Genomic DNA, 233,885 nt, shown 5'->3' with positions numbered 1-233,885 from the left:
CGGTTCAGCGGTTAAAGCGTGATGAGGTAACAGACAGACAGACAGACAGACAGAGTTACTTTCGCATTTAAATTATGAGTAGGGAAGTAGGCACGAGCTTCTTTCCGCGTTTTGTATGCGTAGAATGATGATGATTCATAAATACTATCCTATGCTTACCCGGGCCTCAAACTATCTCCACACCAAATTTTATCTAAATCAGTTCAGCGTAAAGAGGTAATAGACAGAGTTACTTTCTCATATAGAACACTAGTAGGGATTCACGCCAAATATCTAACACATATTACTCACATTTATAGACGGGTCTATCGCGAAATTTATTTAATTAACCGCGCCCACGACCAGTGAAACCTGTGTAGAAACGTCGGTAAATAAAGGTAATTAAATGTCTATAAGTGTGAGTTAATATGTGTTCAAAACGCGAAAGTTTTAAATACAAATATCTAACGTCACTACGTTCACTTCTAAAAGCCCAAGAGGCTTTATATTTTAAGGGCAGCCGGCTGGTAGACAACAAAAATAGAATTTTATATTATAGGTATCATTGAAATGACGATTGCAGCAGCGTTACTACTGGTAGCATTGATGCGGGCAATGTCACTGTCAATTTCCTTAATAACTTTGCTTTGGTATCGTTACCGCATTACTTTCGTATTAGAATTTCGCTTTTCCGTCACATCAAGGAAATTGACATAATATCTGCCTCACATTTATAGCCGGGTCTAACGCCCCGCCCGCCGTCCCGCCTATAAATGTGAGTTAATATGTGTTCAAAACGCGAAAGTTTCAAATATAATATTTGCCTCGTCAAATAGTCATATTTGGGTTATAGTCCCCAATCCGCATTGGGCTAGCGTGGGGACTATAGCCCAAGCCCTCCCGCGCGTGAGAGGAGGCCTGTGCCCAGCAGTGGGACGTATATAGGCTCAAATTATTATCGTGTCGGATTTCAAATAATACCGACCCTCCCACACCAACGCAAGGCCATGCTAGGTACGCACGTTCGAGCAATTTTGAGAGAGCATGATTCATGTGAGTTGCGTGCACTGCAATAAGTCCCGCCTGCCTTGAACAAATTTTCAAAGCGGTCCCGAAACCTCATCTCTCAAAATATGAAAATGATTAATGTCCAACATTCCCGTAACTCTCTAAAGAGCACTAAACTAGGGGTTTATCGTTGCTATGCTTTTAATTTATCACTCCGGAAACGTGTGCAATAATTAATGATCACATGCGTTGCGAATGCAGCAATGTCCAAAACAAGGCCCGCATTCGGTAATAAGTATAAATCCAATCTAATTTGCATAGTAGTTGAGTCTCCCACCTACACAACGAATGTGTGAAACGAGACGCAAAACGGTCATTATCCTGTTTAGGTGGCTGCATTTCCTCAACCCACCGACGGAGTGGCAGCTGACATCCACGAAAGTTCATTACACATCACCCTTAACCACTTTACGAGTCTTCACCGGGGGTGCTATTGGTCAGGGCAGGGAAATCTGTTCCTTGCCCGCAAAAATAATTTTGTATTTGGATATTTAGACATTATGTTTGCACGTTGGTTACCTACTCAATCACGCACAAACGGTTACACAGATCTGCAGTGCTAAGCCCGCTGGATGAGAAATTTACATGACTGATAACTTGGATTAAGAGTCACGAACCTAGCCGCCGCCATACAATCGTAGTTATGCTCTCATTTTAAAACGATATACCTATGTATATTTCTTGAATGTCTATGCCAAGTTTCATGTCATGTCAGCTTTTCGTTTTAAAATGAGAGCGTATTAACTTATATTGTATGGGAGCGGTTTTTGGCATCCTATATTAACATATAGGATGCCGTTCCTGGGAATCATCCCAAAAGAGGGGTTGTCATGGAGGGTGATACTAAATAAATACTTATAGAGGAGGTTCTAAGGTCCGTTTAACGAATTCAATGCAGACAAAATCGCGAGCAGAGGCTAGTGATTAAATAAAGTCTCAATTGCTGCATCATAACATAGGCCTTTTGAATATTCGAACGTCAAATAAACGCTACTGCGATTGGTATTAATCGAAGCATGAATATTTAAATAGATACGCAATTTCGTTTCATCATAAAGAGGCTATGATGAAATGAAACCGCCTATTACGCATATTGATTTAAAATATAATAATAATAATAATAGATCGAGCGCAACGCCGGGCCGTGCTCGTTGACATCACCATCCCCCATGATGAGAATCTCGTGAAAGCCGAGAAGGACAAGTCCAGTAAGTACCTAGACTTGGCTCACGAGATAACCGCCATGTGGGATGTTGATTCGACGATCATTGTCCCGATAGTTGTTTCAGCGAACGGTCTAATAGCGAAGAGTCTCGACCAACACCTAGAGAGACTCTCGCTGGGTGGTTGGATCAAGGGTCAGATGCAGAAGGCGATTATTTTGGACACGGCGCGTATAGTACGTCGGTTCCTCACTCTGCGGCCCTGACCACCGGCAGCTTGGGCCCTGCCCCGCTGCCGGCGGCACCCTAGGTTAGGTTTTTTATAATGTGTTTATATATATTTTTTTTGTAATGTTTTGTAAGTGTTTTTATATTTTACTTTTATACTCACATTGTAAAACCCTAACCTAAGACCCTAATTAAATAAAAGAATAATAATAATAAAAAAAAAATGACGCTGTCAACGTCAGTCGTGTTTTTATAAATTTTCTCAAATTATTTTCTAGATTTTGTATTTACATGTTGCTTTCTACATTATTTTTATGAAAAATATAACCCAAGACTGCTACGTACTATTTACATATATGTAAGGGTTATAATTGGCCATAGAATATGATGTCCTAACATGTACGACAAAACTCCCTAAGGGCCCGGCCACATGTCAGCGGTGCGGCGCCGCCGCCGCCGCGCGGCGCGGCACCGCAGAAATCTGCGGCGACGCCCGCCGCAACGCATAATTTTGCGGTGCCGCGCTGCGGCGCCGCAAAGCGGTGCGCGGCGCCGCGCGCGGTGCCGCAAAGCGGTGAGTTTCGCCGCGCGCGGTGCCGCAAAGCGGTGAGTTTCGCCGCGCGCGGTGCCGCCAAGCGGCGTGCGGCGCCGCGTGCGATGCCACGCTGCATAGTAAAGAATAAAATTCGACTACCAGTTGTTTAATCAGACATGGATCCCTTCACTCGTGTTCTGCTCTTGCTGTTGTTATAGCGATAGCGGTTCGCCAAAAAACGCTGCAAATGGTGTTAAAGGTATCAAAATCGGTACGATTGATCTTTAGGACATTTGAAACAATTTGACCCGAAGCACCAACAAATAAAAAAACGAGAGGAGTTATGACGTCATCTTTTTTTTGTATGAAATTAAAAAAAAAATTGTTTAGAAACCTATCGTGTGTAGTATTAAACGAAAGGGCTTTCTGAGCCGATTCCAAAAATATATCACATCATTACATTTGAGTCATTTTTTTTTATTATAATAAAAATATTTTTCAAAACATACCAAGTTTGGGTTTCTCCAGATACAATACCGTTAAAAAATTTTTTGTTAAATATACCTCAAATTATACCTAATATCCTCATATCTAATTCTAATAAAGCAATTTTGAAAATATTTACATTTAGTATATTTGTTTTAATTTTTTCTACTCCCGTACCTTTATTTGTCATTTAAAAGGTCATCATACACACACCTTTAAACCCCTATGTTATACTTAGTTGTCAAGACAAGTCTTTAGTCTATTCCCCAAAAAAGTATTTGTGCATACACGCAGTATCTTTTTGGTACTTTTACGATACTTCGTGTAATCACCACTTAAAAAATATTGTATTAAATACATTGTTGCCAACCTAATTTTAATTGATTGATGAGTACTAAGTGCATTGCTGCTAATTTACAAAATATTCATTAGGTTCTATAGTAGAAACAATAAAATTCCTTCAGAAGTCAGAAACGCGCATGTGACACCCGTAATATAGCAAGATCCATAGACTAAGAACACCGCTTGGCGTTGCTTGTTAGTCTCCATAGGCTACTGTGGCCAAAAGCGAGAAAAAAAACTATCCCAAATTGTAATTTAACTAAGAGCAAGTATCAGGGCCTCATGAGTTACTAGAAGGTGTCGCTGACCATCCGGCCGTGGGGCGCGGGGCGCGGTGGCCGGGTCGCGTATCTTAGCTGTATACTTTTGGTTTGTTTACCTACATATATGTCCTATATGATTCCACTTGTTTAAAGTATTATTTTTGTTGAATGAAAAATATTTGTTAAATTTACAATTTTTTTTTTTTCAAAGTAAGTGCTTGGTCGTAGAAAAAGTATTGTATGCAACGTTGTTTAACCGAGTCAAAAAATACTCGTGGCGTCTTTATTAACAATTTTCGGCTTCGCCTCAAATTGTTACTCACGCCACTCGCCTTTTCTGACTCCTCTTAAACAACGGTTGCATAAAATACTATTTCAATTTTACAAAGTGTAATAATACCCCTGCCGAATTATACTCATCATAATGTCATTCGGGTAAAATAAGAGTATTGAAACTTGGTTTACATGTTCCTTTGGTAATATCTAAGTTTTAAGTAAGAAAAAGTTCTCATGAGTGGGGGGTGGAGAACTCGGGGAAAGGGAGGGGGGGTTAAAGGTGAGATTTTTCAGTTAATTCTTACATAAATAATTTTTACTACGACTTATAGATTCCGAGATATAAGCGACTTTCTGGAAAACCGTTATACTTATATTAATTTTATGCTTTCTATTTAAATATTTAATTGAGAGATTCATAGATCACACTTTGTAAAATTGAAAAATTAAAAAAAAAGTACTTCATGTAATTATTTTCAAAATTGCTTTCTTAGTGTTAGATACCTAATATCCTCATAGGATATTAGGTATAATTTGAGGTATATTTTACAAAAAAATATTGAACGGTATTGTATCTGGAGAAGCCCAAACTTGGTATGTTTTGAAAATTATTTTTATTATAATTAAAAAAAACCGGCCAAGTGCGAGTCGGACTCGCGTTCCAAGGGTTCCGCACATTACACAATTATTAACAATATGTTTTTTTTTAATGAAAAGTCAGTAAAATGTCTTTAAAAACCCGTAGGGGTCAGATCAAAAACTAAGTACTTAAGTCCGACTCACGTTTGCCTGCATATTTCTAATAGGTTTTCCTGTCATTTATAGGTAAAGAACTATTTAGTGTATTTTTTTCAATATTTTAGACCCAGTACCTAGTTTCAGAGATAAAGGGGGGGGGGGGGGGGGAAAGGGTCATTTTTTGCCTATTTTCTTGAATAACTGCTAAACTATTTATCTTAAAATGATCATTCCAAAGTTTAATTAATAATTAAATTAATAAACTTTATTTTGAAACACTTTTAGGTACAGAAATTTACAAACTTTTCTCAAAATGAGCTCTTTCATTTCATATGTAACACGATATCTTAGTTTAAAAAACTTTATTTTTTAATTTGCTCTTTTACCCCCCAAAAGTGGCCTACATATTTAAAATTCATTTGTTTACGTTACATATATGTCCGTCTTTGGGTCACAAACTTACATAGGTATGTGTGCCAAATTTTAACTTCATTAAAAGTGAGTAAAATGTCTTTAAAAACCCCGTAGGGGTCGGATCAAAATACTTACTACTACTTACTGATACTTAAGTCCGACTCACGCTTGACTGCACATTTCTAATAGGTTTTCCTGTCATCTATAGGTAAAGAACTATTTAGTGTAATTTTTTCAAAATTTTAGTCCAATAGTTTCAGAGATAAAGGGGAGGAATGGTAATTTGTTTGCCTATTTTCTTGAATAACTGCTAAACTATTTATCTTAAAATTATAAAAAATATATATTTGAGATTCTCAAAATGAGCTCTTTCATTTGATACACACTAGATATGAGCGCCGCGCCGGCGCGCCGCCGCCGCCGACAAAATTTTCGCGCTGCCGCCGCCGACGCTGCGCTATCGGCGTGGCATCGGCGTGACCTTGGTAGTTACTACTGCTTTCAGAATCAGATAATATATTTTTAATCCAGTTTAGATCATTAACGGCGCCACTTCGAATAGTTTATAGGCATTCAAAGGGTATTTTAGGCCCATATAATTCAAAAATATCGAAGGCAAATGCAAACTTATCTGTCTAGTAACCGCGCTACTAGTCTTGGGGAAACGAAATTATTTAATATCAATTTTAACATCAATATGCTTGTAACCCCCAATTTAGACTCTCGCGCGAGCCACGAGACGAGCCGCGAGCCGCGCCACGAGACGCGAGTCCACCGCTTACACTCGCGTTCGGCTTGTCATTCGGTTATAAACCTTATGCCGTGCCGTTAGTGTTTAAATTATATTAGCTCGACGAGCTTGCGAGCCACGAGACGAGCCGCGAGCCCACCGCTTACACTCGCGTCTCGTGGCGCGGCTCGCGGCTCGTCTCGTGGCTCGCGCGAGAGTCTAATCCGCCTAGAATAAACATACTGATTTCCTTCCATTTTTATTGTGGAATCTATAAATTGTAATGTGGAAACATTACAATTTATAGATTGTATATATACACTAGACATGTCAATCACAATGAAAAAATTTACTGTGATCAACTCTAGCTAACGTGAGACTCGAACCCACATCTTTGGATTACCGATCCAATGCATAACTAATTTTGCCAGCTAACCATCCGTCATTTACCGCGAATTTAACCATTGCAAGCATGGTTAAACGTTTTTAAAAGGTATAAAATGGGGTTAATTTTGAGATATTAAGCGTTTCCACGTCCAAATGTCCGGCCGTTGGCTTCGCATGGAAGGGCGTCGGAATCGGGTCTCAATTAAACTTGGCCACTGTTGAAATTTCAAGCTTTGCTCTCTCGCAGCTCAATCTTTGGCCTTGCACCGCTCGCATGGAATTAAGCCGCTATCTGAACCTGCAAGTTTTTGGCCCTGTTTGGAGCTCAACTTTCGGCCTGTTTTAAAACGCTTGAGCATTGGTCCTTATCCGATCTTAGCTCCATTTCAGCTCGGCCTTTGGCGTCGCACGAATGCGCCCGCAGGAAAGCTCCAGATCTTTAACACTATGGCTTCAGTCTTTATCGGCTTGCACCCTCGCTCTGCTCTCTTGCAGCTCGGCCTCGCACAGAAGCGCGCCGCAATCGGCGCTCCAGGCGTTCAGCCGTCAGCCAAGCTTACACTTGGCGTTCGATTCTTAGCTGTATGCTTACCTGCAGCTCATCCTCTGGCCTCGCATTGGGAGGCGTCGAAATCAAGTCTTCGGTGTTACATGGAGCTCGGCGTTGGGCCTCACTTTTTGACATAAATCGGTTTTGTTGGGTCGATATTGGTTAATGACGGAGCTCGTTTTTTTTTTTGGACTGTCGACAAGACGTTTCCCTGATACAGTCAATCCGCAATTTTTACCTTAGCACAAAAGATAAGGGCCTCGCTAAGATCTTCCTGCCAAAGCCTCGCCATGATTAAGACCGCCTCTGATGCCGCGCGATACCGCTTATCCACAGTTTATACGATATCAATTTTTTTCGTACCATTATTCAATAAATTATCCTTGAAAATAAAAAATGCATTTATTTCATAACTTCCTTAGAGCAAAACCATGTTTTTTCGGTAAAATTTTGGTTTAAATTCTTTTTTCATTAATCGAAGGTGTTTCAAGGCCACGCCGCCGATTCGCCGCCGCCGCCGACCAATTTTGACCGGCGCGCCGCCGCCGGCTATATGCCTATCGGCGCTCATATCTAATACACACACGATATATTTTGAATAACTTTATTTTTTTATTTGCTCTTTTACCCCCCAAAAGTGGCCTCCATATTTAAAATTCATTTGTGTACGTTACATGTCCGTCTTTGGATCACAAACTTACATATGTGTGCCAAATTTCAACTTATTGAAAAGTGAGTAAAATGTCTTTAAAAAACCCGTAGGGGTCGGATCAAAAACTAGTACTTAAGTCCGACTTACGCTTGACTGCACATTTCTAATAGGTTTTCCTGTCATCTACAGGTTAAGAACTATTTAGTGTATTTTTTTCATTATTTTAGACCTAGTAGTTTCAGAGATAAAGGGGAGGAATGGTCATTTTTTGCCTATTTTCTTGAATAACTGCTAAACTGTTTATCTTAAAATTATAAAAAAAATAGATTTGAGATTCTCAAAATGAGCTCTTTCATTTGGTATGTAACACGATATAGTTTGAAAAACTTTATTTTTAAATTTCTCTTTTACCCCACAAAAGTGGCCTTCATATTTAAAATTCATTTATTTACGTTACATGTTCGTCTTTAGGTCACAAACTTACATATGTGTGCCAAATTTCAACTTTATTGGTCCAGTAGTTTCGGAGAAAATAGGCTGTGACAGACGGACGGACGGACAGACAGACGCACGAGTGATCCTATAAGGGTTCCGTTTTTTCCTTTTGAGGTACGGAACCCTAAAAAAATGACTAAAATGTAATGATATGATATTTTTGGAATCGGCTCATAAAGCCCTTTCGTTTAATACCACACACGATAGGTTTCAAAACAGTTTTTTAAAAATTCCATACAAAAAAAAGGTAACTCATCTCGTTTTTTTTTAATGGTGCTTCGGGTCAAATTGTTTCAAATATCCTAAAGATCAATCGTACCGATTTTCATACCTTTAATATCATTTGCAGCATTTTACTGAATTTCTCGGTGTACTGCCAGCGCTATTAAGAAGGCGCAGAAATAAAAAAACAATTGAAAAGAAAATTTTGGGTGAACCCATATCTTCGTATAATGAATGAAGATGCAAATCATTTCAAAAGAAAATACCGGCGCGGCACCGCAGAAATCTGCGGCGCCGCACGCCGCTCGGCGGCACCGCGCGCGGCGAAACTCACCGCTTTGCGGCACCGCGCGCGGCGTCGCGCACCGCTTTGCGGCGCCGCAGCGCGGCACCGCAAAATTTTGCGTTGCGGCGGGCGTCGCCGCAGAGCGGTTTGCGGCGTCGCAGATTTCTGCGGTGCCGCGCCGCGCGGCGGCGGCGGCGCCGCACCGCTGACATGTGGCCGGGCCCTAAGTGAAAGAAAATGCAAACGAGAAGCAAAACACGAGCTCAACTAGCGTCTCCACGAAACGCACGTTCACCACCCTCGCCCGCCTCGTCCGTCTCCTCGCAACCGTCGTCGGGCGATGAATTCGCCACCGCGCCCGACACCAGCGAGTCGAGCGACGAGTGCGGGCCGCCGCCGCCGCCACGACCACCTGCGCGACGAGGGCGGCCACCGCTGCCGGCACGCTTGGGGCCTGCGGGACATCCTGCCCCGCCCACGGCTCCCGCTGCCGGTGGTGTAGTGCGTCGCATGAGATGGACTCGACAAATGAACGAGAATGTCATGCGCGCCTATTATGGGGCTACAGAGGGGGGAACACAGCTATCCGCCTATCGTTCAAGAATACTGCCTCTGTTTCAGGCTCTTGAACCCACCATCACCGTGTCGGAGCAGCGATTATCGGATCAGGTGCGCGTCATTCAGCGGCTAAAGCGGTTGGATGACTTGACACTTGATCGGCTTCGCCTGGAGGCTCTCTCTGCTTGCGCGGCCTCCACCTCGGCGCGGGACCCGCCCGCGACGTCGCCGAATCCGGTGCCCGCACCCGACCGGGCACCGGGGGCACCGCGGTTGGATCTCAACGCCGACGAGGAGGAGATCGCGCAGAGTGTGAGTAGTACAGCCAATGAGCAACTGAGGAGGACTCTGGATGAGGCGATTACGCAGTATCGCTCCACTCCCAACACTAGGCCACGATTACCACGTTTGCCTATGAATAGACGCAATCTAGCGCTAATGGGAGCCCTAAACGCTTTACTAGAGCCATATTTGCGGACTAGTAAAGATTTAGATGATACGCACGCGATCATGTATTGCGGAGCCATCGCGGCGTGCCGTGTTGCACGAGTCAAGTTTCCGGACTCTGAACGTGCACCTAGGACCGCCGGAGGTGCCCCCGCATGGCAAATACGGATCGAGCGACGTATCAGCTCCTTTAGGACTCTTATCGCAAAGCTGATCTGCTTCAGGGGGGGCAACAATCGCCCCCGAGTAATGCGCTTTGTAAACCAGGCGTTCGCGGGGACGGATATCAGGCCCCGCGACTACATGGCCAACGTTACGGAGCGCATCGACTTTCTAAAGCAGAAAGTCTATGCATGGGCAAACCGTATTCGCCGCTACAGAGAGCGTGTGGATCGATTCCAGCAGAATCGTCTTTTCCAGAGTGACCAAAGGAAGGTGTACCGAAAGTGGGAGGAAACCAACCTTCGTGAGTCCGACACGCAGCCGCCGGATCCTACTGTCATGACTGACTTCTGGCGTAGCATCTGGTCGGTGCCTGTCGGACACACCGAGGGGAGTTGGATGAATGTTGTCGAGCGTGAGTGCGAGTCCATCGAACCTATGGCGGTAGTCACTATCACCCCCGATGACGTAAGTTGTGCCATCCGCACGACCCAGAACTGGAAAAGTCCTGGGCCGGATGGATTGCACAACTTCTGGCTAAAATGGTTCCGATGCTCGCACTCCTGCTTGGCAGCACAATTTCAACAAGCCCTCGAGCTTGGTTCTCTCCCACCTTCCTTAACAACTGGTGTCACCTTCCTGCTCTTCAAGTCCGGTAGTACCACGGAAGCAAAAAACTACAGACCCATCACATGCTTGCCTACACTCTACAAGCTCCTTACATCCATTTTGAGAGCAAAAATCAACGCGCACATTGTCGCAAATAATATTTTGGCTTCCGCTCAAAATGGATGTAGGGTTGGGTCCCGTGGTACTAAAGAGCTCCTCCTCATAGACATGACCATATGCCAACAAATCCGGCGGAACAAGGGGGCCCTCTCAGCCGCTTGGATTGACTACAAGAAGGCCTATGATTCGGTGCCTCATTCATGGCTGGGGAGGGTCTTAGAGCTGTATAAAGTTGATGCAACTTTGAGAGCCTTCCTAAGCGCGTGTATGGGGCGGTGGACCACAGTCCTTCGTCAACCAGGAGGCGGGAATGACCGCTCTGGTCCGCAGGATTTTATAAGGATTGAGCGAGGAATCTTTCAGGGTGACAGTCTGAGTCCCCTGTGGTTCTGCCTAGCTCTGAATCCCCTCAGCACTCTGCTGAAAGATTTGGGACTAGGTTGCCGGCTTCGGAGAGAGGGTGAAGTCATTTCTCACCTTCTGTACATGGATGACCTCAAATTATTTGCACCAAATAACCAAGACTTGTTGGACCTACTGAAAACTACCGAAGTCTTCAGTAGTGCCATCAACATGGAGTTTGGTGTCGATAAATGTGCGGTTATACATGTAGAGCGGGGGAGGGCTGTAAATTCAACAAATTTACAACTCTCTGAGACAATGGCTTTCAGATCTATCTCTGAATCAGAAACCTATAAATACCTTGGTATGTCACAGTCGTTGGGTATTGAGGACGAGGGTATTAGACGGTCGGTGAAGGAGCGCTTTTTCAGTCGGCTCACAAAAGTCCTTAACAGTCTTTTGTCAGGAGGCAACAAAGTGCGCGCCTTCAACGCCTGGGTAATGCCCCTACTCACATACTCCTTTGGCATACTAAGGTGGACTCAGACCGAGCTGGACGCCCTGGATCGGAGGGTCCGATCACTGCTCACCGCACATCGCATGCTACACCCACGCTCGTCAGTTATGAGATTGTACATCCCACGGAAATGTGGAGGCCGAGGCTTCCTAAACGCCAAGGATCTCCACAACCGCGAGGTGTATAATCTCAGGAATTATTTCCTTAACAACGAGTGTGGGATGCATCGTGATGTGGTGGCAGTAGACAGGAACCTCACGCCGCTCTCCTTGGCAAACGAGAACTGGCGCAAACCTGTGGTACTAAGTACTGCGGATCGCAAGGCGGCATGGGAGAGTAAGGTGCTACACGGGCGGTTCTACAAGGCCCTCACGGGACCTGATGTGGACCTGCTCGCGTCGGTGAACTGGTTACGATTCGGGGACCTCTTCGGAGAAACCGAGGGTTTTGCCTGTGCAATTGCGGACGAAGTATTGATGACGAACAACTATCGGAAATATATCCTGAAGGACGGTACGGTCGACATTTGTCGGGCATGCCGCCGTCCCGGAGAGTCACTCAGGCATATCATTTCCGGTTGTTCTCATCTTGCTAACGGCGAGTACTTGCACAGACATAATCTCGTAGCCAGGATTATTCACCAGCAGCTTGCTCTTCTATACGGCCTTGTGGACCGCGAAGTACCGTACTACAAGTATTCACCTGCGCAAGTTCTCGAGAATGGTCGTGCCACGCTCTATTGGGATCGATCTATCATCACTGACAGGACTATTGTAGCCAATAAGCCTGACATTGTGATAATAGATCGATCGCAGCGCCGGGCCGTGCTCGTTGACATCACCATCCCCCATGATGAGAATCTCGTGAAAGCCGAGAAGGACAAGTCTAGTAAGTACCTAGACTTGGCTCACGAGATAACCGCCATGTGGGATGTTGATTCGACGATCATTGTCCCGATAGTTGTTTCAGCGAACGGTCTAATAGCGAAGAGTCTCGACCAACATCTTGAGAGACTCTCGCTAGGTGGTTGGATCAAGGGTCAGATGCAGAAGGCGGTGATCTTGGACACGGCGCGGATAGTCCGCCGGTTCCTCTCTCTGCAGCCCTGACCACCGGCAGCTTGGGCCTTGCCCCGCTGCTGGCGGCACCCTAGGTTAGGTTTTTTATAATATGTTTATAAGTATTTTGTATTGTTTTTGTAAGTGTTTTTGTATTTTATTTTTATATCCATATTATAAATAACCTAATCTAAGAAATTAAATGAATAAAGGAATAATAATAAAATGCTTTATTGCACACTACAAAAGAAATAGTACAAAAGTATGAACAGGTACAAAAATGTAGGTAACAACAGGCGGTCTTATCGCTAAATAGCTAAATATAAATGAGTTTCAGTCGATTAATAAGTTAGGAATTATTCTGATCTTCAGATATGATACCATAACTGATTGAAGGCTAGAGTCAATAAATATCATTAAGCCTAGTACATACCTAAGATAAATACACGTCGCAAAACACCCACGCAACGCCTACGCAAAATGGTAAACTAAAGTAGGTACCTAATTTGAATTAAGACTTCTAGAAATATTACAATAATCAACCTCACACTCAATTCAACTTTTCCACTAAGGTTCTTCTTCTTCAGTCGGTCCCTCAATACTGAGGATCGTGACATCATGTCCTTCTGTTGAAGACCAGGTTCCTCCATAGGGTTCTGTTTCCCGCTAAGCGCATGACCTCGTGCAATTTTAATTGCATAGGTGCCGTAATTTGAGAACACCATCACTAGATGACCTCCTACTAAGGAGGAGGGGCCTGAGGTCTCGAGCCTTCAACTTTGCCCGTCATTATCACTCTTTCCAGGCTATCCGGAGAGCGACGTGACGAACCTACTTTTTCTACTGACGAAGTTGTTTAACCAGTTGGTTAAACAACCGCATTTATAATTATAAATGCTTACTAGTTTTGAGGAGCATGGCACACTGAGCGGTCATCGCCTGCGTCGGGCGGGCCGCTGTGCAGAGCTCCTGGCAAAAGCTGACCAACTCCGCGGCGGTGGGCAGTTCGCTGGTCGGCGGCCCAAGCCGCCACCACGGCTTGTTGCTTAGCAACCGACCTAGCTTCAATGTGGCCTGAAAATAAAAAAGAGGCAGCTTACTAAATACAAACTAATATAAGTACAGGTAACTATTTAATTCTGGATATTTTTCATAAATTCTTAAGTTTTTATAAATAATTTATTAAACACCTGTCGTATGATACATAAGGCTAAAAATGTTCAACAAAAACCTCAGCTATCACCCCCTGGAAGCTTTGCATCGCTTGCAATGGCAAGGATTGAGGATTGAGAAATTCTAAATATAAATTAATTACAGCAGTGAGTCGGACTAAATGAAGCGCAATTAGGGAGAAAGTTTTAGTCGCATGCGAGAGAGTTGGGATATTGTTGGACATTTTCGTGAGACGCATACATAATATCACTCCGCTTAAAGGAGTAGGTAAGTACCGTCTTCCCCTCGAAGATGTTTTAAGCAAAAGTTACATTTAAATAACTTAATATGTGACGTTTTATATGAAAAGGGACCTTATTGTCGATGGCGGTTACGCCATTATGAACGATGCTACAATATAAATACAATGCCGCGCGACGCTGTGCGGCGTAAGCGCCATCGACAATAAGGTCCCTTTTCATAGATAATGCCCCATATGTAGTACTACAATAGGTACAGTCATCAAATAAATACTCGCCGCCAACGTGACCAAATACATAATATTATGTCGCAACGCATCCTTAAATTAGGTATTAATATTGGTGAAAAAATGTGTTCATGTGCTACATATCACACACTACACATCAAATAGATATTTGTTTTACAAGGGAGCAAAGTTGTTGTTTAAATCCTGGTGCTAATATAAATACCCGAGCAAGCGAAAGATTCCAAATTCCAATTGAACCACGAGCGTAGCAAATGGTTTCAGAAGTGGAATCGCGAGCATTGCTAGGGTTCAATAGCCCGAGGGTTAAACAAACTTTCCTCCCGAGTGAAACACAACATTGATTTTCTTTAAAATAATAAACGAATAATAAAAGTTCTAACATATCGAGCTAAAACAGGCAAGCTTGGTCTCGCGTAAACAGGGGGACAAGCCAAAACTGCCGACAGAGGAACAAACATCTTCATTATCTTGAAAAATGCAGGAGTGCCAGCGAACGTTAAATCTGAAAGAAGCATAACATCGATTGAACTCACGTTAACATACCTATATGTCAACATATTTGTTGTTTGATTATTTTAGAATAAGGGTTATGTAATAAAACTTTTCACTTGGGAATCTGTAGATAACTATGAGAATAATCGGATCGTATTCATAAAATTGTATGAACGCAATCGTTCAGTTTTTATCCAACTTACCAGGATAAACCCTGGATGAATATTTTGCTGACGAGGAAAACAACGGGTTAGAGTGAGGAAAATAGTCTCCAGTTTTTTCCCACAGCTGTAAAATTACGCCATCCTTAGGCCCCTCGACGTAAATAATTACGGTGCCGCCCGTGTCAATGGCAAAACCCGACAGAAAACTGTCGCTCTCTTTAGGACTTTCCAAATCCCGGTTAATGTCAGTAACTAGAGTTAATAATTCCATTATCAGCCATTGATCAGAAATAAGACAAATCATTCTGGAATAACTCTTTTCCAATCTTTGCGGCCTGCATCCAGCATAGCCCATGCGTACTTCCAAAGTCATCTGAGCATCTAGGACAACGCATGATGGAACTATTTGTTCAGGGTTAACTGGCAAGTTAATACCGTTTTGATCATTTGTGCAGAATGCTTGACGGCCTAATCTCTTCACTGTGTAGTTTGGAGGCAACAACGCGAATTCTCCTTGGACTACACCACTAACTCCTTTTCCAAGAGACCGTGCGTTGACTTTACTTTCAGCTATTATAAAGTCAGTTTCGTAATGTTTGAATCTGGGCGGAGCGTTGGTAGCAAATAAGCAGTCTTTCTTGTCATACCCGAAAAAACTTGGCTCATCATAATGTGTTGGGGCCTTTCTTATTCCACGAAGCTGTAAAAACACTGCTAATGTCATCTTACTCACATTACATGTACACCCGGCTGCAATACGGCATGGCCATTTTATGGGTGAATTCCTTCATAATATGCGTGAATGCAATATTAATTAGTTATAATCACTAACCTGAATACGGAAGTCATCATCTATGAGACTGCAGATAATTTTGAAAGCCATATCGCAAGGTAATGGCAGCACGTGATGATCTTTGAAGTTATACGTTGTTTTATTGTTTTCTATAAGCTGATGTTCCGAGTCATGGGTCTCTTCTCTGATAGACCATCGTGTATAAATATGCGATATTCTGAAATGAACTTATGAAACTTAACAAAATAAATTTAGTACCTAATCAAGATAGCAGTTATGATATAATATAATAGAAATGGACTCCTATTAAGACACTGAATAGTCTGAATAGCTTAGTAGAGGTAATTATGTACAAAAGTTTAACACACTGTCTAACTAACCCGATGTCGTACAGGAATAGGAATATCAGCCCGATTCGGGAAATGATTTAGAGATTCACTAGATATGAAATAGTAAAGATATGTGACGTTCCACGGCAAAAGGTACCATGGCCCCGGCTGAATATTGTAGCGGCTTTAATAATAGCGTAAGCGCCAGCCGCCATAAGGTACCTTTTATCGTGGAACGTCACATATCTTTACTATTTCATATCTAGTGAATCTCTAATTCATTTCCCGAATTGCGCCGTATGTCTGCAACAATATCCTCCCTGTAATTTGCATAAATTGTGCACTTCCTTCTATGTCAGCTGCATACGTCTTGATTTCCCGTACGGTGTAGATACGCCTGGTTAGGTATAGGTATAGCTAGCCCTAGCTACACCTTTACTTAACTAATACGTTGGTAATGCTTACTGGTATTTCTTTAACGCTTCTGTCGGCACATCGAATAGAGAATCGATGTTTACAAAAAGTATCGGATAGTCGTCGGAGGCGGGCAAATTCTGACTGGAGATGAAGACAAAAAACTCCCCTAGTTCCGGTGGCCGGCCGCCGACCGATTGAAAAGCGACTTGCCGACCAGCTCCTAAAACATTTAGCGAATTACGAATGTTAGATACATTTCATTAAATATAGGTTGAGTAAAGTGGAAGACGGGCTTTCTCTGTGTAAATGAAAAAATGTACCCGTCTCTTACTAATTAATAATACTTAAAACACCGGTAGTCTATAACGGGCGCGAGTTCCTGTCGCGGCGCAGTCATGCTAAAGACGCCAATATGAAAAGTTCAATTGTCTGAATTTGTCCGATCGCATTTTAGTACAAAAACAGTATGATTGGATAGTAGATTGCCCAATCAAACTGTCAATTTATTATCTGGGATACAAAAACAAAACTCGTAGCCTTCCGCTACGCGGCGTTGCACACAGTAGCCCGTAGCGGTGCGACGCATTTTGTATTCGGTCATTTTAGAATGCGACATGCGACACATTAGATTTAGGTCAGTTGCATTCTGAAGGTGTATATTTGATTACAAGGTCTTCAGTAGGTAGCAGTCTAGGTGACTCTAGTGATGTAAATATTTACTAGTGGCTCTCTGTGAGCTGTAGATCTCGCGAAACGCCTTGGCTCTGCCATTTTGAAAAAAATTCCTAAAATTGAATCGACAAAAAAACTATTTATAATTTTAACCTGCTGACAAATTTCCCGAGAATCGATTGAGAAATGCGACCTGTAGACGAGAACATCCGGACATACGAAAGCATTTTTGCTCAAGTTGAAATGGAGACCTTCGCCAGCGCTCGGTTAAATAGGGGTTTATGAATACCTAGATGAAAAATTGTTTCGTTCGCCCTGACCCTTAAGTAAAAACAAAATTGGGTGTATTTATTAGGATAGTTTGTTTCACTGAAAGAAATCCATGTTCCCACTCGTAACCCGTATCAATTCATTGATTTACGTCAGCTTGGTAAATAAATAATGAATGCCTTTAGCTATCTTGGAATTCTCCTTCGTGTATTTTTTATTAACTAAAAAAGTAGGTTTCAAGTCCGGGGAAATGTAGACCGAGGGCTGTGCGGTCAAACCTTATCGGGTTTCAAAATATTTTATCATTCAAATAAGAATTCTACGCATCATGTCACATATTTCGACCGCCGATTATGACCGATATGATATCACTATTCGCTTTCACTACACCTTATAAAACAATGTTCCCCGCTGCGTCTGTCTGATCGTGTGTAGGGTTTGCACGACGGATCCAAAATGTATGGGAAGATCCGCGGATCCGGATCCAGATCCGGATAATTTCATACATTCCGGATCCGGATTGCAAACCCTAATCGTGTGTAATTGTGTATGTACTATGTATGTTCGCGATAAACACAAAAAATACTGAACGGATTTTGATGTGGTTTTCACCTACCCTGTCTAGGGACTATAACAAAGATTTTTAACAGCCAGGATTTCAAACATTCTGTAAACTCTCTGAAAGTTCACGCACGTACAGTCATAAAAGTTGTTTAATAATCAGTAAAAACAAAATGTGTTAAAAATTGTGAATCAGTAGCACGTTTTATAAGCACGTAGGTAGTAAACAGTGATAGGGGTTTTAGATGCCACACCGCGGTATATCAAGTTGAAATAGTAACATGGATACATCTTTAAACCTGCGATAACTTTGAAACTGCTAGAAAAAGTATGCAATTTAAGTGTCATTCTATAGAACTTGCTAACTATGTAAACAAACCGCCATAAATAAACTGTCACAAAATATGAATTTACTAGTGACTTTTGTTTACATACCTAGTTAGCAAGTTGCATAGAATGACACTTTAGACTTTCAGCATTCTTTTTCTAGCATTTACAAAGTTATCGCGGGTTTAAAGGTGTATCCATATATTGTCCATATATATCATATTTGTAAAATATACCTACGACATTAAATAAACTAAAATTAGGTCATTTTCCCCGAGTGGCAACCAAAACTTCGATAACTAGTAATAAATAAGTAATAGGTACTTAATACATCAAACGTATATGTGCAGGAAGTAAAAACACCTTACTTACCCGCTAAAATATTATTCCCAGACAAAGTAATTTCAAATTTAGTGTGCGATACATCTACTTTCTTCTTTTGGTTTGCTAATGTTTTTTTGCTTGTGCTTAATAATTGTGACTCAGATTGTACAGACAAGTTGCGATTGAGCGCGGCTTCCCTTACGTGATGTAATACGGCATCTTGATGTCTTACGTCTACAACATGAATTCAACAATGAAATTAAAAATAAGCAATAAAGTAAACGTCGTAGTTCTCGACATGGCCTAGGTAGTTCAAGAAACCTGTCACCTCTATTGCTAATAATGTAAGTAATATGACATGGAGGTACCATCGCCCACACTGTCAACTGTACCTGTTACCTTATGCCTTTTGTAATAAGGTCCACCGATGTACAGTTAGGAGTGTTGCTATGGCAGCAACATCTCTCTCGCCAGCTGCTAAGCTAAGATGAAACTAATCTCGTGCTGCCTCCCTTAGAGTTGGTCAAAGACGCCTAGCCTTTCAATTACAGCATATACTAGAAAATTTGGGAAGGGATTACCCTTCCCAAATTTTCGCCGTGGCCAGGTGGTCTAGTGGTCAGGACGTTAGCCGCGTAAACTGCATGAAGACGCCGGTTCGATTCCGGGCCCCTTTTTCCTTAGTGGCATCTTTTTCAGTACCTACAGGTAACGCTAAAACTGCTGAATCGATTTAAATTATATTTGGTACTAGGTGTGGAGATAGTTGGAGTCCCGTGGAAGGAAATGGAATAGTTTTTATCAAGAAAATCTTCATTTCTGCGCCTGAAGTAGAAATAATTTCGATTTCTCGATAAGAATTAAGATGTCGGTCGGCGCCGTCTAATAAGTTTAAGACTCCTTGTAGGATAAGCAAGCCTGTAGAGAGTAAAGAGATTTCGGGATTCGATGGCTATAGCGGCACTAGACACTAGCGGCCTTGGTAGAGTCGCAGGTTCTTGGTTAACATTTCCCTAAAATTACTTTCATATTTTACATTATAAATTATAAACTAGAGGGCCATATATTCTCTCGCACTCTAGATGTTCTACTGTATTGTACATATATGTATATATATATACTATATATGTTTTTATGACTAGCCCGTTGACGCTCCGCTCTCGTTTAAAATAAATTTTAGATATAATGAACGTGCTCTTAGGTGAGCAACAGAGTTCTAGGTATTTGTAGTAGTTATTTACCTCCTTTCTTATACTGTATCATTTTATATCTAGCTACTTTAATACCGTGCAAAGGAACGTGACAATAATACCTGCGACAGGATGCGGAACATCAAACAATCCGTCCAAATAAGAGGCGGGTATATAACCCTCCACTATCTCCCATATTAAATTGTAGATGAAAGTCTCGAAGCTTATTAACTCCTCTTCTACCACTGGAGCGAAATATCGTTGTTGCCCAAACGTTAGACGTGGTAGGAATACTTCTGTAACCTTGTCGTTTTTTGCACTAAAACAAACAGTTACTTAATAACTAAAATGGCGTTTTCAGGGAGATGGTACACTATTGCTGCTGATAATGAAGTGAGAACTTAGGTACTAAGATCTAAGATCCCTTGCTATGAACACTTCACTATACATGCAAACAACATACTTATAACCAACACTACTTGTTTGAGTCTGCTTTTTGCAATTTTAAACGAGCTGACGGATCGCCTGATGGTAAGCGATTACCGCCGCCCATGGACACCCGCACCACCAGAGGGGTTGTATTGTAAGTGCGTTTCCAGCCTTTAAGATGGGAGTACGCTCTTTTCTTGAAGGTCGTATTGGACTGGAAATAAATTCAGTGTAACGATGGTTGCAATTTAACTAATAATTTGTTTTACTAAGCGTACTTACCTACTACTTGACAAGGTAGTAAGGAGTAGCACCATAAAAAGAACTCAGGTACAAAACTCACATCAAGGAGCAGACGGCAAAAGCTATAAGAACACTGTTCCAACGCAAAAGGGCAGTAGGAAAGAACTGGGGACTGAAGCCAGGAATGATTCACTGGATCTACAAGGCGATAATAAGTACTACCCAGGGTGCTATATGGAGCTGTGACATGGTGGCATAGAGCACATATTAAAGAAAACCAAACAGACCTAAGCAAAGTTTAGAGACTAGCGTGCCTCATGATGACGGGGGCTATGAGAACGACCCCGACACACGCAATGGAGGTAATGCTAGGTTTGAAGCCACTCTGGATTGAGGTTGAGAAAAGAGCCACCGAACAGTGGTACAGAATGAAAGCATGCAAGGAATGGAGAGGAAGCTGCGTGGACAAGAGACATGCGCTGATACAAAGAGAGGCACTATCAAAACTTGAGATTTTGATGGCCAATAATGACCTTATAAAGAGGCAGGAGATATTTGACAAGAAATATAGAATACACATAGGAGACAGAGATAACTGGAAGATGGAAGTCGGTCACCCGACGACCATTTGCTTCACGGATGGCTCAAGAAGAAGCTCGACTAAACTGGCAGGAGCGGGCATAGTGATTCCCAAACTAGGGGAGAAAGTATCAGTACCACTGGGCAGATATGCTAGCGTGTTCCAAGCAGAGGTATGTGTTATAGCGCGCTGCGCAAGCATAATCAAGAAGACTGTAAAGCAAGAGGGCGCTGTCGTAATATACACAGATAGCCAGGCAGCACTAAAGGCACTAAAGAAAATATCAGTCACCTCCTCTCTCGTGAGAGAATGTCGAGAGGAGCTCAACTTGATAGGCAAGCAAAGAAGTGTCACGGTGGCATGGGTACCAGGATACCAAGGAGTAACGGGAAACGAGAAATAAATAAATAAATAAATTAATAAATTAATAAATAAATAAATAAATAAACAAACAAACAAACAAACAAACAAACAAACAAACAAACAAACAAACAAACAAACAAACAAACAAACAAACAAACAAACAAACAAACAAACAAACAAACAAACAAACAAACAAACAAACAAACAAACAAACAAACAAACAAACAAACAAACAAACAAACAAACAAACAAACAAACAAACAAACAAACAAACAAACAAACAAACAAACAAACAAACAAACAAACAAACAAACAAACAAACAAACAAACAAACAAACAAACAAACAAACAAACAAACAAACAAACAAACAAACAAACAAACAAACAAACAAACAAACAAACAAACAAACAAACAAACAAACAAACAAACAAACAAACAAACAAACAAACAAACAAACAAACAAACAAACAAACAAACAAACAAACAAACAAACAAACAAACAAACAAACAAACAAAAAAACAAACAAACAATACTTAAATACTTAAATACATAGAAAACAACCATGACTCAGGAACAAATATCTGTGTGCTCACACAAATAAATGCCCTTACTGGGATTCAAACCCAGGACCGCGGCCGCGACAGGACAGGCAGGGTCACTACCCACTAGGCCAGACCGGTTGTCAGAAAGCAGACAAGCTGGCGAGGATAGGGGCGGAGACGGAATATATAGGCCCGGAACCGGCTCTGCCTATGTCAGCGGATGTCACGAAGGGAGTCATAGAGAAGGTAAAAGAGATGGAAGCACAGAACGAATGGGAAGAAGAGACTGGATGTAGACAGTCGAAGATGATGATCAAAGGTTTAGACCACAGGAGAACCAGGTATCTTTTGAAACTAGGTAAGAGCAGTCTGAGACTACTGACAGGTATCATTACGGGTCACAATACTCTCAACACTGCTCTCAACAGACACCTTAAGATAATGGAAATTAGTAGAGACGCCTCCTGCCCACACTATGGTAAGGAGGAGACTAGCTTTCATTTACTAGCAGAATGTACTATGTACGCGGCACCGCGATATAATACATTCGGTAGAGACATGGTAGAGACACACTGAAAGAACACGAACTAAAGGACGTCGAACTCAAAGATGTCCTTCTGTTCTGCAGGAAAACAAGAAGATTCGAGGAGAATAGTGTGGGAATGCCGCCGGGACAGTAACCTGCAGCTCCAACTGCAGGGAACAGGGCTGAATGAACGCGACGCGCGATCGACAGCCCGCCGGCTTCCGGCCGGGCGTCCCTACACTACACCTACATCTACCATAAAAAGAATATAATTAAATCTAGGCCGATACTAAAAGAAAGTAGGCTAATAGACACGTATACCCTGTAGGTATAGATTAAGTATGCAGCCAACTGCCTATGTCTGGATACCTAGGCAATTCACTTAGCCATGATTGTAATATAGATGTTGTCTACACTATGCCTCATACTTTAGCAAGCAGACTCAGCGTAGACTGAAGGTTTACCGCGAAATTTCAATTTTTGAGGTCACGCCCTGAAACTCTCCTAGGTCATACCTAAGGTATTACTTACTTGGATCCGAAAGCGCCCACTCCAAAGGTAGGGTAAACCGTCGCTACAAAGGATTTCAGCTCCACAACCTTTACGGGAAATATATGGCAAATATCAAATGCCAGCCATCGACGATCCAAGAACTGCCACGTACGAACCCAACCGGAATTCATACCACTCCATATCTAAAAGAAAACGTAGAACGGTGTGCTATAGAGGTTATTGTTATTAGATCCATCCTTTCGCCTAGGGACGGGTATATCGGCATATCGCACTGAGACAGTACCTATCTCGCGCCGCTCGCGCGCGAGATGTCCATACCCCTCCCTTTCATAATAATATAGTTAGAAAAAGACAGGTAGTCTATTATGTTGCTAAACATTGTACATAATATAATATGATATTAGAGCGAGTAGAAGTTTTGCAAGTTGGGTATATCTTCTACTTGCTCTATTTTTTTACCGTTACCCAGTCCTTCATTACGCGTGCGGCGGATTTTAGGTACTTACTTACACTACTACTGACCTACAATAATTTTACCCGCCACGCCGCGTGCGCCCGCTCCGCACGCGCGACTAACGTTGTGGAGGACCTTACCGCCTCATCCTACCTAACTCATTGCCTATAGTATACTTAGATACTTACTTTGACAGCATGGGGCCATATGAGAATATCTAAGTCAAAATTCTGTCCAGGATACAATTGGTACTGAATCTTCATGCCTTGAGTACAGGGCCCAAGATCTAGCCAACCTTCGTTGCAATCATGCCAAACCTCTATTCCGAGTAATTCGATGGCAAAGGTTAAAGTGAATGCACTTCCATCGACACCTGATGAATTCATATTAGAAGATATTGGTGCAGGCTTGGCTATTAATAAAAACACATAATATCTATAATATAACCACTGAAATCATAGAATACACATTGTTTAATGTTTCAAAAACATGTCATGTAACGTCACAAACAATATAGATGGTCAAGCAAATCTTGTCAGAGGAAAAAGGCGCGAAATTCAAATTTTCTTTGGGACAATATCCCTTCGCGCCTACTTTTTTTAAATTTGCCGCCTTTTTCTACTAACAAGATCTGCTTGACCAGCTTTATCTATCCTACATAAAACCTACATTGTATGAACTCATATTAAACATTAATCAATGTGTAAACAGGCCCTGTAGGTATGAATATTGACGTTAATGTTTTGTGTTCAGATTTACAGATGGCGCTTCGTAATGGATACAAAAAAGTTCCACGAGAGGGCTCTCTTTCTCATATATATATTATACTACTCTTTGGTATCAATTCGAAAATACACATCGCTATACATACTGGAAACCTGGGCCCTGTTTAATAAACATTACAAATTGTAAATTGTAGATTGTACCTGACAGGTTACAACTCTACATGTTTCTGTTTAATAAAAATTATAAATTACAAATTTGTCATAGTGGGAAATTTACAAAATTGTATAATTTTAGCTACAATTTTACATAATTCTGTTTATTAAACATTTTCACCTTACAGGTGATTGTTTACAATTTTGTATGGAAATTTACTCTATTAAACACATAATTGTACTGACAAGTTTACATATTTTGTAAATTGTAATATAATTACGACAGGTGTTTAATGCTGTGTCGAAACTTGATTTGAAGTGTGTAGAAGTTTGTGCGAAAATATAAAAATTTATTCGACAATCCCGAAAATCCCAACCCGCCAATCCATAATCTACGCCATCGTAAAAACCAGTCCAAGCAATCCCCGCCAATCTGGAAATGTTTAACAAAAGCCCCTATTCAATGTCAATTAAAATATATAACCAAATACCTCAGAATATAAAGAAAATAACGAACTACCCAACCTTCGTAAATAAACTAAAATCATACCTAATAATTGAATGTCCATATACTCTACAAGAGTTTATGGACAGTTAGCTCAAGCTCTAGTTTTAATTGTTTTAATTTGTATGCGTACCTATTGTTGGAAATATTATGTTATATAGCTGGTCAACCAAACCTTGTCAGTAAAAAAAGGCGCGAAATTCAAATTTTCTATGAGACGATGTCTCTTCGCGCATACATTTTTCAAATTTGCCGCGTTTTTCTACTGTCAAGATCTGGTTGACCAAGTATATATGTATTAGTTATACTTAGATTAAATAGTTATAAATGTTGCCACGCCCTAGTAGGGTCCATGAATGTACTAACTAACATAAGAACACCTTGTAATACCATGGTTTTTTTTTTTTTTTTTTTTAAATGGCGTTTATTACAGTAGCCAGTGTCATGTCGATATGTATATAAATCGAAAATTTAGAAATTATATATAATGAGATAATTAATAATAGTTGCTGATTTCAAAAATGGTGTATATCAAAGTTTCAATTTATTAAGTTCACAGAAAGAAGCTAGAGCTAAAAATATAAATTTGTCTTTGGATTTAATCAATTGTATAATAGAAGTAGGTAAGGAAACTTTAAGGTGAAAAAGATCCGTATAAAGATAATCATGATTATATAAAGGGCATGCAAGAAAAATGTGATTTAAGTCACCTTCCTCCTGCCCACATTCGCACAGCGAGGAGTCTCGACTATGGATTTTTTTCAGATGGACAGGAGAACAGCAATGGCCCAGTCTCATTCGAATAATTATGGAACAGAACTGTTTTGGGATAAAAATCCTTGAGAACCAAGGTTTTCTTGGTACATCAGGTTGTACAAGGTAATAAGATTTGGTTCGGGATCGATTAGCGGCAGTCCACTTGGCCGACCAGGCTTGGAAAAGCCAACTAGAGGCCAGAGGGACTAAATCATAACAGTAGTTCCTGAAAGGCGTTTTGTCACCGCAAACCACGGCTTCCTTAGCTACCCGATCAGCTCGTTCATTCCCTGAGACCCCTGAGTGGCCCGGAACCCAGATCAAGGCAACCTCAAACCCCCTTTTTTTACAAATTAGAAGATTCTCCTTAATTTGGAGGATAATTGGGTTGTGGAATTTTGACGAAAACGGGTTAGATAGTAGTGCTTGTAGACAACTACGGGAATCTGAAAAGATGATAGCTTTCTTAAGTTTGAAAAGAATAATAAACTTCACACTCTCCAAAATGCCAATACATTCTCCAGTATATACAGACGTTTCAGGAGGGCATTTAATTTTTTGTACTATGTTATATTGAGAGTGGAAAACTCCTACTCCCACACAGCCAGTTGGTGATAATTTAGACGCATCACAGAATATAGTGTTCCAGTCATGCCATTCGCGCGTAAGGATCTGGCGGAGGTACTCATCTGCATGAGGATCATTATGACATATGTCGAAGTTTAGAATAACGCGGGGCTGGTAAATGATAATCTCGTAGTTAAATTCATACAAAGGTAGTCGGCGGGTATGGTAAACTGGATCTTTGAGAGTTTGAAACTTTCTTAGGCTATTCACAAGACAGGGTAGGTCAAGACGATTAGGGGCAGACACTGCTTTAAGGTCATATAAACGGTGAATGATAGGATGATACGAGAATTGTAGCAATCGGAAAAAATAACTATCCGCTAAGAATTGACGGCGCAAAGCGAGGGGAGGCTCAACACACTCTACCTGCATAGCCTTGATTGGGCTAGACCTCATTGCACCCAAAATAATTCTTAGGGCTTTCGATTAGATTAGATCAAGTTTTTTCAATCCAGCTTTATTCCCTGGTACCAAGAGATGGGAGCCATAATCTAATATGCTTCGAACAGTAGCATTATAAATTAGTTTCAGGGAAGTAGGATGGGAACCCCACCAAACTCCCGCTAGGCATCTGAGAGTGTTAAGTCCACGTTCACATTTTTTAACTAAATATTCAAAGTGTAGGTCCCCGGTTAGTTTAGAATCTAAATTAATTCCTAAAAATTTGTAGGAGGGACGGAAGGGAATATTAGAATCGTTGATCGAAACATTCAAATTAGGCAGGGCTCTTTTACGAGTATAAACGACTGCACAGCATTTAGAAGGAGACAGGGACAGACCATTAATAGAGAGCCAGTTATTTAAAGACTGAAGTGACATGTTGATAGACTCACTGGCAGAAACTAGGTTTTTATTTGAGGAGTAAATTAAAAGATCATCTGCATATTGGAGTACGTGGCAGTCAGAAATAGACCGCTCCAGGTCATGAGTGTAAAAATTGTACAGTAGGGGGCTCAGGACAGATCCCTGTGGTAATCCGCGCCAAACCAGTCTAGAAGGGTTGATGTGAGGGTCTTTGCCCCGGAATGTAACTTGCCTTTCGGAAAGTAGGTTGCCCACAAGACAGGACAATCTCGCAGGTATTCTCAAATTACGGAGTTTTTCTCGGAGAATGGAAAGTTGAACATTGTCGTAGGCAGCCTCGACGTCCAAGAATACTGCAAGAACCGAAGCTTGTTTTGAAAAAGCTAGTCTTATATCCGTTGTGAAAATAGCCAAGCTATCAATAAAATTGTACTTTTACCTTTTCTAAAGCCATATTGAGATTTTCCTAACAATTCGTGGTTTTCAAGAAACCATTCCAATCTGTTCTTGATAAGATGCTCTAAAATCTTAGTTAGAACGGACGATAAGGCTATAGGTCGGTATGATTGTGGGTCATTTGGGTCCTTACCTGGTTTGAGAATGGGCATTATCAGTTGAGATTTCCAGGACCGAGGGGGCCGGCCCGAAAGTAAAATAGAGTTAATTAGGCCAAGGAAGTAATTAAGGAATCGGTCACCAGCTTTAGCAATAAACGAATAGGGAATACCATCATGTCCTGGGGCGGAGTCTTTTACCGCTCCCAACACATTCCTGAGCTCCACAAGTGAGAACAACTGATCTAGGGGGTCAGATGAATGGTTATTCAGCAAACCTATAGTGGAGTCAAGAACCCCAGGAACATATGGAGGAGCTATTTTGGTTAGAAAAGATTCAGCCCATTGTAAAGAATTTGGGTAAGGGCATTTACAAGGGTTATATGATCTTCTAAATTTTCTGATATTATTCCAAACAATTGTATCTGGAGTAGAGGGACTTAAAGAGGAACAGAATGATTTCCACCCTTCAGACTTCTTATTCTTAAGCAAGATTTTGGTATCCGTCATGGTTTTTTTCAGTGAATCAAAATTCTCATTTGACATATTTACAGCATTTTTTTTTTTTTATACCACATAGGTGGCAAACAAGCATACGGGCCGCCTGATGGTAAGCAGTCACCGTAGCCTATGGACGCCTGCAACTCCAGAGGTGTTACATGCGCGTTGCCGACCTTTTTTTAAAAACCTGTACACTCCTTTTTTGAAGAACCCCATATCGTAGACCCTCGGGAAAACCTCGGAAGGGAGCTCATTCCACAGCCGGAGCGTTCGCGGGAGGAAATTCCTCTTAAACCGCACAGTACGCGACCATTTAGGTTCTAGGGTGTGTGGATGAACACCCTGCCGATGGCGAGCGGTGCGGTGATAGAAAGCTGCCGTTGGCATCATGTCAAACAATTCTTCAGAGCACAGCCCATTGTACAAGCGGTAGAACACACATAAGGAGGCAAGGTCTCTCCTCAGACTTAAAGGTTCAATACCGCTTGTGAGTTTGGGATCATCGACGATTCGTACAGCGCGCCTTTGGATTGAGTCGAAGGGTCCAAGCTGGCATCCAGGTGCTCCTGCCCAAAGGTGACAGCAGTACTCCATATGGGGTCTGACTTGCGATTTATAAAGCAGCAGTCTTTGCCCCGGAGTAAAGTATCGCCTCGCTTTATTGAGCACACCGAGTTTTTTCGATGCCAGCTTAGCCTTACCTTCCAGGTGGCTACGGAATTGGACGTCACTGGAGATGTCGACACCAAGGATCCCAATACTCCCTGACATGGTAAGGGCTGTGCCTTGGAACTGTGGGACCACAGTAAATGGGGTTTTCTTAGCGGTGAAGGCGCAAATTTGTGTCTTGGTGGGGTTGAATCGGACTAAATTGTCCCGACCCCACACCGAAACTCTGGATAGAGTGTTCTCAATGTCCGACACAAGCTTTTCACGACTCTCAAGCACCACAGAACGAGGGATGTTGGCACGGCCTGTGTAAAAGGCATCCCCAGTACTGTCGTCCGCATAGCAATGAATGTCGTCGATAGACAACATGTCATTGATGTGCAGCAAGAACAGCGTTGGGGATAGCACAGAACCTTGCGGGACGCCAGCGTTAATGCCCATGCTATCGGAGCAGCTTCCGTCTACTACAGCTCGTATGCGTCTGCCGGACAAAAAGCTAGCGATCCACTTGCACAGTCCCTCCGGCAATCCATAACATGGTAACTTCGACAGGAGACCCCGATGCCAGACCCGATCGAATGCCTTCGCTATATCTAGGCTGACTGCCAATGCCTCACCTTGACTCTCAATGGCCGAAGCCCAGCGGTGTGTGAGATACACTAGAAGATCACCAGTCGAGCGACCGTGGCGAAAACCATACTGGTGGTCGCTGATCAGATCGTGTTCTTCTAGGTATCTCAGGAGCTTTGCGTTAATTATACGCTCCATAACCTTGGAGAGAAGGGAGGTAATAGCGATAGGCCTGTAATTCGATGGGTCCGATCTATCGCCCTTTTTAGGCACAGGGTGCACAAGGGCCGTCTTCCACGAAGATGGAACATGCCGTTTGTCGCTAGAGAGTGTGAAAAGACGCGCCAACACGGGACACAACTCAGGAGCACACCGCTTAAGCACAAGAGCTGGTATGCCGTCTGGCCCGCTCGACTTATGGACGTTCAGAGATAGCAACTCCCGCCGAATATCCCTCTGCGTGAATGAGATTTCTGGCATGGAGTATGCGCACCGCGGGGTGGTGGGCGGCACGGCGCTACCGTCGTCGTTAAGGGTCGAGTTCGAGGCAAAAAGAGTACCAAGCAGATCGGCTTTCTCTTTTGCACTGTGGGCCAGATCACCATCAGCTTTCCGCAGTGGTGGTAGAGACGACTGACAAAAATTTCCCTCGGCAGCTTTGGCGAGCGACCAGAACGTGCGACTCCCAGTGGGGTAACCCGCTAGTTTCTCACCAATTCTGCCGACGAAATCGTATTTGGCCCTGGCAATGGCTTTTTTACTGAACCTCGAGGCAGCGTTTAATTTGCGTTTCACATCAGAAACTTTCGGATCGTTATTAGCTACGGCCTTGGTCCAAGCCCTGTAAGCGGCTTGCTTACGAATCGTAGCTTCTTTACAGGGCCGATTAAACCAAGGACGTCGCTTTGCTCCCGCAGCTATTACCGAGTTGGGAATGAAACAATCCATTCCCAGCAGTATTGTCTCGGCAACATTCGCTGCGCAGGGATCAGGATCTTCTGATGTGAAGCAGAGCTGCCTCCACGGGTACGAAGCGTAGAATTCACGCAGTCCGTCCCAATCTGCTGACTTATATTGCCACACGCGTCGCGAGCTAGTTGGCCGTGGTGGATCGGGCCGCGCGCATGATGCCTGAGTCCGGACGAGACAGTGATCGGACGAACCGAGAGGAGCATTCACTGAAACGGAATATCCGTCCGGACGTGTGGTCAGCAGGAGGTCCAGTAAAGAGCTCGTATGATCCTCAATGTCTGGTATTCTCGTGGGAGAATGTACCAGTTGCGAGAGTCCATAGGCCAGAGAAAATTCATGAGCAGACCTCCCCGCGTGGTCGGTGGACCGGGAACCAAGCCACTCAACGTGGTGGGCGTTGAAGTCCCCTAAAATCACCAGCTCTGCGGAAGGGTACTGCTCTAGAAGTTTGTCAGCCGTCAATTGTAGGTCCTCGAAAAGCCGGGTTGTCTCCGTGTTTCCGCTATGAGACCTGTATAGGCACGCGTAGACACGAGTGTGGCCGCTGTAGTCCACACGCACCCACAGAACTGATAGGTCCCTGTCTTCAAAGGCATGGAGGCGGCGACAGCAGACCTCCTGCCGCGCATACATGCATACACCAGCGTGTCTCATGAACTTGTGTTCAAGTGTATAGCCGGGATATAGTAGGTATGCAGTGTCCGCCGGGCAGGATATCTGCGTCTCCGTTAGAAATAGGATGGTATACTCCCGCTCTGCTCTTTTTCTAGCCCTGATAGCCTTAGAGCAGTCACTGTCCCACCACGGGGGAGAGGCCAGTTTGCCAACAACTGTGTTTTTAAGGGGAAAGACCTTATCCGCAGACGTCTTAATGGCTGCAATTAAGGCGTCGGAACAAAGCTCTATAGAGTGTGGAGTGATGGGAGGAAGATGTAACGTCTCATACTCTAGACGTTTTTTGTAACTATCCCAGTCTGCGTTGTTGATATTATATATTAGAAGGGGATAGGTTATTGAGGGTCTTTTAGAGGAACCAAAAGGAAGACACAGTAAAATAGGGAAATGATCGCTTCCATAAGTGCTGTCCAGGACTTCCCAGGAAATTCGAGATGCAAGAGAAGGAGAGCAAAGGGATAAGTCAACTGCACTGGCTGATTGATTAGGCAGAGAGCGTCGGGTGGGTGAACCCGAGTTTAGGAGGCATAAGTTGCATTTGTCCAATATATCTAGTAGAAACTGTTCTCCTAGAGCGTCATCTTTTTTCTCACAACCCCATAAAGCATGGTGGATATTAAAATCCCCAAGAACAATAATAGGTTGGGGGAGGGGTTCTATTAACTTCCTTAGAGACTTTAGGATGTTAGAAGAAGGATCAGGAATATAAAGGGATAAAAATGTAATGCCTTCCACACGAGCACAAGCTGCGTGGAAATTAGGACTATTATTAGGCAGTGAAATAGGTAATTAGGAAATATGGTCTCTAATGAAAAGGGCACTTCCAGCACAGCCATCAGCCCGGCAATCCATCAGAGAACAGTAACTGGGGATTTTGAAATTGGAGTTTTGCTTTAGCCATATTTCTGATATGGCCAAGATAGCTGGATTGTATTTATTGATAAGGTAAAGTAACTCTTGTTTTTTATTGTTGATACTGCGACTGTTCCACTGAAGTATTACTTGATCCATTATGCTTTAACAGAGATGAAATAAAAGGCGCTACGTGGGAAATCAAAGAAGGGTTAGCCAAAGGGCTGGCGGGAGAAAAAATTTTAACGAAGGAAGAAATCAACTTTATAATTTCTGAAACTATGAATTGTTCCTTAGGGGGTGGTTGATTAGGGAAGACCGGTCTGGATTCGACAACCGGGGCCCTTGTCAAAGCATCATGAGCTCTTTTATCATACCCTTTTTCTAGGTGAGGAGGCGTGCGGGGTTGACGGAAAATAGTTTTTCTATAAGACTGCGGTTGGGGAGAAGAAGAGCAAGAGGCCGCAACATTGGCGTAAGATTTGTGAGAGACTTTAGCATGACGATTTGAGGCTTCAATGTAGGAGATATTCTCCTCCCCCATGGTTTTTTTAATGTTTGATTGTCTAACAAATTCGGGGCAAGATTTGCTGTTGGCTGTGTGACCTGCCCCCAACCCCTGAGGGCAGATACAACAGAATGGTTGAGGTTCACCATCGCCGTTACAATTGTCCCCCTGATGAGCACCTCCGCAGCGGAAGCATCTAGGGAGAGACCTACATTTATCTTTCGAATGACCATACCGGCAGCATTTGTAGCATTGGATAGTAGGGAGTTGATATTGTTCGACCACTAGAGAGTTCAGACATAAAAATACCCTCTTAGGGAGAGTTTGGCCGTCAAAAGTGACAATAACAGTTTCGGATGGGAGCCACGAGTAAGTGCCGTCTTGTTTGGTTTTTTTAAAATTGAGGCGTCTAATTTTAATGGGGACGGGGCCTCCCGAGTTTAAGGGGACCTTAAGATTTTCGTGCACCTCCTCAGGGGACCAGTCAGCAGGAATTCCTCGCACCAGTCCCAGTCTTGAGACATTAAAAGATGGCACAAAAGCCTTGTAGTGACTGTGTGTTAAAGTGGAAGATTCTAGGAAGTGGTTGGCATCTTCAGCGGAGTGGAAGCAGATTGATACCCGATTTCGCCCAATTCTTTTAACCGACCCCTCAACAATATTGGGAAATTCCCTTTTTCGCGTTTGCAGGAAACGCCCAAAGGTCACTGGGTGTAGAGTTGTTCCCGAATCTAAAGCCGCTTCTATTTTTTGAACGTATACCAAAAAAGGACTCATTTTAATCAGCCCCACTGCAGCTCAGGGCTATAACCGCGAAAATCGAAGTTCGCAAATAGCGGGCATTTTTCTCTGTCACTCTTATTACGCCTTCATTGGAGTAAAAGAGAAAGATCCCCGCAATTTGCGAATTTCGGTTTTCCCGGTAGCCCCTCAGAGGAGAGTCAAATCCCGCCAGGACAACTATCGATGGCGCAGTCTTCAGTGTTTACTCCGCCGGCTCATTTAATAGACTCGCAAGAAAATAAAACCCCCTCTCAGTCCCCTTCCACCCCTCTTACCCCAATTGGACGCACTAAATACCATGGTTGCAATGGCTGGAGATTATTAGGCTCGCGTCATAGGCGGATTAGACTCTCGCGCGAGCCACGAGACGAGCCGCGAGCCGCGCCACGAGACGCGAGTGTAAGCGGTGGGCTCGCGGCTCGTCTCGTGGCTCGCAAGCTCGTCGAGCTAATATAATTTAAACACTAACGGCACGGCATAAGGTTTATAACCGAATGACAAGCCGAACGCGAGTGTAAGCGGTGGACTCGCGTCTCGTGGCGCGGCTCGCGGCTCGTCTCGTGGCTCGCGCGAAAGTCTAATCCGCGTATCAGGTTATCAACTTGACAGGTTGACACTGACATTGACGTTTTAGTCAAACACTCGCGTCAAATCTTCAAATTCGTATTGTTCGCCGAGTTAAGCTAGAAATAGTATTTAGTAGTCTTTTAGCAAAGATATAAATATTGTGAAACGAAAATATTTAAATAAGTGCCTGCAAAATATTATTTACCAGTGTGAATCTGGAATTAAGTACCGTTTTTCGCGAACTTAAAGGCGATTAAAAATTACCACCAGCACATACGAATTTGTGCTTTGAAAACTATGAAATATCGTTATTGTAAACAAAAATAAGGAATCGTTATCAGTCAAGATGTCTTCGCTTCAATTTCGTGCTAGCAAAAATATTTTTTGCTCATTGTAAGTACTGTTAGAACATTGCTAAGATTTTAGTATTTTGCTGGTTTGGTTATCGCTATAGTTCGTTTTTTTAGCATTAGAAAGAAGGTAAGCGATCTTGACATGTCTTTTAATTGAAAAACGCTGTTTAAAAATCAGTAACTTATACTTATGAAAGCAGAAGAATATAAATGATCGTATTAGATTCATAATTGTTACATATTTGCCGTGACTTATTTTTAAAACATGTTTTTCAATAGACACATCAAGATTGTTTACCTTTTTTCTAATGCTAAAAAAACGAAGTATAGTTCGATTAGTTTACAAATAAATTAATTCTCTACTACTGCCCGTGACTTCGTCTGTGTCGGATTATGATGGTAATTGAAAACCCTACGGGATAATCCTACGTCCTTCCTCGGGCCTCAAAATCCATACGAAATTTCATCTAAATAAGTACAGTGGTTTAAGTGTGAAGAGGTTACAGACAGCATGTGTCATTAGCAAGCAAACATCAAAGGCAAAGAAACTTATGTTAATGAAATAAATGTATTGTAATTTTATTTTCAGAAGATTAAGGACACCAAAAACTCGCACACTGGGATATGCAACATCATTAGCCAGAAAAGAGAGTGAGGAGAAATCAACTGTTAATGCCGGAGATATCAAACTGCATGCCAAGTTAAGGGACCAATGGTGGGACCCCAATGGACCCATGAAACCATTACATGCTTTCAATATGATTAGGCAAGTCATCATCATCTTTCTTGCGTTCTCCCGGCGTTTTGCCACGGCTTATGGGAGCCTGAGGTCAGTTTGGCAACTAATCCCGAGAATTAGCGTAGCACTAGTTTTTACGTAAGTGAAGTACTGCCATCTCTCCTTCCAACCCTTATTGGGATTAGTCTGGTTTCCTCACGTTGTTTTCTTTCACCGAAAAGCGCCTGGTAAATATCAAATGATATTTTGTACATAAGTACCTAAAAACTCATTGGTACAAGCTGGGGTTGGAACCCGCAACCTCCGGATTACAAGTCTCATGCTCTTAACGCTAGTCCACCAGCTCTTCAATATGATGAGGCAAGTATTGATTAGGTACTTATTAAGATACAGGCAGTGCTAAATTGCTGAAAGTAAGTAGGACCTTGAAATTTTCTCAAAGTATTCAAATAACAAATCTTCCATGAGATACAGACATATTAGATTATTAAAACGGTTCACTTACATATTTTAAGTCCACTATTGCTTAACATGTTTATAATGAATTTGTAGGATTCAGTGCAGATGAACCTTTAGCAAATGACATAATGATTGTTGTGTGCAACCCATCGTTGGACAATAATGCTCGCCTGATTGTTGGAACTGCTAGATTTTGTATGGGAAATAATAAAAGCTATGTGTCAAATGCATCCCCTTTGTAATCCCGCGTTCGCTTGAGTAACTAATTGCCAGATTACTGGATGTGCGGATTAATGAGCGCCGGAATACCGAACGCCTACTGTATACTTGTTTTTTTTTTGTTACAGAGTGCCATTTGTAAGAGACGGCTTAGTACACTCTCCACCAGATCAGAGAACCAGTACACCTCTCTTGGGAAAGAAGATCTTAGACATTGGGTGTGGAGGAGGAATTCTTTCAATGGTATGTTCAGGAGTACCCATCCATTTATTACCCACATAAAACATTTTAAGGTTCTTTAATGCCATTATAAACATGATTATTTCGTTTACATAATCTTCACTTCAGCCTAATCATGTTAGGTACTAATTTTATTTTAGAATAAAAGAAAAAAAAAATCTTATTTTTGTATCATTAAGGCTATTTTTAGTTTTTCTAAAAATAAGTTAAGTACAGATATTTCAAAGTAAGCTTGACATACAGTTATAATTTATAATCCATTTGATTTACAATTTTACTGTAATTAAAGTTAATATTTAAATAAAACATGTAAATCATAAGTATTATAGATAGACTTTATCATTATTACTACAAGGTAAAAAAACTATAAGTTATTCAAATTGTTGTATGATAGGTAGTTTCCGGTTCCAAGTTATTTTAAATTTGTCTATTGTTTGCCTAATAGAAAAAAGTGATTGACTAAACATTTTGTTTTTTATTTTCCATTGTACTAATAGGTACCTACAGAATAAATGCTGTAGTTTCAAATAAAACCAAGCAAAATTAATACAAAAAGTCCTAAATTTATTACAGGCAGTTCGTTTGTATAAATTTTAAATTCAGTTTTAACCACATTGCAGCCATTAGCTAAACTAGGCGCCGAGGTGACTGGCGTCGACGCCAGTAAGGAGCTGATAGAAATGGCCCAAGAGCACAGCCAGACGCACCCCCCTGCACCTGGAAAACTGCCCACATATATATGCACGTCGATTGAGGTAAACCAAAGAACGAGAAAACCATAAAAGCCTCTACTAGAGCTCAAAAATTACCGCACGTATTAAGCCGCAAGCGACTCAATTCAAGTAAAACCGCACGTGCTACTACCTACAAAAGGGTCAGTCATTGGCGTATTTGGCGTACAATTGTAATTGGCACCTGAGCGCGTGCTAGTCCAACGCTCAAAAAACCAGTGTACGTGCGTTCTTCGATAACGCGCCTTTGTTACGCATCTCGATGACACATTTTAGACTGGTTCTATTTCTATAACGCTCGACTCGTCGGCATTCAATAACAGTAGAGGGACCACACAAGAAATCGCAAATTATTTTTCTATTCGATCATTTTGAGCCTTATTGCAATCTCCATGGGTAATTCAGTAACCGGTTAAAACAGCCCAACTATTTTTTTATGCAGGTATGTAGCACGTGCGGCTACACTTACCTTACTTCTGTCGTCTGACAAGGAGTTATCCCTTAGGGGCCAGCTTGAAAACTTAACGACAATACCTAGAATTTTATTTAGCTAATCAAAACTTTTAGTGACCAATCACAACTCCGCTCCAATACAGTCGAAGTAATGCGTTTTAAAACGACTTGCTTAAATTATATGAAAAACTTACAAAGAAAATAGCGAGTAGAAGTTTTATTTCTACCGTTTATTTAAACCAGAGTTCGTGTTTCTCATAAACATTTTAACGTTACGTAATGAGACCGTCTGTTCCGTTAGGAAACGAGCCTATTGGAGGAGCGCCAAGAATAGACAGGTTAACCCTCTTTTCTCTGAGCCAAACAATATATTTTGTTTTGCGGTGGAAAGAGAACTAGAACAATGTGGAAGCTTATTTACTGCCTCGTGTGAACAGATAATCGTTACAAATACATAAAATTTAAACAGAAAACAAATAGCAATAGCTGGTTTGCTTTGACATAGGCTGAATAGAAACAATTCATGCTAGTTATAACAATTCATTATAGTTATGTAAGCCTCTGACAGTAAAATAAACCACGGCCGTTGTAAGACTTGTATTGTAATTCTTGTACGAGTACACATCTGGGTTTTGACTATAGTTGAGTGGTTTTCCTTCTGCCGCTGACATAGATGGCGCCGTTTCCGCGCACGGAACGACGCAATTCGGAGCTATAATTATCTTTATTCGCTGTTTGTTTAAATGGCAGCAACATAGAAGGTTCAAATTCCTTTGACTATAATTTAAAGTAAGACGCGCTTCGGTAACCGTACATTGTATTTGTGTGGTTCACTGTCTTTATATAGTTTGAATTATCTCAGATCTCCAAAAACAATGACCACCCTGATTGTTTTCTGAATGAGCTGTCACATGAATTTGAACCTTAATATACTAACTATCACGATAGTTGCAATTTAAACGACATGGTTACTTTGGCACGTGCTGTAGACCGCTTTTAAAAGAAACTTTTGTTTATAGGGCCGGAGGACGAAATAATCATCTGAGATAATTCATACTATAACGTAATGTTTTTTTTTTAATCAGGAACACGCAAAAGATAATGCCAACGTCTACGACGGAGTAGTGGCTTCGGAAATTATAGAACACATCGAAAATGACAAAAAGGAATTGTTCGTCAAATCCTGCATACACACGCTGAAGCCGGGCGGAAGGATTTTCTTCACGACTCCTACAAGAACTAGGTTGACACAGTTCACAGCGATATGCTTAGCGGAGAATGTGCTGAAGGCTATACCGAAGGGAACACACCAGTATGAGAAGTTCACTACGCCGAACGAAATGACGTTGTTATTAGAGAGAAGTGAGTACAGTTCAGTCTAACTAGTAATTTAGTGTCCGACCGATGTTTCGGTTTCGGCTGGTTTAGACAAAAAATCATGTTTTGGCCAAAAAACTGCTGAACCATTCGGCCGGGCCGAAACTTAGAAAGGTACACGTTGGATAACATCCGCCTATAGTTTTGCTATAATGATATAAAGTAGGTATAAAGCGCTGGCTGCTGGTGGGACTTATTATTATTACGACCCTATTGTGTCCTACTGCTGGGCCTTCCCCTATTCCGTTCGTTGCGTGATTTTAAACCGAATAACGTCAAAAATATTAGTCAGCTAGATAGTGTCTCTTTTTGTCGGTTGTTGTAGTTCAGGGGTCGTCAAACTTTTAAAAATATGAGTTATCCGCATCCCGTGTAACTAAAGCTGCCGTAATCCAACGCTTATTATCCCAGCTGCAGCTAGGATATTCTGAAAAAATCCTTTGCTTTGCTTTGCTTTGTCAGGATGATACGCCAGCACCAGCAATAAGAAAGATGTCATCTTTGCTGTTGCCTCTTGACTCTGTATTATTTGCTAACTAGCTTCAACCACAGTCAAAACAAAATAGTACCTATTAGCTCGTGAAATAAATAAATAGACTTATATCGACCAGGATATGAACCGTGATTAGGGGAGCGGGGGGTAATTGGAGCCTACTAAGGAAAATTGTTAATAAAAACGACATATGTTTAAATTATAATATATTTCAAGTATGAACATAAACCTTGTTTATTTGAGTATCAGATAATCACGTTTTCAACCTGCTAAAGATATGCTTTTTGGAAAAATAAATCAAAATATAAAAAAAGTCATTCGCTCTCATTACCCCACACTTCGGGAAATGAGAGCCTAATAAATTTTCATAAGGGTAATGAGAGCCATAATTTAGAATCTTGCTGGATATAATTTTTACTATAACTAAATCAGCAAAACCTTACTTTGCTAATAAAGATAAATCTTTAGATCCTTCAGATCTTTAGATAGATCTTTAGATAAATCCTAGGCTCCCATTACCTGCTTACCTCCATTTTGATAAATAATTACATAAATATTTTAATCAGCTTTCTATCAGAATCGATTGAATGGCACTTGATAGATGATTAATTTACAATTAGTACAAACTTGTTCACCAATATCATATTTCCATGCTTGTCTCGTCGCTGACAATCTGAACTTTTTTATAAGCACGGAACGAAAAACAAACAACCGTCTCCTGCGACTCAATGCTGCACACCAACGAGTCGGCCGCGTTACACGAACATTCCCGAAGGTCGACGAACACGCCCGAGTGGTCACTCGTGCGCCAATAGGGGTAGTTTTCGGTAAAATACCATCGCTCTCATTACCCGATGGCTCTCATTACCCCCCGTTCCCCTACCTTATGTATTGTTTTCGAGCTCCCGATATTTCGACGCAGTTACATGCATCTAGTTCACGGGTATAATCTAGTGAAACTAACCGTGACCACAAGTTTTAGGGCTCTCAATGTGCCACAAATACTTAATATTTTTAGTGTTCTAAGAAGCCCATAGTTCCTCTTACCCCACCTGACCTTAGACAAATCAAAACATTACCTATATAATACATAGGTACCCAACTTTCGCGTGCCGTTGCGAGCAACAGGTGTAGTTACAGCTGCACGTACTACTTGACCAGGGGCGAGTCCCAACGCTGCGCCAGCGCAATTCGGCTTGTCTTAAGAGCCAACAGGAGTGGTCATTTCTCCATACAAACGTACTCGACTGTTTCCTCCGTGGGTTTTGAAGCTAGAGCAATGATTTTTTTACAACACAGATTAATATTGTCAATATCTGTGTCGGACCGTTTTCCTTTTTTTTATATTTTTGTTTTTTAAGGCCCTTCAAAAATGGCCAAAATAGCCTAATTGACTATGCCTCAATGAGAGGCGTGGTATTCAAAACTGATATCAATTAGCCAAAAAAGCAAAACGGTCCGACACAGAAAATTTCATAATCATTTAGATTTCCAAATTTGGTTACGATTGGTTAAGTTTTGGAGGAGGAAACAGTCGAGTACGAAACTTCGATTTTTGAGATTTTTACGCAGGATTTTTCGCCTTGTCCTTATCGCACTAGTTTTAGGAGCCGCTTCCGTTAGCGAGACGGGTATATTCACCTAAAATATTGAAATCTCAGCTCCTGTTTCGTCTTAATTATGCGAGTGTCATTAACACACACACACACACACACACACACATACCTACATACATATACAACATACGTACATAAAAGTAAGATATAATTTATGACAATTAGAAACCAAAGCATAGTTTTTTTTTTAGCTGTGACTTTATTTCCAGACGGTTGCCACGTGGAAGCGGTCCTCGGCAGCTTCTACAACATACTCCAAAACAAGTGGCATTGGATCAGTTCCACCACCTTATTCTTTGCTCTGCAAGCCATTAAACTAGATGAATCCTTACCGAGATAACCAACGCAACATGAATGTTCTCATACTTTCTAGTCGTATAATATATGAAACGAATGAAATGATCCTATGTTTTTATTTTGAACTTGAAGTCCAATAGGGTTAGGTTAGGTTAATAGTACCTACTTATTTTTATTTATTTATTTATTTATATGAGCCTAGAGTGTCCCACTGCTGGGCAAAGGCCTCCCTCCTCCCTTTCCACGTATCCCGGTCTTGACCCGTCTCCCACCAGTTCCTGTCAAAGGCGGTAAGGTCATCTCGCCAACGCCGTCGAGGTTTGCCGCGACATTAGTATTACAATTAATTAAGGTCAGGTGGGGTAGGTGCACACATACCTACTTTATTTTTCTCGACGTAAGAGAAACCGTATGAGAAAAGTCATTCTAAAAGTTAATTTTATTTATGAATTAGCTTTATTTAATTTAGTTTTTAATATATTTAAGTATCTCTGTTTATTTTCCCCTGTATCTACCTTTCCCCCATAGTTCCCCTTACCCCACCTGACCCTAGACAAATCAAAACGTTACCTGCATAACACATAACTTTCGCAACGGAACATAGCAACAGTTGAGTGTAAAATGTCATTCTGATTCTATGGAACTTGCTAACTATGTAAACAAAAGTCACTAGTAAATTGAGTGTTCAGAGTCAATTTTAATATGGCGGTTTGTTTACAAGTAAGGTACACGTTCTGGTGCTCGACGCGGCCCCAGTACATGTCATCTTGAAACTAAGTCATTGTCAATAGAGGTGACCGCAGGGTGTGACCTATTGGGCATTAGCATGTCGAGCACTAGTACGTTTACCTTAGTTAGCAAGTTCCATAGAATGACATTTTAGCTGCACGTACTACTTGACCAGGGGCGAGTCCCAACGCTGCGCTAGCGTACTTAGGATTTAGGATGCAGTTCGGGCGGGTGAGTGACGCGTATCGATTTCTCATGATGGCAAAAAAAAAGTCTGAGCCTCGGCAAACATCGCAGAGCTTATGTGTTTTATGTTTGAGCTGATGGCCAACTTGCCAAATATTCAATTAATCTTATTGTTAAGAGGGAAGTAAGTATGCACGTAACAGTCACCTGTACACAGCGAGGGCCGCAAAATTATCTGACCCGATCTTATTTGTAGAGCCATAAGAGCGTGTCACATATTTTTGCGGCCTTCGAAGAGTTAACATATTATTGCAGGTGACTGTACTCATCCATACAAAAAGAGAAAAAAATGTTTTTCCACTTCCAAATATGTTCTATTCTCTCTATGAGTTTTTAGTATATTATTGAAGCAGTGAAAAACTAGGTTTATAGGTTTTGCGTTTTATAGGTAGGTACCTACATAGGTACTTATTTAGTAATAAGGAAAAAAGTTTTTTTTTTTAAAGCTAACCCTATATGTTAAGATTTCGTTATTGGAAACCGTTTTCTCCCGAAATGGAAATTGTATAAAAAACACCTACTTTTTCTCAGTAGCTATACTTCCCTCATGCTAGCATATAGATTGTGTACCTACATAACAAGGGAGCAAAATGATATATTTACGGCGTGGGAGTAGGTACATTGATCCCTGAATGAAGCGAAGAATTCTATAATTGAATCCTGAGCGTAGTGAGGAATTCAAGACGCCCAAGGTGGAAATTATTTTGCTATTAAGTATGTGATCTGCTTTTCACATCACCTATGAGGAAATTACTTGTATAATGGTTTCAATACATTACTTAAGCATTATACATAGTTATCTGCTAACTAAAAGTAGATACAGCTAATATGTACCGTGGCACATAATATATTTTCTAAGACAGCAGCAAACACCTAAAATGAATATCAAGTGTATTATTTTTGTAGATTTGCTGGGAACACATTAGCTCATACCCTTGGAACCAAAAGCTTCGGAAGTACCTACACTATGAAGACTGGTATTAATATCACTTATTATATTCATTAGTATAATGTAAAGTTTTTGATTTAAGCGAAATATTTACAAATTTATACACAATTACAGAACCGCATGCGCATATATGCTTTTGTGAAACATTTGTAGGTACAAAACTTTTTAAATATAAACTTTTTAAATTGCACAGACAAGATGGCTGCGTTTAAGGAGACCTAAAATGACAAAATGAAAAATAAATAATATTAAAATAATTGTTTTAAAGATTTATGTAAATACTACGCTATTTTATTTATTACGCTATTAATTAATTTAAAATACACTAATTACATTTATTTTTTTATAATTATGACAAAATATTATTTATTAAGTCAGAAAAATAGTACAGGTACCTACGTAATCGATTATAAAGAAATGTAATCGATGATGTATATCCTGATTTCATATTTCATTGTGTTCATATTTTATACTGGCAATAAAATGTCCTTGAACAGAAAATTGCGACGTAGATCCCTCCTAGCAGGGAAGAAAAAGCCCAATTCCGAATAGGTGATGTGAAAATAGTATTTTAGTAAGAAAGCAAAGAAATATACTGAAACGAAAATATTTAAATAAGGTAAAGGGCCCCTGTTTCGGCAGATTAAGGCTCTTGAGAGTTTGTATATATTTTTTAAATATTACTAAGCATATCAATACCTTGACAGCTTTTGAGTAAGTTATATATTATTAGTTCTTTGTTAATAATTTAATGTATAAACTATAGGGTTTTAGTTGAAACTTTTTTTATATGATTTTTTTCATGAACCTCTTATTTGGCTCCCATTTCGTGATACATATTTAGCTCAGCTCCTAAGTTCGTGAATTCGTGTCCCGTTTCGGAATAGTTTTCTTAGAGTAATTGGTGATAATTTGCTGATAATCATTTTAAATATTTAACGGTCTTACCTACTTACGAGTAATTGTAAGGTCAAATTAAAAATAATATTTTAAAAAATGTTAAATTAAGAGCTAGCTTAAAGTTTTTTGTACTCGTCGACTTTAATGGTTGAATTAAGACTTCGTAAACCATATGGGTACTTTAATACTTGATTAAAAGCCAAACTATATAAATAAAAATACTAAAAATAAATATTAACTATAATAACATTAAAATTTAAACATACACAAAAATAAATTAAATAAATTGAATTATAAATAAAATTGTGCTAGTAGTTAATATGAGAATATACGTGGAATATAGTGAATATATCTTAAAATTATAACTCGGGTCACATTCAAACTCCTTTTTCCTTTTCCTTCCTACCTATAAGCTTAACAAGTGAGAGCGCGCACCTTACGCCTAAAAAAAGTGCACGCATACAACACAGCTGTTCGCGGCCGTCTGACAGTTTCGACCGTCGTATCGTATTACTCTCAGTGTAATCACTAAAATATTGGTTATTATTTTATTGAAGAGATTAAATAATACAGATTTTTCATATGTATAATTTGAATAATAGTTATTTGTTTTACAAGGGGGCAAAGTTGTTAACCTCTCGTGCTAATTTAATCGATAGTACCCGAGCAAAATAGAACCACGAGCGTAGCGAGTGGTACGATAAAAACCGGACAAGTGCGAGTCGGACTCGCCCACCGAGGGTTCCGTACTTTTTGTATTTGTTAATTGTTATAGCGGCCACAGAAATACATCATCTGTGGAAATTTCAATTGAACCGTGATAGCTAATAGGTTCATGAGATACAGCCTGGTGACAGACAGACGGACAGTGGAGTCTTAGTAATAGGGTTCCGTATTTACCCTTTGGGTACGGAACCCTAAAAATGGAATCGTGAGCGTTGCGAGGGTTTCAAGGCACGAGGTTCAAACAAATTCTGCCACCGTCTGAAACACAACATTTTTCACCACACCAACACAAGACAAATTTTAAAATATCATCAAACAAAATCAAAGCAAATCTATTTAAAATGAATGTTTTTAAATATTTATCATTTAAAAGTCAATTCTACCAGCAAACATAGGAAAACAACTCAAAATTTGTAAGTATTTGATTAGGTGCTATGCCTCACATCACATGTGAATAAAATGTAACTTTCTTATCCGTTTTTGAACAATCAAGAGAGCCTTTATCTGCTGGTCTAATAATTACCATCAGCACATAGGTACGAATTTGTGCTTTGATAACTATGACTTATCGTTATTGTACCTAAACGAAAATAAAGGAATCATTATCAGCCAAGATGTCTGCGCTTCAATTTGTGCGTGCTAGCAAAAATATGTTTTGCTCATTGTAAGTACTGATAGAACATTACTACGATTTTGGGATGTTGTTGGTTTGGTTATCGGTTACATTACAAATTAATTAATTCTGCACTACTGCCCGCGACTTCATCTGCCATCGGATGATGATGGTTGTAATTGAAACACACTATCCTACGGCCTTCCTCGGCTCGTAAACTAATAAGTAAAGCTCTATACGAAATTTCATCTAAATAGGTACAGTGGATTAAATGTGAAGAGGTTAAAGATAGACAGACAGTTACTTTCACATGCCATTAGTAACAAGCACCATATAGTTACAGTCACCAGTAATAATATGTTACACAACGAAGACCGCAAAAATATCTGACTCAATCTTATTTGTAGAGCCATAAGAGCGTGTCACATATTGTTGCGGCCTTCGAAGAGTAACATATACTTGGTCAACCAGATCTTGACAGTAGAAAAAGGCGGCAAATTTGAAAAATGTAGGCGCGAAGGGATATCGTCCCATAGAAAATTTGAATTTCGCGCCTTTTTTTACTGACAAGATTTGGTTGACCAGCTATATTATTGCAGGTAACTGCACCCTGTAAGCATTTGCATGTCTAGTTGTCTACCTACAAACTTATTATGTTACTGTAGCTTCTGAACTAAATATGCAATGAAGTGAAAAGAAAATATTCACAATATTTTTATAACAAAATCTGAACCCGCTCTTCATCATCATCATTTGCTTTGGGGTCAGCACACTTTTTGTTCCTTAGTGTTGCTCGTCACCTTATCATTCATATCCTGTACCTATCTACAGCCTAAGTATAATTATGCTCTCCTTTCTCTTTTCTTAATCTAAACCTACAAGAATAAACTTAAAACCTGTTTCATGGTTTATTCATTCATAAATTCATAATACACCTTGTAAAATTATGATTCTCAATTTGACTTGTAAATTACTATACAACAAAGGCAAGCTAAAAACTTATGTTAATGAAATAAATGTATTGTCAATTTTTTTCAGAAGATTAAGGACACCACAAACTCGCACACTGGGGTATGCAACATCATTAGCCAAAAAAGAAAGTGAGGAGAAATCAACTGTTAATGCTGACGATGTCAAACAGCATGCCAAGTTAAGGTACCAATGGTGGGACCCCAACGGACCCATGAAAGTATTACATGCTTTCAATATGATTAGGCAAGTATTGATTAGGTACCTACTTATTACGATACTGACAGGCATTGCTGAATTGCTGAAAGCTTCAAATAACAAAACTTCCGTGAGATACAGACATAATAAATACTTATAAATATGTTTGCGATACCCTACCAGGGTCCATGTGCCTATGTATTGGGCCCCATACATTCCACGGCTCTTCTCTTTTCGCACAGACTCTACATACATTGCTGGGGTATAGCTTTTTGTATTTTTTTACACTTAATACCTACGTAGGTATAGATTTTTTTCACCTCAGCAGCTCGAACAAGGGTACTTTGCTACTTAAAAACAGTGAGCAAAATCGCATTTTGCTCACTGAGTGGGACAAAATGAGCAAAATGCGATTTTGCTCACTGTTTTTAAGTAGCAAAGTACCCTTGTTCGAGCTGCTCAGGTGAAAATTAAATTGTTGGTATATCTTAAGAAAACATGAGTGAATAGAGGTAAGTAATGAAGAAGGAATACATTTGTCGGGTTCTCTAATATGTTCTCACTGCTGAGGTGAAAAATGTTGTGTACTACACGAGATCAAAGTTATTTACATCTCGTGCGCTTTTGAGTCCCTTACTACGCTCAAGATTCTAAATTAGATTCACTCGCTACGCTCGTGAATCTATTATAGAATCTTTCGCTTGCACGGGACTCAAAATAAGCACTCGAAGAAATATCAAACTTTGATCTCTTGTTGTACAAATAACTATTTCTTTATTTATTTTGAAAAAATTAAAAAAATTGTGTTGTTGATTGATCAAGAGTATTTCTTTAATTTTTACAAGCTTTCATTTAACTAGCCCTATAAAAAATGTTTTTTTATTTGCCATTTTAATTTTCTAAATTATTCGAAAAATGTATGAATAGCCCTTTAACCCCTCATTTCCCAGGACCTCTCAAATCCATACAATTCCGACTCCTATTGGAGCCACTGGGATCTGAGAGGTTAAGCTAGGCTCGGAAGGTCTACAGCACACGCAGCAACTTTATAATTAAGCGTTCGCCTGAGTGGGATTGGTGAGCGCCGGAATACCGAGCACTTACTGTATACTTAGGTTTTTTTTGTTACAGAGTGCCATTTGTAAGAGACGGCTTAGTACACTCTCCACCAGATCAGAGAACCAGTACACCTCTCTTAGGCAAGAAAATCTTAGATATTGGGTGTGGGGGAGGAATTCTTTCAATGGTATGTTCAGGTGTATGTACCCATTCATTTATTACAAAAACTAAACATAATAGGTAAGTAACTTAAATCATATTGTATTAAGTTTTTTGTAAATTATTCAGTGTTGTATGTTGTATGATAGGTATTTTCCGTCCTCAGTTAGGTATATATTAGTTGTCTATTATCTGCCTAATAGAAAAAAGTGATTGACTAAACATTTTGTTTTTTATTTTCCATTGTACAGTCACCACACGGGATTGTTCTGCCATTTAGGGTTCTTGCTCAATTGGAAATTCTATAGAGTAAGTATTGAACAACCAATTTACCGGACCGTAAATGGCGCAACAATTGCGGAGCGTGATGGTACTAATATACACAATAAAAAAAGCGACCAAGTGCGAGTCGGACTCGCCCATGAAGGGTTCCGTATTTAGGGTATTAAAAAAAAGACTACTTACTTGATCTCGTTCAAACCAATTTTCTTTCTTCGGTGGAAGTTTGCATCATATATTTTTTTTTAGTTTTATCATTCTCTTATTTTAGAAGTTACAGCGGGGGGGACGCACATTTTACCACTTTGGAAGCGTCTCTCGCGCAAACTATTCAGTGTAGAAAAAAATGATATTAGAAACCTCAATATCACTTTTGAAGACCTATCCATAGATACCCCACACGTACCTACCTATGGGTTTGATGAAAAAAAATGTTGAGTTTCAGTTCTAAGTATGGGGAACCCCCAAAATTTATTGTTTTTTTTTTTTCTATTTTTGTGTGAAAATCTTAATGCGGTTCACATAATACATCTACTTACCAAGTTTCAACAGTAGGTATAGTTCTTATAGTTTCGGAAAAAAGTGGCTGTGACATACGGACGGACAGACAGACAGACATGACGAATCCATAAGGGTTCCGTTTTTTGCCATTTGGCTACGGAACCCTAAAAATCCTTAAAATACAATCAAATAAAACTAATTCAAAAAATGCTAAAATTATCTCAGACAGTTCTTTCTATAAATTTTTAAATTTAACTATATTGCAGCCTTTAGCCAAACTAGGCGCTGAGGTGACTGGCGTCGACGCCAGCAAGGAGCTGATAGAAATGGCCCAAGAACACAGCCGGGGGCACCCCCCTGCACCTGGGAAATCCCCCACATATATATACACGTCAATCGAGGTAAACCAAAGTAACTAATGACACCGCACTGGTTGATAAAATGATAACAAATAGTGTAATGCCGCGCAAGACATATTATACCTAGGTACTTAGAATTTTATTTTAGACTAATCATTACTTTTAGAGACCAATCACAACTTTTTAAATTGTTTTGTAATATTTCTTTTGTCATAACACTACGCTATAATTAAATCATCTAATTAATTAATTACAGTTAGGTAACATTCAAAGCAGCTTTGACCGAATTTTTGTTCCCCTTTGTTCCCACTTTGTTTGTTTGTTTGTTGTTGTGTTTTGATCCCACGCAATGAATAATCTGTCACATTAGGACATGTAACCCTCATATTTCTATTATTATTCCATTGCAAGTTTTAGGAAAGCAATAGGTATACAAATCTCGGCAAGAAACGGGGTTGCCGACCGCGTATCTATTATGTCCTATATCTACTTGGCCAGCAACCTTCCGTTCCCCGGCCTAATGTAGTAATGTAGGTACTATGTTATCAGGAACATGCAAAAGATCACGCCAACGTCTACGATGGAATAGTAGCTTCGGAAATAATAGAACACATCGAGAACGACAAAAAGGAATTGTTCGTCAAATCCTGCATACACACGCTGAAGCCGGGCGGAAGGATTTTCTTCACGACTCCTACAAGAACTAGGTTGTCACAGTTCACAACGATATTCTTAGCGGAGACCGTGCTGAAGGCTATACCGAAGGGCACACACCAGTATGAGGAGTTCACCACGCCGAACGAAATGACGTTGTTATTAGAGAGAAGTGAGTACAATTAAGTGTAACATTCAACATAGGGGCCGCTGTTTCGGTTTTGACTGTTTAGACAAAAAAATCATGTTTCGGCCAAATGTCTGCCGAATCTTTCAGGAAGTTACACTTTCGGATAATTTTCGTCTAGTTTTCTAAATATAATATCCTGTTCCTGTGTCCCTTTTTGTCGGTAGTTGTAGTTCAGAGCTCATTAAACTTTAAGAAGATGAGCTAACCGCAACCGATGTAAGAATGTTTTTTTTTAGCTTTTTCTGACAATTATATTCAATTGTTTTTAATTTCTTTTTATTTCCAGACGGTTGCCACGTGGAAGCGGTCCACGGCTGCTTCGTCAACATGCTCCAAAACAAGTGGCATTGGATCAGTTCCACCACCTTATTCTTTGCTCTGCAAGCCATTAAACTAGAAGAATCCTTACCGAGATAACCAACGCAACATTAATGTTCTTACTAACCGAAATATATGTCATAGGTATACCAAGGAATGAATGTTCTTATACTTTCTAGACGTACAATATACTCGTAATATGTATATGAAATGAAATATTTTTTTCACCTCAGCAGCTCGAACAAGGGTACTTTGATTCTTAAAAACAGTGAGCAAAATGCGATTTTGCTCACTGAGTGAGACAAAATGACATTCAAGTGACCTTTATTGTCAAATGTCATTTCAACATGCGGGGTCTAATAAAAGTTCGAAATACTTGGGTTCTCTTATCTCTGTCCCTTTCACACTGTTAGCAAAGAAACAGACAAAAAAAAGTTAAAACGACATTCAACGGTATATTCACGGTTTATAATAGACCCCCGAAAAACTTCAGACCGCATCGTTCCAAACCACGTACGAGTATGAATTCTTAATAATTAATAAATAAAAATAAAGTTTAAGATTTCATAAAACCTGATAAAATACTATATTTTAGGTATTTTATTGTACAATTAAAATAACGAACTCAAAAAATACACAGATCATCACGCAAAATTAATTATTTTACTTTTAAGAATTTCTACCATATTTGACAAATAGTACGTATCCGCAATTCGGACCGTATCTTACAAAGATTTTTTTTGTTGTCAAAGTTGGCGATTGAAGTGTCAGTTAATGTTTGTTATTTCTATATTATTTTACTGGAATTTATTATTACGTTTTGTTTTTGTGTTCCATTGCGGTAATTAAACTTAATTGTTTGTATATCTTAAGAAAACATGAGTGCAGGTATTAAGTGATGAAGAAGGATTACATTTTTCAAGTTGTCTAATAGGTATGTTCTCACTGCGCTGAGGTGAAAAATGTTGTGTACTACACGAGATCAAAGTTATTTACATCTCGTGCGCTTTTGAGTCCCTTACTACGCTCAAGATTCTAAATTAGATTCACTCGCTACGCTCGTGAATCTATTATAGAATCTTTCGCTTGCACGGGACTCAAAATAAGCACTCGAAGAAATATCAAACTTTGATCACTTGTTGTACAAATAACTATATTTTGAACTTGAAGTCCATAAGGGTTAGGTAATGCAATAAATTAATGGAGTAAATAAATAAATAATAACATTTATAGTAATTTCATACTACAAAGCTACCATTAAATTAATGTCAAATCCATACTAATATTATAAATGCGAAAGTGTGTCTGTCTGTCTGTTACCCTTTCACGCTTAAACCGCTGAACCGATTTAGTTGAAATTTGGCATAGAGACACTTTGAGTTCCGGGAAAGAACATAGGATATTTTTTATCCCAGAACTCACCCCTCAAGGGGGTGAAAAGGGGGTGGAACTTTGTATGGGAAATCAATAACCGCTGAACCGATTTAGATGAAACTTGATATGCGGATAGTATGAGCTGTGGGGAGGGATATAGAATAGATTTTATCCCCGAAGTCATCCCTTTAGGGTGTAAAAAGCGGCCAAGTGCGAGTCGGACTCGCCCATGAAGGGTTCCGTATTTAGGCGATTTATGACGTATTAAAAAAAAATTACTTGCTAGATCTCGTTCAAACCAATTTTCGGTGGAAGTTTACATGGTAATGTACCTACATCATATATTTTTAGTTTTATCATTCTCTTATTTTAGAAGTTACAGGGGGGGGACACACACATTTTACCACTTTGGAAGTGTCTCTCGCGCAAACTATTCAGTTTAGAAAAAAATGATATTAGAAACCTCAATATCATTTTTGAAGACCTATCCATAGATACCCCACACGTATGGGTTTGATGAAAAAAAAAATTTTGAGTTTCAGTTCGAAGTATGGGGAACCCCAAAAATTTATTGTTTTTTTTCTATTTTTGTGTGAAAATCTTAATGCGGTTCACAGAATACATCTACTTACCAAGTTTCAACAGTATAGTTCTTATAGTTTCGGAGAAAAGTGGCTGTGACATACGGACGGACAGACAGACGGACAGACAGACAGACAGACATGACGAATCTATAAGGGTTCCGTTTTTTGCCATTTGGCTACGGAACCCTAAAAATGGGGTGAAAATGTATAGAGTGCACCAATTTGGGGATGAAAAGAAGGATGAATAAAAGCAGATTTGTTTAAAAAGTAAGGTACCCAAATTACTTATTCCACGCAGACGCAGTCGCGGGAAAAAGCTAGTATGTTTATATTAATTTAATTTTGTATGATATTGATATAGGCCATGCTGTCCAAAGCCAATGCAAGCATAATACAGCATGTGTACAACTGGTTAACGTTTTCAATTGCATTAACGCTTCGGCCAACACTGCCTGTAACACGGGTGAATAATTAAAACGTAGATTCTACTCCTCAAACAACAAAACTTTTGTTAAACTTTTTGTTATTACAATCCATTTAACTTTATAGTTAGTACTTATTTATAAGCATGTAAATAAATCTACTAACTCTCTTATTGAATGCTGCTTGTATGTAATACCAATGCCAGCAAAATATGTTTCTGTACGGGAATATCTTTCCAATAATAACACCTTGTTATACCATATTTTATGCGAATAAAGAATTTTCATTTCATTTTCATTTTCAATGTATTTACTATAATATAGTAATCTGTATGTTCTCATTTAAGTGAATATGTATTATATTCTTATGGGAATAAATATTTTTAAACTGAAACTGAATAAATTATATATATAATTATAGTGTTAGTATTACAATTAATTAGACAAAACTAAACAACATTACATAACACTTATACAACTTATCTGCTTTGCCTAAAGGTTGACTGGTAGAGAATGCCTTATGGCATTAAGTTCGCCTTTAGTACAGTGCCTTTTAAACTTGACAAAAGGAACAACATAATAAAACACTTTTAATACCCCAGACGGGCCAGACGTAGCATATGACCAGCGCAAACGTAGCAGCGCAGCGTACGTTAACATGCGCCATGCTGTGGAAGACCGATATAGTTATATATGTGAATATTACTGAAAATTACCTTGACGCCCGCTTAGCAACTATTGCTGCTGACTGTACACTATAATGACCCTGGCCCCGTGTAAAACCTTCACGATTCACACTTCTGTCATCGGTCATAGTCGAAAAAAACTTAACAATTGATTATTTCAATCAAAAATCTGTCATGTTATTGAGAAGAAATTGAGGTTATTGTTTATGTTTAACCATTTTAGTAAGAAATTCATGGCAAAAAACACATAAATAACCAATGTGACATTAAACATCAGCCATGTCTTTGACGAAAATCCTGAAGGCGCCTTGCAAACTGTTCAGGAAGGAAAATATATCGTTTCTTATAATTCGTCGATACGATATCGGTCGTATGTACCTGCCATCTACAACTACATAGCACGGCATAAGTTGTATTATTAGTGTCTCGTTCAGAGGGCGAACGCGAATATCAAAATTTTCTTTATTTGCCTAGAGCTCGATCTTGATATCCCTTTTAACGCCACGCCTATTACCTTTAGGCCTGTAGCACATGATTGGCGCGACAGTATCTCGCGGCGAGATAGACTACCCGTCTTTTTTTAACTATGTTAATTAAACAGGGACGGGAGGGACCTACAGTCAGCAAAACTATTAGCTTAGCTCCCCTGGATACAAATATGTATGCAGGGGTGCCACAAAATTGATTTATACATACACCTACCTCTCCTCAGTTCCCAACGACAATCTGCGCTACCTATCAGTAAAACCCTCGGCCTCCATATCGGTTCTGCGGCAGAAAATATGGCACTTGTTAGACCTGCCGGATTTCTGCGAAGAGGTTATAGTTCTCAAGTCGAACGACATCGAGTTACCGTTGACAGAACTACGGAAAGGGAACGATCCTCAAAAACCGTTCATACTTGAGGTGTGGCCGGCGACTAACAAGCAAAGTAAGTAAAGAATTTAGCTTAGAAAGTACGTGTTAATGTTATCCACCTATTGGTAAAAAAGGTAGATATAAAGTACCTATAGTAGGTTCATACGGTATACTTAGTCTTTTTTTAATAAAATTTTCGGTTTAAAGTCTTTCTGGAACCCTAAAGACATAAGGGAGTTCGCTAAAGAGATTCTGGTGATTAGCAGCGGGCTCAGCACGGTTCCATTTTTATCGACTATCACTATGCCCGTCACTTTCGCACTTACATACTTGTTAGAACGTGACAGGCATGGTGATAAACGATAAAAATGCTACCGTGCTACTAGGGCTGGCCAGAGTTCATTTCATCATGAGGTAGGTATTCTGGTTTTACGTCGGTACCTATTTAATAACCTACCAATATATTGTTTGTTCTGTTCCTTACCAATAATATGTAGGTACTTACCCTAACTATTTAATATCGGCTTATCAAAATAGCTGTCGTATTTGGACCTCGAATGGTTAAGTCATGTGTATCATTTAGAAAGAAACATTTCATAGGCAAGTACTTCTACCGATGGGAAAAAATGTAATCTTAGTAGTAGTCAGAGTACTTACCTATATAATCGTAGTTTAGTAATAATGACTGACTCGCATTGTTAACAGCATTCAAACATAACATGTTGACGATGGGTAGCGACATTCGTTCCTTCGCCGCGACGTCCGTTACGGATTGCGACAACAAATCACAAGCAGAGTCGCAACAGGATTTCAAAGACATGGAATCGAGTAAGTCTTCGCTTTGACGTACTAGAGACAAACCAAAGAAAGTCTGCAGCGCAATAATTTGACATCGAATTAAAAAACTACATATGGCAATGTTTTTTAAGCAGTCAGTAAACGTCATGCACTATGGTATGTGTTTGTCAAAATCGTTTAAATATTCATTGTGTTTTGTGATGAACGGAATAAACATGGTGAAACCTTACAAAACCGGCGTGCGGGAGTTACTTTTCCGCATGACAAATAATTTTACACTTGTAAAAAGTCAGCACGAGGTGATTCAAGCTGAAAAACGACAATGTTTACAAAATTTGGAGTTGATGACGGGTAAGTGGAATGAAACATCTTAATACTTCACCATATGTACCTACTTAGATAATATAATATTGGTTTAGACTAAGGTTTCACAGCAAATTGAACACACCTAATAGGTATAGGCATACTTATGAACTTCCTCTAACATTTCGAGAAACTCATTGGTACTAGCCGGGTTTTGAGCTCGAACCCACAACCTCCATGCTTATGCTCACGGCATGGGTACCTACTAGTTAAAGCTAAAATTAATTTTTAATATATGTTTATTGTTTTAATGGTTTATTTCGTTTTTCCGAAAACTTTAGTTCGCAAATTGCGGGCAATTTCTCTGTCAATCTAATTACGCCTTAATGGGAGTAAAAGAGAAAGATGCTCGCATATTGAGAACTTCGGTGTTTGCGGTAGTCCCTCTGTACCTATTTACCGCTGTCGCGGATATTACAAAAGCTTATTAATTTTGATGAAGCCAAATGTCACATTCTCCCAATATTATTTATCAATATTAGTATATGTCTACATATTAATAGTGACATCTATTGTTGGAATGAAATTTATTTTACCATAAAAATTAAGCTGTGCATACAGCTTAATTTTTTCATAGACGGTAAATATGGTAGAAATTTCACAAGTATCAAGACTATTTAATCCATTTTCTGTGGTGTTGTCGCATACTGATTTTTAAAAACTACTTTTAATCTAGCGCTGCAGACTTTCTTTGGTTTGTCTCTACCTATAATGCAAAAGAAACCCTCAGTGTCCACAGATTTTCAATTTTAAACCGGCAACACTGGTTGAAAAGCCTCTCGCCATTGGTCAAGCGCTTGTCAATCTTATGAATGTTGTCACATTAGGTACACCTGTAAACATAACTTATTATATCTCTATGCGGACCAACCTCAGTACCCTACAAAATAGTTTGTGAAATGAAATGGACTTCCACCCTAATTATATAACGTTAGGTACATATTGTACCTTTAACACTTTCATTGCCAAGCGCTCCATTTCCAATACAAAATGAACACACATACCTAAAGTGTCATTCAATAGAACTTGCTAACTATGTAAACAAAAGTTACTATAGTAAATTGACATTCAGTGTCAATTTTAGTTGACCGAAGCGTAGCGAAGGTCTACGTTTTGACTCGAGCATTTTTCTTTTGTATGTCCGGATGTTCTCCTCTACAGGTCGCAATTCTTAACCGATTTTCGTGAAATTTTGTGACCGAATTCTATGACTAAATAAATTTTTTTTGTCGATCCGGCATTTGGAAATTATTTTTCGAAATGGCGGAGTCGTGATAGCTCCCGCCTAAACAAATAGTCATATTGGTATCATAAGAGTTTTTTCTTTTTGAGATATGTTTATAGATTAAATGGGCAAAAATTCAGAAAATTTGTATCGCTGGTTTTGGCGGTATTTAGATGTTTAGTTTTTATTTGAGAATGAGTAGCTAAATTTCGTCAGCTTTGGTAAGAACTATAATGGCGTATTTTGCAAACGTTCGCTTTTCTTGTTTGCATCGGCAGGTCCCTGGTTCCATCCCCAGTAATTGTATACTGCTTCATAACTTTTTGTATTTTTTTATACTTAAATTTTGTATAGTTGTTTCTTATTTTATTTAGTTTTTTTGAAAAAATTAAAAATTTCGTATTTTTTATTTATCAAGCGCGGGTTAAGCGTATTCGTTTAATTTTTGTTTGTAGCTTTATGTAGTTTTTATATTTTTGTTTATATTACATGTACTATACCTATATTTTAATAAATATTTTTGCCATACATTTATTCAGTTTTAAGCTCTGCTCGCGAGGTCTACAGCTCACAGAGCCACTAGTATAGCGGTTTGTTTACATACATAGTTAGCAAGTTCTATTGAATGACACTTTAGATAGGTACGTGTTCTTGGCAGTGAATGTGTAAAAAAATTATAAATAGCAAGTATCAGTAGGTAATGTAAAAATAAGTAGTTATGTATAAGATTTTAAGATGTCAACATTTTGGATTCCGCGGGCCTATAAATCCCAGTCTTTTGATAGGCTTGCGTGGGGATATAGATCCAACACGTAAAGGCCCTTTGGAGAGCTTCAATGTCATGTAGAACACCTGCTGGAACCCGTTCACAGGCGCTACAATAGACACCCATGAACCGGTCGCAGCAGGCATTGAGACTATTGTAGAGAAAATGAACAGTATAGTTTGTAGCTTTCTAATAGACCCCGAAGGCTAATCCTATTGTCTATTGTTAAGAAAAACCGCTCGTGCCACGTGCCACAACCACCTGCATAAAAAATCGGTACTTCGGTTACTGAGTGCCGGCGAGTCGAACGCTACAGAACCAGTCTAAAATGTGTCATCGAGATGCGTAACAAAGGCGCGTTATCGGAGAGCGCACCTACACTGGTTTTTTGAGCGTTGGACTAGCCCGCGCTCAGGTGCCAAATAGAATAATTAGGACCCTTTTTTGCAGGTAAGTAGCACGTGCAGTTTTACTGAACAATAGACAATAGGATAAGCCTTCAGGGTCTACTAGAAAGCTACAAACTATATATCGGTCTATGAGTACGCTTGGGTGGACAATGAGACTGGGCTATTATTATAAATTACCTATTTATTATCTTTTTCAGCCCAAACCGTGCCGGCACCTACTAAAGAAGTCAATAAATTACGACAAAAGTGTTTTATGAACACCTTGCCACCGGAATACAAGAGCTCCGAGCTTTCTTGCAAGATTTCCTCAACGTCCTTATTATTCAAACTACCCAGTCGAAGGAATCGAGAAAACTTCGGAATTATCTTACTCAAGCTTCAAGACGACCTGATGGCTCTAAGCGAGAAATTGTCCACTTTAGAGGATAAAATTAAACCTTAGTTACATTGTGTTGTGAAATAAACATGTTACTGTCAAAAAATGTTTTTGACCCACACTTTTATTGCTGACTGTACTTCTCATTTGTACGCCTATCGTCATTCGATATGTTTGTATTTTTCCATCAAGGAGTTCCGTTTGCTACCTTCCTACTACATCATCAGATTAGCTCCATGGTAGCATATTATTGTATTGCCATGTGTATTTAAAGAGTAGGTATACCTACTCCAAATGTTTCTGAATCACTTGAATCAGATATCAAGAAGTGGTTCATTTTTATAAAGTTACATCATACGCAGAAAAGCCAAAGGAAAGTGCGTAAAAATGTAAAAAAGTACCTACACTTGAAATAAAAGCTTGTTCAATAAAATAATTTATTTAAATAACATTGGACTTCATGAAAACGGTCTCTAAAACATGTTATAGGTATTATAATACAAAAATAACTTGTAGATTTGAGCACATAATGATTTTATACTTACAATTATCAAAATATACATTTAAGAAGGTACTTTTGAAGTACACACTCTTATCTTATTGAAAAGCCTTATTGAGGTATGACATGGACTACCCGTGACTAGGAATTAGTTTTGTCTGCACTAATATATTTATAATATTTCATAAAAGTGCTCTAAAACGGCATGAAAGTAAAACCTGAATTATATTTTTACATTTATAAATTATAATCAATACGAAATACTTTTCGAACTGCCAGTATAAGAATTACGGAAGAAATTATAATATACTGTTTTTTCGTAGATTCTGTAAATACCAGGACTCTCCCTGTACAGTCGAAGACAAGTTAATCCGACAATTTGTAAACCTTATCCCAACATAATAAGGCTTAAAAATGGTTAGCTAATATTTTCATAAAGACAATACGATAACGTCACTTTACTCATAATAGTCATAACTGCCAGAGTTTAGTATAACTAATAAAATAGTTTAATAACGCTAGTTTTTAAAGCTAGAAAAGAAAATGATAAGTTAATGTAAAACTGAATAAATGACGCTATTTGGTGAATGGTCAGACTTTTCACGTATATACTAAAATATAGTCTAACTAAGCTATAGCCAGGCGTGTCTCACTCCGCGATTTCGTCGCTTTGCTACAGTTAGCTAAAAGTACATCCGTTCGGCCCCAATTTTGAGGAAACCATAAGCCGCGCGTGGCGCTGTCGCCACCTAGCGGCCATATCTGTGCTGTTCGTAACAGACGCGTTTTGTTAGAGAGTGAGTCTTCTGTACTTAGTACTATTATTTATTCTGTGCTATAGCATAAGACACATCTTAACGAGTAACAGCGAAATTATAAAAGTGATACCTCTCCGTGGTATTGGTTGCTTTTCTTAAGCGCAGTTTTTACTCCGTTTATTGTGTGAATGTTTGGTTGACCGTAGATTGAACTGTAACGCGCACGCTGGGTATTGTGAACTTTTCTTTCAAAGACAGAAACACGGAGTACAGATAAAGAGTCAACATTGACCACCTAAATTTCAGACTGAGATACTGCCTTCTCAATGCTGAATTGGCGTTCTGAAACAAAAAGGAACGATTTTTTTTATGCTACGAGTATTTGATATTGTAATCCAGCCGCACGTCCTTACTTTCGATATACGAATTTGGTATTATCTATTGTGATACCTTGTTTTTGAGGTGACATACATTCTTTTAGTTATAGCCTCTCTCTACAGAACATTTTTATTAAATTGTGACATTATCTATGAAAAGGGACCTTATTGTCGATGGCGATTACGCCATTATTAACGATGCGCCGATATAAATACAATGCCGCGCGACGCTGTGCGGCGTAAGCGCCATCGACAATAAGGTCCCTTTTCATTGATAATGCCCCAATTTTATTGGGGTTTAAAAAGTTCAATGAATCTACATTTTCATCATCAACCCTTCACAATAAGCGTTGAGATTCACAATCAACTGTGCAGTACAGTCGCCATCATATATATTGGAGCGGCCAAGGTGTTCACAATATCTGAACAAGCACTCTAACGCCTTGATAATAGAGGCGTGCTCAGATATTTGTGAGCACCTTGGCCTCTCCGATATATCTGATGGCGACTGTACCTACTACCTATAGCTTTACCACTAACAGAGGCAGTTAGTAAAAACTTATTATGGTTGACTACAGACTTAGCTTATTATATCCTCTAGGCACCCAGACGTCAAAACTTGCCCAAAAATTGCAATTTTGATATGTCAAAAGAAAGATTCAAATTAAAATGGAACAGAAGACCTTTTTATAGGTCTTTGGGCGTCTAGGGGACTTATTACTAATTTACGTAGTATATTAGTTTTATTACCTGACGACCGGTCTGGCCTAGTGGGTAGTGACCCTGCCTATGAAGCCGCGGTCCTGGGTTCGAATCCCAGTAAGGGCATTTATTTGTGTGATGTGACTGATGTGCACAGATATTTGTTCTTGAGTCAAGGTTGTTTTCTATGTATTTAAGTATTTGTATATTATATATATCGTTGTCTGAGTACCCACAACACAAGCTTTCTTGAGCTTACCGTGGGGCCATAGACTAGGAATCCTCTAGACGGAGTTTAAAGCAATTATTTCATGAAACCGATGCTGCCAGAAATGCGGGGGTGCGGGGGGACGAGGTGAGCGAATCCCGTGCCGTGATTGGTCCGTTCAAAGACACTGACAAATCACGGCACGGGATTGACTCGAAGATGGAGTAAAAGTACCGTATATGTGGCAGAGGGGGTAGCGTTACTATGCTCAGTCTAGAGGATGTCTTGTCTGTGCGTGGGGCTAAAGCTTTGGATTCCTCCGAAAACGGTGCCGTCATATGACGGCCGTCATATAGCGGCAGCAAAAGACGGCCGTCTTTACGGTGGCGACATGTGGAAAGTACCACGGCGTCATAACACCGTCATCCACCAAGGTCAAAGCGGCAAATTTGAAAAATGTAGGCGCGATGGGATAACGTCCCATAGAAAATTTGAATTTCGCGCCTTTTCCTACTGACAAGATTTGCTTGATCATCTATAATTTACTTGGAGGATGAAATATCATCAGAAGAGGAAAATAATCGTAGTACGGAATCATTTATTCAAATCTCGTGTCATTTATTCAAAATGGCGTCACCGCTATCTAATAAAACGTTCACGAAACTATCGACAAGGTCATGACGGCCGTCATCTTACCTTACGTTGACAGTCAACGTAACGTAACGCCGTCTAGGAAACCGCGCCATCTTGTTTACATAGACAACGTTCTAGTGACGTCAGTCAACGCTATATACCGGCCGTAATATGACGGCACCGTTGTCGGAGGAATCCAAAGCTTTAGTCAATTTGTGTAATAATGTCCTTTAATATTTATTTATTTATTATTACCTTGTATTCGAGATTGTAGACGCTCTCTATACAGCATTTGGTCATAACCAAGAACCCGCACATGCGCTCCTGCATACCGACCGCATACTCGATGCTCCGGATCAAGTCATTTGCTTTGAGTACAAGCAAAGCCTGTGTCCTTTAATATTTATTTATTTATTATTACCTTGTATTCGAGGTTGTAGACGCTCTCTATACAGCATTTGGTCATAACCAGGAAACCGCACATGCGCTCCTGCATACCGACCGCATACTCGATGCTCCGGATCAAGTCATTTGTTTTGAGTACAAGTAAAGCCTGTCGGTCGACGTGCTCCAAACACTGCGTTATGTAGTGCGCGAAGTTGGGTAGCTCGTTTTGGAATACTGTTTTCTGGAAATGGAGAAATTTGTGACTTTATCTAATACCTTTAAACGAGCAATTCTTGTTTTTTTATTTATTTATTTATATATATATATATATATTTGTACTCACAACTATACCTACGGGTAATTTATAATTAAGTACCCTATTTACTTTTCATTGTAATAGTCAACTTAGTAACGTATGAAACTTTAGGCCTATTTTTAGTCATTTTTGTAAGACTTATTTGTAAAAGGCTGTTTGTTTTCTAAATAAATTAAAAAATATATATATATATTTCGGGGATCTCGGAAACGGCTCTAACGATTTCGATGAAATTTGGTATATAAGGGTTTTCGGGGGCGAAAAACCGATCTAGCTAGATCTTATCTCTGGGAAAACGCGCATTTCCGGTCACCCAGATATTAACATTTAAAACTTGCGCGTTTTGAACACAGTCATGTTAAATCGTATTGTGATGTCTACCACAAACTTTTTCATAGACTTTTCATCGAGTAGTTACACTTAAGTATGTCTGATGTGTCATTTCATCAGTTAGCCGCGACCACTAGTGAAACCTGTGTCGAAACGTCGGAAATAAAGGTAACAAAATAAATTCGCGAAAGACCCGGTTATTTAGGTACTACTACGGAATGCATGATGATAGAAATCAGTGTTAATTTGTGACGTTATCTATGAAAAGGGACCTTATTGTCGATGGCGCTTACGCCATTATTAACGATGCGCTGATATAAATACAATGCCGCGCGACTCTGTGCGGCGTGTGCGCCATCGACAATAAGGTCCCTTTTCATCGATAATGCCCCATTTTGTCATCAACCTTTCGCATGACAATACAAATGTCTACGATTTTGGCCTCCATTTTGAAAAGATAAGCGTATTTTTGCGCCTTTAGATCTCATCCCAGAGATTGTATATTACTTACCTATATATTAGATAGACCTTGCACCTGCAAGGCTTGCAGTCGCGTGTGCTAGCAATATTTGTCAAGTCAAGCATTAGTAAACATAAATATTGGTCATATAGACAAACAATTTGACGCCTATTTCAATAGGTAGGTTCGAGTTTACATTCGAGTTATTGACCATGTGAATAATGTGATAATTGAGATTTACGCAATTAATTACTCCTGCGGATTGCGGTTGCTAAATAGGCGAATAAACAAGTACCTAAAAACTCAAGGTTCCACACGAAAGTCTACAGAGAAATCCTTTACAAACGAGATATAGTTTGTCCAAGGACTGTCTAATTTCAAACATAGACAGAGAGAATCATACTATCTTTGTCTTACACTAGTATTTGCTAGTACTAAAAAAATTAATATAGTTTTCCTGGTTCTTACTGACTGACAAATTGGTTTGACTATATTTTTTATATTTATCTGACTTATATTATATTATTTTATACCTTTAAACGAGCAATTCTTACTCTCAAATTTGCTTTGCGTTTTCGGAGGCGGAAAAACAAAAACCGGCCAAGTGCGAGTCGGACTCGCGCACGGAGGGTTCCGCACCATCAACAAAAAATAGAGCAAAAAATCGTGTTTGTTGTATGGGAGCCCCCCTTAAATATTTATTTTATTTTATTTTTAGTGTTTGTTGTTATAGCGGCAACAGAGATACATAATTTGTGAAAATTTCAACTGTCTAGCTATCGCGGTTCATGAGATACAGCCTGGTGACAGACGGACGGAGCAATAGGGTCCCATTTTTTACCCTTTGGGTACGGAACCCTATGAAAATACAGCAACATACCTCACTGTTAGAGGGCTTGGTGTTTTCGATGCCTTTCATGATCGACTCCCACGGGCGGCCGGTGACGATGCACGCAAACAGCCCATACAACTGGCTGCGAATCCCCAAGGCTTCGGAGTGCAGACGCATTTCCTCGCGGTCCCGGCGTATTATGGCCAGCCACAGCTTTGAGTAGTGGTACCGGAACTTGTCTGTGAGATTCTGAAAAATTGCATTAGCACAAAATCATTCTTAATGGAAGATTTTTATCATAGACTGTCCTTTTTTTAGGGTTCCGTACCCAAAGGGTAAAAACGGGACCCTATTACTAAGTCCGTCCGTCCGTCCGTCTGTCACCAGGCTGTATCTCACGAACCGTGATAGCTAGACAGTTGACATTTTCACAGATGATGTATTTCTGTTGCCGCTATAACAACAAATACTAAAAACAGAATAAAATAAAGATTTAAGTGGGGCTCACATACAACAAACGTGATTTTTGACCGAAGTTAAGCAACGTCGGGCGGGGTCAGTACTTGGATGGGTGACCGTTTTTTTGCTTGTTTTGCTCTATTTTTTGTACAATACCAATGGTGCGGAACCCTCCGTGCGCGAGTCCGACTCGCACTTGGCCGGTTTTTTAACAACTATGTATTATCTAGACATCAAGATGATTTGGATGTAATTCTTCAAAAACGGGACCAACCCACACTAACTTAGGGCTCATTTAGATGGCGCGCGAACTCGCATGCGATTTTAGTTACATTGCGGACTATTGAGGTCACAACAATTCAGCCGACCGATCAAATGACGCAATGTAATGAAACCCGCATGCGAGTTTTCGCACCATCTAAAAGAGCCCTTAGTGTAGGTTGCTTTCTTTCAAATTGCAAATAGCAGTTATTACCACTCCAAAGATCATAACTTAGACTGATATAGTATTATACACAGCTTATCTGTGCCTCAGCATTATTATTCCCATCTGATTGTGGGGTCTGCTTTTCTGGTATTTTCTCTCCACTTCGCGCGATGGGACGTGTCGTCTACTGAAAGGTACTGGTGTCCGCCCAACTCATGAGAAATATATAACTTACAGCATACAAACCATGATCCAGCAGATACATGGTAGTTTCCTTGTCGCCAGGCTCTTTCCTCAGCAGAATGTTGCCAGGGTGCGGGTCACTGTGCACGAACCCACTGATGAAGATCATGTGGGAGTACAGGTCTCCGAGCTTCCGGCACAAATCTGCACGGTCTATCTTGTGACTCTAAAATTATGAGAGAAAATATATGAAGAATAATAGGTAGATTAATAGATAGGCTAATGCGTCATAGATACATCATGTATACAGAGACTTGAAAACAATTATCAATTTTTTTTTAATTTTTTGTAGATGTATGTAGGATATTTTTTACCAGTATGAATATGATGGTTGTTTATGTCTGTGACAGTGTGATAAAAAAGTGTCTGTCAATTTCAATCGCAGGGTTGTTTATTTTATCAAGTAGATAAAGCCAACCATCATATGACAGCAGATATGGAAATTTTGAAAACCTAATATCTTATTCTAAATTCTACAAAAACTAAATTTGACAAAGAATCTGTCTATCAATCTTTGTCACAGGTTTTTTTGTTTGGGTAAGTTTACAATACCCATAGACTAGGAAACCTCTAGACTGAGTTTAGAGCAATTATTTCATGAAACCGATGCTGCCAAAAATACGGGGGTGCGGGGGGACGAGGTGAGCGAATCCCGTGCCGTGATTGGTCCGTTCAAAGACACGGACCAATCACGGCACGGGTTTGACTCGAAGATGGAGTAAAACTACCATATAAGTGGCAGAGGGGGTAGCGTTACTATGCTCAGTCTAGAGGATTCCTAGTCTATGACAATACCTGATTGTTTACGTACAGTATGTATATGTACTTTTATCAGGTATTGTAAATTTAACCAATTAAAAAACCTATGAAAAAGATTGATAGGTAGATTCTTTGTCAAATTTAGATTTTTCTTCATCTAATGACATGTTTGCTGAGGCAATTAGGGGACAGTTTTGAGGTTGTGACGTCAGGTAACCGGTCAGCTGACTGTGTCATATCATAAAGAAAAGGTTTCTGTCATACAAGCAACTTCAAAATACTAAATCACTTTTAGAAATGATATTTGGTATTTTAGAGATTAATTTTGTGAGAGCTAGTACAAGAATGAAATCCTGGATACTTACATCAATATATTTTAGATCATTGACATAGCCCCCTTCCACATAATCCATAACCAAAACCCTTGAAGTGCTGAAGTCCCAATATATCTTTGGAACCTTCAGCCATTTGTAATGGCTAAACATTTCCGCAACTTTCTCAGCATTTCTCCCTTCTTGTAAGAAGTTCAATTCATTAGTAATATTCCTCTTTGTCTCATCTATCAGCCAAGCAAGTTCAAAATCTGGAAATACTTTCATCATCATTCTCAAAACAAATTCCATCCATATGAGGTCTACTTCAATATGCTTTTTCACAAAATGGTGCTGAACTTTGACAGCGACTGGTGTTCCGTCTTTTAGTTTCGCTTTATGTACTTGTGCTAGTGAGGCCGTTCCCAGTGGTTTCTCTTCAAATTCGTCAAATAAAGTGGCAGGCTGAAATATAACAAAATGTGATAAATTCTTTATGTACACATATGTGAGAACGTATTTCTAGTGAACGCAACCTTATATGCGGTCTCTATCACACCTTGTTGTCGCGCTTGTTGTTCGCGTCTAGATTTAGAATAATAATAAAGTGCTTGTTAATTAATCGGAGTATCTTTTATCAAATATCACAACATATATTTGAACAAAGCCTCTATTATCATGACATTAAAGCGCATGTTCAGATATTTTTGCTATTTCAAAAAACACCTTCTCATATTCTAATACCCTAATGTTAGTTCCCGATTAATGTTAGTTCCTAATGTTAGACTGAAAGATCATAGCTGTAAATAATAAATAGCCAAATACATGCTGTAACACTAATTACTTCAAATAGTTTAACACTTGAAGCTGAATACATACATCTTTATTCAGGTCTTCTTTAATAACTCTATACAGTTCTTCCACAGTGTTCTGTGGCGCATCTTTATGCAGAACACGCATAGTGGTGACATATTCAGTGGGTAATAAGTATTCTAATGCCCCGACATGCTGCCCAACCTTTATATAAGCACCTTTGTTAGCTTTGCAGAGCTCCAACAATTTCTCCGCGCATATAAGGTGGGCTGCACTTTTAATTTGATTGTATTCCTTCGATTCCTTATCCCATTCTTTACTATACAACATATCATTATAGGTTTTGCCGATTTCTATAGCCGTCACTGCTGTCCTTGAAATCCTCACAAACACATTACTATTGTAATCACAATTCAAAGCATACGCAGTACTACCGATTGCTACTCCACTGACTAACCCATATTTTACCACTTTTGGAAGAAGTTTGCGAATCATTTTCGATTGCCAATAAACTAGTATCACGGATATTATGATGTCATAATAGAATTTTACAGAAAGATTCCTGTATAATAAAATATTACATGATAACTTTAGTGTCTTACTCAGCCTGAGTATGAATGGAATTTATGGAAATTGATTTGAGTTAGATGACGTTAAACGTCAACGATATACTATTTGACAATGACAGACTGTCTCCGTTCAACATCTACTCAAATAATGACCTACTAACCTAGTGGCCTAGTAACAACTCTTTGAGTAATGTAGCAGAGAAAGTGGCATACTCACGATCCTGTCTACGAGTGATAACACACTATCGCACCGCACCGCGACCTTGGAGCGTCGCACCCAAAAGTGAGAGCGAGAAAGAGATATCTGTTTCTCTTACTTCTACACTCCATAATAGACAGAGAGAATCATACTATAGTTGGTCAAAGCAATTTGTCTGTAAATAGGAACAAACAAAACTATACTCATCCTTTTCTTTTGGGTGCTAGTACTAGTGTAAGACAAAGATAGTATGACTCTCTCTGTCTATGTTTGAAATGAGACAGTCTTTTGACACACAATATCTTTGTCCTAATATAGATTCTATTTTTTTATTCGGTAAGGGCCCTCCACACTCGTGCGCGAATCGCGGCGCGAAGCCGCGAACGCGAGTGTGGCGTCGATTTCGCAGATTGTTCACGCCTTCGCGCATTGTTCCCCGTTTTTTGTCGGTTTTTCGGCCCGCGTCAAAGAAGGCGCGAAGCGCGAACTAGCAAGACTCCACATTACTCACTATTTTGGCTCATCAGTTGCAAGATAAATATTAATTATATTATATAAAGCGGCTATAATTTACGGTTTTACAACAAAACAAAATGGAAAAATAGCTACAGCAAGTATGATGCCGTAGATAAATGACAGTTAAACTCGATCAGCTGATGCTTTTCCGCCATCTTGGCGCGAACCAAACTGCGAATTTACCGTGAAGTGTGCGAGTGTGGAGTCATACGTCAACGTCGCGATATGTTCGCTCCGCGAAGTCGCGCCGCGATTCACGCACATAGTCTGGAGGGGGCTTAATAGTCATAATTTGTCAGAGTCGCCGGTCAAAGGAACTGAGGTGGAAAGCTTCCAAATTAGTAACAAAAATCCTGTTTTGGTATTTCTACTATTATTTTATGGGGTCACTTACTACTCTTTGCTGTAGACTAAAATGACATTTCATAGTATGAAATGACCATAGAATTAGAATGACAAGTCTGTGGAAATGACAGATGATGTTCATATACTATGAAATGTCATTTCAGTCTATCGAATAAAAAAATACTATACTTGGTCAACCAGATCTTGACAGTAGCAAAAGGCGGCAAATTTTGTAAAATGTAGGCGCGAAGGGATATGGTCCCATATAAAATTTGAATTTCGCGCCTTTTTTTACTGATAAAATTTGGTTGACCAGCTATACATATAAAATCTAGTGCCCCAACACACGAGCGCTTTTTCAACGCGCGTTAAAAAAGCGCTTGAATCTGTCCGCACGCTAAATTAAATTTTCTCAAAAATGGACGGCAAAGTCGACGTTGCCGGTTAAAAAATTGGTCGCGAAGTGCGTAGTTTATGGTCAGTCAAAAAATTAAAAAGTTAAAAACATTGCAGTCTCGATTTCGGGACTGCAATGTTGCATACAAATTCCATTATTTAACGAGTTCCAAACCTTTTAAAAGTTGAAATGGCCATATCAAATGAAGGCATAGGTCCAATTAAACAGCCAAACACATGATCAGCAGTTATTATTATAATGTTGGTACCGCGACTATTTAGGTGTCTCAAATAGGTTGGCGTATTTTCAGGCGAATAATACACTTCTTTTTTTTTAAAAGGCGGCAAAGCAAATATTTTTAATGGTTTTACTTTTTTCTGTGATAATTAGACCGTTGCTCCGCTAAATAATTTCTATTTCTTGCACCATTTTTGAGAAAAGCACTATATATGACTCGACTGGAAGGCTACTTGCTGGCTTCGGATTCAATTAAACGGACTCCCAAGGTCGTCCGTTTAAAACGAATCCTCAGCCAGCAAGTAGCTACTTCCGATCCTCGACAATAATGTACTATTAACGACCAAGGCTTAAAGTCGAAAATCCAACAACGCTTGGTAAAAAGCGCCAACGCCATCGTGTGAATAAATACACATGAATCCATTTGTGTCATTCAAGCGCTTTTTTAACGCGCGTTGGATAAGCGCTCGTGCGCATGTTGATATATAGCTGGTCAACCATATCTTGTCAGTAAAAAAAGGCGCGAAATTCAAATTTTCAATGGGACCATATCCCTTCGCGCCTACATTTTTCAAATTTGCCGCCTTTTTCTACTGTCAAGATCTGGTTGACCAATATATATAGTGTGTCAAAGGACTGTCCCATTTCAAACATAGACAGAGAGAATCATACTATCTTTGTCTTACACTAGTACTAGCACCCAAAAGAAAAGGTTGAGTATAGTTTTTTGGTTCCTATTTACTGACAAATTGGTTTGACCATCTATACATATTCTGTAGAGGCCTTATACTATGTGTGCATTTTTATAAGCTGTAACATTTTATGCAGGCTGGCTACCCAGCCTCCATCTTTCTTTTGCGTCTGTCCGCTTCCGTTGACAGATTCTTTTTAGGTAAAATCCTCTGAAAATGAAGGCTAAAGGAGAGGTAAGAATTGTGAAAAAATATACTATACGTGGAAATTAACGCTTAAAGATCTACATAAACATTAAATTATATTCTTTAGGACCTTAAAATGTGAAACTAATCTTTAAACAGACAGGTTCTTTTTCGCGTGTGAGGACGGTACACGTTGCCGCTACTTCTATTTAGTGTTTTCTTGTGTGAATAAGAATATAGCAATAATGATTTGCGCCCAAAATGTGCCAACGTTTCGGATTTTAACAATAACTATTTCCATCCGCTGTGTTAATGAAGTGAAATTAACTAAGAACTCTAATCTAGTTTGAGGTTATGTCATGTTGTGATATGGTGCCATTGTATGGTATGTAATGTAACTACCAAAAGTTTTACTTTAGTCGGGCCAAGTCACTTACCCCATCTAACTTTTGTTTTATTATCATAAAACAGTCATGCCAGTAAACTAAACATACACAAAGTCTATTTAAAATCTATTACAGACTATAGAAACAGTGTCAGGTAGGGCGACAACGTTTTTCATGGCTGTGTGTAGGGTTGCCAACCGTACTATATTATATAGTATTGTACTATATTTTGGCTCTCTGTACTATATACTTTTGGAAAAATACGCTAAAATACTATATTTCCGATTAAACGTATATTACACTTATGTTTAGTATTTTATCTAAAAGTACTACCTATATTTTTTTGAAATGTACTATATTTTTGATGCCTTATTCTGGAAAATACTATATTCCACCAAAAAATAGTTGGCAACCCTAGCTGTGTGAGACAATACGGTGTGTAAATTAATGAAACCTACTGTATTTCAACAGTTTTTATTATCTAAGTGTAGTAAATAAACTTTTTTTTTTTCAATTTCCAGTTGAAGGAATATGAAGTCATTGGGCGAAAGCTGCCCTCTGAGAGTGAGCCGAAGACGCCACTGTATAAAATGAGGATCTTCTCTCCAGACCCAATTGTGGCCAAGTCTCGCTTCTGGTACTTCCTGCGTCAGCTGAAGAAGTTCAAGAAGACCACTGGAGAAATTGTCTCCATCAAGGTTTGCATTTCTATTTGTTTTACCACTTACCTAAATTCTCATTGATTTCCAGGTACTAAAATGTGTCCTGTCTTAAGGAGAATAGCTCTGGTACATATGCTAATCATACAGTCACCAATAGATATATCGGAGCGACCAAGGTGCTCACATATTATCTGAACATGTCTCTATTGTCAGATATTTTTGAGCACCTTAGCAGCTCCAATATATCTGATGGTGACTGTACTACATAATTTCGAAAAGTTATAAAAATCACTGACAAAAACCTGTCATTTATCTTATTATATTATTATTAAATCTGTAGCAAATGTTTATAACAAATATGTACTTATTTTGGGCTATAATATGTACAGACTTGCAGACTAACTGGACATAATATTTATTTCTTATTCTGTAAAGTATAAAGCAATTATTTCTGGCTTTGTTTGTTTTTTTTGTAATGAATATCAGAACGCGATACGGAACATGCCCTTAAACGGATCCCCATTATTTTTAGTACAACATATGAAAATCACGCATTTAATTTGAAACGCGTGACATTCCAGGAAATCCCAGAGAAGACCCCAGTCAAGATCAAGAACTTCGGTATCTGGCTGCGCTACGAGTCCCGGTCGGGCGTGCACAACATGTACCGCGAGTACCGCGACCTCAGCGTCGGCGGCGCCGTCACAACCTGCTACCGCGACATGGGCGCTCGCCACAGGGCCCGCGCTCACTCCATCCAGGTATGTTTCTTACCTTTGTAATTCAGGGTGATATAACAACATAATTATGATATCATTTATGGAATGTAGCCCTTGCAGGGTGACCATGTACCAAATCTTTATGTAACAACTTTGGTTACATGGTTTTTTGCATGAAATAAATGAAAAGAAATGAACTAAAATTGTTGATCAGCTTTCTTTTATTTTCCATTTAATTTATTAATTTGGTGAAGATATTTAAGGCTTACCACTTTTGAATTATGTTGGTAAATGTATAGTTTATCCTGATAAGATGATCTGATGGACTAAATAAATGTGTATTCTCACCAAATATGAAAATAGGTACATATTGCTAGTATTTGGCCCATCTCCAACTACCTTAACAAATAGGGAGGGTGTGCCACCTTGTGTCGTGAAACGAAAACTAAGAACTAATGTCCATAACTTCCATAAGCAACTGCTGCCCCTTACAAAGTATCAACCGGGAAATGAGATATTTGTAGCGTCTCGCAGTTCCCTGTGTATTATGTTGTATACGTAAATCCATCTAACGTATATTTTATTGTCTTCAGATCATTAAAGTGGAGGTGATCAAGGCCGCCGCCTGCCGCCGCCCACAAGTGAAGCAGTTCCACAACAGCGCGATCCGCTTCCCGCTGCCCAAGCGCGTGCACCACCACAAGCGACTCAACAAGTTCGCCTACAAGAGGCCCAGCACGTACTTCCTGTAATTTACGCGATAATTATAACCACGTTAACGTGACTATGTGTTTTATTACATACTGTCCTCCTAACATAAACACTGCATGCAACGTAGGTAATAGTAGTGACCTTGTGCCACACACGAACTTATTTCGTAATGTTATTTCTATATTCTATACCTCGCCCGTTTCTCAAAAGCTTGTAACTTTTTGCATAAAGCGGATGTCACTTTGACAGCTTTTGTTAGAAAGGGACTTCCACTTGTATTGCAAGTAACAAGCTTTTGAGAAACGGGCCCCTGATCAGACATTTAAAAGGATTTTGGTGGTAATATAATGGCTCACACTTGTCGCTTCGAAATTGGAGCAGAGTTGAAGCACTAACAGGTAAGTTGACCGGACCAAGATCGCCGCCTGGTACGCACGTCTGATCTAAAAACAATTGTACTAGCAGTACCGTAAAACGGGGTGAGTAGGTTTCGCGGGGAGAGAAGGTTTGAGAGGGGGGTGAGAAGGGATTTTAAGGCTACTGCTACAAAAATAATGTATTCCAATTTAAAATGGAGCTATAGTAATACGCATAATAAAAAAAAATCGATCCAACAATCTTCCAAAATCACCTTTGTATGAAAACCCCTCTCACCCCAAATACGAGGCACTACGGAGTGAGGTGGGTTTTCCTCTTTATCGTCAAAGTTATGAAATGGAACTACCCAAAATAAAATACAAACGTCCGGAACACTTATTATATAGGTACACCATTCAGTTTTCATATGTAACAATAAAATGTTATCGAGGTTTGAATTCCAGCTTTGACCCTACTCACCGATAGTGAAAACTCTGTATCCTACGGGTGGACCAGAACACTTGCCTATACAAAAGAAATATTTAATGTCGAAATTAAAACAATGGTTAAATAAAATAATCAATTTATTCAATATAAAAATCTGGGAATTTTTGACTTATTTAATTCGTATTAAGAGGAAAGGAGGACCTTTTTTTTAATTAAAAGTTAGGAGCGAAAAACAGATTTCATACAAACTCTTATAATAATGAAAAAAACTAAAAAGATCAAACGATCGGACATAGCTATGATTAAAATACATTAAATTGTGTAAAAATATTTTCAATATATAATGATAATATTCAAAGAGGAAAATGGAGACTAGTACGTTTGTATGGAAAGGGAGTTTCGGGGCGGTCGTCCCATAGCGTTCGTCTTAAATGCAACACATATTTTCACCAATTAAAAAAAACCTCAACAAATATCGTGCACATATCGCAACGCGTAATAAAATAATAAATACACAACAACTAATAACTACAGTTACAAAAATGCTTTCATATTTAGGGCCAGTTGCACCAACCACATTTGACAGACTGATCAACTTCAGCCGGAGAGTAGCGATTATTTCCCGAAAATCGAATTTTACTGGAAGCAATATTTCCATTCGCAAAATTTACCATTTTATTCTTTCTCACTAGCTTCCTTTCCCGGAAGCATTTTTAACCAATTCGCATATTTTCCTATTATAATTATATTTCAATAGCTTATTTTCCTGATACGTTTTCAAACCATTCGAATAGTTTGGATAACTTTTCTTATTATCTGTAATGTAAATCAATATTGTTTCTATAAAATATGTTTGTTCTGGCGCGCACTGCTTTGGTCGCAGTTCACCTAACACACTCCTCCTCGCTTCGCTCGTTGTCGTACCTAACTAGGCTCTGTCAAATGACACTTTTTAGTTATTGTAAACAAATGAAATATAGCGGGAAATTATGCGAATGGTTAGAAATCCTGTTACGGAAAATAATCTATTGAAAAATAAATATATAGGAAAATATGCGAATTGGTTAGAGATGCTATCGGGAAAGGAACCTATTGAGAAATTAAAAAGTGGTAAAATTTGCGAATGGCAGAAATCGCAACTAGGAAAAAACGATTTTCGGAAAATAGTAGCACCACTCGTCAGCCGGCGCTTTACTATGAAACTTTTCATACATACAAATTTTGCGAACTCTTTAACGATACGAACAGTTTGGTGCAACCGACCTTTATTCCTTGATATATGTAGGGGAGGTTGGGGGCCATTGGGCGGTCTGGAGGCTCGGGCACCCCCTTGTCGATTTACAAGGGGGTGCCCGAGCCTCCCGACAGCCCAATGGTCCCCAACCTCCCCTATATATCTTGGTAATGGACGACATTGACAATATTACCTACATTTAGTTTAACATGGTTTAACACACTCGCCATAATCAGTTACGTACGCCCAAAACCTGTAAGTTAATGATGTTAACTCTGCATGACATTTGCAATAACAAAGTGTGGCCATGTCATGTGATCATTATTGTCAAATTTCTATGAAAATATGACGTTTATAATGACACGCCTCAGTTTGTTTTGTTCAAGTCTGTGCAAAGTTAGCCACGGACTCTAGTTTTGGGTTTGTATATGTCAAACAATACACGATTTATACACGTCCTATATTTATTCAGTCGATCAAATAACTTAATATTTGCGCTTTCCAATTCAACATTTTCCATTAAATAAGTATGACATTTCATTTCATATAAATTATAAATGGATACCATAACTAACTACGTATAGCAATTTAATTGTTTAACATAATAATGTTTGTGACCCTTTAGGTCCAAAATATTTATGCTTAAATTCTATCTAATTAAAAAACACTATAGGTAATTCATATAACCTAAGAGAATTTGAAATAGAGGCTGATTGTCAACGTAACTTGTTTCGCGGTAGACCCTCAGATTGTAATGGATTGTGGTAGTGGCGCCCCCCTACGCAGAGTTTCGCGTAATATTCCCCAAGGAAGATTTCACCGTGTAGGTTAGGTACTTACAGGACTATTAGGTACTTAGGTACAGTGCGGCAAATCAAGGCTCTTCGTACATTTGGACGGGCGCAATGTATGAATGTCGCGTGCATCATACAAGTGGAAGTCCCTTTCTAACAAAAGCTGTCTAAAAGTGACATCCGCTTGTATTACAAGTTACAAGCTTTTGAGAAACGGGCCCCAGTTCGCGGCCTCAGCGTCGAACTGTGGTCTATGACCGATTAATACGTCTTTGGCGTTGGACCTGCGGTGCGTATATATCGGCATTGGGGTCCAAAACATGGTATAATAATATACTCCGCCTGGTACTCTCTTCTGAGATTCGCGAATGACCTAACTGTCACATGCCTACGTCATCATGCTGTTTACAGGTTCTCAAACTTTAAAATGTGGGAGAATTTTAACCAACGGTGAAAATTATTTTAACGGCATTAATTTTAAGTTATTAATGTAGAAACATAGTAAAATAAAACAAATCTATACTGCCCTTTTCACTCCTACTCTTACAGTTCCGAATAGAACAGTCAACCATTTTCGTAACAAAACATTAATTACCAAGCTTACGACGTGAAAAGTTTGGAAAACACTGCGACTGCTGACACTAAGCGAGAAGGAAATAACAATTAACACGCGTTCGACAAGGATGACGGTCAGGGACAACATGGCGGATTGTCAAATGTGACAGCGCTATCCTGTGTTGCCAGTAGTGTAAACAGAATTACCCGAACGTCTGAAATTTCTTTCGTGAATCGGAAGATATTGCTAACGAATAATTAAAAATGACGTGTTATTGTAAAATTTAAGATAAAATACATATAAATGAAAATTATAAAGAAATATTTTAACTTATTAACCATAGATATAATGTACCCATGTAACATGTTATGTTGAAATAAAGTGGCAATGTTATTGTGATGTAGGCAAGTGACACTTTGGGAAGAGAAGACCATGTTTTATTAGACCATGGGTCCAAAAGGTTATAACCTTTATACCTTTATGTGTAGTAGTTTAGGAGTCGAGTATCTTGAGCGCGAGCTTGGCGGCGGCGCGCTTGGCCTGGAACTTGTTGCCGCCGAAGCCGTGCGCGGTGTGCGGGCGGCCGTTCTTGGTGAACGTCACCGGGACCATCACGCGCGGCGTGCCGCATTCCACCACCTTGGCGGTTCTGTGGAAACAGGTCACGTTTTACTATTGTTAGACACTGGTAGTCTGATACAATAGCGATGATGACACATGTTTAATTTTATAACAAAATCTAGTAAAATAGATATGGTGAACGTCACCGGGACCATCACGCGCGGCGTGCCGCATTCCACCACCTTGGCGGTTCTGTGGAAACAGGTCACGTTTTACTATTATTGGACCACAGACAAGACATCCTCTAGACTGAGCATAGTAACGCTACCCCCTCTGCCACTCATACGGTAGTTTTACTCCATGTTCGAATCAATCCCGTGCCGCGATTGGTCCGTGTCTTTGAACGGACCAATCACGGCACGGGATTCGCTCACCTCGTCCCCCCGCACCCCCGTATTTTTGGCAGCATCGGTTTCATGAAATAATTGCTCTAAACTCAGTCTAGAGGATTCCTAGTCTATGTATTGGACACTGGTAGTCTGATACAATAGGGATGATGACACATGTTTAATTTTATAAGAAAATCTAGTAAAATAGATAGCAAACGAGCAATTTATCACAATAATGTGGATATTAAAATAAAATATTGAAAAATTACAAAAATACAGGACCTGAAAGTTTCAAAATTTAAGTTTTTTTTTAACTTCCAAAAACTATAAAAGTAAGGGTACCATTCGATTCCTTACATTTCACCCAAAAAAATATTGTATAGCAACTATATACATAAACGCAATATTTCACCGACAAAAACGCAATTTTCTTGTTTTGTCCATACTACAAGATGGGCGATGACGTCACGGCCCCTGGCCGTTTTGTATAGGGCGTTTCGCGAGCGAAGTGCGACTGTCGGCCTTTGACTACAATTTCTGACTTTTGTGTTACTTTAATGTAATGGGTCCCATTAGTCCCATATAGACATTTGATTCTAAAAACAAACCCGATCGATTGATACCATAAATGAAAATTAGTCATGTAGCCTATTCATAACATAAAATTGACTTGAAGCTTTTTAAACTTAGTCCCTAAAGGTCGATACATAGTCGACACAGGTCGCCGCCGCTGTTTAGGTATATCACCATGTCTTACCCGAAGGAGGTGCACGCGTGTATCCTCTCGTAGAGTACCCGCACGGGCTGCTGCGGGATGCGTGCAGAGAAGGCTTCGATCTCGCGATGCATGACGCGGTATTCTACCGCCCACACGGCGGACAGGTCGCCGCCGCTGTCTAGGTATATCACCATGTCTTACCCGAAGGAGGTGCACGCGTGTATCCTCTCGTAGAGTACCCGCACGGGCTGCTGCGGGATGCGTGCAGAGAAGGCTTCGATCTCGCGATGCATGACGCGGTACACTACCGCCCACACGGCGGACAGGTCGCCGCCGCTGTCTAGGTATATCACCATGTCTTACCCGAAGGAGGTGCACGCGTGTATCCTCTCGTAGAGTACCCGCACGGGCTGCTGCGGGATGCGTGCAGAGAAGGCTTCGATCTCGCGATGCATGACGCGGTATTCTACCGCCCACACGGCGGACAGGTCGCCGCCGCTGTCTAGGTATATCACCATGTCTTACCCGAAGGAGGTGCACGCGTGTATCCTCTCGTAGAGTACCCGCACGGGCTGCTGCGGGATGCGTGCAGAGAAGGCTTCGATCTCGCGATGCATGACGCGGTACACTACCGCCCACACGGCGGACAGGTCGCCGCCGCTGTCTAGGTATATCACCATGTCTTACCCGAAGGCGGTGCACGCGTGTATCCTCTCGTAGAGTACCCGCACGGGCTGCTGCGGGATGCGTGCAGAGAAGGCTTCGATCTCGCGATGCATGACGCGGTATTCTACCGCCCACACGGCGGACAGGTCGCCGCCGCTGTCTAGGTATATCACCATGTCTTACCCGAAGGAGGTGCACGCGTGTATCCTCTCGTAGAGTACCCGCACGGGCTGCTGCGGGATGCGTGCAGAGAAGGCTTCGATCTCGCGATGCATGACGCGGTACACTACCGCCCACACGGCGGACAGGTCGCCGCCGCTGTCTAGGTATATCGCGCCCATTAGCGACTCGAATATGTCACTTAGCACCTGCCATCAAAATAGTAAAAAATAAATATATTGAAACTTTACAAAAATTTACTAAAACAAATGACCAAAATAATAATTAATAATTATAATTTGAGCCTATATAGGTATATACGTCCCACTGCTGGGCACAGGCCTCCTCTCATGCGCTAGAGGGCTTGGGCTATAGTCCCCACGCTAGCCCAATGCGGATTGGGGACTTCACATACACCTTTGAATTTCTTCGCAGATGTATACAGGTTTCCTCACGATGTTTTCCTTCACCGAAAAGCTAGGTAGGAAGTTAGTTAGCTAGTTTTTAGATGTACCTACCTATAAACATTAGTAATAACAAAGAGAATTTGAAATAGAGGCGGATTGTCAAAGTAAATTATGAGTATATTCACTGCCATCTTGCCCGAGAGTAGGCCAAAGGTATGGTGCAATCTTTTCGAGCGATGGCGCCATAACCTTTGGCCTATACTCGGGTGGATGGCGTTAAATTAACACATCAGAAATAATAAGGGTCAAAGTCAAATGGCGTTCTAACAGCTTTAATCTTTTGTCAAAATATGGCAGTAAACGTTCTGGGGCTACATAGTTTACAATGACTTTGGTATTAGTTACTGTTATTTTTATATTGTAATTTTAAGGCCTGCATATACACACCTTAGGTACTTCCACGTATTCCGCGATGTGGCAATCCTCCTCGTCTATGAGATACAGCACGTCCTCTATGATCTCGTGGTCCCTCTGTTCCTGGTGCTCGACGAACATCATTATCGCCTTATCCAACGTTGGGTTCAGCTGGGAGCAAAGGAATCTGTGGAAAAGTATATGTTCATTTATTTTCCCTGGAAGCACCAGTTTTAATCGAATCGAAATATCAAGTATCAGGGTCAATTGGCTACAAATACACCGTTATGTGACAATGTTAAAAAAAACCCTAAAAAGGTTTATGATTTTTTGTGTTGCCATGTTTGTAGCCTTACACACACACACACACACACACACACACACACACACACACACACACACACACACACACACACACACACACACACACACACACACACACACACACACACACACACACACACACACACACGCACGCACACACATTTTTATCTTTCCTTTTTTTTTAATTCTCTAACTACCTATTACAATCTACCTATAACTATCATTACATTATTTATTATAAGTCTTTGCTTTCAGCTTACGAATTACGAATCCGGTTACCACGTGACAGGCATAGCTTAGTGTGGGGCCACAGGACATTATTAATTGTTAATAAGGTTTTTTCTTTTCAATAAATATAAATAATATTATTCTCTTTATTTATTTTTCATCTTAAGTTAGGTTATTTTTAATATGGATATAAAAGTAAAATATAAAAACACTTACAAAACAATAAAAAATACATATAAACACATTATAAAAAACCTAACCTAGGGTGCCGCCAGCAGCGGGGCAAGGCCCAAGCTGCCGGTGGTCAGGGCTGCAGAGAGAGGAACCGGCGGACTATCCGCGCCGTGTCCAAGATCACCGCCTTCTGCATCTGGCCCTTGACCCAACCACCTAGTGAGAGTCTCTCAAGATGTTGGTCGAGACACTTCGCTATTATATTATTCTTATTCTTATGTATTTACAGACGGATTTACATTAAGTTTTTAACCCGCTTCGGTTGATCACTGTTTTCGAACACAGTTACGTGCTTAAGAGTGAAGCTACTCACTTGTGCAGTCCCAGTTTGACCACGTAGGACGCGAACGTGACATTGTTAACAAGCGCCGAGCGCAGATCCGTGAGCTCTCCCGGCTTCAGCCGATCGCAGTTCTCGAATACACAGTTACGTGCTTAAGAGTGAAGCTACTCACTTGTGCAGTCCCAGTTTGACCACGTAGGACGCGAACGTGACATTGTTAACAAGCGCCGAGCGCAGATCCGTGAGCTCTCCTGGCTTCAGCTGATCGCAGTTCTCGAATACACAGTTACGTGCTTAAGAGTGAAGCTACTCACTTGTGCAGTCCCAGTTTGACCACGTAGGACGCGAACGTGACATTGTTAACAAGCGCCGAGCGCAGATCCGTGAGCTCTCCTGGCTTCAGCCGATCGCAGTTCTCGAATACACAGTTACGTGCTTAAGAGTGAAGCTACTCACTTGTGCAGTCCCAGTTTGACCACGTAGGACGCGAACGTGACATTGTTAACAAGCGCCGAGCGCAGATCCGTGAGCTCTCCTGGCTTCAGCTGATCGCAGTTCTCGAATATATGCGATGTGATTAGGAAATCCAAGATGGCGTCGCCGAGGAACTCGAGGCGCTCGTAGGAGCGAGTCAGACGGTTCCGTATGTAGGACGGGTGTGATAAAGCCTGGGGAAAATATTAGTATGTATGTAAACTACATAAGTACAATGAATTCAGTCGATCCACCAAATACCGCTATAATGCCTAAATGGCGCTTTAGTATTGGTTTTAAACTTTAATAGCTGGGACACAAAGTAATTTTAAAGAGCTGATATTCTTTAAACTGATAGATTTGTATCAGGCATAGCTAAGAACCACCGCAAGGAAACTCGCTTTCGCGTAAAAAGATGCAAAATGTATGTATATGTATATAAATTTATATATCTCGGAGATCTCGGAAACAGCTCTAACGATTTCGATTAAATTTGCTATATGGGTGTTTTCGGAGGCGAAAATCGATCTAGATTCTAGCTAGGTTTTATCTCTGGGAAAACGCGCTTTTTTTTAGTATTGACATGTTTTCCGAGCAAAGCTCGGTCTTCCAGATATTAATTTACCATAAAAGATTCATAAGATTTACGAAAAATCTAACCTCAAGTAAAAAGGACGGGTCCTTAAATTTGTAGTTGATTATTTGCTCGATGTCGTTCTGACAGCTGTTGAGAAGAAAGTCCAGCTCCTCTATCGTGCTCTTTCCCTCAGTGATCACGGTGGGCACTTTCTTGCCGAGGTATGATGCAAAGTTATCCTGAAATGTATGTTGTTAATAGTTAAATGAGTATTAAGTATTGTTAGAGAGACTATTTTAACACTATTACGGTTGAACATGTCATATACTCATCTTCCTCGCGTTGTCCCGGCATTTTGCCACGGCTCATAGGAGCCTGGGGTCCGCTTGGCAACTAATCCCAGTAATTGGCGTGGGCACTAGTTTTTACGAAAGCGACTGCCATCTGACCTTCCAACCCAGAGGGTAAACTAGGCCCGTATTGGGATTAGTCCGGTTTCCTCACGATGTTTTCCTTCACCGAAAAGCGACTGGTAAAAATCAAATGATATTTCGTACATAAGTTCCGAAAAACTCATTGGTACGAGCCGGGGTTCGAACCCGCGACCTCCGGATTGCAAGTCGCACGCTCTTACCGCTAGGCCACCAGCGCTTGACTACAACATTGAACATGTCATATACTATAACTCTTAATCTATATTATTAAGTTTTTATTATGCGCTGCTATTACAGAGTAAGGTCAGGGGCCCATTTCTCAAATGCTTGTACCTTTAAGACTAAAGCGATAAATATATTTTACGTCACCCTAGGCCCGTAAGTGGGATTTTCTCCCCGCTACGCGAGGAGAAAATCTCATTTCCTGGCCAAGGCGAGACGTAAAACTTTAGACAAACCACGGGCGGTAATTCGTAAAGCCTCAACAGCTGCGATCTGGAGCATTCACGAATAGGGATGATGACACATGTTGAATTTTATAATAAAATCTAATAAAATAGATAGCAAACAAGCAATTTATCACAATAATGTGGATATTAAAATAAAATATGGAAATGTTACAAAAATACAGGACCTGAAAGTTTCAAAATTTAAGTTTTTTGTATCTTCCAAAAATGATAAAAGTAAGGGTCAGGGATCAGATACCGGTATTTTTTGTATGGGAACGGAAACGGTATTTTTTCGTTCTTTGCTAATTACTTCATTTCTAATTGAGCAATCTAATAATACGAAGTCGTAACCTAAAAACACAACTGAGTCCTACATTTCGAGTATAAAATAATTCGAAAAATATGGTTATTTCTAAGTTTTTGCAAAAAACCGGTTCCGATCCCTGGTAAGGGTACCATTCGATTCCTTACATTTTATCCAAAAAAATATTGTATGGCAACTATATACATAAACGCAATATTTTACCGACAAAAACGCAATTTTCTTGTTTTGTCCATACGACAAGATGGGCTCTCAGAGACCTTGACGTCACGTTCATTTAACGTTTTGTTAAGGGCGTTTCGCGAGTGAAGTGCGACTGTTGGCCTTTGACTACAATTTCTGACTTTTGTGTTACTTTAATGCAATGGGTCCCATATAGACATTTGATCCTAAAAACAAACCCGATCGATGGATACCATAAATGAAAATTAGTCATGTAGCCCATTCACCTCCCTAAGTAATATGTAATGTACTATTTCTCATCACCTATTCGAAAAACGGCTTTTTCTTCCCTGCTAGGAGGGATCAAACTTCAAAGTGGGACTTTTCTTCCCTGCTAGTAGGAGCGATCAAAGTGCCACTTGTCTTTTCTAGGACCCTATTTTTTTTGCACAATAAAAATGAAATAATAAAAACGGAAATTGAAAATGATTTCCTCATAGGTGATGTAAAAAGCAGTATGTGTCACATAGTAGCAAAATTATTTCCACCATAGGCGTTAACACTCGAATCCCATTTTAGAATCCTTCCCTTGGTTCACGATTTAATTTCAATGTACGGTCAGCCAAGAAAGTGGTAGACCACTTTCTTGGCTGACCGTACGCCCTCGTAATATATCATTTTCATTTCATCTACTATTTGGAACGTTGGCGTGTGAAGATGTTTATGAACTCGACTGGCCAACTTACCAGGGGAGGAAGGACCCGCAGCCACTCAAGTACTTTGACGGCGCCGAGTACGCCGCCGTGCAGCAGGTAAGTGCCGATGATCGCCTCCACGCAGTCCGCCACGCTCTGAAATGATACACAGGGTAAAACAGATGAGCGTTTTCCAAAAAAAATTTTACATTTCATTCATGTCTTCAAAATATTGACTTCTTGGGATCATTTTACTCAGAATCATTTGTTTGACTGGTAATGGTAGCTGATTCTGATGTATCAATTTGTTGTGGTTAGGATATTATCGTGATCTTGTATTAACACGACTCACAGTACACTCAAGAGCACCAAGAAGCGACAGCTAGACATCTAATGACACGAGTTCCAGTGAGTCCAGGGTTGGGCAGTATTTCAATTACATGTATTTGAAATACGTATTTGAAATACAAATTAGTATTTTGTATTTGTATTTCAAATACTACCTCAAAAGTATTTTGTATTTGGTATTTCAAATACTGCACTCACATGTATTTAGTATTTTGTATTTCAAATACTTCAAGCTTCAAAATACATTTCTATAAATACATTTTATTAAATTCTATAATCCTAAAATGTCTAATCTCTCGCACAAGCTGTGAGCCTACCGCGAACCTCCGATCCAGCCGAGATACAATTTTCATTGGCTGGATACTGGATCTATATTAGGTCAACTTCTGCGTGGAACTTTTCGTTTAAATCTAGGGAATAGGGTCATTGCAGTAGTTTCCGTCCATGCACTAGTTTTCGACGACTTGACGGATTATCAAATATATATTTCATTTTTAATTTACTACTTTTTGCGAAATCTTCATCTTCCTCGCGTTGTCCCGCCATTTTGCCACGGCTCATGGGAGCCTGGGGTCCGCTTGGAAACTAATCCCAGTAATTGGCGTTGGCACTAGTTTTTAGCGACTGCCATCTGACCTTCCAACCCAGAGGGTAAACTAGGGCCGTAATTGGAATTAGTCCGGTTTCCTCACGATGTTTTCCTTCACCGAAAAGCGACTGGTAAATATCAAATGATATTTCGTACATAGTTCCGAAAAACTCGTTGGTTCGAGCCGGGGTTCGAACTCGCGACCTCCGGATTGCAAGTCGCACGCTCTTACCGCTAGGCCACCAGCGCTTCCTTTTTGCGAAATATCATTGTTATATGTAGACAGATATATTGCTTAGACGCCTTAGACATAAGGATTGAAATCAGTCCAAATTTGTGCAGGAATGTAGGTATATATTCAAATTTCGTCAAGTGGACGTAAACTAGAGCTGGACGAAAACTAGCGCAATGACCCTATAAGTTTATATGAAAGGATATTCGTTAACGTTAAAACTAAATGCTAAAAAAATAAATAAATAAAGGTATATTTTGTAATTGAAATACATTATTTTAAACACTGTAATTTGTATTTTGTATTTCAAATACCCGTCACCAAAGTAGTTTGTATTTTGTATTTCAAATACTTTTAAAAATGTATTTTGTAATTTGTATTTCAAATACGTGGAAGCCAGTATTTTGCCCAACCCTGCCAGTGACCCTAGTGCGTTTCGCCTACACCACGCCAATTACTGTGAACTATCATCAAGGTCGTATAAAAACAAGATCAAAACCAAAACTAATTCTTAAATAAGAATCGGTATCGTGGACTACAATCAATTGCTACGACCAAAAAGTGGAGCCGAAAAACAAGCCAAAGTACAGTTTGTATCTTGATTTCATTACTGAATGAATGAAGTGCTTACTCGTAAGAGGGGAGTGCATTTTAAAAATGGTTGATCTCTAACATCGCTCTGCTGCTATCGGAGAAGGCCAGTAAAAGCGTAGATGGCACTCTCGTCGATGGTACTGCCTTTTGTAGGGATTTTGACAATGCCTTAAACAATACATTAGTTGCCTTCCTCATTATAGCAATTTCATTTTTTTACGATAACTAGAGAACTGTAGAACTTACTGACCCTTTCTTGCACTTAAATGAAAGGTAATTAAATTTGCTACAACTTTATTCATGCAATATATCTCATAGCATGAGCGGTTGTGCCGATATTTGTCCTGAAATATAGGAAAAACTAAAAATTTAATTCTAAGGAAAATAATACCCTTTTTTTAAAGTTCCATATCTCATGAACTATTTGACATACGGCGCTTAAATAGTTCCAAATTTTATGTTCTTTCAACATTAAATAGCCAGCTTTGACCAAAAACCCACAGTTTTACAATAAAAGTGCAAAAACTGAAAAAAGTCCGAAATTTTTGCAGTTTTTTGCAAATTACGAAGGGAGCACACCTTTTTTTTTGCTTGCAAAACATAGTGTCACATACCTCCAAGGACTCCAAACAACATACACAAAAATATAGAACTACATCACGCAATGTTTTTTTAGGAGATTTTTTTGTAAGATTTGACTGATCTATACCTTGTCGGACACAACTTGGGAGCGCACGTAGCTCTGCATGACATTCTGCGCGCCGCCGGGAGGCTCCCTCTCTACGACACCATTCTCGCTGTACCGCTGAGTTACTTGCTCGTAACTCTCGTCGGAAAGGTTGCCGCTAAGCGCCTCGTGCAGTGGAAACTGTATGCCTATCAGGAACGTTGGTCGCAGCTGCAAAGAACATTTGAATTAGTTATAGGTTACATACAAAATTTCCTCCGTTGACGATATAGCGACGGTCGACCCCGGTGAAACGCGTGAAGCTATAGTTCGTTTTTTTTTGCATTAGAAATAAGGTAAACAATCTTGATGTGTCTTTTAATTGAAAAACACATTTTAAAAATAAGTTACGGTAAATATGTAACAATTATCAATCTAATACGATCTTTTATAATCTTCTGCTTTCATAAGTAATAATAGTTATTGATTTTTAAAAAGTGTTTTTCAGTTAAAAGACATGTCAAAATCGCTTACCGCCATCCGAATGTCACCCTTCTCAAAGTTGGCTGCACTACATAGTATAAAACAAAATAGCTTCCCACTATCTGTCTGTCCCTATGTATGCTTAGATCTTTAAAACTACGCAACGTATTTTGATGGAGGGAGATAAGAGGAAGGTTTATGTATATTTGTTAATTCGTACGAATCCGGGGCGGGTCGCTAGTAACCTTTAAAATGATATTGAAAACGCGAGCGCAGCGAGCGCGAAATTTTTTCGATAGAAAAAACGCAATTCGATAGACAATTGTACATTTTTACTGGTCGAGGCCGAAGGCCTAGCTCCGCATAAGGCTGGACGTCCCGAGCGTCCGACCGCGGCACGTTATCATATTTACAACCAATGGCGAAGTGTGAGCAAGGCAGAAAGCCCAGCTGCTAGAGAGGAAAGCTTGGATTTGGATCAAGCCCAAGTGTAATTGAGGCAGAAAATCGACTTTGGCGTGAGGTGGCAGGCTTCGCATAAGACATAACGCCGAACTGCAGGAGAGTGGCTTGAAAACGAATCTATAATATATGTAATCACGACTCTCCTAGTGCTCGCTCTTTGGCTTCACTCGAAAGCGCGACTTGATAGGATGCTTTTAGTTTTCGGCTTCGGCGGGGCCCCTTATAACATTCTGACAATTAGGTCGCAGGATCGCGGCTATGCATCAACTTGGCCTGGCCGACAAATCTGGCGTGCAAGAGAGCAAAATTCGCTATAATCGGTAATCTATGTCGAAAAAATCGGCTGGCCGCAAGCCCGACGGCCAGATTTTTTGGCCATGGGCTTGAGGGCCTCCGTGTATGGTCAAATCAAATGCCTACGATGAAGACGTTCTTACGTGCTCTCACTCTCTTACTCCTACGACCCTTCGTTATTACTTAGATGGGTACTTCTACACGTACAAGAAGTTTTCTTATTGTAGGCACATACTCCACTAAGACTGCAATGCTAATGCAGCCTGTGCTTTTTTTTGCCTACGTTTTTGGTGCCCCCCTAGACGTGGTGCCCTAAGCACGTGCTTGTTTTGCTTATTGGTTAATCCGGCACTGCTGATGATCAATTCGCCTTCGGAGCTTTTGCTTTTAACAGACAGGCCGAAATCGTCCGACGGACTGATTATCAGTATACTATTTATGAAAGTTGGAATAAATAAATATTTATAGAACAAATTTACAGAGATCGACTAGTCCCACAGTAAGCTTTTAAGTAAGGCTTGTGTTGCAGTGGGTACCTACTAGACTACGATATATATAAATATAAGTACTTATATACATAAAAACACCCGTAACTCAGGAACAAACAAACACACACATAAATGCCCTTACCAGGATTCGAACCCGGGACCTTCTGCTTCGTAGGCAGATTCACTAACGACTAGCCTAGGAGGCCGTCAAATGGAACAAGTAGGTACTTTTGGAATCAATTCTATATTTTGAACACACTGTATAAATTAAGGTAAATATTTACCAATTCACAAAACGGGTTTTATCAATAATCTAACACGTGTCGCAAACAACAGAAAACATGCGACACAAATTCTTAGTAAATTTTACGCATGGAACTTATTAAACCCAGAAGCAACATAAATATCAATAAAATCAATTTGCATGTGATACAGTTTTAGAAACTCCGTCTAGCGCGGGCAGAGTAACGTGGCCACTACATAAAAAAAACCGGCCAAGTGCGAGTCGGACTCGCGCACGGAGGGTTCCGCACCGTCAACAAAAAACCAACCAAAAAAACGGTCACCCATCCAAGTACTGACCCCGTCCGACGTTGCTTAACTTCGGTCAAAAATCACGTTTGTTTTATGGGAGCCCCACTTAATCTGTCAGCTCCCACGGCTCAAATATGAGCCAGAACGCTTATGGTGACGTCATATCGTGGGATTCGACAGGTTAAATCTTTATTTTATTCTGTTTTTAGTATTTGTTGTTATAGCGGCAACAGAAATACATCATCTGTGAAAATGTCAACTGTCTAGCTATCACGGTTCATGAGATACAGCCTGGTGACCGACGGACGGACGGACGGACGGACAGTGGAGTCTTAGTAATAGGGTCCCGTTTTTACCCTTTGGGTACGGAACCCTAAAAATGGTTTACGTATGAATATCTGTGCCTCACCCTTGCTCTGAGGGGCTACCGCGAAAACCGAATTTCGCAAATTGCGGGGATCTTTCAATTTTACTCCAATGAAGGCGTAATTTGAGTGACAAAGAAAAATGCCCGCAATTTGCGAAATTCGGTTTTCGCGATAGCCCCTCTGTTCTGTGCACGTTGAGAATGAGCACCCATGATCAGTTTTTGAAACTTCCAGGTTGTCTGTGATGAATGAGTAGGTGCGTGCCTCGCGTAGCCCGTGCGAGCGGACGGCCTCAGCACTGCAGCACACACGGCTGGCGGCGCGGTGCACAGTGGTTCGGGTTGTATGGGCGCGCGGAATAAATTGTTTTTAAGAATAGGTGGGATTATAAAACATGTGTAATGTAGTTTTATCGATAGAAATAGGTAAAATAAATATATTTTTTTAATTATTAGAAATTTATATTAAAATCATCAAAAATATACTATAAAATAAAAGAAAATAAATAATGAAAACATTAACATTAACTTACTTGTATAATAATTCAAAAATGGCTTACAGAATAAAATTGCAATAAATTGAGTATAATATAATAAAAATAATTACTAAGTATAAATAAATAAAAAAGGTTTTAAATTAATTATTTACTACAATAAATTGTAGTATTTCGTCGTGCTCTCGTCCTGTTTTCTTTTAATTATTTTTGGCTTTTAAGTTGTAAATAAAAGGGTCAGAAGATGTCAAAAGCATGTTTATGATATCTTCGTTCGCAGATTCCCTTGAGCATTTCCTCGAATGGTACAATGTGTACCGACGATAATCCTTATTCCGCGCTTCCTGGGCTCCTTTGGTTAACATTCCAATAGGTAGAGCAGCAGCGGATATTATTTTACTTCCATGGGTCAGTATTTTGTGTACTGTATTTAGCATATAGGGTACTATATGTACAAGCCAACGAATATTTCAGCTGTTTTATTGCAGTAATCTCCAAATTTTTCAGCATCTATTGTGGCACCAGAGTTAATTGTCTGTAACAGGGATGTTGCGAACATCCGCATCCGCATCCGCAACCGCGGAACTTCCGCATTATTTTCAACATCCGCATCCGCATCCGCATCCGCATAAAATCGATGCGGAGCTTATGAATAGAATAGAATAGAATAGAATAGAAAAACGTTTATTGCAAAAACCATCTACATACAGCACCACACATATACATTTAAGAAAGAAGATCTTATACACTAAACAGTTAAAACTATTAGTAGCTTAAACTAACATGCAATAATAATCGTAGTATTGATGCTGCTATAGAGGCTACAAATGGACACCACTCAGCATATGCTGTAACATAATATATATGCTATAGCGCTGGTCTTCCGTGGAGCCCAGGGCAAGAAGATAGCTCAGAACAGTAAAGGCAGTGTCAAAATGTGATTCAGTACCTAATTAATATTTAACACAAATTACAAACTTATACATGAAGACAAAGAAAAAGAAACAAAGTGAAATTTGATATGGAAGTGAGTGGGTTGGGAATATGTAAATATATATAGTCAGGCAAAGCATGTATTTAGTATAATATTAAATATAGTGGAGCATATATACATAAAAAAGGGAACTCGAATAAATAAAGAATTATAATATAAAATAGGTGAGTTGGTAGTTGTAAATAGGTTTACAGAAAAGGCAACGATTGACGGCTTTAACCAACAAAAGAAAAAAAAAAAAATCTTTTATGCACCGTATTACGCCGGAAGTAAGTAAAATATACCTACCAATAAATTATATAGCTAAGCTGCATGGAACGCTAAGAACACGGCAGTTGCAAGCTGAAAAGATATTGTTTAAATTTAAGTTTAAAAGTATGTAATGTTTTTAAGTTACGTATTGGAGGGGGTATGTTGTTCCAGCATTTCGTGGCAGAATAGCGAAAACTGCCACGAAACGCTGCGCAACCGCCGCGTCTCGGACAGAGAAGTCGAATGGCATCTCTCATTGGGCGGGAGGAGAACGACAACTTGTTAAAAAGGTATTGGGGCTGTTGGAATTTTACTACACCGAAAAGTAGGGTCGCAAAATGCAACGAACGACGTGCTTCCATTTTCAACATCTTACCACTGTTAAGATAAGGGGTGACATGAGTACGTGGAGGGATGGGGAAACAGAAACGGGCACAAGCATTCTGGATGCGTTGAAGGAGTGCCTTCGAACGCGCCAGTAAGCAACCATTAATCACAGTGTCGACATAGTTGAGTTTGGATAATATTAAAGTGTCGCATAATTTTATTCTAAGGTCGACACTGAGATATTGGCGAACCTGATATAGTACTTTCAATCTATAGTAGCAGTTTTTAGCGACATCGAGTACATTTTGTTCAAAACGCAAGCCCTCGTCTAAGAGTAGGCCGAGGTTACGGGCTGCAGAGACTCGTTCGAGGCGTTCCCTCCCGAGCATAACATTAATATCAAACCTGGTGACTTTGTCAACTTGGCCTTTAGTGCCAAGCACTAGAAACTTTGACTTGTTGGGGTTAAGGACTAAGTCACACTGTCCAGACCAAACGTCGATACGATCAAGATCCTGATTCAACAGCTCCACAGCAGTTTGTGTCTCCCGAGGATGGAACGTTTTATAAATTTGTAGGTCATCTGCATACATGTGATAGTGACAGTTCTTTATACAACTAGCAATGTCTGCCACGTACAAAATAAACAAAACGGGACCCAAAATCGACCCCTGAGGGACTCCGCAATTTACAGATACATTTAAAGAGTAATCTGTTAGTCCAGAATAATTACGAAGCCCAACTTTCTGCGAACGGCCAGAGAGATAGCTATCAAACCATTTTATGGTTCCGACGTCGAAACCATAGTAAGCAAGTTTAGACAGCAATAGTGAAATATTTATAGTGTCGAAGGCACGGGAAAAGTCTAGGAGGACTAGGATAGATGCCTCTCCTTTATCCTGCGCTGTTAGTATGTCATCGATCACGTCCAGGAGTGCCGTGGCTGTGCTGCGCCCTTTCCGAAATCCAGACTGCTTATTTGGTAATATGTTATTTGCTTCTAAAAAATCTGTTACTTGCCGACATACCACTTTTTCTAGAATTTTCGACACGAAACACAGAATGCTAATAGGCCTGAGGTCCTTTAAGTCAGTAGGTTGAGGTGTTTTGGGTATAGGCCTAACTATCGCCGATTTCCAGTCATCTGGAAAAACACCAGTGCAGATGGATTGGTTGATGATACTTGTGATGATAAATAGGGTTCTAGGCAAGGTAAGTTCAACCATATCCAACGTGATGTTGTCAGTGCCTACTGCATTGCTTGAAAAGGATTTAATGATCCTCAAAACAGTGCTTTCATCTACTGGTTTTAACATGAACTTCGCAGAACCAAATCTATGGAACTCATAATACATTAAACTGGTTAGGGTGACACCTCTTCTAGTAGGTAAATTAAGAAAGTGGCTGTTAATCTGATCTGGATTATTAAAGTTAGGAGGCAATTCATTACGCTTTTTAAAATCGGCTATGTTACTTTTAATATTTTGCCACAGAACTTTGGGATTATTTTGATTGCTTGTAATATATGTCTGATAAAAGGCTGATTTTTCGGTAAAAATAGCTGCGTTAACTATGTTTTTTAAATCCTTATAATATTTTTTATGAGAGTCAAGCCCAGTTCGGCGAAATCTTGCGTGCGCTACATCACGGAGCCGCATCATCTCCCTGACCGTGGGTGTGATCCAAGGATGAAGTTTCTTTTTTATTAGAATTTTTTTTAACGGCGCGTGGAGTTCAAAAAGCTGTAAAATGGACATATTGAAATGGAAAAGAGTATCGCCGACGTTGTCACACACCAAGCATTCCCAGTTTATAGATTCAAGGTCAGCGTTAAACCTTTGCATATCAATATCCTTAAGCGGTCTGTACACTAACCACCTTGGAACCGGCTTATTTTTCCTAATGTTGAGCTCACAGGTGATAAACGCATGGTGACTGAGGTCGGGGATATAGTTGACCGCTACATGTCCTATTTTTGTATTTGAACATATTAGATCTATCTGCGTTTCTGAGTGATCAGTAAAATGGGTAGGTCCATTAACAAATTGTGATAGTTGTAGTGTGCGTAAGAAATCTGATAACTTGATTGTGTTCGGATCATGAGCGCGTAAGGTATTAATGTTGAAATCGCCTAGCAATACGACATGATCATATGCTGATAGTGAACATATTGACTCAGTTAGTGCATCAAGAAAAACATCAACACTCTGCCATGGGGGCCGGTACGCGGTCCCTATAGCAATCTTATTGCCATTAAGATTAAGGCCAAGCCACATTTGCTCAACGCTGGGAGCCGACGACGGCGTCGTAAGTACGCGCGGGCGTATATGTTCACTTATATAAAATCCTACACCACCGCCGCGTGTGCGCTGGCCGGCCGGTCGCGGCGAGTGACGCAGACGGAACCCGGGCGGAGCCGGGGCACGCAGTTCCTCACCAATACGTAACCATGTCTCATTTATAGCTAAGATGTCTACAGGGTGACGGTTAAGGGCTACTAAAAACTCATTATGGCGTGTTCCTAGCGAGCCGGCATTCAATAAACCCAATTTAAAGTTTTTATTTTTAATTACATATTTAATAACATGCGAGAACACTAGCTGGCAAAACAAACTATTTATAAGCAGCTGTTTGAGGATCGTCATATGGCGGCGTTCAACAGATGTTAATCTGGGGAAGTATAAACCATTAGGCGGTATAAAATGTGACCGAGCTGAAATTTGCCTCTGAAAGTTATTATTTTGGTAATTATTCAAAAGTATAAAATAATAAATAGCATGCAGTGTATACAAATATATATTTATTTCGTTATATATAAGCAGGTAAGTAGGTATTGACAGGAGTATTATCGGTTTTTTATACGTAGACATGTTTACAAGCCTAGTGCGTACTAATTCATAGTCACAAGGTCGAAAATTAAAACTAAAAACAAGTTGACGAGCGATAACAATGCGGATTATGCGGATGCGGATGTCGAACAAGTCGGTACAGGAACGTCTTAGCGGCGGCGTAAGTGTTAGGTAATTTCGTCATTACCTATAACGAAATCGTCTAGATCCAGAAAAGTCGGCGAAGTGCGTTATATTTAATAAACAGTAGTTTATTAAATATAACGCAGCTATATTCTTGCTCAAATACTAAACGTTTCGTTTTTTTTTTAATAAAAATATACTAAAAATGTAATATTTGACGTTTTCTAAGTACCTAATCTTGACATCCGCATCCGCATCCGCATCCGCGGATGTGAGCCTTTAAATATCCGCATCCGCATCCGCATCCGCGGATGTCAAAAAATCTGCATCCGCAACATCCCTGGTCTGTAATATTACTGAAAACCGGTGAATCAGTTCTTCATCTACCCCTGTAATCTCCGCAACTAAACTTGGGTTACTGATACGTTACGGGTTGCATCATACCTACTGAAAACGTACAATTTAGCTAGTCCTTGTTTTTCTCAGAAAATACTTTCTCGTTCTTGATGCAGCTTGCCACTTTTTTGTGAATTTAGGTAAAAAGTTTCTACTCAATTCAATATTGATTTGATCTAATGTTGCTTCTGAAAGATTCGGATATTTAATTCTCAGGCTTTCAATACACTTATGCACATCTCGGTCACTTGAAATAGCAATTTCAACTAACTCTACATTTGAAATGCTGAAACTTGCCATAACTACTAAGTAGGTACAATAACGCAAAAAAAAAACAGTGTTATTTTCTCAAATCGATAATTGTAACTGAAGAATAAGAAAATAATGTAAGGTCAAGTGAGGTAAATGCAACTATGGGGTTATTGCGTCTCTCCGTTCTTTCTCGAATACGATTGGTCGAAACGCCCTCTACTATGCAACGTTTCATTTCCAAGTAGCTCAGGCTTTATTACTAGACGACGGAAGCTTTTGTAATTCACGTTGTTATAAAGATAAGTTAAATAGACGCAATAATCCCATAGTTGCATTTACCTCGCTTGACCTTATGCATTTTATACCCAAAATCAAGATATTTATTTATGAATCACCCTCATTAAGGTGTTAACCTCATTAAGGTGTTTCCTTACATTAAGTACGCTCATTAGTTATATGGTCATTATTCAAATGTTTGCAGGCCCCGGCAGTTGAAATCAATTAAGTAATTATCTCAGATACTTAAGCTATCATTTGTGCTATTTTTCGATGGAGCGATCGCTGGCGCAAGGAAGTAGAGACAAACCAAAGAAAGTCTGCAGCGCTAGATTAAAAGTAGTTTTTAAAAATCAGTATGCGACAACACCACAGAAAATGGATTAAATAGTCTTGATACTTGTGAAATCTCTACCATATTTACCGTCTATGAAAAAATTTAGCTGTATGCACAGCTTAATTTTTATGGTAAAATAAATTTCATTCCAACAATAGATGTCACTATTAATATGTAGACATATACTGATATTGATAAATAATATTGGGAGAATGTGACATTTGGCTTCATCAAAATTAATAAGCTTTTGTAATATCCGCGACGGCGGTAAATAGGTACAGAGGGCCTACCGCGAACACCGAAGTTCTCAATATGCGAGCATCTTTCTCTATTACTCCCATTAAGGCGTAATTAGATTGACAGAGAAATTGCCCGCAATTTGCGAACTAAAGTTTTCGGAAAAACGAAATAAACCATTAAAACAATAAACATACAAGGTGTCCCAAGAAGTAGTGATATACTGAATGTTTTATTTTTCTAAGCGCCCTTGAAGTTGTGAACATACTGGGTAATTTTATCTTTCTTGGCATTATTTTTTTTTTAATTCCATTCAAAGATCTAACGATAGTAAATGTTACCATACTGAATTGGCCTATCTATCAGCTTAGCACACAAAAAAAATCAAGCATCTACCGCAATAATTCACGTCACCATAAATAAAAATCTCATCGTACTCGGCGATAGGTGAAAAATTAAAAAAAATCATAACTCCGAAAATACGAAAAATCGCGGAACATACATGGGGGTGATTCAGATAGCCCTCTAGGTCCTCTACCTCCCAGCTCCCAGCATTTTAGCTTTAACTAGTAGGTACCCATGCCGTGAGCATAAGCATGGAGGTTGTGGGTTCGAGCTCAAAACCCGGCTTGTACCAATGAGTTTCTCGAAATGTTAGAGGAAGTTCATAAGTATGCCTATACCTATTAGTTGTGTTCAATTTGCTGTGAAACCTTAGTCTAAACCAATATTATATTATCTAAGTAGGTACATATGGTGAAGTATTAAGATGTTTCATTCCACTTACCCGTCATCAACTCCAAATTTTGTAAACATTGTCGTTTTTCAGCTTGAATCGCCTCGTGCTGACTTTTTACAAGTGTAAAATTATTCGTCACGCGGAAAAGTAACTCCCGCACGCCGGTTTTGTAAGGTTTCACCATGTTTATTCCGTTCATCACAAAACACAATGAATATTTAAACGATTTTGACAAACAGATACCATAGTGCATGACGTTTACTGACTGCTTAAAAAACATTGCCATATGTAGTTTTTTAATTCGATGTCAAATTATTGCGCTGCAGACTTTCTTTGGTTTGTCTCTAATACTCTTTTGAATATAGAAAATTGGCATAATAATGACTGTGTTGTTTTCGCCCAAGCCATACTCAAATTAAGCCACAGAATCACTAATATTATATAAAATATAAATAGCTTAATATATGCTCCTGTAACTAAAATAAATATTTTGTATACTTTAGCGCTGGTTTCAGAAATATATGACCTGCAATAAACAAGTTTTTTGACGGAACATTGGCATGTGTACAGGTACAGCATCGTGTACTTTGGTCTATTAATTTACTAATAAATATTACGCCAAAATTAAAATCCTTTCACGATAGAGCTACACAAGTATTCTACTTTTAGATTTAAGACATACGAATGCATAAAGCCGACCTGTAAAATTTGGACTTTATTCCGCTCTCGAACCAATGTGCGGTGCGACCTCTCCGTCCGCAACCCGCGGTACCACAGTGCATATATTCGAGCGATAGGCCTTTCTCTCACATAAAGAAATTACGATATTCGTTTTTCGCGGGAGGGCCTCTGGTTATGAAATTGTTATGGATATGACGAAAAATGCTATACATAACAGTTTCATACCAAGAAAAAGTATAAAGTTCCAATCTCCCTCCAGGTCAAGTTATAGGCTATAACAATACTACTTGATCATAACAATTATATTGCACTTGTTTTATTAGGTAGGTATGTAAGTATAGGAAGGCTAGACACTACTAAAAGAATTCGAAGGACAAATCTAAAGCCCGTAGAAAACGATACCATCGTTCGATCACTTGCCTACACGTGTAGGACCAGCAATTCAGCGAATTCATTCCTTTTGAGTGACACTTTTAAGTTTAATTCACGAGTGATTATTATTTAAATATATTTCTTCCGTAAACTCACGCTGACTTGCAATTATTATAAGTTCATATTCGATCACTTGACCTACTTATATTTTTTACAGATCTGCAATTTAACAATAAGTATTTGTTGGTCTGTCGTAACAGAATTTCAGTAGTACATTTTAATAAGACAACATTTTAAATGTATCATACCAGTGATACTTAACAAAAGCATGTAAAACTGCAAGTAAACCGTCACCGGTTTGTAATGGTGACCTGTATTTTAGGGTCAAGAGTGCACTTTCTGAATGCAAACTTTCTCTCCGCTGCGGTACCCAATGCGAATAAAAGAATTGCATTTGATACTTTCAACCAGAGGATGCAGAATTTCATGAGACGACAATTCACACAACACAATTTCTAGCAACTAAAACTAATACCAGATAGGGTAATTCGCCAGTAACTGGCCACTTTTAGTAACTGGCCACCCTAAAGATGAATTCTATTCACGTATAAACAGAATTCATTTTAGTATAAGGCGGCTAGTTCAATAACTAAACGAAGGCTGGCCAGTTATTGAAACCTTATACTAAAATGCTGTTTATATAGGTGAATAGAATTCATTTGGTGACCAATTACTAACAGTGGCCAGTTACTGGCGAATTACCCTACATTATATTAATGTCATATTTCATGTTATTTCAGCATGTCGTTTTAAAACGAAAGCATAAGTTCATTTGTATGGCGGCGGCTAATAACTTGGAACTCTGAGCCATATATAACATATATATTAATCTCGCAATATTGTCCGAGCATCAAAATCTCGAGGACATTAATGTTTGGTTGGTATTATAATATGGTTATTGGAGGGCCAGTTTTCACGGCCAGACAGATTGACCCGAATTCAATCCAATCTTCTGAAGTGAGTAATTGGCAGTTTTTAACCCCATTACAACGCTGAAGATATTGGATAAATCGGATTATCAATCAGTCGACCTAATAAAAGTGTGATTTAAAAAATAAATACAAGTTTACAACTAATGTTTTCGTATGATATCCAGAATTAGGAAGATTAAACTGGCAGAAATTTTAAAAATATTTTCTAATAATATATAATTGAGTAGGTATTCATTCTACCGAAAAATGTAGTGACCGTGTCATTTTCTTAATTCTGGATTAAAAAATCTAACCAAAAATGTGATGACTTTTTCCAAGAAATGTGTAGGTACCTGTGTTCCTACTTGCAAAAAAAATAACTTAGTAGATGGATTTTGTTATGTAAATTTTGTAAAATATTAACATAATTATGGTAAATTAAAAATAAGACCCACAACAGACCTACTGACAAAAAACTAAACACACATAAATAACTTGTTTTCTTTAAAAAAAGACATTTTATAATAATACCTATCTAAGTTATCTAACCGAGGATAAAAACCGCTAGCTGCTCAGCTATTTATTATTCAGAATGTCCCGTTACTAATAAGGCGTACAACACACGTTACGTAAAATGATACGCACAGTGTAACACAAGGATTGATGCTACTCGTTTACAACGTAAGCATTTCTATGTCAATAATTAGAAAAAAATATCGTGAGATCGTTGACATCAATGAGTAGAATTTCAGTGGCAATCTATCCCTCTCTAGCTAGGTGTATGAAACTAGATAAATCAAACAGGTTAGTCTGTCGTATCGTTCAGTCTGAAGGTATCGGAGATTGTGATTACCACAGCAACGTAAGGTCGAGGCTAAATAAGCTGTTCCAACGAACTCGAGCGCGATTTTGGCAAGTGCCGGGTGCGCGCGAGCACGTGCTGGCTACGCTCGCGGAAGAGACGAGATAATAAATTAAGGATTAATGCACATTTACGAAGACCGGTGAATACTGTGTTTCTTTTCTTTGTGTAAGGTAAGTTGAGAATATTTTAACAATTTTTTACATTGTCTCGTATTGTAAAGTAGAGTTTTTTTTTAATCCTATTGTAACACTTTTAGTTAGTAGCAGAATTAAGTTATAAGTTGAATATACGTATAATTACATAAGTACATTGTTTACCCATTACAAATTAGCCATCATTTATCGTTGAATGGACGTAAAAAGGACAAAACAAAATCTATTACCTAAATTTAGCTTCCTACCTTTTGTTTACTTAGTACGAGGGTGAATCAAAAAGTCCTTAGAAATAGGGTCAAAAACAAACGAATATCATTTTTATTTTTTTTACTTTTCAACATAATTTCCTTCTTGTTCTATACATTTATTATACCGTTTTTCAAGTTTTTTTAATCCATCATAAAAAAACGATTTTTCTTGAGCCTCAAAAAACTCCTCTCGGCACCCGTGACCGCGTTGTTGTCGTCAAATTTAGTTCCGCGAATGTGCTCCTTTAGTTTCGGAAACAAGTGGAAATCACTAGGAGCTAAGTCTGGCGAGTAGGGCGGATGATCAAAGATCTCAAAACCAGCTTGGCGGATTGCAGTGAGAGCCATTTGTGATCGATGAGCCGGAGCATTATCATGGTGAAAAAGCACTCCCGCACTCAATTTTCCTCGACGTTTTTCTTTTATTGCTTGACGCACTTTTGCTATCAAATCGGTGTAATAGGCACCTGTAATGGTTTTTCCTTTAGGCAGATAATCAATAAAAAGGATTCCTTCTACATCCCAGAAAACTGAGGCCATAACTTTACCTGCTGTCGGAAATACTCTAAATTTCTTTATTGGAGGGGAGGATGGCCGTTTCCAGGACATGCTTTGCTTTTTTGTTTCAGGGTCAAAATGGTTCAAAAACCCATGTTTCGTCCATTGTTACGAAACGACGATAAAAAGTGTCCGGATCATGCAAGATTTTCTTTAGATTCCGCTTCGAAACTTCTAAACGCAAGTCTTTGTTAACCTGCGTTAACATTCGCGGAACCCATCTTGCTGACACTTTTTTAAAACCCAAAACATCGGTTAGTATTGAATGTACGCTACTAAACGAAATCTTTAGAGTCTCTGCTATGTATTTAATTGTTAGTCGCCGGTCGTTCAAAACCATTTTCTCAATTATTTCAACGGTTTTTGCGTTAACTGAGGTAGATGGCCGCGGCCGGAGCGGGGGTCGTCTTCGCAGCTAGATCTGCCTCTTTTAAACTCGGCAACCCATAAAGCGACGGTGGAATAGGGTACAGCATTAGTGCCTACGGTTTGCTGAAAAAAATCCTTGGTAGTAATTTTTTTCATACACAAGTACTTTATCACGGCACGTAACTCATTTTTTTCCATAATGGGACGTTTTAGTCGACTTATTTCGCAAAATATTGATTTACCATGTAACGGCGGGAACAATTCGAATGAAACCAACTGTCAAATATTACGTTATAATGAAAGTTCAAAAATAAAAAAACTTCATTTAAAAACTTTTTATAAACAGCCAGTTCTAAGGACTTTTTGATTCACCCTCGTAGATATACATTTATACAATGATCCTAAAAATTCGCAAAATAATAATAAAATAGTATTTTATGCAACCGTTGTTTAAGAGGGGTCAAAAAAGGCGAGTGGCGTGAGTAACAATTTGAGGCGAAGCCGAAAATTGTTAATAAAGACGCCACGAGTATTTTTTGACTCAGTTAAACAACGTTGCATACTTACTTTAAAATGCAATGAAATAATAATAAAAATGGATGATGATGATCGTTTCATGTCCTAATGTGATAGATTGTTCAGTGCGTAGAATTCTTAAGGGTAATGAAATTTTTATTATTTTTGCGCTACGACGCGCGGTTTAGGAGATACAACCCTATAAATAATTTTCTTGCTTTTTTTTTCTTTTTTTGTTTTTTAAATATTACTTAGGGTTTTCTTAAAGGGGAACGAAAATTTGATTATTTTTGCGCTACGACGTACGGTTTAGGAGATACAGCATTATAAAGTTTTTTTTTCTTTTTTTTTTAATATTACATAATTAGGGGTTTCTTACAGAGGAATGAACATTTTATTATTTTTGCGCTACGACGCACGGTTTAGGAAATGCAACCCATAAACATTTTTCTTTCTTTTTTTTTTTTGTTTTTCGTGTTTTTTAATTATTACTTAGAGGTTTCAAAGGGGAACGAAAATTTGATTATTTTTGCGCTACGACGCACGGTTTAGGAGATACAGCATTATAAAGTTTTTTTTGTTTTTTTTTATTTCTTCATTGTTTTTTTTTAATATTAATTAGGGGTTGCTTACAGAGGAATGAACATTTTATTATTTTTGCGCTACGACGCACGGTTTAGGAAATACAACCCATAAACATTTTCTTTCTTTTTTTTATTTATTTTTTGTTTTTCGTGTTTTTTAAATATTACTTAACGATTTCAAACGGGAACGAAAATTTGATTATTTTGGCGCTACGACGCACGGTTTAGGAGATACAGCATTATAAAGTTTTTTTTTTACTTCTTTTTTGTTTTTTTTTTTTTTTAATATTAATTAGGGGTTTCTTACAGAGGAATGAACATTTTATTATTTTTGCGCTACGACGCACGGTTTAGGAGATACAACCCATAAACTTTTTTTTTTCTTCTTTTTGTTCTTCGTGTTTTTTTAATATTACTTAGGGAATTCAAAGGGGAACGATTTGATTATTTTTGCGCTACGACGCACGGTTTAGGAGATACAGCATTATAAAGTTTTTGTTTTTGTTTTTTTTTTCTTTTATGTGTTTTTTTTATATATTAATTAGGGGTTTCTTACAGAGGAATGAACATTTTAATCTTTTTGCGCTACGACGCACGGTTTAGGAGATATAGCCCTATAAAGATAAAAAAAATCGTACCATTAACGAAAACATGTCTATGGTTCACTCATCTGTCAGAAATGACAATTAAAATTAGGTTGGCTACAATGTATTCCATACAATATTTTTTAAGTGGTGATTACACGAAGTATCGTAAAAGTGCCAAAAAGATACTGCGTATACACAAATACTTTTTTGGGGAATAGACTAAAGACTTGTCTTGACGACTATAAGATAGGGGTTTAGAGGTGTGTGCACGACCCTTTAAATGACGAATGAAAGTACGGGAGTAGAAAAAGTGTTAAACAGTGTGTATCTTTGTCTAAGAAACATTGTTAATTCACCGTGGTAAATTCGAACCATACATATAAGGTTCATTCAACTTTAATCATTGTTAAGTTCGATCAAATTTGGCTAGTCAAATTTTGTAGTCAAAGTTCGGGGAAAACCTGTTTAAATTATTGAGCATCTGTGTTAATTTGATGACGACAAGACAAAGTAACAACAATAAAATTAAATCAATATTTTTATTATATCAAATATACGTATGTTTATCTGATGATATTGAGTAGGTATTTATTATACTATATTCAACACAAGCTATCATCGATATGGCATTGTAGATAAAGGATAATTTATTAATTTTGATGAATTCGGTACACAGGTCATTTTAATATTTTGATTGTGAAGGTGGTCGAAGAAGACGTACCGTACCTACGACAATAAATCGTAGAAAATTATTGAAGACACCACTTTTTACGGAACTGTCACATTTTTGACGTAAAATGCTTTAACATATGGCAACAATTTAGCATGGATTTTTTTAGTTCCGTTTTATTTAATTTATACTACCTATTTTATGTCGCACTATACTTATTGAAGCGCTCAAAAATATCTGATTGAATTGGATTAAGAAAATATTTAGTCTAGCTGGACAAACCCATTAGAGAAGAGTATCATATAATTTTGCGAACAATTACACAGGGCATTGTATACGTAAGAATTAAAAATAAATGTACATATGTTTATTACAGAATATACACAAATGTAATGTAATTGTTCGCAAAATTATATGATACTCTTCTCTAAGGGCTGATTTAGACGGCGCGCGAACTCGCATGCGATTTTAGTTACATTGCGGACTGTTGGTTACGTCCAATTCAAGTTTCAACCGACCGATCAAAACCCTGAATGTAATGAAACTCGCATACGAGTTCTCGTATCGTCTAATTGAGCCCTAATGGGTCTGTCCAGCTCGACTAAATATTTTCTTAATGATATTGTATCATCAACTTGTATTTAATTAATTGTGGTATAAGACTGGGTCGACCTTCCAGTGGCGCCCTCATCAGGGGAATTATGTTTTCTAATAAACCAATTAATTTCTGTATAAATGATATTAATACTGTGGTCCTACCGATTCTCCAATTTTTGGTTTTTATTACATAGTTTTGTTTTGCTTATTTTTGGTTTATCAACTAAACGGCAAATGATGGCCACATTTTTCAGTTTAGGTAAAAAAGTTAAAATTAAGTAATATAAAACTACTTCACATAGATCAAAAATTGGGAATAAGTTGCAGTTATTGTTAGATAATAAGCTGATGATAAGAAAAAAACTTCAAATTTTCTAACAAATGTGTTTTATGTATTCCGAAAGAATGTTAATGTCAAAATAATTAATGTCATTATTAAGCAATTAAGATGGACTTGATATGTTATTCAATGAGGTTACGTTACTTGTTCTCTTATATACAGGCTGCAAAGTAATTAATAATTAATCGTAAATCGTTAATGTCTCCGTAAATACTGTTCCCGTTGTTATGATACTTTATACGTACCTATATTTTAGTCTCAAATGAACCTACAACCTAATCAATATTATGCGTTTCTAAGATTTTTCCAGGGACTAATAACAATACGTTACAGTCACCTTATATCAACGTGTGGTTCCGAACTCGGAAGGCTGCCTGCATACAGGGTGCTTCCTGTAACAGGAGCAATAAACTAACCAAAGGCTGTACTCCTCAAACTGACCAACATTTGTTCAGCAACTTTTAAAAATTATGAATCCTTTAGACTTCCTCTTTTTCATACAAAATAAATATTGCCTTCAATGTGCGCTGACATCAGTGTGTTTGACGTTGCTTGTCACGCTTTAAACATAACAAAATTTGCAATAGGTACATTGGGTCTTAGAAAACTTTAAAGTGTAATAAAAATCAAAACACGAGTTATTTTTAAAAGTTGCTGAACAAATGTTGGTCAGTTTGAGGAGTAAAGCCTACAGTTTAATTTATTGCTCCTGTTACAGGAAGCACACTCTGTATATAAATATTACAAATCATTTCTGTCACAATTTCAGATGTTGAAACACATATCATGGTTAGTAGCGGCCGTGGCCATAGGCTACGCGGTCTTCTTGACTTACTCGCTGCACAGAGTACCTGAAATGCCACAACTGGACCCAAATCGGTGGTGGGGCAAAGAACCGCAGCAAAAAGAAGTGGACACCAGCATACGGCCGTTCAAAATTGAGTTTAATGACACGGTAAGATCAGTAAGATGTTGATGATGGATTTTACAGATTTTTAAAAGGAAAAGGAGGAAATTGAACTGTATATTTGTGTATGTTTGTTACGCGATTACGCCGCCAATAGGGATGTTTCCTGTACTTAAAATAAATTATTTCAAATCGTGCACGAAATAAAGCACCAGATAATTATTATAAAAACATAGACAGCAGCTATTTTTAAACACAATTTGTATTTAATAAATCGGATTGAAATATAAAAAGTAGGTGAGTTTACCGTGACGTCACTACATTCGTTTTCATATAAATTCCATATTAGCAAATCGTTTTGACAGTTCTAAAAAAGAAGCTGATTTGACTAGTAGGAATGTAGCCTAGATAGGCAAAAAGCCATACAACCACAAACTGCAAAAGATGGGGCCTTCCGCGAAAACCGAAATTCGCAAATGCGGGGATTTTTCTGTTTTACTTTAATGACTATATGAGTACTAAGTACAGAAGACTCACTCTCTAACAAAACGCGTCTGTTACGATCAGCACAGATATGGCCGCAGATATGGCGACAGCGCCACGCGCGGCTTTCCCCAAAATTGGGGCTAAACGAATGTACTTTTAGCTACCTGTAGCAAAGCGACGAAATCGCGGAGTGATACACGCCTGCCTGTGGCGTCATTGTCTATTACAAGCCATTATACGTTTTAGTATAAGTTTTTGCGGCTAGTCTAGACCGCCGCGTAAACAAACTAATCAGAAAACAGTCTCCACTGTACCTACTCCTTTGAAGTTTCCTTTGTTAATTATTACGCAGGTTACTAGTAATCAACAGAATAGATTTACAGTGGACAATTTATTTTTAAACGTACAAGGCATTATCATAATTTATAACATGTACATATGTAGGTATGTAATGTAGTAGGTAAAAGTAGGCTTTTTGACAAGTATACAATCCCAGTGTTCTGCTCATATAAATAACATAAACCTGTGACCTGTATCTTAAATATGTTTACGTTTTAGTAACCATCAGTCAAGATAATGTTTTATTTGAAATAAATGTCAATTGCAAACAGTGTGATCAAATGCCGTAATTGCGGTCGTAACATGCAGTTCCTGAACACATCATAGAGTTTATAACATGTGTGTAGATAAAGCAGTGTATGTAACTGTAAATAATTAGCATCAAAACACTCGTGCGATAATCAGTCACACGGTTAAGTTTGTTTACATTCTTATAAGGTAATAAACAATTGATCATATGGCATATAAAGTTAAGTATTTTAGATTATTACAAATCGGTAAGACATAAAATTCATTCTAAAATATAAAATTAACATGCGTTGAAAAAAATTGGCTAAACATATGTTCTTCAAATATTATTTAAGTGTGATTAATGAGTGTGTATGTCTTAACATACACACTCATCAGCACATAAGTCACATAACATGTTATATTATTCTTTTCAGATGATCGCTGATCTAAAACAGCGGATTAAAAACAGACGCCCCCTGACCCCTCCCCTCGACGGCATCAATTCAGAGTATGGCATGAATACAGCATATTTAGAGAAGTTATTATCGTACTGGGCAGAAAAGTACGATTTTAAAAAGCGAGCGGAACTGCTGAACCGATTTCCACATTATAAAACCAAGATACAAGGTCTAGATATCCATTTTATACGAGTAAAGCCTACAGCGAAGAATGTGAAAGTATTACCATTGCTCATGCTGCATGGATGGCCCAGCTCCTCAAAGGAGTTTGACAAAGTTATCCCGATTTTAACGACTCCTAGAGATGGATATGATTTTGTGTTCGAAGTGACTGCTGCTGATTTACCTGGATTTGGATTTTCTGAGGTCGGTATCTATAACTAAATTTTATGTGTTTACAACCTGTATTATGTTAGTTTATTCTTCGGTTGGCTATCCTACACCTATACACAGGTCATATAGGACAAGTTGTACTTAGAAAAATCGATATCTAAGTCGACACGCAATTTACGGGTTGGTCGTCTGGTCGCAGTAAAGTTGAAAGACACCCTAAACATACCTATACGTAATAGGTTTCATAAATACTGTGCCCATTGATGGCATTGATAAATATGATTATTTAGTGATTACTCATACGGATTATAGGTACTGTCTTTCTAAAACCCACGTTATACCTACCTACAATAATTGAAATTTAAATAAAATAGCCTCTGGTTTTACTTAATTTAAATGTACACTAGATTAGGTGTAACTGTAAACTAAAGGCGGTTTTTTTTTCAATATTTGAGTCATATTTTGTTACGTCAACAACGCTAGGTTTATTTTGCATAGCCTAGTAAATAATTTATAGCATAGTCGTACGAGTAGATGGCCATTCACCATAAAACCTGGGGAAGGATAACGAAATACCTTTTAAGTAGATATGGGTTATAATTTTTGCGATTAGGTAACTGAAGATATTTTAAAATTTAGTTTTTAATCACTTGTGTCAAATACGTCAACTAATAAATGCTCAGCATCGGGCCTGTTTAATTTGTGTTTAATATTTTTTTAGTTAAAAGTTTAAAACGGCATTTCAGGGTACGAACAAGCCGGGTCTGAATCCAGTACACATAGGCATAATAATGAAGAATCTGATGAAACGGCTGGGAATCAATAAATTCTACATCCAAGCGGGCGATTGGGGCTCACAGGTCGCCACTCATATGGCTACCATTTACCCCGATGACGTATTAGGGTAAGAACAAGTTATAATTGAAGAATTCATAATTTGGCTAAGCATTTCGATACGTTATTCAAGCCTACAATTTACAATTCTTTTAGTAGGGGAGCCCAAGAGGGGATATTTGTGTTTACTCGAGCGCGTCAGATTAACCTCCTAAGACCCAGAAGCATTTGTTTTGTTTTTGAATTTGGAACCCTTAGTTACTCAATGAAAGTTCAAAATATTTTTTATTAAATATGTACAAAAATTTGTACGCGGGGATTTAGGAGGTTAAGATATGAGTGATATCTTGATACCCCGTGTAGTCTACCTTTACCCCTTTTAGCCATCTATGTTGAGCCCTTGGTTGGTGGGAGGGTTCAACAAATTGTTAAGCAGATTGTGGATTTGGTCATATTAGTCCAAATTAACGCTATAATTGTGATATTACTAAATCTGATAATTATTTGCACGCATTTCCTTAATCTGACGGTTACAATGTAAAAATTAGGCGTCAAACTTGTGTTCGTCAGATTAAGAAAATGCCTACAAATAAGTGTTATATAAAGTTATAGAAAAAATATAGCATTAACGTGGACAAAAACGACCTAACCCACAAACTGCTTAACGATTTTTTAATCCTCCACCAACCTCCCGAAATTAAAAAAAAATTGTAGACGCTTTCCGGCTCGCTGGAAAAAAAACTTTATACTACTTTTTTTTCTTCTTATCATCTAATATTTCGATTCTAATAGGTCTGTACGACGCTCAAGTAAGTACACATTTAGCATCGTCGGCTGCCCAACTATTTTTTTAGTAACAGAAATATGGATGGTTTTATACCGCGGCAAAATATTTATATTATGGGTGTGGAAGTATGATTTATCAAATCTGTTTTACGGGAAAAATGGATTTGTTTCCTGTACTATCAACTGCTGAAGGTGCGTTAAGACTGGGTCGTTCGACTAGTGGCGCCCTCATTAGGGGAATTGCGTTTTCAAAGAAACCATTTTTTTTGTCTGGGAACCTTGTTCACTAGAGACGGTAAGCATGATAAAGACATTGAAAGGAGAGTGAATGCTGGAAATCGCGTGAATGGGGCACTTAACGCTTTTATGAGCAGCCAGAAGGTGTCGCAAAAAGCACGGTTGGCTGTGCATAGAGGGGTGTTGGTGCCGACACTCATGTATGGTAGCGAAAGTTGGGTACGGCGGAAGAGGCATCAGAGCCAAGTGAATGCAGTGGAAATGAGAGCGTTGAGAAGTGTGTGTGGTGTGAGATTACAAGATAAAATTATGACAGGAAAAGTGTGGACTGAACGAAGATGTAGTGACAAAAATTGAGAAAGCTATGTTGAGATGGTTTGGACACGTGGAAAGAATGAGTGAAAGAAGGCTGACAAAGAGATTGCATAAGGGAGAAGTAGAAGAGGAAGTTGGAAGGGGCAGACCTCGGCGGAATTTCTCTGAACAGATTGGGGAAATCCTGAAGAAAGGCCAGGTCAAGAGCACCCTAAACCGGCGTGTAGGTATGGGGAATGTTATGAAAGTAACGAAAGCGAAAGAGGTATGTCAGGATCGTAGCAAGTGGAAATCCGTGGTCTCTGCCTACCCCTCCGGGAAATAGGAGTGATTATATGTATGTATGTATTTTTTTTATTATTAAACTACCTACATTTAATAATACCATCATGATAACCTCTTACAAATGTGAATGACCTTTGATTACATGCATTGTTTGATAATGATAATCGAGTAAGCATTGTGAATCTAAATTGTTATCAGTAAAAACCAGCTGGTTTCAAACAGCAAGTTAGCAATAAAGACGCAATGAGAAATCATCCCTAGTCCTTGCCAATAAAGTCGAACTTCTTTTGTAAACAGGTTAAAACAAATTTATTTCCTATTTCTTTATAGACTCCATACAAACATGCCACTATCATCGATGCCAATAAGCAGTGTGAAGATTCTACTAGGCTCGCTTGCACCCAGCTTGATAGGAGACCATTCGCATCGTATATATCCGTTGAAGAATCTGTTCAGATACCTTGTACGAGAGAGTGGCTACTTCCACATCCAGTCGACTAAACCTGATACAGTTGGTAAGTAACAAACCAGCAAGGACACCTTGAACATTTAGGGGATAAAACGAAGGAAGTCCAAAAATATAGTAGATACAAAGAGGTACTTAAACTAACTGAATTTTATCGATTTTCCCCTGAATTCTCAAATTGTGATTTGTAATATAACTTTCAAAGAACCACACTCAAAATAAATAACTTGCACAGAGCAAATAAATAACTTGCAGACTAGCTTAAAACTCAATGTATGACTCCGAAACTTTGAAATACATCCATAAAGTGAATTACAAAAAAAAAATCTAACTTGCTCACAAAATTTCACGTGAATCGGTTGTGAATTGCGACCTGTAGGGGAGAACCTCCGGACATATGAAAATATTTTTCCCCAAGCTGAAACGAAGACAGTTGATAACGCTCGATCAATAAATCCAATTTGACAGGTCGTTATGGATTAGAGAGGATTTTTTACAAACTTACTGAAATGCAAAAAATATTGAATATATTAGAAACGGGTCACTCACGTATTTTAAGTCGAAAAACGCTATATATATATTTAATATGTCTTTGTCTCACGGAAGTTTTGTTATTAAAATGCAAAAAATGTTCCAGGTGTCGGCTTAACAGACTCGCCGTCCGGCCTGGCCGCTTACATTATGGAAAAAATGGCTATATGCAGCAACAGGGACCAATTACACACCCCCCATGGAGGTTTGGAAAACTTGGAACTGGATGACGTACTGGATACTGTGACCATACAATGGGTGAATAACTGCATTGTTACCTCTATGAGGTTGTACGCGGAAGGTTATTCTACGACTGCGCCTGAAGTCTATGCATTGCATGGGTAAGTTAACTAAGTAATCTGTTTTGTACAAAGCTTAAGGGTGTTCTTCCTAGTCAGCGTTTAATCTCAAGTCAGTGACGATGTTTGGAGTGTGATGTATCCTAATCTTGTTTGCCGACATCCATTGGTTTTCAATATGGAGCATGTTTGGGTAGAGTGGGTAGAAACGTGGCGACTATTAAGGCCATTTGCACCAACCACAATTCATGGAGTGATCAAATCAGCAATGTACTAGAAAAAAAATCTAACAAATATATTCAATTCATTTTAGAAAATGGCTAATACACAAGTGACCGAGTTGAATTTCTTTCAGAATACCCACGAGAGTACCAACAGCTGCCATAAAGTTCCTATATGAAGTAATGTACCATCCCGATTGGGTTCTCCGGGACAAATTCCCGAACCTAGTGCGGTCCACAACCCTGGAATTCGGAGGGCACTTTGCAGCGTTACAAACGCCAAAAGTATTCGCTGACGACGTTTTCGCGGCAGGAGCTGAATTCCTGAAGTTTCACGAGTCCAAGAAATAGATTTATTTAAAACTAGCGACCCGCCCCGGCTTCGCACGGGTTAACAAATTATACATAAACCTTCCTCTTGAATCACTCTTATCTATTAAAAAAACCGCATCAAAATCCGTAGCGTAGTTTTAAAGATCTAAGCATACAGACAGACAGACAGACAGGGAAGCGACTTTGTTTTATACTATGTAGTGATAGTGAAGAGTACAATTAAGGGTAACAAACCGAGTAGGTACAAAAACTCTAGAAATGTGGAACTGTTTTGGCTAATCTCGGCTGTGTAATGTTTGAGTTAAAATGTACCAATGGATCTAAAGGGGTCCACTGATTAACAGTCCGCCGGACGGTATCGGCCTGTCAGTTGTTGGGAACTGTCAAAATTTGTTCTATTATTATTTGTTATTTGTTGTTGTTAATGTTGAAATTATGTGCCTTTATACTTGTACTGTACAGTTACCGCAGACGAAAACATTGCTATGCGAAAATATGTGTGTATATGTGTTTTTTTGTTGTTCTTGTAATAAGTACCTGTAAATTAGTTGTATGTGATGATAGAATCAATTACATCATAGGTACGTTATGATTTTGTAATATTCAACTTAATAACCTTGCATTTCGGATAATTATATGTAGTTTCTATTTATACGCATTTAAAACTAATTATAAGACTTCGAATATTCAGCGCCTATTAAAAACCCCATAGTATGTACAACGTTTAGATTACCAAATAGACTGATTTTGTTGTAACAATTTAATATTAGGAATAATTTACAGATATAAAGTTACTTAGTTTTTTTACGCAGCATGCATTACAGTTAAGTTTAGATAATAAATTTCCGTTAAATACTTGACTAGTTTTAGTAAATCAACCCTCAATAATATAAAGTATCTTTAACATTTTAAAACTCTGAACACTATTGTAATATTTATCATATTACATTTTGGAGCTCATCACAACCAACTCTGAATGTTCCAGTTTTACAGAGTAAGGCCAATCGAAGAACTCACCGAAAATAGACTCCGATGGTATGTGTGGCCACGTCATGAGGCGCCCACCAGACCACATGACGAGAAAGGTGCTAGAGATGAGTGAGTAGCCTAGGGTTCGCGGGAGGCCCAAGACAAGATAGATAGGTCTTGTAAAAAATAACCGTGAATAAAAAAAGAATGCCACCAGAGACGACCCAGGACAGACGTTCCTGGCGACGCCGTATAAGGAGAGCCGACCCCAAGTAAATGGGATAAGGCTAGGAAGAAGAGAAGAACATATAAATTTAATAATTTGTTCCCCTGCATATCGGCATACGAGTAAGCTGTGTTCTCGCGCGTCGCGCTTGTATATGGTGTCGCGCGCGAGAACGCAACTCATGCTAGACCGCCTGATATTACAGCTTAGTTCCGAGGAATTGTTGAGCCCACTCTCCCATCCTCCACGACACGGCACTATAAATGCCGTCCTGCCTCTCTCTCGCATTCTTCGCTAGAAAGTCTTTGATAGAGTTAGAGAGATATCTGACAGCCCTATTGTATTAGGTTGCGACGTTTGCGACGACAACGTAAGGTCAATATCCAAGTATTTAATCCAGTCACGTCGACGAGAACACTCGTGTAGTGTTGTGTAATTTGGTGTAAAAGGTGAGATGTTGCATTTGACGTCATTTTTATATAAACAATATTAAAATTACTTTTGATTAGCGTTAACATAAATAGCCAAGTAAAATATGGTGCACAACACATTTCGTTTTATTTAAATCCAATGGGATATTTACATAAAATATTTGCAATAATTATACAAATTTTCAATTGGTAGTATAAATAAATATAGTTTTTTTTAGTTCTATTTAAATCCATTATCTAATATTAGTTTCAAGTTGCTAAATAGGTACACTAAAAATTAGCTATTAAAAATTATATCTAATTCGCGGGCGCTATACCCGTAGGTACTTTCAGCTACAGATTTGTTAAGGTCTGATGATAGTTCCACAAGGAATTGAGGGAACTCTTCAAATCTTATAAGCATATTTATAATACAGTTTTTGCCGATTTTTGTCCGACTCGCACTTGGCCGGGTTTATTTCTATAAAAAAATATTTTTAAACTTCTAAGGGCCAGAGCGAAAATGATTGCTTTTAAAATGTTCAATAAATTGTTGCACTGCATGTTTTTCTTTACGTACTTAATTATATTTTTAACAGTGCACTATCAGTTGATAATTACTATTAAAGGCAATTAAATCGTTAGCTAGCTCGGACTTTGGATGGTATTGATATTATGTTATGTATAAAAGAAAAAAAGATTTCATGTTTTAAAAACTATGTTTCTTATTCGTTACGCTTGCAGATGTTTAAATACATATCATGGTTAGTAGCCGCCATAGCCATAACCTTGGGGGTGTTCCTAACTTTCTACATCTACAAAGTACCTGATATGCCCCAACTGGACCAGGATCTGTGGTGGGGCAAAGCACCGAGGCAAAAGGAAGAGGACACCTCCATTAGACCATTTAAAATTGAATTTAATGAAACGGTAAGAAGAAAAGTTTTTGCATAAGTTATCAGTTTAGAATGTTTAGATAAAGTTATCAATATAATATTTAAAACTTTCGCGGTTTGAACACATATTAACTCACAATATCTGGGTGACCGAGCTTCGCTCGGAAAACATATAAAAACTCGAAAATGCGCGTTTTCCCAGAGATAAGACCAAGCTAGATCGATTTTTCGCCCCCGAAAACCCCCATATAGCAAATTTCATCGAAATCGTTAGAGCCGTTTCCGAGATCCCCGAAATATATATATAAATAAATAAATAAATAAACAAGAATTGCTCGTTTAAAGGTATTAGATTAGATTTATAGACTCTAGGGTCTATCGCGAAATTTATTTTATTACCATTATTTACCGACGTTTCGACACGTTTCGACGTTACGTCAATAAAGGTAATGAAATAAATTTCGTGATAGACCCGTCTATAAATGTGAGTTACTCGTAATAAAAGTTATCAATTCTGTATACAAACAGAAATAGATCTCGCGTAAAGTATTGTTAAAGCTGTTTTATGACGCGATACCATTGGATAAATAAATAAAATACGAGCCTATTTGGCAGTGAATAAAATTTCACAAACCCTGACTTCAGCTGTTTGTAACCCGTTGTTTGTTTTATTTTTACTTACGCTTTGTGAGCCTAAGCGACCTCTCAGAGGGTCGCGACCCGCAGATTGAAAAACACTGACTTAATGAATGATGAATATTTTATAAGATGTTTTTGTTGTGCGTGGGTTCTTCTAACAGTGCAATGTTGGTTACAATTATTCAGTTACATATTACAGTTTTATTAGCTTCTATAACTAGGTATGTCTAAATTTAATAATAATGACTGAATATTACTCATGCTTCAGGTGATTAGTGATTTAAAGCAGAGGATAAAAAACAGGCGACCCCTAACACCGCCCTTAGACGGTATTCAGTCTGAGTATGGAATAAATACCGTCTATTTAGAGAATCTGCTAACCTATTGGGCAGAAAAATACGATTTTAAAAAGCGAGCAGAACTGTTGAACCGATTCCCACATTATAAAACCAAGATACAAGGTCTAGATATACAATTTATACGAGTAAAGCCCTCAGTGAAGAATGTCAAAGTAGTGCCTTTGCTCATGCTGCATGGATGGCCCAGCTCCTCAAAGGAGTTTGACAAAGTTATCCCGATATTGACTACTCCTAAAGATGGATACGACTTTGTATTCGAAGTGGTTGCTGCTGACTTACCTGGATTTGGATTTTCTGAGGTCAGTGCATGTTTATATAAATATACATACTTTATAATATTAAGGGTGAATTGCAAAATGAAATTACGTACCTAACATCGTGGACAAAAAAGTAATTTTGTATAGAATTAGTTTGTGTATCGTTACACAAAAGTCGAAATAAGGAAGAAAAACGGGGTCTCAACAACATTTCCACGTAAATTTATAAATTACTGCAAGGGAAATGGAATCCTGCAATGTGATTTCATTTTCCTAATAGTTTTGTATCAGTGTAAAAACGGCTTTAATATACCGCTCATAGAGCGGAGCTCACTCTGGCAGTGAATACGTTATTGTTAAAGACATTCCTTTTTTGGGTTCCGTACCCAAAGGGTAAAAACAGGACCCTATTACTAAGACTCAGCGGAGTCTTAGTAATAGGGTCCGTGTACAGCAATATATCCTATAATTGATGGCATATAATTTGTCTTTACTATGTATATGCACAATATACGTGGCGCACGTCAAAATCGGCTGGCTAGAAATAAAAATAAAGAAGGAACAGATTTTATTTGCCAGTTTTCTATACAGTAAGTATGTTAAAATATCGTGAGACATGGATTCAAGAAAACTTAAGTGTCTGTGCCTTGCGTGACAATAAAATAGTTGAAGGTAACGCTATCTAGCACCATAAAGTAAGTATAGTATAGAGTAATCGGCCCATACAAGCCTCGCTTAGTTCCACAAAAATCCAAGAGATGTCACTCAGAGCACCATTGGGCCTAAATATATATTTGTGTTATTTCAAATCTTGCCAATTTTTAAATTAACATGTATAGTTCTAATTTATTTAGCATATTACAACAAAAACCTTTTAAAACATCCATTTACACATAGTAAATCGACGCAGAAAAAAATAAATAAATAATGGCATGAACTATTCTAAGCGCCATCTATCGCATTACTAGACAGTTAGTTTCTTGCCGTTGTAACACACTAAATAGCTCGATTGTTTGAGAAAGACTATCAATAGATGTCACTGTAGTAAATCCTCATACTTTATGATCATATCACAGACAACATATCAACATTATTAAGTAATAAATAATATAATTTTTCTCAAAAATGGACGGCAAAGTCGACGTTGCCGGTTAAAAAATAGGTCGCGAAGTGTGTAGTTTATGGTCATTCTAAAAATTAAAAAGTTAAAAACATTGCTGTCTCGATTTCGGGACTGCAATGTTGCATACAAATTCCATTATTAAACGAGTTCCAAACTTTTTAAAACTTTAAATGGCCATATCAAATGAAGGCATAGGTCCATTAAACAGCCGAACAGATGATCAGCACTTATTATTAATATAATGTTGGTACCGCGACTATTTAGGTGTCTCAAATACGTTGGCGTATTTTCAGCAGAAAAATACACTTCTATTTTTTTTAAAGGCGGCAAGCAAATCTTTTTAATGGTTTTACTTTTCTCTGTGAAAATTAGAACGTTGCTTCTGTAAAATATCTCTTGCACCATTTTTGAGAAAAGCACTATATATGACTCGGCTGGAAGGCTACTTGCTGGCTTCGGATTCAATTAAACGGACTCCCAAGGTCGTCCGTTTAAAACGAATCCTCAGCTTGCAAGTAGCTACTTCCGAACCTCGACAATAATGTACTATTGTTCTTAGAAACGTGATAATAATTAAAATATATTAAACCTACATGGTATCATCAGCCACACTGTTAAGTGTTAACTGTACCGATGTACAGTTAGGAGTGTTGCTGTTTGTATATTAATTTACTTAACCTTACGCATTACAAAATTGTCCTCATATAGCTATACATATATTTTAGGACAGTCTTACACTAATCGACCTACTTGGTAACAAAACATTGTAAATTCTTGAGTAGTTTGAATAGCAGGGCAGGTGACAAAAACTTGCTCAAAAGCATAGAAGGTAGCATCCTATAGAAGTGGTGTACGCGTGCCTCCGTGAGGGACAAAACATGTAAATTCGACCAATCATAGCGTCGCATTGCGCCGCTATGATTGGTCGAATTTATTTGTTATGGTGGGCAACAAATGAATTCGACCAATCACGGTGGTCAATTTACGGTGGGGAATAAAACAAGATGTGAGACTGTGACAAGGACAAACGATAATAGCGCTTTCGCTGCTACTCCTACTGAAAGATACATAAGACTATCCCGTTCTGTCAGTTATCCCCTGCTTCTATTCATGCTCAAAAGAGAAGAGACATCCGACATTTAAAAAAATATCCCTATATGTATGAGAGCAATAATACAATGTGTAAATGTAAATACATACATATCTTATATTTTATGATCATATCAAAGCTGGAAGTCCTAGGTTCGGATCCCCCTAAAAGTGTATTAATATGGTGTCCCATGGTGGTGGCCCATTTGTCCCCGCCGCCATACAAGAGGTGTGGACAGATGGGAATAGATATAGACCATTAATATATACACACACAATTAAAAAACAAATAAATGTCCTATGAGGATTTGAACCCAGGACCTCCTACTTCATAGCACATAGCAGAGCAGGGTCACTGTCACTACTGACTAGCTAGGAGGCCGTAGAAATAATATACAATTTATATATATTTAAATTAAGTACAGTCAGCGTCGTATAGTAGGTCGCATCCAAAGTATTCAAATAGTTCAGTACGCCATACAAATAATATGGTGTACCGAACTATTTGAATACTTTGGATGCTACCTACTATATGACGCTGACTGTACTTATATAACAATTAACAAATCAGACTGGCAGCCACAGTTTAATGGCTAATCTAGGATTAAAACTTTTTAGTGGCTTGCCATTATGTTCAAAACATTTAGCTTCATACCACATCAAATATTTAAGTTTACCGCCATTGCCCGCCAGCATTGAACAAATTGGTTGTTAGTGGGTAGACAAAATAAAGTCACTATCATGTTAAACATTGAATTTATTAATTGTATTTTATTATTTTTAAGAGAATCTTCATAGCATGTGTCTGTCCGTTGAAACAGGAATCAATCTCAACCATCTTCCACTCAAAATATTTTACTTGTGGTACAGTCGCCATCAGATATATCGGAGCGGCCAAGGCGCTCACAAATATCTGAACACGCCTCTATTGTCAGGGCGTTAGAGTGCGTGTTCAGATATTGTGAACACCTTGGCCGTTCCGATATATCTGATGGCGACTGTACAGAGATGCATTGACTATTTCATCTTCACTCTCTTGTTGCATACATTGTAACTTCTAGTGGCTAGAGGCTGGGTCCTGAAATCAGAAACATATTTTTTATATATAAAATGTAATAATATCACAATAAAGTTTAATACACATTGCCTTCACATTGGAGTCTGTTTGCAAACACTAACCATTGTATAGATTTAGACCAAGAAAAGTATGCAGCGATATTGATCGCCTGCGCAGTACATGTGTTATTTTAAATGTCAAACATCTTTGAAATTATGACGTACCTTTCTTCTTTCTTGCTCTAACTCTAAATACTTTGGAATCTTTTGCTTGCTCGGGTATCAATATTAGCATGGGGGGTTAAAATAAAACTTGACAATAGTTATTAGTGGGCAAGGGGGCAAAGCAGTTGTTTAACCGCTCATGCTAATGTTGATTCCAGGGCAAGCAGAAGATTTGAACTATGAGCGTAGCGAGTGGTTCGAGAAGTGGAATCTTGAGCGTTGTGAGAATTCAAGGCACGAGGGTTAAACAAACATTGCCACCTAATGAAACACAGAATTTATCACCATGCCAATGCAGGGAAAATACCAACTATAAAATACCAAAAAAATCAAATCCACATGAACATTATAAAGAATTTATAATTCAAAATCATCATTTAAAAGTAAATTCTACCAGCTAACATAAGGAAACTCAAAATTTAGATCTGATTACTTTGCCCCACATGTGGGATAAATCATAAATGCAATTTTCTCATTAGTATTTGAACAATCAAGGGGGCCTTTACCAGTTGGTGTGGTGATAAATTATTTAATTAACCTTTGTATTCAAAACAAACTTACCTGAAGTGTTAATTTTTTATCAATTTTATCATTTATTGGCAAACAGTAGACACTGTCAGATTAATATGTAGGTTTTACCATTAGTAGTGTTCCGTTACTACATCGGCAATTCACGTCATCATCACAGGTCTTTTCGTCTATTGCAGACGATTTATGCATTGCTGTTTAGACAACGGGTTTGGTGATTGTGGAGGCCGATGCGTGAGCGGCACGACCTCCCACATTTTGGGCACATGTCACGCTTAGCACAGTCTTTAAAGCGCCACATCGGTCTTCCAACTTTCCTTTTAGCATACCTACGCAACTGCACCAAGCAAGACACGTCTAGGTATTCTATTCACGTACTTGTACTATAGTTCAAATGAAGCTATAATATGAAATTAATAAGTTTGTATAAACAGAAACAAAGCAAAGGCAACCAACAAACGCGGTGCCGCTTTGTGGCGACTTGACTATTTGACAGTTTATTTTTAGTGTTGCCGTTGAAAGTTCTTTCTTGTCCCTAAATAGAGCTTTTATGATTTATTATTATACAATATTATTAGTTCAAATAAAATATGATATTCCAAAAGACTACAAATAATATTATATAGTACTTAAATTCCAAAATAATGATAATTATGCCTCAGTGTCCATTTCTGAGGGCCTACCGCGAACCACGTTCGACGTGTTGCCTCTCTGTCGCACTTGTAAATTCGTACGTAAGTGTGACAGGGAGGCAACACGTCGAACGTGGTTCGCGGTAGGCCCTCAGCTTTTTTAAGGAACAGGCGTATAACATTACCCTGAAGTAGGGGACTAATTTTAAAATAGCAATAATCATTACTTGATGCCGTTTTTGACGTTTCTGTGCACGCTGTTGTCTGTCTATACTTATAGGTCACATAATTAGTGATACAAACACCTGCCTGGTCAATATACGCAAAATTAGATATATTTATTCTAATTATAACAGAAAAAGTTTATTAAAACAAACATTAAATGCTTTTGTATAATAATTTCAGGTTTGATAGGTACGGGTTTTGCCATGGGAGAAGTTGAAAAGGAACGTTATGAAAACATATCTTTGTATGTATAGGTACTAATATGGTACAAATCATGTACAAATCTGTTGCTTAAAAATAAAAGCACGACGCGACGTTGCCAAACTGCTATGAGTTACTGCGAAGCGAGTCCAGTTTAACTCGACAACGTCGCATCGTATTGTTACAATAGGGTATTTTCGTACTAGTCAAATCAGTTACTTTTTTATAGTTATTGCAATGGTTGCATTGCAACGATACAAGTTGTTGTATCGTAAATTTTTAGAAGGCACGATAAGAGTGAATTGAGCATGAATTGAGGTATTTTATCTCATTAGGATCGAAAGAGCTCGTGAATTTGAGTACAAATAACACAAAAGTGGCAAAAAAGATCACAATATAAAAAATGGCAAAAAATAGTAGTTTTCGATATAAGTGCGAGAAGTATGTCATTTTGCACGAGTACCGAGCTTTCGATTTTTCCGGAAATATACTGAGGGGCTACCGCCAAAACCGAAATTCGCAAATTGCGGGGATCTTTCTCTTTTACTCCAATGCAGGCGTAATTAGAGTGACAGAGAAAAATGCCCGCAATTTGCAAAATTCGATTTTCGCGGTTATAGCCCTGTCACTTACAACGGATGCCTTTGCTTTGATATCTGGTGGCGTTAAATTAACTCCAAAATCGTCTGAATCACTCATTTTTATTTAATAACTTATGCTTTCTTGGCAATTACTTACAAACATAAATCACTTTAAATGTTGAATAAAAAAGGCGGGAAGGGAATAAAAAAAGTTTTACTTTTAATTGCCATTTTTTTCAATGTGGATTCTGTTGTCACTGTTGTCAGCATTATGCCAATTGAAGAGAAATTGTATTATTAAAATTAATAAAATTAATTTTCAGAACATATAATTATACATGGTCAACCAGATCTTGACAGTAGAAAAAGGCGGCAAATTTGAAAAATGTAGGCGCGAAAGGATATCGTCCCATAGAAAATTTGAATTTCGCGCCTTTATTTTACTGACAAGATTTGGTTGACCAGCTATATGTAAAAAAACATGAATCTTTTGTTATTTCATTATATTGATATATATCTAATTAATTACATTTATATTAAGTGTATAAAGTGTATTGTACGAACGTCAGCTTCATTCTGTCGCGCGCTGTTCAAGTAATACTATTGGGTCTCGAATAATACTCCTTTATGCCCAATCGCGCGTTGTTCAGGTGGGTCATTTATAAGCGGGTCTCGCATAATACTCATTTATTTAAAATGTATCAATCAGATTACTTTTTAGCACTAGTGTAAAAAAATCAAACTTTACGCACGATTTGCAGCTACAAAAACTAAACTTTTTGAGCAATTGGATTAAAAAAATATAAAGAAACGCTCAAGTACCAGTGGCATGGTGGCATATAGACGGACTTACGCCAGTAGTAATGTCTAATCCTTTTGCCATGCACCAATGGTAGCATGCGCAAAATTATTATGACAGGTATTTATTTTCAGCCGGTTTAAATAGTTTCGGCAAGACTTATGTAGCATTCTTATAATATATAAATATTATCATCACCACAGTATCGTTTTCCGAAATTACTTTATGGTTATACCGTTTGGCTACGCTATTTCTCTGTACCCTGCCTCTCCCTTCCCTCCCTGTACTCCTTAAGTGCCCGAACTCTCTTTACTCATACTGAAAGATACATAAGACTATCCTGTTCGGTCATTTCCTTCCACCCCTCATGCTTGATCCAGTTTTAAACTAGATTCATGATTTATTCAATACGCTATAAAGCGACATCTGTTGATTACTTCTAATCGTTGGCAACGACATATGTCTACTAACTTTCAATGAAGACGTATAGATGTCGTTAGGAATTCTATGATTTGGATGTGACACAGCGCCATCTTGTATCCATGATAGGCAACAGTGCTTTTTCAGTGACGCCATCTGGTAATGGTGCGCTTTTAGGCGGTCACATTTGAATGTATGGGATAGCAGCGTCTGTATATATGTAGTCTGTGCTAGCACTAAACTTGACACGCTTACAGATATCAGTCAGATACCTACTTCTAGTAGCAAATAAGAACTTCGATTACTTTTAATACTATTAGAGAGTAATAGTAACAAAAGTATACTTTAATACGAGTAGAGGCACTAAGGATCCAGTGACCCTAATACTTAATTTAAAACTTATAAACCCCATTTTAGTCTCACCCCTTTCCTTTCATCATGACATCCTACGTGATTGTGCAAACTAAAATCACGTTTCTAATAGACATATACATACAATCAAATGAGGAAAATACGGTGGCTAAGAAAAACGTGTGCATATAAACCCTAATGTTAATATTAAGATAATAAAATATGCAAGAGAAAAACGGTAGGTACAAATATAGTTTCGTTTTTATTTTTGGCGCATCCACTTCGTGCTTAAGGGCTATTACATTGCGTCATTTGATCGGTCGGCTGAATTGTTGTAACCTCAATGGTCCGCAATGTAACTAAAATCGTATACGAGTTCGTGCGCCGTCTAAATGAGCCCTAAAGAATACAAAAATAAGACTCAAAATTGCAATACGATTTTGTTTCTTGGCGTGTTACAGGGCACGAGTAAACCAGGACTTAATCCAGTAAAGATAGGCATAACGATGAGGAACCTGATGAAACGGCTTGGGTTTAACGAATTCTATGTCCACGCTGGCGACTGGGGCTCACAGGCCGCCACGCACATGGTCACCATATTCCCTGACGAAGTGATGGGGTAAGAATACAAAGAATACAATTAATCAAACCGAATAAATACTAGTGTTTCTGTGAGCTGTAGACTTCGCGAACCACCATGGTTACACCATTTTGAAAATTTTTGAAATGCCGAATCGACAATAAAATCCTTTAATGATCGAACCTGATCACAAAATTTATCAAGAATCGGGGAACAACCGGGCATACGAAATAATTTTCCTATTCTGAGACGGAGATTTCTTTTTGCATTGCAAATCAACATGCAATAATGAATAAGTCTACACGGGCAAATGATATTGTAAATTAAGTCTATTCTTGAGTAAAATTAGAAACAAATTATGTAATACGCTTTTATTTCCAGATTCCATACAAATATGCCATTATCATCAAGCCTTAAAAGTGGTCTAAAGATCCTCCTAGGGTCACTGGCTCCCCGCTTAACCGGTGATCATTATCACCGTTTATATCCCTTAAGTCAGCTTTTATATCTAGTTAGAGAAAGTGGTTATTTCCATCTAATGGCGACTAAACCAGACACACTTGGTAAGCTTCACAAACACTAAAGATTCATTGTATGTATTCGATGTGTAAAGTGCTCCAAATTTGACAGCTGGTTTGACGTTTGACAATTCAGTTACCAAACAGACCCTTACTGAGCCTTCTATTCTTCTCTTCTAGGTCTTTACATCTTTTCTACAATCGGTTGTATTTTTAGTCAGGACTGGAGCCTTAAACCTGATTTCCAACACTTTATCGCATGACCATCAGCTGCATCCTCATTCCTTTATATTGTTTCTTTAGATATACGTGTATTTACTTAGTTATTACACATGACTATTCCAGGTGTCAGCTTAACAGATTCGCCAACCGGTTTGGCGGCTTACCTAATAGAAAAAATGGCCGTAGGCACTAACAGGGATCAATTAGACACGCTTCATGGAGGTTTGGAAAGCCTGGAACTGGATGACGTGTTAGATACAATAACTATTCAATGGGTAAATAATTGCGCTGTCACCTCTATGAGAGTGTATGCCGAAGATTACTTTGCTAGTTCACCAGAGGTTTATGAGTTGCATAGGTGAGTCCATATTAAAATATCCTAAAAGTCATTATCTTTACCAGTGTATTGGCATATGTAGGTAATAATAATTAGTGGCTCTGTGTGACTTATTCATAACTGACTAAATGGAGCTCCGTCATTTTGAAAATTTTCCAAAAACTTAATCGAACCAAACCAAATAAATCAATATAATTGCAACAAAGTAGGTATTCATTCTCAGTTAAAAATGTTAACAATATTGAATTCTTATTATGAATCCACGATCCACGACCAAGACGTTCGTGCTTAGGTACATCATACTCAGTATTTAACTCTGTACACGCAGATAAGATCACAATTGAAGTAATTGAATTGAATGACTTTTGTTTTTGACAGAGAGTTCAAATTTGACTGGCAGATTTTTGTAGGTCCCTAAATTACGTCCAAATAGGGAACATTACGCGAAATTCTGTGTAGGGGACGCCACTCCCAAAATAAGTTACAATCTAAGGGTCTACTGCAAACGAGTCGAAATTTTGGTTATGTAACCTCTCTATCACTCTTGCATATTCGAGCGATAAAGAGGCAGTAGCTGAATTTCGATTTCTCGTTTCCCGGTAGGCCCTTTGTAAACAAACCGCCTTGATGTATCAATGTCATATTTGATTGTCTGTCTGTGAAAACAGTTCAAGGTACAGAAACGTATGTATAAGTTACTCTGTGGTATACTAAAGTCACTAGTGCTGCTCTCTGTCGGCAAAACATTGCAGTAATACTCCCTATTAACACCATTCTATTATTTTTCCAGGATACCTACGATGGTACCGACAGCCGCTATCAAATTGAAGTTCGAAATAATGTGGCAGCCCGATTGGGTTCTCCGGGACAAATTTCCTAACCTAGTGCGCTCCACTACCTTAGATTTCGGAGGGCATTATGCCGCCCTAGAATTGCCTAAAGTATTAGCCGATGACGTTTTTTCGGCTGGAGCAGAGTTCCAGAAATTTCACGAGGCTAATAGAAAAATGTAAATGAAGCAATAGTGCTCAACTAATTATGGCGTTAAATATAAAGGTCTGCAAGTCTACATGCCATTGAATCGTTAGTTCCCATCCACGTATGCATCATTATAATATTTGTAAGTAGGTAAGTAAGTAAATATTCGTTATTGTGCACTATAAAGTAAAAAAAAAACATATACAGAAAATGAAATACATTTTATGTTTAAGACTAGATAATATCGCGTATTGTTTGTTCACTGTTAATTTCCTTGATAACATCTAAAGTACTTACTAAGTTTACACCTAAAGTAAAATGCCACCTTTTCACACACAGTGGCTCTCAGTTTTCATTTTGCGTTTGTCTTGTTACCTGTTTTAATATAGTTTTCTTTTCTATCTAATTATATCAAAAATATTTTGCGTTCATTCCCCAAACCCGCTCTCCAAGCGTTCAAATAAATTTTAGTATAGTACGGCTCTTCTGAGGTGAACTTTTCGCTTCGAACGTTAATCTTTCAAACAAAGGCCATTGTCTCTATTATCGCACAGCCGCTAGCTCGAGCGTTAGCACGTGCCAGTACAACATTCATATTGAAAAACAACCGGTGTCGTCATAGTATTAAGGTTCAAATTTAATGTCACTGATATTCTAGATAGTAGTTCGTTCGTTCGTTCGTTCGTTTTGGTAGTGTAGGAGGATAGACCGCCCCGAAGCGATACGGCACTCATATTATTTTGATACTTAGTGTGGTGCCATACTATAAAAAGCAGGATACTCACGCAATAACCCTCTATGAACTGCTGTACCTGCCTCGGCGCAAAGAAGCCGGGCACTAGGAAATCCTTCCTCGGACTGAACTGTTCGACCTTCATGCGACCGCCCAGCTTGACCTTCTCTCCGGCGTAGTATAGGTTCCTGTAGAAAACGTCCAATTAATATTCACTCCTAGTGAGATTATTATTTTTTTCTACTCCCGTACTTTTATTTGTCGTTTAAAGGGTCGTGCACACACCTTTAAAACCCTACCTTATAGTTGTCAAGACAAGTCTTTAGTCTATTCCCCAAAAAAGAATTTGTGCTTACACGCAGTATCTTTTTGGCGATTTTACGATACTTCGTGTAATGACCACTTAAAAAATATTGAATGAAATACAGTGTTGCCAACCTTATTTTAAATGTCATTTCTGACAAATAAGTGAACCATAGGACATGTTTTTTTTTAATTTCATTCATTCATTCTTTCTTTTCCCGCCCGTACCCTCCCATTTTTGCTACTTCTTGAATTAAAAATATTTGTTAAATTTACAATTTTATTTAAAAGTAAGTGCTTGGTCGTAGCAAAAAGTATTGTATGCAACGTTGTTTAACCGAGTCAAAAAATACTCGTGGCGTCTTTATTAACAATATTCGGCTTCGCCTCAAATTGTTACTCACGCCACTCGCCTTTTTTGACCCCTCTTAAACAAAGGTTGCATAAAATACTATTAACACGCTTTTATTAGGTCGACCTGTATGTAACTATGTAATGGAATCTTGCAAGTTAAATGTGATCCACTTCCCGGTTTCCGATTGAGCTGAAATTTTGCATACACATGTAAGTCGGGTGACAATGCAATATTATGGTACCATCGAGCTGATCTGATGATGGAGACAGGAGGTGGCCATATGAACTCTGTGATGAAACAACGCAACCTGATTGTGTTAGGGGTTTTTAGAATTGTCTCGATGAGTATTAGTTGTCTGTCGTAAGAAAAGTACAGTCAGCGATAAAAGCTTGTACCAAAAATGAATTTTTTGCCAAAAACTTATTTACGTTAAATTTAATTAAATAAATAAATAAATACCAGGGGACATCTTACACAGATCAACCTAGCCCCAAACTAAGCAAAGCTTGTACTATGGGTGCTAGGCGACGATATACATACTTATATGGATAAATACATACTTATATACATAGAAAACACCCATGACTCAGGAACAAATATCTGTGCTCATCACACAAATAAATGCCCTTACCGGGATTCGAACCCAGGACCATCGGCTTCACAGGCAGGGTCACTACCCACTAGGCCAGACCGGTCGTTATTTATTCATTATATTATTATTTATTTCTCACTCACCTGTTACCAATCAATCTGCCTTTTATATTCGTCAGCTGCCCCTCGTTCAGCTTCGGGAACTTGTGGTACAAGTACAGGCTGGCAGCGAACTTCAAGAAGGAATCTCCTAGAGTTTCCGCCCGTTCCAAGTTGGCTGTGTCGTGAGAGTTGATCGTTGTGAGTGCGAAGAGTAAGTCGCGTAATTCGGGACCACGGCCCGTTGGCTTAAGGGAGAGGAGTTTGATTTTGTCGTTGTATCTGGTGAGAAATTAGTATGGTGAGGTTGGTGAGAATGATGTACCTAGGTACATATGAGGTCTATGACCATGACTCCATGAGAAGAGGGGTGTCGTTGGATAGGTCTTTAATAGGGATCTGCAAACAAAATTTTTTGATAAAATGAATCATTTCGGAAATAATAATTTAGAAAGAACAAAAAACGGTTATTCCTTCTAAGTTTTGAAAAATCTATCAAAAAATATGAAAAAAATCATAAAAATAGTGCTTAAAAAACTCATTCAAACAAAATTAGAACAAACTTGATAAGTTAAGCCGTTTATGAGTTATCGCTAAAAGTCTTCCCTTCTTATTTTATTTAAAAGCTTGGCAACCGTTATTTGTGACCGGATTTTTGCAGGCAACCCTATGCCACTGTATTCGCAATAAAATTACCATCATTTTGATGTATAATTCAAGCGTCAGACAGATGAGTGCAATTATCGATAAAAACTCACCTGTGTTTAACACGGCAACCACATAATAGTGACCGGAAAAAAATAGGCAACCTAGTTGATTTATGTTGTACAAATTGTATATTTTCCATTGGAACTTATTTCGTTTGTCAGACAGATAGGTGAAATTTGAAGAAAAATTTTTTTTTTCAAAAATTAATTAAAAATAGCCTTGACCATATTTCTTTAGGCAACCCTATTTATTTATGTTCAGGATCATATTTTCGTTCATAATATGTAAGTTTCATCCGTCAGACATATCGATGAAGGTCGACCATATATGTGGGATCTTAGACTAACAAAAGAGGGGGTTTAAAAGTATTAACGCGAGGAAGCATACCTCAGCATCAAGCATCCTCCAGACATTTACTCACGCGCGTTGGTCTCAACTTGAAGCAAACGGCTAGTACATCTTATGTCATAGTAATAGAGACTATATTACAATGCTCACTTGAGAGGCGGCGGCAAGATGGCCGCTGCCGAAGTGTTCGGGACACGCGGTGGCGAGCGCATGAACGCCATTTGAGACATTTCCTCGCGCGCGTGCAGAGGTGCCGATACGAATTCGTCGTAGCATTCTATGTCCATGAGAGTTACTGACGATATGTTGCGCTCTATGTCGATCGGTTCCATTTGTGCCTGTGAGTAAAAATAAGATAAATTTAGTTTTAATTCACTTTTTAGCAAAATTGGGATTTAATCGATATTAAACTTTCGTCCTTCCCCACGCCCTGTCAGCGCGCGCGCTACGAGCGACGAGGCGGGCGGCGCGATCAGTGCACGAGTTGCACGAGCCGCGAGCACGAGCGCCTGAGGAAGGACCCCCGAAGGGCCCGAAACACTAAAAATTCAAGTGAGTGAAACCGTTGTCGTCTAAACAGTTTAAATTGGAGTTTGGTTTCAGGGGTCACTAAAAATGTTGACCCGAGGGCCACGCTAGGCATTCAGCGCTACCGTTTCTTTTTTGGGGGTCGTACGTATGTAGCCTTGGCAGTGGGCTAAAAGTAGGGGCTCGCGGGTCTGAGTTTGAAGACGGGGTCAGGTCAAAAGGCGGGTTGCATGAACCAAATCGGTTTTTGAAATGAGTTTACGAGCCAGTGTGATGAATAAATACTTACATCCCAAGGATATTCCTTGTTTATCTTTTTCTGTTGCAGTTGATACAGACTTTCCTTCATGGACACGATTGGCCGGCGAGGAGCGTTCTCTGGGTCTATGGGGTTATTTATCCTGGAAAATACTATCAATAAAATATCATCTCGCTTTGTGTGGTAGGGCACAACACTTCGGATGTCATTCCAGATCTACAGCGGAACCCAACTGGGGAAGTACCCCTTTACAGAAAACCGCTGCCAAATAACACTAGACCCTACTCATAGTGTTGTCTTTCTGCCATCGAGTAAGGTTGCCAGAGTTCAACGAGGGTGCGGAGCTCAGATCATAGAAGGTACTAGATATCTGACGGAGGCGTGGCGCGTGTCGCCGCAACATGGTCAGGCTGACCATTTTTCTTTCCGCCGTAAGACCGGTAAGACAGTCGCAATTTAGCTGTCGTAGAAAAATGTGCTCTTCAATTTACGTAAAATGCCGGTTTGTAGCGTTGTTTCGTGTCGAAATAGGAGTGCTTAGGGATCATGGAGTTACATACCACATGTGAGTACATTTTTTTAACGTATTAGTCAATAAAACAACACATTTTATAGGGACAGATTACGTGGTCAGCATTTCCCCGCGCTATACGGAATGCCCGCCGCGCGACTTGCTCCTCAGTTGTTCCCCGGCTGTGTACTGAGAAATACACGTTCTAATTAAGTATTCCGGATTATCATTTATATACTCCCAGATAGTTAATTCCTATAACTGGTGACCCCGACGTGATGACTTCTTCAAGGCGACATATTCAGATGGTGGAGGCTTAAGCCGGCCCCCCACCACGACCGGTTTCCCGTGTAGCAACGGAATCCTGTGACATATGATTTTACTGAGTCGGACCATTTTGCCAAACAAACGCGTGGCAATTTGAATATGCATTCTACATTGACGGCTTAGCATGGAAAACTATTTGTAGTGTGCTAGGCAACGGCGCAATGCATTATGCCGCTAACGATATCCACAACGGCATTATTGTTACTTGGTACGACCGCTAACCGGTTCCCTTCTTTCCGCAAGGAACTAGAGTGGCGCTCGTACATAATTGAGGTTTAAGCGTTATCGATAATAATATCTGGATATAGTGTGTATGGAAGTAATTATTTTTCAATTAAAATTTTACTATTATTTTGTAGTAGTATACCTATAAATTTTTAATAAAAATGCAGTAGGTAGGTACGTCAAAGAAAAAACTGTTTTAAATATTATTTATTACATTGTAGTTTATACCTATAAGTACAGGTATTAAAGTTAGGTTCTTAGCAACGATTTAAATAACTGCACTAGGTATGATCAAATATGTTCATACTTGTCAAATATATTATCCTTGACACACTTTTTACCCCTCCTCATTTATATGACGAGTAAATATAAATAAGTTTAAATAATAGTATATCACAAAGATTTTTACTAATAACAAAAATATAGGTATAGAGTGTTTATTATTATTCGTATATGATTTTAAAGCTTATTTAATAGTGCATACCTAACTTACAATATAATTTAACATATTTTCTTTCGCAGTTCTTCATAGCTCTATGTAGCTAATATTCGGATTCGGGTGACGAAATATGCTATAATAAATTAGGTTCATTAAAAAATACAATTGTAACTATTTTATTAATTTAACACTGATTTTTACTCCTTTTTGTGGCGTTTAATTTTTCACAATGCAGGTGACGGCTCGCGTCTAACGACAATCCCAAAGTAATATAAACAAACAGTAAATAAAATCGTTACTAAATTATATACCAATTATGTTAGGTACGTTTTGATAAACATATAACAAGCGTTCGAATCATTGCTATTTTTTCATTAAAAGCTTTGTATTACATTCTATCAGTAGAAACCTTTGTGACAGAACTTTATGGACCGAATAATATTATAGGTAGGTTAACCTTAATCGTACCTTAAAAATTTTAGCTCGCAAATAAGGTCAAATGTTTAAAGGTATATAAATTAAGTCAATGGCAATTATTACTTAAAATATTTTAATGCCAAAACAATAAAATCATGTTTAGAACATAATACAAAATATCGATAGCTGTTGTAAATTTATCGACTTGTCCTACTCTCTAGCGTCGCCGCTCTTGTCCTTTACCCCACGCGGTTCGGCCAATCACAGCGCGTGAGTTGGTTGTCTGGCTACGCCCTCAATGATGTGGTGGGGAACAGTTGGAGACACCGAGTCTCGTTGAAATTATGCTTCGTTATAAATCTCCTTACTTCTATGATCTGAGGTGCGGAGTGTTAGGGCCGGCAACGCTCTGGAGTTGCAGGCGTACATAGTGTACGGAGACTGCTTACCATCAGGCGGACCGAATGCTGGTTTGCGGATTTTGTATGACTTTTCTAGAGCAAAGAACATACAGCACAGTAGGTACAGCATCTTAAGGGCTTACACTTTTTTTACTTGTTTTTGTCCCTCAAAGAGTTACCCAATAATTATCTTAGAAGTTATTCTTGTAAAGTACTTTTTTTAATTAATAAAGCACCACTTTCTATGCGAAAATGCCCTAGTCTATGTTCTGTAAGTATAGTATAAAGTAAGGCTTAATATATCACCTGTCGATACTGTTGATAGTCGTAGGCTCTTCAACTTGCGCCTGCAGTGATTTCATCGCGACTGGTAGGTTTATCGCTATTGGCTCCCATTCCTCGCCTAAGAATATACAAATATTTAATATTTAAACTTTCGCGTTTTGGACACATTGACTCACAATCACATTTATAGTAGACGGGTCTATCGCGAATTTATTTTATTACCTTTATTTACCGACATTTCGACACAGGTTTCACTGGTCGTATTGATGGTAATAAATTCGCGATAGACCCGTCTATAAATGTGAGTTAATGTATATACAAATATTTGTCAATTCTCTTCTCATACAATATGGTTACACGGTTGGACATCCAGAAGACTAAGTAATAGTTTTAGGTCTCGCACTAGGGATATAGAAAGATAGTGAGAAAAATGTAATGAATGGCACTGATACTTTTGTGACACAAACGATGGGCACGAAGATATTACGTGCAATACTATATCTATCAATAAGTTTGTATATTTTAATTAAGCACCTTGTGGTAAATGGACTCGTCCATATTTAGTGTATTTTGTGATTTCAGCGCGTAGGTCGTACGCAATCAGTAACATGTGAACTCTGAAATAAAATAAATCAGTAAGTTACTTAATAGTGATAAAAAAATTGTATATGTATAAGGTATAGTAGTGTGTTTACTTAAAATAAACAAATTTAAAAAAAATCATAGGCTCGTGCCGCCCAATGTACATTACGACGTACACTCAGTTTCGATGGAATGACAACCATAATTACAATTAATTTGTCTCGTAAAATTTTAGAACAATTGAAATTCAACCCAATCGAAAATACAACAAGATTCAATCTTCCTTGGCTATACGAAGCTTGGCACGAGGATAGAAAGTAATTTAGTTTTCACACCACCTATTCGGAAAAGAGCTTTTTCACACCACCTATTCGGAAAACAGCTTTTCTTCCCTGCTAGGAGGGATCAAAGTGGCGCTTTTCCTCCCTGCTAGGAGGGATCCAAGTAACACTTTTCTGTTCTAGCACACTATTTTTAAATTTTTTTGCACATTATTTTTTTAGCTTAAATAATCTGTTTGAGCATCAGATTGTGTCAACACTAAGATTTTTTTATTTTCCTCATAGTTGATGTGAAAAACAGTATGTGTCACACGGTATCAAAATTATTTCGTCTAGGGCGTTAACACTTGAATCCCTCATTACACTCAGGATTCTACTTTAGAATCCATCGCTTCATTCAGGATTCAATGTACGCCCTTGACGGAAATATATCATTTTGATCCCTTGTAACACAAAATACTATTGTTCTTAGAGTATTCACCTGTGTATAATGCTAGGCAGCATCGTCGCTTTGTACCACAGCACGCCCGGATAGTCGTATTTCACACAGAACTCCGGTATGAAGATCTCCGTGAAACTTTTCGGTTTGTCGTCGCCCTGCGAGACCGAGATTAGCTTTTTCTGTTTGTCTGTGAAGGCTTTGATGGTGGGCGCTCGGGGTAGGAGGCAGTTCATGCGTGTGGTTATGTTGCAAACCTGAAACAAGCAACAACGGTTGCACTCCGGGAGTGCCGATAGAAGTGAAAACCCACCTCACTATGTTACCGACGCCCGGTAACACGATACATACGTTTAGCGGAGGTATTCTATTTATTTATTATATATTATTATCATTCTCAAATAAGATCACACTTTTTCATTGACATGTTTATTTACATACTGCCATGACAACGTCAAATTATTTGAACATAGGTAAAGTCTTGAAAAGGAGTCCGCAACATAAATGTCAAATAACATTGAGTTTTTCTTTGATTTAAATGGCATTTAAATTATGAGTGGCCACCTTACGGGGCTTACGGTCACGTGATCGCCTTACGCCCCTTACGGTCACGATATCCCCTTACGCTGTCTCGAGTTTATCATTTTTTCCCCACCTCAAAAAGTTCCCAGCGCCGCTAAAGAAGTTTCACTTCAAAAATTTGTGGATCAACGGACGAATGATGGGTGCAGTTATCAGCCTGATAAGAACATGATCACTTTGCACATCGCGCCATTGAAGGAGAGGGTTGCTTTATCCCGTCATTATCACGTCGATAATCGCATCAACATCATCATCTCATCTTCCTCGCGTTGTCCCGGCATTTTTGCCACGGCTCATGGGAGCCTGGGGTCCGCTTGGCAACTAATCCCAGTAATTGGCGTGGGCACTAGTTTTTACGAAAGCGACTGCCATCTGACCTTCCAACCCAGAGGGTAAACTAGGCCCGTATTGGGATTAGTCCGGTTTCCTCACGATGTTTTCCTTCACCGAAAAGCGACTGGTAAATATCAAATGATATTTCGTACATAAATTCCGAAAAACTCATTGGTACGAGCCGGGGTTCGAACCCGCGACCTCCGGATTGCAAGTCGCACGCTCTTATCGTTAGGCCACTAGCGCTTCTTGCATCAACATATCCGTACAAATTTGAAAACGTCTTTATTAACACATTCATTGCCACCCCCAGCCAAACAAAACATCCGCGCCAGGCCTCAACAATTTCGTCATATAAAACCGACCACATACGCTAGGTTATAACCGATGGTTATGCCTGCACAGTTCATTTGTGCAGGTATAACTGAACGTGTGTATGACATGACTCCTTGCCTGCGCAAGCAAAATTTGAATACTAATATTATATGTACATAAATGCTTCATGCTTAAACCGCTCAACTAATTTAGATAATCTCAATATAAACTAACCTCAAGCAACGGCTGGTCCTTCCTGCCAACAATCTCCAGGTTGTATTTCGCAGAGTAGTATTGCTCGTAGGTATCGTACGAAGAGTCGTCAAAGGCGGACTTTGGCGTCATGTACTCTATCACTTTCGACACTACGTACCTAGTGAAACGTAAGACGTATGTTGTAAATTAACCTTTTCGACGCCGTGTCAAACACAAAAGCTGTCTCTCAGACGCCACGTCACCGAAGTGTCAAAACTGAAATTGAACTTTATGCATATGCACCTAGGTCTATGTTGCTATGTGGGCTATGACCGATTAATACGTCTTTGGCGTTGGACCTGCGGTGCGTATATATCGGTCATTGGCGTCCAAAAGGTTAAGCAGGTTAGTTTAACTTTAGATATATTTGATTTTGTTATATTAAGATCAAATGTGACGTCCTACGGGTAAACGTACCTCATGGTATCGGCGCTTACGTTACGTTGTTAATTAGTATTGGAGCGCCATTCATAATAGCGTACCTTTACTCGTGGAACGTCACAAATATATCTAATATACTACAGAAAAAATCAGGAAAGGACCAAGTAACTATCGTTGATAGACAACGCCAATCGAAAGTGAAATCGTTTATGGTAATGATCACGTGACTTCTCGTTGCATCTGTCATCCCGATATATTTTTTATTTTCGATGGGCGTTTGTTGATGTACGATTGTCATCTTGGCTAGGACCCCAGGATGTCCTGTGGGTGAACTTTGTGTGGAATCGAACCAGCGTTACCCCGGGACTACGCTAATATCACTAAAGCTTTGGATTCCTCCGAAAGCGGTGCCGTCATATAGCGGACGCTATATAGCGGTGAATGACGTCACTAGAACGTTGTCTATGTAAACAAGATGGCGCGGTTTCCTAGACGGCGTTGATTGTCAACGTAACGTAAAAAAGCGGTGCCGTCATTTGGATGACGGCCGTCATGACGGTGTCGATAGTTTCGTGAACGTTTTATTAGATAGGGGTGAAGCCATTTTGAATAAATGACACGAGATTTGAATAAATGATCTTCCGTACTACGATTATTTTCCTCTTCTGATGATATTTCAACCTCCAAGTAAATTATAGATGGTCAAGCAAATCTTGTCAGTAGAAAAAGGCGCGAAATTCAAATTTTCTATGGGACGATATCCCTTCGCGCCTACATTTTTCAAATTTGCCGCTTTGACCTTGGTGGCTGACGGTGTGTTATGACGCAGTGGTACTTTCCACATGTTGTCACCGTAAAGACGGCCGTCTTTTGCGGCCGCTATATGACGGCCGCTATATGACGGCACCGCTTTCGGAGGAATCCAAAGTTTAAGACAACTGCCTTTATATAACTTTGGTAACAATGCAATGTTATGGTTCTGGTGACGCTTAAAACTTGAATATGTATAATTTTCTAAGGATCTTACCGGCTAGGCAAGATAGCGCCCCGGTACCAGGGTGTCACCACAGAATAATGGTAATCTTCTTGCGTCACTTTCAGTGCTTTCCTTTCCTGTGAGGACAAAAAAAAACAAGTTTACCAAAGACGTATTGATAGAACACTTAAGGAATCGTCTATTGTATGTGTACGAGGGGTATTCAAAATATTCTCGGTATGAGAATGAAAACAAACAAGTACGAAAAGTTTGATATTTTTATTTTTCAATGTACTCCCCCCCTATGTTCATACACTTAAAAGATCGATCAATTATTTTTTTTAATCCTGCATAAAAATATTTTTTATCTTTGGTGTAAAAATGCTCCTCCACTGCCGCCTTCAATGCTTCATCATCGGAAAATTTATTTCCACGCAGATCCTTTTTAAGATTGGGGAACAAAAAGAAGTCGCTGGGGGCTAAGTCCGGACTATACGGTGGGTGAGTAACAGTTTCAAACCCACATTCAACAATAGCTGCCTTGGCAATATGAGCAGTATGGACAGGGGCGTTGTCATGCAGAAGCATAACACCTTTGGTTAACTTTCCTCGCCTCTTTTCTTTGATTGCATCCTTTAATTGACGTAGAATGTTAGCGTAGTACTGTCCTGTGATATTTACACCTTTTTCTTTATAATCGATCAGTAATACTCCTTCACAATCCCAAAATATCGTGGCCATGACCTTGCCAGCTGAAGGGATGACCTTGAACTTCTTGGGATGAGCTGAACCCTTAATGTGCCACTGCATGGACTCTTGTTTACTCTCTGGGTCATAATGATGAACCCAGGTTTCATCTCCAGTAACTATTCTTTGCAGCACCTCATCAGGATTTTCACCGCACAGGTCAATAAAATCGGAACAACAAGCTACACGCATGTCTTTTTGAAGCCGAGTCAGCATTCGCGGAACCCATCTTGCACTTACTTTTGACATATTAAGATGGTCATGGATAATATCATGTACGGTACCAATAGAGAGATTGGTTACTTGTGCTATAGATTTTACCTTCACTCGACCATCTTCCAATATAAGTTTTTCCACTTTATCAATATTTTCTTGTGAAGTAGCTACTACAGGCCGGCCAGGTCTAGGGTCGTCTTCAACACTCTCCCTTCCACGTTTAAACTCGCTTGACCACTTTTGAATGGTAGATAAAGAAGGAGCAGACTCACGGTAAACACAATCCATTTCCTCTTTTATGGTTTTTTGATTTTTACCATGTTTTGTCAAGAATTTTATCACGCATCGATGTTCTAATTTAGTTAACATTGTCAATTCCCACATGATGTTCATGTTTGTTCAGCAATTGCAGAAAAACAAAAGAACATCTCGGTTCGAATTATACTTTTTTTTAATGTCAATGAATAAACCTTAGCGGCCAGTAACGAAAGAAATTTTAGAAGAGGTTGTAAGATATCAATACCGAGAATATTTTGAACGCCCCTCGTACGTTGAAGTTTCAAAGACCAACCTAGGTTACCTGTCCAATATATATTTGCGTCTCTCATTTTGCTAAGTGAGAGAGTGAGACGCAATGCACATTAGACCAGGAAATTGGACAGGTCGAATACCAACCTTAGGGAAAAAGCCATCGACCTCACATTATTTGTCACTCGACTTTCGCCTGAATTCGCCGTAGCGTCTTTACTTATCGAACCGGAAATGTATAACAAATCGTCAGTATCTGGTCTCACTTCTCACCGTGGTGAAATAAGCGTCTGATATTTCCTAAAAACGCAATAGTTAAAATACATAGGCACGTATAGTGTAAATCTTTTCAACTGAGCTAGTTTACTCAGAGTCTCAAGAATACAATGCCATTGAGTGGTAAACCACAAATTAGGATAACTACCGCGTAGTCAAAAGCAGATTATAACCGCCTTGAAATGTTAGTATAGATTAACGACTCTATTTCTTATACAATAGACTACAAAGTACACTAACTAAATAATGGCTAACATAACTTTTTTTACATTTGCACCGGACTACTTCCCTGTCGTGGCTAAGGTGGATATGACTTTACAAAAGATTGAATATGATATTATCTTTTTAAAGCATTTAAGCCCTATTCGACAACGAATAAGGTTAAAAATTCAATATACATGCAATGTACTTGTAACTTATTTTGTAAGTAAACCAGTTGGCGCCTACGAGAACAAAAGCAGATAATAGCATTGTAATAAAACAATGCCACTATTAGTACAGGTATAGTTTGTAGCTTTCTAATAGACCCCGACGGCTAATCCTATTGTCTATTGTTAGTAAAACCGCTCGTGCCACGTGCCACAACCACCTGCATAAAAAATCGGTACCTACTTCGGTTACTGAGTGCCGGCGAGTCGAACGTTACAGAACCAGTCTAAAATGTGTCATCGAGATGCGTAACAAAGGCGCGTTATCGGAGAGCGCACCTACACTGGTTTTTTGAGCGTTGGACTAGCCCGCGCTCAGGTGCCAAATAGAATAATTAGGACCCTTTTTTGCAGGTAAGTAGCACGTGCGGTTTTACTGAACAATAGACAATAGGATAAGCCTTCGGGGTCTACTAGAAAGCTACAAACTATAGCAAGTGCGGTTTTACTGAACAATAGACAATAGGATAAGCCTTCGGGCTCTACTAGAAAGCTACAAACTATATAAGTGAACAAGCTCACTTCAAAAAATGTGTACTATACCTCGTAAGGTGGCCCTGAGACCGGTACCGGAGGGACCTCCTTATATTTCTGCATGACATCCCAGTCGATGTCGTAGCCACCGCCGCTGCCTTTAACTGGCACCACGAAGAGGTTGTTCACTGTGCCGTCGTACATCAGGAACTTTTTCGCAATCTCGAGGACTTGGTCGAAGACGAAGAAGTGGAACCTGAAAAAATACCTTTTTATTTCAAGAAAAGTACCATTTTATGGCCAATAACTTAGCAAAATCTACATTTATGTAGATTATTAGCTATGATAATAATCTACATTTATGTAGATTATTAGCTATGATAATTAATAAATATATACAACGTGAACAATTGAACATACAGTCGCCATCAGATATATCGGAGCGGCCGAGGTGCTCAAATATCTAAACACGCACTCTAACGCCCTGACAATAGAGGCGTGTTCAGATATTTGTGAGCGCCTTGGCCGCCCCGATATATCTGATGGCGACTGTACAACAAATTAATAAACCTACTTTGGAGGTTTGGAACTACAGGGAGTTAATAATGTTAAGTTATGTTATTGAAGAAATAAAATACCACTAAAATTAACATTTTCACTTAGCTGAGTTTACATAAGCGATCAACGATTAAAATAAGTACGCAATCATTTTATTCACACGGGATGTACCTACATCTACGAACATTGACAAACCGATCAATGTTAAAAAAGATGCGTGAAGCTTTCATCTCATAGACAACAATTCAACTTTTTCTACAAACAGAATTTAAAAAAACTAAAATCACCTTGCTTCGGTGCATTCAGATCTGGCGAATCCGCATCTGGCTCACCATTGCAAAACGTTCGCTATCTCGTCGGGTGCATTTCGTAGTACGATCACAGATTAGATTAAACTGAAACTACGTACAGATTTTTTTTTACTGTCTTTAATTACTGCTCAGAGCAGCCAGGAGTTAAGCGTCTCAGGGAAATACCACTGGTACGATGTGTAGCGTGCGTGCTATTCGCATACGCTGTTAGCCGCGCATTCACCAAATCTGGAAGCACCTATTAACAAACTATCTCACCTTTTTATAAGATCCACCATATCACTATTAAGCGGTATAACCGCATAATTCATATGCACATTCACCATTACATCCCCGACCGCCAAAAACATCGGAAACTGGCATATTTTGGGGATCGCTTCAGGCGTTATGAATCCATAGCCCTCGTCTCTAAGTAAAAGGTCGTAGAGCGCACGCTCGCGAGTTTCTTGAGGTCTTTCGAAACCGATTTTCAGTTTAATTACGTGCAAATAATACTGCTGGCTGTCGGCCATGGATCCGGATAGGTATAATGGGAACTGGAAACCAATAAATAGCGCATCAGTAAATAGACAAGAAATTAATCTATAAACGAACGCTAAGATCAATGCAATGACACGCATACGCCCGTTTTCCATCGTATTTTCTCGGAAGCGTTCGTATGTCATGCTACTTCAGTCAACCTCAGTACTCTTTGTACCGAGACTGACTGAAATAGCAAGGCACATTCGTACGTTTCCGTGAAAATACGATGGAAAATAATTTTGCACTACGTACATCTATGTGTCAAGATGCCTGACAACAGGTTATTGTACCAACAAACATCGAAGCCGAAGCTACGAAATAATTTAATGCTTCGTTTACTCAGTTTAAATAAATGCATGATCTCTGGTTACTTTCGTTTGCTGTGTAGTGTCAAGTTCGTCAAAAATGTCGCTGTCATCCTATACAATGTGACGATTAACACGGCATACTGCGTCAACCGCATACCAAGGCCTAACTATGTTAAAAATATCCTGTAGCATTGTGCACATATTTCAGTTTAAGCCTTTATAAGGCAGATGTAATATATTTCCCACATGATTTTGAACTTTGTTTCAAAGTAATATGATTCGATTTTGCATAAACGAGTCTTCATTTACTCAGAAAATGTGTTTTTTTAGGGTTCCGTACCCAAAGGGTAAAAACGGGACCCTATTACTAAGACTCCGCTGTCCGTCTGTCCGTCCGTCCGTCCGTCCGTCTGTCACCAGGCTGTATCTCACGAACCGTGATAGCTAGACAGTTGAAATTTTCACAGATGATGTATTTCTGTTGCCGCTATAACAACAAACACTAAAAACAGAATAAAATAAAGATTTAAGTGGGGCTCCCATACAACAAACGTGATTATTGACCGAAGTTAAGCAACGTCGGGCGGGGTCAGTACTTGGATGGGTGACCGTTTTTTTGCTTGTTTTCCTCTATTTTTTGTTGATGGTGCGGAACCCTCCGTGCGCGAGTCCGACTCGCACTTGGCCGGTTTTTTACAAATGGTTATAAAACTCACCACTTTATCATGCTTCCGCATTCTCTTCTTAGTCCCTGCCTTATGCGACGCACCTTCGTCGTCATCGTCTTCGTCGTCCCACGGCCAGTTTAAGAAACACGACTTTATGTCCGGGACATCAAAGTCCACTTTACTGTACAAAAACAATAGGTCAAATTCATAGGCCCTAACTTTGTAAATATTCTATTTTCATAAAAAATTAGAATACCCTCCATGATATGTTTGTTAACTAACACTGTAATTATTTTCTGTATTCTCTATCTATATCATAAGTATAAAAAAATCTAGAACCAATAATTAATTATACTCGTATATCTGCTGGATCTCTGCGCTGTAAAACTCGTGAACCCCCATTATTTAGAATAATTTAGTATAAAAAAATCCAAAAACTGAATTGACAAAAAAAAATCGAATATTGTGAAACATTTCATAAGAATCGGTTGAGAAATACGACTGGTAGCCTTTCCACGAGTTTCACATTGACATATTCGCTAATGTCTGCGAAGCTTACTTTCTATACAATTCGCTCGCACTAATATGCCAATACTAGCGAGCCCAAGCAGAAAGGGGGAATTTTCGCCAGCTCTTTGCGCTCGATTCCTCAATTATAATGGTTCGTTTTTATTTTGCCCCATCTACTTAATTAACAGCATACTTAAGAAAACAAAATAATTGTTGGGTTTACCGCAAATCACTGAAAACAAAACGGGAGTAAAAAGTCGTTAGAACTATCTTGAAGGTTCAACGGATTATCGACTCTATCTTTATGAATAATAGATAGACTAGGGCCAATTTTTCCCACGACACGTGTCGCCAGCAACGTTGGGTGAAGTGCCACGATGTTTCCGGCCTTCGCTGGACGTGTCGGGTGACATCATATGTAAGGCGCGCAATGTCGATTACCCTTAGTCTACCCCTGCAGGCGTATTATGGATCGCTTTATGCACGTGATAAAATAGCTGTCACTCTTTAACTCCACGGGATAGAAAGTGACGGACACCGTTTTATCACGCTGTCACGTAGACAAAAATGACCGTCATATCCGTACTGGCTTACAAGTTAAATATCGTCGGGTGACAAGTAAAAGTCACTAACTAACATCATTGAAATTATTGGACAATAAACCGTGTTACAAGTGTAATAAAGTGCATTGTTACTTTAATTTTTTGATAGTACTTAGTGACTTTTACTTGTCACCCGATGATATTAGATAACCGATTGAACGAGTCCAATAATAGATAAAATAAAACATCATACCCATAATTTCGAGGCAGCATGGTCACTCGGTCTAGTTCGCCCTCCTGATGCAGTCTTATGCAGGCATTGAGCGCTGCTGATCGCTTAGCTGTCTTCAGGTTTAAGTAGGGCTTGCCCTATAAGAAATAATGCTAAAAATAGATGAATTAAATACAGGAATATAACCGCGAAAATCGAAATTCGCCAATTGCGGGCATCTTTCTCTGGCACTCTAATTACGCCTGCATTGGAGTAAAAGAGAAAGACCCCCGCAATTTGCGAATTTCGGTTTTCGCGGTAGGCACTCAGTATCGGTTCCGAACCTGGAAGTAATTATACACCGTGTTTTTATTGAATTCCGTTAACTTCGGGGTATGGTTAAGTACGTTTAAGAGAACTAAATGGCATAGTTAATTTTCAAAAAAAATTTTTTTTTGTTTTTTTTACAAAAAAATAAAAAAGCGGCCAAGTGCGAGTCGGACTCGCCCATGAAGGGTTCCGTATTTAGGCGATTTATGACGTATAAAAAAAAAAAACTACTTACTAGATCTCGTTCAAACCAATTTTCGGTGGAAGTTTACATGGTAATGTACATCATATATTTTTTTTAGTTTTATCATTCTCTTATTTTAGAAGTTACAGGGGGGGGGACACACATTTTACCACTTTGGAAGTGTCTCTCGCGCAAACTATTCAGTTTAGAAAAAAATGATATTAGAAACCTCAATATCATTTTTGAAGACCTATCCATAGATACCCCACACGTATGGGTTTGATGAAAAAAAAAAATTTTAGTTTCAGTTCGAAGTATGGGGAACCCCAAAAATTTATTGTTTTTTTTTCTATTTTTGTGTGAAAATCTTAATGCGGTTCAAAGAATACATCTACTTACCAAGTTTCAACAGTATAGTTCTTATAGTTTCGGAGAAAAGTGGCTGTGACATACGGACGGACAGACGGACAGACGGACAGACAGACAGACATGACGAATCTATAAGGGTTCCGTTTTTTGCCATTTGGCTACGGAACCCTAAAAATTTAGTTTAAAAACTAATTAAATGTAGTATAAAGCGTTGTTGTAACACGGGCTTTACATTTAACTCAACCAAACAATTGAAATCTGTGACATATCAATGTCATTTCGAACATCGATCGACCGAGATTGTAATTAAGTTTAGTAGCAAATGTATGAACTCATTCTAAACACTAATCAATATGTAAACCGGCCCTAAGGCAAGTGTACACGCTTGTAGAGGCCTTATAGGAAAAAAAAAATTGGTTATCTCCGAAATGGAGTTAATTAGAATATCGGTGTCTTTGAGAAAGTTACTTGATTTAAGCTCAGGAACAGTGAGTGCACCCTCGAAATTAACGGAAATAAAAAAAAACACGATGTATTATAACTGTGTGAGTAAAACAGGTAATTTATGGGGTTTACTGAGTAATATCAATTAAAAATATTTTATTCTATGTAAATGTTTATTACAGTTACTTTTTGTAGTAATAACTTGGGACTACATATATATGGCGATATAAATCTAAATAAATATTCGTTTTTATTATTATTTAATTTACCTTAATTGGTTCTTTGACAGGGCAAGCAATGGGCATGATAATAGTGACAACTATTCCCGCATAATGTCCCATATGGTTGTTAACTGACTCCTTAATCCACATGGGGGTTATTATGGTGAACTGGTCATGGGGTAGGCAGGAACAGTAGCGGTTCAGCAGGCTTATAGCACCCACTGCATGGAGACAACCTGTAGATATAAAAAAGTATAATTTAATTAACCTTTTCCACGCCGAGTCAAACACAAAAGCTGTCACTCAGACGCCACATCATTGAAGTGTCAAAACTGAAGTTGAACTTTATGTATATGCACGTAGGTCGATGTTGCTCTGTGGTCTGTGACCGATCGGTCTTTGGCGTTGAACCTACGGTGCGGATATATCGGTCATTGGCGTCCAAAAGGTTAAACAAAGACTTTTCAGTTTAAAGATATGGCGTTGCACGACGCTTTACATCTGAGTTGAGCGTAAGAACTTGAACATTTCTGTATGTTTAATAAAATAGATACAAAATTGTCAGGTCAATGTACTTATTAAAGCATACCGCTTGTATATATTACAGTTTAAATAACAAATATCACAATTATAGTATATAATATTTTGTTGTAGTGCATAATTATTTTCCATCGTATTTTCACGGAAACGTACGAACGTATGTCGTGCTATTTCAGTCAGTCTCGGTACAAAAAGTACTGAGGTTGACTGAACTAGCATGACAAATACGAGCGTTTCCGAGAAAATACGATGGAAAACAATTATGCACTACGACCTAATGGTGCTCTGGTCCGCTTGATACAGTCAGCACCAATAGTTGCTAAGCGGGCGAGATGTTCAAAATAATCTTGACGCGACTTTATTGTTAAGAGAATAAGAGCGCGTCAAGGTAATTTTGAACACCTCGGCCGCGTAGCAACTTCAGCTGCTGACTGTTCAAATTCAAATTAAAAATGTTTTATTCGCAAATATAGGTAGTACATACAGTGATGGTAATCTTATAATAAGTGTTGTCGCTATATTTGACCAACAGGCATGCAAAAAACATATGTACATATGTAGAAATGATTAAAATTTTAAGCATATTATTGTATGTTTAAGATTAAAATCACTCCAAGATATAGGTTGTCTTAAATCTAAATTAAACTAATGTGCAGAAAATATGAATAGAAATCAATATCAAGGAATTAAATGACATTTGAATATACTACAGTTACCATTGAAATACTAGTTTTATAATATCAAAACCCGGATGTCAAAGTTTAAATTTATATAGTAAATAAGAATACAAAAGACGTAATGTCAAAGTCAAAATGAGAAAAAATAAAAATTAAATATTCAAATAATCTGAGAGACAATTAAATAATACAAAGGCATTTATCTGTTAAGAATGTCATCAATGCACGTTTGAATTCAATGGTATCCTTATTTCTAATTGTGTCAGGTAGTTTATTATAAATTTTGCTTCCCAAACAAATCACACTCTTTAATTTAAGGGCAGTGTTAGCTGGTTCGGTATGATAATCCATTTGTACTGTTCTTTTATTTCGTGAATGCGTTGCTGTTGCTATGCATATTGGATGATTAACAAGACTGTAAAGGGGCCCACTGATTAACAGTCCCCCGGACGGTATCGGCCTGTCAGTTAGAACAAAAAGTTGACAGCTCCGAACAACTGACAGGCCGATACCGTCCGGCGGACTATTACTCAGTGGGCCCCTTAAAATCTATCGTGGTGAGACACCTTAAAAAGCAATATCCTAAAAAAATATAAAATTGGCTTATAGTTGGTTATTTTAACTTACTTCCATAGGGATTGTTGTACTGTGGAATGTCATCTTCTTCATACATAGTTTGTATGGAAGACTTGGAAGGAGCTTCTCTGGTATCCGAGGATCCTACGAGTAACTGCAAACATACACTATCATTAAAAGTAATATAATTGTAATAAAGTACAAACAGCAACAATCTTAACTGTATATCGGTGGACCTTATTACAAAAGGCATAAGGATTAAGGTCCAACGATGTACAGTTAACAGTGTGGGCGATGGCACAGAATAAGTACCTAATAGTATTATCATACAGAACGGCCACGCACCGCCCCGCCCCGACTCGCATTACCTCGCCCCGCGACTGGCCGCGACATGAATCTGGCGGACTTCTGGCGTCCTCTCAGTACAGCGACTTACCCACACATACTACAATAGGCTACATGACTAATTTTTTTTTATGGTATCTATCGATCGGGTTTGTTTTTAGGATCAAATGTCTATATGGGACCCATTGCATTAAAGTAACACAAAAGTCAGAAATTGTAGTCAAAGTCCGACAGTCGCACTTCACTCGCGAAACGCCCTATACAAAACGGCCAGAGGCCGTGACGTCATCGCCCATCTTGTAGTATGGACAAAACAAGAAAATGCGGTTTTGTCGGTGAAATATTGCGTTTATGTATATAGTTGCTATACAATATTTTTTTGGATGAAATGTAAGGAATCGAATGGTACCCTTACTTTTATCGTTTTTGGAAGTTAAAAAAAACTTAAATTTTGAAACTTTCAGGTCCTGTAATTTTGTAATTTTTCAATATTTTATTTTAATATCCACATTATTGTGATAAATAGCTCGTTTGCTATCTATTTTACTAGATTTTGTGTTATAAAATTCAACATGTGTCATCATCCCTATTACTCGTGTACAGACGTGCCGCGCACACATATAAACGCAAATGATTTTTCATGTATGGCGTGTCCGCCCTGTGGCGATGGTAGAATATAAAGTGTAGTGTAGTAAAGGGTGTGTCCATGGCTAGACTGATCCAATCACAAGCAAAAAATAAATCATTATGTACTCTGTAAAGTGCAGGGCTATGCTAAATTACAATACCTTTTGAATGTATTTCTCAGTTTGTATGAAGCTATGGTATTTATTCATAAATTTCTCTCGATCGCTAGAGTTCACTAATAAAACGAAGCTGGAATCTGCACTCCTTGCTCGACCTGAAAATTTGATGCAACTACATGCAAAAGTTATCACTTTAAAAAAAATTGTACAAAGTGACCCTTTTCATGTGTGTTTAGATATCTGTAAACTCAACAAGTTGACAGTAACGCCCCATTTAGACCGTTCGAGAACTTGCATGCGTTTTTTGTTACATTGCGGTATTTGATCGATCGACTAAATTCATTGTACTTTGTAGTAGCAATGTATCGATTATTGCATGCAAGTTGAACCGTCTAAATGGGGCTTAAACATAGACAAGTTACTAAATAAATTGATAATCATCTGTATACCTTTGCTTTGGACATAAGAGCGATATTCCAATGGCGCATCGAAACGGAGTACCAACAGGCACTGGGGAATGTCCACACCCTCCTCGATTACACTCGTTGCTATCAAACAGTTGAGTTCCCTGAAACAGAATTGGTATAAAATAAGAGATTATCACAGTTTCGTTTAGCAAGAGAACAAAATAATATACCGCATCTTTATAATCCACTGAAGCGAAAAGCGTCATATCACGACGACTGAAAGCCGTGCCCCAAACGCTTAAAAGTCATCAAATGATGAATGAGTTAACAATCAAATTCTAGGTTTTGATATGCTACGTGCGGTGTCTATTTATAACCAGCGCTCGGCGGGGGTGAGCTATTAATACGACGCTCCTTATAATATGACGTATAAAGACTTGTCAAATTATAAGGTAAATCGCTCACCCCCGCCGAGCTCTGTTTATAACCCATTGAACGCTAAAAACGTCATATCATTTCGACTCACAGACAATCCAACCTCTAGACATAGCATAGTCGCGCTACCCCCTCTGCCACACAAACGGTAGCGTTACTCCATCTTCGAGTCAATCCCGTGCCGTGATTGGTCCGTGTCTTTGAACGGACCAATCACGGCACGGGATTCGCTCACCTCGTCCCCCGTCCCCCCCCCGTATTATTGGCAGCATCGGTTTCATGAAAGAATTGGCCTAAGCTCAGTCTAGAGGTTGGATTGTCAGTGTTTCGACTGAAAACCGCCCTCCAAACGCTACGAAGTCAAATGACGATCAAGTTCTAACGTTTCATATGGTGCGTGTGACGTCTGGTTATAATATAACCCATTATACGCCACTACGTCATATACTGAAAGCCGTGCTGTGTCAGATGCTACGTCAAAACAAATGATCAAATTCTAACTTTTGGTAAGATACGTGCGGCGTCTGTGGTACAGTCGACTTCAAAGATATGATTACACTTTTACACCTTACTGTAGGTAATAAGGCGAAAATGTTAAGCATATCGTGATGAGCACAGATATTTGATATTCTACATATCGTTGTCTGAGTATACCCATAACACAAGCCTTCTTGAGCTTACTGTGGGACTTAGTCAATCTATGTAAGAATGTCCAATAATATCGTTGACATCGACTGTACATATTTGATGTTCGACAGACAGCGCTGAAGAAACATTAAGAAAAACTTACTTATTCCGAAACATGAGCAACGCCTTGTGACTAGCCTTCTTGACATAAGCTTGTTCCCTAGTGCTCTTATACGGGTCGATGTTGAAACCGACCAAGAAATCGTGTCTTAGGAAGCTGAACTCCTCCGGATTTGCTTCCTTCACATCCTTGAGGAGGTTGTATAGGATTTTGGCGGTGAATCGCTGTTGTGTGAAGATGATTCCTGAGAGGGGCTCGTTCGATTTGTTTGTTCTTCTTATAACTGAAAATTGGTAAAAATGCATACTTACTAAAAACTCTTTTCTTCTGTCTCATACAGTATAGCCTGACCAGTAATATATGATAATTGTCAAGAGGGCGCTGTTATTCTCATGTCTTCATCTTCCTCGCGTTTCCCGGCATTTTTGCCACGGCTCATGGGAGCCTGGGGTCCGCTTGGCAACTAATCCCAGTAATTGGCGTGGGCACTAGTTTTTACGAAAGCGACTGCCATCTGACCTTCCAACCCAGAGGGTAAACTAGGCCCTTGTTGGGATTAGTCCGGTTTCCTCACGATGTTTTCCTTCACCGAAAAGCGACTGGTAAATATCAAATTATATTTCGTACATAAGTTCCGAAAAACTCATTGGTACGAGCCAGGGGTTGAACCCGCGACCTCCGGATTGCAAGTCGCATGCTCTTACCGCTAGGCCACCAGCGCTTCAATTCTGTTATTCTCATGTATAGGGTGACAATTCAGTGTAGTATGAAAAAATTAGTTCCAGTGAAATTCCGCAACATGGCGCACCCTCAATAGATCCTGGTTCACCTATAAATATGTCTCACTATCTACCTCAAATGTCCGACTGTTTTTCTTAGGTATATTCAATTTTTCTTAAGGTTACAAAATGTGTGGCTTTCCATCACAGAAGGGTTCTTATGCTTCCATTCAAGAACATTAAGGACTTTTTCATCTGAATTTTCAACAGAAAATGGACGGGTTATACACAGATTTAGGTTCTAATCTGTCTTTTCTGTTCCCTAAAGTTAAGAACATGGGAACATTGTAACTTTTGATACAGGCCATAACTGCTTCGAGAGCACTCTTGGATGAAATACATTATGTATAACCAGAAATTAAGTTTTTTTACATGTATGATGCGGATATTTTACCTCCAGGCCTGTTATATAAATCGGGGTTGAACTCTTTTAATACATTTAGCAGCTGTATAATCTGATCTGAAGAATGTTTGATGATTTTCTCATACCCCTCTTCTTTTGACATAGACAGCAATAATACCATTCTAGCTCTGTAAAAGAAAAAGCAGTCTTAAAATTGAAGCCGATTCTGACTTATTAATTTGTTAATGTTATATTATCTTGTTATGATATGGCCCCGACGCGACCCGCAGTGCATCTCACCTCACAATGGCTCACATGCACCAATAATAGTTAAATCGGCATTCGGCCTCCTTGACCCTTCAATCCTATAAGGAACGTGTGCATTGGAAGGTATACTATCATCACTTTGTGACCTACATCGAAAACTTAAACTTTACATTGACACTTCACGCCTATAAGCGGTTACTGCCCCGTACAGTTCATGCCCCCTCCCTATTTTAGCTCATAATCACAAACTTTGTGACAGCTATATAATATTTAAAACCTTCGCGTTTTGAACACATGTTAACAAAATAAAGGTAATAAAAAAAAACAACGAGTTGCACTCCGGGAGTGCCGACAGAAGTGAAAACTCAATGACTAGTCCAAAATGTCTGCAGCACTATGTATAATTGACCCATCCTCCTTTCTATTGAAAAACTTTAGTTCCGAAATTGCTGGCCAGTGAGCTTAAAATTGTAGCGTTAATTGTTTAAAATTCTAATAGAAATTGTAAAGTTACCTTGCAGACCTCGCATCTAAATATATTTGGTCATGATATTTTGAGTTTTATTCACCAGTACTAGAGTTCACTTTTATTAGCGATTTCATCAAGATGTAGCTTTATTGAATTATATTTAAGTGATATAAAGTTAGAATGTAACTGTGAGATCCTCGTATTTCAGCCCGTAAATGATTAGAACCTTTTTCATGTAATGTTATTGAGTTTTTATTTATTGATTTAAATGCAATCTAAATGAATGGCCATCTAAACCTTACGGTCACGTGATCGCCTTACGGTCACGTGATCGCCTTTACGCTGTCTCGAGTTTATCATTTTTCCCCACCTCAAAAAGTGCCCAGCGCCGCTAAAGAAGTTTTCACTTTAATCAATTTCGCGATAGACCCCGTCTATAAATGTGAGTTAATTTGTGACAGCGGTACGGAAGAAAAGTTGCGGAACACAGAGCCTTACCACGAAAATCGTAATTTCGTTTACGTTTACTTTATCTTAACGTCTCTTGAAACACACAAATAAAAGCTACACTCACTTGGTCAAATGTGTGATGACAAATTCATATAACAACTCCTGCTCTTTGCTTAGAGACTTCCGCTTCAGCCGCTCCAGGAGAATTATGTATGAGGTGATGCTTAAAGACCCGCCGTATACGCCGAGGTCTTTTATAAACATCATCATTGAAGAAATCATGTTCTTTACTGCTTTTATTATCTGAAACCAAAAGTCTATGTTAACCATTTGAAGGGCACGCCTATCGTGTGCGCGTCATTCATCGTGAACCTTGTCAGAACGCACGAAGGTTGATATTGGGCTGTACAACTCAGTTGTACTGATCAAAACGTAGTATAATTGAGCCTACGTGTAGCGATCTCGTGCTCTTTGTAAACGCTTCATAATGCGGTATCTGTGTAGTCTGTGACGTCACCATATATGTAGATAGATAAGTATTACTCATTTTTACATAATAACCACATAGAGTTTTGGTTCAATCAGGGAAGCCATTTAAGAGGCCTATGTACACTTGTACAGTAATGGGCTGCTATTGGTTATTTGCCAAGTATGGGGCGGAGAACTAATAGTGACGAGTGAAAATGTAAACTTTCGTAGGCCACTACGCCATATACGCCAGGCGCCATTCACCTCTTAGCTGATGAATTGATGTTTGATAATTAATTGATAAAACTACTCGACACCCACCTTTTTAGGATCAGTCGTGATATCCTGCTGGTACTTTTTGAGTTTGATCTCTGGCGTAAGGTTCGTTTGTGGCAGCTGGACGGACAATACGTAGTCTATCAGCACCCTTAATATGTCCATGGCTTTCGCGGCCCCTGGCGTCACTTGCGGCGTCTCGTAGAACTCCACAACCTCGTTGGGATTCGTAGAGTAGCTATAACATTAAACAATTTAGCAAAGTGTACTGGAATCGGATCCCACTATGATTTCATTCCAACTGTTTCTATGACGTTCCTGTGAGATATGTATGTATTGTCACTGCCAAGTAGTGCAAACTAAGCGTGGTCGGGGTCTATTGTCTCTTGATAATTTAAATACATAGTTACATGTCGTGTAGTCACGTAGTTAAATTGGACATTGATGAATTTACCATGTTCGGTTAGGTTATTGCATTTATTTAACTATTTTTTTCTACTCCCGTACTTTTATTTGTCATTTAAAGGGTCGTGCACACACCTTTAAAACCCTACCTTATAGTTGTCAAGAAAAGTCTTTAGTCTATTCCCCAAAAAAGAATTTGTGCATACACGCAGTATCTTTTTGGCGATTTTACGATACTTCGTGTAATGACCACTTAAAAAATATTGAATGAAATACAGTGTTGCCAACCTTATTTTAAATGTCATCTCTGACAAATAAGTGAACCATAGACATGTTTTTTTTTTAATTTCATTCATTCATTATTTTCCCGCCCGTACCCTCCATTTTTGCTACTTCTTGAATTAAAAATATTTGTTAAATTTACAATTTTATTTAAAAGTAAGTGCTTGGTCGTAGAAAAAGTATTGTATGCAACGTTGTTTAACTGAGTCAAAAAATACTCGTGGCGTCTTTATTAACAATTTTCGGCTTCGCCTCAAATTGTTACTCACGCCACTCGCCTTTTTTGACCTCTATTAAACAACGGTTGCATAAAATACTATTATTGTAAACCAGTAAAAAAACTTACTTCAATACCTCCCCCATTTCATTGACAGTGGCGATAGTCGCGTGGAAAGTGGTCTCAAGATCTTTCAAAGACTGTTGAATGCTTGGTATTGCCACGTTGCTGTTTAATAACGTCGCTGTCAGACCTACAAGGCAAATTTAAATAAATATTTTTAATAACGAAACTTACATGAGGCACAGACATATTAATCCGAGTCATGTTATGCCGAGTCATCGGGCGCGGAGAGCTGCGGCCCGCAGTCTGCGCCGGTCCGTCACCGTTAACGCAAGCTCCTGATGACACTCCTCGGTACGGAGTGAAACATGTCGAGCGTTTTCGACTTAAAATACGTGATTGACCCGATTTATATATATTAAATAAATATGCTCATAAAACAAATACAATTACAAAATGGTCTTTTTTTATGATATAGGAGGCAAACGAGCAGACGGATCACCTGATGGTAAGCGATTACCGCCGCCCATGGACACCCGCAACACCAGAAGGGTTGCAAGCGCGTTGCCGGCCTTTGAGATGGGAGTACGCTCTTTTCTTGAAGTTTTGAAGGTCGTATCGGTCCGGAAATACCGCAGGTTGGTCTTTGGTAAAATCCAACAAACCGTAGGACTGTCAATATGCCAAAGAATTTAAATAGAGCCACGCCTAAAAAGTAGTGTCCGACCGAAACATGTTTTTTTGCCGAAACCGAATGTTCGGCTTTGGCTCTAGTTTCGGCCGAAGCCGAAACCGAAACTTTTGAAGACTTGTTAAAATCGTTGAAAAAATATCATAAAACCGCTTTTAAACTCATATTAAGGGGCTGTCAACACCCAATGTCCTTGAAATTGATATTACTTAAGGGGCTCCGCCACGCCAATGACCTTCGATCTGAATCCCTTAGTTTTCTTGTGTTTTTTGTAGCTTATCATATTAACAGCAACGGCTTTAAGCAATGTAGTATTCCATATTTACTTCAAAAGTTCATTGTCTTCGAGATATTTGGCATCAAAGTTGAACAATTTACTGGTTTTCTGGCCATAACTTTTGTGTTAATTCGTTTAAAATTAAAACCCTAGACACGTTTTAAGACACGTCAAAGACGGACCCAAATATGTAGATTTCCTATAAGTAATATCCTTCACAGCAATCTAGATACGAAAAAAGTGTTCTTTTAGACAGTGTTTAAAAAAATCATAAAATAGTACCTATCAATTTCTTTCGAAATCCGGTAGACAATAATGGAGATAAAGATTGAAGAACCGATAGCCGTTTGTCTTATAAAAATCTATCTGTAGTGCAAAAGTAGGAGATACGATTCAAAACTTGTCAAAAATCGATGAAAACCGCAGGTAGCCCCTTTTAAGAAAAACTATTTGATTTAGTAAAGCAAAAAATATATTTATACCTATGTTAATATTTATTATATTTTAAGACCGTGGCCGCACTAGATACATGATTGAACGACATCGGCTCGATAGAAAATAATTGCAAAGATTGGTTTTAAAATCACCATTAATTAAACGGTTCTTGACTTATGTGTCTGAAATTAAAATCAATTTGTCAAAACGCTAACGAGTAATATTACACAAATAATCCACATTTATTTTTATTTCAATAGTTTTCTTATTATTCCCTTGAGCGCTGGTGGTCTAGCGGTGAGTAAGAGCACTAAGAGCGTGCGTGTTTCAATCCAAAGGTCGCAGGTACAAACACTACAATCATTTGATAATATTTACCATTGAGGAAGCCGGACTAGCCCGATAAAGCTTAGTTTACCCTCTGGATTAGAAGGTCAGTCTGATGGCAGTCGCTTTCGTCAAAACTAGTGGCGACGCCAATTCTTGGGATTAGTTGTCAAGTGGACCCTATGCTCCCATGAGCCGTGGCCAAAATACTGGGATGACGCGAGGAAGATGATGAGTTTTCTTATTATTCCCTTGCCCAGGCCCAGTAACATGCGACAGTGCTATCTCATTTACTACGATACAATTAGACAGTGTGCGCGTTTTAGGTATTGACAGCCTCTTAAAGACTGCGTCGACCGTTCAGTGGCCCCATCATTAGTGGAATTGTGTTTCATAATAAACCGATTAATTTCTGTATACATAAATCAGTAGGTAGGTAATATTGTTGTCCTACTTGTTCCACAACTTTTGCTCTTTGTCACATAGTTTAGTTTCATAGAGCGAAGTACCATTGCGTAAATTTCGGCCCGGCCGAAAGGTTCGGCCGTTTTTTGGCCGACCGGAACTACGGCCGAAACATGATTTTTTGGCCGAAACTGGCCGAAACCGAACCTTCGGTCGGACACTACTAAAAAGATATGTACACATGGAGTTGTAGAGATCAAGAGATGCTATTATTGGCCAAGGAAAAAAGTATACACTTTTTAGTGTTCCGTCCCTTTTACTAAAGGGGCTTAGCGGCCCACAGATTACCAGTTCGCCGAACGATATCAGCCTGTCAGTTAAACGCAAAAGGTGACAGTTCCGAACAACTGACAGGCTGATATCGTCCGGCGAACTGGTAAACTGTGGGCCCCTTTAGACTCCACTGTCCAACCTGTCAACCTGTCCAAGTCTGTCTATCAGTTGAAATTTTCATACATACACATATACAGGGTGCTTCATGTAACAGGAGCAATAAATTAAACTGTAGGCTCTACTCCTCAAATTGACCAACATTTGTTCAGCAACTTTTGAAAATAACTCATGTTTTGAATTTTATTACACTTTAAAGTTTATTCTAAGATGCAATGTATTGCAAATTTTGTTATGTTTAAAGCGTGACAAGCAACGTCAAACACACTGATGTCAGCGTACATTGAAGGCAATATTTATTTTGTATGAAAAAGAGGAAGTCTAAAGGATTCATAATTTTTAAAAGTTGCTGAACAAATGTTGGTCAGTTTGAGGAGTACAGCCTTTAGTTTAATTTATTGCTCCTGTTACAGGAAGCACCCTGTATATTAACAACAAATACGGTTTATTCCCACTAGTTACCACCAAGTTGTTACCAGTGGTAACTACTGGGAATTTTTTTCCCACCTTTTACCACTGGTAACTACTGGGAAAAAAAATTCCCAGTAGTTACTGGGAAAAAAAAATCCAAAACTTTGTTAGAGTTAAATACTAATAAAAACAGTATTAATATTGAGTGATTTAATAAATAATTGTTAGTCGATTAGTGTTTTAGTAAACTGCCTTAAAAGTGACCAAAAATATTGAAACAGTTTAACCGGTACTAGTACAAAAACTATGATATATGTAAGAATAAATTTAATAATCCGTTTAGATTATTTTTCAAGTCATTTTATTAGGTAATTCAGAATCACTCTGTATTTATACTCTTACTATTTATACTGTTTTTATTAGTATTTAACTATAACATAATTTTGGTGGTAACTACTGGGAATAAAAATTCCCAGTAGTTACCACTAAACCGAGTTGGTGGTAACTACTGGGAATAATTTTTCCCAGTAGTTACCAGTGGTAAAAGGTGGGAAAAAAATTCCCAGTAGTTACCACTGGTAACAACTTGGTGGTAACTAGTGGGAATAACCCACAAATACCTACTAAAAAGTACGGAAGTCTCGGTAGGCGAGCCCGACTCGCACTTGTCCGGTTTTTTTATCATTGAAGTGACGCGGCCAAGATATCTTACCTAGGACTCTAGGGTGTTTGCTCGTAGGACAATGTTCAAAATGCTTCATGACCAGCCTCATGGGATGGTCGTCGACCGCGTGGTGGCACTCGTCGAAAATTAGCAGGTTTATATCCTCGATTTGTATGTACTGGTGCGTCAGCATGTCACTCAATATCTGGCAGGTCATTACGATCACCTGCAACAGAATCACACATATGGGTGAATCAACTTTTTCTTGTCACTCGTTGCCATGGTTACGTTCTCCTGAGTCACTCTTTAAAACCTGATTTTTAGGCATTTAAATTCACCAAACACGCTTTTTTGTGACACTAATAAACCTTTTCCATTGAGGGTCATCAGAAGATCCGTGTCAGAAGAAGGTGGCAATGTCTTCTAACAGACTAAGCTACTATTATCTCTTGGCTGACCGGACAGAATAACAACAAGAAATAGTTGATCCACCCATATACTACATACCAGGGATGTTGCAGATGCAGATTTTTTGACATCCGCGGATGCGGATATTTAAGGGCTCACATTTGAGCAAGAATATAGGTGCGTTATATTTAATAAACAGTAACTTTTCTGGATCTAGACGATTTCGTTATACATATAGGTACTTACTGACGAAATTACCTAGCACTTAACTTACGCGGCGCCGCTATGACGTTCCTGTACCGACTTGTTCGACATCCGCATCCGCATAAGCTCCGCTTCGATTTTATGCGGATGCGGATGTTGAAAATAATGCGGAAGTTCCGCGGATGCGGATGTTCGCAACATCCCTGCTACATACAATTGCAGGTATCTGTGGTGCAAGTTGGTGCTTTTGTGCAGTCGACATCAGATATATTGAAGCGACCAAGGCTAGAGATGGGTAACTACCCGGGTAAATATCCGAGAGCGGGTATTTACCCGGTATATATTCATATTCATATTCATTTTATTGGTAGTATTCAATTACATGTCAACATTAAGATATACAAATTACATAGTTATTATTCGAGCGTCTTACAATTATGTACTAGAGAACCCCCGATATTTACCTACCCGCGGGTAAATACGCGGGTATTTTCGTTTTTCTTCTAAATTTGATGTGTTTAATGGTATGTGAGTATAAATAAGATTAATTTAAGTAATTTTTTATAATGTTTCATAAAATGTATGTTCAAACTAATTACGAAAAGGTTGCTATGAGGTGAAGTTCGATTTTAACATATGATTCAAATTATGAATATCGTGTAAAATCATTCCCTGGCTTCCGGAAACGTTTTATAACGCTTTTAATATACATTAGAAAGATGAAAATAAAGACTACTTATGAATGATAAGAAAAAAACATTGTGCAGTGTCACAACTTGGGAAGCTCTTAAGTCGAATACAGTTAGTTTTAGGACAAAAATGTATATAACCTTTTTTGTAGGAAATTCTGTCTAGTTTAGTTTGTACATACAACACTTTTCGATATTAATGACAGATTCCAAGAAATATGAAAAAGTTCACTTTTACCCCCCTCCCCCCAACCAAACCCCCCGCCGATTGAAGTTCGAATGTGTATTATCAACGTATAAGTATGATAATTTACTAAAATCTAAAAAAATACTCTTATGACGGTTTTTTTTAATATTTATCAAAAGTGTAGATACTAAAAAATACTTAGTTACAACTGCAGGTTTCACTAAACCTTTTCATTTTAAATGACACACATTAATTACAACCATTAACTCGGTTTATATCTCCACTTTAACACAACTCGACATGTGCAATAAGAAATGAATCTACCCGTCCAGTTGGGTAGATACGGGTAAATACCGGGTAGATGGGTATTTACCGGGTATTTACTTGGGTGGGTAAATTGGGTAAATACCCACGACCCATCTCTAGCCAGGGCGCTCCAAAATTTCTGAACACGCCCCTATTGTCAAGGCACTAGTGCAATAGCACAATACATGAAAAGTACAAAAGGCGGACTTAATGCCAGGAGGCATTCTCTACCAGTCAACCAAAAATTTACCAAATTACATCGTGCCCACTTATTTGTGGTGACATTATGACGCTCTTCGACAACGCTTTCTTAATTAGTACCTGTTAAGTCTGAGATTTGTAAGGAATATTGCGTATTATGATAGTGTATGTGATCAACCCAATAAATCCGATAAAGCGTCGAACAAAAATGAAATTGACTTTGTAATATAAGCATCACATTAAATGATATAAGCCATTCAAGTTTCAACACTATTTACTATGCTAGTACGGTTCAATATTCCATGCCCTGCTATGAGTAAACAATAATCAAATCGTACGTGCCCTACAAAGGAATACGAGATAAAACAAAGACTGCTTATAACTGCTACAACGAATCCAATACTTCTTTCCGAAATTAAGTGAAGTTATCACTTTTATCGATGTGTTAGACTAGCTAAACTTATGTAGGTAGTATTGCAATTAAATTCAGTGTCTAACATGATTAATACGCATAAGTACCTACACATAAAAACTAACACAGAAAAAACACTTAGATATTTCATGGAACCATATAGTAATTTATAGAATACCTGTAAACAGTAGATAATTGTAGTATCTGTATCGGCATTGCATTTACAATGAGCATAGTTTAAAACAACTGACACTTCAATTTTAAAGCTTCTTGCCTAGACAATAGAATTAAAATTGCTTAATAGTACCTATATATTATTATTTTTGATTATTTCTAACCACACAAACATTCACTGTCCTAACAAAATTAAGATAACATGATAAACAGGATGTATACGGTACTTTAGGTGTTCCTGGCAAAAAGGAAGTAGACTATGACGTACCTATGTGATGTGAATTAAATAATAATTTTCCTATAAATGAAAGCTTTTAATATCGAAATTCGTGCCGTCTGCAATGTCTACATTGCTTCAAAGCAAGTTGAGCGTTATTACTTATTGTAGATTAAACCTCTTCGAATTTCACTTTTCCGATTTTCGATCGCCATCTGTCAATGTCGATAAAGATGAAAAATGATTAGGATTACAGAGAAGCACACCAATCTTCGTGACCTTGGGGAAGAAAAGCCTGTCAGCAAAAGTATAATCATAGGTTTTACTATGACTTAGACCCATAAAGTTTTCAATGTATTTCAAAAATTAAAATGAATCATGCAAAAGCATGGGCACTCTCTGAGCACGACATGGGTCCGGACATAATAGTCGCACCCGAGCACCGAGTGCATACAATTTAGACAATCTTCAGACGATTTACCATCGTCAACACAACTAATCATTTCAAAAGGTACCTTATTACAAAGATATAAAGGCCCACTGATGGTTAGCCCGAGTTTTTGATTCAATATCAATATTCACTGTCAGATATATCGGAGCAGCCAAGGTGATCTGCAATATATTATTACCATACACTTTAACTTCTTGATAATGGGGCTTTGTTCAGATATTTGTAAACACTGGCCGCTCCGATATATCTGATGGCGACTGTCTCTTAGTACATACATAATACCTGCACAAAAATGTTTCTAAATTGGGAAGTAACAATAGGTACACGTTAATTAATTATTCATTATTCTAATGCTCTAAGGATGACCAATTTGGTATCCAGAGGTAGTGGCCTCCACGCATCAAGACAGTGCAGTTGTTTTATATCTACTTGCGAGTGAAGTAAGTTTCTTATTAATCTGAAATTGACTTGTTGTTTATTTGAAAATAAATATGTTTTGTTTTAATTGTTAAAGAATAAAAATAATATTGTTGGAAATTACGAGTACAATAATATTAACAACAGTGCTTCGACGACCATTTGATAAGTAACTAAAAATTTGAACAAAATCATAATAAAATATCACCATTGAACCCACAAATTATGCCAAAAATGTGTTTTTAAACTATAGTTTTAAACATGTAGAATCATGAATATTAGTTTTTTAATGTTCTAGTAACATAATTAATAAATGGACTAAAAACCTGTTTATTAATATTATTCAGTCCATGTATTGAGGTATTCACTGAAACAATGGTTGGTAGGTACCAAGAATGGTTAAAGTTTATAAGCAGAGTTCCTCTGAGAATGTATTTATGACCGACAATGTTCAATGTTTCAGAAACAGTTGCTTATAAACAGTAGTTTTCATTGTAATAAGTACTATATACTACATATTATTATATCTGGGAGACCGATAAATAAATAAACAAGAATTGCTCGATTAAAGGTATTAGATATGTCGGCGGCTGATCATAATGTTCCTGTGTAATGTTTTGACGGTAGTGACATTAAAGCAATAGATAGTTAGGATAGGTGCGTTAGGTGGCATCAGATGTCCGAAGGGATGTCGAGAAATAGGTTCCGTCGACTCAAGGAATGAGACAGAGATTTTCACGTTTCACGATACCTATATCTAGGAATATCACGATCTGCCTGATCTTACGATCGGGCGCCGACATATATATGGCAAATACTTTATTGATTTATAAAATTAAATGGTGTTTAATTAAATGGTAAAGGACTACCATAGCGAATGGACCTTTAAAACTTGGGGGATTTCACAATATATTTTGCCTGAAAATGTTTTTACATCAGCAGCTAGAGTGAGAAAAAATATCTTTAATTCTTACCTGGTTCTTTGAGAGTTCTTCATCCCATTTTTCTTTATTCCAGTAATCCACCCTGTCCTCTCCACTGTATCCTCCGACCCCGTTCACAGGGCAGAGCTTTTCTATCACCTTTTTCTGAAAACAAATTGTACCTTACTGTATATGCAGTATACCTGAGTGTGAGTAGGTACTAATTTTGGCACTAATCTCGTAGTGCCATTTATTTATTTTCTAAAATCTGCCCTGTACCTTGAACATTCTAGTAGGTACCTACTACCCAACTTTTAGGCCTAAAGGTCTCATAGATTTATATTTCTCCTCATTGACCGGATTGCATGTCCTTTATAGATTTCATACGCATGTCCTTTATAGATTTCATACCTAAGTTATTCCCAATGCCTACCGTGCATTCAAACAAACTTTTTATTATAAGGAATTAAAATTTGTCACGATTAATTATGTATTTACACAGAATAACTTCCATTGATTCTGCTACCCAAATTTGGTTGGAAAAGATTAGTGATAACATTATCACTCTACCTAGTCTAGCACTAACCTACAGACTGAGCCAAAGAAAACGACATAACATTCATACCTATACATAATGCTGGAAAATCATTAACCTCCCTTTTGCTGCACTGTATGTTAAAATTGTATTCTAAACCTGTTACATTACATAACACATAAGTGTTGCATATTGCATCAGACAAATATTGCACCATATCTTGGGTTATGCAATAATGCTTTTATGACTCAGAGTTTTGTTTAAGGACAGGTTTAGGCATGTTTAGACAAGTACTTAGTTGTACTAATTATAATACATAGGCTGTGTAAACTGTAAATCCAAAACAAGTAAAACAAATTTAAGTTTATGCCAACTATAGATATTTTTATGGACAAATGATCCTTTTATAGTTGACATCTTATATATTAAAATTGGCTCAGTAACTTTGACACTACTGTGGTTAATAGGTACAAACATACCTACTTAATTTTCTTTTCATAATTTTTTTAACTATTTTCACATACATTTACATAAAAATTGCTGCATATTGAAGATTTATTGAACGGTCTTAAACTCTTAACCCCTCGTATGCTTAAGACACGGATCTGTGCGTGGGAATTTAAATCTATTGTTTTACATGTGAAGGTCACTTTTTCAATTATCAAATATGACAGGCCGCATACGAGGGGTTAAGTCACCATTTCATAAAGTACCTAACACATAGACACCATGAATATTAACCAGAAAAGTTATCAAGATTATCTTACCTGTTGGTTTACCAGAGGTATTGTGTTGACCAGAAAGAAGGTGCGCTTGCCCCCCGCACCCCAGGGCTTCTGGAGAGCTTCTCGAAACCGGGTGATCAGGCGGATGGCAATAAAAGTCTTGCCAGAACCTATGGTATTTTAATTTGTTGTATTTGATCTCTATGACAATTATGACTAACATATAGTGACATACTTTGTAATGTAGCAGATTGAGTTGAGAGCTACAAAAAATGTGCATTATAAAATTATTTAGAAGACCTTTAGAAACTATAAATTATAAATTTTAATTCCAGTTAGGAAAATTGTGTAGGAAATTAAAACAGTAACAACCAAACAAGGAAGAATGGAGCATCAGGGTAAAATTAGTTAAAGAATAAAGTTATTGAATAATGTAAAATCAAAGTTTGTGAACTTCGTGATGACATTTCATATCATATCATGAAAGATAAAGAGAAAGTCAAACTGATTAAAATATTTTAGGATATACCTACAATTAAAGAATAAAAGCTATTTATATAGGACTTTTTCAAAACAAACCTGTCGGCAAATGAATAATTGTGTTTTTGTTGATAGCCACTTCTTCGAGCTGCGCTTGATAGGGCCTAGATATCAAATGTTCTTCTTCCATTTTCAAAATTTTTTAATGACTCATAGGTAATATCTATATCACAAAAACGTGAACACCGGCATAACAATTTGCATTTAAGTATTAGTACTTTATTATTCACAAACGAACATGGTAAACGCTACATGCGATGGAGAGACAGACAATGAAAATGAAATGAAATGAAACGATTTGCAATGTATGACAGTTGACAGCTGAAAATATGGGATACCAGGTTAACGGTTGCTTATTTATAATATACAACCTAAGTTTCGGTTTCGGTAGGTTTCGTCAGAACCCAATGATTTATAGCTCAAGATAGGTTATAGGCGTTCCAAAATTGAAGCGCTTAACTTGTGACAAATTGGACAAGTTCCCTTTAGACGCGGCTGGACATGCGAAAAATGTGCACGTGCTAACGAGCTCCCGCACACGGTTCGGTTTTGGCAAAAAACTGCCAAAACTTTCGGCCAAGCCGAATCTTACAACATTGTACTTTCGGATCACTTTCGACTAGTTTTCTATACCCGTCCTAAATTCTAACAAGTTTTTCTTATTAGAATAGGCGTGGTTAGACACGCATTTGGCGGCACGATCCGCGACAGTTCGTAATCTCTGATTACACTTTACACTTAGAGTCTGGCTAATGAAAGTTCAACCTGAAAAAACGCGGCACTGTATACAGGCGGCTCTTTATATTTTTTATACTTAAGCTTTTTATGATTTCTAGAATATGAAAAACTATTAAAACGTTTTGAATGTGTGTTGGAAATAATAAGCTTGATAACTTGTATTTATCAATCTGGGACTAGCTAGGTATACCACTGCTTTTGACAAATGTTCGAACGAAATCACTTAAAATACCTTGAAAAACGAGTATTTATAAAAGGCGGGTATCATTGTAAAAAAATTATTTCGCCATTCCGTTTTACGTACAGATGTGATTTTGAATTGAACAAGCTTCGATCTGTATTTTTGCTTATATTTAAATACAAGTCGATTTTTAATAGTACAAAATGTATTGTTTACGGCGTATTTACTACCTTTATTACAAAAAAACTTAGTCGATTTAAATTATTTGTAATTTGTAACAACAAAATAAGTACGTAAAACTAGGCGTTTGGTATTTTATTTCACGGTTATTCCCGTTACCAAAGACAACACTACACGTGGCCATATTCTATCGGTGCCACGTCGAGTTGATATATATATATATATATATATATATATATATATATATATATTACTAGTTTATCTACCTATTTTACAGACCATCGTACGTTGTATCCCGGTCAAAAGCTAAGTTTACAGAAATAGCCATTTTGAATGATGCAATAGGGTATCTATACTTGGTCAACCAGATCTTGACAGTAGAAAAAGGCGGCAAATTTGAAAAATGTAGGCGCGAAGGGATATCGTCCCATAGAAAATTTGAATTTCGCGCCTTTTTTTACTGACAAGATTTGGTTGACTAGCTATATAACTCGGTCAAGCCATAGATGTATTATTTTTAAAGACGAAGCCTAAGCCATCTGTCACCGTAGCCTCACGCACACACATGTGTCTACATATTAAAGATATCTTATTGATACGGTTTTAACACCCCCTGGCACTGATTAAAATAACCGACTTGGTTTCACATTACATCTCAAAACTTTTTTGTAGTAAAAGCGTTGCGAGACTTGCACCTTTTTACATGTAATGTTTTTGATGGGATAAATTTTGTACTGAGAACCGAGAACGTTGGGGCCTTGGGTCAAGCAGATCTTGACAGTAGAAAAAGGAGGCAAATTTGAAAAATGTAGGCGCATAGGGATATCGTCCCATAGAAAATTTGAATTTCGCGCTTTTTTTTACCGAAAATAGGGCAATATGTTCTGTTCCGTTGCTGGTAAAAATAGTTATTTTCGATACAAGTGCGAAAAAGAGGAAATTCGAAACGAGTGGCGATAAATTAAAACACGACCGAAGGAGTGTTTTAAATCGACACGAGTTGCGAATTACTTTTTCGCACGTGTATCGAACAACGTTTTACAGTACATATGGCACTAAAGTTTCACTAGTACTGCCCCATATGTACTGTAAAAGTCATTTACGTGGTTATCCCACTGAGGCCAGGGCCACCATTGATTTATATTTATACATTACTAGCTAATAGCCGGCCGGCCCGGCTTCGCACGGGTTAGCAAATTATACAAACCTTCCTATTGAATCACTCTATCTATTTGAAAAACCGCATCAAAATCCGTTGCGTAGTTTTAAAGATCTAAGCATACATAGGGACAGACAGACAGCGGGAAGCGACTTTCTTTTATACTAATATGCAGTGAGCATAGGTAGTCCAACCTATGGTATCTCACAGTCGTCTCAAGTCACAGAAAATCTCGTCTGAGCCGGAAGTAACTCAACGTCAAAGGATGCAAAAATCGGTTTTTCGCTATTATCATAGCTCCAATAATGTTACGTTCGTTTCAGTGAATGAAATTAATAATCACGAAACAGTGGATTCTTAATGATTTATTTATAAATTCTTAATGAGTACCAACAACAAATACTTATGTAATTTTAATTTTTAACAAGCAGAAACGTCTGCGAACGATGCTATTAAGCTTAGAATAAATTTAAAAGTGGAAAAATTACTGTCTTGGGTGAGACTTGAACTCACGGCCTCTGGATCGATACTCCAGCGCTCTGCCATCTGAGCATGTAAATACTTATGTATAACGTCAAAGTGACGCTCGTCGATATAATACTGGCTCAAGAATGTCGGGCTCTTCCGACTCACTATGTAGTTCATCTTGTCTCTTTTTCAGTTCCTTCTCTATGTCCATTATTTCCATTTCTATGTCCAACTTGTGCGTAGCCAGCAAGCGGAAGTACTCGTCCCTGTTTTTGGCAGTGATGTAGGCGAAGCGTTCCGTTACCTTCATGTATGATTCATTCGGAAAGCTGGAGCGACTCTTCAAAAACCACATGGTAAAGAACGAACTTGATGTTGGAACCATATTCACACTAAAAAAAATAAAAAATATAGTAGGTATAGCTGGTCAAGCCGATCTTGTCAGTAGAAAAAGGCGGAAAATTTGAATTTCGCGCCTTTTTTACTGACATGATTTGCTTGACCAGCTATATATAAAAAGGTGTTGCAAAAGTACTTAAATGTTATTGACTTGACATAAAATACTGCTTTTATTAAATATCCCACTTTTGGTAAAAAAAGCATTTTCTTTCAAAGATGGTAAAAAATGTAGCCCTGACCAGCTATCAATGGTCGCATTTTTATCACCTGTCATGCCATATGTCACTTTCGCACTTACGTCCTATTTGTTAGAACGTGACAGACATGTGACAAATGATAAAGAGTCGGTCATCTTAGCCCTACAGTCTATATCATCCGCGACCAGAGAGAGATCGGCGGGGGTGAGCTATTTTCCTTATAATATGACGTAAGACATGTCAAATTATAAGGTAAATAGCTCGCCCCCGCCGACCTCTGTTTATGACGTTACTGACTGTGGAACACACAATTAGAGCTGCGCCATTCACGAAAATGTTCTCCTATTCCTATAGGAAACTTTCTCCCTCAAGAATATTTCCCATAATAAACAGAAACGCCAAGAACGGCACAACTCTAAACATAACCAAATATACATATTATACATAACTTTGTTCAGTCAGCAAAGCATAGGTACATGTATGCAGGGGTGCTGACTGTGTAAATATGTATACAAAATAATATTCTTTCCTATAGTGTAAGGGCTCATTTAGACGGCGCGCGAACTCGTACACGATTTTAGTTACATAGCGGACCATTGAGGTTACGTCAATTCAGCCGTCCGATCAAATGACGCAATGTAATGAAACGCATACGAGTTCTCGTATACCGTCTAAATGAGTCCTAATACTACTTTTACTTAAAGTTAGCTATGTCCCTGCCGGGCTAGCACATGATTGGCGCGACAGTATCTCGAGATAGACTAACCGTTATTAACACAGTTTGAAAAAGACGGGTAGTCTATCTTGCCGCGAGATACTGTCGCGCCAATCATGTGCTAGGGGTGCTTATTACACCTGCATGGGATTGGTCAATGTCATTGGTCAATGTCATTTGAGATGCCAAGAACTTACAGTAGATCAACAATTGCACTTCTTTCTTCTTCTGTTACAGTCATTTGCCACTCTGTCTTCTGTGTACAGGCTGGGCAGTATTCTTTTGTGCACTTTGAATAATGCCGCATCAGTTTTCTCAAAGACGTACACCCAGATGGCCAAGAACATTTCTTGTCAGCCTGCAATAGTAATACATAAAGTTCAAAAAAATTAAATAAATCAGATAAACATAAATTACTGCAAACTAGAAGTCATTATGGTGCATTGGGGAAACTTTAGTAGTAGGTAATTCTGGTAGTAGGTAAGTCAACATCAAAAAAAGTCAAGTTAAATTGCCAAATAAATATACACACAATACAACCACTTGAACCACTCTAAAAGTGGTAATAGACTATCGCACCGCACCGCACCGCGACCTTGGAGCGTTGCACCCATAAGTGAGAGTGAGGAACAGGTATCTCTTTCTCGCTCTCACTTATGATAGTGTGTTACCACTATAACAAGTGACAGTTAAAACTCACTGGACATGACACCATATGGTTAACAATTCCTTTCATTTTCTGGCAGCCCATGACATGACACCGCCAGCTCTGGCCTTTGGCCTGCGCGCGCGCCTCATCTTTCTGACATTTGTATGTATGTAGCAGTAGTTTATGCTGATGACGCAGGCGCGCAGCCTGGGTGCGCCTGAACTTTACGGCGGGGCCTTCAAGAGGGACCTGAAATTAAACCCAATGTATCTTACATGTTAATTTAAAAAAGAATACCGCAGGCAGAGCTACTGGGATTTTGTTTCAAATATGTAATGGAAAAGGAAAAAACAATGAATTGCTAATTACAATACCATGTAAGTTTGCCAACAATTTTTTGGTGGAATATAGTATTTTCCAGAATAAGGCATCAAAAATATAGTAATTTCAAAAAAATATAGTACTTTTAGATAAAATACTAAACATACTTAAGCGTAAAATACGTTTAATCGGAAATATAGTATTTTAGCGTACTATACTGCCCTGCTAAGCCGAAAAGCGCTATCTCAAAACAAAATTCATTGCTAACTTATACTCTACTTTCTATAGCTGAGAATTCCATTTTCAAAATCATTTGTTTTTGAGATAGCGCTACTTGGCTTAGGAGGGCAGTATATATTTTTCCAAAATTATATAGTACAGAGAGCCAAATATAGTACAATACTATATCATACAGTGTGTAAATCCAATACGGGCGAATATTAAACGGTGGTTAGCATAGGACCTAAAAAGTATATTGAGATAGATTTTACTTAGAAATGCATTGAAAATTATAACCATACAAAATAATTCGGCCCGCAATGTAATACACCACACACGTTACGGGATACGAGCTTTTTAAAGTAACTGTCAACGCTTGTTGGCAGTTACTATGAAAAGCTCGTATCTCGTAATGTCATTATCATCTTGTTTCTTAATGTTTACAGTACATTGCTGCTCGGTACATGTGGAAAAAATTAAAATTAAAATTTAAAAAGTCATAATTAAGTGTAACTTATTTAATATAATTTAATATTTAATCTTTATTGAGAAAACAAAAGGAGTTTCGTCATGTACATTAAATGCAATTAATTTTATATTATCTGACAACAATATAATTACTTACACTAGGGATATCCATGGTAAATCTTTTTCTTTATTCGGTTCTTATTTAAAAATTGAAATAATAAACTCGTGGAGAGAAGGAAACTATACCACACACGTTGGAGGTTTTGTTTTTGTTTCTTTTCTTTCTTCTTTTTTGACTTGACAACTTGACACTTGTGTGTGTGACATTGACACTTGGCAGTCCAACTGTGCCTGCAAAACAACCATAAAACAACGGTCCGTATCACATATTTACAAGATTTGATTTAATATATACCAAATATACATTAAAATTATTTAACGCTGCTATCAAATATTTATGTAACAAAATCAATGATAACATTTAATAAATGTAGTCATGCATCATCGTAGTCAAAAAGATCATAGAAAGAGTCAATAAATGTTTATTTTTTGCTTTTCATAAGTTTGTCAAATTCAGCTACCATCACTTGGACTCTACGGTAGCCACGCAAAAATATAGAAAAATACAGCTTGTGTCAGTTCGTATGTGGCAATTTGGCTAAGTAGGCGAAGAATTCACTCTATTTTTCCGAATTACGAATGATTCTTCGAATAATATCATAATTATGTTTCAAAGAATAATCTGCAATGCTGTTTCTTAATATATTGACTTTATGGAAGTCCTTCACCATGTTACATTTATTATTATTGCTGATGTGTACTTCACATGTTTCACCTGGTGGTAAGTATAATATTAAGATATTTATGATTGTTTCGTTGCAGTTGTTTTAATTAACAAGGATTTTATCTTATCGACTGTCTTATTTCACACTTGTGAAAAACCTCCAACCCACTGTGAAATCGCTTATCGATGGTGGGAGTTGATGGGTAAAGCTCTGTTTTCCTAGGATAGTGGTACATATATACATATAGCGGCCGGCGGCCGTCTCAAACAAAATAATACGGCTAAATATTTTGTATAATGGACACGGCCGCTATATGACGGCGTCGCAATCCTAGTAAACCAGAGCGTCCAGAGCTTAATAAATATATTAAAAAAAAAATGCTCTTTTTATATTTAAGCAAATGATCTCCATTTCTATGATGGCTCTTCAACGGCTGACATCATTGCTGGAGATGTTTTCTTCGAGATTGTGGATCCTCCCGAGTTGAGCTACTCCTTTCGGATTCGACCAGCAAAAGACTTTGGAGCTCCTTTTGTAAGTTTTGTTATTCATATTTTTAGAACTGTTTCAAGAAGTAAAAAGTATTTATTGAGACATGTTTTATGAGTAAGTAAAAATGTTGAATTGTGTTTTTGAATGTTGAAACACTTGAGTGTTTCGCTATATAAATTAGTAACTGAAATAAATTATTTGAACCGGTATCTTTAGCATTTGTTACTGATGCCATGGTCTCTAGGCCACTTAAGTTAGATCAGCACCCAGCAACGAAATTGGCAATTCAAACATCAGGTATTGTTTTAATAAAAAATAAATAAATGTAATTAAATTAATTAATTAATATTAAAAATGTTAACATATAACAAGTAACGAAACCGATTATGAATAAAAATAAAACAATTTTGGGTTACAGTCAAAGTTACAGTGACATCACAAAGTTTGTGAGTCCCCCCTCCCCCTTGTCACAACAAGTTACATTTTCTTTGTATGTAAAATATAAATATTACTTTTGAAAGTAACTCTTATATTGTTATTGTTGACATGTGACGTCTTATGATTTCAGAACCAGAGCTTTCAGTTCGAGAAAGCCCGTTTAGTGCCAACTGTACCCATCCATAGTTGCTCAGATATTTTGAATACTGATGAGCTCACCGGCCATATTGCGTTGTCTGAGAGAGGGTAGGTACTGAAAATTGTTCTGTTGTTTGTTGTATACAACCAAATAAAATAATGCAGTAAAAAGCAAATATCCCAAAAATAGTAGAAAACCGGCCAAGTGCGAGTCGGACTCGCGCACGGAGGGTTCCGCACCATCAACAAAAAATAGAGCCAAACAAGCAAAAAAACGGTCACCCATCCAAGTACTGACCCCGCCCGACGTTGCTTAACTTCGGTCAAAAATCACGTTTGTTGTATGGGAGCCCCACTTAAATCTTTATTTTATTCTGTTTTTAGTATTTGTTGTTATAGCGGCAACAGAAATACATCATCTGTGAAAATTTCAACTGTCTAGCTATTACGGTTCGTGAGATACAGCCTGGTGACGGACGGACGGACGGACGGACAGCGGAGTCTTAGTAATAGGGTCCCGTTTTTACCCTTTGGGTACGGAACCCTAAAAATTACCAAGCAACTGAAAAAATTATATATTGTTTATATATTTTTTAGGGTTTTGACAACTTTTGTTACTACTTACAGTGAATGCTCATTCGTGTTCAAGACTGTGAAGGCCCAGCAGGCTGGTGCCAGAGCAATGATCATCACGGAGTCCGTGGACAAGTGGGAGGACTCGATGGACCATCTCATTGAAATGGTGGATGACAGGTGGGACACACATATAAAAAAGTTATCACTACAGAGTATAAAACAAAGTCGCTTCCCACCGTCTATTTGTCCCTATGTATGTCTTTAAAACTACGCAACGGATTTTGATGCGGTTTTTTTTAATAGATATGGTGATTCAAGAGTAAGGTTTATGTATAATTTGTTAACCCGTGCAAAGCCGGGGCGGGTCGCTAGTTGATTATAAAAGAGAATAGATGTAATACCTATGAGATAAAATGGGCGCTGTACTGCACCATACGTTTTGTGGTCACTGGATATGTCAAACGTTAATTTTGATAACCAGAGTTACCACATATTGTACGGCGCCGTATATTCAAAGCACGAAATTGTCTTAGACTTGATACATCCTATACAATCAATGAATCTCTGTCCATACTAATATTATACTGTATTAGAAATATTATAATTTAAAATAATTTTTAAAGAATAACAATAATAGGTATCTAAATGAATATTCTAAGAGGTCTTTTTACACAGCAGAGGACAGGGGAGAGTATGAGAGTTCACCGTTGTACATGTATTATTCTGTTTTTTTATTTCAACCTATTTTGTGTTTAACAAAATGATTACCAACGTAATGGCCAACTTGAAGGGAACGGGTAGTAATACCCAATTCTCATTGAAGTTTTCTTTAACAATGTTCGACTTTTTGTTACTTACATATATTTTGTTGTAATTTTCAGGATGGATACAGATGTAAACATCCCTGCAGGTTTTCTGCTCGGCCGCAGTGGCGCCACCATCCTGCGAACGCTGCGCCGGCTCAAGAGGAACTACGCGATCGTCAACCTACCCATCAATATGACGCATGTACCCATTAGCAAAATGAACCAACCCCCTTGGATTGCGTGGTAAAGCTTTCGTACATAGTAAAAAGGTACCTTTTGGTATTTAGAAGAATGGAGAGTGGGAAAACCACATGGGTTGGTTATTCAGGCGATATGCAATATTATGAAAGGTTCAATACGAAATTAAGCCCGACATAGTAGGTAGTAGTTATCTAAGTTAGAATCAACGAGTAATTAAAAATATAGTTTTTCGCATTTGACAGTCGAAGTAGATATTGCTGTGCTACGTACACGTAATGTACGGTTACATGGTACCTTGGGTTGTCAATTGTTGACATTTTACAATTCAGTTGTAGCGCCATCTAGTTCAGCTATGAAACTGTGCGAACAGCTATGAAAATGGGATAGGTTAAACTGTTATTTTCTTGATTAATTTATAAAAAAAGTGATGTGATAGTTACTGTGTTAGATTACATTTTATACTAAAATCGTTTTACTCAGAATGAATAATAAAAATGCTTGACTGGTGAGGCTAGTTCACCGTAAGTCTTATATGGGATGAAAATTACAACCAGTTGACCATCAATAAAACTAAAGAAGTTTTGATGAATTTAAACAACCCAGTTTATGCTCAATTTATTACCCGACTCCTGGAAGAGATGTACCTGTGTATGTTTGTGCCGTGTGTTCTATTTATCAAACTTAAAAAGGGTGAGCCCGGAGGGTTTTTTTACGAAACCATCAATACTTGGATTCGATTTTCAAATGTTTCGCTTGTCAAATACTAAAGTCACTGTTTTCGATTGGTAAATTCACATTCCTGTAATGTGGTTAATAACATTCCCTTAAAAATTATATTGTTTAACTAGAAAATATATTGTAGAATTTGTAGATCATCACCTTAAAGAGATCCTCTAAATGATATTTTAAGAATAACCTGCCAAAAAGTAAAATTTCTTTGCAGCCAGTTTATTTTTTATTTTTACTACATAAATTATGCTTGGGTACCACATAAAATAGTGCAGCTAAAAGAAATAACTAAGAATATAACAAGTATTTTTTTAAAGGGATGGAATGGGTACAAAAATGTAATTACTTAAAATGTAATTAAATATGTCGGGCATTTGCAATGTACCTACACAACAAATAGGTACTTACACTGTATTTGTTTGACCTCCATAAAGGCCACCCCACACTAGCGTCGAGCGTCAGCGTCCAGTTAGCGCTATGGAAAATGTCGTCGCTGCGCAGTTGCGCCAACGTTGCGTCGATTAGCAGCCTTAAGTAGCCCACTGATTAACAGTCCGCCGGACGGTATCGGCCCGTCAGTTGTTCGGAACTGTCAAATTTTTGTTCTAACTGACAGGCCGATACCGACCGGCGGACTGTTAATCTGTGGGCCCCTTGAAAGTTGACTAGACGCTGACGCTCGGGACACGCTAGTGTGAGGTGGCCCTTAGAATAACCCGTGTTTGCTAGTCAATAATTTAAATATATTATTTGCGATACCAGCTACGAAATGATTTTGTTATTTATTTAATTATTGTAACTTATATACATTGTAGGTGGATGTTGGAATGCAGGTGTAAATAAGGACTTGCTCAGATACATAGGGAAAAAGAAAATTATATCCATATACCTACCGAGGCGTTGTTTTCCTTACATTAACAGCCTTACAACGTCATTGGCATGGTTATTTTTAACAGAATCAAATTCATCATTAATTCAATGTTGAACCTTGTCAATTTTGCTATGTATATATACATAGCAAAATTGACAAGGTTCAACATTGAATTTATCTGAGTAATGTCATATATCATAGATTTTTAGAATCTGACCACGCTAACCCTGCACAAACTTTGCAGTAAGAATGCATATCCATATAAGCTCTATACTTGACGTAGCATTTTGCATGAAAACTTATCGTGGCCCGACTCTATAATTTTATTATTATTTAAGAATCTGACGTCGTTATTTGAACCATTGAGCATACAGGTGATGGTGATGTGTTTGGAGATTATTTGTGCTAATATTTATAAGGAAATATTTTTTGTATTTATTCGAAATCGCATTGGCCAAAAGTACAACGCCTGTAAAATTAAGCCCAATTTAGGCGGTTCAAAAACTTGCATGCGATTTTCGATACCTACATTGCGGTATTTGGTCGACCGTTTGAATTAATTGTACTCTGTAGCAAAGATAGTTGCCTACTTTCTGTCATAACGATTTGCTAATATGAAATTTATATGAAAACATGTGTAGTGACGTCACGCGGTCAACTCACCTACTTTTTAGGGTTCCGTAGCCAAATGGCAAAAAACGGAACCCTTATAGATTCGTCATGTCTGTCTGTCTGTCTGTCTGTCCGTCTGTCTGTCCGTCCGTATGTCACAGCCACTTTTCTCCGAAACTATAAGAACTATACTGTTGAAACTTGGTACGTAGATGTATTCTGTGAACCGCATTAAGATTTTCACACAAAAATAGAAAAAAAAACAATAAATTTTTGGGGTTCCCCATACTTCGAACTGAAACTCAAAAAAATTTTTTTCATCAAACCCATACGTGTGGGGTATCTATGGATAGGTCTTCAAAAATGATATTGAGGTTTTTAATATCATTTTTTTTCTAAACTGAATAGTTTGCGCGAGAGACACTTCCAAAGTGGTAAAATGTGTGTCCCCCCCCCTGTAACTTCTAAAATAAGAGAATGATAAAACTAAAAAAAATATATGATGTACATTATCATGTAAACTTCCACCGAAAATTGGTTTGAACGAGATCTAGTAAGTAGTTTTTTTTTATACGTCATAAATCGCCTAAATACGGAACCCTTCATGGGCGAGTCCGACTCGCACTTGGCCGCTTTTTTTATTTCAATCCGATTTATTAAATAGAAATTTTGTTTGAAAATAACTGCTATCTATGTTTTTCTAATAATTATTTGGTGTTTTATTTCGTGCACAGTTTGAAATAATTTATTTTAAGTAGAGGAAAGTACCCAATTGATTGTTATGTAGTTAGCATTATAGTTAGTTTTTTTTAGCATTAGAAAGAACTTGAAAGAAGGTAAGCGATTTTGACATGTCTGTTAATTGAAAAACACTTTTTAAAAATCAATAATTATTACTTACCTATGAAAGCAGAAGACTATAAAAGATCGTATTAGATTCATAATTGTTACTTGTCGTAACTTATTTTTAAAATGTGTTTTTCAAATAAAAGACACATCAAGATTGTTTACCTTATTTCTAATGCTAAAAAAAACGAAGTATAGCAATGTATCGAATATTGCATGCAAGTTCTTGAACCGTCTAAAGGGGGCTTAAGTTTCAGAAACGAAACTTATGCAAATAAAAAATAATCTCTAAAACCAAGGACTGACCTAATTGTTAACTAGGTAGTTCGGAACTGATTAAATTTTTAGCTTTGATGAATAGGCACTAAATGTTTTTTGTATGGGTAGGCACATAATCTTCTGTAATATGTTTTAAGCTCAATGGTGTAATATGTCTACATATACCAAAAACTTCATTACAATAAGATGAAAAAAGATTTTGATTTTTCACTGCCTTGCCCTCAGATCAAAGATCTCAAATGCGTGAGAAAAAAACCTTCAAAAAAACCGGCCTAGTGCGAGTCGGACTCGCGCACGGAGGGTTCCGCACCATCAACAAACAATAGAGCAAAACAAGCAAAAAAACGGTCACCCATCCAAGTACTGACCCCGCCCGATGTTGCTTAACTTCGGCTTAACTTCAAAAATCACGTTTGTTGTATGGGAGCCCCACTTAAATCTTTAATTTATTCTGTTTTTAGTATTCGTTGTCGCTGCATAAAAAACTTACCTCGTCCCATATGTTACAGCTGTCTCCGTTCCTTGATGACGTCGGCGTGCTGAGAGTAGGTGGTCGGCTTAATAATAGCGAATATAGTTATGACAAAAAGCATCCAGTGTTACTACACGCTAAACATTACTTAACAAAATTGTTGATGCGAGCCGAGCATCTACGCTTACTGCATGCTGGCCCTCAGCTACTCCTGGCAAGCTTCAAAGACCAGTTTTGGCCCCTGGGAGGTAGAACGTTGGCACGAAGCATATACCATCGCTGCGTAATATGCACTCGTCTTAGAGCCAAAGCCATGGAGCCGCTGATGGGCCACCTGCCAGCTAGTCGAATCACTCCTAACTTCCCCTTTGCTATAACGGGAACAGATTTCCGCGTCCTATTTTGCTCGAAATTGGAAATGGACCACAAAAATCTGTTCCCGTTATAGCAAAGGGGAAGTTAGGAGTGATTCGACTAGCTGGCAGGTGGCCCATCAGCGGCTCCATGGCTTTGGCTCTAAGACGAGTGCATATTACGCAGCGATGGTATATGCTTCGTGCCAACGTTCTACCTCCCAGGGGCCAAAACTGGTCTTTGAAGCTTGCCAGGAGTAGCTGAGGGCCAGCATGCAGTAAGCGTAGATGCTCGGCTCGCATCAACAATTTTGTTAAGTAATGTTTAGCGTGTAGTAACACTGGATGCTTTTTGTCATAACTATATTCGCTATTATTAAGCCGACCACCTACTCTCAGCACGCCGACGTCATCAAGGAACGGAGACAGCTGTAACATATGGGACGAGGTAAGTTTTTTATTATTTTTTATTAGTTTAAGTTCATCTTTAAATGACTCTGACTGGGCTAGTTTTATAAGGTAAGTTAAGGCTGAACTAAGTTCGTTTTCTTTAAGGGGTCCAACTGACCGATTATTTTTTCCTTTAATTTTACAATTGTTTATAAATCTGTGTACATATGCAATTATTCTTTTTAAGCGTAATGAACTTGAATATCTTTGTATGTCAATTAAGTTTTTAGTTTCATTGTTTTGATTTATATTTGAGTGTAAGACTTTCATTTCAGGTAAAGCGGTCTCGGTGGCGGGGTTTTGCGGCCATTCAGATTTGTCATGTTTCAGGAAACCTGGACCTTCCCACCACAAGGATGACTCAACAAGGAGGCTTGGAGCTACGCCTCTCGAGGCCAGGTCAGCTGGATTTTTATCAGTGGGTACATGTCGCCACGAGTCTCTCGAGGTAAGCTCACGAATCTCATTCACTCTGTTACACACGAATGTTTTAAGTATTTTAGGGCTTGTTTTTATCCAGCCAAGTGCTATAGTATAGTTGAGTCGGACCAGAAAATCTTTTCCTGTATGGAGCAACGAAGGGCTCCGCTGACCTTGGAAACGAGTCGAGCGCCCAATAGGGCTGCTGACAATTCAAGTTTAGGTATAGTCTGAACTTTAAGGGGACAGACTCGGGTTTTTGCGCAAAGCAATCTGACAGTTATGAAGCCTGAACTATCCGTGGTGTGTACGTATACGCAAGCCGCGTAAGCGTCTTTAGACGCGTCTACAAAACAATGGATCGCACAAGCGACAGGAGATGAACATTGTACATGTCTAGGTACAGAAACTGAAAGTAAAGCATTCAAGTCGTTATGTAGTTTAAGCCACGTTTTCTTAATGTCCGCGGGTACCTCCTCATCCCAAGTCAACTTGATAGACCACAGTTTTTGAAGTAAGATTTTAAGTGTAATAGTGCAAGCACTTAGGAGCCCAAGAGGGTCAAATATCTTACAAGTGTTAGATAAGATTGTTCTCTTTGTAACGATTTCATCTTTAGGAATTGGTTCAATCGCAAATGCAAGATTGTCAGTGTTTGGTGTCCACTGTACACCTAGAACACTGGACTGTTTACTTAGGTTTAGATTGTCAGATACTACCGAATCCTTAAATATTTCAGGACAGTTGCTACGGAATTTATGCACTGGAAAGCATGCCGAATTAAGTGTGCCTACTACTCCGTTGAGTACGTGAGACAAAGTTTCTTTACTGTCTGCACCTGTTAAGATATCATCCATATAGCAATCACTTTTTATGACTTCAGATACTAAAGGATCCGGGCATTCTAATGCGAGCTGTAAAAGGCACCGTGTGCTTAAGAACGGTGCTGAGGCCGTGCCGTAGGAGACAGTATTCAATTGAAGCACTTCTAAAGGCTTTGTGTCATCTTCGCGCCATAATATTAACTGTAAGTTTCGTTGCGAATCATGAATTAGGATTTGGCGATAACATTTTTCTATGTCTCCCGTAAAAACATATTTATGTTGACGGAACCTGATTAAAATATTAAAGAGGTCGTCTTGTACGACAGGGCCTACACATTGTATGTCGTTAAGGCTTTTTAAGGAGGCACTTTTCATGCTTCCGTCAAAGACTACTCTCAATTTGGTACTTTCACTATTTTCTCTTATAACGCAGAAATGCGCTAGGTAATAACCGAATGTCGGCTTATCGATTCGTGTGAGATGACCTAAAGACTCGTATTCATGTATAAAGTCACTATATTGTTTTTTCAAATTAGGATCTTTATTTAATTTTTTCTCTAAGGTATAAAATCGCTTGGCAGCACCTCGGTAAGAATCGCCTAATGACTTTTCAGGGGTTTCTTTCAGAGGCATCTGAACTGTGAACCTGCCATCTGGTAAACGGTAAGTATGAGCTTTAAAGTGCTCTTCACAAAACTCCTCGTCAGCTGACAAGGGAGCTTTGGCTTCTGGAAGTTCTTCAAGGTTCCAGAACTTGGTCAACTTTTCACTAATTTCCTTTGTGAAAAAACTATGAAGCTTTTGCGACGTTTTAGAATTAGGAACATGAGTTGGAATTAAACGACCTGCTACGATCCAGCCGAATTCTGTACTTACAAGAAGGGGTAAATTTTGGCCTAGACGTATTTTTTCAAAACCTAACAGTTCGTAAAATACTTCGGCACCTATCAATATATCGACATCAGAAACTTTATGGAATTCAGGATCAGCGAGCTGAATATGTTTAGGTATGTTTAGTTGAGTAAGGTCTACAGGTAAGTTGGGCAACTGATCTGTAATCTCATTAAGGACTAAGCAGTTTAGCGTCACTTGGAACTGATTTGACATGGAGCTGACAACTACATCGCATCGATCGGATGCTGAGAGTTTAATGTTTTTAATGCCCGATATATCTAAAGAATCGGGTTCAGGATTCCCTAATCCAAGTTAATTTTTTAGGTTTTCAGTAATGAAGCAAGATTGGCTGCCGGCATCAAGGACAGCGCGAGCAACATATGATACATTTGTGTTGGGATTGGATACCTTAACTAACGCGGTACCAAGCATAATCTGCTTATCTGATCGGACTGATAAAGCCCTATGCGGTTGGTTGACTACTTCAAGGTCATTTGATGTTCCAACCGTGGGTGTCGTCGCAGACAAGGGTTTAGTTACGTTATTATCTTTATGCAGTAATGTGTTATGCTTCTTATGACATAATCTACATTCTCCTAATTTACAATTACGTGTTTCATGTCCGCGTCGTAAACAGTTGGTGCAAAGATTTAACTTTAAGGCTTCGCTCCACTTGCTTTCGAGCGGTAAAGATTTGAATGATTCGCAGTCTATGATTCTGTGACCCTGACTACACATTGGACACGATGAACCTACCGGTTTAGGAGTACTGGACGTGAGGAAACTTTTTGCAAATTTACTATGTGTGAATGAGCCTTTATGTTCATTTTGTGTGAATGGGCCTTTATATTCATTTTTTGTGAATGAGCCCTTATGTTCACTTTTTGGATGACTATCTTTAGGAATATGAGAGACGCTTTTTTCATGTCTGTTAGCTAATGTAGTTTCTAAAATGTCCGCTCGATTGCGAAGAAACTCGATAAATTCGTCCAAGAGTGGCAAGTCGGAGAGATTGTTTCTATACTCCTCCCACTTACCACTAGTGGTCGAGTCCAGTTTACTGGACACCATAAATATAATCAGCGTGTCCCATTGGTCAACCGGCTGTCCAAGCGTAGTCAGTGCCCTCAGGTTTTTGGTCACAAGGTCAATTAAGTATCTTAAAGATTTATGTGATTCTCTGGTTAAAGGATCTATTTTAAAGAGAGCCTTCAGGTGATTATTAATAAGAATTTTCTTGTTATTATACCTCTGGCATAACAAATCCCATGCGACCTTGTAATTTTGTGAAGAAAATTCAATTGACTTGATTACAAGTGCCGCGCTCCCTTCTAAGGACGATCGTAAATAGTGGAATTTGTTAATGTCAGGGATAGTTTCATTATTGTTTATTAATGACTCAAATGTATCGCGGAATTCCAACCACAAAAAGTAATTACCGTCAAACACTGGTAATTTGATAACAGGTAATTTTACGTTAACGTTATCCTGACGTGAGCAACTACTGTACGAACTTTGTTTATCCTCATTATTTATGGGTCGCAATTTTAATAATGTTTGAGCACTGGCAATATGACTGTAAAACCGTTTTTCAGTTTTCTCTCTTTCGCGAATTTGTTCATCCGGGTTAGGATAAGATAATTCTATTTGACTTTGACATCTCTCAAAATCACAGAATAAAGCTTCCATTTTTGCAATTCGCAAATTCAATTCATTAAATTGCGCTTCAGAAATTTGGTCAGGTTTTATCCTTTTCAACTCTTCAATAAACTGTTCAAAATGTGTCAGTCTACCTCTAATTGAACCGCGTTGTTTAATTAAATCTTTAAGCTTTAATTCATTTTCAAGCGCACCTATGTCTACGCCGCCGTTAGGAGAGGTGGGTGTAGTCATTATGTTATATTAATATTTATATGCGAGACACTAAAGTTGAAATGGATAAATAATGACCCAACACAAAAACGGTAATAAACAAGATCTAGTGAAGGGCAATCAATAAACAAGATAAGAAAACTGTGCATCAAACCAGGCAGGAGTTCCAGGTGCGCGGAGACACCGCGCGAAAGTAGGTCAAGTCTCGCTCGAACAGCTGACGCGAAGTAGGTCGGCACTGCAGCGAGTAGGCAGGCACCGCCGACGCGAGCGCAGTCAGTCCGAAGGATTTATCCTGGAAATGTCGGCCCGAAACGAAATGAGCTATGATGCAAGTATATAAGGTATCTAATGGTTTGGACCTTTGAGGAATAAACACTATGTTTAATAATGTGAGATAGTAATTATTTACTGGTAAAAACGTAATTTTACTTATTTAAAGTTACTTAAATTAATTGCTTTTATGAAATATCTTAGCGAAATAATGTTTAAGGAATGCTTTGTATAAAGAAAGCGTGAACACGGGCTTGTTCGGTGCACAAGCACTTATTATTTTACGTAAACAACTTAAAGATTAATAATTATAATATTAAGCAGTGCAATTCAAGATGCAATGCAATTAGCACTTTATGACTTATAGATTAAGGTTGATTAGCTCCAGCAGGCCAATGGATTAAGTGCTTTTAGGCTTTAAATGTTTTTAATTTTTATAATGATTTTAATGCTGAATTATGTATAGGCAAGTATAGGCGCGTAGCAGCATAGGCGAAGAATGCACTCAAGATAAGAAAGATGATTAGCGGAATCTTAGAAATTTACTAAAAGTCGTAATTATTTTTTGGAATAAAAGTACGCTAAGCACAAAAATCAAAACTAGGATAGGTAAAAGGGTAAAGGATAAGGATTGAGCACTCCCCTGGAAGTAGATCGCCGTCGAGACCCGCGTGGCATGCAGTCCAAAGGTTGCGCGCTGCAGTTTCTTTGTTCGCGCTTCTCGAACGTTCCGCCTTCCCTGTTGCTATGTCGCGTACGCGCAGATGTCTTGAGGTGACTAGTCCTGTCACGGTCGCCAAAAACTTGCAGGCGATTATGGTGCAAGTAAAAGATCTTGATGTATGATAAAAATAGGGATTTAATATCCGATACTGATACAAGCGTATTATGAGATAAAAATAGTATGTAAGACGCGTGCGGCGTTGTGGGTGCCGCTGGAGCTAATGGGGTGTGGTGGGGTCCGTATCTATACCCCGCGCGCCCGCGCCCCGCGCGGTGACTTGTTGTCGTAGACATAGCGGCAACAGAAATACATCATCTGTGAAAATTTCAACTGTCTAGCTATCACGGTTCGTGAGATACAGCCGGACGGACGGACAGCGGAGTCTTAGTAATAAGGTTCCGTTTTTACCCTTTGGGTACGGAACCCTAAAAAGGCCCTGTCCCAGGTGATCTTAAAGACCAATGGGATTTTTCATAAACGGCTGCTAATTTAATTAGTTGATGATCGTCGTTTGTCACTCTGTCGTTATGCCATAGAGAGACAAACGACGATTATCAGCTGATTAACTTAGCAGACGTTTATGAATAATGCCGTAAGCAGACATCTAAGTAAAATCCAAATATTCGCCGCCGACGGGTAAGTGAGACGGCTAATCGTCCTTTAGCGTAGAGGGTTGGTAATGTTGGTATCTTGGAGTCGCGTGTTCGATTCTCGCCCGTGCAATTTTTCAATTTACAGTCTTTTTCACTGGCTACTATGGCAGCTAAACGGAGTTCATTATTCCCAGCAGTCCAACGTGGTTACTGAACAGTTTTTATCCAATTATCTTTTTGCCGGCCAACCATTTCACTAAAAGAAAGGTTTGAGTGTAAATGTTACATGAAATCAGTGACTCTTCTATCGACAATATCTATCGGTTAGTTGACTGTGGGCGACAGCCGACCCGCTGACCACGACCGTACCTATTATTATTACATAGATGACCCTAAGATATAAATTCAATTCCTTACTTAAGTTGTAATAGCTAAAAATAAAGATCTTGATCAACGTAGGTAGCCTAAGACCTAGGTAGACCATGTATTATGCCTAAGTTGTAATTAGTTAAGACCTAACTGAACCGTTAGTTTTAAAATGAGTACTAGAACCTTGTCTCTATCCCAGTCATAATAATAATGAGCCCGATTATGCCTACATTCCATTTATATTTACGTGGTCGCCGATACCACGGCGAAAGCCAGCTTTTTCGCCCTCTAATTGGTCACCAGTAGAGCGAGAGAGTGTGTGAGCTAGACAGGTATAAAAATGGTAATTTTCTCCAATTATTTTGGAGAAACACTTTGATACTCATACCTACTTCAGGCTTAGAACTATAGCTAAAAGTACGTATGATTATCATTGTAGAAAAAGGTAACGGTGTTAATCTAGGTAAAATCTAGACTCTCACTTCTCTCCTCGAACCGTAGGGCGAGAAAGCGTGCCTAGCATTTGTCATTCTTGGCAGATTTTGGCTCATTAATCTGAACCTTGTAGCTAGACCGTAATCATGCACTTGTTTAAACTATTGCCAGTCTATAGAGCGTAAGTAGACGCATCTAATAACATATAATAGTATAGCTGAACGATTTAGCTCGAAGTAGGAAACCTAGATTCTTACCAAATTGAAAGAGAAAATTCAAGCAAATAAGTCTGAACTTGTGCATTTTTACCGAAATCGTATAAGCCAATCACAGTCGCTAGATCGAACGCGTCCCTTGGTTTGTATGTGTGTGTAAACTATCCTGGTCTCTGTCAGTTACCATGGAGAGAGCCTCCAACTTGCGATCGTGATTGGCTTAAAGTCTGCACTCGCAAACGTATAAATACGAGCGGGCCTGTAAAAATCGAGTTAGTTGTGACCAGGACCCAAACCGAACAGTTTAGTTGTTATTCAGGACCCGAACGATTAAAACGCGAATCTAAGTGATCCGATCCTAGGCTAGAACCCAAGCTTAGACCTAAGTTAGTGTTGTCGTGAACCTAAGTTACAGTGATCAATTGATCATTGTAATTTCCATAAGAACCATTATTATAACAGATACAATCAGACCCCTTTTGATTTTGAACCCTTGAACCTTGAGCTATCGTAGATGTCTCTGTAGGCGACCGTCACCTACATGACCGACCAGATTATAGGTACAGTCGAACACAAAGATATGTTTACATTTTTCGCCTTATTACAAAGGAGTAAGGTGCAAAAGTGTCAACATATTTTTGAAGTCGACTGTACAAGTTTCTGTACCTATTGAGTAACGTACCTATTAAGGGATATGGTAACGGTGCAGGCTGGCCAATGCCAGGTGCAATTGTAATAAATATTTATCTTTTTTTTTTTTGTAATCTAAAAAATCTCTAATAACGGTGATATGGAAACTTTGACAACCGGTTGACGGTATCCATTTACTTAGCTTATGTAGGTATCATCTATTTCTATATTCCTGATCACATCATGTCAATCATCCTGTAGGACGTAGGTATACGGTTGCCATTAACCCAATTGTTAGCAGGTACCATCTGATATTAGATACCGATATATTCGCCCTGCCATGACAGACTGTGTTTAAGCCAACTGCAATGCAATAGCAAATTCGCGTGCCTTTCGTCCCGACATGCGATCCGGTTATTATGAAATTAATGGAAGGCAAATACAGCTCCCAGAATTACTTCAGTGATTTAACAATCTATTCTGTAAAAGTTACTTGTAATAACATCGATGTTGGTTTGGCGAATTAGGTATATATTTTTATTATTACAAGCTTTTGTTTAAGTACTTTTTTCTACTCCAGCACTTAAATGTGTCAATTAAATGACTGACAGTGATATCTAAAGCAATGTCATTTGAATGCTTTGTCTATAGGCTCATAAGATGACTGCTAGCAGTCATCTTATGAGTATAATACAACTGCTTTATTTTTTTTAAAGATACAAGTTCCGATCATCTTGATTGAAAGAGGTATGTTTTCATTTACAATAATAACTCTTTTTTTTTTAAAAATAATAACTCTTTTTTTTTTAAATAATAACTCAATTTTTTTTAAATAATAACTCTTTTTTTTTAATAATAACTTTTTTTTTTTTGCTGCAGCTGTCATAGAAAAAGTAATGTATGCAACAGCTCATAATTGGTTCTTAAAATTCTCGGGTCTTTTTTTACAAAACTCGACTACGTCTCGTTTTGTAACTTCGACCCTTGAATTTTAAGAACCCTTATTATATCACTGTTGCATAAACTACTATTACCTGTCCTGTTGTATTATATACTGTATGTAGGTACAGTCGCCATCATATATATCGGAGCGGCCAAGGTGTTTACAATATTTGCACACGCACTTTAACGCCCTAACAATAGAAGCATGTTCAGATATTTGTGAGCGCCTTAGCCGCTCCAATATATCTGATGGCGACTGTACATATCTTCTGCTAAATTGGACCAATTTTCCACCATTAGATTGAGCTGAAACTTCACATAAATAGGTACTTACGTAAGTTGGGTGACAATGTAATATTATGGTACAGTCACGCGCCGTGATTGTTAAGCCATTTAGGGTTCTAGCTAAATTGGACATTTCATAGCGTAAGTATGGAACAACCAATTTAGCTAGGACCTTAAGGGTCGGTTGCACCAAACTTTAGTCATCGTTAAAGAGTTCGCTAAATTTGTATGTATGGAAAGTTTCATAGTAAAGTGCCGGGGCGCGCCGGCTGACGTTGATCACTCTGTCAAATGTGGTTGGTGCAACTGGCCCTAAATGGCATAACAATTCCGTGTGGTGACTGTACATCGTACGTATATATGAACCATCGAGCTGATGATGGAGACCGGAGGTGGCCATAGGAACTACTTATACCTAATAATAAAATAAAAGGAAAAACAAAAAATTGGTATTATGCTATAGAAAAACTGTAATCATAACAATATGGAAAGGCATTCCACTATAGTGGTATGTTTGATACCTAAATACCGGTACTTAAAATGAGAAGTTATTAAAGAAACTAATGAAAGTCATCAAATAACCACGGAAAACATTACTTATTATAACGGCATTATCCCTGAAAAAGTACCGACTAATAAAAGGTGTAATTTAATGTTATACCGTTTCGGGGAAAAAGAATTAGGTCCTGCCATTAACCCCGCAATTAGACGGAATTAAACGTTGTATTCAAAGGGGACATTATGAAAACTAGGCTAAAGTTAAATATTTAATGCTACGTACGCGTGGATGCCGCGTCCAGTTTTTCCTGAGCTTCCGCGCCTCCCTTTTACAGGCAGCCACTGGACTGTAGTGGGGTTGCCCATTTAGTTCGCAGAGGTCACGATTAGTTGGAAGCGTATGTTTGGTCGCACGCTCGCTGTCGCAGCGGCGCCGAGCGTATCAAACATTCATAGCTATCGACTTTTGCCAACCATTTTGTCGCGGAAATACTATTTTTTTGGCGGGAAACGCAACATTAATTTTATTATAACAGTCCTTGAAGGGGGAAGAAAAATGGTATGGTATTTTGGGGTTGTTTTTCTGATGGCCAAATTTGCTTTGCGTGTTAGGATGTTATTTGGAAAATGGTGCGCTGAATACATACTCGTAATTAGTAAAGGTATGACATTGGCAATCAACGCTTTGCTGGACTTAGGTAAAAATGAAAATACTTTTAACAAGGAAATGTATTTAAAATTGGAGTTTCTGATTATTTTAACTTACTTCGGCAAAATTACACATTTCCTTAAGCCACCCTATTCTATATGATACCTAACTTACTTCCGGTTTCTTTGTAGTACATCGAAGGTAGCCGGAAAAGTTAATTGTGCTTGAAAATGTCACTGCGGATGTCCCCTTCATGACGCCATCAACCGTAATACGTAGGAAGTTTATTAACTTTCTCAAAAGCGCTTTGTTCGTCATATCTTATGACTTATGACAAACGAAATCGCAAGTTTTGAAGTTTAACTCGCTTTATGCTCCAGTACCACTACCACCAGTTTGACACTGACATAAACGCAATCGAGAACGTAATTTACTTTCTATGCATCTCGCTCGTACTCGCATATTAGGGCAAGCGAGATGTATAGAAAGTAAATTACGTTCTCGAAAGCGTTTAAATGTCAGTTTTGACACTGTCAATGACTCATGGTACGGGCTCAGATTGAAAAACATCAAAAGTAAACCTACTCAGTACTGACTCTGTCTAAGTAGGTAAGCGACATTCGCGACAAGGCGATGCGACACAGACAGCGAAAGGCTAAAATGTTATTTCTTCTAAATTGAGTAAATATGAGAGGTACCTACTATCTACGTATCAAGTACTTAGGAGAATGTATTTTGCAGTTTTAAACAGTTTTAAAAATGTAGCAACTACTCAAAGGCACAGGTACACAGTGTAGGAATGTATTGTAGGTAATGGAATTAATAGTAGGGAATACCTACTTGTTAAAATCGTGGGGTGCATTTTTATACCTGGACTGAAATGACTTTGGTTTAAAACCAACTAATACCTAAAGGGGCCCACTGATAATCAGTCCGCCGGACGGTATCGGCCTGTCAGTTGTTCGGAGCTGTCACCTTTTGCGTTTAACTGACAGGCCGATATCACCATCAGTGGGCAGCTTAAGTTAAGTACAGCTAGACGTAAATCCGTACGGCTTATTTCCCTAACAAATTTCAAAAGTAGAGTCCCATTTGAAAAAAAGCATGAACCTTGGCATTAATGTTTGTTTTTGCTTGGCATTAACATGAAATTCATGTTGCTTGTGTAGGAAAAAAAAGAAATCGAAACTTCTTGTCAGTGGATGTTTTCCCCCTTTCCCCCACTTTTGTGTCTCATGTTGCAGTTTTCATTGTTAAAAAAAACAGTAAAAGTAATAACAGAACTGCCAATGAACATAATCTTCTCCATTAAATTATCTACAATTGATCTATAAGTAAAGTAAAGTTTATCGTTTTAACTATTCTGTAAACTGTACCTCTCGAACCCACGTGGTTCCGCCATTTAGTAAACAATTCTTAAACCTAAATCGACAAAAATATTAATATTAATCGAACTTTTTTACAAAATTTCACAAGAATTGGTGGAGTAAACGCGACCAGGGGGCCGATTTTTGAATTTCGACCGCTCGATTTCGTGTATTTCGTTCAGTAATATCTCCACTACTAGGCATAGGCATATAAATTCTACTAATAGAATTGAAAGCGAGTGGTAAATACCACCACTCGATTCCAAATTTCTATCACTCGTAATTCAAAAATTAGGATTTCGTCACGCCGTTTTCCACCGATTTTCGAGTGACGAAATCGAGCGATCGAAATTCAAAAATCGGCCCGTAGGTAGACGAGTACATCCGGACATACGAAAGCATTTTTGGCTGAGCTAAAATGGAGACTCGCTTTGCTCCGTCAAATTATGTGTGCTTGTATGGTGCTTATTGCACTCTACTGAACTAAACAGTCAATCATTAGAAGCTGGGCAGGTGGACTAAGTGCGCCTACTTTGGAAATATATTTTGTTTTAATATTACAAGCTTTGAAGTTTATCATATTTATGATGCGTTAATTAAACCTGAAAGTACTTTACAGTTTCGTAAGTACCGCACATTGCTTTGCCATAAAGATAAGTTAAGCTAGTTCTTGACTTTACGGCGCTATAAAATTTTGAATTATGGGGTATTAAAGCTTTTTGTAGGCGATATTCTAGATTTCACATGTTATTTAAATAAATAAGTACATTAGGTACTATGTTGCCTTACAAATTTAGCGGAAGTAGGTAGAATCGGACCTTTTAGTTAATTCTGCATGGCATTTGCAATGACAAATTGTGGCGATGTCATAACATGGCTTTATAACCACACTCCCTCACTTGGTCTATTCAAGTCGGTGCAGATTTCAGACGGACTCTACCTGCCTAATGTGCAAAATATATATTTGGTTATTAAGCACGGTAATGTAAGAACGGCAAATTGAAAATAGGCATTGTGAATAGTATGTGAAGCGCATTGCAGCTAGTCAGGTATCTAGTTATTAATCTAATTTAAATGACCTAAGCTGAGTATCAATCGTAATGTCAAGTAGTTGAACTAGATTACTCATATCGATTAGTCGCTGGGAACATGTACAGCTGTCTCTAACGTAGAGTTCATGAAATATTCTTGACCACTTTAACTGAAAATAGAAGTTTTTCACAATTGTAGCCCACGGAAGGTTATACGAGTATGATTAACCTATGAATTATGGTATGCTGTGAAATTTGTTTGTTAAGAATATTTTAGTACCACAAAGGACTTATTTTTAGTTAGGTTTTCGTGGTTATTGTAAGTAAAGGTGAAATTGATTTAGGGAGTCCTGCAAAAAGGGGTCTGAAAAGGTCAGACACAAGTTTCTACTGCTGAACAAAGACATATGCCATCTTTTAACGCAGTGTCGTCTTGCTCCCAGTAACCCTTAAAAGGTTGTCCACCTAATTTGGTCGCCGCTCTAGAACTTTAATGCACAATAGCCATCTTTTTTCTGTCTATATGGCCTATCCAATTGCCAGATAAGCGGAACTTCCGTGTCGATTAGTAAATTCTTCGTCGATGACAATACGAACACTTTTGTATCTCTCTATCGTTCTTCCATATTAGTGCGACAGTGACAGTCGCCTTTCGATCGCTACGGAGCGTAAGCGATTGGCATGTTGGCTACGCGGCTAGGCGATGCTACAGAAAACTGTCGCCAAAATGATTTTTATTTAGTTTTAAAGATTTTTACTATTGTATGTTAGCTCGTTTCTACACTAAACTTGTAAGTTTTACTTACGTAAGTAGGGACACAGCTATACTAGAGAATGAGAAACGTGAGAGTGTAGAAACGGGCTTATGTTAGTTTGTAAGGTATATGTATTAATAAGTAGTAAGTTTATGCCCGTTTCTACACTTGTAAGTTTTACTTACGTAAGTAGGGACAAAGCTATTTGTTAGAATGAGATAACGATATTCATCTCTCATTCTCTAGTATAGCTGTGTCCCTACTTACGTAAGTAAAACTTACAAGTGTAGAAACGGCCTATTGGTAAGTAATTTAATTTTGAGTAAGCAGCCAGAACTTATAAAAATCAGTACAATTAAGCCCCGTTCCTTTCGTGGTTAATAATCATTAATAATCTCGACTATGCAACGGTTTTCTGCAAAAAGTTATATCTTCAACCATATTATGCAGTAAAAAATAAAAAAAGCATATGCAGTATCGTTGTGTAGCTTGATGATAGTTATAGTATGGATTATTAATGCGTGAATGCTCGCGAGTCTCCGAGACCCGATAACATTCAAGCTTGTTAATTTATTGTGTTTTCTTTACAAGGTAATAAATAATTTACAGGCATCAAGACTCGAAATTGCTCTTATATACAATACTAGTTAGCCAATTTAGGCGTGTTTGTATCTAACATAGCCAATGAAGTTAAAAGAAGTTAAAAATTCCTACGGGCCTTTCACTGTCCAAGAAGGTATACCTACTTAAGTAGTTTGCGCTAGATTTTTGCTCTATAAATGATATTATATTCTTTTGCAAACATAGGAACAGTTAGTGTGAGGGTCATACATTTAGGTCCTAATTTGTCTTTTCTGATTTTTAAAGTACTTAGTAGAACATTGCATGGTGAAATATATGGTCATAATTTTAGTACAGAGGCCCTACCGCCAATACCAAAGTTCGCAAATTGTAGGCATTCTTCTCTGTCACTCTAATTATGGCTGGTTTGGAGTAAAATAAAAAGATGATGATCTGTGAATTTCGGTGTTCGCGGTAGCCCCCAGGTATAGGGCGGTTTTGGCCGATTTAAGTTACAAACAGAAATTAAGCTCCAGTATCCTTAACTTTCGGCAAAAGCAGAGAGTATTTTTTTTGCGTGACTTTTATCCCTGATCGTCCATGGTAGTCCCGTGGGGAAAAAAGCTCTTATATTTTTAATACAAGCCGAGAGTTTCTTTCTATAAAAGAGGTTTAAAAAAGATAGGTACTTCCGCTTTAAACAAGAAACGGAAAAGCAATCAATCGATTACATCAAGCATCAAGATGTTAAGACATTGTGTTTCAAACTTCCTTACACTAAGCCGTTTATAATGTGTATTGCATAAGGAGCAGACGTCTCGCTCGAGATACTCGGGTAACTGTCAAATGGCCGACGCCAGTCGTGTGTGACGACTCCGACTTATGTCACGCTGTGCACGTATACGAGCAGGGTGTGTTCTTATTCTTAATGCTGGAATACACTGAAGAAATTCTACGAGCTTTTCTATCCTAATTATCATCACCAACCGGAAAGAAACACTAAAAGGACTAAAGAGCACCGCACAGAACTCTCATTGTACCGTACAAGAAGAGAATTTAGGCTTAATAGTCCATGATTTCGGGACCTTCGACACCAAACGGACAAAAAAGTAGACAAATAGGACATGCAAAATATTACTGATGATCTCCAAATGACCATTTGCAATTTTCTGTTGCAAGTTCAGAAGTAACTTCATCTAAATCCTGTAGGGAAAGGATTTGTTTCATCCTAGAAAAAAATGCTCATATTTGTTAGACACGTTTGAAACATACACGCCGCGCATACGGGTTTATTGCTCATGCGCATGTATAGATAATGTAATTTGAATCGATGCGCTCGAGCAGGCTCGAACAAAGACACTAATCGACCGGAAGTGATAACAAACCAGCTTGACGATGAGAAGACTGTCGAGTATTTAGTACCAATAAGTTACGCATTATAAAAAGTTGGGTAGGGTTTGCCCGAATCGAAGATACGGTCAACTAACTATAACTAAACTTAATTGAAGATTACTATTAGGTACACTGGTTTTGGGTGATGCGAATGGTATAAGCGTCTGTGAATATGAATAACTCTCTGGACCTGGGCTGACAGCAAAGATAGCTTAAAACCACAGTAGGTAGGTAAGTATCTATTGTGTAAAAGATAAAATATTGATCACAATATTCACAATCAACCGAATCCCATTAGCATTAGCCCATAGAAATTTATAGTGCAGGGCAAAGTACATAGTTTAGACCCAGAAGATTTTGAAACACCATCAATGAGTATTGATAGGCAGGTGAAAAATTAATCCACTACCTATGGGCAGATGCTTTGTCTATTTAAAATTAAAGCACAAAGTAGGTACTACATATGTAGTTTACTTTCCCTACCTACTTGTGCCACCGATTTGGCGAACATTGATTTCATGGGAAAGATGGTTTACCAGACTTTTTCTGAAATCAATTATTGCGGTTTAAAATATAACGGCGTTGTTAAACTAACAAAAATGCGTAGCTGTACATTATTTGATACTGTATCACGCTCTAATATCCCCGGTTAGAACTGGCGTACCTACAACAATGGCCGCGGATACGCCCGTCGATTTCTCTGCGAACAATGTTTATGTAGAAAAAAACGGTTCGCGCTTGACCAGCCAAGCGTGACCGACATGGCGTGTGCGCCGTGCTCTATGCACGCGCCATCTTGAATGCGCGGATTGAGTTGCGTTTGCGCACCGCTTTTTAGGTAAATCATTCATTAATGCGTTCTTGTTGATCGTAAAGCTTTCTAGATGTACATATATGGCTGATATACGCCTAAAGAAGGTGGGCAAGTGCAAGTTGAACAGCTAAGTTACTGTAAAGCATCGATATAACTTATCTCCTTTTAAAGAAAAGTATTTATGAGTACCTAGCGTAAATTAATGCAATCATTGACATTATCTATTCGTCTGATATAATGGCAGCGTTCTGTCATGGGATCGTCGAATAGACCCACCCAGGGTTACGGTTCACCAATGACTTCGACACTCTTTTTACAAAAGTACCTACCCATATGCCACCATGTTTTTTTACGTTTACTTTAAATTTCGAGCATTCGAAGTATTATATACCTGCATACTTTCTTGTAGAGTGTTCTAGTGCAAACTTAGGCCGTTTCTGTCACAGCTTTCTAAGTAATACTAATAACGTTAAGTAACTGTTGAGAAATCAAATCAAACTGAGTTCTAATCCCCCAATATCATTTGAAAACGTGGCGGTGAAACTGAGAGCTCCGCGGTAGCATCCTCGGTAGGTATTAATTTAACTAATTGTGTGTCGGCCTACCAACCTAGATTATAATGGCTCTAATTGTTTTCGGTAACACGCAAGCGTTCGAGGCAGGTTTCTAATTATTATGAGGCGAGTTCTGAGTTGGTGCTCGGATATCCTTTGTAAATGATGTTTGCTGATTGTAACGCTTAGATGACTTACATTTCACCGTACAGTGCCCGACATGAGTGATACGGTTCTGACTCCTAATGTTGGCAAATAGTCACATCAAATAAATATTAAGATTGCAGAGACAGTGTGTCTAAAATTTGGGGACTCGATGTGTGTTAGCCTTTACTCTTGCTTGTACTGCATAAAAAATATTATACGAAGGCATTAAACACATAAAATTAGGAAGTAAGGAGATCGGTTTTTTTTATATCAGCCAAAATATGCATTGCATTTGACTTAACGTGTGTGGACTGGAAGCAGGATTTTAACCGTGTGCGGAAGGCTAAATTCCATTTCATATGGAACATTACGAACATGCTTATTCTTCAATATTTAAATAAATGTAAATTGTGCCGGGACTCTGGGCCGCTCTGGCGTCATAATGGAAAAACGTGTCATGAGCCTACAGAACCCGTATGTACCTATGTTATGCAGGCAGCGCTTTGTTAATACAACGTGAGAGGCTGTTTTTTCATACGAAAACAACGCGCCCCGTTGAGGATTCGCGCGATGTTTGTAACTTTTAATATTTTGTATAACCACTAGATGGAGCGTATAAGAAGATACTCACAGATACTCACTCACCACTCTTATGGGTCATTTGCATTTTTTTTGTACCTTTGTCTAATTTTTTTCTTAACATTCTCAGTTTCGTAACGAAAATTAACCATACAAAAATGCAAATTTGTATAGCTAACATTCGCAACGAAATTGAGAAAATTAAGAAAACTTATTCTCATCTTTTCCTATGTTATTATGTACACGAAATAATACTACACTGCTCATACCACTATCTCTACACATCCGCTGGCTGAGGCTGTCTTAAAAAATAAAAATTTTAAAAATGTTTTCCCTATCTACAACAAATCAGGAGATGCAAGAGTTTCCTGATTGACTTCACGAAAAGGATGGTCAGTTAAAAACAATCTACCACATTTGTAACTATTATTACTTAAGTACACGTACAGTCACCTGGAATAATATGTTGCACAACGAAGGCCGCAAAAATATCTGACACGATCTTATTTGTAGAGCCATAAGAGCGTGTCACATATTTTTGCGGCCTTCGAAGAGTAGGTAACATATTACTGCAGGTGATTGTACAGCAGTGGCAAATAACTTTGGCACGTTTTTCTATCCGGTACTATACAGGGTGGAAAGATAAGTCGGGCCCTGGAGGGAAACTACCTTAAATCCTTAAGCTGGCTCATTTTACTTAAAGGAGACATTCCTTTATTTTTAAAAAGAAACAAAACTGCATTCAAAGTATTTTTCTTGTTTTCTTCAATTTGGCTTGTCTAAAAAAATCTTGAGTACTAAATATTAGATTTTATGGATATTTTGTACGACAGACGAGTGTAAGACCTAATGTTTCTTGGAGAAATGTTATCATTAACATTAGCTGTATCGACTAGTAGAATAAAATTGCGAGTTTTTATTTTTTGGAATTTTTAGTCGGTTCGAGTCCCGGGCGAGGCAAGCGAGTTTTAGAAAATCTTTGAATGCAGTTTTGTTTCTTCTTAATAATAAAGGAATGTCTCCTTTAAGTAAAATGAGCCAGCTTAAGGCGCTAGACGCCGTTTTTGGCCGAAAACTCTAACATTCTAGAGTCTATATCTTCTTAACGGTTCAACAAAAAAATATGAAAAAAATATATATGATTTTACGTTTTATGTACAACATTTCCAACGTTTGACTTGTTTCCTATGACTTATAGTTTTTCCAAAAAAGGAACATTACGACAGGCCGTTTTGCGACTAACTTTGCCTATTTCTAGTAAACGGTTTATTCGATTAAAGTTATTTTTAAACTAGAATAATTGTTTTAACAGATACTACAAATGCAACGTAGAATAATGTTAATAAATTTTTTTTTTTTAAGAAATCGAATATTTTTCAACATTTTGTGCGTATGTAGCTCGAAAAAGGCGTGGCCGGCAGTCGTGTGCTAGCTTTGAGACGAGGAGGCTGTGTCGCTCGTCGCTCCGTGCCTTCCTTGTATTCTGCATGCTTGTTCTGAGCCGAGGTGCAATAAAATTGGAGTTATTGTGGCCAAAGATTAAAAACTGCAGAATGTTGATTTGGTTGTGACGCGCTTTAGCGCGCGCAACACGGTGTTTCGCAGCCTATTATTACGAACGTAATGACAATATTTCCACTTATGTTTGAGAAAGCTTCATTTAAAATATATAAAAAATGTTTTCGAACATGCGCCGACATATTGCCATTAACATTTAACGTTTTTAATAAAGTTCAATTTCTAAAAAAAATTGATCAACATTGGCAATTTATGTTGTAGGTATATACTATATAGTTCTTCCAATCGTCTTAAGGATTTAAGGTACTTTCCCTCCAGGGCCCGACTTATCTTTCCACCCTGTATATTGCAACGACTATATGACTTTGAAAGTTTGCTTTACTTGAAGAGGGCTCTAACGGTAAATATTCTTGTGATTTACGTACGGTGACTTGGTAAGCGCGAATGCTATGCTGAAACAAACTATGCAGCATCTAGTGGGAAGTAATCTGCGGCTTTGCAATTTCTTATGGAATTGTTTGCTGTATACCTAATGTTGTATTATTGAGCAGGGTACCTAAATTGTATTTATCCAGTATTAGTACTCTACTTAACTGAGAAATTATTTTCTATGTTATACATATATATTATAATATAAAATATAGGTACTACTTATACATAAATAATTTAATTTAAATAATACGTCTTTCAGAGACAAATAAAAGGAATTGTGACATCTTTAATAAACATCTTCAGTCCCGATAAAAAGTTATGCCTCGAGGATATTTCTTTTTCATCATCATCATCTCAGCCGAAAGATGGCCACTGCTGGACAAAGGCCTCCCCCAAGGATCTCCACAACATTTAACACCACAATATTAATTTTTTGTTTATCATTAAATACTATCGAAAATGTAGTATTTGTGTAACTAGTACCTCTACGTTTACAAAGCCCATCCTCATAAAACAAACGAGTATTATTGAAGGGGAAGTCAGCACAAAGCGGTATAACGTCAGCGCATAGCTCCTACGCCATTTTATTACCCCAAATATGAGCTGTGATTCAAAGTTTTCCCATCCATTTTCTACATGTAGCGTGACACATGGCTATGCTTTCAGAACAGCGGTTCTCAACCCTTTTTCGACAGAAAATGAGCAATGTACATTCAAGAAACTTCTACTTAATAGAATTACTTGATATTGCCGCGACAGTTATTCATGATCATGAAATAAAACAATTTAAACAGACTTCAATTACTAGCATAGTTAACTAGATTCTTAGTTTTGATGCGACATGAGCCTCGTAAGAATATAAACCGAAAACTTAACTAACGTCTGTAGTCCTCGAACCAATGGTTCAGAAACTCTATTTAAGGCTTCGGCACACAGGCGCGTTTTCCGGGCGGGGCGTGAGCGGAGCGTGAGCGGAGCGTGAGCGTTTTGTATGTAAAAGCGGCGCGCCCCGCTCACGCGGCGCCCGGAAAACGCGCCTGTGTGACGAAGCCTTTAGAGTAAGTGGACAAAAAACGTACGATTAGAATCGTAACGTTGCATGTACCTACCGTGCGTTACCTTTATCACAAATGACTTTATTTTACTAGAAGTTCGATATATAAAAGTCGAATTTTATATAAAACGATGGAGTGATTGTACGTTGCGTGGTTTAATGAGGCCCTATTAATGAGCCACTTTCTACCCCAATAACAATTTCAGTGTTTAATACCTATAACTTATTTTTTATTTTTTTAAGAAAATACAGCACGGTCTATGAAATATTTTCGTTTCTCTGCGTGAGAGTTATCGCCCTAATCACCATAATTAGCGCGCCATTTTCTCTAAATAATAAAGCATTTAATACCTGAATCAATTATACAGTAAACTCACCAATAAAATACCGTTTCGAAAAGTACCGTTTTGTCTAGTGTCCGACCGAAACATGTTTTTTTGCCGAAAACGAAACCGAAACCGAAGGTTGGGCTTTGGCCCTAGTTTCGGCCGCGACCGAAACCGAAACCGAACCTTTTATAGACTTGTGAAAATCGTTGAAAATATGTCACAAAACCGCTTTTTAGAGGAGAGGCCAATTCGTAGAAATTACCTTATTTACGATTTTCGTAGGACCGAAAAGGTTTATACCGGATTGGACTAAATCAAAGGGGGTGCAGTACTTAAAACAAATTCATCAGAGTGATGTTATTATGACGCCTATTTTTCATGATTTTATCCTAGAGAACATAATACGCTTTTGATTTTAGACTAAAGTTATTTCTACAAAACATGCTTATTTTAGCGTATTCTCTACGATAACAAAATAAAAAATAGGTGTTATAATGACACAACATTCATCGAATTTTTTACTGTCCTAGATTTTCCCAACTATCGGGTCAAATATCTTGGCAATTTTGGATTTTAGATAAAAGTTTTTCCTACAAAACATGCTTATTTTAGCGTTTTGATTGAATTTTTTTAAGATTCCTATATATTTTGCACTTTTGGTCAAAAATTTTCTGTCTTTTTTGTGCACCCGCTTTGCTTTAGGCCGACCGAAAACATCCAAAAATTACACAATGCAGAGTTGATTATGAACTGCTCTACATTGATAACTACTGAATGGATTATTCTAAAATACATACCAAGTGAAGTGACTGTGAATATCCTCTATATAATGTTCAAAAATAATTAGCCAGAAATTTTAAAAAGATAAGAGAAATAGGTACATCAAGTAGAATAACAGTATAATTTACTGTTATGGGAAACTTCTAAAATACATTTTTTTTTTACTGAAAACATACCAAGTGAGGTATTAAATGAAAGCAATTTATGAGTAAATTACAAATATGTACATAGAAAAATACAAAATATTATACAAAATAACATACTATACCATTTCCACTATTTGGGCGTTTAAATATATTTGTAATCAGCTGACAAAGCCCTTTCTTTTCATACTCCACATGGTATGTTTTCCGTAAAAAAATAGTATATAGTAGTCTACTGTAACAGTTTATATTGTTATTCAACTTGATGTACTTTTCTTATTTTTGGATATATTTGGTTAATTATTTTTAGACATAGTATAAAGAATATTCACAGTCATTTTGTATAAAATGTGGACTAATCCATTCAGCCATTTTCAATTTAGAGCAGTTCTAATTCAACTCTGGATTGTCAAATTTTTGAAAGTTTTCTAATAATTTGTTAGACCAGGTGGTGAACATGTTAAAATATGTTATATATTTGTAACCTACTCACTAAGCCCTTTCATATGGTACCCCACATGATATGTTTAAAAGAAAAAAGTTTACAACTTTGTACTGCTGACTTTATGACGTCACGTCATATAAACTCATTCCACCACTTTATGAAGCGACAACAATGACAACATGCATTTTGATAATCAGTACACCATGCTCATTCCAACAATACCACTTCAGTCGGTACGAGTTTAAACCTTTTTAGTCCTACGAAAGTTACTATTCTTCAACTTGGCCACCTTAATTAGGGGAATTCTGTTTTATAATAAACCAATTAATTTATGTATACATAAATCAGTATATTCATATTGTTGTCCTACTTGTTCCCCAACTTTTGATCTTTGTCACATGTTTAGTTTCATAGTACGAACTACCATTTCGTAAGCTTCGGCCCGGCCGAAAGGTTCGGCCGTATTATGGCCGAAACCGAACCTACAGCCGAAACATGATTTTTTGGCCGAAACTGGCCGAAAGCGAAACCGAAACCGAACCTTCGGTCGGACACTAGTTTTGTCGTACGAAATATGAAAATCGCACATCAACAAACGCCAATCTAAAAGTAAAAATGTATCGGAATGACAGATGCTACGAAAAGCGTCTATGGAGGGTGTATTTTATTTGTAGGTTTTTTTTATTATTATTTGTATCTCCTTTTGGCTTTCACGGGCCTATAATCCCGGTCTTTTGATAGGCTTGCGTGGGGATATAGATCCAACACGTAGAGGCCCCTTGGAGAGCTTTTATGTCATGTAGAACGCCTGCTGGAACCCGTTCACGTTATTATTATTATTATTTTTTTTTTTTGTTATGTGTATTTTTAGAGTAAGTGAGTTGACGAAGCCTGTTGCGGATTCTATCGCTGTAGTTTTTTGTGACGATGCCAGTAGCTGATTTTAAGTTTGTGTTTACCTGACGAAGCCTGCGTTGCGGATATAAAAGTATGGTCTCTGACTAAATAATTTTACGAAAAGTCACGTGACTATTTGCACATGTCATTTGCACTATCAACGCTTGTAACCTTGGCTAGGCCCGTGCTGCGCCGATATTTTTGAAGGTAGTGGGATGGGGTGCCGAGTCAGGCTTTGGTAGAGAGTATTGTTAATTTAAAGGCTTAAAATAAGCTTACTTATACTTAGAAGCCTATGCCTAGCTAGATCACGAAGCTATGCAAAATTTCAAGTTATTTTAGTTCTTCAGTAGGTACCTACTTCTTATTGTCTTAATGAATACGGTCTACGCTGTACGCTATCAATCTGACCTTTGGTTCTAGTTTTTACCATGTTTTACCGGGTATTGGCGATTATTCTGAAATGCAAGAACCAGTATTCGTCTGACCGTTAGACCAATAACAACTATGCTTAATCGAAGATCACATTTACACTAGAATTTTAAGCAAATGTTCGCTTGCGTTCGGTTAGTGTCGGGAATGGTTATTTTCCTTCTGCGTAGCGCACCCTGCTTTATCGACATAGTCGCGGCCTGTCAAAACCTCCCTCATTGCGCATGCCCGTGGCATTTGACAGCACTGATACCCTTGGCATCAAGTAAGGCACGCTAAGAAAATACTTCGGACTAAACCCTAAAAACATATCAATATTTAACTAAAATATCAGGTTTATCATTTTATTTCCGTTTCAAGTTTTTCTGTACTATTTTCCCTACACCGCCGTGCTTATTTTGTAAAGTTTCCGCGTTTTCCAGTGCCAGTTGTCATAAGATAACCAATCTAAACAATCTAAGCCGCCATAACCCAATGTAATAACGGAGAAACGATGTGGTAATAACAGCTAGTGGACAGTGAACTCAAAATGATGAAAATAAAAGTGATTTGGACATTATCCGTTTGATTTAAAAGGATACTAATTATGGACTAAATGGGACTGACTGCCGTACCTATGCTGTGACTACAAGCAACGTAAAAACGCGTTGAAATTAACGTAAAAACTATGTTATAAGTCCTAGAAAAACTAAATCAACAAAATTGAATACATATCATTTGTGTGCCTGTAAATTTAAGCCATATAATATTTACTTATTGATAATCTATTTAAACCATTTTGGCATATTTATCATAAAATATTCACGATTATACATTTCGAATTTATATGGAAGAGACTTTGATATATACCTACAAGAATATCGAGTTGTGAATTTTAATAAAACTGGGACATGTCCACGAAGATCTTCATTAACTGGTGAGTCTTTTACAATGTTTTTAGTAAATCGAGTTCATTGATATTAGGATAAACAGCAACGAATTTAAGTTTGTTATCCAAAATTTGTTTATAGGCTGGAGCTAAATATATAAACTAATTACAGGCATATAATATCTCATGTCATTGTATGTGCAAAGTTTCATTACTAACACGTAGTTTTAAAATGAGAACGAAAGTTTCGTTACGAAACTCCGTTTGTATGGGAAGGTGAAATTCGGCCAAGTTCATTTAGCCCTTTTCTACACTAACCCATTTTTCTTGCTCGCCATCTAAGGACAAGACGTGAGATTGTGGTCAAATGCTTACCTATTTCCAATAAAAAAAAATAGATATAAATCATATATTGGGACTATTACGGTTTTCGTAGTTTTATTTTGTTTTTCGTAACGCACTCTACAAGAAAACAATTAAGTAAATCTAACTACCCTCGTGGAAATTGGAACTACTCGCGTGGCTAGTACTGTTTACGTATTACTGCGACAAGGTACGAAAGCGTGAGTTTAGTAACTTATGAGATTGAATGCTGCACAGAAAGCCTTCTAGACAGGGAATAGGTATTGTTAACTGCCACGCAGACCCTAAAACAAAGCACATCCCCGTTTAATACCCGCTATAACCCGCTTTCCCTTGTCAAAATATACGGTACGTATCAAAACACAATCTGTTAAAAGTGCCGCTACTTAGGTAAATAAGAAACACATTAGCATGTATTTACCCACGCATTTACCCTAAGGGAGAAGGCCAAATTGACGGCGAAATAAACAAAGGCGTGTCGAGATAGCCTAACGGGGGAATTGAGTTTCGGATTACACCAGTAATCGCTAAAAGAAAACCTCGTTGAAATTTTAAGGCTTCTTCATCGTTAGTCGAAGCCTATTACAGTACTTATACTTATTACTACTTATCTACTGTTTGTTTCTAGAACATTTCGGAACTGTAATGATTGATTCGGTAGTACATTCCTTGCGATTGTTGCGCAGTGTATCCTTTACAACGCTTTCTTGGGGTTTCCAAGCCAACATTGCAAAACAGAAACCCTATGGTTTCATTGTGTCTGGTTTGAATTTATAAGTAGGTATATCCATACTATTCTGCCAGTGTGTTTAGGACGTTTTTTTAATCCTCACCGTTTAATTTAACAACTAAATACATTAGGTATCTCCTATTATTGTTGCTATGTTAGCCGCAAGAATTTTGTTAAGTTTTGTTCTACAATTATTTATAAGGATTATTTTATAACAAACCTCGCCTAGTTTAATATAATATCGTACGGTATATACGATGGCAGATGGCATAAATGAAATAAGTTATACAGGTGACCCTAAGCCAGCGGTTCTCGATCTTTTTTTTTTTGACGGAACCCATTTGGAAAGCGAGATACTTGATGGAACCCTACAATAAAACAATAGTTTCTAGAAGTGTATTTTTTTTATTAAATAAGCATAATTCTAAATTCTTGCGGAACCCCTGCAGGGGTGTCGCGGAACCCTAGGGTTCCGCGGAACACACTTTGAGAATGGCTGCCCTAAGCCATTGGACAAACCCTGAAATCCCACATAGGGTTACTTCTCAGAAATGCTCTAATGTTAATATTTTTTTAATTAGAACAAAAGAAAAAAAAAATTCAAACAAAAGTTATTTCGAATAATCGACTACAAAAAGAAACAGACTGTATTCATCATAGAATTAGAATAGACAAGAACAACTGTCAATCTTCAAAAGTGCGACCAAAAATGAAATGCAAGTGTGTGCGTAAATTGTCTATGTGAGATCAAAAATAGTGATGTCATGTTATAACATATTAATAATCTGTCGGTGTTTGATTGCTTTATCGACTACTTTTTCAAATGTGTTATTTTAAACGTTAAAATTCTACGACATTATGATGTATAAAATAACAACAGCGGGCTCAGCACGGTTCCATTTTTTATCCACTATCACTAAGCCCGTCACTTTCGCACTTACATACTTGTTAGAACGTGACAGGCATGGTGATAAATGATAAAAATGCGACCGTGCTACTAGGGCTGCACTGCGTGTGCTATCAAAATCGTTACAGCCTTATCTTAGTCTAACTCTGTGTTGGAAAGTGAAGTTTAAATTTACTGCTAAACATCTGCACCTTCAAAAAGGTATAGCAATAATTATTTGAAGTCGGTTATAAAGGTTAATATCTTAATTGGGAGAATCAACTTTTTCTTGTCACTCGTTGCCATGGTTACGTTCCCCTGGGTCACTCTTTAAAACCTGATTTTTAGGCATTTAAATTCTCCAAACACGCTTTATTGTGAAACTTATAAACCCTTTCCATTGAGGGTCGTCTACCAAGCGTGTCAGAAGAAGGTGGTGGACAATGTCTTCTAATCTAACAAACTATGCTACTATTGTCTCTTGGGTGACCGGACAGAATAACAACAAGAAATAGTTGATCCACCCAATTATGTCTTGTGAAGAAATGATTACATTACATAGGTAGCTATTAATATACCGACAAGTTATCGATACTGTCATCTGAACATTTTGTCAAGCCCTAGCGTAAAGTAACAGTTTATGTTTTTACACAAAATATTTTAAATTATTGAGTAATATGATAAAATATTAGCACACAAAGGAAGAAAAACTTATAATCAACTGTATAAACCGGCTTCTTACACTTTTTATTTTATTTAATTTGACAAAATATCGTTAAGAAAATTTCGTTAGGAATATCATTATTCCTCTGAAATGAATATTTGCTAGGTTTATTTGGCCCCGTGACACTGAAATCCGGTACACTACAAGACACTATCTTCATTGTATTAGTTTATCAAATAGTTTTCTTCCGAATTTGTGTATATTTTTCAAATTGAAAATTACGGTGATACGCTCTTGGCCGTCCGCGGCCGTCGTCAAACTCAAAAATGGTCACGTTTTCTCATTTGTAGTCTGACTCTTTCGCACTCATGCGATGTTCATATACGTGATGGCTTCCCTTTCGCACACTTCAGCTGTCTGTCAAGCGCGAGCGCGACAATGCCAGGTCTGTGGTATTCATCATTGGCAGTGCTTTTGACAATTTGTTTGAAAATGTGCGCCTATGATGACATTTGTCAAAAGTCAGAATCATATTAATGTCATAAATAAAAAAGATAATCAAAACGGTCGAAAAAGGTTTCATACTATTTATTACATCAGGAGCTTGCTCCAAAGTAAAAATAAAAAAAACGTAATTTGTTAATTTCTTCGTAACCGCTACACCGATTGTTATGATACTTTGTATACTGGTCCTAAATACCCTAATGCATATGTACATTTCGGCTTGTTCCAATGGCTAGGGACACCCTGTATAACGTTAACGGATTGCTAAAAAAGCCTTGGGCTTTGATATTGAATTACTTGGATTTCGAAATAACGTGTCCAAATTACTTTGCCTGTAGAAAGGAAACATTTAGATAGAATTTTAGAGAGGGAAGTTATCACATTTCATGTCTTTTGGGACATTGGGACGGATGGTTCTCGATTGCTTTTCAACACCCGTTTGTACACCTTCGGTATAATTCTGAACTTATCGAATACTAAATTAAATTTCTATTGATGCTTAAGGCCGTGCATCGAAAAATAACAGGATCTTAGAAAGGTGGCAGTGGCTAGCCCCGGAAACAAACAGTAGTGATTTTCGGATATATGTTTCTTGACTATATGATAAAAGATTTCGCAGTAGTCGAAACACGAATGCTTAAAATTTTCTCGATAGAAAATAAATCCAAACTTACGTGTTCATTTTTCGATTTTAGCTTCGTGCAACTAGAAAACACATCCATATCCAGCACAACCCACCTTACAGCAAAGGTTTTCATCTCGTCTTAACTTTCAAAGAACTAAATATTAACTTATTATCCTTTACCGATGTATTTATTATCGATTTTTGATTTTATGAATTCAACAGCAAACGCCCATTTTACGCAGTTCGGTTTCTCTTTCTGTCATGCGTCAAAGTCATAAATGCATCCTTTATGCCAGTAATGTTAGATGGCCGTCGTGCCTCAAAGAGGTAAGACCTATGTCACTTCGCGCAGCGCTCCGAATTACGTAAAATTTTAATATCCAATAAACGTTGAGTCGTAACTCCATTGAGTAGTAACGGAATCGGAGGTAAACCTATGATGGTGCCTTCTTACAGGCCTATACGTTACGCATGTGTGCGTGTTTGCTTAGCTACGTCATGCTACGTCGAAATCTATACTCTTTGTCAGTTACAACGGGTTAGGAAATTTCGACAGATATTGAAATGTATCGGTAGCTGTTTGGTATTTAACCATCAGAATCTAACCGTAACTTTTTGCTTTATTTTTATTTGTAAATAAAATATCTATAAGAATATATTTTTTGCTGTTTTTATATTGTAATGATAAAAATAAATCTAGTATGTTTCATGCTCAAATAATTTAAAATAATTGAATAAATATTAAAAACTAATTAATATTATTCGTTTTAATTATTATATTATTAAGTTTGTTTGAATAAAATATTTTATTTCAATAATACGAAAAGTTATTATATTTAAGTACCACTAAAAAAGGTCCCTACTTACAAAAACTCACTTGCACGGGCCGGGGTTCGAACCCGTGACCTCCAGTTTGAAAGTCGCACGCCACTACAATTTTCACATAAGTAATTTACAATGACATGATACCGTGGAAAAAGTGAATATTACAATGTACTGTGTTACTATCATTTTATAGTTTATTTTGGCTTGACAAGGAGGAACGAGAAAAACGTGCAGAGCGAGAGGATTAAATCTTTCTGTCCCTTTCTTAAAGTAGCCAATCCTAATTATGACATCTGTTTTGATATTAATTATTTGAACATAATTTGTCGATGTTCTTTTTTATATCATCGAGAAAGATTTTTATTAAAAAAATGTGTTGAATTTATATGTTTTATTTATGTTTTTTTGGCATAAATTTCATTACTTTTGACAAATTTTGATTGTGATGACAAACGATTTGATGTGATGTGTGAAACGAACCCTGTGATCAACGATTTATCTAATAAAACTTCATTTAGTCGAAAAAAATAGTTGTCTACTACCGGGTGGAAAAAAATTATGGGCCCTGGAGGGAAAGTGCCTTAAAACCTTAAGTTTGCTCATTTTACTTAAATGAAACATTATTGTTTTTTTAAAGAAACAACTGCATTCAAAGATTTTTGAAGTGAAAACTTCTTTAGCGGTGCTAGGCACTTTTTGAGGTGGGGAAAAAATGATAAACTCGAGACAGCGTAAGGCGATCATGTGACCGTAAGGTTTAGATGGCATTTAAATCAATAAAGAAAAACTCAATGACATTACATGAAAAAGGTTATAATCTTGTACGGGCTGAAATACGAGGATCTCACAGTATTATAACTTTATATCACTCAAATATAATTCAATAAAGCTACATCTTGATATTCTTGATGAAATCGCTAATAAAAGTGAACTCTAGTACTGGTGAATAAAACTCAAAATATCATGACCAAATATATTTAGATGCGAGGTCTGCAAGGTAACTTTACAATTTCTATTCGAATTTTAAACAATTAACGCTATAAATTTGAATTTCGAATTTTAAACAAGCTCACTGACCAGCAATTTCGGAACCAAAAGTTTTCAATAGAAAGGAGGATGGGTCAATTATACATAGTGCTGCAGACATTTTGGACTAGTCATTGAGTTTTCACTTCTGTCGGCACTCCCGGAATGCAATACGTTGTTTTTTTTTAAATTCGCTTAGTCGCGCCCGGGAATCGAACCTACTTTTTCCACACTGTATAAAAGAACACAAATGCTTTTCTTCTGGTAACTTAAATTTTCTATCTTGGTGATATGTCAATGTAATCAAATAATCTGAAAAAAAAAAATAATAACCCAATTTATGAATTCCGTTTCTTCAGAAAAATGCGAAATGTACGTACAATTTTTAGGGATATCGTACTTTTCCCAGAGACAAATTTAGTTGGCTAAGACACATTTTCACTGATTTGGGGTCTGTACTAAAAATCTAACATAATATGATAAGGACTTAATCGTTTTAAGCTCAAGAGTGAGTTTTCCTAAAGCTTTTTCTAAAAATTATGTCTTTATTAACGTTAGAAGTGCACTGCAGCATGTCAAATGTATGCCAAAATGTCAAGGGAGAGAACAATAAATTAAGTTTAAATTTCACTTCCACTCATCAGCAAAGTGATATAAGTATATCAACAGTTTAAAGTTATTTTAGATTACAAAATTAGCGCATAAAAAAATCAAAGTGCATAGAAAAAATGTCTCCTGAGTCATAATAAAATTGATGTCTCTTGGGTCACCAGAAAAGTCACCAGGGAGAACGATGACCCAAATCACATTTAAAAGAAAATGTAAATTTTGTGTACTACCTACGAACATTTTTCAAAAAACTATGTTTTTATAACATATTAGACCCAGGATAGATCTAATATCTCTTTTCGTACCCCGGATAAAATGGTCGGCTACTAAAAAAGTAACTGAAACGTTACGTTATTAGGTTCACGATGCCGCGTTGTACCCTTGCCTTCGTTGCGATATGTTTGGTAAGTCAGGAGACTTAAAAAATGAGCCATGATTTTGGGACATATTAACAAATATTTTTTTGAATATATATTAATTTTAGCGGACTTTAATAATTTACCAGTTAAATTAGATGTAAATACCTTTTTAGTTAATCGTTAATATGATATATTAGTAGCAGTAAAACACTTTATTGTACAAAAAGACACATAAAACATGAAAAAACACGCATCCTTCGTATATGGTAGAATATATTTTTCACACTTATAAGTAAAAACCAAAACCGATACGCGATTGGGATACGCTCTTTTTGTATGGGATAAAAAAAATTCTCCTGGGTCACCAAGAAAAATCGACATATTAAAATAATTCAGTTCGTTTTTAAGTTCTAGTCAGATTGACTTTTTGGTTATTTGAGATAAATTACAATAACGCTTAGATTTGAAAAATATGATTTTCTATTTTGTTGCGATCGACCCGGGTAATAAAAATACGGCGAATTTGAACTTTTGTTTGTTGTCGTTGTAAAATGTATTAAAAAATAATGTAGGCACCCCTGACAATTGAAATTCAAAATTATCCAGAAAAAGCGCCCAAGTGCGAGTCGGACTCGCCCATGAAGGGTTCCGTATTTAGGGGATTTATGACGTATTAAAAAAAAACTACTTACTAGATCTTGTTCAAACCAATTTTCGGTGGAAATTTGCATGGTAATGTACATCATATATTTTTTTTAGTTTTATCATTCTCTTATTTTAGAAGTTACAGGGGGGGGGACACACACATTTTACCACTTTGGAAGTGTCTCTCGCGCAAACTATTCAGTTTAGAAAAAAATGATGTTAGAAACCTCAATATCATTTTTGAAGACCTATCCATATAGATACCCCACACGTATGGGTTTGATGAAAAAAAAATTTTTGAATTTCAGTTGTTCTAAGTATGGGAAACCCCCAAAAAAATTTTTTTTTCTATTTTTGTGTGAAAATATAATGCAGTTCACAGAATACATCTACTCGTACTTACCAAGTTTCAACAGTATAGTTCTTATAGTTTCGGAAAAAAGTGGCTGTGACATACGGACGGACAGACGGACAGACAGACAGACAGACATGACGAATCTATAAGGGTTCCGTATTTTGCCATTTAGCTACGGAACCCTAAAAATGAGTGTTTCAAAAAGGCACCCTGTATTCATTACATACCTAAATAATCTCTTATTCAATAAAACATATAATTACTAAACACTGTGATTTATTTCAAATAAATGCAAATCGATCGGATAAAAGATATTAATACCTACCTATACAACAATGAATACGAGTACAGTCAGCTGCAATAATATGTTACACACCGAAGGCCGTTTTGCGGTAGATCATGTTAGATCTTATTTGTAGAGCCATAAGAGCGTGTCACATATTTTTGCGGCCGTCGAAGAGTAACATATTATTGCAGGTGACTGTACCTATGAAAAATTCAAGGGTTAAAAAGCATTTCAACCAAAGCATTTATAATAATAACGACTATGGACGCCTGCAACCCCAGGGGTATTGTAACCCCATAACAATAAGGTTGAAATTTGCATTTAGTGACCGCAAAGTCAGGTGAGCGTAATCAAGTAAATCTGTTTTAATCATCATATTTTATCAAAAATAATCTCTTTTCTGTTCTTGTGCTATTTTCTTATTATCAATACTCTTAACTTATATGCTATATACGCTGCTGCTTCTATGCTGTTAACATCTTCCAAAACAACAATAAATATTCAGGTTTATTAATTAATTATTTTATTGTTTGCTATTATGAACAAGTAACAACGCCATCTGTTTCAATTTTTTCCGAATTTAAGTTTCTGGCCGACCGCAGCGACCGCGTATAATGGTAGTTAACTTCTGTAACGTTAGATGGTGCTAAAAGATCACACAAACTTCACGTGCGGCGCGAAGCGTTTCCATGTGTGCGTGTTAGCGGGGAGGGAAGAACTAGCGGGCGTGGTTTACGAAGCGCCAGACGCGGCTGCAGTAGGCCCTTAACGTGCAAATTGGTATCTTTAGTGAATGCTTTCTATTAAAAATAATAAATTTAAGCTATGTTGGCTGCGTATTACTTACCCAAAAATTTAAACTGAAAATCTTAGCTGTTCACACATGAGAGGCAACATATTCAGTCATTTCAGTCTCACCCCGTTAAATGTAAATACAGTGATACTCAAAAATACGAATATAAATACCTGACAGCAGGTCGAAAGATCATTTGTTACTCACGCATATTTTCACAAAAATAAGAACAACTCAACAACAAGATGAACTCATGAAATTATAGTATAAATTTATAAGTACTACGTATTATGATTTTATGATACGTCGTGTGAAAACGTCAAACTACTTTTTAAATTCTGAATATCAGTGTCCAGAATAGATCGATCTGAACACGCACTTTTTAGGGTTCCGTAGCCAAATGGCAAAAAACGGAACCCTTATAGATTCGTCATGTCTGTCTATCTGTCCGTCTGTCTGTCCGTCCGTATGTCACAGCCACTTTTCTCCGAAACTATAAGAACTATACTGTTGAAACTTGGTAAGTAGATGTATTCTGTGAACCGCATTAAGATTTTCACACAAAAATAGAAAAAAAACAATAAATTTTTGGGGTTCCCCATACTTCGAACTGAAACTCAAATTTTTTTTTTTCATCAAACCCATACGTGTATCTATGGATAGGTCTTCAAAAATGATATTGAGGTTTCTAATATCATTTTTTTCTAAACTGAATAGTTTGCGCGAGAGACACTTCCAAAGTGGTAAAATGTGTGTCCCCCCCCCTGTAACTTCTAAAATAAGAGAATGATAAAACTAAAAAAAATATATGATGTACATCACCATGTAAACTTCCACCGAAAATTGGTTTGAACGAGATCTAGCAAGTAGTTTTTTTTTAATACGTCATAAATCGCCTAAATACCGCTTTTTGACTATTATAGCCGTATTCAGATAATTGTAAGCACCTTGGCTGCTCCCATATATCCGATGGCGACTGCACGAGGATGGTAATATCTTACCATACATACGATGTCACAATCTACGTTGATTTTCCCAAGCTACGAGTCGTTTCAATACGGCAGTATTGTAGCAACATTTTCACGGGAGGGCGCGGCTCGCGTGCCTACATCGGCAACAAACAACTTTGCTTGCATGTTCGGTCAGTTATTTACCTATTTTTTCTCCTAATGTCAGATAAGCTTAATGGATATTAGCTTTTTTAGCTTTTAATAATATTTTAAGCCTTTTTCTGCTATAACAGCGGAAAGGCGTGTTTTGAAATGAGACCGTGGAAATAGTGAGCTTTAATATGTGAAGTATTTTCATTTTAAGGAATATTATAGTTATAATTTTGTGTTGAAAGTATATACTTTTAAATGTAAACCGCATATTTTTAAACTCGTAGTTGGCAACATGAAATACCTAATTATTCCTGCAGTGGTCCATGTCACCTCGAAGGGCGTATTAAGGTGACTGCCGGTTATTATGTTTACATTAAATTAAAAATATTTAACCCATTAATATTTAAAAACATTTTTTTAAATATTTTGTAGGTACCTACACTTATTTCAGTCGTGGCTGTATGCCAGCTGGGTATCTGCCTTTCAAGCCTTTACGTCAACAGTAAATATACTTGGTCAACCAGATCTTGACAGTAGAAAAAGGCGGCAAATTTGAAAAATGTAGGCGCGAAGGGATATCGTCCCATAGAAAATTAGAATTTCGCGCCTTTTTTACTGACAAGATTTGGTTGACCAGCTATACAATGATGGGCAAATTACTGTAATTTTTGCCGTATGTAATATTGTTTTTGGCTTAAACCTTGATTTTCTTCGGAAGTGAGATGAAAAATAAAACATTGTGTAAGTTACACACAATGTTTTATTTTTTCATTTCACTTCCGTTATTGCGTTATTGAAATTGTAAACTCAAGTTACAAAACCTCTCTGCTTTTTGAGCATTGGGTTTCTCTTGGTTCTCGTAATAGTTATTTGTACAACAAGAGATCAAAGTTTGATATTTCTTCGAGTGCTTATTTTGAGTCCCGTGCAAGCGAAAGATTCTATACTAGATTCACGAGCGTAGCGAGTGAATCTAATTTAGAATCTTGAGCGTAGTAAGGGACTCAAAAGCGCACGAGATGTAAATAACTTTGATCTCGTGTAGTTCACAAAACTTTTCACCTCAGCAGTGAGAACATATTAGAGAACCCGAGAAATGTATTCCTTCTTCATCACTTATCTCTATTCACTCATGTTTTCTTAAGATATACCAACAATTAAGTTTTCACCTCAGCAGCTCGAACAAGGGTACTTTGCTACTTAAAAACAGTGAGCAAAATTGCACTTTGCTCACTGAGTGAGAAAAATCGCGTTTTGCTCATTTTGTCTCACTCAGTGAGCAAAATGCGATTTTGTTCACTGTTTTTAAGTAGCAAAGTACCCTTGTTCGAGCTGCTGAGGTGAAAACAATTTTGGCCATACCATGTGGGCTAGTTTCAAGTATAATTTGAAATCAGTTTAACTGCATTAAATCTGCTATCGACTTACCATTAAACAGTGTATAGGGGCCCACTGATTAACAGTTCGCCGGACAATATCGGCCTGTCAGTTAGAATTTCATTCAATTCAAATTATACTAGAAACTAACTCACTAACGAAATAAAATGTTTTGTTAATCAGTAGATCGTGGTTTATTATCACGTGATGCAATAGAATTGTGTAGTATAAACAGTACCGATGGCAGACTAATTGGCAAAAACGGAATGTTACTGACGCAATACGATTAAATCGGTGTGCAAATATACGAAACTGCATAGTTATTTGTATATTTGTTTAATAATTACTATATTAAGTTGGTCGATCAGTTTTGTTACGCGATTGTTCTTATAGTTAGGTTTTCCTAAAGTGTCCTTATGGTAGGATGAGCTTTAAAGTAACACCCGTATACTCCTCTAAAAATCTAACACAAAGGTATGTTCAATAAATAAAAGTGGTACAGTTTCTGGCAAAAAAGCAGGTATTATGAGACAAATTGCACAAAAATTCAATTTTGTTTGTCCTATCAAATCTTACTTTTAAACATTGTACACATTGCAATCTATATATATGTCGGCGACGGATGGTCCCGATGGCGGTGGGCGCGTGGGGGTAGTACCTAGATGTATTACTTCACAGCCAAAATAGTAGGTATGCTACCAACGCATGAAATAAACATTCGGACTCATTAACCATACTAGTGCCTACTATTATTTCAGTACTAAATAAACGATCTTACGATGGAATCGTATTCAATAAAAATAAAAAGATCACATGAAATCGTTCAAATCTTTATTTAAGTCAAACTACACCGGCTCCAACCCTACACCTCTGACCCGAGAAGATTTAACCCGGCAACAAACTCGGCGGGACACATCTTTTCAAAACAACACATAGTTTCTTTATTTTACAAAAGTAAGCTTCTAATGGCACATAAGAAATCAAAAATAACACTTGGAATAAAACACTTAGCTAAACGGTTAAACAACGTGAGAATCTATAAGCTTTCAGAATAATCCTTCAGGTGTAAGCCTTCAGGAACGTAGCGAATTAGGCACGAGCTTGGCTAACGTCCGATCTCTAGCGCGGTCCGATCAAGAAGAAAGAAGCCAGTTCCCGCGGCGGAGCCAACCGCTCCCGCCTCCAATTCAAGTTGGTAAACCTGCCTGACCAGTCTACCAACATACCGACAAAAATGCCTGCTCGTGCCTACGTTCACTCAAGATACTACGTCATCTTGACGTTCCAAAGCCTTCTACCTGTCATTTTAGTTCAACAATACGCCAAACATTGCTAATCGATTTTATACAGGCGTCCAACTATGAACTGTAATGCTGCAATACGTCTTTCTGGTGTCTCGCTCCGACACGGCCGTCCTGCGCTACACACGTCCTCGTGTGTGGGTGTACGCATTTGATTCTGTAACAAAATACTCAGCACAGTATCTCATCGCTCGGTCATTCCTGACCAACAATTTGGGTCTCACTCAAATTACTATTAAAATCAAACTTTGTTATCAATCAAACCAGAAAAAATAATTGTTCAAAATTACTTTAACAATCCTCAATTCTCTAGTCAAAAATAGTCCATCGAGCAACGACTGAATAAAAATAATCATCAGTAATCATCGCCGCTATCTAACGGATATACTCCAATAATCATCGCCTCCATCTGGCGGATACTCTCAAATTTATGTGAAAACAGAACAATCCCAAACATCAAATCACAAATCACAACAGCTCTAATTCATTGCTCGACAGTATCACTACTATTGTCGTCAATATCAATTTACGGGGAAATTATCTGGCAAAAAAAAAAAAAAAAAATTGGTCATGTGATCTAAATTTTTGTAAGGCATCTTAAAATAAATAAGATTCTGAATTGATAGTTCCAATTTTACTCATATGAACACAGTACATAAACGGGAATTCATTTTTAACAAAACAACACCAGTCCTTCGGTGCATTGCCAGTCCTTCGGCAGATACCAGACCCTCGTCAGAAGTAACCATCTCAGCCGCGTAAGTGCTACTCCTCGCAAAGAGTATTCTGCACATAAAAAGCAGACCACGTGCACCTCTTACATGCTCCGGCACTTCTGATGCGGTCACTAAACAATACCCAGTCCATCGGGCATACTTTCAGTCCATCGAAAGCAAAACAGTATTGCCCAGTCCATCGGGCGTGCCTTCAGTCCATCGAAAGCATGACAGTATTGACAGTATTGCCCAGTCCATCGGGCGTGCCCTTCAGTCTATCGAAAGCAAAACAGTAGTGCCCAGTCCATCGGGCGTAATTTTAGTCCTACGAAAGTACAAGCTTTCAGTCCGTCGAAAGCAAATAATGTTAACAGTGAATTCCAAAAAAAGAAAATAAAAACAGGTCTTTAAATCATGTTACTCAGAACCATTGGTACTATCAGCGTCAACTGATTAACTGAAACTGAACATTACTGATCAAAATCACTAAAGATAGCTTTCTTCTTTAGCTTTAACAACAGAAACTCGCTCAAGACTTCTATGCAGAAGTAAAACATCTCAAAATAATCCCAACGAAATGGGAACTGCTCACCAGCTTAATAAAGTATGATGCACGCGACCAAGTCAAAGGTGGTGGTGGTGAGGTCCAACCCATGCACGGAGGCTGATTCTTTCCGCTTGCCGTTGCCGTTGCTGCGGCAGATTGCGAGAGACACGATGTGGTTCAACATAGCTGGCTGTTACTGAAATCATCATTTGCACGGTATCAGGTTTATCATGAATGCAGGCTAAACTCAAAAGGTTTATGAAATGCAAGGTAGCAGACACAAAAAAACATGTTTCCAATGTATACGGGACTTCAAAAATCTCAGAATAAAATTTAAACTTCAATGAGTGCGTTTTATTTAATTCCATGAACAAACAAACACGTGTTCCAAAAATAAGTAACACGGTAAATGGGCCAATACGAAAAGTGACAGCTTATTAGTTACGTTCGACTGTTATGCTTCGCCATTACACTCAAAATAAAATTCACTAATAAACAATTAGAACGGAACCTGTCCTTTTATTTCCAAATCTCCAGCACAGAAGATACTGCACAGCCGCCTCTGTATCACGGGCGCAATGGCGTCCGCAAGCTCGCTCGGCTCCGGCTGCAGGACACTGTAACATTAATTTTCATATGCGTAGCTCATGTTTCCATAGTATACACGATTTGTGATCTATCACGGCATTACGAGCAATAATTTGTCGCAATTTTATTAATTACTAAACATTACAGGGTAAAGATTACATAATGCTTGCATTGGCAAATCAACAGGATCAATTTCTAACGGTGCATTGTATTTTTATGAAAAAAAAATATTTTTTGAGGGTAGATGCACAAGTGAGCGATGAAATAATATCACGTCGCGACAGCCAATATTTGATTTTAATTAACAATATGGATTTCACATCAAAATATCTTAAGATCACTTAGATTTCAACGGATTTTAAAAATTAATTGTATTTTCAAATCAATTATTGAGGGTAGATTCACAAGTGAGCGATAAAATAATATCACGTCGTGATAGCTAATACTTGGTTTTAATTAACAGTATGGATTTCAAATCAAAATAACTCGAGATCGCCTCGATCTAAATGGATTACAAAAATTAATTGTAAAGAAACGCGGCGATACCAGAGATGACGTCACGTAACGACCGCCCGCTATGCTCGACTGCCTCAATCATAATTCACAATTTCACAATAATTCTCACCAAATAACAATGAATTACACTCACCATTCAATCAAGGTTAGACACGTGAGCTTACCATTACAAAGTGTTCAGATTATGGAATGTAGGTCACCAGAAATACACCACGCTCCCAGGTGGCTGTGTAAGCAATACATGAAACTCCGCATCTATCCCACTTGCTGATGTCGGCGACGGATGGTCCCGATGGCGGTGGGCGCGTGGGGGTAGTACCTAGATGTATTACTTCACAGCCAAAATAGTAGGTATGCTACCAACGCATGAAATAAACATTCGGACTCATTAACCATACTAGTGCCTACTATTATTTCAGTACTAAATAAACGATCTTACGATGGAATCGTATTCAATTAGTAGTTTATGCAACAGTGATATAATAAGGGTTCTTAAAATTCAAGGGTCGAAGTTACAAAACGAGACGTAGTCGAGTTTTGTAAAAAAAGACCCGAGAATTTTAAGAACCAATTATGAGCTGTTGCATACATTACTTTTTCTATGACAGCTGCAGCAAAAAAAAAAAAAAAAAAAAAAAAAAAAAGTTATTATTTAAAAAAAAGAGATTATTAAAAAAAAGAGTTATTATTAAAAAAAAGAGTTATTATAAAAAAAAAGAGTTATTATTAAAAAAAAAAGTTATTATAAAAAAAAAGAGTTATTATTTAAAAAAAATTGAGTTATTATTTAAAAAAAAAAGAGTTATTATTGTAAATGAAAACATACCTCTTTCAATCAAGATGATCGGAACTTGTATCTTTAAAAAAAAATAAAGCAGTTGTATTATACTCATAAGATGACTGCTAGCAGTCATCTTATGAGCCTATAGACAAAGCATTCAAATGACATTGCTTTAGATATCACTGTAAGTCATTTAATTGACACATTTAAGTGCTGGAGTAGAAAAAAAAATAAAAAGATCACATGAAATCGTTCAAATCTTTATTTAAGTCAAACTACACCGGCTCCAACCCTACACCTCTGACCCGAGAAGATTTAACCCGGCAACAAACTCGGCGGGACACATCTTTTCAAAACAACACATAGTTTCTTTATTTTACAAAAGTAAGCTTCTAATGGCACATAAGAAATCAAAAATAACACTTGGAATAAAACACTTAGCTAAACGGTTAAACAACGTGAGAATCTATAAGCTTTCAGAATAATCCTTCAGGTGTAAGCCTTCAGGAACGTAGCGAATTAGGCACGAGCTTGGCTAACGTCCGATCTCTAGCGCGGTCCGATCAAGAAGAAAGAAGCCAGTTCCCGCGGCGGAGCCAACCGCTCCCGCCTCCAATTCAAGTTGGTAAACCTGCCTGACCAGTCTACCAACATACCGACAAAAATGCCTGCTCGTGCCTACGTTCACTCAAGATACTACGTCATCTTGACGTTCCAAAGCCTTCTACCTGTCATTTTAGTTCAACAATACGCCAAACATTGCTAATCGATTTTATACAGGCGTCCAACAATGAACTGTAATGCTGCAATACGTCTTTCTGGTGTCTCGCTCCGACATATATATATATATGTCGGGGACGGATGGTCCCGATGGCGGTGGGCGCGTGGGGGTAGTACCTAGATGTATTACTTCACAGCCAAAATAGTAGGTATGCTACCAACGCATGAAATAAACATTCGGACTCATTAACCATACTAGTGCCTACTATTATTTCAGTACTAAATAAACAATCTTACGATGGAATCGTATTCAATAAAAATAAAAAGATCACATGAAATCGTTCAAATCTTTATTTAAGTCAAACTACACCGGCTCCAACCCTACACCTCTGACCCGAGAAGATTTAACCCGGCAACAAACTCGGCGGGACACATCTTTTCAAAACAACACATAGTTTCTTTATTTTACAAAAGTAAGCTTCTAATGGCACATAAGAAATCAAAATAACACTTGGAATAAAACACTTAGCTAAACGGTTAAACAACGTGAGAATCTATAAGCTTTCAGAATAATCCTTCAGGTGTAAGCCTTCAGGAACGTAGCGAATTAGGCACGAGCTTGGCTAACGTCCGATCTCTAGCGCGGTCCGATCAAGAAGAAGGAAGCCAGTTCCAGCGGCGGAGCCAACCGCTCCCGCCTCCAATTCAAGTTGGTAAACCTGCCTGACCAGTCTACCAACATAACGACAAAAATGCCTGCTCGTGCCTACGTTCACTCAAGATAATCCTCTTGACGTTCCAAAGCCTTCTACCTGTCATTTTAGTTCATCGATACGCCAATAGATGGTGGCGTTATTCACTACGCAACTTTAAAGCAAATAATACGTAGCCAAACATTGCTAATCGATTTTATACAGGCGTCTAACTATGAACTGTAATGCTGCAATACGTCCTTCTGGTGTCTCGCTCCGACACGGCCGTCCTGCGCTACACACGTCCTCGTGTGTGGGTGTATGCATTTGATACTGAAACAAAACATACAGCACAGTATCTCATCGCTCGGTCATTCCTGACCAACAATTTGGGTCTCACTCAAATTACTATTAAATTCAAGCTTTGTTATCAATCAAACCAGAAAAAATAATTGTTCAAAATTACTTTAACAATCCTCAATTCTCTAGTCAAAAATAGTCCATCGAGCAACGACTAAATAATCATCAGTAATCATCGCCGCTATCTAACGGATACACTCCAATAATCATCGCCTCCATCTGGCGGATACTCTCAAATTTATGTGAAAACAGAACAATCCCAAACATCAAAAACACAAATCACAACAGCTCTAATTCATTGCTCGACAGTATCACTACTATTGTCGTCAATATCAATTTACGGGGAAATTATCTGGCATTAAAAAAAAATAACAAAAAAATTGGTCATATGTGATCTAAATTTTTGTAAGACAAATAAATAACATTCTGAATTGATAGTTCCAATTTTACTCATATGAACACAGTACATAAACGGGAATTCATTTTTAACAAAACAACACCAGTCCTTCAGTGCATTGCCAGTCCTTCGGCAGATACCAGACCCTCGTCAGAAGTAACCATCTCAGCCGCGTAAGTGCTACTCCTCGCAAAGAGCATTCTGCACATAAAAAGCAGACCACGTGCACCTCTTACATGCTCCGGCACTTCTGATTTGGTCACTAAACAATACCCAGTCCATCGGGCATACTTTCAGTCCATCGAAAGCAAAACAGTATTGCCCAGTCCATCGGGCGTGCCTTCAGTCCATCGAAAGCAAAGCAGTATTGCCCAGTCCATCGGGCGTGCCTTCAGTATATCGAAAGCAAAACAGTAGTGCCCAGTCCATCGGGCGTAATTTCAGTCCTACAAAAGTACAAGCTTTCAGTCCGTCGAAAGCAAAACAATGTTAACAGTGAATTCCAAAAAAGAAAATAAAAACAGGTCTTTAAATCATGTTACTCAGAACCATTGGTACTATCAGCGTCAACTGATCAACTGAAACTGAACATTACTGATCAAAATCACTAAAGATAGCTTTCTTCTTTAGCTTTAAAAACAAACTCGCTCAAGACTTCTATGCAGAAGTAAAACATCTCAAAATAATCCCAACGAAATGGGAACTGCTCACCAGCTTAATAAATTATGATGCACGCGACCAAGTCAAAGGTGGTGGTGGTGAGGTCCAACCCAAGCACGGAGGCTGATCCTTTCCGCTTGCCGTTGCCGTTGCTGCGGCAGATTGCGAGAGACACGATGTGGTTCAACATAGCTGGCTGTTACTGAAATCATCATTTGCACGGTATCAGGTTTATCATGAATGCAGGCTAAACTCAAAAGGTTTATAAAATGCAAGGTAGCAGACACAAAAAAACATGTTTCCAATGTATACGGGACTTCAAAAATCTCAGAATAAAATTTAAACTTCAATGAGTGCGTTTTATTTAATTCCCTGAACAAACAAACACGTGTTCCAAAAATAAGTAACACGGTAAATGGGCCAATACGAAAAGTGACAGCTTATTAGTTACGTTCGACTGTTATGCTTCGCCATTACACTCAAAAATAAAATTCACTAATAAACAATTAGAACGAAACCTGTCCTTTTATTTCCAAATCTCCAGCACAGAAGATACTGCACAGCCGCCTCTGTATCACGGGCGCAATGGCGTCCGCAAGCTCGCTCGGCTCCGGCTGCAGGACACTGTAACATTAATTTTCATATGCGTAGCTCATGTTTCCATAGTATACACGATTTGTGATCTATCACGGCATTACGAGCAATAATTTGTCGCAATTTTATTAATTACTAAACATTACAGGGTAAAGATTACATAATGCTTGCATTGGCAAATCAGCAGGATCAATTTCTAACGGTGCATTGTATTTTTATGAAAAAAAAATTTTTTTGAGGGTAGATGCACAAGTGAGCGATGAAATAATATCACGTCGCGACAGCCAATATTTGATTTTAATTAACAATATGGATTTCACATCAAAATAACTTAAGATCACTTAGATTTCAACGGATTTTAAAAATTAATTGTATTTTCAAATCAATTATTGAGGGTAGATTCACAAGTGAGCGATGAAATAATATCACGTCGCGATAGCTAATACTTGGTTTTAATTAACAGTATGGATTTCAAATCAAAATAACTCGAGATCGCCTCGATCTAAATGGATTACAAAAATTAATTGTAAAGAAACGCGGCGATACCAGAGATGACGTCACGTAACGACCGCTATGCTCGACTGCCTCAATCATAATTCACAATTTCACAATAATTCTCACCAAATAACAATGAATTACACTCACCATTCAATCAAGGTTAGACACGTGAGCTTACCATTACAAAGTGTCCAGATTATGGAATGTAGGTCACCAGAAATACACCACGCTCCCAGGTGGCTGTGTAAGCAATACATGAAACTCCGCATCTATCCCACTTGCTGATGTCGGGGACGGATGGTCCCGATGGCGGTGGGCGCGTGGGGGTAGTACCTAGATGTATTACTTCACAGCCAAAATAGTAGGTATGCTACCAACGCATGAAATAAACATTCGGACTCATTAACCATACTAGTGCCTACTATTATTTCAGTACTAAATAAACAATCTTACGATGGAATCGTATTCAATAAAAATAAAAAGATCACATGAAATCGTTCAAATCTTTATTTAAGTCAAACTACACCGGCTCCAACCCTACACCTCTGACCCGAGAAGATTTAACCCGGCAACAAACTCGGCGGGACACATCTTTTCAAAACAACACATAGTTTCTTTATTTTACAAAAGTAAGCTTCTAATGGCACATAAGAAATCAAAATAACACTTGGAATAAAACACTTAGCTAAACGGTTAAACAACGTGAGAATCTATAAGCTTTCAGAATAATCCTTCAGGTGTAAGCCTTCAGGAACGTAGCGAATTAGGCACGAGCTTGGCTAACGTCCGATCTCTAGCGCGGTCCGATCAAGAAGAAGGAAGCCAGTTCCAGCGGCGGAGCCAACCGCTCCCGCCTCCAATTCAAGTTGGTAAACCTGCCTGACCAGTCTACCAACATAACGACAAAAATGCCTGCTCGTGCCTACGTTCACTCAAGATAATCCTCTTGACGTTCCAAAGCCTTCTACCTGTCATTTTAGTTCATCGATACGCCAATAGATGGTGGCGTTATTCACTACGCAACTTTAAAGCAAATAATACGTAGCCAAACATTGCTAATCGATTTTATACAGGCGTCTAACTATGAACTGTAATGCTGCAATACGTCCTTCTGGTGTCTCGCTCCGACATATATATATATATATATATATATATATATATATACACATATATATATATATATATATATATATATATATATATATATTGCAGTCTACGAGCTATGCTACTAAAGTTGAGCTAGAATCACTTCATCTGTTTTAATATAATTAAACGGAATGTTGCGTGAGAAATGACGGTTAAACTTCATGCAAACATTAAGCATAAAATTTGCATGAACAATATGTAACAAGTTGACAAGCCGAACCCACAGGAATATATCATTTAGCCACGTATCTGGACGTGCATTTCAGCGAAATGTAAAGTTACAGCTCGAAAGTTACCGTGCCGCAATATATTCCTGAGAATTTACCTTCGAGGTAAAGAGTCCAACGTAGCCTGCTATGGTTAAGGGAGTAAATAAAATGAGCAGAGTAAACAACTATGTGATTGTGCTCATAGAAACACGACACTGATCATTCAGAAAGTTTCTATCGCTCAAATATGCAAGACAGAGTAGCAGTTTTAACGAAAACGGTAGACTGCTTTCAGCGGCTCCTATAACCGGGGCCGGGCCTTATTTGGGAATCGAACGACCCTATGACAGGCGTGGCTCACTCCGCGATTTCGTCGCGTTTCAACAAGTACCTACCTAAAAGTACATCCGTCCCACACCAATTTGGTGGCTAGCCATAGCCGCGCGTGGCGCTTACGCTACCTAGCGGTCATATCTGTCCTAATCGTAACAGGCTCGTTTTGTTAGAGAGTGAATCTTCTGTACCTAGTACTATTATTTATTCTGTGCCTATTATCGAACGTATTGAGATAAGATTGAAATTAAATTAGTTTCTCAAAATTTCGTATTACAAGCAAGCAAGTATGTTTTCGTTTCGAACACGATATTAATTAAGCATATTCATAAATATATTATTATACGGGAATTTTTATTTTCTACGCACAGGTAAGGTATCGACGCCTGTCGTTAGTGCATTGAAGAGGAACGGTCGTATAAATTATTCTGTTCTGTTGCTTTACTCTAGCACCAGTACGTTGCAGAGGTATTGCAAGCCAAGTTTATTACAGCCGCAAGAGTCCCTCTTTGTGGGATGTTTCTCTAAGGGCCAAGTTCGGCGTCATCGACTTCATAAATAAATAAATATTTAAGTCCAAAGACAGACCGACTTAGTTCCTGCACTAAGCAGGGCTTTGACACCTGTCCGACTGCAGAAGACTTTGCGACCGATTAATTTCTTGCGCAAAGAAGGTGAAAAAGGTAAAGAGACCGCGTATTAAATTATGTTTTATTGCATATAATAAAATTTACTACAAACGGACTCCTACCTGGACGGTAGAATGTTCTGGGTTCGAATCCTGGTAAGTAAGATTTTTGTGTTTATCACAAATATTCGTTCCTGAATTATGTATCTTTTCTATAAAGGTATATAAGTTAAATATATGTATATGTTTCGGCACCCACAACACAAGCGTTATTGAGCTTACTGTGGATAGTCTCACACAGCCTCGCCGTAGAATTAATTATTTGAGTAGGTATCCATATCCACTCTAGCACAGGCAAACACTGCTTAGGACACGAATCAGTGTGAGCTATCATCAAAACCTTAAAAAATTGTTAAATCAGAACCAGCCGCATGCTGTTGCGTTCACCAGCTTGATGCTTAATATACTTATTTCAACAGAGGAAGGACGTAGCACTGGGTAGTTTGCAGTTTATTGCAGCTAACTTGATTGATTGCGAGTTCGATTCCGGCTCACAATCGGCACCGTGACGACATGCCGATTTTTATCAGAGTCCTTGAAGTTGGTTCTTTATTAAAGCTAGAAATATTCGTCCCATAGCATAGTTAAAATATTGAAATAACCTAAATAAATTAATATCTAATTTGAAATTAAAAACTTTTCTCACTTGCAACAGTTTACAGTTATCTCTGCAGCTTACTGTACATTAACCGATTTGGCAGGATAACCAGTCTTCTCCAGGGGAACACTTACAGAACACGAAATGTATTCCCTTATTTTTAAACCATTCATACATGCCTAAACGGTGTATTTGTTAGCACAAAGGACTATGTATACCTGTTAACTTATCCGGAGTCCAAACTATTGACACGAGCAGTAAACTAACTAATTTTCTCTCGTTCCGTGTATATTATCCCTAATGCCACCGTTGACCCATGACTTTGAGTTATCCATATTGCCGCACCTAAGCGAGGTACCTACACGACACGATAGGTAAATACTCGTAAATCGGGTCCGATGCGCCACAATGGATCAATAAGCATGTCGGATGCGATTTCATTTCCTGCGCGCGCGCCGACCCGTGCGCCAATTTCCGCTAGTTTCGTATTGTTGCTCACCTATGATTCAATTGAGGTCGCAGTTCTGTAACCTAATGAATAAAGTATTTTGCCTTTATTGAAATACAGGTGGGGTTCTGTTTAACTGCGCAATAATTGCTAGAATTATTTTCTGACTGAAAATTGATTACAAACTATTTCAGCAAGCATACTACCCTACGTCAGGTAAATTCGAATTTTCTAAAGGCTCAATTAGAATCCTTCATCTTAGTATATAGCTACTAAGTTATATGTACGACAAACACATCCATTTATTGCAGCAATGCTGTCCGCAACTTTGTAGCGCAGAAATGCAGTCTGCAGCAACGCCTCTCCAATTGGCATGTTACCTTTAATGTTTAATATACCTAAATATATAAATAGCATGCAGTTAATATTACAATGATAAGTGTCATTCGTTATCCAGTTGTCCTCTTTGCTTTTGTGAAACAAATAACATTTTGGTTTAGCGTCCATCAACAGTCGACATGCCATTTTAAATGTATTTCTTGTGTATTTCGTTGTCGCGTGGTAAGCCAGCTCTGTGCCTATGCGTGCAACACGCATTTTCTTTTTTCACAAACTTTACAATACAATGTACGGCTGAATAGAATATCCGAATTAGCTCTAATAGCAATAAGGTAAAAACGGCTTAGTTTTTGTTACGTAAGTAAGTCTGAAAAGAATCTGCTTTTTATCGCGTTTTTGTGAAACAGATATCCAACTTTTACTTACTTAATATTATTCGTGAGGTGTTTGAAATTTCAGAAAAAAAGATGTTTTATTGCTTGGTCTTTATTCGATCATAATGCGCTCACTTTTCTTTTAATGGAATGCTCTGAATTGAAAGTGTAAATGTTTTGTTTCTCATAATTCATAATCCAATAGATCTTCTAAGCATCTTTGATGTTTGACGTCAATGTAATGTCAAAAGTGGCTAACAAGATTTGACCCACACTATCTTAGTTAAGATACATACTTACATACTAACAGGGCAAGTTAAATAAAAACTTGTAATGAACGGTCGCCCCAAATAGCTGTAATAAGTTACCCAAGGAAAAACAAGAACATATTAATTATTACCAATAAAAACTAGCCTCACGTTATAAAGAATTCATTTAACATGTGCGTGAGGCCAGCAGTTACACACGAAATTCGTAGCTGTAATGACCGCCCTGGGTAAATTAGCTAATACTATATTGGGTTAGTGTAAGTCGTTGCGATATTATACTTACGTACAGAAGTGGCGCTTGATGACGCCAGAATACTTAATAAAATACTACACTGCTGGGTGTGTATATTTTGGATGTATTCACAAAAGTACGGTAGTAGATTTTGAGAGGGGAGAGGTTAACGACGTGTGCACGGACGAAATCACGGGAATTCTGTCTACTAACGATTGATCGATCAATCGAAAATCTCAGTTTATATTTTCTATTCCATTTCGGCTTTGATTAAAAAGTTTTCGGCCTCCCTTTTCGCCTGACACCTACCCTCTTACCCCTGTTTGAACTTTTTCGGCTTATGTCACGTCACATATTGGATGAACTCGAAATAAGGAAAGCTAAATAATGTTGACATAGACTTTTTTTGAATAAGAATGTGGTGTTCCACTTCGTGGAAAGATCTTCAAAAAATCTATCAACGGATTGGTCAGGATTGTAAAGAACCTGTGGTTGAAGGCAAAGTATAAGTAATTGGCGTACAGTGACATCACGACGCGACGGGCGGTTGCCTGGGTTCTTGTGTGTTACCTATTCGCCAACCAGTGTATTTCGCACTATAACCCCGAGAACTGCTCACTTTGGGCAGACCTTCAACAAGGTGAACTAACGACTTTTGATCAAGGTTGCAAAGAACGACTGACAAAGGATAGCGCACGATCGTGTTCAGCTGATGTTGAGGATGACGTCACGTTTGTCTCACTAACTTTCTGTATTTCTAATGATATTTCTGACATACTATATCACTGGCCAGACGATTACCATTTTAGGAGCTGCAATTGGAAAAGTCGAATACCGCTAAAGATATTCTCACTTTGTTATTTATTTGTATAAGTCGCGCTTAACAGGCAAGTCTTGAACTAGCAGAAATGTAAAACTTCTTGCGGAGAGGTGAATAAGAAATGTTGCCGATTTAACCTTCCTACTTTGTTGCTTAGGAATTTGTGGCTTGCAATTTCGAAAAGAGTAAGCAGTGGAAACACGTAACTAATACATGCATTTGGTTTATCTTGGCGGTTCATATTACTTAGGTACATGTTTTAAGTAGGGGTGAAGAACCGTCAGTTTTGAACGGAAAATAAGTTCCTCGTAGCAAGTAGGTACATTTTTCACGACGTGACGTCTGTTTTTTCAACGAAACTTACCATTTGAATCGAAGTTCAACCTGCGTAATACTACCATCGTGGACGCAGTTGACTGTCCTTATGTAAACCCTATTCCAAAGACATAAGGACTACCAATGGACAATTGTGTTGCTGTCAGTACATACCACGTGAGCGGTGGCTATAGCCATCGGCTGTGGCGCCGCGGCGGCGTGTTGTGGGGCGCGGTTGCCATGGTTATCACCCCTCCTCCACTGACATTCCCAAGCGTGAGCGAGTAGCACGCTCATACAAGCCAATGTAACTTGAGAACCGTAGCAACTATGCGTAATTGAAGACCGAAGTTATACTGGTTCCTATCGCCTACGTCCTGGAAGCGTTCCGAATAACGCCTCAGTGACCCGCCCGACCCCTAGTGACGAGCCACACTGTCATTGCCATCGGCTTTTTGCAAGCTAACTTTGAACTGCAAAAAGGTTTTGCTCGTCATTAATTATTACAATGTGGATTGCATTATGCAAATGGCATACATAATAATTATTTACTTAACATAATTATACATACATATGTATATTTTCTAAATCAAATTTCTATTACACCTTATGTGTATAATTGCATGAATTCTATAGTAATTTAAATTGTATTTTTTCCCTTATTTTCTCGTAATGCATGTTAATTATAAGATGTAATTATTTTTGAAAAGATGTGTCCCGCCGAGTTTGTTGCCGGTCCCATATTGGGATACCCTCCTCCAATTGAGGGGGGATTTAAATCTTCTCGGGGCAGAGGTGTAGGGTTGGAGCCGGTCTACCTAGCTTTATTTGACGTTCATAAGCGCATTGTAATTATGCCTACTTGAATAAACTATCTTTTATCTTTATCTTATCTTTATCTTTATAAAAAAACATTTATACATTCACAGACATATATCTTTATTAATATAGATGTCGCATATGTACGAATGTTCGATATGAAAACCAAGCATATAAATTTCGCAAACCAAGTTCAGTCAGCCAATAGTGTAAAAGATTGTTATTGTCATAGTTCTATAACTAGATGTTCCGAATTAGTTCCATGGTATGTCAGTGTAACGGTACTACCCACCCTATTGTAACAATACATATTCATTACGTTGACGATAAGAGTAATAATTATATTTATTCACCCTCTAGCCAATAACATTAGTATGCGATGATCCATCAGTTATCTAATTGGCTCCACTAAGCTAATTGGATAACGCTGCAATGTGGTAAGTTAGTATAACTGCAGCTGCATTACTGTTGCGGAATTTTAGCAAGAAAATTGACTGTGACAGCACCCGCGTCAACGCTACAGCAGTAATACCGCAACATTAATGCGGCTGCAGTTGCCATATTAATGTCACCTTTAAACTGCATTCGGTATTGTATAAAAAAATGTTTTTACTAGGTACTAGGCTAGGTAGGTGACAGCCGTAGGACTGAACTGGAACGAGGCCAAGACAGGAAGGCGTGGAAGGATCTTGTGGAGGCCCTATGCACCTCCGGGTGCCCTTTTTAGGGTTCCGTAGCCAAATGGCAAAAAACGGAACCCTTATAGATTCGTCATGTCTGTCTGTCTGTCTGTCTGTCCGTCTGTCCGTCTGTCCGTCTGTCTGTCCGTCCGTATGTCACAGCCACTTTTCTCCGAAACTATAAGAACTATACTGTTGAAACTTGGTAAGTAGATGTATTCTGTGAACCGCATTAAGATTTTCACACAAAAATAGAAAAAAAACAATAAATTTTTGGGGTTCCCCATACTTCGAACTGAAACTCAAAAATTTTTTTTTCCTCAAACCCATACGTGTGGGTTATCTATGGATAGGTCTTCAAAAATGATATTGAGGTTTCTAATATCATTTTTTTCTAAACTGAATAGTTTGCGCGAGAGACACTTCCAAAGTGGTAAAATGTGTGTCCCCCCCCCTGTAACTTCTAAAATAAGAGAATGATAAAACTAAAAAAAATATATGATGTACATTATCATGTAAACTTCCACCGAAAATTGGTTTGAACGAGATCTAGTAAGTAGTTTTTTTTATACGTCATAAATCGCCTAAATACGGAACCCTTCATGGGCGAGTCCGACTCGCACTTGGCCGCTTTTTTTAATGTTGGGGAAGTGCGTTTACGCATGCCACCTGGCCCGGGGGAATCAGGATCGATGACGAACTAACCAGTAATAGGACTACCGTCTAAAACCACCAAAGAATGCCGACTCCGCCTTGTAGAGGAGCGCCGCAGAATCACTATCAGCATTCGATTGCGTACAACCTCCGGGGTGCCCTAGGACAGACAACAACAACAACAACTAGGTACTACTTTAAAATCAGGGCAATACTCGTTCCAGTTAGTGGCAAACAAAATCTAGATGACCATATTTAGCTCATTTACATAATGCTGTGTAATCGTAACGTGTAGGTATTCTTGTTATCCTAGTATTTAAATTGTACTGTACACCTATGGCACGGACATATGCACCCTTAACATTTCACGCTAAAATGATCGATTATCTCTTCTTAATTTATAACATAAATGTAACAGGTGGAATTTTTATATTTTTATAACAAATTTTTACGTTACCTACCGATAACAATTAACAATAGTTACACAAAAAAATGACGTTCGAAGTATCGCGGGGCACTTTTGGATGAGACTAGCACAGGACCGGGACAAGTGGCGTACAAGAAGAGAGACCTATGCTCAGCAGTGGGCGACCGAAGGCTAAAATGATGATGATGATGATGACACAAAAAAAATCGGACATGCAACGTCACATCCCTAAAGCGTTGTCGAGTCCTCGACGTACTTGGTGTTATGAAAACGACTCCTCATTCTTTGGGAAGCTTCAGGTGCTTTTGTAGGGCGTGTGCACTCCGGGCCACTGAAAAGTATACTACAAATTAGGTACCTTGTCGTGAATATCAATGCAATAATATTTAGTTTTGTACAAGATAAGTAGGTAATATTTAACCAAACAACAGATAACACAGACATTTATATAGTAACTAGATGTTACAATAACCGATTAATTTAGACGAAGAACATACCTATTACTATCATGTACCTATTTTATTACTACCTATAAAATAATGTTGTTTTTATATTGCCCAAATACAACGTGTCAAAAATAAAAATGAGAAAATTATAAAAGTAACAATGTATCGAGTTGAAATCATGTTATTTTGATACGAGTACCGTTCCTTAAAATTTGAAGATATTACTTAATTTTTCAGTGTTTTCACGCACAAAGTAATCATGTTTTTATAAACGATACTAATGTTATGTCAACATGAAGCGTATATATTATTTAAGTTTCAAGCAAAGCCAAGATGTATTATTTTAATGGAAATTAAATTTATAAGCATTATACTTTGACCTTGTTTCCGTGGTGGAATGTATGTTTATTAAGTTTGGAGTTCGCAGAACTGGATTATTCACGCATGCTCGTACGCACACGTCATGATTATTTTCAGCGAGAAACGTCCACTGCTAGATAAAAGGTTCCCCTATCCTACTTATATACCTACACACAAGTACTTTTTCATAATTTACTGGCGTTTTAAAATGCCTCGCATTGTACTGTCATTACGTCACCTTGCATTTTTGCATAATTTAGTAGTGCAAATGTGTGTCAGGCTGAATGTCCATAAGTGTACCTCTTTCCATACATTTCCCGGCAAATGAGTGAGTCACGTGTCAAAAGGCCAAAGGGATAGTAACGAACTTGGACGTTTTTATGCGAAATTTAATTCGAGTAAATAAATAGGAATGCCGTTTTTATGCAGGAATACTAACACGAGGAATTCAGACGTCAGTTTTGGAATTTTCTTTATTACGAGCATTTTACGTGAGTTTTTATTCCCGGAGGCAGAGGGGTGTTATACGTTTGACGTAAAGTCAAGTGTAAAAATATGGATGCATAGAACTTAGGTACTCAAAATTATGTCCCATTGTTCTTAATTCGCTGACATAAGAGCTATGGGACATATTTTTGAGTATGATGTGATGTACTGTGCACCCATATTTGTTTTGGCAAACAGGCACTTAGGGAGCTCTAGTCTAAGTAAAACTAGTGGATGCATTCTATCATAACCTTTTAAGAAACTATAATACTTTTAATCTCATATACATAATTTGGGTTATGTTTGAAAATGATTGTTTTTAATTAAATAATAACTTTTCTTTCTCAGATTTTTGCGTTTAGATTAAAATGCAAAGTACTTATATCGTTAGTATATGTAGATACCTCTGAAAAGGAATAACATTATTTTTTAAATCATGTTATAAGTACATCCATAAATCAATCCTTACCATTTATCATAGGTAACTACAGCCCACCTCTACTTTCGTGTGTATATAAATATTACTTAAGATCCACCCATATAAGTGGCGCATTTTCATTAAAAGTAAAGGTTGCTACCCGCAAAGGCTTTTGGCATACAATAGGACAATCATCTATAGAGCTCTATGCATCCTTTTGTCCTGCAGGATCATCATTGAGCAAATGCTTGGTTTTTAATTTATTCTATGCTGGCCGTTTACCGTCGACAATTTTCCAATGGGCACTACTCGAAAATAATATAGTAGTAGTGTTAAGTCACTTTATTGAACAATGTTAACACATGGCAAAATACTGTCAGACTGTGGCTTTTTTTCTTGAGTGCGACCCACGATTTTACAATTTATTTGTTGTTATGCAGTATGTTTTCCCTAATTACTACCGTGTTTCTAATTTTCATCAGTAAATATCGTGCCAAACTTAAATGCGGGGTACAAATTTAATAAAGACAGTAAAAATGTCGCAAATCAGAGACGGAGAAGATATTCACTTCATCACTTCATTTTAAATGTCGCAATAGGTAAATTAAGTCATACAATGCTCTGCAGGTATAATTAAAAACTGAAACGTTTACACAACGGTCAATGGCAACTATTTTAAATTAATATTAAATATGTAAACATAAAAATATTATAAGCGTACAAAAAATTACACGCGTGTAAATTTCAACAATTTTAACATCATTTCGCGTGCATTATTTTTTACGCGGTTGCGTTTACAAGTTATTGCTGCGTTTTATCCTGCAATGCGGCTGGTTTTTTTGACATTTATCATATCGCGAACACCGCGGCCTTAATAGGCTTTTTGGAACATTACCAGCGAGTCTCGGCCGAAGTGCAATAGAGCACGAATTTTCCACGAAATTCATCCTGGCTACCGAAAATTTGTACACTTGTTTTATCGTACCTAGCGTATCTTAGAAAAATTCTAAATTTAAATTATACAATATAAATTAATTGGGTTTTTTTACTTCGACTAACTGGACTATCAAATAACAACTTGCACACTTTCAAAACTTTTATGAAAGTTGTTTACAAAATGTAGTTATGTGCCACAAAAATGGATCCATTGAGACTCCAAACCGACTCAGTAGTTTCGATGCTACGGACTCCAAAGGAACACGATGAAAACATACGTACATATGTATATCCTTATAGTGACCATCCATCTTTTTGGCTTTGCTGAAACCTAGCGTTCTATGGGCAAAACGGACAATGGACAATATGGACATGTAATTTGTATATACTACAACTTGAGTTCTGAAATTGGATTACAAAGACGGTTTCGAGGAATATAAGTTTTAAGCATTACAAATAGAGAGTCATTTATTTTACTTTTCACAAATAAATAAGTATTATGTACTTACAGGAGAAAACGACTCCTGCTAGGGGTAATTTTATGTGGACAGCAAGAATGTGAATCAAAAGACTTTCCAACCGAGATGCTTAGCTGCAAGGAAAATATTTTTCAATGAAAATATCCCACTTCTCCCCCTAAAATATTGTTTTCTTTTAATTTATAAACCAAAATCTGACAAAGGAACTTTGCAGTGTTGTTGTTGCTAAACTTGTGTATCTTTTGCAAGAGTACAGCCAACATTAATAAAATTCCTTAGTGAGAAGCGTGAAAGTTTTTTGTTCTGCCCTCCTTGAAAAAGTTGGACTTTTTTGTCGGCATACTCTTATAATAACTGCACGAGAATTTTATAAGAAATGCTGTTTAATCGTGTAGCATTATAATTTGCTTATTAATCACTAATCATTATAAAAGCAAGTGTTTTTATAGTTGAAATGTTTTATCGCTTATAATAATAATACGTTACATGGAAATGCAAAAATGCTCAAAGGCACCAACTATTACCTTATGAGACGTAGAAAAGTTTTTAAAACTCATACATTAAAGCAAATTTAGTTTCAAGAAAGAGGAACCGAGGAAAAAATTATGTTTTAATATACCCTTACATTTTTATATTCAAATTATGCTTATTTAATTTAGCAAATGATTTCAACGAGCTCGTGATAACAATCAGCTGAACCGTTGAAAAGTTGAAAAGGGTGTAAAGGTTTGCGTCCATTGGAGGCACCACGCAATATTCCTAAGAAGTTAAATGTGTCTTTGAAGTCGTTTGGTAGTAGGAGTAGGTAGGTACTATGTTTATAACACTTAATTTTTTATTTTTGTTACTATTACATCGTACGATCTATGCTAAGGATCCCAAATGATCGGGACCGCCCTGTGTCATGAGAGGATGAGGAGAAACATTTTGGATATCATATCATTACACGTTATCAATGAATTAATTCACAATGACCATTAAATTTTGCAGCTCACTGTACGCTGACAATAAGCTACTCGCATAACCATGAATTTGAATAAAGCAACGAAAAAAAGTGTACCAAAAACCAATAGGGCCTGAAAAACCTTGGTTGTTTATTAGTGAATTCAAGCCATGGGATGCATGAACAGTCGTAGTTAATCCCAATTAGGCTTAATTCTCCCAAGACAAATAAGATAACGAACTGATTAAAGAAAGAAAACGGAAACGGAAGCTAGTCCATGTAACTTTATCAACGTTGCCTAATAAGAATGAACTATGTACATTGTAAGCAGATTGTAAGGGAAAATATTACAAATTGCCGTAATTTTTACGAGCCACAGCAGCGTTAATAGTGGACGAGTGCCCTAACAACCTCACGGTTCCACTGCAGCGGGCCTGCTCGACCGAATAATGTAAATCTCATCAACACCAGGAACTTTTAAAAGCCGGCGAGCCTCGCTCGGAACGAATGAAATCACGGCCTACTAAAGTATATTTCACCCTTTTGACGACACATTATGTACATTCGCAGCGCGTAACGACACGGGCTCGGCTCACAATTTCCATTAAGCCTTTCCGTAATAGGAACAGCCCAAATTTTAATGTTAGTACTCAAATTTCAACTCTAATTTCTAAGTCGGTAGGCCGGTAATGTCAGAGAAGGGTTGGACGTTTTGCGTTTCGAATGGTTCGACGTGGCCGCTCCCCGTATAACACACATCGTATTAGCGAAGGACGGTATCTTACTGCAATTAGCTCCAGCTTTTTAGGAGTGCCGTTGTGTTATGAGACTTGTCTGGTGATTTAAGGCCAGGGTTTTATGGCTCGTTGGTGTTAAATATGATAATTAGCTGCGTTATGGAGCTGGTGTGTTAGGATTTTTATGGGGATGCCTGTCTGTCTGTACTGAGCAGATTGTAAAGAGATATTTCACGTAAGGAAAACCTAACTACTTGTTAAAATATTATACGAGTACTTACTTAAGTACATTGATTTCTAACTTGCACATTCACAACCAACGCAATTTTAAAATAAAAACCGGCCAAGTCGGACTCGCGTTCCAAAGGTTCCGTAAATTAAGATTAAGTCCGATTCACGCTTGACTGCACATTTCTAATAGTTTTCCTGTTATATATAGGTAAAGAACTATTATGTGTATTTCTTTCAAATTTTTAGAGCCAGTAGTTTCGAAGATAAAGGGGGGAATAGTCATTATTTGGCTATTTTCTTAAATAACTTCTAACCTATGTATTTAAAAAATATAAAAAAAATTGTAATTCTCATAACGAGTTCTTTCAATTGATATAGGTATAATATAACACTATATAGTATGAAATACTTTATTTTGTAACTTTCTCAATTACCCCATCGTTACATGTCCATCTTTCGGTCACTAATTTACATATGTGTACCAAATTTCAACTTAATTGGTCCAGTAGTTTCCGAGAAAATAGGCTGTGGTCCTATAAGGCTTCCGTTTTTTTCTTTTTGAGGTACGGAACCCTAACAATCTTAGGATAGAGAAATAAATATATGTAACTACTGCTGACGTAGGAAAATAGAAAACTGCGTTTACAGCGTACAGTTTTCTTTGCTATTTTAAAAGTAATTTAATACGCGTCGCACTTTGAGAACAGCGTGTTTTTCCCCGGTTTTAATAATTAAGTAACGGGATAAACTAGGCAGAAGGGAAGAAAGCTAGGAATGGTTTAATTAAGTTTATTTAATAAAAATGCAAATTGAGTCTCCCTTTACTGCGTATTTAACGAGTTAAGCTTGTATCTGCTTATCCGTGCCAGCCAGGGATAATTATTTATTAATGTGGCCCCTAAAGCACATACTTATGATATACGAGTACGACACGACTATATAGTGTACAGTCACGGACTTTAATCGTTGAGACATTTAGGGCTCACTTTGCATTGGACATTTCATACCGTTAGTGGCGTTTGTATTGACAACCAAATTAGCTTGAATCCTGAATAGATCAACATTTTAAAGTCTGTGACCGTACCTGTAGTACTTTGACCTATTCTGATATACATATGACTCAATCTACTATTAAACATTCTTAAATTTAAATACTCTCTTGTAACGCAAGAGACAACTATAAGATGTATTGATAATGTGTGTAGAGTCTGTTCGTAAAGAGAAGAGTCTTGGAATGTATTGGGCCCCATGCGTTCCACGACTCTTCTCTTTCTGCACAGACTCTATATTAAAATGTTTATTCATTGTCTCAATTAGGTACAGATGTGTATATTCCAGAAACTTGGTCAAGTTCTAAGAAATTTAATAGGAAACAAACGACACTCTTTCCATAATGGGTTATGGAAATGGAAGATTTCATTATGGAAATGGAACTTTCCGGCGGCACACCAGTAGTCTCAAAAGATTTTTTTTTATTGAGCAATAAATAGTTATTAATATGCCAATCAAGAGTAATAGTTATGAGAGCTTGGCTTGAAGTTATCGAGGAGATTGTTGCTACCTAAGGCTAAATTTCATTTCAACTTGTAGGTACCATAAAGCTAGCTTTAGAATACTTAGACTGTCTTTCGATATACATGTATAGGACTATTATGAAGTCAGATCTGATACCGTAAAACGGGGTGAGTAGGTTTCGCGGGGAGAGGTGGGTTATGAATGGGGACAGAAGGTTTGAGAGGGGGGTGAGAAGGGATTTTAAGGCTACTGCTACAAAAATAATGTATTCCAATTTAAAATGGAGCTATAGTAATACGTATAATAAAAAAAATCGCTCCAACAATCTTCCAAAATCACCTTTGTATGAAAACCACTCTCACCCCAAATACGAGGCACTACGGGGTGAGGTGGGTTTTCCTCTTTATCGGCAAAGTTATGAAATGGAACTACCCAAAATAAAATAAAAACTAAAATACAAACGTCCGGAACACTTATTATATACACCATTCAGTTTTCATATGTAAAAATAAAATGTTATCGAGGTTTGAATTTCAGTTTTGACCCTACTCATCCCATTTTACGGTACGCGATACGACTCCGCATCGCCGCGGTCGTCTCGTATAAAACGAAGCGTAATCTGACGAACTTTGGCCGTTATGCATAAGGCAGTGGAGGTTCTGAAATTATAAAGGTCTAATGATAATAGTCAGTTAGACAATTTGAAATTCATGTGGCGTGCTTTAATGCTTTATGGTATAATTATTTCATTTTTGTTAAAACTGTGTTGCACGGTAAAAATATACCATTATCTTACCAGTCAACCATAAGGCTAAACAGAAAAGCAATTGTTATGTAGACATTGTAGATTCGGGTCATGAAATGAAATAAATACTGAAAAAAACATTTGACAACAGGATAATACTAAAGATCTGACTCCCGCCACGAAAACCTAGAAAAAGGGAGCGTAGTTAGAAATGGAAATTTCGATACCAATTTGCTATTCGCGTTACACTTGATTGAGTCTGTGCGGAAAGAGAAGAGTCGTGGAATGTAGGACCAAAACATTCCACAACTCTTCTCTTTCCGAACAGACTCTATACTTAATAATTTAGTTAGGTACGTACCTAATTTAATAGTTATTGTTAGAGCAGGCACTACGTCAGCTGCTAATGTTACTAATGTTACGTTTGAGGCTTCTGAATTCATGTGCTACCCGTGCTGGGATCTATGGCCTGCAGTCGGTATATTTCATTCAAATATTCCATCGGGTTTATTACACGCGTGCCAATGCACTATTTATTTGCTCGAACGCTCTGTAGCGACAATATTTTTACGTGTAATAAAATTACGATTTTATTTACTTAAATAGATGCATTTTTATTTTTATCTTATGCTTTCCCATGTTTGCATTTAATTTATTGAACGTTTATCTATGCATAAACTTGTCGTTTTATGTAATAATAGACAAATCATTTTTCTTTTCTTAGCCTATTTGTGTGTCCCACTGCTGGGCAAAGGCCTCTCCCTTGGTTCTCCACGACTCCCGATTCAGCGCTTCTTCCGGCCAGTAGTTAAGGAAGGCGTCAAAGTCGTCTCGCCATCTCTGCCTTGGCCTGCCCCGCCCACGCTTCTTCGTCGGCATCCACTTGGTGGCTATGTTAGCCCACCTATCCGGATGCATGCGATAGACGTGGCCGGCCCAGTCCCATTTGAGCCTGGCGGTTTTTTTGCCAACGTCAGCAATGCGAGTTCTAGAACGCAGCGTCATGTTCCGGACGCGATCGGTCCTTTAAACACCTAAAATGCTGCGCTCCATGCCACGTTGGCAAACCTTCAGTTTGGACTTTTGATTCTCTGTGAGTGACCAAGTTTGGGCACCGTAGGTTACGACAGGCAGTATACACATGTCGACGAATTTTCGCTTAAGTGACAGTGGAAGATTTCCCTTCATTAGCTCTATCATGGACCAGTAGCTCTTCCAGGCGTTATTGACCCGGCGTTCGACCTCTTGGTCTTGCCT

At 38.2% G+C, this 233,885-nt stretch overlaps 12 protein-coding genes across 12 annotated transcripts; 8 read left to right on the top strand and 4 right to left on the bottom strand.

Annotated features, from left to right (window-relative positions):
- Positions 1–11,342: 11,342 nt before the first annotated feature.
- Positions 11,343–233,402, top strand: LOC134651374 (uncharacterized). Its single transcript, XM_063506462.1, has 2 exons — positions 11,343–12,727; positions 233,330–233,402. The coding sequence occupies exon 1, from the start codon at positions 11,371–11,373 to the stop codon at positions 12,676–12,678; it is 1,308 nt and encodes a 435-aa protein (XP_063362532.1). The 5' UTR covers positions 11,343–11,370; the 3' UTR covers positions 12,679–12,727; positions 233,330–233,402.
- On the bottom strand, positions 13,516–23,906 carry LOC134651683 (uncharacterized). Its single transcript, XM_063506784.1, has 9 exons — positions 23,667–23,906; positions 23,043–23,206; positions 19,949–20,145; positions 18,685–18,870; positions 16,531–16,702; positions 15,776–15,953; positions 14,983–15,643; positions 14,668–14,789; positions 13,516–13,701 (listed from the first exon to the last, which is right to left on the bottom strand). Exons 1-9 carry the CDS (start codon positions 23,862–23,864, stop codon positions 13,516–13,518), a joined length of 2,064 nt encoding a protein of 687 aa, XP_063362854.1. The 5' UTR covers positions 23,865–23,906.
- LOC134651411 (ubiquinone biosynthesis O-methyltransferase, mitochondrial-like) lies at positions 33,824–40,779 on the top strand. Its single transcript, XM_063506514.1, has 6 exons — positions 33,824–34,092; positions 34,642–34,818; positions 35,598–35,712; positions 36,330–36,464; positions 37,979–38,255; positions 40,589–40,779. Exons 1-6 carry the CDS (start codon positions 34,046–34,048, stop codon positions 40,717–40,719), a joined length of 882 nt encoding a protein of 293 aa, XP_063362584.1. The 5' UTR covers positions 33,824–34,045; the 3' UTR covers positions 40,720–40,779.
- On the top strand, positions 44,841–49,624 carry LOC134651682 (ubiquinone biosynthesis O-methyltransferase, mitochondrial-like). The gene is made up of 6 exons (XM_063506782.1): positions 44,841–44,890; positions 45,878–46,054; positions 47,138–47,252; positions 48,271–48,405; positions 48,913–49,189; positions 49,494–49,624. Exons 1-6 carry the CDS (start codon positions 44,841–44,843, stop codon positions 49,622–49,624), a joined length of 885 nt encoding a protein of 294 aa, XP_063362852.1.
- LOC134651558 (uncharacterized) lies at positions 52,731–57,484 on the top strand. Its single transcript, XM_063506663.1, has 4 exons — positions 52,731–52,961; positions 53,304–53,522; positions 54,155–54,277; positions 57,209–57,484. The coding sequence occupies exons 1-4, from the start codon at positions 52,871–52,873 to the stop codon at positions 57,451–57,453; spliced, it is 678 nt and encodes a 225-aa protein (XP_063362733.1). The 5' UTR covers positions 52,731–52,870; the 3' UTR covers positions 57,454–57,484.
- On the bottom strand, positions 58,811–66,446 carry LOC134651492 (aarF domain-containing kinase 1). The gene is made up of 6 exons (XM_063506607.1): positions 65,968–66,446; positions 65,143–65,553; positions 64,011–64,184; positions 62,938–63,138; positions 60,986–61,192; positions 58,811–58,986 (listed from the first exon to the last, which is right to left on the bottom strand). Exons 1-6 carry the CDS (start codon positions 66,394–66,396, stop codon positions 58,822–58,824), a joined length of 1,587 nt encoding a protein of 528 aa, XP_063362677.1. The 5' UTR covers positions 66,397–66,446; the 3' UTR covers positions 58,811–58,821.
- LOC134651445 (large ribosomal subunit protein eL20) lies at positions 68,959–71,593 on the top strand. The gene is made up of 4 exons (XM_063506553.1): positions 68,959–69,090; positions 69,950–70,126; positions 70,672–70,851; positions 71,403–71,593. The coding sequence occupies exons 1-4, from the start codon at positions 69,073–69,075 to the stop codon at positions 71,559–71,561; spliced, it is 534 nt and encodes a 177-aa protein (XP_063362623.1). The 5' UTR covers positions 68,959–69,072; the 3' UTR covers positions 71,562–71,593.
- LOC134651467 (endoribonuclease Dicer) lies at positions 75,401–160,171 on the bottom strand. The gene is made up of 33 exons (XM_063506579.1): positions 160,038–160,171; positions 159,501–159,628; positions 158,250–158,363; positions 153,658–153,835; positions 150,016–150,139; positions 149,028–149,220; positions 148,363–148,541; positions 147,104–147,240; positions 145,973–146,213; positions 144,790–144,908; positions 144,383–144,495; positions 143,301–143,403; positions 141,505–141,692; positions 139,951–140,066; positions 138,694–138,826; positions 137,406–137,683; positions 136,348–136,534; positions 133,661–133,746; positions 132,232–132,370; positions 130,810–131,024; positions 130,000–130,082; positions 129,487–129,583; positions 126,891–127,002; positions 126,224–126,411; positions 125,063–125,299; positions 123,722–123,857; positions 84,877–85,065; positions 82,456–82,560; positions 80,426–80,581; positions 79,748–79,959; positions 78,256–78,409; positions 77,426–77,610; positions 75,401–75,557 (listed from the first exon to the last, which is right to left on the bottom strand). Exons 1-33 carry the CDS (start codon positions 160,126–160,128, stop codon positions 75,401–75,403), a joined length of 5,073 nt encoding a protein of 1,690 aa, XP_063362649.1. The 5' UTR covers positions 160,129–160,171.
- LOC134651370 (juvenile hormone epoxide hydrolase-like) lies at positions 102,992–109,346 on the top strand. The gene is made up of 6 exons (XM_063506454.1): positions 102,992–103,209; positions 104,652–105,041; positions 105,755–105,912; positions 107,796–107,980; positions 108,569–108,803; positions 109,117–109,346. Exons 1-6 carry the CDS (start codon positions 103,024–103,026, stop codon positions 109,331–109,333), a joined length of 1,371 nt encoding a protein of 456 aa, XP_063362524.1. The 5' UTR covers positions 102,992–103,023; the 3' UTR covers positions 109,334–109,346.
- On the top strand, positions 111,665–122,974 carry LOC134651367 (juvenile hormone epoxide hydrolase-like). Its single transcript, XM_063506450.1, has 6 exons — positions 111,665–111,850; positions 112,724–113,113; positions 120,763–120,920; positions 121,263–121,444; positions 121,745–121,979; positions 122,749–122,974. Exons 1-6 carry the CDS (start codon positions 111,665–111,667, stop codon positions 122,969–122,971), a joined length of 1,374 nt encoding a protein of 457 aa, XP_063362520.1. The 3' UTR covers positions 122,972–122,974.
- Positions 162,831–165,933, bottom strand: LOC134651681 (uncharacterized). The gene is made up of 4 exons (XM_063506781.1): positions 165,850–165,933; positions 164,736–164,933; positions 164,233–164,393; positions 162,831–163,116 (listed from the first exon to the last, which is right to left on the bottom strand). The coding sequence occupies exons 1-4, from the start codon at positions 165,862–165,864 to the stop codon at positions 162,831–162,833; spliced, it is 660 nt and encodes a 219-aa protein (XP_063362851.1). The 5' UTR covers positions 165,865–165,933.
- Positions 166,329–169,294, top strand: LOC134651557 (PRADC1-like protein). The gene is made up of 5 exons (XM_063506662.1): positions 166,329–166,533; positions 166,875–167,011; positions 167,538–167,653; positions 168,173–168,298; positions 169,003–169,294. Exons 1-5 carry the CDS (start codon positions 166,440–166,442, stop codon positions 169,172–169,174), a joined length of 645 nt encoding a protein of 214 aa, XP_063362732.1. The 5' UTR covers positions 166,329–166,439; the 3' UTR covers positions 169,175–169,294.
- Positions 233,403–233,885: the final 483 nt, after the last annotated feature.

The sequence above is a fragment of the Cydia amplana genome, chromosome 10, assembly GCF_948474715.1.
Source record: "Cydia amplana chromosome 10, ilCydAmpl1.1, whole genome shotgun sequence".
Classification (NCBI taxonomy): Eukaryota; Metazoa; Arthropoda; class Insecta; order Lepidoptera; family Tortricidae; genus Cydia; species Cydia amplana.
This window is presented reverse-complemented; position numbering and strand designations above follow the sequence as displayed.

Bases quoted from the DNA above. Each gene is read 5' to 3' on its own strand.
- LOC134651411 (XM_063506514.1), top strand. From the start codon at position 34,046: ATGTCTTCGCTTCAATTTCGTGCTAGCAAAAATATTTTTTGCTCATT. The intron at 34,093-34,641 runs GTAAGTACTGTT...TTTTATTTTCAG, and splicing joins AAAAATATTTTTTGCTCATT to AAGATTAAGGACACCAAAAA. The intron at 35,713-36,329 runs GTATGTTCAGGA...ACCACATTGCAG, and splicing joins GAGGAGGAATTCTTTCAATG to CCATTAGCTAAACTAGGCGC.
- LOC134651367 (XM_063506450.1), top strand. From the start codon at position 111,665: ATGTTTAAATACATATCATGGTTAGTAGCCGCCATAGCCATAACCTTG. The intron at 113,114-120,762 runs GTCAGTGCATGT...GGCGTGTTACAG, and splicing joins CTGGATTTGGATTTTCTGAG to GGCACGAGTAAACCAGGACT. The intron at 121,980-122,748 runs GTGAGTCCATAT...TTATTTTTCCAG, and splicing joins GAGGTTTATGAGTTGCATAG to GATACCTACGATGGTACCGA.
- LOC134651557 (XM_063506662.1), top strand. From the start codon at position 166,440: ATGCTGTTTCTTAATATATTGACTTTATGGAAGTCCTTCACCATGTTA. The intron at 166,534-166,874 runs GTAAGTATAATA...TTTATATTTAAG, and splicing joins TTCACATGTTTCACCTGGTG to CAAATGATCTCCATTTCTAT. The intron at 167,012-167,537 runs GTAAGTTTTGTT...TTATGATTTCAG, and splicing joins AAGACTTTGGAGCTCCTTTT to AACCAGAGCTTTCAGTTCGA.
- LOC134651445 (XM_063506553.1), top strand. The intron at 70,127-70,671 runs GTTTGCATTTCT...GTGACATTCCAG, and splicing joins GAGAAATTGTCTCCATCAAG to GAAATCCCAGAGAAGACCCC. The intron at 70,852-71,402 runs GTATGTTTCTTA...TATTGTCTTCAG, and splicing joins CCCGCGCTCACTCCATCCAG to ATCATTAAAGTGGAGGTGAT.
- LOC134651681 (XM_063506781.1), bottom strand. The intron at 164,394-164,735 runs GTGAGTTTTAAC...TTACTATTGCAG, and splicing joins ACCATATGGTGTCATGTCCA to GCTGACAAGAAATGTTCTTG. The intron at 163,117-164,232 runs GTAAGTTCTTGG...TATTTTTTTTAG, and splicing joins AGTGCAATTGTTGATCTACT to TGTGAATATGGTTCCAACAT.
- LOC134651374 (XM_063506462.1), top strand. From the start codon at position 11,371: ATGGCTTTCAGATCTATCTCTGAATCAGAAACCTATAAATACCTTGGT.
- LOC134651683 (XM_063506784.1), bottom strand. From the start codon at position 23,864: ATGAATTCATCAGGTGTCGATGGAAGTGCATTCACTTTAACCTTTGCC. The intron at 20,146-23,042 runs GTAAGTAATACC...TGTTTGTTTTAG, and splicing joins GTGGGCGCTTTCGGATCCAA to TGCAAAAAACGACAAGGTTA. The intron at 13,702-14,667 runs GTTAGAACTTTT...TTTTATTTTCAG, and splicing joins TGCCTGTTTTAGCTCGATAT to GCCACATTGAAGCTAGGTCG.
- LOC134651682 (XM_063506782.1), top strand. From the start codon at position 44,841: ATGTCTGCGCTTCAATTTGTGCGTGCTAGCAAAAATATGTTTTGCTCA. The intron at 47,253-48,270 runs GTATGTTCAGGT...ACTATATTGCAG, and splicing joins GGGGAGGAATTCTTTCAATG to CCTTTAGCCAAACTAGGCGC. The intron at 48,406-48,912 runs GTAAACCAAAGT...CTATGTTATCAG, and splicing joins ATATATACACGTCAATCGAG to GAACATGCAAAAGATCACGC.
- LOC134651492 (XM_063506607.1), bottom strand. From the start codon at position 66,396: ATGATTCGCAAACTTCTTCCAAAAGTGGTAAAATATGGGTTAGTCAGT. The intron at 64,185-65,142 runs GTAAGTATCCAG...TCATAATTTTAG, and splicing joins ATGATCTAAAATATATTGAT to AGTCACAAGATAGACCGTGC. The intron at 58,987-60,985 runs GTAATAATAAAT...TTTTTGTTTCAG, and splicing joins TCTACAACCTCGAATACAAG to AACGCCAATTCAGCATTGAG.
- LOC134651467 (XM_063506579.1), bottom strand. From the start codon at position 160,128: ATGGAAGAAGAACATTTGATATCTAGGCCCTATCAAGCGCAGCTCGAA. The intron at 159,629-160,037 runs GTTTGTTTTGAA...AAAATACCATAG, and splicing joins AATTATTCATTTGCCGACAG to GTTCTGGCAAGACTTTTATT. The intron at 148,542-149,027 runs GTGGGTGTCGAG...TTTTGGTTTCAG, and splicing joins TCACGACTGATCCTAAAAAG to ATAATAAAAGCAGTAAAGAA.
- LOC134651558 (XM_063506663.1), top strand. From the start codon at position 52,871: ATGTCTTTGACGAAAATCCTGAAGGCGCCTTGCAAACTGTTCAGGAAG. The intron at 52,962-53,303 runs GTATGTACCTGC...ACCTCTCCTCAG, and splicing joins TCGTCGATACGATATCGGTC to TTCCCAACGACAATCTGCGC. The intron at 54,278-57,208 runs GTAAGTCTTCGC...TATCTTTTTCAG, and splicing joins TTTCAAAGACATGGAATCGA to CCCAAACCGTGCCGGCACCT.
- LOC134651370 (XM_063506454.1), top strand. From the start codon at position 103,024: ATGTTGAAACACATATCATGGTTAGTAGCGGCCGTGGCCATAGGCTAC. The intron at 103,210-104,651 runs GTAAGATCAGTA...TATTCTTTTCAG, and splicing joins AAATTGAGTTTAATGACACG to ATGATCGCTGATCTAAAACA. The intron at 105,042-105,754 runs GTCGGTATCTAT...ACGGCATTTCAG, and splicing joins CTGGATTTGGATTTTCTGAG to GGTACGAACAAGCCGGGTCT.